The sequence below is a fragment of the Euleptes europaea genome, chromosome 17 (genome assembly GCF_029931775.1).
Source record: "Euleptes europaea isolate rEulEur1 chromosome 17, rEulEur1.hap1, whole genome shotgun sequence".
Lineage (NCBI taxonomy): Eukaryota > Metazoa > Chordata > Lepidosauria > Squamata > Sphaerodactylidae > Euleptes > Euleptes europaea.
The window spans coordinates 16,169,847-16,458,204 of NC_079328.1; the positions used below are offsets into that span (position 1 = coordinate 16,169,847).

Consider the following 288,358-nt stretch of genomic DNA (forward strand, 5'->3'; position numbering starts at 1 on the left):
ATCCACCGGAAGGAAACAAAGCTAGTTGCCATGTGGGGTAGGCTGTGGCCAGCTGGCAAAGTGGCATGAGCCACGAGAGTTATATGAGGAGGAACAGCAGGGCATTATGGTGTCATGGCCAAACATTGGGATGGCCACACCTTCTTGTGATCGGGGCCCTATAAGAGCTGATCGGTCAGCGGTCCCACACCCTGTCCTTCTTTGTACCAGATAAAATACGTTCATCTTCGTGGCTTCTGTGTGGTCCCATATGGGAACTGTGCACGCCAGGCTGCGCATGCACAGTTCCCATGTGTGCCTGCCCAGAAGACCATGCAATGAACAACAGTTACAGGTAAGCACAACACTGTTGTCCCCAGGCTGGATGTGTCAGTTGGCTGCGCATCTCCCTTTTAAAAAGTGAGTGCTGTTGAAAGCCTCTGCAAAGCCACTCGTGTGGTGTGTGTGATGTCTTTGCTTCCACTTCTGAAAAGATGGTGTTCCTGTTTGAAAAAGTTATTTCAGAAAGAAACACCTCCCCGCATCCTAAGAATAAGGTCCAATCAAGGAAATCTGCCTTACTGCTCTAGGATAGCCGCCAGTAGTGCCTTAAGCACAGAGGCTCTTTCTGGTTGTGTGGAACTAAGCAAACCAGACCAGCTGACTTAACAGCTGCACTGCACTGCTGGCTAATGGCCAGCTTGTGATTGACCCACAGGTCTCCCCACGATCCCCCTGGCACTGGCACCATGTGCCAGATGCACTAGACAGCTTCCTGTGAGCATTTCGCAGAGGGGAAATGAGACGCAGACACTCATTTCAGACTGCATAATGAGCGCTCTGGAGTTCCTAGCAGCCATGACATCACCCCACCAATCAGGAAGCAAAGCTCTGCTGATGCCCTGTGAGTGGCGCATGCACAGCCAACCAACACTGGCTGATGCAGCTGCAGCCTCCTGGCATCAGGCAGTCACCAGCCACATGTGTAACCACCAAAGGCAAGAACCCAGGGAACATGGCAGGAGCCACCATGGCATGACTGGCAGGAGCCCTAGCGTGAACACAGCCCAGGGAGCTCTGTTGGTAGGAATTCAAGTCCCACCTGCTGCCAAGTCCCCTTTTGCCAGGGGCACACAGAGAGGAGGAGACCCAGCAACCACAGCAAACCTCACCTCCTGTGGCTCACCCAGCAGAGGAACCCAGACAGAACAGCCACAGACACCCACACACCACTCAAGAGTTTGGATCCCACCTGACAAGGGGAAGGCACGTGGGAACACATACCTGCAGCTTCCACAAAGGCAGTGCTGCCTTGTATCATGCTGCCCTTGTACACTTGGAATACTGTGTACAGTTCTGGTCACTGCACCTAAAAAAGGATATTACGGAGCTTGAGAAGGTGCAGAAAAGAGCAACCAAAATGATTAGGGGACTAGAGCAACTGTCCTATGGGGAGCGGTTAAGACACTTAGGGCTGTTTAGCTTGGAAAGAAGGCGGCTAAGGGGTGACATGATAGAGGTCTATAAAATTATGCATGGTTTGGAGAGAGTGGACAGGGAGAGGTTTTTCTCCCTCTTCCATAATACTAGAACGCGAGGTCATCTGTTGAAGCTGGAGGGTGCCAGATTCAAAACAGATAAAAGGAAGTATTTTTTCACACAACGTATAGTTAAATTGTGGAACTCCCTGCCCCGGGATGTGGTTATGGCTGCCAACTTGGAAGGCTTTAAGAGGGGAGTGGACATATTCATGGAGGAAAGGGGTATTCATGGCTATTAGTTAAAATGGATACTAGTCATGCTGCATACCTATTCTCTCTAGTATCAGAGGAGCATGCCTATTATCTTGGGTGCTGTGGAACCCAGGCAGGATGGTGCTGCTGTAGTCATCTTGTTTGTGGCTTCCTAGAGGCACCTGGTTGGCCACTGTGTGAACACACTGCTGGACTTGATGGGCCTTGCCTGATCCGGCAGGGCTTTTCTTATGTTCTTATGTAGTGCTGTAACCTGCTGCCTACTCGCTGGGGAAAGGCACCCATGTGGCCAATCCCCAGGAAGGGCATTAGAAGACACTTTTTGCCCAGCAGCAGCATAATAAGGCAGTAGAGAATCCCCCCCCCCTCAGACACTCAGGAGTGGCTTTCTAACCACTCGCCCCAGAATGAGAGATATCAGAGCACATTAGGAATCTCCCCACACACCCCAGCCCTGATGTCTCCGCCAGCTGCGTCTAGCAGGGGAGAGTGCAGAGGCCGGCATGGTGTAGTGGACGAGCACAAGTGCACCATTCCCCAAGGCTCCCGGTTCGATTCCCACATGGAGTCAGCCCTGAGATGCTGTGAACAGAGGGCCCACACCAAGCTGCAGCACCAAGCCGGGGATGGGGACTCAGCCTCAACGATCCAATCAAACTGCTACACAGTGGAAGCCAGTGAGATGAGTGGGTTTGACAACTCCCTCGTTCTGTTAAGGCTCCTGTGCTTTTGCAAGCAGGGCAGACAGACCACAGAGTCACGGGCAGAGCTGCTCAAATTACCGCTTGCCCCTGAGTGGGGAAATTATGCTGGACTGACAACTATTAGAGGTTGTTAATATTGTACCGCAAATGGAGCCCATCCTGGCCTCTGCCCCTGTTGGGTGGCTGTGTGCAAAGAACCAAAAGAGACAGACGGAGTAGTGAGTAATGTTCGGTGGTGGCAGCAGACAGCAAGTGCGCTCTCTGCATGTGATTCCCTTGGAGTTCTCTTGTGCCCCTCCCCCTCTGGGATTCCCACATGCCTCTAGTGGGAGACAAGATGGAACCACTGGGCCAACAGCACTGGAATTGTGCCCGCAGTGTACGCTGGGCTTGCTCCATGGAGCCCTGATCCTTCAAGGCAGTCAGCATGGGGAGGGGCTGTGGCTCAGTGGATGAGCATCTGCTTGGCATGCAGAAGGTCCCTGGTTCAATCCTCAGCATCTCCAGTTAAAGGGACTAGGCAAGTAGGTGATGTGAAAGACCCCTGCCTGAGACCCTGGAGAGCTGCTGCTGGGCTGAGACAATTCTGACTTTGATGGACCCAGGGTCTGATTCAGTATAAGGCAGCTTCATGTGTTTTGAGTTTGGGCAATAATAACACCAATGGCAGTGGGGTGGCTGGCATTCAGCAAAGGGTGCATTTGCCTCCCACACCTGCAGGAGAGGGCATGCACTAGGATGGTGGCATGGTTCTGGGATGCCTGCCTGCCTCCCCCGTCTTCAGCACTGTACATACTTCTATCAACTGTTGTGGGAGACAGGGTTTATAGGGGAATAAACAGAGGAGGTACATGGGGCAGGCAGGGAGAAACAATTGCGGGAGTTCCAGTTTGAAGGACAGACCCTACCTCCCTTGTTTACCTGTGTGGGGCACATTGTCCTTGCACCCCAGTTGGGGGAGTAGAGTCTCTTTAGGTGTCTCTGTCCTGAGGAGTACCCACAAGAGCTCTGAGCAATATAGTGTTAGGCAAATGCAACAACAATGCTTGTTCTCCCCCTTGGGTATCTGTGCTAAGTACTCCTGTGTGGTACTATATAGGTTCATTTCCCACCACCAAAGTGCAAGTCTCTGTGCTTCGAAGTGCGTATGACAGGGCCATTGTCCTCAATGTCTGAACTCTGCATGCCTTCTGTAGTGGCTTCGTTGTCACAGCACTAGCATGGCACAGGCACATCATGGTCTTTTATGCATGGCTGTTTCACTCGCTGTCACCCCTCCGACGACTTTGTGTTGATTACACATGCCCACCATTTCCGACCGTCAGAGGTCGCTTTGCTCTCCCCTTGCCTTTCCCCGCGTTGTCAGAGACCTGTTTTATCTCAAATTTGAAAACACTGACAAAATGCGGAGAAAGGCAGGGGGAGAGTGAGGCGACCTCTGACGGTCGGAAACGGCGTGCATAATCCACACGAAGACCCAAAGTTGTCAGAGGGGTGACCACAAGGGAAACAGCCATGCATAAAAGACCCATGACACCAGAGTCTCTCCAGCTGCAATGGCATAACTTGAGAGACATGCCACTGTAGTGCTTAGCCCTCATCTGAAACCCTTTGGGGCCAGAGCTTAGGAGGGGGCTGAAAGACCCCTAGATAGATCCTTCCCATGTGAAATGCTGCCAAGCCAAGTCTCCTTCATTCTATACTTGTGCCTTTGACTTTTAGGATGGGAAGACCTGATGTGGCAGCATCGAGCAGGGGGTTGGACTAGATGACCTCCCTGATACCTTCCAACTCTTAGCACTCTATGACCCAAGCAGAGTGACCAAAGCACATATTATCTTTTGTTAACAGGTCAGCATGTCCACTTGTTCTCAGCTGTGCAGGCCAACTCTTTGGGATGGTCTTTTCTGTTATTTGCAATATTCTTGGCAATGTATATCACGTTCGATTTTGTACTTCTGATCATTGTACATAGAGCCAAACTGTAGCATATCTACTAGCCGTGGTGACTAAAGAGAACCTTCATGTTCAGAGGCAGCAAACCTCTGAATACCAGTGCTGGGAAGTAGCATTGAGGAACGCGTTGGCCTCTATGCCCTGCTAGTTGGCCACTGTGTGAAACAGGATGCTGGACTAGATGGACCACTGGTCTGATCCAGTAGTGTTCTTCTGATGTTCTTGTGATTTCCATAATCCTCAACAACTGTTTACATGTCATTTGCTTTCTGCTGAGTGACCTTTGAGAGTGTCTGTATTTCTGGAACCAGACGTTCGAATTTGTGCTTTGCAGAAAATGTTGAGGGTCTGAAATCATCAGCATTCTTTTTGAAATAGTTGTGATAGAGATGGATGATGTTTGGTTCCCGTCCCCCTCCCACGTTGTTGTCCCTTGCTCCAGGCTGAGTTGCCCCCACTGCCCTTGGGAGGCAACCATTAGTGATGTCATAGTACCGCCCAGCGATGTGGCTTCCACTTTCTTGCTTTTCACCACATTTACGAGAAGGTATTAGAACCAAATTAATTTAGGCTGTTCTTGCTATGAGTTATGTGCGAACTGTTCTCCTGGAGTACTGAGCAATGCCTTATTGAGCTAACAGGTGCAGACTGAAATATTGGTACCTGTATTTTAGCTAGAGCTTTCAAGGTTAGCTGTCTGTATTAGGGAAGCTCAACAACTTTGAAAACAGGGCACCTGTGACTGAAACATTCATTTGCTTTGATAAAGGAAAACCAGTCTGTTTTCAAGGGCTTCTACTACTGGCGTTCTGCAGGGATATTCTTCCTACTGAATACTGAGATGGCAGTACAGTTAACTGTAATAGAGGCAAAGCTCCAGTCCTGATGCACTCCTAGGGACTCTTAACAGTGAGTAATTTTCTGCACAATGCAAATATAGCACAAAAGCGCCTATATCTGGAGCTTAGTGGAAAAAAGTATTTTGGGGCAGTAAGAAAAAATGTCACTCCCTCTGTAATTTTTTTTAAAAAATGTTCTTTACAAGCTGTTCAGTTTTTCCCTTGTTTCTGCGCTGGTCGGCATCTTGCAAATGAATTTGCAAGTGGTCAGCAGTGGGCAAGTGCCAGCTTAGCTAGACGGAATGACATTTCTGTGCTGCAGAGACTGCAAAAACCTGCCGAGCTCTTCTTTCCTCTGTCTCCTGTGGTTGCCTCTTCTAGAAGGAAGTGGCTGCTATTGCTCCTAGCTCAGGATCAGCTGAGCTCCCTGCAACCTTGCGAGCAATTTGGGAGGCCCCTGCATCTCCTTGGCAGTACAGTCATTTCCCCTGCAGGATCATTGGACCCTGCAGGTGGTTATAGCGTTCAGATATGTATTGCAACTCAAAACCACCTGTATGTGCTTACTCACTACACTGACAAGTTCTTCAGAACTCATAAACCAGCACTATATTCATCACAGGCCAGAATACAGATCCATCAGCCGTCCTGGAGGGTTTAAGGTTATACCCCACATCTTTTGCCAACAGCTAATAGGTATAGAAGCCAAGTTTTTACTAAGCGCCTCTTTATGCTTTTTTTGCCTTATTGCTGCAGGTGGCCATTTCAGCCAAAGCTCTTACCAGGGGCATGGAAGCCAGGCTTTCTAATTATGTAGTTCAAAATGGGTGTGTTAACCATTTAATCCACAATGGCCTAAAGTCCTTTGAAAACTCAGAAAAATATTCTGGGTAGGGTGGGGCTGAATTATTTCCTAACATATCTAGTACTGGCAGGGACTTTGCTCATGCTAAGAAGACCGGGGGGGGGGGTGTTCTTGGCCATTGACATCTGCCAGATTTGTGGGTGCTTCTGGGATTCCTCAGTTACCTTTTGCCTCCAAACTAATACTCAAATGGGTTGTAATTCTCATGGGCAAGAATAGGAAACCAATAATTGCATAGGAAATTAATCATAGATTTCTTGAGCAGGAGATTTAGTCTTACCTTTTGGAGGGCATGAGGGATTCTGTACCTGGCAGCATCACCCAGAAGCATCTGGTGAGGTTGGTCTCTTTCTTGAGCCTATAAAGGGCATTGCTCATTTTCACTCATTGTCAAATGAAGGAGGAATGTTGCCTCTTGGCAGCAGCTATCAGTTCATCTGTTGTACTTGAGATGGTAAATGTAAATAGCACTTTTGCAATAAACTGCAATGTATACAACTTTATGAAATATTTTATGATACTAATGCATCACTAATAAACTGAATTGGACAGTCTGATTCTGTGTTTTGCTTTGCAATTAGTTTTTATCCTGCGTTATCCTTCAAAATTCCAAGGGATCAGAGCTTACATTACTTAGGTGATAAATATCTTTTAGCTAAAAATAGAACAGTTTCATGTGCAGATATTGTCCAAGGAAGTTGAAGGAAGAACTTTGCATAATAGCTTCAGAAGAATATTAAGTGGTAATGACATCTCAGCAGAATTTCAAGAATACTGATACAATATCCACATTGCAGTGGGTCCTTTCAGTAAGGCCATTAGGCAGTGTAACCACTCCTGCAGGAAGGAGACAAGGGGGAGCTGAGAAGGGAAACATATTCAGTCACCTCCTAAAAGGTGGATATGGGTCCAATTGAGAAACCCAGTAGGAAATGCTTCTGTAGATGAGTGATAAAGCTTTTTTGATGGACCTTATGAAATAGGGAATGTAGTAGTTATAATCTCACCTGTGGCAACACCAGACAAGTCAGTTAGCAACAGTAATAAAAGAAAAAAGGTGTTCAGATTCCTCCAATTACTTATCACTTGATACTGGATTATTGGCTTTTGCATACTATTCATTAGCTGTGACAGGTGAGCTGATACCTGATAGATGATTCCAAACCCATGAGTATGAATGATTAGGAATGATTATGAGAGACCAGAAGCAGAGGATAAGAAGCATCTATTATTAGACTTTTAGACTAGGATCTGAGAGATGCAGTTTCGAATCCCATCTCTGGCATGGAAACTCACTGCATGACCTAGTGCCAGTCGCCCTCTCTTAGCCTCACCTCTCACAGGGTGGTTGTTATGAAGATAAAATTAAGGAGAGGAAAACTATGGAAGCCCCTTTGGGACTCCATCAGGGAGAAAGGTGAGGTATACCGGAAGTAAATAAATAAAATACACTGCATCTGATGCAGAGGCAGGCAATGGCAAATCATCTCTGAACGTCTCTTGCATTGAAAACCGTATGGAATTGCTGTAAGTCAGCTGTGACTTGACAGCAAAACACACATACACCTCTATGTGATCAAAGAGCTACTGACTGTATTTGTAGGCTACTATCTGTATGGAATGAGGGTCTATCTGATCACTGGGTTTTTAAAATTTAAATGAGGGGGGAAAGTGACCTCACAGGAAGTGGTCCTGGAAGTGACCTCACAGGAAGTGGCAGGATGAGGTTGTCCTGGGAGTGACATCACTTGACCTTTGACCTGGAAGTGACATCACAGGATGTGCCATAACAATATGATGTCACATCCTTGATAAGCACCATCCAATTTATTTATTTACACATGTCTCGGCCCGGCCAAGTGACATTTATGTCATATCCAGCCCTCCTAACAAATGAGTTTGACACCTCTGATCTAGGGCCAATGTGGCAGCAAGCTGAACATAACCAATGTCAAACCAGAGAATCCCAGAAGAACCAACCTGATAAACGAGTGCCAAGGCAGCCAGCCAAACCTGGTAAAGAAACAAACGCATACACAAGTACCATCACTTCCCCAAGGAAGGCCTCAGAAAGCAAGTCAGAAGGGGTTTGGGACAACCTGCAGCCTATACCATCACCGGCACGGAGGAGCCCAGAGATGGCAGCCATTCATCACTGGCACTCACTTCCCTCCTACCCCTGTAAAGAAGAAACCAAACAGCAATATGACAGCATGTGTGTCAGCTTCGTTTTAGGCGTCCCCGTGGGGGGCTCTTGTTAAATTGACCTACTCATATACGACTACTTCCCTAACATCTCTTCTTGTTCCAACAAAAACATTTTTGGGACTGTGGTTATTTTCTGCAGAGAATTGTGCTGAGAGGTGCCATCTCCGAGCCCCACCAACATCCCCCTTCAGGGTTCAGTTGCAGGATTCTGTTTTAGATTTTTTTTTAAATGCCAACTGGAATGCGGATTTTATATACTGCCCATCAAATGCGATCACTTCCCTGCTATTTTTTCCCTAATTCTGAGTGTAAAAATTTATGTTTTGGGAAGACTTGTTTTCCCTGACTCCCCAACACAAACTGAGAGGATGCAGGCACGAGCAGTGTGCACTCATCCTCAATGTCCAGAGCTGTGTAGTTGAAGAGTGGCAAGTTGACCTTGAGGAAGACCCAACCGCTCAACTGTCCAGGGGAGAAGGCAGGAGTGATGTGCGCTGGCAACGCTGCCCATTCGGGAGAAAAGTCACTCGCTCTGCAGGCTTGTTAGAGCAAAGCTTCTTAAACTGTGGGTCGCGACCCCACATGGGGCCGCATCACTAAATGTGGGGGTCGCGAAACAAGCACATCCATCTCATTAGCATGCAAAGTTGCTTTTGTCTTTAATAAATGGCAAAATCATACGTATGCCAAAGAATTGTTTTAAAATAAATTTCGTTATGATTTATTATCAGTAAATGTTTGATTTGTATACCTATTTTTTAAAAAGTTTTTATTGTTTTTATTACAAGGCATGGGAAAATGGAAACAGGGAAAGGGATAACCGGACTACATTCATTTTCATTTCCATTACACCGGCGTATGGGCTTTCTTCATCATTAACTCTATCATAATCTTACTTTTTTCTTCTTTTATTACTATTATATCATTCGTACATCATTTCTCTAATGTCATTTTTTATTTTATTTTTAATGTTACCCTTTAATCTATTGCAAAGAACAATCACAAATTTCGTGACAGCACTAACTAAAGTATATACTTATGAACTATCATATTTATCATAAAAAGACTGCCATTTCTGCTTGTGCTCTTCAATCATCTCATGATGTTGCAAGGTGGCGATTTGTATATCTATTTTATAGACCTATATACCTGGGGTCGCGTAAAATTTTCTTGGGCGGAAAGGGGTCGCGAGTGGGAAAAGGTTTAAGAAGCCCCTGTGTTAGAGGGTAGGATTGTAATGCCTGATTATATAAAGGCATGTAGTAATTATATTATGTACACTCATGTGTGTGTGTGCAAAGTCCCATCAAGTCGCAGCCCTTTTGTGGTTTTCATGGCAAGAGACTAACAGAGGTGGTTTGCCAGTGCCTTCCTCTGCACAGCAACCCTGGACTTTCTTGGTGGTCTCCCATCCAAATACTAACCAGGGCTGACCCTGCTTAGCTTCTGAGATCTGACGAGATCAGGCTAGCCTGGGCCATTCAGGTCAGGGCTCACTCACATAGAGAGTTTGAATAAGTTGGCAATCCCTGTTATGAATTGCCAGCAGAGTGCACTGCTTAGAGGTCAGTACGACCTTGAAAATGACAGGTCTGAGTTAATGCACCTGCAAGAAAGTAAAGTTTCGTTTCCTAATGAGAAAAACAAGACATTATCCCATGCTACGCCCTCGGGCCATTCTCATGGGGTATGTTAATTTATTAGAAGACGTTACTAATGTTTGTTGGTTCTTTATTATACGAAATCAGGAGCCCCATGGCGCAGAGTGTTAAGCTGCAGTACTGCAGTCAAAAGCTCTGCTCACGACCTGAGTTCGATCCCGACGGAAGTCGGTTTCAGGTAGCCGGCTCAAGGCCGACTCAGCCTTCCATCCTTCCGAGGTCGGTAAAATGAGTACCCAGCTTGCTGGGGGTAAAGGGAAGATGACTGGGGAAGGCAATGGCAAACCACCCCGTAAACAGAAGTCTGCCATGGAAACGTCGGGATGTGTTGTCACCCCATGGGTCAGGAATGACCTGGTGCTTGCACAGGGGACCTTTGCCTTTTACCTATTATATGAAATACTACCATGTAACGCAAATGCCATCCCCCGATCCTGTGGTATAAAGACTCAGTCCTATGCTTGATTGAGCCCGGTGAGTAACCCTGCATTTATATCTGTGGTTATTTCACCCCAGCTCTGTGTTGAGCTCAAGAAAGAACTGTTGCTTAGCCTTCTCCTGGTTGTCTGTCATTGGGCTAGAAGACAAACAGGCATTTCAGGATGAGGTCCAGCAGGGCTTTCCTTAAGTTCTTGTGCCCCTGGACCGAGCGGCAATATGAGGGTGGCTTTGTGGGGTCTCAGTGTAAATATGTGAGGGGGCCTTTCAGGGGGGGGTCTTTCAGGGGGGACCCCCCTTTTGTCCCCCCCTCCGCCCCCCCCCCACCCGCGCTCCTTGGCTCTTGTGGAGGGAAGCCTGCCTTTCCCCAACCGGAGGAGAGGAGCGGGGGAGGCCGCAGGTGGGACCCCGGGGCCGGGTGGGTGGCGGCGCCGGGCAGCCCCCAGCGCCCCGCCGGCCCCGTCCGCCGCCAGGCCTCCCTCCCGCCCACCGCGCGTCTTAATTCGGCTCCTTCTCCTCCCTTCCCTCGCCCGTCTTGTCTCCTCCCCTCCGGCCTCCATTTTCCAGAGCATCCAGAGACGGCGGTTACGGCGGTTGGTGGCGGTTGGTGGCGGCGGCGGTGGCGGCGTCGGCCCGCCCTTCGCCCCGTCTCCTCTCGGCCATGGCGGCCAACATGTACCGGGTTGGAGGTGAGGGCTCCTCCCGGCGGAAGCGGCGCTCCTCGGGGGGCGAGCGGGGCGTGGGTGGGCGAGCGGGCCGGGCCTGCTCGGCGAGGGGGCTTCGGGGGGCGCCTCGGGGAGGGGGACCCCCCCGCCCGGCCTCTCCGCTCCCTCCCCGCCGGACGCCCCGGTGAGCCGCCGGACCCCCTCCGGCCGTGGGGCGGCCCTTTTGTCCCTCGGCGCCCCCCCCCCCGGGAGTTGCACGAAAGGCTGGCCTTCCCAGGGCCGGGGCCGGGACGGGGAGGCAGCGCGGCCTGAACTTGGCCCCGGGGGTGGGTAGGTGGGTGGCGGCTTCGTGGCCTGGAGCAGGGCCGGATTTACGTCGAAGCTCAACAAGCTACAGCTTAGGGCCCCGCTCTCTTGGGGGCCCCCCCAAAAATTTAAAGGACATAATAATTATTTCACTAGTAATATATCATTATTATTAGTCTGTCTGCAGTATTATTTTATCAAAGGAACTGTTGAACTGAAATACAATTAAGAAGTATATTAATAGTGAATAACTAATTAATATTAATATATTAATATATTAATTAATATTAATATTAATATATTATTTAATATATTAATACATTAATATATTGTTTAATATATTAATACATCAATATATTATTTAATATATTAATACATCAATATATTAATATATTAATACATCAATATATTACTAACATATTAATACATCACTATATTGCTAATATATTAATACATCAATATATTGCTAATATATTAATATATTAATATTAATTAATTATTCACTATTAATATACTTCTTCTTAATTGTATTTCAGCTCAACAGTTCCTTTGATAAAATAGGTATTTTGTGATGTGCAGATGGCTTGAGACCCCTATTCGGTCCATACATTACCATATAGCATGTAGATAATTCACAGTGGGTCGCCGTGTTAGTCTGCCTGCGGTAGTAGAAATGGGCAAGAGCCCAGTAGCACCTTAAAGACGAACGAAAATGTTTCCTGGCAGGGGGTGAGCTTTCGTGAGCCACAGCTCACTTCTTCAGATACGGCTAGGATGTGAATCCATCTGCCTTTCACGAGGTTGATGGATTTCCATTCTGTACGGCTAAATGTGGTGCCTTCCATGAAGGTAATTCACAGTGGGTAGCCGTGTTAGTCTGTCTGCAGTGGTAGGAAAGGGCAAGAGCCCAGTAGCACCTTAAAGACGAACGAAAATATTTTCTGGCAGGGTGTGAGCTTTCGTGAGCCACAGTGTGAGCTGTGGCTCACGAAAGCTCATACCCTACCAGAAAATATTTTCGTTAGTCTTTAAGGTGCTACTGGACTCTTGCCCTTTTCTACATATAGCATGTATTCAACACAAAAAACAGCAACAATTTGTTGTTGACCAAGGACAGCTGGACATATAAGAACATAAGAAAAGCCCTCTGGGATCAGACCAAGGCCCATCAAGTCCAGCAGTCTGTTCACACAGTATATAAAGGGCCCCATTACCTTCAATAGCTTAGGGCCTCATCAAACCTAAATCCGGCCCTGGCCTGGAGGAAGACGCCAAGGAGGAAATGTGGCTGAAGGAAATATATCCAGACGTGCTTGCTTTCTTCTCTCCCCCCCCCCTTCCAGGTTTCTTTTCCCCACTCCGTTTAGGCTACTTATTTCCCTCTCACTTTGGCTCTTTGCAAACACATTGCTGAGACGACAGGCGCTCTATTTGTTTTTTTTGGGGGGGGGGAATCACTATTTTTCACCATAATTATTCGACACGCTTGCCACAGGGGTGCTGTAATGTGGCTCTAGGGTTAAAAACAAAAGCACACCCTTCCTTTAAGGTAAGAGAGCTGTCCGAGGCCATTTGTGCGCGGGAGGTTTTGCCTTGGATTCGCCGCTCTCTAGATGCACGTTTTTCCCCTTCCAGATTCTCAAAACTCAACAATAAGCCCCCGTGCAGAGTTTTGAGAATTCAGATGGGGAAAATGTGCATCTAGAGAGCGGCAAATCCAAGGCAAAAGCTCCCATACAGTGGCCCAGGTTTCTTTCTCCACTCTGTTTAGGCTACTTATTTTCCTCTCGCTTTGGTCCTTTGCCAGGAAAAAAAAAAGACACCTAAATGAAACACATTGCTGAGACCATGACGTGTGTCTTTTGAGAGCAGGCGCTCTATTTGGGGGGCTCAGGGGGGGGGGAAATGACTATTTTCCACCATAATTATTAAACATGCTTGCCACAGTGGTGCTGTAATGCAGCTCTAGGATTAAAAACAAAAACACACCCTTCCTTTAAGGTAAGAGATGTCCGTGGCTGAAAGTCCAAGGAAAAAACAAGCACAATATACAACAGTAGAGCCTGTTCTCATCTTACCTAGCACAGAAGCTGAGGGAAGAACCTGAACCTCGACTAGAAAACATGGGCCACTTATGCATGGGAGGTTTTGCCTTGGATTTGCCACTCTCTCGATTAGTGGTTCTCAACCTTTTATGCTGTATTCCCCCCTTTCATCATTGTTTGGAATATAATTCCCCCTTACTAAGATAGTATAACTAAAAAAAAACAAACTACAATTTTACAGATTGTACATAATCTTTGGAGGACATTGATTCATTGGGTCACCATGAGTCGGAAACGACTTGACAGCACTTAACACACACACATCATATACAGGACATCACACTTTGCTGAATAGTGGTCCCAATTCCCCCCGCCCCCGAACCCTAAAATTCACCCCTTGTTGAGAACCCATGCTCTAAATGCACATTTCTCCCATCCAAATTCTGAAAACTCAAAAATAAGCCTCCATGCAGAGTTTTGAGAATTCACATGGGGGAGATGTGCATCTAGAGAGCGGCAAATCCAAAGCAAAACCTCCCATGCATAAGTGGCCCATGTTTTCTAGTCGAGGTTCAGGTTCTTCCCTCAGCTTCTGTGCTAGGTAAGATGAGAACAGGCTCTACTGTTGTATATTGTGCTTGTTTTTTCCTTGGACTTTCAGCCACAGCCCTCTTCCTTTGCAGGTGGAGGGACTTTGAGGCGCAGGACACTTGGGGATGGGTGCAACAGTGCCCAAGCGGCACACTTATCCGCTGCTTTTCCTTTTCAGACTTTCACTTAAGTTAGTCAGAAAGCTGCTTGATAGAAAGAGAGGCTGTGTGTGAGCATAAGAAAGGCCCTGCTGGATCAGATCAAGGTCCATCAAGGCCAGCAGTCTGTTCATACAGTGGCCAACCAGGTGCTGGAGGCAAGATTGGTTGTTGGAAGACATAGAAAGGGACACAAGGCTAAGGTAAAGAGGGGACAAAGCAGGAGGTAAATCCGGCATCTGTGAGTAAACGTGTTCAGAAGTGGCCTTTGTAACTGGCTGGGTTTTATTCAAAATACATTCATTTGTGTTTGTCCAACTGAGGGAAGATCAGCTTTGCCCCAGTTGGATGTACATAGTTACTTTGTTCTAATGCTGTCCGTGTTTTCCTCTTGGGAGCAGTCATCGGAAGGGCTAACTCAGAATTTGACTTCTGTACAATTTGGTCCCAGGTTAGTGTGCACAGGATTGCTGCCCTTGTGAAGTTTGTGAGCCTGAGGGCAGCACCCCCCCCCATGTGAGTCGCTTTGGGAAAGTTTATCTAAAAAAACAGGATATAAATATAACGTCAAGCCTTTAGAATTTACATTCTTTCCAAGAGGAGGTCTGCACATTTGATCTGATAATGTTTGAAGAGTTACTTTTTATTAAACATGCTTATAGCACTGTGCTTGATAGTTTCTGTTAAAAATTGGAAGAAGTTGGCTTTCAGAATTAAACATTTAGATTTAAAGCACATCATACTAAATTCTATAATGTCATTCTTTAATATCAGTATTGCCTGGACACGCAGAGGACATTATAGAATTACAGAATTATGAGCCAGTAAATAGGGGTGGGGGGAAAGGTGTCAAAATTTAACTTCACTGCATTTGTATAACACTTGACATTTATGTGTGCTTGAATACAGGTGAAGTACTATAAGTGAGTACTGTCACTGAAGTTATCCCCATATTCCCTGGATGTTAGGTTGAAGTAGTGTCTAAGCCCCAGTTTCGATATGACAGCCAAGTCATCGTCATGGCTGTATCTTTGTTTTGTGTTTTCCCTGCCTTGCATGCCCAGAGTCCCTCTCACACTCCTGGTTTGGAGGCAGAATATGGCTTTCACAAGACAAAAAGTGGGTGAGGTAAATAACCTCTCTGGGAGAAGGGTTAGAAGTATGTCAGCCTGAGGAGCCCAATCATGACTGGATGGCCAAACAACTATTTACTGTTACCACTGATTGTAAAAGAAGGAATTAATCAGGGAATTAAAGCAAGCTACAATCCAACATCGTATTTCCTATTACTATGTATGGGTGTGAAAGCTGGACAGTGAAGAAAGCTGATTGGAAGAAAATAGATTCCTTTGAAATGTGGTGTTGGAAGAGAGGGTTACGGATTCCGTGGAGTGCCAAAAAAACAAATCAGTGGGTTCTAGATCAAATCAAGCCTGAACTGACCCTAGAAGCTAAAATGACTAAACTGAGGCTATCGTATTTTGGTCACGTCATGAGACGACAAGAGTCACTGGAAAAGACAGTCATGCTAGGAAAAGTTGAGGGCAGCAGGAAAAGAGGAAGACCCAACAGGAGATGGATTGACTCAATAAAGGAAGCCACAGCCTTCAATTTGCAAGATCTGAGCAAGGCTGTCAAAGACAGGACATTTTGGAGGACTTTCATTCATAGGGTCGCCATGAGTCGGAAGCGACTTGACGGCTTTTAACACACTCACATACCAACAATAATGTAATATGTGTTGTATACCTGTAGAAAACATTTACAAATCTTATGAACGGGAAATAGAGACAGATAATTTGATGGATGTCAGTCCCCATGTACCTTAATAAACAGCGCCTCTTTCACACGTGGATACAGTATTCCTTATGTACTCTGTTGCATACATGGCTTTGTTCTTTCTCATATTATACAGCAGCACTTCTGTCTCTCCCCCTCTAAAGCATAGAAGTTATTCCCTTTCTGCATGACTCACGTGTGCCACCTGCCGCAGGAGCTTGCTCATGCAAGGAATCTGTGTCTCTCATCACAGAAGTGAATGCTTGCCCACTCGTGGTCACATATACCACAGCAGCATGCCCCCTCACCACCTTTTCTTTCTCATAAATATTTACATCTACACCAGGGGACTACTTCTCTCACATACTGCATCGGTGTGCATGCATGTGTGGTCTGCTCACTCTTTCTCTCGTAGCATAATCAGAACTGGCAACGGTTTTGGAAAAATTTGAAGTGTGCTTTGAATGGGCAAAAAATGGAAATGACAGCCAATGTGAAATTGAAGCTAATACAGGTCAATGTTCTTAATTGGATTTTTCTTCTCACCAAGTAGGTGAAGGGGAAGGACCACAGCTCAGAGACAGCATGAACTCTGCATGCAGACAGTTCCAGGTTTACTCCCTGACACTTAAAGGGATACTGGGAAGCAGGGTAGGGCTGGGAAGGATTCTGAATCTTTGGAGTTTGCTAGTGCTAGTAGACTATCTCTATATTGACCCAGTTAGAGTAATGTTTTGCTTCAGTGTAAGGCAATTACATATGAAATTCTCTGCCACAAGATGTAATGATGGTCGCTAGCTAAGATAGCTTTACAAGGGAACTAGCAAATTCATGGAAGATAAGTATGCCAGTGGCTTCATTTAGTTAGGAAATTGGCTCCTTATTTGCAGACATCCATGCTGATCTATGCTTCAGTAATCTCGACGCAAGATTACTGTAATACTCTCTACTTTGGGCTGCCCTTGAAGATGGTCTGGAAACTTCTGCTGGTGCAAAATGCAGCAGTGTGTTTGTCATCAGGGCTGTGTTCTACCAAATGTCCTACCAATTTTTAAAAGAGGTCCAGAAGAATTCAGGGAGTTAGGCAGTTAGGCTAACATCCTTTCCAGGTAAATAAGTAGAAACTGTTATTGAAATTAATAATTAATTCCCTTCCCCCTTCTCTTAGCAGTCTCTTACATCACATATGGATATATACCAATTTCTCCTTTTTAAAACTATTGAAACCTGAAGTTTTGTGAAGCTGTATCATTGCAAATACGTTTTCTTTAGAAAAGAGATTTAAATGTACCTCACTGTAGTTGCCACAACTCTGCAACATGTTTGTTTCTGAATTGCGATGGTTATTAAAGGCAGTTCTGTGTTGAGATGGGCTACACTTGCATTAACTATATGGTGTGGGAGACATGTGCGTGCTACGAGAACATTACTTGTATGCTTCCATTATGACAGTCACCTAGTATCACCGAGGCTTTTAATAATAATGTTATGTGCAAAATTGTTCTCAGCTAACTAGTTCTAGAGAGATACAGAGGTGAAAAGAGTATCCATTTCAGGAGGTCAAATATGCTGTGGGAATGTGGTCAAATGGTGTGGAGGTTTGGGAATAAGAATGCTGTGATGGGGGTTTGGTAATGGTTGTAAAACAATATGTCTGCCAGAGTGTATACATGTAAAAAAACCACTATATTTTTGTTTCTTACTCTTAACGTTCTATAAGCTTGTGCTTCATGAAAAAAATGTGTGTGTTTTTTTACAGATTATGTCTACTTTGAAAACTCTTCAAGTAACCCATATTTGATACGGAGAATAGAAGAACTCAATAAGGTAAAACAAGCGCAAATGCACTCCATGGTTTTTGAAGATGTTGTCTGTAGTTGCTATTAACAATGACTCTTATTATTTTTACAACTTTGAAATCTTTTTTTTTTTAAGCTGGCCGATTTCATGATGTATTGATATGGGGGAAATAGGAGCATGTGCAAACTCAATAAGCATTATCTCTTTTTCCTTTCAAAATGTCTGGATTTAATAGGACCAGGTACAGATGGGGGTATTTTTCTTCGAGCCTGGGGAATGCCCAAGGCTTTCAGAAAAATACCAAAAAGAAAAAAGTTTAAGGTTTGATGGAAAGGATGTGAGATCTTGGCCGCCATTTTGAGGTGCGTGGGTGGGAGAGGAAGAGTGGGAGCTTCAGCTGCTGCATGACCTGTACAGGTAAAGGTGGCAGCACTACAGGTAGGTGGGGGAATGAGGACAGCAGGAGAAGCACATGAACACATGAAGCTGCCTTATACTGAATCAGACCCTTGGTCCATCAAAGTCAGTATTGTCTACTCAGAATGGCAGCGGCTCTCCAGGGTCTCAGGCAGGGGTCTTTCACATCACCTACTTGCCTAGTCCCTTTAACTGGAGATGCCGAGGATTGAACCTGGGGCCTTCTGCATGCCAAGCAGATGCTCATCCACTGAGCCACAGCCCCTCCAGAAGCAAGAGCTTCTGCCACATGAGCTAGATGGGTGGAGGCATGATGGGTAGGAAAAGGAGAGCAAGGGAGCAGGAGTGGGAGTCGCTGCAAAGGTGGGCAAAGGCAGCAGCACTGCCGGCGGGAGGAGAAGGAGTGGGAACCACTGCTGCCATTGTGTGTGCCAAGTGGGCGGAATCAGTGGTGTGGTTAAAAGCAATGGTTTGGAGCTATGGACTTTAATCTGGAGAACCGGGTTTGATTCCCCACTCCTCCACATGAGCGGTGGACGCTAATCTGGTGAACTGGGTTGGTTTCCCTACTCCACATGAAGCCAGCTGGGTGACCTTGGGCTAGTCAAAGCTCTCTTAGAACTCTCTCAGCCCCACCTACCTCACAAGGTGTCTGTTGTGGGGAGGGGAAGGGAAGGTGACTGTAAGCCGGCTTGAGTCTTCGTTAAGCGGTAGAGAAACACGGCATATAAAAACCAACTCTCCTTCTTCTAGGGCTGCTGCTGAGTGAGGGGGATGGGATTCCCTCCTGTGAGTCATGCAAGTCCCCCACTAGTCTTATATCTAACTCTGAATCTGCCCCCCTGAATGTAGATCAAAAAACCTGCAGTAGACTGATAGCTTAGAGGAGGCATTTTCTCCTCCACACACACCCTGAATAATCCCAAGTATTAAAAAGTAGGAGGGAGTTACTAAACCCGCCATGCTGCAAGACGATATAAAGGAAAAAGACTATTTTGGGGATTGTATGGCAATCCCAATAAATGTTGGTAGGGTGGGCTGGGGTAAAGGTGGTTGCCAGGGGCTGTGTCTTCTGCAGAGGGAAGTCCTGCCTCACCAAACCTTTGGAGTTCTTTGAACAGATAACAACCCCGTGGATAAAGGTGATCTGGTAGAAATTACATACTTGGACTTCCGGAAGGTTTTTGAGTGGGTACCTCACCAAGGCTGCTGAGCAAGCTTATCAATCATGGTATAAGAGCTCGTGTTCTCTTATGGATTAAAAGTTGATTGAGTGGCAGGCAGCAGAAAGTTCTTGTAATGTGGAGAAATTGAGAGTTCTTGCAGTGCAGAGAAGTGAGCAGTAGAGTCCCACAAGGACTGGTTTGGGTACCAAGGCTATTTAATTTATTCATAAATGTTTTGGAATTGGAGATGAGTTAGTGTAGTGACAAAGCTTGCAGATGATGACTAATTATTCAGTATGGTACAACCCAAGTGGATTGTGAAGAACTGTAGGTGGATCTATCAAAATCGAGTGAGTGGGCCACAGCATGGCAAATGAACATCAATTATGATAAGTGTAAGGTGGTGCACATTGGAGCAATAAATAAATAAATATGTGCTGATGAGTGTTAAAGTGGCAGAGACCGAGACTGAAAGAGATCTTGGCGTTATAGTGCATAGCTCAATGAAAATGAACCTTTGGGTTGGTTTTAGTGGTTGCTAGGTCCCATTGGTGAGCCCAGTGGCTCAGAATGGTAAGCTGCAGTACTGCAGTCAAAAGCTCTGCTCACGACCTGAGTTCGATCCCGACAGAAGTTGGGTTCAGGTAGCCAGCTCAAGGTTGACTCAGCCTTCCATCCTTCCGAGGTCGGTAAAATGAGTACCCAGCTTGCTGGGGATAAAGGGAAGATGACTGGGGAAGGCATTGGCAAACCACCCTGTAAACAAAGTCTGCCTAGTAAATGTCAGGATGTGACGTCACCCCATGGGTCAGGAATGACTTGGTGCTTGTACAGGGGACCTTTACCTTTTTTAGGTCCCATTGGAAGCCCTGACCTGGATGGCCCAGGTTAGCCTGATCTCTTCAGATCTCAGAAGCTAAGCAGGGTCAGCCCTGGTTAGTATTTGGATGGGAGACCACCAAGGAATACCAGGGTTGCTGTGCAGAGGAAGGCACCTGCAAACCACCTCTGTTAGTCTCTTGCCATGAAAACCCCAAAAGGGGTTGCCATAAGTCGGCTCTGACTTGACGGCACTTTACACACACACAGGTCCCATTGGCCGATTGGGACACTGCCGCTATTTTTAGTTATTATTTCTCTGAATGCATCGATTTTAGCATAGTTATATTATGTATATTTTAGCATAATTTTATTTTATATATATTTATTACCAATCCAGAATTTTATTAACCTCCTATTTCCTTTACTATGTGTCTGTGGTATCCTTGACATGTTTGTAATGGCCTATGGCTAAATGCATATAAAACTATTCATTCAATGAAAATGTCAACCCAATAGTGGTGAAAAAGGCAAACTCTATGCTGGAGATTGGGAGGGAGAATGAAATAGCCAGTATTGTAATGCCCTTCTATAGCTTTTGTGTGGACTCATTCGAAATACTGCGTTCGGTTCTGGTCACCGTATGTCAAAAAAGATACAGTAGAGCTTGAAAAAGTACAGAAGAAGGAAACTAAGATGATCAAGGGATTGGAGCACATTTGCTATGAGGAAAGGCTGGAGAGTCTGAGACTTTTTTGGTGAGAAAAAAAGAAGGCTAAATTATGCATGGGGTGGAGAAAGCAGATAGAGATAGCTTTTTCTCCCATCCCCACTGTACTAGAATTTAGGGGCATCCAACAAAGTGTATGGGCAAAAGGAAACACTTTGCTCAGTATTGTAGAATTAAATTGTAGAATTCACTGCCATTGGACGTAATGATGGCCATGAGCATAAAAGGTAAAGAAGGGGTCCCCTGTGCAAGCACCGGGTCATTCCTGACCCATGGGGTGACATCACATCCCAATGTTTACTAGGCAGACTTTGTTTACGGGGTGGTTTGCCAGTGCCTTCCCCAGTCATCTTCCCTTTACCCCCATCAAGCTGGGTACTCATTTTACCTACCTCGGAAGGATGGAAGGCTGAGTCTACCTTGAGCCGGCTACCTGAAACCAACTTCTGTTTGGATCGAACTCAGGTCGTGAGCAGAGCTTGGCCTGCAGTACTGCAGCTTACCACTCTGCGCCACGGGGCTCTTCCCCAGGTATATAGGTACGGTATATAAAATAGGTATACAAATCAAACATTTACTGATAATAAATCATAAAGAAACCTTTTACTGTTACCAAATTTTTCGCGACCCTCCCACATTCAGTTGCAGGGTTGCAACCCACAGTTTAAGAAGCTTTGATATAGAGGAGAAAGCGAGGAAGAGGCAGGAGGCAGGGGGATCACAGGTCCCTGCTTGTTCCTTTCTAAATGACACTGTTAGGTCTTCTAAAATACTTGTCTTCAGCCTGTGGATTGGGACCCTTCGGTGAGTTGTGAAACTTTCTGCTGTGTTGCAAGTTCCCTGTTTTTTGTTTGTTTGTGTCTGCTTTGTGAAATGTCTTGCTTCCTTGTGCACGTGTGTAGAAAACCAGGCTGCCACGCCTCTTGCCCAATAGGAGCACAGACAGATTTAGAGACACCCCGAGCCTGCTTGCACCAAAAGCTTTCCTTTGCCTTGTATCTTTTCTCTTGGCTTGGCCACTCCAGACCTCTGCCATTGGATCCTCTGGTGCTCTGAGTCCGCACTGGTGAGGTCATAATTCTGATTCTTCCTTTTCCTGCCACATGACTCTGACATGTGACTTCCTGTTGCATCTTTACTGTGCAGTGGGTCTTAACCACCTGGGTTTTAAAGGTGGGCCCTGCATCTGGAAAGGTTGATCGCTGTTGTAAAGCATTCTGTTTGTGTTATATGCAAAAGGCTACCACATAAAAGAAATGAAACAACAGGAACAATGATAGGAATTTGATCTATGCATATGTTAATATGACATGTATTCTACATAGAAATCATGACTGTAGCAAGATTCAAACACGGTGTAGAAAGATTAATCTTAGAGAAAGCGTTAATAAAAAATTAGTCTGTGTTAATTCAGTCCCCTTAAGCAGGAGGCCTCTGTTCCTATGGGTTCCTATCACCCAGTGGGTATGCGACTGTCAGTAGGGAGATGCAGCAGCCAAAGTATTATTGATACGAAGAAAACAGTTTATTGAAAAGCATTACTACATAATTCACGACAAAAGCAAATTGGAAACTGAATCAGATGCATGAATACATATGAAAAGACATGGATATGAAACCATCAGAAAGATGGAGATGGCTACAAAAATAATATGGGCTATACAGATAAGCAGGCAGTGCCCAAGCATGAGCTAATAAAACATGTGTAGACCTGGATTTTTACTGACACAGCATGTGGTATATTTACTACTGCATGGAGAAATCTTTTCCATGCTGTGTTGTTGTAATATTCCTTGGATGCTTTTTTAAAATTCTGTCTATCTTACCAAGCAAGCATTTTTGCCCATAGGTAGGAACAATCCACATTGGACTGTTGATAAAAATAAGGTATGAACCAGATATGTCTGCTTCCTGAAGACATTTATTCTTGCATTGACAGCAAAATCTGCCAAAAAACCCCTGCTACTTGCAGCTGTCTATAAGGATTTTATAAGTTAATTAGGCTCCAGAGGACTCATCAGGGGCCAGTCTTACCTAGGAGTGGCATGAATTTCTCACCAAACCCATTCACCACATGAACTATTTTTTATTTATTTAAAAATTTTAATAGCTGCCTTTCTACCTTACAAAAGTTGCCTGAAGTACAAGACAGTATGCATTTGGGTTACAAAGGTGGCGTGACCCCAATAAAGGACAAAGAAAAGCTTTAAAAGCCATATAATAGACCCTTAAATTAAGGAGTCTAACCCAGCCTTTTTCAGGCAAATCTGGGTCTTTGATAGTCATTTCCCATCCCCCCCCCCAATTATGGTTTTAAAAAATTGAGTTAATTGTGAGAAAAAGGAAATAAAAATAGGTAGGCCGCTCTTTAGGATATTAATTTTACCCCACACTGTTAAAGTTAAAAATTTCTATCTATTTAGAGATTGATTTTAGGCCGGTTTGATTGTAAGCCGGTTTGAGTCCCCCTTAAGTGGTAGAGAAAGTTGGCATATAAAAACGAACTCTTCTCCTTCTTCTTCTCCTTCTTCTTCTCCTTCTTAAGCTACAAAGTGTGTGTCCCATACCAGTCAGGTGTTTGCCTACAGGGACAGTATAAGAACACTTTCAATATGTATACCATGAAGCTCTGATTGAGTCTGAAAATCTATATCAAGAAATGTTTGGGTGTAGCTATCTAGTGTTTTACCTCCAGTGTTTATGTATTTAATTTCAAAACATTTGAATAGGTATGATTTCATTGCAATCATAGTTATTTTAATTTGAACTTTAAAATTATTTTCTGCTCATTGTTACAGACAGCCAATGGAAATGTGGAAGCAAAAGTGGTCTGTTTCTATAGAAGGAGGGACATCTCGAACACTTTGATTGTCCTGGCTGACAAACATGCAAGTAAGCTTATTTATTACTAATGAATCACCTGATCTGTAGGTTACATTAATATATTAATTTGCTAAATTATTAAATTACTTATGATTTAGCATTAAAGAACATGCAAATGCAAATGATATTGCAGATATCCAAAAGAATTTGTGATGTTTGATAAAACAGTTTAGCTATCCATGTGTGTGTGTGTGTGTGTGTTTCCTTTAAAAAAGGGTCTTCCAGAAATTTAGCCATGCTTGAACAACTGCCTGTCCTTCCTAAAGCTTCCAATAGGTTCCCATTTTAACATGCTCAGAGGAAATTCTTCACTTCCTGAATAGGGTCTCTTTCCTCCTAGGTCTGATACTGGTAGAATATAAACTGTTTTTAAACCCCTCCTCAGATGTGTAAGTTGGGGCCATATGTGAAAGTATGCAGTGTGGGCAATCGCTACAGAAAAAGCACCCTCATGTTTTGCTCTTTCTTCCCACAACATAACTTCCGCTAGAACATCTCTTCTGATGTCACCACATTCCGTGTTTCTCTGATAGTGACAGTCAGCTATATGGAGCAGGCATAGGGAAATGTGGGACATTGGGACATGGATAAGGTAGTGCTAGATCTTAAGAATGGGGGTGTGGTAAGAAGAAGGGTTGGCTTTTATGCGGACTTTCTCTACCACTTAAGGAAGAATCAAACTGATGTACAATCACAGTCCCTTCCCCTCCCCACAACAGGATCAGAGGAGCATGCCTATTATACTAGGTTAATTGGAACACAGGCAGGATATTGCTGCTGCAGTTGTCTTGTTTGTGGGCTTCCTAGAAGCACCTAGTTGGCCACTGTGTGAACAGACTGATGGGGCTTGATGGACCTTGGTCTGATCTAGCATGACCTTTCTTATGTTCTTATGACTCCCTGTGAGGTAGGTGGGGCTGAGAGAGCCCTAAGAGAACTGTGACTAGCCCAAGGTCACCCAACAGGCTTCATGTGTAGGAGTGGGGAAACCAACCTGGTTCACCAGATTACAGCCCACCACTCAGGAGGAGTGGGGAATCAAACCCTGTTCTCCAGATTAGGAGAAAGCTAAATGTATTATTTCGGCAGCAACCATGTGTTGACCATAATGTTTAATCTGTTGAGAACTGTGTACCACAACTAATTAAGAGCCTCCCTTTCTCCCTCCAGCTTCCATCTGCCATCAATGAGGCCATCAAAGGGAGGGCAGGAAGTAGCCAGCCACCCCTCCACCTCTCATGACTGGATTATGTTTAGCTGAGAATCCTTCCCCACAGAACATTTGTAATGAACTTCTATGTAATTTGCATTGGGTTTTCTGGGTTTTTTTTGTAAGCTACCTTGGAAGCCAGTTTTGCCTGGAAAAAGGGTATAAAAATCTGCGTAGAATGTTAATCAGAGAAATGAGAAGGTTATTTAGAGGCATGTTTCTTTGGGGCTCTAGCTTTCTGTGTTCCGTTTACATGACTTAAGGAGTAGGTAAAGCCAGATGGTCATCTGGGAAGATAGATTGTCCTTGGTATGCTGTCAGGAATGGGTGTTCAACTCCTTTTGACTTTGGGTAAAAGCATCATCATATAGCCAATGACAGCACTGATAGATTCCAGGTAGCTGGCCACCAAGTATGTGGTCCTTCTGCCTTCCAATATTTCTTAAGACCAAGGTAGCAACATTCCTGTGCATGAATGAGTAGGCCCAGTAGTAGAGGCTGACAGCCCAGTGGAGTGGCCTAGTGTGACAACTGTGGGGCCAAAACAGTCCAGTCTAAATATGCAGAAAGTGGGAATGAAAAGTTTAAACAAGAAGGTGGCAGTAGAAGACAAAAGCAGTGAAGCAAACGACAGTGTACATAAAATACATAATATGATACCTAGATGCAGTATTATAGCTCTTAAGAGGTCATTGGGCCCATTTTATGTGGTTTCATTGACCAATGAGCTGAAGGTGGATGATAGACTAATAGATGAGGAGCACCGAGACATAAAGGGACTGGTCCAAGATCAATTAGTGAATCTGTGGTGAAGAACTCTGAAATAGAAATCTACTACAGGGCTTTCAGAGTAGTGCCTGATCTCCCATGCAGGTTAAAGGCCCAGCCATCTCCGCTATGAAACAGAGGCTTCCCCCTGCTGTGTTGCTAGGAAACTACAACCACAGTGCCAACAAATTCTGTTTCCCCCACACACAAAAATCACTTCCTCCCCCCTTACTCTTTTCTTCCTGCAACTCTTCACATGGAATATTGTCAAAGGCTTTCACGGTCAGAATTCATTGGTTCTTGTAGGTTATCCGGGCTGTGTGACCGTGGTCTTGGTATTTTCTTTCCTGACGTTTCGCCAGCAGCTGTGGCCGCCATCTTCAGAGGAGTAACACTGAAGGACAGTCAGTGTCCTTCAGTGTTACTCCTCTGAAGATGCCGGCCACAGCTGCTGGCGAAACGTCAGGAAAGAAAATACCAACACCACGGCTACACAGCCCGGATAACCTACGAGATTCTTCACATGGAATTTGTTTCTGTGCGTATGAGCTCTCTCTGCCTCTCACACACATTTATACCCACCCACTCCTCTATAAAAATCAATAATTTTTATTTCAATTATATCTTGCCTTTCTTCAGTCTTGGAACTCAAGGTAGTGTATGTTGCTGGGAGATATGCCACCTAGAAAACAATTAGAAAGTGTGACTGCGTAACAAATGTCCAGTGAAATATTCATATCATTGTTTTAGATATTTAATTATTTAATAAACACTTTTAGATTTGTTTCTTATTATCCCTTGGTCTCAGTGTCTGTCTGTGCTTAACCCTTTTGTTTTATTTTTAATGGTAAATGGTGTCAGTGGAAAATAATGGGATATATAGAAATCCCATTCTCCTCAGTCTCCTCATATTGGTAGTGTTGCTGAGGAGAGAGAGAGATAGTTTATTTGCGGCCCTTGACCAGATAAAACAAGATACATGGACTAAAATGGTCTTACCGACAAAGGTTTACAGTCCGAGTCTTAAGTCACTTAAAAAATAAAAATAATAAAATAAATAACATCCGAGTTACATGTGCCATTTGGACTAAGAGACTTCTCTGTGGCAACGAATTATCATTGCAGCCATACAAAATTTTGCTACCTGAGAGGTGATTGAGGGATTATCTCCTTGTAGGAGCTTTTCTATCTTTTCTCTTTCCCTGACAGGTCCCATTCTCAGTATGAGGGGCTCAATAAACTTAGAACGGGGTACAGTGTAATAGTTACAGTTCAGGAGAACATGTTCAGTGGTTTCTAAATCCCCGGATTTGCAGGGGTGTTGCTGAGGAGGTAGGACAAGTAAAACCACAAGTTAAAGAAATAAATCTCATTGTCTTCATCTCCCCTATTTCCACAAGCGTATTCTAAAATATTCAGCCTTTGTAGCCTCTTCAGAGCCAGGCGTAAACCACATTAGTGAGGCAGACACTAGGACTGTTTGCTTGGGTACATGAACTTATGCCAGAAAAAATGGTGACGTAGCCCTGTGGAACTGTATATAGCAGTTCCATGGGGGGGGGGTTTCTGTGAATTTGTGTGTGCGGCTTGCTTGCCTTGGCACAGCAAACCACTCTGGAGGCGGCCGCGGTTATACTACTCCCCCCCCCCGCTTTGGATTGCGCTGCCCATTGTTTGTCTGCATGAATGAAGCCTTTTTCGGACCTGGTCCAAGTTCACTCTGGGGAAGCCAAGCATAAGACAGTAACTTTTCTTCTGCTGCCGTTCACATCTATGCTAAGGAGTTGCAGGCTTAGATTTTACTCCTGTCATTTTGATAAAGAGTTGATGCTACTCACACTGCAATCCTGAGAGGAATGCCTGTGCCGGTCATAGGAGGCAGCGTGGCTGCGCTGCCTCCAAAGGAGGTTTTGGCTCTGCTGAAACCTTCAGCGTTAAAAATCCATGCAACCCTTCATAGGGTTACACAGGAGGCGGTGTATCTCAAGAAAATTAAAAAGGGCGTTTCTGGGCCGAAAGGACTTTGGAAGCCACCTAAAGGCAGCTCCTCCCCCAGCTCGGTGCTGGAACGCCCCATGAACGCCTCCTGGGATTCTGGTGCAGGCTTTGACAGCAGTGGGACACCGACAGAAGGCCTTGTTGCTGCCCCGGGGCGGCGCTGCCATGGCAGCAACTGTCATCCAAGCCTTCCCGCCGGCATTCGGGCCACTTACGCTTGCGATAGTTGCCCCAGATGCTGGCGCGGGCCCCCCAAATGCTGGCACCGCGTCTTACTGGCCTCCTGAGGGCTTTTGCCTTTAGAGCTCAAGAATGCGCTGTCAGTAAGTTTGGAAGACCGCGGGGATCAGGAAATTCAGAAATTGGTTTATTGACAAGAATATAAAATATACTTGATCAGAATAATATCAAGCACGTAAATATCACTGAATGCTAAAAATACCCACAACAAAGTATAGTTATTCCAGATGCCCACACACTTGTGCAATGTATTCATTCAGGAAGCTACAAAGAAAAAAAAATTAGAGGGGGAAAGAGAGCATATTATGAAAGGTTCTGAGTAGGGAGTCATCTGGGTAGATTTCCAAACGTTTCTAGGAAGCTGATAATTCAAAAGGATCCCTGGAATCATACAGACTTACAAGGATTGGGAATCACCCGGCGAAGTGGAGACTCAAGCAAATAAGTCCATGTAGAAAGGGAAGGGAAGTATTGGGACAGGAAGGAGGTGTGTTAGAGTGGTCTTAGTTACAAAAAATTGCTAAGAACCTTTACAATTTCTTGACACCTTTCCCCTTGGGAGATGAAAATTGTTGCCCCAACATTTTTATCTAAATTTTGACTACCGGCTTCAAAATATTTAAAACATAATATAAACAATTTTAATACACCCAAAAAGGATTTAACAATAAGGTAGATAGTCAATGGCTTAAAACAGGGTAACCTGAAATTAAAATCCATTCAAACATACAGGAAGGAAAATGGTTAGTCCATTCACTCAAGCAAAATCCCCATCAGAATCCATCAAGGCTCGGGACTTTTGTTTAAAAAATCTTTTCACATGCTGCGGGGAAATCCTATACGGATGAACCGCGATTGGAGGTGCATCTCCTGTGGGGACTGAATGGAAGGGGTGGACTAAAAGAACCTCTTGCTAAAGTCTGGCCTGTTCCCCCTCCCCTTATAGGTTAAAAAACTCCTTGACATGTTGGCTAGCGTGGGATAAATTCGAACTGGAGCCGTGGAGTTTAAGTTGCTTATGATTGCACAAACATTCCAACGAAAAGAAGGAGCAAGTTATTTTTATAAGTTAGAACCTTTGTTAAGCTTTGTTATTTTAAATGCTCCAATTTTCGTATCTTGTTTGAAACTAAGTGCAAGTTTGGAATAAAGTTCCCTTAAGTATAAGTGTGGTTGGCTCCTTGAACTCTGCTAAGCTCTAAACTGATTCTAGTTGGCCTGACCGGGCTGCAGACTAAAGTCTGCTAAAGTCTGGCCTGTTCCCCCTCCCCTTATGGGTTAAAAAACTCCTTGACAGATACCAACTTGAGTAAAGTGAGAGGAGAAAACATAATTATTTAAGAATCTGAAGTAACTGGAGTTCTGTTAGAAAGGGATGTTACAGCAACAGAAGAGCTTTTGTGACAAAAGCACCTTGGCTACAACAATGTTTTAGATAATTGTCTAAAAGCTTTAGTGCTCAGTTGGGTCTGAAGCTCTCTGGGCTTTCCACTAATAGTATCAGTGGGTGACCTACATTGGCAGCAGAGATGAGACGGCCATCGAACTAAGGTGGAGAGAGACAGAGGGAGGCAGAAAAGAAAGCTTTAATGGCAAATACTGCCAGATGCAGTGGTAGCTGAAATAGGTACTAGTGCAGGAGCTTAGTGCAAAAGTATTTTATTTTACAGATCACACTGCAGGTAGGAAATGTGCGTGTGTATGTGTGAGAATTACCTAAAGACACTCTACCACTCCCAGATACAGCATATGGGAAGCTGTTTTTTCCCCCTATAAATAACCACAGAATGCAAGTGCTGAAGTTCCCCAGGAGGCCAGAGACCCTAAAAGTTGTTCTGCAGGAGAAAGCATCCAGTTATTCACACACACCCCCAAAGTACATCCTAATATCAGGCACGGAGCTGCGGAAAGGAGCGCCCAGGGCATGGGGGGAGGTGTGTGTGCTATGCGTGTGTGCATGCGCAGGAGCCAGGTGCTGGTGTCCCCAGTAGCGGAGAGAAACGCACCGGGTGGAGCGTGTGGCGGTTGCCCCCACAGAAAGAGAGGGAGAGCAGCGGCCAATACAAGCTGAGGGCAGGTGGGCGGTGTGCTCACCAGCTGGGCTGCGGATGGGCAGCTATGCCCGTGCTGGGGCATGGCAGTGCTCCTTCTCCCATGGCCGTGGCTCAGTGGAAGAGCATCTGCTTGGCATGCAGAAGATCCCAGGTTCAATCCCCGGCATCTCCAGTTAAAGGCACTAGGCAAGTAGGTGATGTGAAAGACCTGAGACCCTGGAGAGCCGCTGCCGGTCTGAGGAGACAGTACTGACTTTGATGGACCAAGGGTCTGATTCTGTATAAGGCAGTTTCATGTGTTCACATGTTCCCCACGCTGGCACCCCCACCAAACCCCCACCCCTCCCCAAGATTCAGTCCTACCTAATATCCTCCAGTATGGATTTTTCAAATTTGCCGTACCACAGGATTTTCATTTACATGCCCCAAAGAATTAAAAACATTGATTTTTTAAACTTCATTTATTTTTATTTAACACAATTCATATCCTGCTTTTCTGCCCTCGTAAGGGCCACAAAACAGCTAACAAATTGAAATATACATAATAAAAAGACATGTTTAAAACCATTAAAACCAACAAAAACGCATTGTTAAAACCAGAGCTAAACTACATTAAAAAATAAAAACAATTAAAACATTGGGCAGGAAGGAGGGATCACTGAAGGAACACCAAATGAAAGAAGCAAGTCTTCCTTCATTGACCGAAGATGGCAACTGAAGGAGACAGAGACGTCTCCCTGGGGAGAGTGTTGCAGAGTTTTGGTGCCACAACTGAGAAGGCTATCTCCTGAGTTGCTATCTGCCTAATCTCGGAAGATGACCATAGTGGTTGGGTAGGTTCATAAGGGAGTAGGCGGTCCTTCAGGCATGTTGATCCCAAACCATATAGACCTAACCCAACCAATATTACCTATGCCTTGTTGGGTTTTAGTTTCAAATTGTTCATCCTCAGCCATTTAACCAAAGCAAAAAGGCACTGGTACAGGATGTGTACAGCATCATCAGGTGTGGGTGTCATCAACATATTGATGTTTCTAGAATTCTGTTTAGCTGTGTTGGGACTCTTAGGTTGGAAGCTAATAAGTAAAGCCTTTTCTCTTTAAGAGCTATGAGACTGCATTGGCTTCCTATCCGCCCACATAGCTGTCAAACTATGTAAAACAGAATTGTTCAGGAGGGCTTTTCTATAAAAGTAATAGCACTATACTATAACAGAATGGTTCAGCAAGGCATTTTATAAAGGGAACTGTGGGTTATACAATTGTTTTAGGATGTATCATTTGCTGCATATATTATGCTTGTCACTGCGTTGCTTTCTACTGATGTAATTCTGTTTTGCATTATATCTGCACTCTGTATCATTTCTAATGTGCTATTCTTATTCATATTTCTGTAATTATAGTCCTGGTTTGTTGCCTATTTAGAATTCTTCATATTGATTGTATTGGTTTACACAGGAAATCTGCTTTTGAGTCTCAGTGAGAAAAATGGACTATAAGTACAGTAAATTAAAAATATGTATTAATGTATTTTCTTAAAAAGCTGTTCATTCTCTCTGTGTTTTATCATAACAAAGAATGTAAACAAATCACAATTACAAGTTTTCTATACATATTCATTGATACGTTTTCATACATAACATTTGGACCCCAACAAACATACTCCATCTTTGAAGAGGGTTGTCAACTCCCAGTTGGGAAATACCTGGAGATTTTGGGGATGGAGCCTGAGGAGGGTGGGATTTGGGGAGAGGAGGGACTTCAATGGGTATAATTCCATAGAGTCTGCCTTCTGAAGTGGCCATTTTCTCCAGGTAAACTGATCTCTGTCACCTGGAGATCAGCTGTAATAGTGGGAGATCTCCAGCTACCACCTGGCGATTGGCAACCCTATCTGTGAACTGTATGTTCACCTCTATGTTTAGTTGGACATTCTTAGAAACTTCTCACATCTGGGTGGAGTCACATATTCTATCTATTGATATTCATTATACTATTTCTAATCTTCTAGAGGCTGTATTCTGTTACTCCTTTGTTCCTTAACCCTCTTCAAAGCTGTTCTATTTTGGGTCTCTGGGCTCCCTATTTGGCACGTTAACTAAGAGACAAAGCACCTATTTCTGGTCTGCAGAAGCATCCTCCATGATTTAGTCAAGACCAGCAACTACCCCCTATGTTTTTGGCTATATTTGTTTAATAGTATGTAAATCCCCATGTTGCTTGCCTGCTTACACCTATTTCTTAAACCTGAATGACCAGCACAAGGCTTAAAATATTAAACTCAATAAATTGATAGAAACACTGTAGTGTAATTGAACCATAGTGAAACATACATAAACAATAGACAAGTGTGCAAAAATAACATAAGACAATGACACAATATATACAGAGAAAGTCCACTGCATAGAATAAATTTGTAGTCTTATATATAGTCCAAAGACGTCTCAAAATGATCTTGTGACGGTGCAGTTGGTATGGTGCATTTAACAGCTGAAAATTGCTCTTTGGCTGATGAAGCCACCTAGTGGTGAAAACATGAATGAATCCGGAGAACATTTCTGTGATTATTCCATGGCTGAATAGCGCTTGAACTGTGATTATTCCATGGCTGAGTAGCGCTTATACTCCAAGACTGCTTTTCACACTGCGCACAGGATTATTTTTGCATCAAGTCCTTTGGACTATATATAAGAAGACTACAGATTTATTCTATGCAATGGACTTTCTCTGTATATATTGTGTCATTGTTTTATGTTATTTTTGAACGCTTGTCTATTGTTTATGTATGTTTCACTATGGTTCAATCACACTACAGTGTTTCTATCAATTTATTGAGTGTAATATTTTGAGCCTTGTGGTCATTCAGGTTTAATTAGCATTGGTGATATTTTTGCTTTACACCTATTTCTTGACAAGTTCTCGTTTTTAAACAGCTTTTTTCCTTGCTAGACTAAATGCTAACCATTCTATGGTTATGCAAGATAGATACATGAAGTTGCCATATTCAGATAGGACGTGCCCATGTTCTTCTGGTTCTATTGATTCTCTAACACATACAGTGAGGGGGAAAAGTATTTGATCCCCTGCTGAATTTGCCCATTTGCCCTCTGACGAAGAAATGACCAGTCCATAATTTTAATGGTAGGTCTATTGTAGCTGTGAGAGACAGAATAACAAAAGGAAAACCCCCAGAAACCCAGAAGACAAAAGTCAGAGATTTATGTGCATTATAATGAGTGAAATAAGTATTTGATCCCTTTGCAAAAGATGACTTAGTACTTGGTGGCAAAACCCTTGTTGGCAATTACAGAGGTCAGACGTTTTTTGTAGGTGGCCACCAGGTTTGCACACATCTCAGGAGGTATTTTGTCCCACTCCTCTTTGCAGATCCTCTCCAAGTCAGTAAGATTTCGAGGCTGATGTGTAGCTACTCGAACCTTTAGCTCCCTCCACAGATTTTCGATGGGATTAAGGTCTGGAGACTGGCTAGGCCACTCCAGGACCTTAATGTCCTTCTTCTTGAGCCACTCCTTTGTTGCCTTGGCCGTGTGTTTTGGGTCATTGTCATGCTGGAATACCCATCCTCGACCCATTTTCAATGCCCTGGCTGAGGGAAGGAGGTGCTAACCCAAGATTTGACGATACATGGTCCCGTCCATCGTCCCTTCAATGCGGTGAAGGTCCTGTCCCCTTAGTAGAAAAACACCCCCAAAGCATAATATGTCCCCCTCCATGTTTGACGGTGGGGATGGTGTTCTTGGGGTCGTAGGCAGCATTCCTCCTCCTCCAAACACGGCGAGTTGAGTTGATGCCAAAGAGCTCGATTTTGGTCTCATCTGACCACAACACTTTCACCCAGTTCTCCTCTGGGTCATTCAGATGTGCATTGGCAAACTGCAGACAGGCCTGTACATGTGCTGTCTTGAGCAAGGGCACCTTGCGGGCTCTGCAAGATCTCAGTCCTTCACGGCGTAGTGTGTTACCAACTGTTTTCATGGTGACTATGGTCCCAGCTGCCCTGAGATCATTGACAAGTTCCCCCCGTGTAGTTCTAGGCTGCTTCATCACCGTTCTCATGATTATTGCAACTCCACGAGATGAGATCTTGCATGGAGCCCCAGACCAATGGAGGTTGACAGGGTTAGGGTTGTCACCGTCTCACCAAGCTGCTTGGCAATAGTCTTGTAGCCCAGTTCAGCCTTGTGCAGGTCTACAGTCTTGCCCTGACATCCTTGGACAGCTCTTTGGTCTTGGTCATGGTGGCTAGTTAGGAATCTGATGGATTGATTGCTTCTGTTGACAGCAGAACCCTAACCCTAATCTGGATGGTTGATAGGGGATCAAATACTTATTTCACTCATTATAATGCACATCAATCTCTGACTTTTGTCTTCTGGGTTTCTGGGGGTTTTCCTGTTGTTATTCTGTCTCTCACAGCTACAATAGACCTATCATTAAAATTATGGACTGGTAATTTCTTCGTCAGAGGGCAAACGGGCAAATTCAGCAGGGGATCAAATACTTTTCCCCTCACTGTATGCTCTTGGAATGTCGTTTTTACAAGAATCTAAGATCAAGTTATATTATTCCTCTTTTAACCGAATGGACTAGTATCTCTGTGTCTGAGTTAATACCCTATGTCTTAAATGACAGTGATCCTAAGGTCACATTGGCAGTGTCAAAATTTATCTCAGTCCTTATATCCCTTAAACAATAGATTTAGAATGATGCTGCTGAAGATTTATGAATCGAGCTTCTAAGGGAGAAGGGAAAGGAAAGGAAAAGATAGTATGTAAATGAACAAAAGTTGCACAGAGCTTTTAGACAGCATAACTCTTTGGAGATCATTTGGGTCAAAATAGATGGAGATGGTAATAAAAATGATATTGAGGTTGGAGTCCATACACAAATCACAGAGAGGATGTGGATAATGCTTTCCTATCTTCTCTAGACTCAAGTGGGTTACAAGGATGATAAAAACAATCTATAATTAAAAATTTGGGACATCTAACAAATATATTTAATATAATTACCAATACCAAAACCTTCAATGGCATAAAACATATTTAATATAATTACAAATTAGGTGGCAGTGTCAAAAGCCCTCCTAAATAATTTTGCCTCATATCACCTGTAGACACCTTCCTAACAACTTCCGGAAGACAATATACTATGAGCAGCCATCAAAGAGGTCCTAACTATCCTACGGGGGGAATAACCAATAGATGTTAGTCGGAAGAGCACAGCTGTAGCACAGGCTGGTACTGGGTAAAGGCGGTCCTCTGGGTATGTAAGTCCCAAGCCATGAAAGGTGTTAAAGGTAACAACCAGAACCTTGAATTGATCTTGGGAGGGGCTGTTGTTGGCTGAGGTGCCTTTGGTTATAGCTGCTGATATCATTATTGCAGCATAATGGATGAAAAAAAGAACCCCCCTCCATAAAAGACTAATTTAATCATTTTTGGAATGTAGCCTTATTAGCTAAATTAACATACTACCAGCAAAGAAATAATTTGCACTGTACAGATATGTTTTGTGAACATTGGGCAATCTTTGTTAATACCTGATTGGAAAAACAATGAGTCAAAACAAGCCATTTTGATTCTTATGGATTGTAATAAATGCCATTCTTTTTCTCTTCTGTCACGTATTAAGGAATTATATATGTTGTGTGAATAATAAAAAACAAAAAAACATCCCCAACTCTTAACCAAGTCTGACAGAGAATTGTTTACCCCATCAAGACTTGCCAATGCAACCCTTCCTTTGTTCCAGTTTTCCAGACTAGCACCATCTCTATGATGATGCACAGTTATTATAGTTATAGCAAGGAACAATGCCAGTAGCAAAAATGAGCGGAAAGTGAAAGCAGCAAACTGAAAAAACATGAAGACCACTGTGGTCTGTTGGTCAGAGTGTCAGACTAGGCTCTGGGAGACCCAGGTTCAAATCCTCACTCTACCATGGAAGCTGCCTGGGTGACCTCGGGCCAGTTACGCACTCTCAGCCTAACCTATTTTGCAGGGTTGGTGTGAAGATAAAATGGAGGAGAGAAGAACAATGTTGTAAGTCGCTTTCTGTCCCCATTGCAGAGAAAAGCAAAGTATAAATATCTAAAAAGGACATGTATAAGATATGGGACAGGTAACTAGGGACATCCTTGGACAAGTAGCCTGGCCTTGTATTGACCATGCCAGAAAGCCACAGCCCAGAATAAGCTGAGGCGGGCAAGAGATGCAAAAACAAACAAATAAATAAATATGGTTTCTTCAGGTGTGCTTAAAGGAAGAAGAAGGAAACAGTAGTCTTGGTGTTTGGAGAGGATGGTAAAATGCTAACAGGTGACAAAACTTGAACTCATTTAAGGTAGCTAGTGTAATATCCTAGCTCTGTTGTATTGGAACGAAGTCTTCTTCACACAGCACAAATAACGCACTTTCAATCCACTTTCAATGCACTTTGACGGTGGATTGTATTGTGTGAACTGGCAAAATCCACTTGCAAATGATCATTAAGGTGCAGTGAAAGTGGATTGAAAGTGCATTATTTGGGCTGTGTGAAAGTGCCCAAAAAGTGAGTGACAGAAATAATTCTAAGAGGGCAAAGCGAGAAGCAGGGGGAGCAGATTGACTATTGGAGAATAATAAATGGAAACAGAGAAAGAGGAAATAGTATCAGTAAGAAATAAACTAGAAGACTAGGAAAGAGGAGCACTGTTGTTATTTCACTGTTTTGGTAGAGTAGTAGTAAATATGTGAAGAGTTTGTTAGTTACTAAGCTTTTCAGTTACTTTCTTAATGTTGCATTGAAGAAACATGAAAACTACCATCAACAGAATCTGTCTCTGTGTTGGCCACCTATTTAAAGTGCTTTTGAGACTGTGATCAAATGCTGAACCTGGCAAGTGGTGTCACAAAGAAGATTGGAACCCCAAAGCAGAGACATCTGCATGTGATGCATGAGATGAGAGGCAGGTCCTTCAGGGGATGAAGGCCCCGTTCCACAGTGTTTGCTCCCCTCTCTGTCCCATTTTACTATGGGGCTCCTTGGACACTCAAGCTCTGACACTGTTCATTACAATCAGGTATGTCCTCATTTCAAGAATTGTAGGAGAAGTTACAAATTGTATTCCACTTACAATAATTGCCAGGGAAAAAAAGTAGAAAAGGTGACAGGATAATTGGAAGGAACTGCATGTAGGGAAGTGGAAGAAAAGACAGCAGTAGCTCAAATTTGTAACAAAATGGATTGGATTTTTATCACACCAACTATGTCCAAGTTACAGAAATATATTCTACTTCTCTTATACCACTATCGTAGTAAGTACAGATTCTGATTTGATATAGAGTGTTTTTGAATTACCAGTGTGGTGTTGTTGAGTGCAGACAATTGAGGATATTGATTAAGGAATTAAAATGCAGTGCGAGTGTGCTGATTGATTTCATTGTCCAGTTATAGTGGTTCACAGTGTTTTGGTTGATCTGGAATTACTTTTGCTTGTCTCCTTCATCTAGGAGAAATGGAAGAAGAGATGGAAAACTCAGAAATGGTGGATTTACCAGAGAAACAGAAACATCAACTACGACATCGAGAACTGTTTCTCTCACGGCAGCTGGAATCCTTACCTGCCACACACATTAGGTATAGTCTCAGTAATTAAAGAGATTTGTGCAAGAGTTTTAATATACTTTTGTACAAGAGTTTTGATATACTTTCTAATTACATGCATTTTTATAATACAGCAGCTCCAAATACTCTTTCCTCTCCACAACTTATGACTTTTCTTTTTTATTTAGAGGCAAATGCAGCGTTACTCTGTTAAATGAGACAGAATCCCTTAAATCATATCTGGAACATGAGGTATGAATCCATTTTGAAAACTGAAAAATTTCAAGTTGTCGTCCTACTGTGCTTATAGTACTTAGCATTTAATTTTATTGCTTTTACTCAAAATAACATTTTAAAGGTAATATACAAGTTATACAGAAATCATCAACAATTTAGACAGGTTAATTTGTAGTCTGGTGAACCATTTATTTGCGAATTCCAATGCTTTTAAAGAGTTTTCTTTGTAAATAGGTGGTCATTTTTACCATACAAAATATATTTAATATATGTAAGAATTTTTCCGCCAATATGTAGTGAATAATATGCTAGTGGTCCTAACAGCATATAAAACCAACTCTTGCATGGAAGTCAGAATGCTTACAGGAATGGTACTCACTCTGCAGTTCACAGAGAGCCACATTTGCACTTACCGTCTACCAAAAGAGCCTCATGGCTAGTTGTGCTGTACCCCACTATCCACACACACATATACAATGATGTAACTATAAATATACGAGCCCCGTGGCGCAGAGTGGTAAGCTGCAGTACTGCAGTCGAAAGCTCTGCTGACGACCTGAGTTCGATCCCGATGGAAGTCGGTTTCAGGTAGCCGGCTCAAGGTTGACTCAGCCTTCCATCCTTCCGAGGTTGGTAAAATGAGTACCCAGCTTGCTTGGGGTAAAGGGAAGATGACCGAGGAAGGCACTGGCAAACCACCCCATAAACAAAGTCTGCCTAGAAAATGTCGGGATGTGACGTCACCCCATGCGTCAGGAATAACCCGGTGCTTGCACAGGGGATCTTTACCTTTACCTTTAACTATAAATATAGAATATATCTTACTATAACATTTTAAATTACCGGAGTACTTCGGAGCATGTAGGGTTATCTCTTCCTACCACTGTGGAGTGAGGGGAAGGGCTTCCCTCTCTTTCTCTTGCGCTCCTGAGCATGAGGCTCAGGAGCTCAGGATAGAGCGCGAGATTGCCAAGGCACCTGGAGAAGAGCAATCTGGCTGGGGGAAAGGGGAGTAAAATCACCACCACTCCACTGTGGCCAGCTTGCTCTTTCCCTAGGTGGCTGCAGCGGGGGGAGGTTTTACTTTCTCTTCTCTGCAATTGGCTTGTTCTCTTCCTGTGCACTGGGACGAGAGCATAGAGGCTACAGAGAAAGAGAAGGGAGTGTTGGAGAAAAGGCCTTTCCATCCCTGAATGAGGCCAATGGCTCACGGAGGTCTACAGCTTACCCTCTCTCCAGTCCCTCCAGTGTTTCCAGGTGGGAACCACCTGCCAGCCACAAGCACTACCGGTTAGTGGCTTTGTCCACTTTGCTGGAACATGGGATGTATGCCACACTGGGAAATCATGCTTGGAAAAGCCATGGGTAGCATGTCAAAAGAGCCACATGTGGCTCCTGAGCCACTGAGTGAATATCAGTGGCTTACAACATAATTGAACTACAATAATTCTGGTGTACAAGATATTCTAAAATTAATGCCAGTAGAAATACTTGCCACAATTTTTTGCCAATATTTAGCAGTACCTGAACACTCCCACTACATATGAAAAAGGTGGTGCTATCAAGACCGTACTTAGTATTTTATGCAGCAGTTTTTCTTAGTGCTTGAAATGGGTTAAATACATTATTGCAGTAATTCTTGCAACAATCCTATAAGGTAGGCTAATATCATCCCTGCCTTGAGACTATCATATGAAAAAAGGCATGAAAGGACATGAAAAACACTAAAGTAATACAGATGGGAGGTGAAGAGTAAAGCCACCCGATGGGTTCATATCTTCATGGGTTGATGTGTCATCTAAGTAAACATCTATGAGCTAGATGATAGATCGTCTCATGCTAATGCTAATGGTCTCCCTGTATGAAAACAGCTTGATGCATTCATTCAGTTCACAGCTCATTCTCTTAACCAACAAGTTACACTGTACCTAACATCTAGGAGGGTTTTCTTGTTGCTGCAAATTCTTACATTTTAAGGTACTGCTTTTCTGAGATTTCAGGAACAGGTACAGGCCTACTCTAAAAGTAATTTGGACCCCAAAAAGGATATTCCTTTGACACTGTTAGTGCTAATAAATTAACAGCCATTTTTAAATGGCATCTTTGGCTATACAGTATCCATTAGCAATACTGCAATTGGGTTCTCCTTGTAATACTGCGATCTGAATGTTCGGGTATGTCCATGTGGTGGTGGTGGAAAGTGCTGTCACATCGCAGCCAACTTATGGGAACCCTGTGGGGTTTTCAACGCTAGAGATGTTCAAAGGAGTGAAGTGAATGCTGTTCACTTCACTCCATGGTGAGAAGTGTCCATTTATTCCTACTTCTTGCTTCCTGTGTAACCAATTTTTCATCCATAAAAGGACCTGTTCTCTTATCCCATGACTACTAAGCATACTCCAGAATCTTTGGTGAGATACCTTGTCAAGAGCCTTTTGAAATCCACATAGTTCTTTACCTGCTCATAGAGTGTCCAAAGGTTAGTGAGGCAGGACTTCCCTTTGCAGAACCCATGCTGATTTTCTTCAGGAGGCTTCATTTCTTAGTGTGCTTACTTACTATGTCCTTAATAACACTTTCTACTAATTTACCTGGAACAGAAAGGTCCCCAAAATAAATTTAAACTCCCCCAGCACCATTTTCTTATCCACATATTGGGACCCAGAATTTGTGACCAGCTGGCCCTGTGTGTGGGGCTAGCCTATTAACTTGTGCTTAGTAACCTAAAGAGCTACATTTCTCAGTGTCATTTGCGTCAGCATGGACTCCACCCTTGCACTTGCTATCGACCTAACTAGACAGCACATTATGTCCCCAACCTTCGCACCAGGTGGTCAAAACGCCCTTCACAGAACCCCCTTTCTATATTCCTAATGATCAAATCTCCCACTAGCAAAAGCCCACCTCCCCCAGCTCCAGAGGGTATCCTTGGTACAAGAAGATATCTGTTCATCATCCAAGGGAGGAGTCCCTTCTAAGTTAATTACTAATGGGTGTCTTACAACCCAGCATTTCATTAGCAAACGGAATTATCAGTTTCCAAAAGGTTAGCATTTTTGTACATGACCAAAATATATGTTAAAAAAATCCACTATAGATGGGCCACATCACCAGCACTGCTCCCACATATTTCTGTAAATATTCGCTCTTTGTTTTAATTAGTGCATTTTTAACCCTCCCTTCATCCAAGGAGCTCAAAGCAGTGTACTTGGTTCTCTTCTCTTCTCCATTTTATTCTTATAACACTGTGCGGTAGGTTAGCCTGAGAGAGACTGGCCCAAGATCACACAGAATGTTTCATGGAAGATCGGCAATTTGAGTCCAACTTTCTAAACGCTACACTACACTGGCTGGTGTTAACATTGAGTGCTTGAGACGCGCTTGTTTTCCAGTATAAATATTTGCATTACTCCCTTTAACAAAGTTTATTTGGAGTTATTTCCAGGTTTGTTGCAGCCCCATGTCACTTAATCTCTGTGTTAATAACTATACTTTTTGAATTTCCATTTAAAGTTCACACACTTCAATGAACTCCAAAAGATCTTTCAGGCCTTGCAGTGAGAGAGAAAATCTGCTTAGGAAAGAGCTAGACACAGATGTTTTTAACTGTTAGATGTTCTTATTAAGATACAGAAACTGGTTGAGAGATTCTATGTCATACATTTTGTGGCATCAAGGCTGATTTGTTTGTTTTTTTGTTATTGAACCCCTAAGAGTGCAATCCTGAAGGGGGAGGTAGATCTATGGGGGTCAGGAGTGGCGGAGCCACACTTCCTCCTCATAGACTTCCTGGCCACCGTGGAGCCTAAACATGTTTTTAAAAAATAAAATAACCAAAAAAGGGGGAAACGCCCCACTGAAAACAGTGAGGCTGCACCACCAGAAAAGGTGGCATTGCCCTGCTGCCGCTCAAGGGGGAGTTCCCAGCGTGAAAGGACCTAAAGGTAGCTCCACCCCCAGAAATGCCCCCCTCCATACTGGCGTCCCTTCTGGGAAAGCCCTGCTGGCATGGCTGCGTTGGCAGTGGGGGATGGCGTGGCTGCTCTGGCAGCGGGGGACGCTGGTGCTCCAAAGGAGCTTCAGCCCCCCCTTTCAGGAATGGGCTGCCCATCTAATAAAGAAAAATGTTTAATATCAGATTTTTACTGTAATGCTAACTGCATAATGTACTTCCAAGAGCAAAATAGCAAACAAAATGAATTGGCCACTCCTCACTTACTTGGAACAGTTACAGCGCATTCCTGAAAGGAATGCCTGAACCGGGCTTAGGAGGCAACCCAGCGGTGTTCCGAAACCTCTACCCGGCGCAAAAGATACAGGAGATACGGCATATCTCAACAACAACAAAAAGGGAGATACAGGAGATATGGCGTATCTCAACAACAAAAAGGGGCATTCTAACTGTCGGCCCCGCCCCCCGACCGGCGCCAAAACGCCCCAGGAACACCTCCCGGGGCACCGGAACACCTCCCGGCTCACCATCTCAGCCTGTGCCGGCAACCAGAGACCAGTGGGAGGCTTCGGAAGGGGAACTCATAAAATATAACAACAGACTCCTTAGTACTGTTGTATGGGTAAATGCCTAGATTTGAACCAGGTGTAAGAACCTATGCCAGCAGCTGCTAATAGTGAAAGCTACGGTGGCAGCTGCTGCCAAAGCAACATTTTAAAAATCTGTACAGCCAACTGAATCACCAGTGGCAACTAAAAAGCCTTGGTGGGCAAAAAAACCCCACCTGGACCCATCCACTTTCTAAAAAATGCAATAAATAGTATTACATAAGTTGAAATATATTGCTCTGAGAGCAAGATAAAAACATACAGCAAGAGCTAATACACATGAGTAGTATAGCCCACAGTCTTAATCCCTATATTGAAGTGTCTGAATCAAGACTCGTGAGTCGTGACCTCTTAACTTGGATGGCCTGTTTAACTCAAGCATTAAGACGTGGCTGTCAGGCTTACAGGCTGCTGGATTAACTAGATGTCGCCCTGTTGTCACTGTGACTGAAGTTTACTTCGGCTGCCAGATATTGGCTGAATTCAGATGTCATGAAAAACTGCAGCTTGTTTAAACTATGGCTTGTTTGGTTTAAATCAGCCTGTTCAAAAATCCTGGATTTTTTTATTGCTTCCTTTCCTACCACTGTGCAGGATCCTCATTTGTCACCCTGAGCACACTCGTCCTGCTCCCTATTGGGTCAGCTGCAGTATATGGACAGGGGCAGCAAAGCCCAGAGCAAGTTAAGTTTGTATACAGATCTTTGGGTCACTCCCAGCCAAGTTGGTCATCAGCCACACACAATCATCTGTTTAGTTCAGGGGTGTCAAACATGTGGCCCGGGGGCCAGATCCGGCTCCTTCAGAGCTCTTAACCGGCCCCCGAGGCAGCCACCCCCCCACCGGTCCCGATCTGGGCAGGTGAGCCCGCTGTGAGCTCGCCAGCTGAGGCAGCTACCCTTCTAGTCATGAGGTGTCAATGATCAAAGACTGTTAAATTACAGAAAATACTGTAAGTGTGTTATTGTTTTAAGCATGCTCATATTTTAAGTAAAAAACAAAGTAAAATATATATATATAATTAATTGGCCTTGTCTTTTATAAAGTTTGTATCTCCAGTACCTGGCATTACATTTTATGGTACACATGGCCCAGCCTGATCAAGTGACATTCATGTCATATCCAGCCCTCGTCACAAATGAGTTTAACACCCCTGGTCTAGCTGCTTCGCAGACTTAACTTCACAAACAATGTAATAAAATAAATGCCAGGGATGCCACATCTCATCTATGCCCTTTCACTGCAGAGGGAGTTATATCTCAGACTGTGTGTTCAGATACTGCACCGGGCATCTGGAAGATGCCCCTGGTCTTCCCACTCAGCGGGGTTGGCCATCAATAGGTACATCTCCTTCCACAGAGGGAGAAGCCAACATTGATTGTTAAAGACGTTCTCCAGTATGATCTGGCCAACTGCTGCTGACAAGATGGGAAGGAACTATTCCAAGGCACTGCTTGCTTACTCAGAGCACCTTGACAAGAGTCTCTGCACCGATGTATCTAGTTCTTTGGGAATTCTACCTTGGAGGTGGAGCAGGCTTCCTCCGTCGTCAACATATAGGTCCTCTTGAACTCAAGTCTTTCTCACACCAGGCCCACCATCTTATCATGTGAGGGGCGGATTGAGGCTACAGTGAACTCTATCAAGGCTCAAAGCTTCTCTGACAGTTTCGGCAGCCCAGAATGCAGGTAAGGTGTGATCAGTGGAACAAAAGTTGACTGTTAGAATGGGAGGTTTTTGGATGCGGGCCAAAGGAATCTCATGCTATGGCATAAGGAATGCACTTTGTTCCCTCCAGAGGGCAAGCTAGGGTCAGTTGGCTGTGAGGTATTGTTGAATACAACAAGAGCTGGGTCTGGTTTGCTTCATTATTGAGATATGTACATGGGAGCTGTAGGTCAAGGTAAGGGGAGGTAGTGTGTAATATAAGATGGTACATGGTGTTGACCAAGCTCAGCTTTAATCTGACATTTCAGGGACAGGTTTGTCCTAATGGTCTAAAAGAGCCTTCCCTCATCATAGATAATGGCCTCACAGAGGTAAAGTCCCCTCCTGTGTTTTGGCCAGGCAGTTTGTGTGAAGAAGTGCTGTAGGTAATATCCTCACAGAGGCACTTAGGGGCAGACAAAACAGCCACAGATAAGGGCCCATCCTGATCTCCTTGTTGGAATTAATGACTTGGTCTTGTGACGGTATAGAAGAAGAAAAGTAGGTTTTTATACCCCGCTTTTTTCTGCCTTAAGGAGTCTCAAAGTGGCTTACAGTCACATCTCTTCCCCTACAACAGGCACCTTGTGAGGTAGGTGAGGCTGAGAGAGTTCTGAGAGAACTGTGACTGGCCCAAGGTCATCCAGCAGACTTCATGTGGAGGAGTGGGGAATCGAACCCGATTCTCCAGATTCGCCGCTCTTAATCACTATGCCATGCTGGCTCTATAGGTGTATAGTTGGGCAGAGGAGTGGCATCACCACAATAAAAATGGACCTTGGCAGAAATGCAGAATCATGCACCCAGCAGAGACTTCCTCCTAGGTGGTCAGGATGATCTTTCTCATCCTCCCTCTGCATTTGGAGGGGGGGGGGGTAGAAGGGAAATAACTTGTTCCTTGTCTTTCTCCATATTAGAGATAGATAACTGATCAGAGAAAGAGTCCTCAAAGAATCTAATTCAAGCGGATGAGGATCAGAAGGGGAGAAGGGCTGGATGCCATTCAGCCCAATGACTGATGCAATTTTTTTTCCTTTAAAGAAGGTTTAACTCTTCGGCTCTCCCTACTTCCTCTGTGTTCAGGTGGTATTCCCCAGCTGCTACTTAGTTTGTTAGGTTGAGTCAGATGGACCCCTAGAGACTCAGAGCTCCCACTGCTGTCTGACTGTTCTCTAGAGTCAACTGCTTGGAGCTGGTGTGCTCTCCGGTTTAAAGCATTGGCCCCTTGTGAACTCATAGCTTGAAAGTTGCTAGGTGGTTTCAGCTTCACAATCTGGTGTAACTGGCATCCCTTATAAAGTGTCTTGAAAGGGGTTCTCTTGTTCCTTTCTTGGTGGATTCCTACAATGAACAGTGTGCTCTGTTGAAGTTGTAAACAGACCTGTAGGAACTTCAGAGGCAATATTATTAAGCTGCTTGTATCCCCCTGCCCAACAGGAGGGACTTTCACCCTCAGATAGAGCTTATGCCTTTATGCAAAAGACTTCCTGCCACTCTTTCACGGGGTAGCAGTTTAGAGCTACATTTGGAGACCCAGAACTGAATCCTCCACTCATGTTAGGAGAGCCAGCGTGGTGTAGGAGAGCCGGTGTGGTGTAGTGGTTAAGAGCTGTGGTTTAGAGCGGTGGACTTTAATCTGGAGTGGTTAAGAGCGGTGGTTTGGAGCTGTGGACTTTAATCTGGAGAACCAGGTTTGATTTCCCCACACCTCCACATGAGTGGCGGATGCTAATCTGGTGAACTGGATTTGTTTCCCCACTCCTACACATGAAGCCAGCTGGGTGACCTTGGGCTAGTCACAGCTTCCTCCTCCTCCTCCCTCTTCTCCGTCTTCCTCTTCCTTCTGAATGTCCTTGAGAGAGACAGGCTGAATAGAGGATGTAAACATATGGGATGTAAAGAATTCTACCTGAGCCCCAGATATACTTTACAGTGCTTCTCCTTGTTGGACCTGGGGTCTGACTCAGCTTCATGTTTTCACTTCCGTTTACTGTAGAAGAGCTTAATAGTTCTCCATTACATGCAGGAGGAAGTGGCTTTCACCCCAACGGCCCTCTCCTCGCACAAGGTGGGTAAGGTGTGAGGCGGACAGGAGCAGCCAAACTGTTGCAGCAGGCAGAAGCTTGGCAGAAGCTGCGGCAAGCCTGCTCTTTTCCTTCTCCATCCAGGGGACGGATGGACTGGGGGCAGTGCACTTTCTAAAGCCATTTTTGCCTGCCTGTTTACCTCTACTAGCCATGCTGACTGAAGGGAACCTCCAACTACAGAAGCAAGAAGCCTCTGGATACCACTGCTGGGAGACAGCAGAAGGGGAGGGCCTTGGCATCCGTGCCCTGTTCGTTGTCTCTCCAGGGTTGGCAGCGGTGTGAAAAAGGTTGCTAGACTAGGTGGACCATTGGTCTGATCCAGCAGAGCTCTTCCTATGTTGCATAATTAATTACTTGTGTGCCAGCAAGTAGCGGCCGACTTATGGCGACCCCTGATGGGGTTTTCAAGGCAAGTGATGAGCAGAGGGGATTTGCCAATCCCTGCTTCTGCATAGCAACCCTAGTCTTCCTTGGTGGTCTCCCATCCAAGTACTGACCATGACCAACCTTGCTTAGCTTCCAAGCTCAGGCAAGATTAGTCAGGGCGATATAGGTTTATTTATTTATTTCACATTTTGTGAGTGCCATCAAGACACTGCTTATTTGCCTCTTCTCTTTTTAGATGCTTCGTGGCTGGGGCGGTGATTTTTTGCAACTTCCTTGTCCCCTACCCCTTTCCAGGTTTGTTTTCTTGTGGGAAAATGCTAGCTGGCTTTTTAACCTATCTAGCACATTTTTATCCCACCCTTGCATCCTTTATTCCACCCAAGGAGTTCAGTGCTGCATGCATGGTTTTCACCTCCTCCATGTTAGCTTTACAACAACCCTATGAATCAGATTAGACTGAAAAAAAGAGTAACTAAAGTCACCCAGTAAATTTCACAGCAGAGTGGAGATTTGAATCTGGATCTCCTAGATACTAGTCCAACACTCTTTAAGTGCTTTACAAACATGTTCTGCCCTCCATCTCCCCACTCCCTACTGAGAGCTAATCTGTCATCAGCCGGCTTTCAATACTGCCACCCACAGAATACAATCACTGAACTCGCTTCCTGCCCTTTTATCTTGTGCCTTGTGGAGAGCCAGCATGGTGCAGTGGTTAAGAGCGACAGACTCTAATCTGGAGAACCGGCTTTGATTCCCCACTCCTCCACATGAAGCCTTCTGGGTGACCTGGGGCTAGTGACAGTTCTCTGAACCCTCCCAGCCCCACCTACCTCACAAGGTGTCTGTTGTGGGGGAGGGGGAGGGAAGGCGATTGTAAGCCGCTTTGAGACTCCTTAAAGGTAGAGAAAAGCAGGGTATAAAAACCAACTCTTCTTCTTCTTGCCAGTCCCAAAGGGAGAGAAGATGGTAGTTCCTAAGCACCCCACATCTAGGCACTGTAGATAGTGAATATCATTTGACAAAGTGACCCCTACACATAAATTCCAGGTTCCCAACAAATAGCAATTAATGAAGTTTCTCCCAGAGAACAATATTTCACTTGTCATGTATCTATTTGTTGCTTAGAATGTGTGTTCTTGACACTTATTTCCACAGTCATCTTTAAAACACTTGCAGTCCTAGCTCAGTGGAGCCAGCTTATCCTCCCATCCAATTTTGCATGCTTTTCCATGAGAAAAAAACCTTGGGTGTTTAATAATACAACTGTATGTTACATTATCAGCACTGAAAAGAAGCTTTGGAACTTCACAGCAGTGCAGAGAATGAGGGGGGAAAAAGTAGAAATAAAAATGTGTAAACCTGAGCAATTAGTGCTAACATGGAACATTTTCCTTCTTTCTGTAACAGTGAACCATGCAGAAGAAGAGCATCTTCAATCAAAAGAGGAAATAGAACACAGTTCTCTCTTTCTTCCCTTCTACTCCCCCTCCTTGGGCCCTGATTTCATGGGCGGTGGCAGTTCTGCATAGCTGTTGAGCACTGCCTCCCTTGAAGGCGAGATTATATATATATATTAAGAAGGGGTGTGTGTGCAAGTTTTGGCCCCACACATAGCCTTGCATGTCCTGCTGTGACCCCAAGACTTTTCATGTCAATGAGGTTGCTGGTCTAGCGGAGACTTATTGGGGCGATTTGATGACATAAAAGGCTGATGAATGGGCAGGTTCCAGGCTTTGTGTGTGATACGGTGAATATACAGTAGCTTCCTGTAGCAGCTACACTAGAAGACAGTTTTACCCTTCCAGGGCATCTGTATGTGACAATACGTGAAGACAATGTTAGATGTGGATGTGGACAGAATCCTGCGGGTGCAGAGGAGAGTGATGAGGATGATCAGGGGCCTGGACACCAAGCCCTACAAGGAAAGGCAGAGGGAGTTGGGAATGTTCAGTCTGGAGAAGAGGAGGTTGAGGGGGGACATGATTGCTCTCTTTAAGTATTTGAAGGGCTGTCACTTAGAGGAGGGCAGGGAGCTGTTTCTATTGGCAGCAGAGGATAGGACTCACAGTAATGGGTTTAAATTGTGGGCGGAAAGGTATTGGCTTGATATTAGGAAAAAATTATTTACAGTAAGAGTTGTTTGACAGTGGAATCAGCTATTTAGGGAGGCGGTGAGTTCCCCCTTACTGGCAGTCTTTAAGCAGGGGCTGGACAGACACTTGTCAGGGATGCTCTAGGCTGATCCTGCATTAAGCAGGGGGTTAGACTAGATGGTCTGTATGGCCCCTTCCAACTCTATGATTCTATGTCTGCATTGGTCCACAAAGTACCAGTGGCCTCTGCAAGTATGCTGAGCTGCTGTTCTGAGCATGGACATAGGTTCATTGTGCTTCATTTAGGTTTTGGCAAGTCCCTAGATGTTTCAGCCCCCATGTCCTTGGTGTACTGCTGCCTGCTCAAAAGTTTGCAATTGTGCAGAGCTGCTCCCTTCTGGGTTTAGTGGCCTCCGCATGGCCCTGTGATAGAGGCTTTTTGGTTCTCCTACGGCCGGGTCCGTGGGTACCATGTGTGTCTGCCCCTTCCCCTTCCACCTCTTCCCAGTCAGGCAACTCTTCCCTGGAAATCTGTAAGGAAGAGACAAAAGTTGATGTGCCTAAGTTGAGCACTGGCAGGGATGGAGCCTTATTCATAAACAGTAAATGACAAAGCTTGTCAACATTGTCAGCTAGGGCGATGATGCAGAGGTGACATTTTCAGTAGAGGGTTAATACGCTTGGTTTATAGCATTGAGAAAAGCTGGCAGCATTTGGACATGATGACCAGTGGCCAGCACTCAGACATCACAATGAACTGGAGTTCAATAAACCTATGGTTTAATGTGATTTCAGAAGGCAGCCACTATTTGCTTGGGAGAGAAAATTGGCTGTTCTTGCAGAAGCAAGTGTAAAATCTTTCCTTCAGTCATTCCCTGATCAGAGTTCTGTTTGGGAAGACTCAAAACTGGCCTATTTCCATAGAACAATAATTCACACACTGTATATAAGAAACATTTCTCTGAGCAAGAATGATGAGCTATACATCCTGCTGACCAGCATCTTTCCGTATTGAGGGTAACTGTGGAAGAGTCTTCAGAGCTCCAATGATGAAAGAATCATTCTTTGAGTCAATTGTTTCCTGGGAGACTACATAAATCACCTGAAAACTGACTCATGTATGCCTAATGAAGATACTGTATAAGCCTGTGCTGAACTTATGAAAAACTGTGTTGTCTTCCTCTACCATATAACACTTTGAATAAAGCTGAGTAACCTGTATCTGAATTACCAAGTGTGATTGTCTGATTCCATACCCTTCTGTAAGCAGAAAGGCAGCATGAGGATTTCCCCCCTCTGGCATACAAGTACATCAGGGTTTGTATGTGTGAGTGGGGTGGATGGGTGTCAAAGCACATGGACTGTGGACGAAGTGTAAGCATTAAACTGTTTCACTCCAGCTAGCCAGACATATCCCCTGCCTTGTATGCACAAGGCAACTGAGATCATTACTACTTTGATGCTGAATTCAGGGATCTTATGTAGCATCCTAGGTTGCAGGAAAATCAGTAAAAAGTATCTCCATTGAAAACTGCATTGCACAAGTCTTTTGGTGGTTAGTAATGGTACAGTGTACTTTTTGAAACAGAGTACAAGATTTGAGCTGTCAGGAATACTCACACCCCGTCAGAAATTTTGTTAGTCTTTAAGGTGCTGCTGGACTCTTGCTCTTTTCTACTAGGAATACTAATGCCACTATGCTTTTTTTTATTTTTAGGACTTCTTTTTTTATTCACTAGTATATGATCCACAACAGAAGACTCTTCTGGCTGATAAAGGAGAGATCAGAGTTGGGAACAAGTACCAAGCTGACATAATAGATTTACTGCAAGAAGGTAACTTCATGTCTCATTTCTGCTTACATCCATAAAGAAATTATATCATCGTGGGAAAAGAGCTCATGGAAGTGTTGGACTATACGTTGAGAGCCTTCCACCTGTGGACCACCTCCTGTAAAAGGTTGTGCTAAATATCTACACTTATCTACACTTTCATGACTTTGATAACAGGACTTCATTAATCCATTGACAAGTTCTATACTGCTAAACACACACACACACACACACACACACTTATCTACACTTTCATGACTTTGATAACAGGACTTCATTAATCCATTGACAAGTTCTATACTGCTAAACACACACACACACACACTAGTGTAACAGTTCCAACTTTTTAAAGTTAATACCCATACAAGAAACTTACTAAATTCAAGTCCTGATTTATACTCAGTTAAATTGGTAAAAATGCAGACCACGGGGGATATGTTAAAAGATCTTCATACGCTTTCTAAATATTAACCAAGGCTGCTTTTTTCGGGGTGGGAGTTTATTTATTGACTTCCTTTATGCCCTGCCTTTCTCCCCAATGGAGACCCAAAGGGACTTAGAACATTCTCCCCTCCTACATTTTATCCTTACAACAACCCTGTAAGATTGGTTAGGCTGAGAATGTGTGACTGGCCCAAGGTCACCCAGCAAGCTTCCACGGCAGTATGGGGATTCAGTCTTGGGCCTCCCAGACCCTAGCTGGACACTCTAACCACTACACCACACTGGCTCCCATAATGGTGCCAGCACCCAGTCCATGAATATTCCCATTGATTCACTAGCATCTCTTCTGTCAGTCTGTTCCCATAACCATGTACAATATCCCTCATTTCTTCAGTCGGTTGTTTAAACCAGTTCAACATGGAGTTTTATCCCTTTAGATATTTAAAGCATTTGTCAGATTGGATAAACAAAGGCTGATTCACTTCTTTATTAGCGAAACATTTATAACATTTAATCACTTCTATAAATACATGCAGTCTTTCTATAACTGTATACAACTGTGAAATGGCTTAATCTGTTTGGGTAGGTCTAGCTTTAGAGAGCCAGCGTGGTGTAGTGATTAAGAGCAGCGGTCTCTAATCTGGAGAGCTGGGTTTGATTCCCTACTCTTCCACATGAAGCTTGCTGGGTGACCTTAGGCCAGTCACCGTTCTCTCCAAACTCTCAGCCCCACCTACCTCACAAGGTGTCTGTTGTGGGGAGAGGAAGGTGATTATAAGCCACTTTGAGACACCTTAAAGGTAGAGAAAAGTGGGGTATAAAAACCAACCTTCTCTGTTTCACCAGCCCACAACACCCAATTGTCCAGTCTTGTCTCAAGGGTCCTCTTCCTCTCCATCTCAAAACAGTTCTAGTGCTGGACACTAAGCTCTTTGGGTTGTTTCTCAATCCCATATTCAAATTCCATATTCATATTGGAGCAATTTCTGAACTCCCAATCTGCTCCTTTCTTCACCTGCTCTGTCTTGCTTCTTCACCTTTTCCCCATCCTCCTGAACATTCTGTCATCTCCATAAAAAATATCTTCAAACCTTCATTCTTCCCTGTCTTTCCTGATCTGCAGTTCACTACACTTTTCTGTTCAGGATCTACTAAACTTAAAAATAAAACAACAATATTGGACTCTATTAGGCTGGCTCTGTTAGATTCATCTGATCAAATCTTTTGGCATGTGTAAGCAACCAGGGTTTCTTTGCAAAACTGCTGATGGTCTGATCAATGAGAGTAGTAAGGGCCACGTCACTGCCTCATGAACAGAACATAGGGATGGGATGAATGAGAGAGTGGAATTGGTTGACAGGATATTTTGAGTTGGCCACAACAATTGAAACATATTCAGAATTAAGATGGAAGGTTATTGCCTGAGAGAAGTTTTGCTCAAGGGTTGTTGTTGTTGTTTTGCCCATCTTTAACCATTCATACTTTTTCCTTTTTTGGAGATACTGTTCTTGTTTGGCTGTAACCTGTCATCCGGGAGAGGTGAAGATTACTTTTCTTATGTGGACCTGACCTCCTTTTTTGGGGGGAGGGGGATTGATGAGCTAGCCTCCCAGTCTGATTTTGGTTCCCAGGGCGCAAGAACAGGCCCTCTCATTTGCTTTGTCATTTGTACCTTCGGGATTTGACACAAGGAAATCATTAACCCCGTACTTACACAAGCATCAGAAGTTTTATAGAGTTAAGTTTTCTTTAGTGCTTCTGTAGAGTCTTTGTTGTATTTTGACTGACATGTTTCTAATATTACTGAAAAATTCTGAATGCCTTATATCTGCAACATATGCAAGCTGTTCACCCTGCATTTATTTCAATAAAATGTTTTATATAGCTAGAAAACTTCTGGAAACATAATGTTTCTTTTCTGAAAGGGTTTCCCCCCTATGCAAATACTTGACAAGATCCTTTGGCAAGTCTATTCCACATATTTGTTTTGGAACAGTAGGCAACAGTATTTATTTTAAAGCTAGAAAAATGCAGGAGAAACTTAGAAAGCCTTAAGATATAAGCTAATGCTTTCAGAGAAAAGGGGCAGCCTATTTTAATATAGCTATCTGCTAGCAGCATAAAAGGAAGAAAAGGAAAATGAAGAAAATACAACAATTTGTTCTTTAGCAGAACAAAGGTAGTAATCTCTTTTGGGACAGAACTCCATGTTTCACAGTCTCTGTCTCATACAGTTATGTACCACTTGTCATTTTTCCTCAGAGCAACGTTATCTGAGAGGAAACAGTAGCTGGGAGTATGAGCTGCTTTTCTCATGAGTTCTGTGGTCAAGTCCCAACTAGGGGCAAATCGGCAGTGGTAACGGGGTAGAGTGACAAGAGCTGGAAAACAGTCAAGCAACCCTCTCTTATCCATCAGTTATCATCCGCAAATCATCTCACCCCAATACCACTAGAAGAATCAGGGCAGAAGCATTAAGTCACAAATTTCTACTGAGATTCCTCTTGCTATTTTCCATGATTGACTGTTCCAGAAAGCATCTGCACCAAATTATTTTACTCTTCCCTCAAGATCACGATACATCAGGTTCTCAGGGGGTCTTTGTCTTAGACAAGGACTGATCAGGGCTCTAAGATCATTTGCACTTAGTATCAATTTTGGCCCTTATGTATGTCTGTTTTTGACCTTAGGGTACTTAATTCTTTTATTTAGTGACATACACTTTGGACCCCATTATGTTTGGTATGGATTAAAGGGTTACATTTGAGAGGAGGGAGCTGTCTCAAGGGGTGACTCTGTATTGCTGTAGGGTGGACATGTACTCCTCTTGATCTCCCATGTTTCTGTATTTTGTGTAATGTGGGTGTTAGATTCTACTAGAGAAGCAGAATAATGGAGCATTTCAACAATGACAGCAACATTTAAAGTATTTTCTAAGCAATGTTGAGAGAGCCTCAAATCAGTATGTTGATTTCTTTTGCCTTCTTTTTTTTTTTTTACTAAACTGTTTTTGATTTGGTTCATTTTCTAGGTGAGGATGATGGCAGAGACCAGTCCAAACTTGAAACTAAAGTTTGGGGGGCATTTAATCCACTAATAGACAAACAAATAGACCAGTTCCTTGTAGTAGCACGGTAAGGAAAAAGATCTGCTCATTTTGTCTCTAGCTGCTGATTTCCTTTTTGACAGCTATTCTATCAATCAAATATTTTCTGTCTTAGGGAAGAAGTTCTGTTTGCTGCTCCACTTGCTTGCTTTAAAAAGAGAGTGCCCTCAGGGTAGTTTTAACATTTATATACCACCTTTCAATCAATAGTATTGTAGACAGTACCTTAATAATGGTTTAACTTGCTAGTCAAGCACGCTTTTCTGGCACTCCGCATTTGCTACTCACCTCTCCTGCTTAGTACTCCCCCAAAGTCTTACTCAATTTAAATGTATTTCAAAAGCACAACTTGTAGTATAGACTGACAGACAGATAAATGTATTTTCACCTGTCAGTGGACTGTAGGAATCAGTAGGCATAATCTGCCAGCAGTGCTTGGTTAAAGGTACCACAGTTCCCCATTTCAGTTTGCTGCACTGGAAACAAACATTTTTATGTGGAAATCTCTGTGATAGGACAGGTAATCACTGTTGTTCTCTATTACCCCTTATTTGAAAGTTAAGATTTTTTGTTTTGTTTGTAAGATTGCAAATTCAGAGACAAAAATCAAAATAATTGTTTTCTTGCTTGGATGGAATCCCCCTGAAGATGCTTGTGCAAAACACGTAGGGGTACTTTATTTATTAAATTTTATTCCCTTGCACCATTCGTTGCATTTTGTTTTGGTGCAGCCCCCTCTTTTTGCTTAAAGTTTGCAAATTCAACATAAAAGCCTGTTTTGGAGAGTTCATTCCATGAGAAGGATTACAGATATGTCCCTGGAGCTGTTTTTAAGGCATTATGGTTCTCCATGTTCCTCTGCAGACTCCTCTCCCATTCCACTATGGTTTCCATCTGTGTGGTATCTATGGCTTATGGAGGCTTGTCTTTGATTGGTATCAGCTGATTGGCTTCTTCAACAAAAGCTTGCGCATCTGACCGTGAACATGATGTTGCCAAAGCAATTTAGTGATGCCATCTTTTATCACTGTCATCCTGCTGGAGCTACATGTTATTCTGGGGGAGTTTCTGGATGCATCAGTGTGGCACAGTGGTTAGTGTTGAACTAGGATTTGACTCCCCACTCTGCCATGGAAGTTTGCTGGATGACCTTGGGCAAGTCACACACTTACAGATTGCTACTTCTCTTCCATATTAAGGTCACACATCAAGTCAAGTAGCTTAAGAGGTACAGTCTCAAAGAGTTGGCCTATTGGGTCAACAAAGATTAGACTCTCGATAACCCCTTGGTACCTCCAGTTTCCCACATATGTCAGCCTCTACTTCAGTGGAGATGACTGAGGATGCTGAATGTGACAGGAGTCTCAGCTAAATCTGAGTGCCATATGATTGGCAGTGTAGAGCTCCAGGATCATCCAAGGAACACATATGTTTTAGTCTTTATAGTCTATTTATCAGCTGCTTATATATGCAGTCAGGAAGCACAAGATCAGTTTGTTTCACGAGGAAGCCCCCAAGATCTGGTAGAACTCTAACTTCAGAACATGTGGCAGAGGCAATACTCTAGACAAGCGCAGCAGGAAGACTGATCAGAATGCTTTTGCAGTGAATTACTTCCCTGTGAATGGAGGGAATTATGCAGCTTTCATAAGCATGGAAGAATCCTTAGGACCATCCCAGTTTACATTATGAAGATTATGTTCTAGAGGGAAGAAGGAATCCTCTTGTCTTTCTGCCTGAAATACATTAATGAAAGGAACGTGAATGGCAATCTGTTTTTTTGCTAAAGATATGTTTTCTTTGCAGATTTCATCTTTGTGTTTTGCTGTTGCAAAGAAAATTGATTCTGCTTTCTCCTTAGATCTGTTGGTACATTTGCTCGTGCTCTAGACTGCAGTAGTTCTGTTCGGCAGCCAAGTTTACACATGAGTGCTGCAGCAGCTTCTAGGGATATCACACTGGTGAGAATTTTGTTTTCTTCATTTATAGCCTACCTGTCTTGTTGAGACTCAAGGTGGATTATAAAAAAAACACAGTTTGATCAGACAGCGTAAGACATCCAATAAACAATGCAATAGGATTAGGATTACAGAACTAGAAAACAGTGCAAACAAACAATTGTGTCTGAGGCATGACATATAATGCAGAAACTGGGTGACAAAGGTGGAAGATAATGCAGTAAAAACAAGGTGATACATACAGTAAACAACAGGGCACTTTTGCACATGCTGAATAATGCACTTTCAATCCGCTTTCAATCCACTTTCAATCCATTTAGCAGCTGGATTTTTCTGTGTGAAATGACAAAATCCACTTGCAAACAATCGTTAAAGTGCATTGGAAGTGCACTATTCAGCATGTGTGAAAGGGCCCATTATAATTAAGAACATAAGAAAGGCCCTGCTTGATCAGTCCCAGGCCCATCCAGTCCAGCAGTCTGTTCACACAGTGGCCAATCAGGTGCCTCTAGGAAGCCCACAACCAAGATGACTGCAGCAGCACCATCCCTTATAAAAGTGACCTCCTGAATTGTTCCATTAAGTGATAGTCCTCTTTATAGAAATGCTCTTTGCACATTTCTGTGAAATAGTAAAAGAGTGGGATCCTTCCTGACTTCCTGACACAAGCATTCCACAAGGTGGGACCCCCCATAGAAAATATATGTGAACAGGCACCTGGTGATCTTATCCATTTGCAAGGTGGCACCTTCAGAAGGCTTTATTCGTGTGAGCAAAGCTGTTGTGGTGGAGCAGGAGAGGTGATCCTGCAAGCCATTGAAGGCTTTGTAGGTAATCACCAGTACTGTGAATTGAAGCTGATAACTGGTCTTAGATGTCCAGTGAAATGCAGTACTTCTGCTGTGTGTTGGGCAGACAGAGAGCAAATCATCAGAATGATGTATGGTTTAGGAGAAAGGTCCCCAAACTTTTTGAGCCTGCGGACACATTTGGAATTCTGACATGGCATGGTGGGCAAAGCAATAAAATGGCTGCCATAAAATGGCTGCTGCAGGAAGCAGGGCCAGCCACAGCTTAACTTCAGTTACACAGTGCAGATCCTTGGGTTGTGGTGGCAGCTGCAGCTAAAGCAACATTTAAAAAATATCTGCACAGCCAATCAAATCTCCAGTGGCCAATCAGAAGCCTTGCTGGGCAAAAGCACCACCTGGATCCACCCACTTCCTAAAAACACTTGATGGGCACCAGAAAAGGTGTCAGCGGGTGTCATGGCACCCACAAGCACCCTGGTTTAGGAGATGTGAACATCTTGTGATATCAAATTTTAAAACTTAAGTTGACTTGCAGCATTTTACATGGTTGATCGGTGTGTTTTTATATTTGTGTGTGTACATATATACATGGGTGTATGTGTGAGAGTATGTGTATAATTGAGAAGTTGTATATATGAAGTCACTTCACACTGTGGATTTGGAGATGACTTAAACCAATGATACAAACATCCTGCCTTCTCATTTGCTTGCTGGCTAAAATACATTTTTATTCTGGTAATTATGCTTGAGATACTTCAAGGCCTCTGAAGTAGAAATGATTTATGAGTATGAGAAAATGGAAAGTATTTTCCTGTCCCAGTAAAAAATATTGTGAATATACCAGGGATGAGCCCTCTCTGCTTGTGGAAGTTCAGTTTGAAAAGCTTGCAAATGTAAATAAATATATTTTATTAGAATACATAGGCTATTTTTAACCATTGTGAAGTTTATGTTCCATACTGACAAACTTGGGTGTACCCCAGGGGATATTTTAACCTTGCAGGGACAGAAAGGAAGCACATTTGGGAAGAACTAGACACAGATACTAAATGCTGTTACCTATTTACTTGCCTTTTTGAAAGATGCCACATAGTTAACAACTCCTGTGCTGAGCATAAATGAAGATTTGTGTCACCGAGGCTAGTTTAATCATGTCTGTGTTGGTTAACCCCTCAATACAACAACAGCCCTCTGTTAAAACTTATAATATCATGCTACAGTGATGAGCCTGCATAATACAAGGCCATTTTGCAAGAATGCAACATCAAACAGAATGAGTTTGCCAGTCATTGTCTGCACAGAGTGGTCATGGAGATATTTTGGTGGCAATGTTCAACCCTCTCAGCAAGGAGAAAGGCAAAGAAGAATAGAATGTAGAGTGTAACAAGTACAGAAAGAAGAATATCCTATTGTGTAATTAGCCTTTTATAACCTTCTGAAGTATAAACTCCCCTTATCTAGCTTTTGCCACAGACAAATACCCAATCAGTGAGCAGACCCCACCTTATTGGTGTGGGTTGTTGATACCTTCCAGAACATTCTAGAAGGTTCTGCTAGATTTGAGTCTAATAGCACCTTTGAGAGAAACGATATTTCCGGGGTATGACCTTTTGAGAGTCACTTCGTCAGATATAGAAGGTTCTGATGAACCTGGATCTATTCCAGTAATTATCTTATGAGCTTGTTTAGCCCCTTCCTTTATCCTGTTCACATGGTAAGTACCTTATGTTCATGCTGCAAATACATGTTCAACAATACTTGCACTGGCTGGAAACCTCCTTTTGGTTCAGACCCCCAAACCTCCCTAATCACGCCTTGGGAGATGGCAGCCAATTATTGGTGAATTCCTCTTTTGTTCTGATCAACTGGTGTGCCTCAGAATGGTCATATTCTGGATTCATTTACTGATCAGACTGACCCAACCAGACAGGAATTTTCCTATGATCAGCAGGACCTGTTTATAGCAAATGCTAACTGTTTCAGCTGAAAATATGAGAAAAGGTTTTCACAGGCATACAAAGGCCCAATATTTGACAGTGTAAAAGCATCCACTGAAAAGCATTTCCTTCTTTTAAGCCAGGGGTGGGGAATGTCAGGCCCGGGGGCCGTTTAAGGCCCGCGGAATCATTTGGTCTGGCCCTTCGTGGGTCCTGGCAGTTCTCTCAGAAGGATCTAAGACTGGTGATCCACCCCCTCCCATGGACAGGAATAGCCTCTGTTCAAGGCAGATGTGAGTTTGTTTTGCCGAGAAAAGGAACATTTTGCCCCCTTTGCAGAAGAGTCGTTAGCTATAGAGCTGCTAGGACTGCCCAAGAAACTTTTTTAAGTTGATAATTTTGTATGGCCTGCAAATGATGTTATAAATATCCAAATGGCCCTTGGTGGAAAAAAGGTTCCCCACCCCTGTTTTAAGCTATCACATTGGGCCTTCACATTCCTATAAAATACATTTATTTTAAGGTAAGATATATTCTGGAATGTAACCTTATGTATAGCCCACCTAAGTTCCATCATAGCCATTTGATTTTTAAATGTTTCTCTGCATTGCAACTTTTTTTTTTACACTTAACTATATTTGATTGGTTGTTTTTTAAAAAATTTAGTTCCACGCCATGGACACTTTGCACAAAAATGTCTACGACATATCCAAGGCGATCTCTGCACTTGTGCCACAGGGTGGGCCTGTCTTGTGCAGGGATGAGATGGAGGAGTGGTCGGCATCTGAGGCAAATCTCTTTGAAGAAGCCCTTGAAAAATATGGGAAAGACTTTACTGATATTCAGCAAGATTTTGTAAGTAGGCACATCCAGTAAGTCATGGGCAGTATTCTACACGTGATTAGATTATTGCAAATTGGAATTTGATTGTTTCTCTATAGCATATTTTGTTGACTGTGAGGAAAATATTTCACCTTTCGAGTAGCCTAAGCAAGTCCCTTGTTCAACATCATGGTACCTGTGCAGTCTTATGTGAATTCTGCACATGCGCAAGCCAACTGTGGAGAGTTTTTTTAAGCTCCAAGAAGCTTTGCCTGGTCCTTACCAACACCAAGTGTGGGCCTTTTTGGAACTAAAAAAAGGAGGAAGGAGCGCCCCTCCCTCAGTTCTCTGTCTCAAGGACTGGCAAACTACTTGAGGCTTGTTGGTAAGAACCTGTAAGCCAAGTCTCCTCTTGGCTTGGAACTAGCCACCTTGTCACTATTCTCCCCTTGCTGGGGAGATTTACTTTGAAACACCTTTGCCTACTCTGCTTAGGCAACAAGCACAGTGTCTCAAAAGTGCTCCATCTGCAAGCAGGTCACTCCTAAGGCAAGGCACCAACCGGTCTTCCCACAAAGACACCCTGTGAAAGAAAGCCCTTTCTTCCGTTCTGCTTCCGTTAATTGACTGAGTCCAGCCCCTAATAGGGTTGCCAACCTCCATGTAGTTAAACCCAAATAACTGCTGTTATTTGGGTTTAACGTTCTAGTGCAGCAGGCTAATTTGTTTTGTGAAGCTATAAATCTCCAGGTAGTAGCTGGAGATCTTCTGCTATTACAACTGATCTCCAGTTCACCTGGAGAAAATGGCCACTTTGGCAATTAGACTCTATGGCATTGAAGTCCCTCCCCAAACCCTTCTCAGGCTCCGCCCCAAAAACCTCCTGCCAGTGGCAAAGAGGGACCTGGTAATCAAACTCCAGAGACGAGTGTGTGCCTCTTCCTTTCCAACCACTCTGAGGCCCATTCTGTCAACACTGGGTCCATCGTCAAACCCTGTCAAAACTTCAACATCGACTCACGGTGCATCAAACTGCAGCTCCTCTGAATAGCCCATTAAAAAAACATGACACAAACAAATCATCCCCCAGTGCTGCAACATTCAGAGTCAATGGACTTTGAACTGTACCCTGACCATTACCAACAATACAACTGGCTGTGCCTGTAGGAAAATCATGAGGATGGCCATGACAAAGGATCCATACACACGTTGTTGCTTGGATCCAACTGAACCTCCCTATAACCCCAACACCCTCCACTGGCATCAATGTGTTGCATTCCCTATTTGGCACTGGATCCAGAGGATGGTACACAGCCCTGCTTTGATCCCCACAATGATTATAAACAGTCCTATTATACTGACCAGATTATAATTGTACATGTGAGCCATCCCCAGAGGACACAATGGCTAAACCTACGTCTTATTCCCCAACAAGAACGTTCGCCTCTATGGCAAGCAACTGATCGGAATGGCCAGATCACTAGAAACAGAGATTGCTTGTGCACCCCCTCACCACAGTCACACATCCCTCCCTCCTGTTCCGCTGTGAGCTCTTTTTGTTAAAATGTTGCCCACCATATGCTTCTACAGTGGTGGCATAGAGAAACTAAAGGAGGGGTGCTCTTACCTCCTTCATTTAATGGCAAGATGGTGGCAAGTTGGCGTGCGGGAGGGGGAAGGAGTGCACTAAGCTTCTTGGAGCTTGAAAGAAACTCTCTATGGTTGGCCTGCACATGTGCAGAACCCATGCGTGACTGCACAGGTGACCATCTGATCAACAACAGTTACAGGTAAAACGCAACCGTGTTTTTGTTCATTTCGTGCCCAACTTTGCCCAGGTCTAGTTTGTACTCAGAAACTTTCCAATCCTAACCACGATTATACATTCAGTTCTTCTGGTCTCTTCTTGGTGGATCTTTGTGACACCTCTTTTTATTGTTCTAAGCTTCCATGGAAGTCCTTAACCAGCATAATTGAGTATTACTATATGTGGAAAACAACAGACCGCTATGTTCAACAGGTAAGAGCTGTACAGTTTAATTCTAAGGAATGGTCATTGTACTGAATTCCTATTGGGGTAACTTAGGTGGTGGGACATTTAATGCTGTATATTCAGAGCCACTGTCTCTCTGGATCATCTGCAACTCGTGCTCCCTTTCTTGCAGACATCCATGATTGACAGACAGAAAGGGGGGAATTTCAGGATTGAGGCTGAATGGTAGTGGGTACCTCTTCGGCTCACATCTGGAAAAAGCATAGCTGGGACCACGGTGGTTTCCACACAGGGATGGGCTTGTGTGGTTTCCCATTGCTGATTAAGATGCCATGGTAAAGGGGCATCCACATGGCAGGTTTCCCCACCAAGGACAGGGACTGGAGACTTTTTTTTTAATAACTCTTTATTTTGAGTTTAGTTTATAATGACAACAACAACAAAAATAAAAATGCAACAGCAGTATGTTAAGCCTCCTTGTACATTTAAGATATGTTTCAATACTTGGTTCCAAAATATGTTCCAATGTTATACGTCATTCCAATATTATACATCAGTGCTTTTTATAGAAATCATACCACTTAGCAGGACTTAATAAATGCAAATCATACGATAGTTTCGTGGACATCGTTTACTTCGTGTTGTCCCCTTCTCTACATATTCTAGAAAAGGCAGCCATCTATTTAAAAGTTTGTAGAGTAAGATAAGTTATTTGTTACTTTGAGTTGTGAAGATATCTTATCTGAAATTAAAAGGTTCCACACCTTCTCATACCACTGCCCAATAGAAGGCATCTTTGCATTTTTCCAGTACAAGGCAATCTTTGCTGCCAGTAGCAGTAGAGATTTTTCTTTTAAATGAAAGCTGGGAATTAAGTGAACCTGTTACAGATATTTTGTCAATGTTATATTGATATGTCTTCTTGTACAGATTTGTTTAAAGCCCCTGGTGACAGTGTCAGGGGAACTGGCTGCCACTTGGTCGTAAAATCTGAATTTTCCCATTCACACTGCAGCCACCCAGGCTTTCCTGCAATCGTTCCCAAACTTGGGAGCAAAGCAGGTTTGTGAATGATTGGCAAAAAGCCAGGGAAACCCTGAAGGTGCACAAATGCACCATGTATCTGTGGTGAGCTTCCCGACAGCGTTGAAGCCTGCGCAGATAACTCTTATGAAAATGGCCTATGTTACAGGCCAACTCATTCTTTGCCAAAATGTAAAGCTATTATGTACACGATGGTTTAAATCATCTCTTATATCCTTCTTTCTGTCATTGAGACATTACAGTGGTGTTTGATGCTTTATTTATTTCTTTATTTCCTTTATAGTTTGCCCTTCTCACTACGAATCAATGTGGATTATAAAATTTAAAAAACAGCAATACAGTAAATACAATAAAAACTATCTAGAACAGGGGTGTCTAACATCTGGCCTGGGGGCCAGATCTGGTCCCTTGAGAGCTCTCATCTGGCCCATGAGGCAGCCCCTCCTCCCACTCTTGATCTGGGCTGGTGAGCCCGCTGTGACACGTTCTAGCTGTATCTGAAGAAGTAAGCTGTGGCTCACAGAAGCTCATACCCTGCCAGAAATTTTGTTAGTCTTTAAGGTGCTACTGGACACTTACTCTTTTCTACTCTAAGTCAGTAAGGGTGAGCTGAACTCCCATCAAATGTGGGAAGCCCAATACCTTCCAAGCAGTCCTTATATCCCTCAAACATTAGATCTAAAATTACGCTGCTCAAGATCAGTGGATCAAGGAGCTTCTAAGGGATAAAGGAAAGGAATACCTTCCAAGACCTCAGCGTTATCAGTTGGCATTACCTCTGTCTTCAATTTCAGCTTGGCTCAGGATACCTACAGTAGTGTCAGATGGTCTAGGCAGTATTTGCTTTCTGGTTAATCAAATTTCTGTAACCTTTTGTGTCTTCTTAACCTTCTATTATGGCGTCCTCCACCTATACAGGAAAATGGAACAGTGCAAAATACTTAGAGAAATTTCACTCTTTGAAAAAACAAGTTGCTTTCTTTGAAATTCCTGCAGCAGTTTCCCGTTCCAGCTCATTTCCCAGTTCATTTTAGGGGAAATGCAGAAGCAGCTTTAGCTGTAAATGTGGATACTGCATAGTACAAGAGGGAGACCTGCAAGACTCACAGGAGAGGGGAATCCCCCCCTTCTGGTCCCCATTTCCTACTCTTTTGCTCCATTATCTTTTCCTCTTGTCTCCACTTCCCCCCATACAGTATGACATTGTTTGGGTAACCGAACTCCTATACATTGCTGCGATAGAATCATAGAGTTGGAAGGGACCGCCAGGGTCATCTAGTCCAACCCCCTGCACAATGCAGGAAACTCACAACTACCTCCCCCACACACCCCCAGTGACCCCTAGAAGATGGCCAAGATGCCCTCCCTCCCATGAACTGCGCAAGGTCATAGAATCAGCATTGCTGACAGATGGCCATCTAGCCTCTGCTTAAAAACCTCCAGGAAAGGAGACCTCACCACCTCCCGAGGAAGCCTGTTCCACTGAGGAACCGCTCTTAACTGTTAAGTGCAAGGTGTTGTGATCTTGCGCAACACCTTGCACTTTCCTTCCTATATATTGTAGGGCCTAGAAACTGGTTGCATGAGCTTGAACGAGTGGAAACTCAAGTGGAGTTACAATAAGGTTGACTTAATGCAAGCGGTTATTGTGATATTTTTTTGCATTTTTGCTTGCACAAGAGCTCTAGGACAAGCAGAAATTTTGCACAGGCTCCTACCTGTTTATAATTAAGGTTTCTAAGCTGTCTTTAGTAGGGCTTCATATATTATTACATTCCTATTGTTTTCATCCGTATTTCTGAATGTATGGATTAATTGCATTCATGTCCTGCTTAATACTTGCAGCCTTACTTGTACACAAACAACTGTTTAAATCCGTCATGCTAATATAAAGGGATGAACAGCAGCCCCAGGTTCTAAGATGTGAACGGACTCCTTTTTTGCTAAAATAGCTCTTGGTGGTTCCTGCTGAGAGAGAGCTGCTTTTAACATTGTTATAGATGATGTTCTTACCTGTTCTGTTTTTGTATTTTGTTTTAAGAAACGTTTGAAAGCTGCTGAAGCAGAAAGCAAGCTAAAGCAAGTATATATTCCTAACTAGTAAGTACTTTTACAATCAATTTTATCTATTTAGTTTAGCTGAGTGAAAACATAATAGTCTTCTTTGACTGTAATAGGAACATACTGAAGTATTTAATAGTAAAATGTAGATTAAAGCGTAGCACATGAACAACAGTAACATACTACTTATATACTAATAATAGGGGAAGGTGACCTTTATTTTAGCAGGTATCTGCTTATTATCTACATCTAAAGTAGTTTAGAGTCTCCAAGCTATAGGTGTGAAGGCCTGGAAGAAAACCAGGAAAATTGAGGAGAAACTCCCCCACCCACAGTCTTTTCCCTTCATTATTCCAGCGTCTTACACTGCAATCCTAACCCCATTGTTTTATGAGTGTGCAACTATTTAAGACTGCACTGTTAGCCACCTTAAGTGGCAGTATATGGATGTTCTAAATGGTGTGGGAAAGTGCCATCAAATCACAGCTGACTTATGGCCACTCCATAGGGCAGTGATGGCGAACCTTTTAGAGACCAAGTGCCCAAACTGCAACCCAAAACCCACTTATTTATCGTGAAGTGCCAACACGGCAATTTAACCTGAATACTGAGGTTTTAGTTTAGAAAAAACAATTCATACATTAACATCTTTTGTCTTAAAAGAAAAACACAATAACAGAGTTTCACAGGTTAATTACATGCTGGGTAAGTGGGTGTTCCTCTTTTAGTAGGGGATTTCACTGAAAGGTGGGAGGCGCAGCAAAGCCCGCGCTGTGGCCCGAGCGCTCTGCTCCCCTCCAGCTATGCTACGCTGTGAGCTATTCTCCCCTCCAACCTAGCTCCTCTCCAACCACACCATGGGGAATCACCTTCGCCACAGACTCAACAGGCTGCCGTCCGCGCAGCACCCTCACGCCGCATGTGAGCTGCCCTGCCGCATGTGACAGGGGAGGGAGGAAGCGCTCCCATTGGGCTGCTGGGCAGAGGGGCGGGTGATGTGAGAAATGCCCTCAGGCGTGCGTGGAGAGGGGAAGGGGAGCAGCCCAGCCCCACTTCCCTCTGGCTTTCTAGTAACGAACTCAGGCGAACTCTGTGCTGGGGAGACGGCGCTCGTGCCCACAGAGAGGGCTCTGAGTGCCCCCTCTGGCACGTGTGCCATAGGTTCACCACCATTGCCATAGGGTTTTCAAGGCGAGAGACGTCCAGAGGTGGTTTGCCACTGCCTGCCTCTGCATCACGACCCTGGTATTCCTTGGAGGTCTCCCTTCCAAATACTAACCAGGGCCAACCCTGCTTAGCTTCTGAGATCTGATGAGATTGAGCTAGCCTGATCTACCTAGGTCAGGGGAATGTTCTAAATAAATACAAGAAAAATTGGAAACTTTGGGAATATTTCTCTTAGAATGATAAGTGAAATACTTTTAAGGCAAAAGTTCAAAAGATTGTTTTAAATATCCTTCCTTCAAAATTCTAATAATTGTTCAATAATTGTGTAAGAAAATCTACAGTGTTAGGTAAACAGTTTTTGTAAATGATCAACATGCAGCTGTTAGAGATTTATGTTTGCAAGTAGGTATGCTAAATCAAGATGCAAGGTAATGTCTGAAATAGGAGAGAATTTTAATTCAGACTATGCACACTTTCCATTCTCTGAAGTCCCTGGAGGTAGAAATGAACATTCAGAACTGGAGTAACATTGGTCTTGATCTTAACATGATTCTCTGTGGTCCTGCTGCTGTCAAAACGTCAGTACATCACCCTTCCCAAGGTGCTTGGCCTGCTGTCGCATCATCAAGGCAGGATCCTACACCTGGACCTGGTGGCCTGGAGGATTGAGCTGACCACTCTCTGAGAGAGGTTCTGATCAGTGAAGCCTTCAGCTAAATGCTCCTGTGAACATAAGGGCTTTGCTTCCCAACATGGATGAGTTCCATCTACATGTCTCCATCTTTAGTCTCTGGGAATGACACACTCAGGTCCCAGGCTCCCTCTAGCTGCATCCTCCTTGACCTCTCCTGCAAGGAGACTCACTGTTTTCACAACTCTTTGTGCTGGAAGTGTAAGGCCAATCAAGCTGATGTGTCAGGGCAAACTAACGGATAACCAGATGCGTGGCAAGATTTATCTCAGTCCTTATATACTTCAAACATTAGATTTAAAACTAAGCTGCTCAAGATCAATGGATCAAGGAGCTTCTAAGAGATAAAGGAAATAAAGGAAAGGATAACCAGAGGCAATATTGTTAGATGGTGGCGAGCCTCTACCAACTGTCTGGCAGCTGCATGTTGGACAAGCTGCATTTCCTAAACACTTTTCAAAGGCATAGTTGTCCAATCTGGGCATCGCTAGGGCATGAGTATTCATACCCATATCCTTTCTATCTTTTTTTAAAAAGTGCAGCTGGTGTGCAGTCAAAACTAGTGAGAACTGTTCTTAGCCAGCACAGGTCATCCACGGGTGTGATTCAGGCAGTCTCTATTCCAAAACCAGATCTGAAACAGGTCGATAATCACTATCTTCCAAGAACGGTGTATGTATTGTGTGTATGGTGTAATAATAAATATGGGTTTTTTTTTCTGGTTAGGGAAATTTTTGTTTTTGTTTTAGCATCAATAGAACTAGGAGCCGTTCAAGTTTTATTTATCATGTTGGAAGGCTTGCCGTAATGTTGTACGTCATAGTAAGCTAATTATTATTTTTTCTTTTTGTGTGTGTGTGTGTGTGAAGTAACAAGCCAAACCCCAACAAGATCAATGTAAATAATGTGAAGCCTGGAATGGTAAATGGTACAGGAGCTCAGGCACAGAACATGGGAGCGGGACGAGCTTGTGAAAGCTGCTATAGTAAGTGACTTGTGAATGGAACTTCTTTGTGCAAAAGCAGGAAAAAGGCTTGATGTTATTTGGGAGATGCAAGTCCACTTGTTTGCGCCCTTCTTAAGAATAGCTATACATTTTGATGCTGTGATGGTGGCTGGACTTCTACTCCACATGTCCTGTAGGAGCTAGGGTTGCCAACCTCCAGGTGGTGGCTGGAGATCTCTTGGGATTATAGCTGATCTCCAAGCGATAGGATCAGTTTACCTGGAGAAAATGGCCACTTTGGAAGGTGGCCGCTATGGCATTATGCCCCACTGAAATCCCTCCCCTCCCCAAACCCTGCCTTCCTCAGGCTCCATCCCCAATGTCTCCAGGTATTTCCCAACCTGGAGCTGGCAACCCTAGTAGGAGCCCTGCCTGACTTGGAAATAATATTATCTGGATGCACCACTGCAGGATGGGAGCAAAGCCCGGAAGATGCAACATCTAGAGTCCCAAAGGCAACGCTGGCACTGTATACAAGGAGAGCTGGAGAGGGGCTGTGCTAGAACAAACAGAAAAGCCCTACCCAGATGTCCTTAGGAAAAGGGAATATAGAAAGGCTGTTCATCCTACTGTAGAATCCCAACCGAGGCAAGCCTGGCGCGTATGAATCCCTATGCAAGTATACTGAAGAGCCCTTACTTTGTTACAATTTAGATGGGTGGGCTACTTCAGTCATGAGAATGAGGACAAGGCACTCATTTTGATGTGATTTCCTCCTTTCTAATGTAAATATTTTAGAGGTATTGCTCAGCCTCCCCCCTGGGAGGGTTTTGATGGAGGTGAATCCCTGGCCACAAATGGATGCATCATTTAAATTACACCTAGTGAAGACAAGAAATCGGGGAAGAAGTTTAAGACAATTCAAACATGTACAAACCCATTAAAACGTCTGAAAATGCCCCCCCCATTCTTATAGCTATTTGCCTTTATTTCTTGCACCATCCTTTAGCCTTTCTTCCCCACTCATCCTTTTTTTGAGGAGCTGCAGCTATCGTTTTCTATCCAGGTTTTCTCCTGCCATGAATGGAATGAATTCCCAATTACCATCATAGCATTTCCCAGGCTATCTTCTCTTGGGATGGTGGAAAAGGGAAAAGTATCTGTACACATACAATGACTAGCACATGTGTAGGCAGCTGGTCTGCTTTAAAACCTTTAAAGCATTTTCAGAGTTATTTAGAGGCATAACTCGCTTCACTGCACTTTGCAGACATTGCGTTTCGAGCAAGTCTGTCGGTGCCACTTTCCCAATAGCATGTGCCCACTTCGTGTCTCTGTGTCACATTTTGGTAGACTTGGAGAAAAAGTTCCCATTGTCATAATGCACAAATGCATGACATTTTCTAATTATTCTATTTAAGCGAAGTCAAGTTTGTTTCTGAAAATGACAAACTTTTGTTCTGATACAGATATGTATCTTCTGTAAATGCTTGCGTTTAAATGTTGTTTACTCAGGCAAGTGGATTGATTCTTTCTGTGATGGTGAAAAATCTCAGTAGAGAGGGAATCTTGAGGGGGAAAAGCACATTGAATAAGTATATATTTCTACCTTTACTCTTCATAGCGGCACAGTCTTACCAGTGGTATTCTTGGGGTCCCCCTAACATGCAGTGTCGTCTTTGCGCATCTTGCTGGACATACTGGAAGAAATATGGTGGCTTGAAAATGCCAACACGGCTTGATGGGGAGCGGCCAGGACCAAACCGCAACAATATGGTATGTAGGCTCCCAGGATTCAGTGAGTTCCATCGACCAAAAAAGCCATATTTACATCCATCCCTAAGGCTTGCACCTCCCTAAGGCTTGCACCTCAGGGAGGCTCAAAGCTTACTATTCCTCTGGCAGTGGCTGTTTCAAGGTAGAAACCTGCACATGACGGGGGCTTGCAGCTTATTTTTTCCTTCATTGGCAGCTGTTTCAAGGTGGAAAGCACTTTCTAAATCATGGCCCTCCAGGTGAGGGCCTTGGCCATTTTCCTAAAACACTGCCAACTGCAGTTTTTTCCATCTATACCAGTGGTTCCCAACCTTTTTTTGACCAGGGACCATTAGGACTTTTTTGTTCGGTGCAGGGACCCCAAGGTTCAAAATAAAAATTCCGAGAATTAGAAAATAAACTTTAATCATAACTGTTAAACATTAAACTTAGAATAATATTTGAATATATATTTTATAATAGAGAACTTTTCACTGTAAATCAATGTGATTTTTGAGCTTGCATCCTTTTTACAAGCTGGGCAATTCTGGGGCTAATACTGTTGCTCAGAGCTACACTTGCTTCCAATCGATTTCTGGTCTTGTTCTTAATTATAAGCAAAGCAGAAAACCCTTGTTCGCATGTATAAGTTGTGGAGAAGAGCATAAGATATCGCAAGGCGAATCCCCGAACTGTAGGATATGAAATTACTTTTTTACACCAGAACTCTTCAAGAGAAACTGATTCAAACGCATCCTTACAGTGCCTATCATTTTGGAATTCAATGAGCTCTTCCTGGATTTCTTCTGCAACCTCTTCAACAGCAATACCAAAAGGATTGCGAATCAGCTTTTGGGTATCTTTTGATTCTGTCTGGTTATATTCCGGGAAGTAACGGTGGAATTCATCGACCAGCATTTGCAGATGACTTCTGATGTTGTCTTGTATATTTGCGGTGATCATGTCATCTTTACTATCATCGACCAGTGCTTTTAATGTCACAAACGCAGAATTATTGTTTTCGCCTACCCATAATTGAAGTTTGCAAATAAAGGCACGCAGTTTGTCTTCAAACATAAAAATGTTTCCCACACCTGCTAAATTTATGTTTCCAGAACCTTGCAACTGTAAGTTTAGTTTATTCAAATGTGAGAAAATATCTACAAGATAAGCCAAATGCATCTGACTTTTCGAATCAGAAAACAGCTCTAGTAAATCTTTAATTTTCTTCTCGGCTAGAAACAGCTCAACCTCTTTTCTTAGTTCAAATAACATTCCCAGCATATTGCCTTTCAATAGCCAACGAACTTCGGTGTGGAAGAGTCTCATGATCGGAGTCCATTTCAGTGCCCAGTTTTTTAAAAAGGCATGTATTTAAGGCGCTGCTTTTAATAACATTGACCACTTTTAGGGCCATTTCCATAGTATTAACAAGGCTTTTAGGAAGAGTCTTGGAAGCTAACGCCTGACGATGTATGGTACAATGAGTTGTTATTGCTGAAGGATTCTTCTGTTTTATTAATGTTGCTAGACCGGAGTGTGATCCTAACATGGCTGGAGCGCCATCCGTACAGAAGCCGGCGAGCTTTTCCCACATAATGCTATGTTTCTCAAAATACTCTGCTATTATATTCATGACATCGATACCTTTTGACGTCGTTTCCAGTTTCCGCGAAATCAATAATTCCTCTTTAATAGTGTTGTCGTCGTCTAGAAAGCGGACAAATACGAGCAACTGACTGTAATTAGAAACGTCTGTCGATTCATCACACTGCAAAGCGAAACATGGCGAATTTTTTATTTTCGAAACAAGCTGCTCCTCGATGTCATTTGAAATAATTTCAATTCGAGCTTTTACCGTGTTGTTCGATAGAGGTATTTCTTGTATTTTCTTTTTGGCTTCCGTCCCTAAAACCTCTTTGACAGCTATCATCAAACAAGGTTTGACGAATGTTTCTCCTATTGTGTGTGGTTGTGTGAGGCTCGCTTGCACCCTCCCCCGGCCTCCCCGCCCCCGCATGTTCCTTACTTGTTGCGCGCCGCTCCCGCGAGTCACCACCGCACGCCGCCGCGCTCTGCGCTCACGAGCCGCCGCCATGCCGTACGCATAAATATTGTCCTGCAAAAAGTATCAAAGGTAGTGCTAATCATTGTCCTGTAAGTATCAAGATAATGTGCTAATGAGGGTGTGGTATGTTAATATGGAACCATTGTATCCTGAAGTGATCTGTTAACATGTGAAATCCAAAGCTAATCCGCATGGCTATTGTGGACTGTAGTCTTTGTTAGTCTGGAGGTTTTCAGGACAGGAAGCCAAGCCTTATTCATTCTTAAACTCTCTTCTTTTTTGTTAAAGTTGTGCTGATGTTTATGAATTTCAATGGCTTCTCTGTGCAATCTGACAAAATAGTTGGTAGAATTGTCCAGTCTTTCAGTGTCTTGGAATAAGACCCTGTATCCTGTTTGTGTCAGTCCATGTTCAGCCACTGCTGATTGCTCAGGTTGGCCAAGTCTGCAGTATCTTTCATGTTCTTTTATCCTTGTTTGTATGCTTCGTTGTGTGGTCCCAATGTAAACTTGTCCACAACTGCAAGGTATACGATATACTCCTGCAGAGGTGAGGGGTGAGGGGGTCTCTTTTGTCTTTTTTGTCTTTTTTGTCTTTTGCTGATTGTAGCATCTGACTATATATTACTCTTCCTACACACTTGACACTGAGAGACACTGTCCTTCAGTGTTACTCCTCTAAAGGTGCCTGCCACAGCTGCTGGCGAAACGTCAGGAAAGAAAATACCAAGACCACGGTCTCACAGCCCAGATAACCTACAAGAACCAGTATCTTAAATATTTTTAATTTAAGTCATCTAACAAGGTCTAATCATCTTAAAACCTTAAAAATCCCTTTTTGTCTTCGTTAATGGAGAATTTGATTTAGTTTTAATATTTTACATGAGAATTGTTGGTGCATTGAATAACAAACTTTGCAACAATCCAAAAAGAACAGAAGATTGTATTTTATCATTCAATTTATCATTTTGTTACATTGCAAACCATGCCCATTCTTTATAAATTTATTACCAACAGATTCTGGTTTTCTATAATAGCTTCGAGAGTAGAGAAAAGTTCCATACATACTTATTGTAGTGCTTTAAGGGTGGAGGGTTTGTTTTCTTCCAATGTGCAGCAATGGAAATACGGCCACAAATAATCATGCTCAGTACTCATTTGAAATTGTTGTCTATAACAACGCATTTAAAGGCTTTCTTATAATCTGTGACTTTTCCATTGAGCAGCAGTGGTTTTTCTCATTGCTCAGAGACAATAAGTATGTGATGAACTGTTAAATTCTGGAGTTTGAGCGCTGTCGTGTCCTTACAGGAATGTCCTACTGACCAAGCACTGTCACAAATTTGCCTTCCTTAGAGCCCTCACGGTGCACCGTTACGGAATGGCGGGAGTCCAAAGTTTGCCATGAAAACACGGCAGGCTTTTTATCTACACACAACAAAGATGACCAGGCTTGCCAGGCGACTATGTAGGGACATCTTGCGTCCTTGGCATGCGGCACGGCTTCCTTACATGCCTATCAATAGTGCAGCCATCAAAGCAGAATGTGAGTCTTTACTGAGCTACTTTGCGCTGTTATCAATTTCAAGCATGCTACTTGTAAGACGGGATGTTCTGAACAGATATTCTGATTAATGCCTAAAAATATACATAAAATGATCAGAATTATTGTTCAATATTACGATTTTGTGCATTCCATCATGCAATTTGTTTAACCTCGAAACACCCCTAAGAGGGTGGCTCTAGCAGTGTTTTTTCTCTCTGTTAATATGTAAACGAAATATTCTCTGTTACAGTATTATGTATTCCAATATTCTCAGGCACAGCCCGTTTACCAGAAGCCTCCGAAAATCCGTTGTTGTTAAAGCAAGTTGTTAGAAAACCTTTAGAAGCAGTACTTCGGTATCTAGGTAAATACAGTTCCGAACCATCTGCATATTTTTTTCTGTGCATAAACTATCTGCAATAATTATACAGGTGTAAATAGCTAAGATGGCTGGGTTTTGTCATGTTCTATTATTATGAAGCCTGAAAATTGCGTTTCTCATAAAATCGACAATTTGATTTATCAGTGTGAAATCTGGAATAGAGAATCTCTTTGTCTGAGCCTGTGAAGATCCTCATTATATTGTCTACTCCATAAGCACAGGCTGGGGCACTCCATATTCCCCTCTTTAGCCATGTGTCTGATTTTGTGATTTTATATGTAAACATTCACATGCAGACATATATGTGTCTACCAATATAGGACTTACTTCTTACATGTACGCTTCGTGTACAATAAATCTTTAGTGAGCAGATCAGTAAGAAATCTATTTCAGTTCACCCTTGTACCCGTTCGTTGCACAAAAGCAGGGGCAAAATAGGGGTGTTGGATGAAAAGCACAGGGATTATTGGGAGCTGTCTGGGATCCAAAGAAATAGGTAACACAAGAAAATCACTGTGGCTCTTTGGGTGATCTGGCTGCTGCTCCTGCTGCACTCACAGCTCTATCTATCATACCTCTGGTGTTTGTACTTGTAAATCTTGTATGATGTTTCTGAAAGTCTTTAAGTGGGATTTGGTCAGCTCTGCAACTCAGGACCCATAAAAGAAACAGAGAAAAGGAAGGAAGGAAGGAAGGAAGGAAGGAAGGAAGGAAGGAAGGAAGGAAGGAAGGAAGGAAGGAAGGAAGGAAGGAAGGAAGGAAGGAAGGAAGGAAGGAAGGAGAAGAGCCGTTTTTTTATATGCTGACTTTCTCTACCACTTAAGGAAGAATCAAACCGGCTTACAATCACCTTCCCCTCCCCTCCCCATAACAGACACCCTGTGAGGTAGGTGGGACTGTTAAGCCCTCCAAGCTGGCATCCATCATCACATCCTGGGGCAGGGAGTTCCACCATTTAACTATGCGTTGTGTGAAAAAATACTTCCTTTTTTCTGTTTTGAATCTCTCGCCCTCCAGCTTTAGCAGATGACCCCGTGTTCTAGTATTATGGGAGAGGGAGAAAAACTTCTCCCTGTCCACTCTCTCCAAACCATGCATAATTTTATAGGCTATCATGTCTCCCCTTAGCCGCCTTCTTTCCAAGCTAAACAGTCCTAAGCATCTTAACCGCTCCCCATAGGACAGTTGCTCTAGTCCCCTAATCATTTTGTTTGCTCTTTTCTGCACCTTCTCAAGCTCTGTAATATCCTTTTTTAGGTGTGGTGACCAGAACTGTACACAGTATTCCAAGTGTGGTCTCACCATAGTTTTGTACAAGGGCAGTATGATATCAGCAGTTTTATTCTCTATTCCTCGTCTAATTATGGCCAGCATGGAATTTGCCTTTTTTACAGCAGCTGCACACTGGGTTGACATCTTCATTGAGCTATCCACTACCACCCCAAGATCCCTTTCTTGGTCTGTCGCTGCCAGCACAGATCCCATCAGTGTATATATGAAGTTGGGATTTTTTGCCCCAATATACATCACTTTACACTTACTCACATTGAATCTCATTTGCCATTTTAATGCCCATTCTTCCAGTATGTAGAGATCCTTCTGGAGCTCTTCACAGTCCGATTTTGTTTTAGCCACCCTAAATAATTTGGTGTCATCTGCAAACATGGCTACTTCACTGTTTAACCCCAACTCCAGGTCATTGATAAACAGGTTAAAAAGCACCGGTCCCAACACAGATCCCTGAGGCACCCCACTGCTCACATCCCGCCATTGTGAGAACTGACCATTGATTCCTACTCTCTGCTTCCTATTTTTCAGCCAGCTTTCAATCCATAAGAGGACTTGTCCTCTTATCCCATGACTATGAAGTTTGCTTAGCAGTCTTTGGTGGGGGACTTTGTCAAAAGCTTTTTGGAAATCCAAATACACAATATCCACAGGCTCATTCCTGTCCACATGCTTACTGACTCTTTCAAAAAACTCTAACAGGTTAGTGAGATAGGACCTACCCTTACAGAAGCCATGTTGGGTTTTGCCCAGCAGACCTTGCCCTTCTATATGCTTGACAATTCTATCTTTAATAATGCTTTCCACCAATTTACTTTGGTAGGCAGTAAGTATTAGCATGACCCTCCCCCTGCCCATTAACAAAGATATGCTGCTCTGAAGTACATTTTGACTACCCATCAAGACTGGAAAATAAAAGGGGGGACAGAATAATTAGAAGATGATGGGAGAGAGAAATGAAGGCAAATTGTGAAAGCAAAACAGGAGAAAATGGTGAAATGAAAGGGGGTGTGAGAGAGAAATGAAGAAGGCAAGATTTGCTGGGCACACCAAGACCTGGTGCTGGATGGAATGAAAAGAAGAGAGAGAGAGAAAGGGAAACTACAGACTGTACCTAGCCATAGTCAGAAACAGCTTGACCTGTACTTTTTCAAAAGGCAAATTCTGGTTATAGCCATGGGTATGTTAATAAGGCACCAGGAACAAGAGGAAGAGTCTGACCAGACAAAAGGGAGAGAGAGCTCAGGGGCAGAGGTGATGAGGGGATTGTATTGTGTAGCTGGAAATAACCCAAAAGGCATTGCTCTAGGCAGCAGCATTGCAGTTACTGCTATAGCAGCCATCCAGTCCTGGCTTGCCTGATGGGTAGGGTGGCCAGGTTCCTCTTCGCCACTGGCAGGAGGTTTTTGGGGTGGAGCCTAGGGAGGGCAGGTTTGGGGAGGGGAGGGACTTCAATACCATAGAGTCCAATTGCCAAAGTGGCCATTTTCTCCAGGTGAACTGATCTTTATCGGCTGGAGATCAGTTGTAATAGCAGGAGATCTCCAACTAGTACCTGGAGGTTGGCAACCCTACTAATAGGCTTTGCAGCACTGCTATAGTAAAGTTTACAGAGAGCTTGCTAAGGCACAGCAAAGAGGAGCAGGAAGTCACGGCTGCTGCTGCTTTCTCTGCCTTACTTGTCATGTGCCCCCAGTTGTTCCAGTATAGAAGTGCACTAAATGCTGAATTTGGCTGGAGGAAACCCCTGGACTATATCAGAACCCTCAGCTCTTGCTGCCCCCCTCCATCCTCTCTTTTTTTGCTGCCTAAAACAGTTTTTTTTAATGGCAATAAAATATCACTAGATCACTTGAGTGTTAAAGCAATAGTATTAGCAGGTTCTCTGAATTCTCCGCTTTCGTTAGATCTAGAGCAACTTCCCCCTTGAGGAGCGGTTAAAACGCTTAGGGCTGTTTCGCTTGGAAAGAAGGCGATTAAGGGGAGACGTGATAGAGGTCTATAAAATTATGCATGGTATGGCGGGAGTGGACAGAGATAAGCTTTTCTCCCTCTCTCATAATACCAGAACGCGGCATCATCTGCTAAAGCTGGAGGGTGAGAGATTCAAAACTGATAAAAGGAAGTATTTCTTTACACAATACATAGTTAAATTGTGGAACTCCTTGCCCCAGGATGTGGTGATGGCTGCCAACTTGGAAGGCTTTAAGAGGGGAGTGGACATGTTCATGGAGGAGAGGGCTGTTCATGGGTACTAGTTAAAATGGATACTAGTCATGATGTGTGTGTGTAAAGTGCCGTCAAGTCAACCCCTTTTTGGGGTTTTCATGGCAAGAGACTAACAGAGGTGGTTTGCCGGTGCCTTCCTCTGCACAGCAACCCTAGCATTCCATGGTGGTCTCCCATCCAAATACTAACCAGGACTGACCCTGCTTAGCTTCTGAGATCTGACGAGATCAGGCTAGCCTGGGCCATCCAGGTCAGGGCACTAGTCATGATGCATATACCTATTCTCTCCAGGATCAGAGGAGCATGCTGAATATATTAGGTGCTCTGGAACAGAGGCAGGATGGTTCTGCTGCAGTCGTCTTGTTTGTGGGCATCCTGGAGGCACCTGGTTGGCCACAGTGTGAACAGACTGCTGGACTTGATGAGCCTTGTTCTGATCTAGCATGGCTTTTCTGATGTTCTTATGTTTTAAAAAAGTAAGTCTCTAGCCTTTTCCCTCATGGAGATATTAGGAAAAAGGCATATCTCCACGAGGGAAAGGGCTAGGGAGTAACTTGCTGAGCAGTGCAAAAGAAGATAACTGGGGAGAGTAGGCGGGAAATTCCAAAAAAGGAAACCCAGTGTGCCCCACTCTTACAGATTATCTTTAAATAGCTACTGTATAATTAAAGATCAAAACCTTAGATGGCACTCAAAAGCTATGTGACCTCAGAAGTTCTTCTTGCTTTGCATTCATACAGGTTCTGACACTTTAGAGGATGAGTCATCACCTGCTTGATCTTCTAAAGCTGCTAACAGCCCTTAGCCTCACAAAGTATAGCTCTGCTTTCTCTAAAGGCTGCCTTTGTTTCTTTAAGGTTTCTGGGCAAAGATCCTGAGATACTGAAATGATGCAATTATTGTACCTAATAAGGAATCCAGATCTGGAAAAGAGATCAGGAAGGGAACCAGTAGAATTAAGCAAAAATACTTTAAGTGTAGATTGAGCATATATTACTTTTGCCCAGCCAGTAAATTCCTTTCCAAAATCAAACGGTGCCTGGCATTTCAAATGATATCAGTGTTCCACCCTATGAAAGGCAATTTCTGCATTGAAGAAGACAACTGCAGAGCTAATGTTCTTTTTCTTAGCTACTTCTATCAGCCTTAAAACTTTACTTTTGTTTTGTGTTACACTGTGGCACATGATAAACCCTGCCTGATCCCTTCGGTCTATTCCCTAAAATAGAACTCAAAATCTTGTAGTCACATGAATACACATGAAGATGCCTTATACTGAATCAAACCATTGGTCCATCAAGGTCAATATTGTCTCCTCAGACTGACAGCAGTTTGCCAGATCTCAGGTGGAGGTGTTTCACATCACCTACTGCCTGGTCCTTTTGACTGGCGATGGCAGGGATTGAACCTGGGACCTTCTGCATGCAAAGCAGAGGCTCTTCAGTTGAGCTACAGCCCCTCCCAAGCTAATTGTAGATGTGGGGTTGGATCCTGTGGAAAATTTCTTTCAGAACTAGAGCTCTTGCTCTAAAATTGCTTTTTGTGCTAAGTCAAATTTATAGTGTCCACATTTGTATTTGTACTTGTGCAAGGTGTTGTGCAACCAATTGTGAGGAAGTACAATATGGGAGAGGGAGGAGATTGTTGCACTAGATTCTCTATGTGTATGTTATTGCATTTGTATGTCATTGTGTATGCAAGCAAACTAGGAGTGGGAGATGTTGTACAAGATCTTTCGCAATGCCTTCTGCAAGTGGAAGTACGCTAAGTAGATAGATTCTTAGTTTGCATATCCAACCCATAATGTATACTCCTATTAAGCTTTCCCCGAAAATATTTAGAAGTTTTACATCTCTGGCTTTTTCGGCCCTGGCCTCTGCCTGATGGAATAGCCTACCTAATGATATCAGGGCCCTGCAGGATCTTCAGGAATTCCGCAGGGCCTGCAAGACGGAGCTATTCCGCCGGGCTTACGGTTGAGGCCAGCAATGGTTCTCATTATAAATACTGGCCTCCCTAATCCTTCCCCCTCCCCTGCTGCGCCACCCCTGCTTATACCATTTTGGGGGTGTTCAGATTCATCTACCTGCTGCAGATGGCTATTTTTTTTATTTTAGCGCCATCGGGAGGGATTATTGTCCTATTTATTAGATTGATCTGGGCTATTTTAAATTGTATTTTAAATGTTTTTTAAATTATATTTTATTATATTTAAATTATATCATTTAAGCTGCTCTGAGCCTGACCTTCGGGTTGGGGAGGGTGGGGTAAAAATGCAACAAATTATTATAATTCCCCCATCATTGTAAAATAGAGATGCTATGATTTAGCCAAAGTGAAGTACTTTGAAGCTCATTGATTTAAACTCCTCCATAAAACTGAGCAACACATCCAGGTGTTTGACTGTGCCCATATTGTTTTAATTAATGCATTATATCTTTGAATGTGTTTAACTTCTGTTGCTGCTTGGTCTTCAGCTGTTCATGGTTCCCCCTGGTCCCCCTTATATGTGATCACACAGTCTTGTGTTTGGACAGTCCCAAGTTTAAGCAAAGAAGTCTGCAGCTATTGCATGTTGGTTGGCTCTAATACATAGCACTTTCTCTTTTTTTCTCTCTCTTCAGAATTTCATCCCTGTCCTCTGAAACCTGATCCTACTAAGAGGTTATCTGGCTCTCTCAGCAGTGTGCCTTGTTCTAAGTTTGCCCCAGTGATTAACAATGGATCTCCGACTATCTTGGGGAAGAGAAGCTACGAGCAGCATAACGGGATGGATGGTAAATATGTTTTGGTATAAATGATTTGTCATTCTGCAGGATAATTCCTTGGTCTACAAGGTATAGGGTTGCCAGGTCCCTCTTCACCACCGACGGGTGTAAATTGTTGGTATGATAGGCTGGGCAACTTGTACTGACGCCCCTCCGAATCCCAGTTAAATTGTCTGTTTATTTTCAGTCATTATGTGGTTTAAGGGTGCTGAAGATAAGAGTTCAGGAAAGCCCTTCTTTGGGCTCTTCATTTGACCCCAGCCTGACTGTTGCATGGCCAGGGAGTTTCTGCCCTCCTCTGGATGTAGATCAGAGCTGTAGGAGCCAATTTCGCTTTTTAGCAGCTCCAAGCGGAAGTTGTCTGATATACCGTATTGTCCGGCGTATAAGACGACTTTTTAACCCAGGAAAATCTTCTCAAAAGTCGGGGGTCGTCTTATACACCGGGGGTTGTCTTATAGGGCGGGTGCTGAAACTTCCGAGTGAGACTGGAGAATCTGCCTGGGGAGCCGCCTCCGCTCTGTCTGTGTCCGCCACAGGAGGGAGGGGAGGCGAGCCCGGCGAGGGCGCTCGCTGCCCGGCTGGGAGTCGGAGCCAGGCGCGCCGGGGCGCACGGAGGGAAGCGCTCGGCCACGCTCCGGCGGCGGCGCAAGGCAGGCAGGCAGGCGGCTGGCTGGCTGGCCGAGGCTGGGGCGGCCGCTCTCCCAGCGTCCTTTTCCCCTCCTGGCTCCTGCCCACCCGCTCCGGCGTTGCGACTGCAGCCGCGCCGCGCTCCAGCCCAGACTGAGGGTGGTTTGGGGCTGAGCGAATGCGGGCGGGCTGCGCGCTCCTCCTCCTCCTCAGCCCCTCTGCCTCCCTCCCCGCCTGCGCGTTGGTGCGTCTGGCTCCGCTCTTGCAGCGCTGCCAAGAATGTGACCAACTCTCCAGGTGGGGCTCTTCCAGGAACAGGCGCCGCCTCCCCCCGGCTCAGCTCTGCTCCCGGCCCTTGTGCAAAAGGCAAGCGAAGGGGGGCGGCAGGGTAGTGCGTGAGGGGCGGGCCTCGGCTGCGGAGGAGTATATCCCAAACTCAATATTTTAACTGGAAAAGTTGGGGGTCGTCTTATACGCCCAGTCGTCTTTTACGCCGGACAATACGGTAGATCGGTTTTAGTATATGTGCTGCCGAAGCGAGCACGATATGGATTGGTTTTAAACTGTATCAGAAGCTGCTAATATGTCTTGGCTGTTGATACCATAAAAGGGCTAGAAATAATCTTAGATTCCTGATTGTCTTAAAACAGTTATCCTGGTGGTGCCTAAAATTTTGATGCCTTTCCCTAGGAATTTTGACAAGTTTTTCCCCAGTGCTGCACCATAGCCTGTTACATCCCTCACTGAGTTACCTGTTATATCTCTCATTGTTCCTTTGGCATTTCTTATTGTGACTTCTCTTGGCTGAAATCAAACCTGTATTTTAAAAAACAAACAAGTGAGCAGAAACCTGCTCAGGTAACCTTTGGCATTTCAGTTTGTTTTAAATTAAATCATGTAAAATTATGCTTCCAGTTCTGATTTGTTGACACTGTTGTTTTTTGTTTTTGATTCACTGTGTTCTGGCAGGCAAGATGAAGAAGCGCCTCTTGATGCCTAGCAAAGGTAAGATTTGGAACAGTACTCAGCTTGTGCTAGAACAGTGTAAATTTCAGTTTATTCTACTAGCTTTTGAAGTTTGCCTGCTTGTGCTTGTTACTACATGTTTTGTGTTGTGTGTGAATATTCTTTATGTATCATCCATGTACATCATCTCCATATATGTAATGAAAAAAATATTTTTATGTGCATGGAAATACAGAACTGTCAGGGTGGTATTTCATGTATAGTTCCAATCTGCTCCATTCAGAGGGTAATGACACTCTAAATTAAAATACAAAGCATACCTTTTGGATCTTAACTATTGAGAAATTTTGAAAGCTTTCTGCAAGACATTTGGTCCTTGGCAAATCTCCAAAGAGAAGAGCTGTACAATAGGAGAAGATCTACAGTAACCATAACTGCTCCCTGCATGCAGTATATGTCATGTATACGCAGTGGTCCATTGAGCATTGCTTTTACAGGTGGGCAATTTTAGACTTGTTTAGGGCTTTACAGGAGAAGAATAGCTACCCGAATTTGGCTGGTAGTCCGTAGCAAGTCAGGGCAGGCATAATGCTGCCTTGAATGTTATTCTGGTGCAAAATGTGGGTATAAATTTTAAAATACAAGGGTCTTGGTGAAGGAGTATGTTATTTGTGATATTAGAACATTATTCAGAGGTCAATTTTATGTCCCTTTTCCGTGGGTATAATACAATAGTAGAGTTTTGTTGTTAACCTGAAACTGAATAGTTTAACAGACTCATGCAACCTGAGAAATAAATAGCTGAGCCATGAAATGGCTGCAACCTGATAGTATAGGAGACTCCGGGAAAGCCGACCTCTATTAGTGGTAGGTATTTCCACTCACTGTAGGCATGGGGTGAGAGAATACATCAGTCAGATCTGGGCTCTATTTCAGCTACCTTCCAACCTAACACAGGGGCAAACAAAATAAGCACCTGATCTTGCACCAGCAGATGCTCTGCTGGCAGAAGAGGTAGGTGAGAGCGATTTTGCCAAGTTCCTCTTCTTGCCCTGAGAACTTGTCTTGACAATTCACTAGCAGCTTCTGAAAATGAGAAGGGGTTTTTCCTTCCCGACAGAGGTGCCAACTGAATATATTACAAAATTACAGTCTTATTATTTTTGCTATCTCTTCTCCTGTTAGCCTTTAATATTGTAATGCAGCAATCCTCAGCATGGCTTCCATGGATATGTTTTCCTGACATCCACTTGCTCCTTGAGACTTTGAGAGAAAATGCAGATGGTTTTGAATGGAACTGAAAGAAATGCGGAGCTTTTTTTCACATTGCTCTTCACCACAGCTTATGGCCGATTGAGTTCATCCCAGGCAGCCATGCCACAAACGTGCCCTCAGCTTAGCCACAGACACGGATTTTCTTAAATTTTTGAGCTTGGAAACCTCTCCCCTATGTCTGTGCAAGGTGCAAACCCTCCAGTTTTTTTGTAAACTGAAACCGAGCAGTGTCTCTTCCCCAAAACAAGTAGCAATTCCCAGCTTCACTGCCTTGGTGGAGGAGGCATTTCAGAATATCCCAGGAGGCACTGCCTTGGTGTCTGTAGGGAGAATCCATTTGGAAGCCATTTCCTCCATTGCTTACCCTGGCAAACATTTTGTGGTGGCAACCAACTACTCTTTCTCAGAATTTCAAAACTGTTGCCCCAGAAGGTCGGACCAGAACCAACAGGTTAAAATTAAATCAAAAGCGTTTCCATCTAAACATTAGGAAGAACTTTCTAACAGTTAGAGCGGTTCCTCAGTGGAACAGGCTTCCTCGGGAGGTGGTGAGCTCTCCTTCCCTGGAGGTTTTTAAGCAGAGGCTAGATGGCCATCTGCCAGCATTGCTGATTCTATGACCTTAGGCAGATCATGAGAGGGAGGGCATCTTGGCCATCTTCTGGGCGTGGAGTAGGGGGTCACTGGGGGTGTGGGGGGAGGTAGTTGTAAATTTCCTGCATTGTGCAGGGGGTTGGACTAGGTGAGCCTGGTGGTCCCTTCCAACTCTATGATTTTATTCTATGATTCTAGGAGGCTGGAGGTCACTGAAGATGCATTGAACTGGTTTGAGTTGTGAACTATAAGTCATGTTCTGTTACCTGCTGTGGGTCAGTCTTGTGGCAGGCTATCACTGGGCACCCATCTGGCCTTGCTGAAATGTTTCTTCATACTGTAAATGTGAAAATGCTGTAAATGCTCCAGTTGAGAATCCCTGTCTGAGGAATTGGAGCAAATGTGATTGTAACACAGTGCTTGGCTGTAGACTCTGGATTATTTTATATTGTTTTGGTCCCTCCGGTTTCAGACCATGCCAACAGCTTGGATAGCTGGACGTTACTCCCGAACACCATGGGCCTCTCACCTATGTATTTGTGGGGCCGCTCCAGAGGACCTAACTCATTACACCTTATTCTGTCCTCTTTATACAGAGCCCAGACTTAAATTCCTCGGAGCGATTCTAAAGGGCTTAAATCTTTCTCCAAATCCAGAGAAGCTGCTCTTTCTCCTATCAGACACCAATCCTGATGTTTCCTACAAAGTGTCACTCTTTGCTTTAGCGGCTAAGAAAATCCGAGCGAAAGATGTTTTTAATCTGGGATCTTAACATTTTTAAATATTAGTTTCTTGTGGGTCAGACTGTTTTAAAGTTATTTTAATGCTATTTTATGATATTTTAATGTTATTTTAATGTTTTGTATGGTGGATTATGATGGCCTTCGGCCACAGACAATAAACTTTATCACTCACTACTACAAGGATATTGTTTTGGTGGTAGCTGGAAGCATGTAGGTACACTTAGCAGTTGGTGGATTTCCAGTATAAGATGGTGGTTCATGTGCCCTTAGCATAATTTCACAGTGGTGTTCAGAAAATGTACTTGTTTTGAAGACTGGTCTATGCTCAGGTTGATGGTGAGGTAAAAATGGTTGAAATCCTGGTGGAATCTCTTGAGAGCTTGTTCCATGTGTTCAAATGACGAAAACATCAAAGAATCTCAGTTACAGGAGAGGTGTTAATGGGTAGGAGCAGCTCCGGATTTACCTATAGCTGTGTTGGCGAACCTATGACACGCGTGCCGGACTTGGCATGCCGAGCCCTCTCTGTGGGCACACACGGGTACCCCGCCGCTGGCTTTGAACGGCTCCGCGCGGAGCCGTTCAAAGTCCCCCCTTCCCTGGACTCCTCGGAGCCCAGGGCTCGGAGCCGTTAAAGCCCCTCCCTTCCCTGGACTCCTCACCGCCCAGCTGGGAGTAACCCACCACCCCCCCTTCCCTGGAATCCCTGCTGCCCAGCTGGGAGTAACCCGCCACCCCCCTTCCCTGGACTCCCCGCCGCCCAGCTGGGAGGAAACCTCAGTATTCAGGTTAAATTGCCGTGTTGGCACTTTGAGATAAATAAGTGGGTTTTGGGTTGCAGTTTGGGCACTCGGTCTCTAAAAGGTTCGCCATCACTGACCTATAGGTTTGGCAGGCTGAAGCCTAGGGCCTCAAAATCTAGGTGGCCTCCAGCCAAGGTGTATAATATTTTCATATGTTAAAAGAATATATGTATTTTAAAGAATATAACAGTAAACTCACAATTTCAGTTTCCTAAAAATTCCTGCTTATTCCATAAAATGTTTACAAAGTTCAGTTATTGCAAAAGTTTTTGACAGTGTTAATTTTAACATTTATGCTCCCTCCCCCCAATCACTACAGTATTTATCAATAACGTCTAATGTCCTTTAGAGGAGGAATTGTGAATTGCGGAATTTTAAACACCCGTCATCATCCTGGCTTCACTGAATCTTGTTTAAAACACTCTTTCATCTTCCTCTAGCCATGAGGGTGGGGGATTGGGAGGGGTCCTCACAAGCGGAATACCCTAGGGCCTCTTTTCATCTAAATCCGGAACCGGATAGGAGCCATGAAGATGTTTGCATGTGCTGGTGCCGTGTGGATGCCCGTGGTGACACGATATAAACTGTTGTCAAATTTAATGTTGTCCTGGTAAGGCCAAATAGGTACAGTCTGGTAGCCAGGTCTGCTGTGGTATTATCAGGGTTAATATTTCTGATGACTGTAGTTCATCTCCATGGGGAATGTTGGTATACACCCTCACCCCGTGCCGGTGATGAAAAGACTGCATCAAATTGCAACTGCTTATGGATTTTTAAAATAGCTCTGTATGTAAGCCACCTTGCACCCCATAAGGAAGGAAGGCAGCTAATAAATGTTTTAAATAAATAAATAACATGTTGAAGAAAATGAAGTGTGCTAGAAATATTTTGCAGACACATGTAACATTTGTGATTGGCATGGAACAGAGGAGAATCTGACAAAAAGTGTGTCAGTGGTAACAGTACAGGTATTGATTTTGTTCTGTGGCAGTTGCCAGCTTGGAGAAGTTAAATAATGCATTAGCACCTCAAAAAGATGTTTTTGTTCTAGTAAGAGGCTTTAAATTCAAGTCTACCTTTCATTCACAAGTTGATGAGATATTTCTGACTCTTTTGGAGAGCTTCTCTGCACACTCGACGTACTCCTGATTTTCTTGGCAGTCGATCCACAAGCATTGGAATCGGTTTGGGCATGGTTCTTCCTGTGCTCCCTCTGCATTTCCACAGTTGTGGAGTCAATGAATTTTCTTCCTCACGTACCTTAAAAACCCCAAAATTTTCAAGTCGGTGCTGTCATCATCTGGGTCGTCACTGGTGGCATCACAGCGCTCCCCCTTTTTATTTTTTGTGCATGCTTATATCGATATATCAATATCATGACTGCATTTTTTAAAAGGGCACTAAAATATTGATATATCGTTGTAACAATGTGTTCGGCAGGTTCTCTGAATTCTCAGCTTTCATTTAAAAAAAGTAAATCTCTAACCCTTTCCCTCGCAGAGATATAAGGAAGAGGGTATATCTCCACCAGTGAAGGGGCTAGAAACTTTTTAAAAATGAAAGCTGGGAATTTAGAAAACCTGCTGAACCTGCTATTACAATGATATATCAATATTTTAAAGCTTTCAATAAAAACAAAAAATGAAACCATTTGGTCTTCAGGGGAGGGGCGTGGTTTGACAATGACAGAGCAATTAGCGAAAAGTGGGCTGGAGATGGGTGGGACAAAGAAAACCAACAGAAACATTACATACAAGGAAAAAAGGCAACTCAAAATGGGCTTCCAGAAGAACAGGGTAAAAGTGGTCTCAAAAGAGCTGGGGGGAAAACAAACAAACAAACAAACAAATAAGTGAAAACTACAGGTACAAAAATGTGTGCGGAAATCAGGGGATAAACCAAAGCAGTATGGGGCCAGAAATGATTAAAAATCTGGGTGGAAAAGCCCAGAGATAGGGTATCAAAGTATAATGGGATATGTCGATGTGCTAAAGTCATTCACTTCTTAGTGGTCGTTCTACAGTTACACTCATGAGCTCTGAATGTTGGTACAGAACTTTATAGAACTAATTATGATTTTTTTGGGGGGTGGCAGACCCAACCCAGCTTCTGTCATCTAAGCATTACAATTTTCTCCTACATAGACTGGGTACTTTATGCATTTCCCATTAATCCTTACTACTAGTTGTCTGCATTACACTCTATGTTTTAGCTGAGTTCAGCTGATCCAGATGAGTCCATATCTATCCTACCTCGTATGTCCATTTTTAGGGGCTGTTTTCCATCTGTGGTCAGGCTTTTCTGCCAGAAGGAAGGACCAACATTCTGATTTCATTCTCATTCATTCAATGTCATTCTTCTCCAATTTAGTCTTCTTATGACATTATGAAGGCTAGTAGGCTTCGTGGGAACTAGAAGAAGAAGAAGAGTTGGTTTTTATATGCCGACTTTCTTAAGTTTGAGTCTCCACTTAAGGGAGGCTCAAACTGGCTTACAATCACCTTCCCTTCCCCTCCCCACAACAGACACCCTGGGAGGTAGGTGGGGCTGAGAGAGCTCTAACAGAGCTGTAACTTGCCCAAGGTCACCCAGCTGGCTTCGTGTGGAGGAGTGGGGAAACCAACCCGGTTCACCTGATTAGCATCCGCCGCTCATGTGGAGGAGCAGGGAATCAAACCCGGTTCTCCAGATCAGAGTCCACCACTCCAAACCACTGCTCTTAACCACTACACCACGCTGGCTCCTACTACTATGACTACTATGACTATGGTACCTTTGCCAGACTGTGTATGAGATGCCTTCAGTTCTGGATCATACACAACTTCTAACTGCTGCAGGAGCCTCAGTCCCTGAACAGAATGCCTTTTTATCAATGACCAACAACAAATGACCTTGATGTGACAGTAGATTGAAGCATAATTGCTGATCTCTCAGAGATGCCTTCTTGATGAGGTGGAATTCAGGTCTTGGACTCCAGTTCCCACCAATAGCCCTCATTCCCTGGATCCTCAACAAAACTGTCAAGTACAAGACACCTTGTGTGCTAATTATACTGTGCTGACCTTGACAACTTCGTTCACCAAACTTCTCCACTTAGCCAAGGAATGGTTTCTTGTCTTAAATCTTCCAAGGGCCGGCTGTCGCAGAGCAGCATGAAGATCCTTCACCCAGATATAGTTCTGCTGTGCCTTATGGCCTGGAGCTATCAGGGCAGCTACAGGAGATTTTTCTGAACGTTGGGAAACCCCTCTCTCGTTATTCTGCAAAACTGAAATTGTTTTTGCACTGTCCTGTCGATTGTTCTGTTTTCCTTTCACAAGGAAAGGTTAGCACAGGAAGATTAGCATTTCCTTTCACAAACGCTGAGCCCTCCCTCCTTACGAGTCTCTTTAGCAGCAATCTCTGCAGGCACCCATGGCCACTTCACTTTCTTGCAGTCATTGGTCAAATAGTATTTCAGTGGCTTCTAATGTCTTCATTCTCCAGTCTCCGTTGCCGCTTTGGCATGAAGTCTTTAGCTGGAAATGCTTTGAACTGATATATCCTTCCTTCCTACGATTGTTCCCAGATTTCATTTAAACTAGGATCTAGTGCTGCTAGTAGACATTCCAGCTCTTGATGCATACTCTGCATTCCTTTGATGTATGCCGGCTCTGGCTTTTTGTATCGATCAAACTCTTTGTTTAGAAAAGAATCGCACCTGCTTATCTGCTGTTGGAGTAGAAACACAGGTCACATGTCTCTCCCCAGTGCCTGGGACTTGAGTCATGGCCATCATAAAAGTGTGTTATGCGCTTGCCAACCTGACCCCTCCACTCCAGGTTAAACCCTGTTGTACAAGGGTAGTCAGGACTTCCATGCATTTCTCCAGGGACATTCCCCTACTGGAACCATACAGGGCAGACCTCAGATCTCAGCCCTCTACATTTGTGACACATTGCAGTCAAGATCTGATGCCACCTTTGGTGGGGCAGTGCATGGCTTCCTTTTCTTCTAACCATACCTGATCCTACTTCCAGGTAAGTCAGTTAGCTAATCTCCTGCCAGAGTGTCTTCATAGAGAACATAAAGGAGAAAAACAGGTTGCTTACCTGTAAAAGTGGTCTTTTTGAAGTAGTCATCTGTGCAGTAATACATCCTGTCCTTCTCAGGTGCTCTTACCTGCTTGCTGTATCAGTTTGGGAAGAACTGATCATGAAGGCATGGCCCCACTTGCCTTGACTTGGGGTGGGGCCTGCCCCTCAAAAACTTCATAATTAACTCCAGAAAGCTTGGAACAAAACCCTGAGCAGGCACGTAATCGATTAGTGCACAGATGACTTCTTGCAGAACATCAGTAACAGGTAAGCAACCTATTTTTCCACCGTGTTCAGTTCATGAAACTAGTCAGCAATATTAATATTTTTTTTGAAGAGGCATATAATACAAGATAAATTTGCCCCCAAAGTGTGAAAGAATTGAAAGCAATTTCCCTTTCTCCCTCTCTGTCTCTCTATTGATTAATTATTATTATTATTATTGCATTCTGTTGTCTTTTAATAAAAGTAATCTGGATGGAATTACAAAATTCCCTTGCATCATGTAAAGAAACATAGTCAGGTGTACTTAAAAATACTGAGAACAAGCCTAAAAGGTGTACTCAGAATAATGAAAGATTCCACTCCCTTCAACATTCACAGCTGTCTGCTACCAATCTATGCCAACACCCATGCTAATGGGCAGTTATACCTGAAAGCCTGTCGGCCAGGAGCCTGAGATCTGGAGGATCTTCCCTGTTCTGTTCCCTCCCCTTTACTCAGAGCCCATATCTAAGTTCCTCATGGCCATTTTAACCAGGGTAAACATGTCTCCAGTGGTGGAGAAAATTATTTTTCTTGTAAATGCTGTAGATCCATACGTCACTTATGTACAGTCTGGCACCGTGAAAATTCAGACTAGAGCTGCATTTGATGCCTAACCGATTCTAGTACATCTTATAATTTTGTGTCATCAGGCAAGAGCAGGGGTGTCAAACATAAGGCCTGGGGGCCAAGCAAATCTGGCCCCTTGAGAGCTCTTATCTACCCCTAAGCCGGCCAAGGCAGCCACCCCTCCACTCCCAATCTGGGCTGGCGAGCCCAGTAAAGTAAAAAATAATATCATTAATTGGCTTTGCCTGTGTCTTCTATAAAGTTTGTATCTCCGGTACCTGGCATTAAATTTTATGGTATGCATGGCCCGGCCCGACCAAGTGACATTTATGTTGTATCCAGCCCTCGTAACAAATGAGTTTGATACCCCCAGCCACCATTTGTCTTTTTGCAGCTGCTCCTCAGTCCTTTTAAAAGAACAGGGTATTTGAGAAGAACAGGCAAATGTGTAAAAATCTTATGCATATACAGACAAAAGTCCCTTTGTGTTTAGCGTGTTTAGGATTGCTGTAGATTGCACTGGAAATTCATTGTGGATGGAACAAATGAGTAAACCACCCATCAGATTCTTTGTGTGCGTGTGTATAACACAGTTCATAGTTTAGATTACAGTAAGACGTTTACTTGTAAATTCTGATAATGATTCCCGTAATCAACAAATGGAAGCCACTTTAGTACAGATTGGCTGTTACCCCACTAGGTATTCCCAGTGATGTATCAAGAGTTTGGAAATGTTATAAAAAACATTGCTTTAAAAGGGTTTTTGGATGCCATGGCTAAAAAATGGTTGGAAGATGTCTTCACAGCTAAAGGGGCCAAACAAAGTGCGAACAGTATTTTTTATAACAGTTTCAAACTCTTAATACATCGGTGGGAATACATTGAAAGTGCGAACATAATTTTTTATAACATTTCCAAACTCTTGATACATTGCAGGGAACACCTAGTGTGGTAACAGCCTTGAATTGAATAACACAGGATGTTTCTAAAGTAAATCTCATCCCTCAGCTTGTCCATTTTTGCTTGGTCTTTTAAAAAAAATAAAAATAAAATAAAACTGGTAAACTGAGTTTGGGACTTGTGAGATAGCCAGTAGAGTTTACCAGTTTATCACATGGCAGGGGTTTGTAGTAATACAGATTTGGGCATCTGGATTAATAGAATGGTTGTATTTTTCTTGTGTTAAACATTTAGGGAAGACTTTCCTGCATTTTTTATTTTGTGGAAAAGTCCTGTATTTCTGGAGACACTGAGTGGGGGAAGTATACCTTTACACTGCAAAGTGTTTTAGCGACAATATTTGTATAAGGAATATTTTCTCTGCTTTTTCTTTATGGTTTTAATATTTCACAATTTGAAGTATTGTTTATATACTTTGAATATTACAGTAGCAGTTTTCATGAGGCACTTTTGTTTGTGTATTAGTTATTAGGGGAGAAGGCTCTTTAGCAGGAAACCATCTCTGGAGTTATATTTATGTATCTGTATCACGGGGGATTTTTGTTGTTATAAAAACCCAATGGGAGAAGTTGTTCTAACGACATAATGGGAGAAGATTCCCCAAAGATAAGGGAGGAGAAACAGGCAACGCTACCTTTGGGCCAGGCTAGACAAGGACATTTAGCACATCAGAACAATTCTGGAGGGGAAGAGAAGTTGTGAATGTCCTGGAAGAACTTACATTGTGTCAGTCAGAAATACTTAATAGGTGTTACATCTCCGGTTACTGGGTCCTAGTTAACTGTAGTGATTGGTAAGATTTTTGCTGCTAGAGACATTTTAAACCCATGCTACCAAATGTGCAACAATTGTTATTAAAGGAAATATATTGCTAAGAAGGCATTGTTCACCACACCACGCCACGAGCTTAGAATGAAGACAGATGTACCTTGAGTTATGATCCCCTGAGGATCTTTTTTGGACTGACACATGAATTCTGAATTTGAGATGACCCCATGTGCCTATTTTAGTCTGAAACAAACTCCTTGAAAGAATAATGTTGGGAACATGTTGAGTGAAAGGTTGGTAATAGTAGAACAGACTGCGTTGGGAGATGGTGGATTCTCTTTCACTGAAGGTTTTTAAGCAGAGGCTGGATAGCCATCTGTCAAGCAGCAGGTATTAGAAATTGTGACAAATCATTGGTACAAGTTTTCCATGGCGTTTGGAAAGAAAGTTTGGAATGTTAGAAGTGACTTCCTCTACACTGTTAACTGACAAAAGATCAGATTCAGATTCAGACACCTTTATTGGCATAGTAAAATAGCAACGAGGGAGCATGAATACACGCACCCGCAAGGATTCACATACAACAACATGACCAAAACTCAGCCATCAAGTTAAAACACTTCAATTTAAATACCATAACAATACATTCATCCAGCCAGCAGATAAGAACTGCAGCTAACACCGGCACCCTTCCTGTTGATGTTGCCCAGTGCCTACAAATGGCCTCGGTTGGTTTTATACTGTTTATTTATTCTTTACCCTCTTATGACAAAAGATCTTTTAATGTGGCTCTTTAATGCATGACTTGTAGGAGGCAATGCTTTAGGTAACCGACATTTTCCAAACAAAACCATTATTTCCTTATTTTAGCTGCCTTCATTGGGAAGGCTGTACATCTGATACACAAACATCTGCTAACTTTTAGGTTGCTCAATGAATATCATATCTTGAATTTCTAAGAGGGGTGCTTTTTTTTGGCCATTCCCAGATGGTATGCACAGGAATATAATTAGGCTTCACTGATGGGCCTGATTTCATTCACAACCTCTCACAAGTCATTCTCCTGAACTGAGCCACTAACAGTACATTGGGTCCACGTGCTAACACAACAACAGTATTTTGGCATTAGCATGCATACCGTACAGTTTAGTTCTTGCATAAACCTCCGCATGATTGGCTACCAATGCACTTGTATCCATAGCTGCAGAGGAAGACTTCCCTGTGTCGTTTGCTTTTATTCCTCCAGAAACCATCAAGGTCCTGTTCTCAAATGGCTAGAGTACCAGTTGTTCAGAAAAAACAAGCAAGATCAGCCTTCTTGTCTGGGAGGGCCAAGAAATGTGTCCAGTTGCTTGCAAGTTGAACAGATCTGTCTTCAGCAGATTTTCAAATTGGTTTAAGTCCTTTGGCTCATTTATGTATTCTCTCTCTCTCCCTCTCTCTTTAAAAAATAAATTCTGGCCTATATCTGTCAAATGTAATGTCCTGTTGTAGTGGTTAGGAGCGGTGGAGAACTGGGTTTGATTCCCCACTCCTCCACATGAGTGGTGGAGGCTAATCTGGTGACCTGGGTTGGTTTCCCCTCTCCTACACATGAAGCCAGCCTTGCACTAGTCACAGTTGTCTCAGAACTCTCTCTGCCCCGCTGGTCCTTCCTTTCCTCCCCTGAAACAGCACTCACCCTCACCACCCAGCAATGTTCTGCCTCCTTCCTGCCTAAGGAGTCCTGATATTTCTCCCTTCTGGCTTTGTCCCACCTCCTCCACCCTTGAGGAGCCAATCACCCACCCTTCTCCATTAATCCAGCTGGCCCTGCACCTGGGTCTAGCAGGGCCTTGCTTGTTTCCTTAGCCCAGGTGGCCATCTTTGGTAAGCTGCTGGCCAGCTCCAGGTGTGCCTTAAGCAAGTACCCTGTTCTTCAACACTGGCTAATGATATTGTCAGCCGGAGCCAGGAGAAGGCTCTCTTTAGTTGTTGCCTCAGCAGATCTTCCTCTTTCCTTCTTCCCTCCTGAGACCTCGAACAGGGTTAATATTTCAGCTCCGTGGCCTTGAGGGAAGGGTGCATCCGGACACAGGTCCATGTCTGGACAATTAGATTTTCATTTCCTTAAAGCGGACTGTAGTATCAGCCTCACAGGATCCTGTTGCAATGAATTCCGTAGGCTGTAGTTACACTGCAATAAACACGATCGTCTTCAGAACTCCGTTGCTTTTGCTGCAACAGAATTAATATAGCACAGCTACTTCTCTGAAAATTCTTGCTGAAAGCTGAAGAGGGAGGAGGCAAATCGAGCCGTGTCTTGTTCTGGGGGGCAAATTAGCTTTTATTTTGGATTAGAGGCCTTTTGTTCAATTGTTTGTTTGTTTTTTGTTTGCTTTTTTGATCTCTTCTTATCTTGTTTTCAAAGAATAGAGGAATTCAAATTAAAAAAAATTGATTTTCTTTCCAGGCTACTATTCTTTGTGGAGAGGGATAAGGAAAGGAAGCCTGTGCAGCTCACATTTCCTCTGGTCACAAGTCTGTATGTGAATCAGAATGTTGTCCATCTGAGCTCTAATTAAATCAGGAAATCTGGATTAATTTTAATTCAGATTGTCTACATGTGAGAATTCAGCTTGATGAATAGAATATCTGGATTCAGAATGTTCAAATTAAACAACAACAACACCTTTCTTTGCTAGCTTTTCATGGAAATCCTTCCTAATTTATAGGCATATTTCTGGAAATTTGCCCTCGGCTGGCTGATAGCTTCCTCTTGTGGCTCTCATGAATCCATCTCCTTCCTGCTCTGAAGGAAGGGCATCTTGATCTTTGGGTGTTTCTCGCCCATTGCTAGGGATAGGCAGGACTAAACTTCCTGTCTCCTGGCGAGGAACACCTCCCCTTCTTCTCCTTCCTTCGCTGGGGTGAGAGCGTTGCAGCCATAGCTGCTGCCTAGGTCTAGTGAAATTAGGTTAGAATAGATTCTTTTCCTTACCTTGCCGTATCCAATTGTTTTTCCTCCCTACCCTCCCTCTCGTTTGGGTACGTTTGTTTTTTAAATTTAAGCTCCCGGCTCTGCCGACCATCAGCCGAGCCGCGAGAGAAACAGCTAAGCCATGGGAAAGACACGGCAAACAAAATGGCTGCCGGAGAAGCTGCATCGGAGGACATCAAGCTCCTTTCTGATGCAGATCAAGAATTGTCTTTAAAATCGGCTCCAGCTGTTAGCTGCCCTGGCGGACTATCGAAGAGGGAGACCGGAAAGTCGCCGCCGCCATCTATTTTGGCTGGAAAATCGCTGAAGAAAAACAAATCTAATGGCGGGGGGAAAGGTGGTAGCCGCAAGCGTTCCGCTTCAACCTCTAAGGTCCCCGCCGGATCCTCTGCTTTGCCTTTGGATGTGGAGCCCAGGATACCTACAGAGGGTAAAGTAACCCACCCTTCTGAGGAAGGGGGATCCCCCAAGAACCCCACGTTTGAACACATACATAATATGATAGAGGGCTCCATGCAAAGACATTTTCAGAGGCTTCAATCTCTTATCCTACCTTTCCAGCAGGGTTACCCTCCTCAAAGACTTCATCAGCCACTTCCTCAAGGGTTTTCATATAGTTGGACATCTTCCCCTGGGTCCTCAGTCATATCTGAACCCATGCAGGAGGAGCCTGGCTACAGCCAAAGCGCCCCCTCTAGGCAGTGGCCCACTAAGGCAGCTATGAAAGCAGTGCCAATTATCCAAGAGCAGAGAAATGAAACCTACCAAGGGCAGAGAAATGAAACCTACCCTGTGGATAGGGATTCTGGGGCTGACGATAAGGAGGGAGAGTTCGTTTCAGATGAAGAACTCCCCATTGTTCAAGAACAGCAGCCTCGGCTGTTCTGTTCTGATGATTTCCAGCCTTTTTTGGCCAAGGCACTTTTTGCTTTAGACCTATCTGATGAAGCTGAAGCTCCTGAGGAATTTAAGCCTAAATCCAGACGTAAAGGTTCCAAGGAATATTTCCCACAATGTGAGGCCCAGACTATTAAGGTCCCCTTACCAGAATTCTTTGAGAAAATTATTAGAGCTGAATGGGATAACCCCCTACATAATAAACAGTTCTCTGGCAATGCCAAGAAACTATATGATGTGGCCTCATATGCAATTGATATGTTGGAATTGCCTGTGGCAGATGCTCCTATCTCTGCCCTTCAATCCTCTGACTTCCTGGCAGAGGATGGAGTGGGCTTTATTAAAGATCAGCTCGAGAGAAAAATGGAATTTCTTTCCAGAAAGGTGCATGAGGCAGCTGCACTGTCTATTCAGGCCAATACCACAATAGCACTGATGGCTAGGGCTTCAAGTGCCTGGATAAAGAAGCTCACTCAGCTTCTACCCACCAGAGATAAAAAAAATAGCCGAGGGCCTGTCTCAAGTGTTAAAAGCGTCCTCCTTTATGGCAGATGCCTCCTTGGACGCAGTGATCTTCGCTGCTAGAGCGGTCACCTCCAATACGGCCATTCACAGGGCCCTATGGGTCGGATGAGTATAGGTCCAAGACCATGTTAATGGGTCACCCATACAAGGGTGGAAAGTTATTTGGAGAGAGACTAGATAAGATGCTCTCCAAAATTAAGGATAAAAATAAGGCAATCCTTAAATCCCATAAAAAGCAACCCCGTCCTGGCCAATACTCTCAGTCCTTTTGATTCTACCATGCCTTATCCAGGTTCAGACAGGATCAGAGATGCCCACACTGGGCTCCTCAGAGAGGGTCCTTTTGACGTTTCAACAGATTCAACCGCCCCTCACAAACACAGTCCTTTAGGGCGGACAAACCTGACAAATTCTTCAAAGGAAATAAGCAGTGACGCCAGGGATCCAATGGTGGGGGGAAGGTTACAACTTTTCCTTCCACAGTGGCGCCACTCCCAGACGGATGCCTGGGTACTACAAATAATTCAGCAGGAATATCTAATAGAATTTCATCACAAGCCTCCAGATCACTTTGTTGCATAGCCATGCTACTGTAGTGTTGTAAAACATCAGAGAACGATGGAAGCCATTTCTCACTTGATCTGGATCGGGGCCAAAGAGGAAGTACCTATTCAGGAACATCTCCAGGGAGTTTACTCCATATTTTTCACAGTCCCCAAAAAGAATGAAGACTGGAGGGCTATCCTGGATCTCAAATTTCTCAATCGATTCATCAAGGCCAAAATTTTTGCACGGAGACACTGCGAACCATCATAAAGGCACTGCGTTCAAACACCTTCATGACATCCATAGATCTCACAGAGGCTTATATGCATATCCCCATCCATCAGTCCCACCGATGCTTTCTGAGATTCAACTATATAAACCTTCATTTTCAGTTCAGGGCACTACCATTCGAGTTGACATCTGCCCCCCGAGTTTTTTCCAAAGTGGTGGTGGCTATTGTGGCGATGTTAAGGAAGGAAGGAATCCAAGTACATCCCTACCTAGATGACCTACTCATATGCGCCCACTCATACAACCTGGCACTTCAGCACACCGCTTGAGTCATCACGGCACTTGAAACGCCCGGCTTTCTTATAAACAAAGCCAAAAGCTTGCTATGCCCATCGCAGAGGATCCTACATCTGGGAGTGGTCTTAGAGTCCACCACCAATTCAGTATTCCTCCCAACAGACAAGGCCCGCAAAATTGCGGCAGTGGCCAAGTCCATGGTAAAGTTGTCACGACATTGACTGATGGCTCTGACAAGGCTCCTGGGCCTCATGGTATCATGTCTAGGCCTGATTCCTTGGGCTCGCTTACACTCCCGACCACTTCAAGCAGCTACATCCATTCCAGCTGTTCATCACACACAAGATAGACAAGACCCTCTCCCTCAGTCCGGTGGCCATGACGAGCCTCTTATGGTGGACCAAAGTCGACAATCTAACAGTCGGACAACCGTATCTACACGAACAGCCAGTCCAGGTGTTTACAGACGCCAGCCTCGAGGGATGGGGAGCCACAGTGACAGACTCCTTTGCTCAGGCGTATGGAGCCAGTCAGAAACATCTCTCCACATCAATCTCCTCGAACTCAGGGCAGTACGCCTAGCCCTCATCAAATTCCACGACCTTGTCAGAAACAAACATGTGCTAATCAGGACAGACAATGTGGTGACCAAGGCCCACATCAACAAGCAGGGTGGGTCTCGCTCCTCTCACCTGCACCAGGAGTCATCTGCCATCATGATCTGGGCAGAAAAACACCTTTTGTCTCTGAGGGCAGAACATGTTCAGGGCATCCACAACACTCAGGCAGATTGGTTAAGCTGTCAGACCCTCCAGGAAGGGGAATGGATGCTGAATACTCAAGTCTTTCAAACCCTCACAAGCTGGTTTGGAACGCCCACAGTGGATCTGTTCGCCTCAGTCCAGAATCGTCAAGTGGAAAGATTCTTCTACTGGTTTTACCATCCAGAAGCAGAGCAAGTGGACGCTCTTCTGACTCAGGGGCCTCCGGGTCTCCTATACGCCTTTCCACCACTGCCTATCCTTCCCAAAGTCATCAGGAAGATAAGGGCGGAGAGAGCGGAAGTCATCCTGATCGCCCCCAATTGGCCATGCCGGCCGTGGTTTCCGGCACATGTAGCTTTCCATCAGGGCACCTTGGCAGATTCCGACATCCTTGGATCTCCTTCAACAGGGACCGATGATTCATCCAGATGCTGGATTGTTTCATTTGACCACTTGGAGGTTGAAAAAGCAAGGCTCTTAGCCCTTGGGCTTTCTGTGGAGGTGGTGGGGACCATCCTTAAAGCCAGACATCCTTCTACTACAAGGATATATCAATATACCTGGAAAGCCTTCTCCAGGTGGTGTCACCAGAAGATGATCAACCCTATCTCTCCTAAGCTACCTCAGTTACTAGACTTTTTACAGAACAGTGCACAACAGGGCCTTAGAGCGGAAACCTTACGAAAGCAAGTGTCTTCTATTGCCTCAGTCTGTCTGGATATTGATGGGATTCCTCTGTCATCGCACCCTCAGGTTAAGGCTTTTATTAAAGGAGTGGCTCAATCTACCCCTCCGGTGACTCACCGCTTCCCTACCTGGAGTCTGAACACTGTACTTTCTGCTCTAACCAAAAGTCCCTTCGAACCTATGAAAGAAGTTCCCTTACGATTAGTAAGGATGAAGACCTTATTTTTAGTTGCCATAACCTCTGCCAGGAGGGTTTCAGAATTGGGTGCCCTCTCTATTCGCAAAGACTTGTGTATCTTTCACAAAGATAAAGTCATGCTACATACTGATCCCTCGTTCACCCCCAAAGTGGGTTCCCGGTTTCATCAGTCTCACGAACTTCACCTCCCTTCCTTTTGTCCTAACCCTTCTACTCCCAGAGAGCGGAGTTGGCACACCTTGGACCTGCGTAGAGCTATTCATATTTATATATCTAGAACTGAATCCATTAGGAGAACGGAATTTATGTTTATCTCCATTTCTGCACCCAACAAGGGACTTCGCATGTCCCGACAGTCTATCAGCACATCCATTAGACAATGCATCAGAGAAGCCTACCTAGCCAGTGGTCTCCAAGTTCTGAATGGGATCACAGCCCCTTCCTTCAGAGCGGGAAAGGTACATTGTTTACTCACCGAGAAGGTCCTTTCCACTCTGAAGTAGAAGGGCATCTTGCCCAACCGGAGATGGCAACATCATCTTACAAGGGTGGACCGAAGCACACCAAACTGGCCTACGGATTCGATCGGCCTAAAAATATTGTAGCAATACATTTAGAATAGTTCTAAGTTTATCGTTCAGTTTATTGTTGTTTGTACTCCTTGTTTGTGAGTGTTTTTCCCTGTCTCTTGAGCTTGCTGTAGAATAACTGGAAGGGGAGGTGTTCCTTGCCAGGAGACAGGAAGTTGTTAGTTTAGTCCTGCCTACCCCTAGCAATGGGCGAGAAACACCCAAAGATCAAGATGCCCTTCTACTTCAGAGCGGAAAGGACCTTCTCGGTGAGTAAACAATGTACCTTTCCCTTTTCTCCTGCTGTCTGTGCAGGGTACTCACTGGCCCTTCTGAACAGCCATGAAGCCCCCACTTCCACTTTAAAAAAAAACATTTTTTAAAAAGAGAAAAGCACTGATTTTTAACTCATTATTGAAATGCACCAAATAAACATATAGCCAGAGAAACCTGTGAGGCATGTGAAATTATGTTTTTATTTATTTTTTCAAATTTATAGCCCGCCCTCATTTTCAGTAAGCCAGGCTCAGGGCGGGTTACAATCTTAAAAATACATTAAAACTTCAATCAACAATAAAACATTAACACAACAATAATCATCATCATTTATTTATTACGGTCAAAGACCTGTTAAACACAACAATAAAATATTATAATATAACTTCAAACAGACGGCCTTAAAATTTCCCCAGATGCCACCATGTAGCAGGGTTTCAGCCGGTCACCCCCACCGATGTCAGGAATGGGGGGAAAGGATGGGGAGGCCAGTAACGATGGATCAAAGAAATGCATGGACCCTGGGGGAAAGCCAGAGTCCACTCCAGACTCAGAACCAGTTTAGGGAAAAAATTATTAGGAAATTTTTACAGTAAGAGTTGTTTGTCAGTGGAATCAGCTACCTGGGGAGGTGGTGAAGTCCCCCTCACTGGCAGTCTTTAAGCAGAGGCTGGACAAACACTGGTCGGGGATGCTCTAGGCTGATCCTGCACTAAGCAGGGGGTTGGACTAGATGGCCTGTATGGCCCCTTCCAACTCTTATGATTCTATAAACAAGCAGAGGGGAAGAGAAACAGAGCCCTCCTCACAGCCCCCCCCCCACTCCATTTGCTCCTGGAGGCCATGACAATCTTAACCTTGAGATGGTGTATTGAAACAGTTAAAACATTCTTGGTGAGTAGATCTGTTTGTGGCCGTTATCTACCAAGCTTTCTTCAACACTCCAGTCCAGATACAGGGCAGAGCTGCCACTTTCATGCCTTGATTGTATGCTTAGCGCTAAGATGGCTTGATGGAGCAAGGGTTTTGTTCATAGACCGAGGCAGCTGGCTGCAGGTCAAGGTACAATGTTAAGGGTGGCAGCAAGCAGGACACATCTTTCTGGCAGAGAAGGACATTTGCTTCCTTCTCCATCCACCATACTTATTTTTTTTAAAGAAAGACTAGGAGAATGTTTCAAGACAAAACAGCATTTAAACCTCATGTAATTTAAACCTCATGTGATATAGTTCCCACCGCCCACCTAAAAATCAGAAAACTGAGGGATTTTTTTTTTGGGGTAGAATAGAAAATGGGAGTCTTCTTCTAAGAACAAAGCAGAAGCAGAAACTCTCCTGTCCTCCCTAAAGAGATAACAGAAACTTAGCAGAGATAACTCTCCGCTCGTCTGGCAAGGAGGAGGCAAGAGAACTAACCTTTGGTTATATAGAACACAAAAAATCTGTCTCTCTCTGCAGCCACTCTCACAACCTCTGAACATAGAATGGTGCCAAGACACATTTGTCACAATGTGCTGTAGAGGTTTGAGTGTTGGATCTGGGAGGTTCCGGGTCAAATCCCCACACCGCCATGAAAGCTTGCTGGGGTGACCTTGGGCTAGTCACACGCTCTCAGCCAGACCTGCCTCATGAAGATAAAGTGGAGAAGAGAATGATGTAATCTGCTTTGGGTCCCCATTGGTAAGGTTGCCAGGTCCCTCTTTCCCACCGGCGGGAGGTTTTTGGGGTGGAGCCTGAGGAGGGAGGGGTTTGGGGAGGGGCTTCATTGCCATAGAGTCCAATTGCCCAAGTGGCCATTTTCTCCAGGTGAACTGATCTCTATCGGCTGGAGATCAGTTGTAATAGCAGGAGATCTCCAGCTAGTACCTGGAGGTTGGCAACCCTATCCATTGGGGAGAAGGGTGGGGTATGGATGAAGTAGATAAATAAATTAAAATCCCAGCAGTTTGAAATTCAGAGGCCACACACCAAAGATTACCAAGCACGGGTGGTCAGCAAATAATATAGAAATTCTACTGTGGGGTGTAAATAGCCCAGGGGAGGGGCATTCTGGCAAAGTTATATGATCAGTGTGCTTGGTGGTTGCAATTATAGCTTGTGTTGGCTTGTTCAAATTAAGAGACTGCAGTGGGTAAAGACTCTGGATGATTTTGCCTGTGGTCATTTTCTTGGCTTAGGTATAAACCACCAAAATTTAAAGAAAACCGTAAATCTTTGGCATTCCTCCCCTGTCCCTTCTAGTACAATAAAGCTGATGTGGACTGAAACACAAGGCATCAAAAGTAGTTCGATAAAACCAACCATCTGAGGCAACAATATCACAGACCTTGTTGGGAAAGTAGTGCTGAATAGAAGATGAAAGTGGACAGTGTGGTTTTTTGCAATGGTTTTTAGATGAGTGAAGAATATCATGACCGACAGTCATCAAATGTGGAAGTGATTCCTGTTTTGGAAAGTGAGCCACTTGCAAGCAAAGCCGTGTTGTTCTGATTTTGTATTTTCTTTTTTTTGTCTTGGAAAAGCAATGGTGTCTTACGGGCTCTATTCTCTTTCCTGTTTGTTAGGGCTGCCTAACCACGGACAAACCCGACAAATGGTAAGAGAATGTTCATTTTAAAAGAATACAGTAAACACCGCCATCCCAAGCTCTTAACGCTCAACAGCTCTGAGGCACAGCGACTGTGACCTGTGCTTTTCTCAGCTATTACCGCAACGTTTACTTGGCTCTGTATGTTTTTTTGTTTTTTGTTTTTTTTTGGGGGGGGAAACACACAAAGACGAATAACCAGACGTGATGAAATAAATACATTCTTTTCAAAGAGGGTCAGTACCTTTTCACTCAGCTGTTTTTTTCAATGGAGGAGGATGATAGCAAAGTATCGAACTCTACATGAGGCAGAAATGTATTTTGTTGAAAGACGATGGGGAGTGTCTGTGTGTGAACTTGGCATGTAAAGAAATGCACATATAATAGCATTACTTTTACTTCTACAAACTTCTCTCTTGGCTTCCTTGTTCTGAGAGATTTGATCAGAGGACTGAAACAAGTAGCCTGTCTCATAGATCAGATGAGAAACATGAGTATAGAGGAAATACTATTCCTGTACAGAACAATTTAATGGCTCTCTGGGCCACCCGCATAATGTGCAGGGGTTTTTGGGGGGGAATGTACAGGTTTTTAAAAATGTCATGCAGGCACTTTGCTTACAAGTTTGCATAAAGCAGTTTCTTCCTGGTATCTCTTTAAGTGAACTGTGAGTTTACAGCCCTACCTGTAAAGGTGCGAGTAAAATTTGCTTAGAGTGTCATGTATTAGAGAACAGTTAGCAGAAGCATTCTTAAATATTTTTGGATAAAGTATTCTATGGAGTAATGCCTGGTTACTTTCAATCATAGTAGAGCCCCTTGGCGCAGAGTGGTAAGCTGCAGTACTGCAGTCCAATCTCTGCTCACAACCTGAGTTCAATCCCAATGGGCTCAAGGCTCAAGGTTGACTCAGCCTTCCATTCTTCTGAGGTCATTAAAATGAATACCAGGCTTGCTGGGGGTAAAGTGTAAATGACTGGGGAAGGCAATGGCAACCCACCCTGTAAACATAGTCTGCCTAGTAAATGTTAGGATGTGACATCACCCCATAGGTCAGGAATGACCTGGTGCTTGCACAGGGAACTACCTTTATCTTTTTACTTGAATCATAGCAGTAAGGCAGTCCTTTCCCTGTTTGGGAACAGGTACAAAGTGGCTACTTGACTTGTTTGAAGAGTTTCTTGAGAATGGCTGCTTGTTCATGTCTGCTATATATATTTGTGGTTTTATAAGGAAATAAGCATTCAAGAGCCTTACTTAATAGCCTTGTTCTGAGCGCTGAATTCTGTGGAGAGAGAAAGACATCTGGGTTTCACAATGTGTCTTCTGTCAAGATTGAAGTCCTCATAATGAGTCACAGCAGGTCTCAGACACACAGCCCTGCCATACCAGTGGGTTTTTTATTTTGTTTTCATGGTTGCCTGTCAGCATGCAAAATGACTATTCCATTAAAGCTAAAATTTCCATTAGTGCTAAAATGTGTCCCATTGGGCTGAAAATTAGGAGGATACATAGCCTTCCGTATCTGTTTTTTAAAAAGGGGAGAGGCAAGCCTCAAGTTGACACTAAAAAAAAACACCTTAGTATGAATGGATGAATGAATGAATGAAATTTTTATTGGCCATCATAATTTGCTAAAACAAATAAATAAAATACAAATGCAATAGATTAACAAGTAAAATATTAAATAGATAATGAAATATACTAAAGCATTTCAATTTAAAAGAAAAGTAGCTGATTATTCCGATACCATGTTAGACCTTATTTTCTTTGCTGCAAGAGCAAACAAAGAGCCTCTATCTATATGATGCATATGCATAAATATCTGATAACAGAAATATAATTTTCTCTGCATCCAAGTGTGTATTGATGCCGGATAATCTTCCCGCCAAAGATTTAGCCCTGGGGCCTGCATACAATGGGCAAAATAGGATGTAATGAGGCAAGTCCTCCAGAGTTGAGGATCCACAAATACAAAACCGTTGATCCCTTAGTGTTCGAGAGTAACACCCCGCCAATATAGCTGTTGGCATAGTTTGGAAGCGTAATGATGTGAAGGACACTCTAAGATTGTAATTTGCGATGTTGGCTAAATAGGGAGTTTTAAAGTAGTAATTTTTAATTGATTTGTACCACGATGCTGCTTTTGATTTTAAAATTAATGATCGATCGATCAGTGGAAACACCTTAACACCTTAGTACATTTCAATGTGTATCTTTCTTCAAGGCAGCTTTACTTATGGGTGCACAAATCCGTCCCAATTGAAGGATAAGCATAACAAAATGCTAGGACAAGAACATAATAGTAGCTGTGCTGGATCAGACCAATGATCCTGCTCCTCTAGCATCCTGTTTCCAATAGTCACATGCCACAGGGAAACCCACCAACAGGACCCATAGAAAACAGCCTTCCCCTGGTGACAGCTCCCCAATGTCTGACAATCAGCATTGTACCCCTGAAACGCAGGACCCTATTCAACTTTCATGGCTACCAGTCAATGATAAACTATCCTGCATAAATCTGTCCAACCCATTTTAAACCCATCTGAGCCAGTGGCCATCAACACATCTTGTATTAGTGAGTCAACTACCCTTTGGGTGGAGTAGTACACATGAACACATGAAGCTGCCTTATACTGAATCAGACCCTTGGTCCATCAAGGTCAGTATTGTCTGACTGGTAGTGTCTCTCCAGGGACTTAATTGAGGTCTTTCACATCACCTGGTCCTTTAACTGGAGATGCCAGGGATTGAACCTGGGACCTTCTGCATTCCAATTAGATGCTCTACCTCTGAGCCACAGCCCCTCCTTTTGTCCGTCTTGAATCCAGCACCAATCAGTTTCATGGGGTGATTGAGTGCCAATATTTTGGAGTGCTACACCATGCATAATGATGGATGTCTCCCCCCTGAGCCACCTCCCCCTCCCACAAACCTAAAAACCTCATAGTCACCACAGGGCAGGCATTCCAACCCCATTATCATTTTGGTTGCCCTTGTATTTTTCCAGTTCTTCAATATCCTTTTAACAATTCTGTGTGACAAGAACCGTACTCAGTAGTCCAAATCTGGCTTTAAGAGGGACTTAATGGATGGGCATTACTATACTGGCAGTTTTATTCTCAGTCTCTTTCCTAATGATCTCCAGTATGGACTTTGCCTTTTGAAATCATTACTCCATGAAGGACATTTTCGTCAAGCTATCCACTACAACCCTAAGGTCTTTTTCTTAGTCTGTTACTGTCAGCTCAGACTCCATAACCATATATGCGAAACTAGGATTTATTGCCCCATGTCCATAGCTTTTCACTGACTTCCATTGAATTTCATGGGCAATTTCATTGCCCATTTGCCCTGTTTATAATGGTCCTTTTACAGCTCCTTTCTTTTTTTTTTTAATTATTTTTATTATTTTCTAGAATTCAACTAAAATAAACATATCTCAACAATATATTCAGTTGTAACTGCTTGTAACAAAAAAAGTTCATTGCTATTACTGAGAATATGTTATCTATAATATTCTATGCTATCTACTATATGTGACTTCCCCGCATCTTCTTCAGTCACTAATTCTACTGGTTAACACTTTTGCATTTCAAATTAATTTCTAATCCTTATTTTCTCTCATACAGACTTGCTTTAAGCTATCTATACTACTTCTATAAGCAATTTCAAGTCCTACCTAGTTATAATATTATCATCATTGTCTCTATATAACATTCTATTATTCTAAATTAAAGGGATTAGATCAATACATAAACAAATTTTCCCATTAAAAATTCATCAAAGTAAATCCACCGTGGCTCCCTTACACCCCAAAAATAAGCATCATTTTAGCATTATCTTGTTTTGGGAGGGGATCTGCCAGTCCTTCTTTATTTCCCAATCCCCACCCCCCGTTTTTCAATTTGGTAGCTGCAATTCTGGCCTCTGAAGATGTAAAAGAAGATCCCGGTGATTGTATCCATTGGCTTCTTGTTAAAATTTCCAGCATCTTCTTGGTAAAATCCTTCATCATGTCTCCCTCCATCGCTGGCTGCCAGGAAGTGTTTTCTTGGGATAATAATGCTCCTCCTGTCAGCAGTAACTCAGACAAGTAAATTGTAGAGGTATTGAGTTCTCTCATGTTGCTCTCTCTCCTTGCCAGCTGGTCACTTGCAGCTACCTCTTTAAAATCTTGGGTCTTCATATTGTGGATCTCCTCAATAATTGTGTCCAGTTTTCCATTAATTGATTTAAATAGGATATTCATCACCTCAGCTAGTTGAAATGCTTGATGTGAGAGCGCTTGTTGTTTTTCAAAGACTAAATCTTGTTGCACTGCAAACATGTCCATTTGTTTGAGTAACATCTCTTCCATCCTCTTGTTTGACATATCTGCTTGTATTCTTATATAGAAGCAGGCTTTGTAATTTTCAAGATATCCTCAATTATGCTTCAAAGCAGCACAGATAAAGAAAAGAAAGTAGACAGGAAACTGCAGTATCATAGACCCTGCGTCGTCTCCTCTCGGTGGTTAAGTAGTAGGAACGATTTGATGGTTACACCGGGGAGATTCACTTCAAGTCTTCCAATCTGCCCTGTCTTTTCGATGGTAACAAAGCCCTTCTTGTTATCTTCCGGTCTTAAGAGGCGACGTGGCTGGACATTGAATCAAAGAGAGCCGGAAGTGGGGGGGGAAGGTTTTCGTCTCCCTCCCTCCCCTCAAAGCATTTAATTGGTAGTTGTAAAGTCATTCAAAAGTCCCTTTTATTGCGTCTACTCACTGATCAAGTTGATAAGGTCTTAGTCAGTTCATTTAATGGCATTTGTTTATTTTAAAAGTCTCGTTACGCTGGGCAGGGAGTCGCCGGTTTTCGTAGGTGTTTTTATCGTCATTCAGGTCTTCTCAATCAAGATAAAGGCAAAAAGTGTCTTTTTACTCACTCTGACTTCCAAAGGTGAGGCTTCTTGTTCTTTTCATAGATTATTTGATGTTAATGTATAGAGGAGGTCAAAGCCTATAATCCAAAGAGTCATCCGTGGCAATGGTAGCCCCTATGCCGGCGGGGACAACTTCCAACTCTATGGGAGGCTTAAAAAAGCTCTCAGAGAATATGGGAGTCCAAGCCGCTCTTGAAGGCTGCAGGGGAATTTCCTGCTTCCCGATCCACTATTTAGGACCGAGTTGGAGTGCTTTTTGCACTCCAAATCTAAACGACTCTTGGTGTTTCCTGGGAGCCCCCAGGAAACAATGGCGCTCGGACCAAACGCTCTACAGGAAGTCTTTTTACAGCTCCTTTCAATCCACTCATATTAACAACATTCTGAATACTTTGGTCTTCCTCTGCAAACCTTTTAACCTCACTGTTCACCTCCAGTTACTGGTCATGTATGGATGACTAAAGTAGCACTGGGACCAACATAACACAAGTACACAACAAGAAGAAGAAGAGTTGGTTTTTATATGCCAACTTTCTCTACTTTTTAAGGAGAATCAAACATGCTTACAGTCACTTCCCCCCCCTCCCCGCACAACAGACTCCTTGTGAGATAGGTGGGGCTGAGAGAGAGAACTGTGACTAGCCCAAGGTCACTCAGCTGGCTTCATGTGTAAGAGTGGGGAAACCAACCCGGATCACCAGATTAGCGTGTGCTGCTCATGTGGAGGAGTGGGGAATCAAACCTGGTTTTTGAGATTAGAGTCCACCACTGTTAAACACTACACCACGCTGGCTCTCAACACAATACAACACAATGGCCACCTCCCTCCACTTCAAAAATTATCAATTTTTTCAACCACTTTAGATGCTTCCTCTTTTATAGCAGTTAGCAATTTATGAAAGGATGTGTCCTCTTTTCCCAGAAGCCTTTAGAGAGGCACCTTGCCAAACACTTCCTGGAAATCTAAGTATATATTGTCTTCTGGGTCACCCCTGTCTACTTGTTTCTTGACTCTCTGAGAGAATTCTGAGAGGCTGGTGAGGTAGGTAAAATTTCCATTGCAGACACCATGTTCATTCCTCTTCGATAGGGTTGCCAGCCTCCAGGTGGTGGCTGGAGATCTCCCGCTATTACAACTGATCTCCAGGCGACATTTTCTTGACCTGGAGAAAATGGCTGCTTTGGAAGGTGGACTCAATGGCATTATATCCCATTGAAGTCCCTTTCCTCCCTACACCCCACCCTCTTCAGGCTCCACCCCCAAAATCTCCAGGTATTTCCCAACCCGGAGCAGGCAACCCTACTCTTCAGCAAGGCTCATTCTTTGGTGTGTTTAACAATGCTGTCTTGGAAAATATTTTCTACCAATTTACCCAGAACAGAGGCTAAACTAACTTATCTATTGTTTCCCATGTCCCCCTGAATTCCTTGGTAAATATTAGTGTGATGTTTTCTAGTTCTGGCACAGAGGCTGATGTTAATGGAAAATTACCTATTCTTGTCAGAAGATTAGCAGTTTCGTTTTTGAGCTCTTAAAGTATTCTTGGCTGTATCCTGTCCACATCCAGTGATTTATTTATTTTTAGTTTGTTAATTAGTCCTAGAACTTCTTTGGGCAATTCTGTTTAACTCAATTCTTCGCACACCTGCTTTGAGAAAATTGATTCAGGAACAGGTATCTGCCAAACATGATGAGAGAAGCAAAGAATTTGTTCGGCTTCATCTCCAGTAATATCCTCACATCTTTGCTATCTAATGCTTCAAAGAGCTTCCTTTGCTGGTTTTCTGCTTCTGATACGTTTTAAGACATTTTTTGTTTATTGTAATGCTTCGAGCTATGCGTTCCTCAGATTCCATCTTATGCTTGCCTTACTGCATTTATTTTGTCAGAATTTATGTTCCATGTGCTCCACACTTGCTCTCGTTGGGACTGACATCCAGCAGACCCTAACAATAACCCTGGTTCAGGGCACACAGAGGGTGTGCAATCTCTTTTCCCAGTAACCGATCTTCAGACAGAATGCCTTTAATGCCATCCTTGAAGAAGTCTTCAAGATGATCACAGATGATATGGCAACATTCCAGATCCTTGCTATTCTGTAAGAGGAGTCCTCGACTTCAATCTACTTTGCATGAAGCTCTCCCCAGCCATCAGAAAACATTGAGAAGATATCACACACGACAATGGGGAATGTACTATAATGATTAGGCTACAACACAGAGTTTGCAGTGCAGCCAACCATCAGAATCTTCAAGTTCTACACCCCCATGATACCCTTATGGAAAGAAGCAATAGAATTGGTTCCTCCTTCTCAGAAATTCTTCAACCTTTCCTAGGATTGCCAACTTCCAGGCAGTGGTTAAAGGGAAAAACAGCACCAGCTCCAATTAACAATAATCAAACTGAATTTTATAATGATTACTCAAAAATAATTCAGTATTGGTGTACTATTCTGTACATTTGTCAATGATATAATCAAAACAGTCACAACCAAGGTGTCACAGGTTACCCCACCCATGAAAAATAAAAGTATTGAAATGAAATAGAGTCCAAAATGTACAATTCGAGTTCAAATCAAAGTCCAATACTGAGTCCTCTTGAGAGAAAATGAACTGGTTCCGGGAAGATCCAGAAACAATCTGGTATGAAACTTGCAATAATAACAGTGTTCATCAAGGTCCAAAGTCCAACAAATCCAAGACAACACCTCCGGATTTGAGTGTGTTTCGCCTGGAAAGAGCTTCTTCAGTTGATTAATCAATTTTCATAAGGGTATAACGACCTCAACTTCTTCAGTTGATTAATCAATTTTCATAAGGGTACAACGACCTCTGTAAAATATATCCAACAGAACCATATTGTATCCAAGTCTCGTAGTTAACTTAACCTCTCGCATATTCACGCCTGAAGAAACAAAAGCATTAGAATTGGGTCTAGGTTTTGTCCCTACTCCGAAGTACTCGGGTTTTCAAACCCGAGTTGATTTATTTAAACTTTTCCGGAGTATTAAGTTAAAAGAATTTTTTAAAGGACAGCAAAGACCCATGACTTCATTTAGTCAATTTCGTTTGAAATCTACCTTCTTACCTAAAAATCCAGGATTCCAAATTAACACATTTCAAACCTTAGTTTTGAGGGATATAGATAAGTTAGAAAAGAGGAGAAAATGGCAGCCTTCGGATACTAACATTTCTGTTTCCACATTGAATTTAATTAAGAATATTGCAGATGATACATCCATTGTATGTTTACCAGCTGATAAAGGTGGGGCTATAGTTTTCCTTGATGCTCACGCTTATGACGTTGAAAATAAAAGACATTGTATGACCGGAATTTTTATAAACCTTTGATGAGTGATCCTACTTCTAGAGTCATGAATACTATCAGAACTGTGGTCTTTGAAGGACTAACTTTAAATTATATTGATAAAAATACTTCTGATTTTTTGATGGCCAAATTTCCCAGAGTTCCCATCTTCTACTCCCTACCTAAAATACATAAGACACTTGTGAATCCTCCTGGCTGTCCGATTATCTCGGCTGTGGGCAGTGTGCTTGAACCTATCTCCCGTTTCATTAATGCCTTCTTGCAACCTTTTGCTAAAAGCACCAGATCATATATCAAGGATACAAGAGATTTTATTGGGAAGATTGAGAACTCACCCATACACTCTCAAGCAGTTTTTGTCACCTTAGACGTGGCATCATTATACACTAATATTCCATTAGATGATGTCAGATTTATTATTGAGAAGCTGTTAGACACTAGACAGGAGATTACACCTCCCACTCATTTCTTAATGTCTCTGATCGACATTGTCTTTGAAAATAATTTTTTTAGGTATTTAGAATCTTTTTTTCTTCAGACAAAGGGGGTAGCGATGGGTTCCACCTGTGCCCCTTCAGTGGCCAACATTTATATGAATTCATTTGAAACTGATTTTCTTTTTCCCCATCATATTTTTCAAGAGCATGTAGCTCTTTATTTCAGATATATTGATGATTTGTTCTGTATTCTAGACAATTCTTCTATTTATGATGACTTCTTGATTTGGATTAATTCCTTAAATCCTAATTTACAGTTCACAGGCAACATGAATAGCCAGTCCATTTCTTTTCTGGATGTGGAGGTCTTTAGGACCCCGGAGCAACGGATAGCCGTAAGACCTTACAAAAAGCCCACAGATGTGGGAGCAGGATTACATTTTCTGTCCAATCATCCACTTCATTTAAAACGGAACTTACCTTACAGTCAGCTTCTTAGATTTAAAAGAAATTCTACTTTTGAATGTGACTTCACTGACGCAGCTTTGAATTTTAATACCAATTTACTTAGAAGAGGATATGAGCCTTCAATTATCTCTCATGCCATGTCCAAAGTGGCACTTCAAGAAAGAGGAACCTTACTCCACCCAAAGCCTAATGTGACACAGAAACCCTCTCGGGTTTACTCTTCTCTTGAGTATAATCATCTTACTCATGAAATTCAAAAAATTATTCGCCGTCATTGGCATATTTTGTATAATATACCAGGCTGCTCTGATTTTCCAATTTTTGGTTTAAGAAAAACACAATCCCTACGCAATGTTCTTGTGAGGTCTGATAGATTGCCTAGGCAAGAAGGAGTTAAAGCCCCGGGACATTACAAATGCGGAACATGTGTATTCTGTCCCCAGAGCCTTCCCATTAAGGAAGTCAGTGCAACAGGCACCAATTTTAAATACACCTTGCGACAATTTACTAATTGCCTAACAATGTTATCTATGCGGTCACTTGCCCCTGTTTTTTAATTTACATTGGGTCAACAAGCCGCCAATTAAAATTGCGTATTGGGGAGCATAAAGCAAGGATACGCTCTAAGACCCTGGAGGCTCCGCTCACAGCCCACTTCCTTGAGAAGGGCCACTCCGACACAGACCTGCGTTTTTTTGCATTATGGCAATACAGACCACGTAGGTTTCAACAAGAGGACATAACAAAGATTCTCCATAGACGTGAAATGCAGTTTATATATTTATTCAAAACTCTCTCTCCCGCAGGTCTAAACAATGAATTTGATCTAAGTTGTTTCCTATAAGGCATCTCTTTAAGACTCACTAGTTCTCATTCCTGCTCTTTCCTTCTCCGCTTGCCTCTGCAATTAGTTTCAGCTGGTTTCTGTCTATAATTAGTGTTTACTTTTGAGCCAACACTACCAGCATTAAGCTAGGAGAGCCCGTGGGGCCACTGGTCATTGGTATGTATATATATGTGGTTCTTTATTAATAATAATTTTCTTAATTGGAATTTGGATACAATATGGTTCTGTTGGATATATTTATTACAGAGGTCGTTGTACCCTTATGAAAATTGATTAATCAACTGAAGAAGTTGAGGTCGTTATACCCTTATGAAAATTGATTAATCAACTGAAGAAGCTCTTTCCAGGCGAAACACACTCAAATCCGGAGGTGTTGTCTTGGATTTGTTGGACTTTGGACCTTGATGAACACTGTTATTATTGCAAGTTTCATACCAGATTGTTTCTGGATCTTCCCGGAACCAGTTCATTTTCTCTCAAGAGGACTCAGTATTGGACTTTGATTTGAACTCGAATTGTACATTTTGGACTCTATTTCATTTCAATACTTTTATTTTTCATGGGTGGGGTAACCTGTGACACCTTGGTTGTGACTGTTTTGATTATATCATTGACAAATGTACAGAATAGTACACCAATACTGAATTATTTTTGAGTAATCATTATAAAATTCAGTTTGATTATTGTTAATTGGAGCTGGTGCTGTTTTTCCCTTTAACCAGTGTTTTCTCAGCACACGTTGTGATTTATTGAGATTTAACTTCCAGGCAGTAGCAGGAGATCTCCTGCTATTACAACTGATCTCCAGCCGATAGAGATCAGTTCACCTGGAGAAAATGACTGCTTTGACAATTGGACTCTATGGCATTGAAGTCCCTCCCCTCCCCAAACCTCGCCCCCCTCAGGCTCCGCCCCAAAAACCTCCTGCCAGTGGCAAAGAGGGACCTGGCAACCCTAGCCTTCCCCCCCCCCCATTACTTTATTATTCCAAAAGAAGATGTAGGCATGAAGCCCATTTTAGATCTCAGAGGAGTAGAAACTTTAATAATGGCAAAAAAATCTGAATAATTTCATGTTCCGCTATTCTCCCACTCCTATCCAAAGGGATATTATTTTTATCTCAGTAGACCTCACAAATGCATACATCCACAATATAGAAGCTTTCCAAGATTTATAGAATATACATAGAAGGTTTCCAAGCCATTAGAAACAGACACTTCTGTTACAAAGGACTTTTGTTTGGGTTGTCAATAGTACCCAGAGTCTTTATCAAATGTATGGCAGTAGTAACAGTTTATCTCTGTAAGAGAGGCATCTCGGTGTACCTCACCTAGATGATGGGGTCGCTGGTTCATATGTCTCCAGTTACAGTCCTTCATCCACCGCAAATAACCTTCAAGCTCCTTGCTCCCTATTTCAACCTATCTCGGCATTTGCAGTTTATAGGGGCAGTCCTTGACTTCAGCAGTCTTTTCTCCTTCATACACCTTTGTCAGTGGTTAAGAGAGGCAGACTCTAATCTGGTGAACCGGGTTGGTTTCCTCACTCCTACACATGAAGCCAGCTGGGTGACCTTGGGCCAGTCACAGTTCTTTCCAAACTCTCTCATCTCCACCTACCTCTGTAAGCCGCTTTGAGACTCCTTTTGGTAGAGAATAGCGGGGTATAAAAACCAACTCTTCTTCAAGTGGTAGTTAAAACATGATAACCTATTAAAGGGGCATCAGATTCACCAGCATATTCCCTCACATGACTCTAACCATAGTGGCAGCCCTCTGGGGATAGGGAGCATCTTACAAAGGTCAGTCTATCATCCAGCCTCGGTCATACGGTTTACTACATCAACCAGCAAGGTCAGGAGTCAAAAGGAGATGCATTTTCACAAAGTGGTCAGAGCACCTTTTTGTACAATTAACAGCCCTGACTCTAATGCCTCCAGTTATATGCTGTGGGTCGCTTCTTAGATTCCTTTCATTGTCCACTGCCCAGAACTTTTTGACTATCTAAAATCAATGGGTTTGGCCGTTTTGCTGCTAAGGGCCCATTTAGCAACTGTGCCTGTGACAGGCAGGCAATCTGTTTTTTTCCACCTGTTCAATATTTTTTTAAAGATTTGCTTAAGAATGCACCCCCTGCTCCAAGTTCAGCTGACTCTTGGAATTTGCAGTTGGCGTTACCAGTTTTAATGAAGTCTCCATTTGAATTGCTGGCAATATGTAATTTAAAGTTGCTGTTCCTCAAAGTTGCATTTTTGGTAGCCATTGCTTGGGCTAGGTGGGCAAATCAACTGTGTGCATTGCGCTCTGACTCACCATATCCTATTTTTTAAGGCTGTAAGGTGATTTTGAGGCTGGACTTTTTTTTAAAAAAATTATTCAATAAAATAAACATCAATAAAAAACATACCACAATCTTCATAGTTTAAAATACAATATATATATGCAAACTTAAAAATTTAACAGATACAACTTATTCCAATATCCTCATTCATACTACCACAACAAAAACTCGGTTTAGTCCTCTGTAAAATAGCTAGACTATCATCGCAGCACATTGTCGTTTCTCACCCTTGATTATAAGATTTTCCATTTTATTTCAGCTCGTAACCATAGCCCATCTAGGCTAATTGTATCACCATTTTTCTGATGTGTTCTTAACTTTATTAATACATATGTTTCTTTAACTTTAACCAACCATTCCTCTATCTTTGGAGTCGTTTTTTTGTTTCCAGTGTCTGGCAAAGGTCATTCTAGTGAGGCTGGACTTTTCATTCCTACCTAAAGTATTATCTCAGTTCCACGTGTCCCAAGATGTGGTGCTTCTGGGTTTATTCCTTTAACTCATCATTGCATCTTGAGAGATCACTACATACACTGGATGTTAAGCGGGAATTAAGGATTTATATCAACAGAACATCTTTGTTCTATAGGGATCCTTGACTCTTTATTTACTGTGGGGGAGATAAGAAAGGACCCAAGCTGTCATCTCAACATTTCAGCAACTGGATAGTGGAATTAATATCCTTGTGCTATAAAGGTGTACCATGAAAAGTGAGGGTGCTGCTTGTGCCACAGCAACTTTCACTGCTTTTTCTAAAGGCATTTTGTTACCTGAGAGCCCCATGGTGCAGAGGGGTAAGCTTCACTACTGCAGTCAAAAGCTCTGCGTACGACCTGAGTTCGATCCCGATGGAAGTCAGTTTCAGGTAGCCGGCTCAAGGTCGACTCAGCTTTCCATCCTTCTGAGGTCGGTCAAATAAGCACCCAGCTTGCTGAGGGTAAAGTGTAGACAACTGGGGAAGGCAATGGCAAACCACCCTGTAAAAATAGTCTGCCTAGTAAATGTAGGGATGTGATGTCACCCCATGGGTCAGGAATGACCTGGTCCTTTCACAGGGAACTAACTTTACCTTTACCTATTTTGCTACCTGACGTCTTCTAGGCAGACCCAAAGCTTCTCCGATCATAAGACATTGTGGATGTCAGAGCAAGGAGGGAGGCAGGTTTTGGTAGAGCTGTGCCGGATTCACTTTTCGAATCACTTTTTCCATTCCTGGCTCCAGGGATGTAAATTTGCTGTTCTGTCTCATTGGTGTGCTGCACAAAGACCACAATGAAGAAGGAAAAGTTGCTTACCTATGACTAGTGTTGGCACACAAACAGCCCCACAACAGTAGAAAAGAGCAAGAGTCCAGTAGCACCTTAAAGACTAACAAAATTTCTGGCAGGGTATGAGCTTTTGTGAGTCACTGCTCACTTGTTCAGGTATCTGAAGAAGTGAGCTGTGACTCATGAAAGCTCATACTCTGCCAGAAATATTGTTGGTCTTTAAGGTGCTACTGGACTCTTGCTCTTTTTTACTGCTATAGATAAACTTAACACAGCTACCCATTGTGATCCATGCCCTGCAACAGTTACTGTTTTTATTATGGCTTGCTGTGTCATCGTGGGAAGAACTGAGTGGGTTCCTTCCTGCCCAATATTTTAATGGCTGATTTTATGTTTTTGTATGGGTTTTTAATATGTGATTTTATCATGTGTGTTTTTAATTTGTTAGTCATCTTGGGGGCCCTTGTGAGGGCAGAAAGACAGGGAATAAATTGAAAAAGAGATTGTAGTTCTGTTGCCACTGCCCCTTGCTCACTGGAGGAAGTGGAGAGCAAAACTAACTCTGGGCAAGCTGCAGTGGAGGGCTGAGTAGGGTTGCCGACATCCAAGTGGGAGTCAAACAATAGCAGTAAACCAAAATACGACAGTTAGATGCAAAAGTGGAAGTTCATTAACCAAGTATGCACAAATGCACAATAAACAAGGGTAAAGCACAAGATAGTACAGGGAATTTCCAACAACACAGGGTTGAAGAAAAGGACCACGAGGTCCAGAACATGGATATGATGCACAATACAATGACGAGGTTAACATAAAACCTTCAAATGTACATGATTTTTAGAGTTATAATAACTCATGGTTCCTGTATATCAAGGTGACCATGGTTTCTGTGAGTCCAGTCTCTACAGGGATCTGGTATTCTTCTGTGTCGATTTTGGAAAATCTTCCTCAGGAACAACATGGACTGCTACGTAGCCTGTTCTCATGTGCCTTTCCAAACAACTTCATCCAAGTGGGGGCTGCAGATCTCCCAGGATTACAACTGATCTCAAGACAGCAGAGATCAGTTCCCCTGGAGAAAAGGGTTGCTTTGGAAGGTGGACTCTATGACATTATACACTAAACCCCTCCTTTCCTAGGCTCTACCTCCAAAATCTCCAGGTATTTCCCAAGTGGGAGTTTCCCCTGAATGCTGAGGCTACATCCTGGCTTCACAACGTTACGTGCCAGGGCTGGATGACTAGGTTTCCAGCTCTGGATTGGGAAATACCTGGAGATTTTGGGAGCAGAACCTGAGGAGGGCGGGGTTTGGAGAGGGGAGAAACTTCAATGCCATAGAGTGCAATTGCCAAAGCGATCATTTTCTCCAGGCGAACGGATCTCTATCAGATGGAGATCAGTTGTAATAGCAGGAAATCTCCAGCTACCACCTGGAGGTTAGCAACCCTGATGACTGAGCCATGCAGTGGAGCCAAGCAGCTTGCATGAGCCCTTGGGAGGGAAGAAGTCAGAGCGTGAGGCAGGCAGCCACTGCTGCCCTGTTCTTGCATCCCAGCAGTACCTGTCATTTTTTTAACCCTAATTGTGACTTCTCATTGTTGCTGGCCAACAGGTCCATTATGTATCATTTTCTGGGTCATGAAGCCTAGGTGTCAGTCTAATGCAGGGATGGGGAATGTCTGGCCCAGGGGCCGTATGCGGCCCCCGAGGACATTTTCAGCGGCCCTCAGGAGCTCCAGGGCCCAGCCGCGGAGGCGCAGCACAGGGCGGCCCTCCCCGAGGGTGTTCCTGGGCCCGCGGCACCCTTTGGACCGCCTCTCGTCGACTGTTGGCAAGAGGAGGGGGGAGGGGGAGGGACGCTTCCCCCAAGGCTGCCCCCTACAGTCGTGGCATGCAGGAATGCCGCGGCACACTTTAAGCCCCTCTTGCCGCCTGTCAAGTGGCGAGGGGGTGGGAGAGACCGGTGTCTCCCGGCAGCAGAACATGTGTGCGGGAGCTTATCGGGCTTGGAGGGTCTTTTGTGGACTCAGGGGGGGGGGAAGGCGTGGAGGCTGGGGCCCGGTCGCGCGGGGCTGCGTGTGCTGCCGTGTGTGTGTGTGTTGGGGGAGGCGGGGAGCCTGGGGCCCAGTTGCGTGGGCCAGCGTGTACATGTGTGTGTGTGGGGGGGGGAAAGGCTTTTCTCCCTTGTTCTGTCACTCTTTCTCATTTCTCCCTCTCTCTCCCTCGTCTCTTTCTTTGTCTGTCTCCTTCCGTCCTTTTCTCCCCCTCCATTTCTCTGTTTTCCTTCCTTCCTCTCTTCCTTCCCTGAGGATCGGCTGTGGGCTGAGCCCCCCTGGGAGTGGGGGTGCCCTCCAGGCCGTCTCTGCGTGGCCTCCCCTGTGGTTGCCAACCTCCAGGTGGTGGCTGGAGACCTGGCAACCCTAGCCTCCCCCCCCCCCCCCGCGCCGGGAGATCTGCACCTGGTTATGACCCCCGAATGATGTTATAAATAAGCAAATGGCCCTTGGCAGGAAAAAGGTACCCCACCCCTAGTCTAATGTATTTATTTAGAAAATTTCTATGCTGCTTCCCTAGGGAGCTTGTTAACCAGCTTTGTTAACCTGCATAATTGGATAAACTGGCTATGGCATTCTCTGTGGATGCCCAATAGTAAAGAGTTTTCTGTAGGGGAGTAGAGGTTTACTGTAGGGCATGGAGTAGGGGTCAGCATGGAGTAGGGGTCACTGGGGGTGTGGGGGGGGGAGGTAGTTGTGAATTTCCTGCATTATGCAGGGGGTTGGACTAGATGACCCTGGTGGTCCCTTCCAACTCTATGATTATATGATACTGTATACTTTGTCCTCTTCTGCCACCATTTACCATTAAAGGGGGATAAGTATGCTTTTTTTATATACTTTTTTTTAGAATTCGTTAACATGTTCAAGATTTGTATCTGTGGTATCAGCTTATTTTTCAGTAAGTTTCACGTTAATCCTACTTTGCCTGTCTAGCAGTAGATGTTAGTAGCCCTCATTCACTCTTTTTATTGGATCTTGTTTTAAACTGCCTTGTCTTCGTAACAGCTCACATTCTGCTGTGAATTTAAAAGCATCAACGTAATGGATGTACGCTTTAGGACATCTGATGAAAGCGTATGCTGGAGTAAACTTTAATGTGCTACATACTAACATGGTTATCCAATTGGTATTAACACATTCAATAGTTAGTAGGGTTGCCAGGTCCCTCTTAGCCACCGGTGGGAGGTTTTGGGGGCAGAGCTCGAGGAGGGTGGGATTTGGGGAGGGGAGGGACTTCAATGCCATAGAGTCCAATTGCCAAATTGGCTATTTTCTCCAAGGGAACTGATCTCTATCAGCTGGAGATCAGTTGTAATACCAGGAGATCTCCAGCTAGTACCTGGAGCTTGGCAGCCCTAGTAGTTAGTGATAAGGAAGTTGAAATGACCGCTTCAGCCAAATCAGTTCCCCCGCCCCCAGAGACCCTTGCAAATAAGAAAGTAAACCAAAAAGCACTGAAATCTCACACTATGAAAAAGTTAACTGCTATATAAAGGTAAAGGTAGTCCCCTGCGCAAGCACTGGGTCATTAGAGACCCATGGGGTGACATCATTATCACAACGTTTACTAGGCAGACTGTGTTTATGTGGTGGTTTGCCACTGCCTTCCCCAGTTGTCTACATTTTATCCCCCAAAATAACAATCACCCGGTGCTGTATTGAGAGATACTCAATCAAAACAACAGCACACTAAATATTAATCAAGTATGGTGTATTAATAACGAGATAACAAGAATGAAAAGGAGGCGGAGAAGGACGCGGGGAGAGCGGCCGCCCCAGCCCCGGCCAGCCAGCCGCCTGCCTGCCTGGCGCTGCTGCCGGAGCGCTGCCGAGCGCTTCCCTCTGTGCGCCCCGGCGTGCCTGGCTCCGACTCCCAGCAGGGCAGCGAGCGCCCTCGCCGGGCTTGCCTCCCCTCCCTCCTCCAGCGGACATGGACATTCTCCAGTCCGGCTCGGAATTCAGCACCCGCCCTTATACACCCGGCATATAAGACGACCCCCGACTTTTGAGAGGATTTTCCTGGGTTAAAAAGTCGTCTTATACGCCGGAAAATACGGTATATACAATATATACAATGGAAAAGCGAACGTGGTCCCACAATTCACTTTGGAAGGTTTGGAAAATGTTGCAGTGTGTAATCAACCGTTGAGCAACCTTTACTAAGGTGAATAAGAATTGTCCAGAAAGATGCAAGGCTGATGAAGCCTTTTTGGTGAAACACAAAGACTATCCGGGATATGCGTTCTGTCTTGAGATTCTGAACGACTCCTTGTGAATTTGAACCATATTTGGACTGTGGTCCCCACCGCATGATTTACATTGCCCTTTTAAGGGATTTACTTCGACCTCAGGACCGTGAGTGAAACCAAGAGAGGGCTTCTCTGCTCCCAACTAAACCTGTGAATATTGTTCTACTCCGGGTCGAAAAGATTTTTTCCCCTACTGAATTTGCACAAGTGAATTGTGGGACCACGTTCGCTTTTCCATAGGATATATTGTATATATTTCTAGTGATTGTGTTGTTCAGTATCTGTTGTATCTTGTATTCTGTATTTGTACGTTTGCATGCTCTAGGTAGTGAGTATTCTTTTCATTCTTGTTATCTCATTATTAATACACTGTACTTGATTAATATTTAGTGTGCTGTTGTTTTGATTGATTACATTTTATCTCCAGCAAGCTGGGTTGTCATTTTACTGATCTCGGAAGGATAGAGTTGCCAGGTCCTACCTGTCCTCTTGCGGGAGACTTTTAAGGCACATCCAGGATCGCGCGGCAACATGTGGACGAGCCGATGCGCGTGCGCGTCACTTCCTGTTTACAATCGGAAGTCCATGCCTCGCGAGAGGCCTTATGCCACTCAAACTCTTAGCTTAAGTGGCATAAGGCCCCTCGCGAGGCGGGATTTCCAGTTGTAAACCGGAAGTGACCTGCAGCGGCATGTATGCACATGCACGTTTGCCCGCCGACCGAAACCAACTTCTGTCAGGATCGAACTCAGGTTGTGGGCAGAGCTTTTGGCTGCCACTGTGGAGTCACGGGGCTCCTAAAACTGCTGTATAAGGAGTATAAAACTAAATCAGATTTGTAAGGTAGTAACCAAAGTTTTCCATTTGGATATATTTGATCCCAATGTATTTCTAAGTAAAAAAAAATACACATATCTTTGAGATTTTTGAGGTTAGTTTTAATAATTTTCTTTTATCGTTCAGTTGTGTATGTCTGAATATTTGCCCATTGTCCCTGTGGAAGATTCTTGTCCAACACATGGGCCTTTTATATCTTCCACTCTTCAGGAATAATTTTTATACTTTGCTTAGGATTGTACGGCAAGTGGTGGGATTTCGTATTACTAGCCTCCATTAATGTTGTAGTTTTTCCAAAAACGATTTCAGTTTTTCCTGTAGCGCAAGTGGCCAAGGTGAATCTGGAAATACATGGTTTAGATCTTACCTCTGCAAAGAACTCATTAAGTGGCCTTAGGAGACCACTTTCAACCTCAGCTTCATCCCTTTGCAGAAAGGGGATAACAATGCTAGACTGCCCCCAGTTCCTTGGGAAATTTACTGAAATAAGTCCTGATCGGCAGAGCCCCCTAGCCTATGCCAACTCCAGGGCTCCTGCCAATCACCCCACTTACCTACTTGGGAGTAAAAAGGCCAGCTGCTCTTTTCGGCTGTCTTCTGTTGCTTTGTGTGTGGGCAGCAGCTGTGTGATTTCCGGGACCCAGGGCCTCATCAGCGGGCAGCTGCAATCCATGTGTGCTAATCACATCATGCCGCTCCATGGTTGGTGGATGTCAATGACTTTGCTGTTCTCTCTGGTGTGGTCAGTGTGCTGCCTGAGCCGTGGCAAGGGTGTTTCTGTGGAATTGCCACTGGTGCCACGCCGACCTTGGCACGTCACCAATACCAGGGTCTTAGGGTGGAACTGAGAGCCAGCATGGTGTAGTGGTTAATAGCAGTGGTTTGGAGGGGTGGAGTCTGATCTGGAGAACCGGGTTTGATTCCCCACTCCTCCACATGAGCGGCAGCGGTGGCGGAGGCTAATCTGGTGAACTGGATTTGTTTCCCCACTCCTACACATGAAGCCAGCTGGGTGACCTTGGGTGAGTCACAGCTCTCTCCGCCCCACCTGCCTCACAGGGTGTCTGTTGTGGGGAGGGGAAGAGAAGGTGATTGTAAGCCGGTTTGAGTCTCCCTTAAGTGGCAGAGAAAGTTGGCATATAAAAACCAACTCTTCTTCTACCTTATTTCTCCATTTCTTTTCCCCTCCAACCCGGCAGGATTCCTCTATGCTAGGACCCACACTTCTTTGAAGCATGAATTCTAGCATCTTTTGACTGTTAAAGCCTCTGAGGTCTATAAAAATTATCTCTGCTTATTGTATACCTCTTATTTATAATTTTTAGTTATTTGAGGGCACTTGCTGTTTTCTGCTAAGGTATCTTTGCGTGGTACAAAACTTGGGAAGGGGGAGATTGATTTTGGGGCTGGGTAAAAGCGGTGAACGCAAACTGGAACAAGTGTCAACATGTTCCCCTTATTTTTGAAGTGACCTAATCCAATTAAACAACAGGAAAAAAAGGCAGGGGGGACTTGACCGGAAAAGTACAGGGAGCCTCAAAGGACGAGCTGGAAACTGTAAAGTCTATAACAAAATAATTGTATTTATTATATGGTGTACACAATAAATTTGTGTACTGGAATAGAGGCGACCTATAAAACCATCGGTATAAACTGTTACAAAGATAGCGAACAAAGTTGATGTTACATTCAGTCTAATCCACCTCCTTCTCACTGCCTTCGCCATCTTGTTCTGAGTTTTGATGTCCCTTCTCCTAAAATTTACACCAAGAGCCACATTTTAATTGGGTTAAGGACCAGAGACTGAGAGTCTCGTTGTAACCAGCAAAGCATTCGTGTTTGGGCTAGTTATTTTTTTTAAACCTTTACTTGGGAGTACAAAAGGAATATACAAAAAGGAGAGAGGGAGAAAAGTTCTATGCTTGACATGCTTTCTTGCTTAGCTGTACGGAATTCATTTCTTATTTGCTTTTATGTATTATATAGGGACCAAGTCGAAACTTACTGCTCAATGGGAAATCATACCCAACAAAAGTCCGGTTAATCCGTGGTGGAACCTTGCCTCCAGTGAAAAGGAGGAGGATGAACTGGATTGATGCTCCTGACGATGTTTTCTACATGGTCACAGAGGAAACCAGGTAGGGCAGATCAGGAATCTTCAGTAAGGGACGCTTCTGTGATATTCAGCTGTCTCTGTAAAAATCATTTTGAATGTAAGGTCAATCAAATGTGGCTCTGAATGGATTACTTTCCAGCACTGATGGAAAAGGGGGCACAAAATTGGATCTTTGCATAATGTAGGATTTATTTGATGTTAAATTTAACCCTATTGCACGATTCCTTACCTGCCTTAGAAATCTCCCCCCCCCCCGATGGTCATAGTTTTATTGTAGCATTTAAGCATAAGCAGGTGTTTATGGATAATAACTCTTTTGCAAGATAGTGCTTCCCGAGTTTCAGTGTCACCTCCTTGATACAGGTTTTCTAAAACATCTTTTGCACTTGTTCTGGCCTCCCTTATTCACATGAACACAGGAAGCTGCCTTATACTGAATCAGACCCTTGGTCCATCAAAGTCAGTATTGTCTACTCAGACTGGCAGCAGCTCTCCAGGGTCTCAGGCAGAGGTCTTTCACATCACCTACTTGCCTGGTTCCTTTAACTGGAGATGCCAAGGATTGAACCTGGGACTTTCTGCATATCAAGCAGATGCTCTCCCACTGAGCCACAGCCCCTCCCCAAAATGCCACCCCTACAGTCAGTATCTTTCACATCACCTGGTCCTTTTAACTTTGCCTGGTTCCTTTAACTGGAGATGCTGGCGATAGAACCTGGGACCTTCTGCATACCAAGCAGATGCTCTAGCACTGAGCCATGGCCCCTCTCCCACTTGAAAGTGTGTGAGTGCAAGTTTGTTGAAATAAATTGCCAGTGCAGTCTGTGTTGCTTCAAGCTGCCCATTGGCATGTGTTACATGGCTAACACTAAAGCTCAATGTAAACATCCCAATAGGGTTTCAGGGTCCCTCTTCGCCACTGGTGGGAGATTTCTGGGGTGGAGCCTGAGGAGGGTGGGGTTAGGAAGGGAGGGACTTTAGTGCCATAGAGTCCAATTGCCAAAGCGGCCATTTTTTCCAGGTGAACTGATCTCTATCAGCTGGAGATCAGCTGTAATAGCAGATCTCCAGCTAGTACCTGGAGGTTAGCCACCCTACATCCCAAGCATCGGTTTGCTCTATAATGCTTTTCGATATGGTACACTGGGCCCACCTGAGTTCACACCTGGCCTACAACCCACATGACAAATGTTCAACTACTCTGCCCTAAGTGATTTGGGGCTGGAATATCTGAAGGTCCTCCTGAGCTGGGTATAGGGTTGCCAACCACCAGCTACTGGAGAAAGAAGGAACCTATGCTGAAAATAGTGGTAACTGTACAAAGAGGCAGCACGTGGCTCAAAATAATAAACATCAATATCAAAAAACAACAATTGTGTTTGTCTTACTGTCAAATGTATTGAAAATAGACCACCAAAAAGTTTCATGAAAAAACCTCAACATCTTGTAGTATCAGATGGGGTTATACATGTGATGAACTATTCTACTAAGTTCTAATTCCTTCTCTAAAAGTGGTTGGGTCGGCAAACTGAAGAAGATTCGAAACGCGTCTTTGCGACGGACCCACCTTGGACCGCATTGTTGTTTTGTTTTGTTACTATTGTGATTGTAATACCACCATTGTTGTGTATTGCTTACAACCACCACTATTGTTGTGTATTGCTTATAACCATATCTTTTTTGGTTTATATTCAGCCTGGGAGGCTTTATTTTTGTTTAGCTGTTCGGCTTTCCTATATTTTCAGCCTATTGGCACTGCCTTATAAACCCTGCGAGGCTAGCCCTGCGAGGCTATTGTGTGTGTTTTTTTTACACACTTTTCATTTGTTTTGGTGGTCTATTTTCAATACATTTGACAGTAAGACAAACACAATTGTTGTAAGCTACGAGCTGCCTCTAACCGGTCTAATTTTCTGAATAAATAGATGATGATGATGATGATGATAATGATAATAATTTATTAATATGGTCACTGACCAGCAAAAACAAACAATAGATAAATAAATGTAATGATGGTCACTCACTGAGATGGATTGTAGAGAGATTGTGAAGATATGTTCATGGAGAGGAGGTATGCCATTGACTAAGCCCAATGGAAACCTCCCAGACCACAGTCAATTTACTCCTGGATGCCAGATACTGAGGGGGCACATAAAATAGAGTTGCATCTGATTGCCCACTGTCAAAAACAAGATGCTGCCTTAGGTGGAACTTTGTTATGACCTAGGAGATTTTTTTTAACCTTCTTAGAATCTTACCTTTCTTAGGATCTGAGGCTACAAGAGGGAGAGACAACACATAGAGGCCGAGAGTTTGAAGGGTTGGAAAATTCAAAGTTGGAGCTTTGCTTTTAATTGCCTTAATGTTGTGTTTTTGTTTGGTTTAAATAGTTTATAAGACATGTTTTTATTCACCTGGTGGTGGCTGGAGGTCTCCCACTATTACAACTGATCTCCAGGCGAAAGAGATCAGTTCCCCTGGAGAAAATGGCCACTTTGGCAATTGGACTCTATGGTATTGAAGTCCCTCTCCAAGCTCCGCCCTCCTCAGGCTCCACCCCCAAAATCTCCAGGTATTTCCCAGCCCAGAGCTGGCAACCCTATTGGTGGCCCTGATGAGGGCAGAAAGGAGGGCTATAAATTTTGTAAATATATAAATTAAAATGTTGCACGATTAGTCTAAAATTCATGGCATTTGGCTACACTCACCTTTAGTTTTCCATAAGATTAAGAACTCCAGCATTAAGAAGTCCATAAGATCAAGAACTCCCTGTCCTCCAGGTTCCAGTGCTTTTACACTGTCAACCAAGTATTTCCTATTGGTTAGGATCAGATTGAGTACAGCAAGCTTTTGAGGTGGGAATAAGCAAAGGCATGTTTTTTAGCAGTGGATTTTTGTAAATGGTACATACATGTTAACAGAAAAGAGTTTTATAACCATTATTTTTTTTCTGCGTCCTTGCCTACAGTAAAGGTTATATGACTAAATGAATGAAATGCAAAACGTTTTTACTATTGCCCTTTCAATGGATGCCTTCAATTAGGCTTTGACTTCCTGAAATTGTTGGGTTCTTTGGCCATTCTTCCTGCAATAAGCTTTCCCCCCCAGACATTCAGCAGTCTTGCTGAACCAAGGCAGGCCTGATATGATCAATGCCTGAATGGGGGACCTCCTGGGAACCTTATGTATACATAAATGTGATGAATAGATGAATGAAATTTCTTATTTCTGTTGATTCTCTGCAATTGCAAAACAAAGGTTGTTTATCATTATAACTGAAATAAGAGAAGGAATGGGGGCAATGAGCTAGAGGGGGAGGTGCTGTGGCTCAATGGTAGAGCATCTGCTTGACATGCAGAGGGTCCCAGGTTCAATCCCCGGCATCTCCAGTTAAATGGACAAGGCAAGCAGGTGATGTGAAAGCCCTCTGCCTGAGACCCTGGAGAGCCGCTGCTGGTCTGAGTAGACAATACTGACTTTGATGGACTAAGGGTCTGATTCAGTATAAGGCAGCTTCATGTCTTCATGTGTTCAATAGCCATTCTCTTATAGATTTTTCCCCCTTTTCATTCCCCATTGTAGGAAAATTCGCAAGCTGCTTTCCTCCTATGAAGCCAAGAGAGCTGCAAGAAGCCCTTATAAGCCAATCATCCTCCAGCCTCTACAAGGAGGGCACCTGCAACAGCCAATGAATGATGAACCAATAATTATCGAGGACTAAAACAGGAAAGGTCTTTAAAACACTGGAGAGCTTTCCTCAACGTCCACATGCCATTTTGTGACTTCAGCGTTGAATCGACTGCTGAAAAAGAGAACTGATGCATATCTTTTTACAGCGCAGTCCTAGGCAGACTTAACTCTTCTACGCCTGTTGACTTAGTGACCTAAAAGGGTGTAGCTCTGCTTAGGATTGCACTGTTAGAGTCTGAAAAGGAAGCCAGTCCCTTTCTGAGTCTTGACAACCACAGACTGCACATGAATGTGCTCATTCCTTTTTTAAAACCTCTTGGTAACAGATCCCCCCCCCTTTCCTTGTAGTTTATTCTGTTGCTTTTTGTAAACATGTAGGAAGCAAAGTAAATTTAATTTATTGAGGAGAGAATGGGGGATAGTAATTTTACCATATTCTGTTTTATCTTTCGGTAAAGAATAACCAGATGACTTCGTTTTGTGACCAAATTTTCATTGCCAGGATGTTTTATGAGACTGTTGTAAATTTTTTTTTAATTTTGACAGTACCATTTTAAAATTCCATTTATATAATTTCTTTGTAGATAAAATGCCGATGTGTATCTGTTATATTTGGAAATAGAAGGTCTAGAAACCAGCAACAAGTTTAATGTGTTGTCGAAGGCTTTCACGGTCAGAGTTAATTGGTTCTTGTAGGTTATCCAGGCTGTGTAACCGTGGTCTTGGTATTTTCTTTTCCTGACGTTTCGCCAGCAGCTGTGGCAGGCATCTTCAGAGGAGAAACACTGAAGGAGAGACACTGTCCTTCAGTGTTACTCCTCTGAAGATGCCTGCCACAGCTGCTGGCGAAACCTCAGGAAAGAAAATACCAAGACCATGGTTACACAGCCCGGATAACCTACAAGAACCAAGTTTAATGTGCTTCATGCTACAGGTCCTTTGTGGGGTTTGGATCCTTTAACCAATTCTATCATTGCCATGGATCATCCTGGACCACGTGGGCAAGGTGAACATTGCAGTGGGATTGGTGGCCAGACTTTTCAAATTGGGTTATTCCATTTTGGATTGTTCCCATGTGAAATTGGCACGTTGGATTGCTAACAGTTATCCATCAAGCCTCCACTGCAGAGTGTCCATGGCTCAGTAGTCATGCCTTTTATACAGAAGGTCCCAGGTTCAATCCTTGGCATCTCCAGTTGAAAGAAACAAGTTGTGATCTCTACCTGAGACCCTGGAGGTCCGGTGCTAGTCAGACCAGATGAGACTGACCTGGATAGCTTCATGTGTCGAATGGATTGTGGTGCTATAGGGACAGCTCCATCGTTTTAGGCCTGCTACAAATGCTTGAACAGCTGCCAGTTCGGCTCACTTCCTGTTCACCAGTGGTGATCAGGCAGCCAATTAATGAATGGGCTGTTTGGCTATTTGTTTGTTTATATTCACAGGAACAGGCAACTTGCAGCCATCAGATGCTGACAATTGGCTGGGAGTCAGCTTTTGGTCTCTATTGGGGAAATTTTGGTTTGTACCCAGCAACATCGGGGGGAATCAAGATCTGGCTCCCAGCTGATCCATCTTCTTTATGTTCTATATGCAGTGCCACAAATGGGCAGTGTACCAGCATAGAAGGCAACTCGGGAAAGCTTTAGAGCTCTAGCCAGTGAATTGGCACTCGGATCTCCTCCCTGAGGGAGGGTAAAGACCCTCTGCTCGTGCCTTGAGTGGAGAGCTGAGCATTTTCCCACACAGTTCTTTTCTGACCCACAGTAAACAGCTGCTTGAAGGTTCACTGGAGAACTCCTTTCATTAATTTTTTCTTCATCTTTAGGTATGAGAATTCCTATTTCTTCTTCCCTTTACCTAAGCTTTTATCTTTGTGGGAAGATGTCTCCCGACAAGCACTTCGTCTCTTGTGTATAGGACAGAATCATAAGGTTGTCCTTGTTGCTGAAAGTTCACAAAGCACACTGAGATAACCTACATTTTCAGCCTCTACTTCGGGAGCAGTTTCTGTAACCTATGAAGATATCCTAAGGAGCTCATTGACCCAGCTTCCTTGGCACTGAGTTAAAATAGCCTTCCTCATCCTCTACTGCTGGAGATGAAGCTCAACAAATACCCTCCATGCCTCAATTCATATGACAGTTCCCAGGTGTTTTGGATCATTAACTCCTGGCTAGAGGTACACCTCAAGAACATTTCAGGTTTATTGCAGATATAGTACACAATTGAGAGAGCCAGCGTGGTGCGGTGGTTAAGAGCTGCGGACTCTAATCTGAAGAATCGGGTTCGATTCCCCACTCCACATAAAGACTGCTGGGTGACCATGGCCCAGTCACAGTTCTCTCAGAACTCTCCCAACCTGTGCAGAGGCAGGCAATGGCAAACCACCTCCCAATGTCTCTTGCTTTGAAACCCTACAGGATTGCCATAAGTCAGCTGTGACCTGATGGCACTTTCCCCCACCAATACTATTAGAGAATCATTGAGGGTTACCACACTTTGTATTCCCAGCAATGTATTAAGAGTTTGAAAATGTTATAAAAAACATTGCTTTAAAAGGGTTTTTGGGTACCACGGCTTATAAATGGTTGGAAGACGTCTTCACAGCTAAAGGGGCCAAAGTGCGATCAGTATTTTTTATAACGTTTTCAAACTCTTAATACATCGGTGGAAATACATAGAAAGTGCGAACAGTATTTTTTATAACATTTTCAAACTCTTAATACATCGCTGGGAATACCTAGGGCGGTAACAGCCTCTGTTTCTATTTTAAGCTTTTTATTAAAGTATAACTATTCAACTTTGTTAACATTGACTAAATCAACAAAACATTATCGTATCCATCACTGTTACACAGATAATCAAAGGAGAGCATTTAACATGAGTCTGTGACAGTTTCTTACCCCTAAAGTAAGCAGGTCACAGGTAAGAAGCCCCTTCTGAGAAGAAGCTCTCGGTCAATTTTACTTTCCCTATTTATAGGGTTTTTAAATCATCTCCTAACAACAGCTAACTGCCCCACTTGATAACGGTGCACATTAAACTGATATACCCCTGCCATCATGTAGGTCAACCAGCTAGGACTACACATAGACCACTAAGAAGAAAAGAAGATTAATTACCTGAAAGGGATATTTTTCAAGTGGTCATCGGTGTAGTCATTCAACCTGCCCTCCACCACCACCACTGCCATCCCTTATCCCACTTTTCACAGAATGATATCACAAAGGAATGGAGCAAATTCCTCCCCTCCAGGCATTCAAAGAGACATTGCCTTCCCTAAAGAAAAAAGACAGGAATGCCAGTTATTTGGCTGCACAGATGGCCAATCAAAGAACATCCGTTAGAGGTAAGCAACTTGTTTCCCCCCCCTACTATTAACCTTATCCGTTAGGGATGCTTTAGAAGCTTGTAGTATAGGGTTTCAATGAACAGCATTTCGTTTGTTTCAGCTGCACACTCTATCAATATGGACACAGCTCTGTGCAAACATCTATTCAGAAACATCTCTACACATTTTGTGTACATACACTTTTTTATGGTCAGGAGGGGACCATGGGGAGGGGCCATGGCTCAGTGGTAATCTGCTTGGCATGCAGAAGGTTCCAGGTTCAATCCCTGGCATCTCCAGTTAAGGCAAGTAGGTGATTTGAAAGACCTCTGCTCTGAGACCCTGGAGAGCCACTGCCGATCTGAGTAGACAACACTGACTTCGATGGACCAAAGGTCTGATTCAGTGTAAGGCAGCTTCATGTGTTCATGTGTTACCAAAAGCCTCAGCAGTTAATATATTTGCATATTGTAGTCCTGGTCCATCTCAGCGGGCCCAAATCCATTCTCACCAGGGTGGGATCTCTGCTAGTTCCTTGGGCAGGGGAAGAACTTGGGACCCCAGAAAGACTACCCCATTGCTATTCGTTTACTCAAGACACCCCATATACTCCCCCTTGGTTCCAGCACTGTTCCTGATTGCTAACCACGAGAGAAGCCGTGCAGGTGAGAGTGTGGGCTCTTTAAGGCCACCAAAACCCTGAGGGTAGCTGTCTGGAACACCTGGGGGTAAATGGAGCCAGGGAGATGGGGCAAGCTAGGAAGTACAAGGAAAAGGAAGCCATGGGGGAAGCCAGAGAACATAAGAAAAGCCATGCTGGATCAGACCAAGGCCCATCAAGTCCAGCAGTCTGTTCAAACAGTGGAGAACCAGGTCCTCTGGGAAGGAAGCTGATGCCTGAACATCCTGGTCAGGAGAATAATCGGGCATGTGAGACTTTGCAACTATTTCTGTTGCAAAGCAAAGCTGCCAATCCATGGATTGACACTACAGCCAAGCCCATATCCGTGCCTTTTATTATGCAGAGACAGGCCTTTTACATGTCCCTGAGCATTGCACATTTATACATAAACTTACATGTATTATGTTCCCTGGATGTTAGTTTGACAAGGTCCTAGACAGCAGGGTTTCTGTTCCTGGGGCTTACCTAATAATTGAGCCTTTAAAACACCGGTTCCCAAACTGTGCTCCATGGAGCACTTGGTGCTCCGCAAAACATCTCCTAGTGCTCCGTGAAGAGATTGGAAAGAAAAATACTACTGTCATTCGGTTTAGTATATGGTGCTAGGTGAAAATTAGTGCTCCGTGATGAATTTCTCTACAGAAAAATGCTCCATGACTCAAAAAGTTTGGGAACTGCTGCTTTAAAATATAACCCCTTGGCAGTGGTTTGTTTAGCTCTATTTACAGTGGGGCTCTGCGTTTAGCACGTGGGCTACAACAAGATTTAAGCTATATGTACATAAAATGCCTCACTGTATTTACTTCTTAATAGGAATTTTATGTATATAGTTCTGCACCAGCACGACTGGCACTGGGGAAACCCTATAGGTAGAAGGGAGGCATTAGTGACCCCTATACCAGTAAGGCCTCCCTTAGCTTATAGTAAAATCAAAAAGTATTCCTCCAAGAATCCTCAGAGTTAAATATACTTAAGTAAGGTAAATGTCCCCTGTGCAAGCACGGGGTCATTCCTGACCCATGGGGTGACGTCACATCCCGACTTTGTTTACGGGGTGGTTTGCCAGCGCCTTCCCCAGTCATCTTCCCTTTACCCGCAGCAAGCTGGGTACTCATTTGACCAACCTCAGAAGGATGGAAGGCTGAGTCAACCTTGAGCCGGCTGCCTGAAACCGACTTCCGTCGGGATCGAACTCAGGTTGTGAGCAGAGCTTGGACTGCAGTGCTTCAGCTTTCCACTCTGTGCCACGGGGCTCCATACATATACTTACCTGTCATTAAATTCTGGGGCCTCTAGGATAAGTGTTATTTGCTTCAGACTTTCCTGAGGCAAACCAAGTTAAGGTGAGGAAACATGGCTCGGGTTCTGGGCTACATTATTTCTTGTGGGGAGTCTCTGAGCTGTGGGTCTCGTCTGTCACTGGGGCTTAAAAATTAATCCGTAGGGCAATATTTGTTTAATGTTTGAGCTGGGCAATTTGTAATCCAGGACGTGGGCTCCAAAGAAACAAACTTCAAAATTGTGTAACTTTTTCACTTCACTGTGGTGCGCAGGTGTAACAAAAAGATCTGCTTCCCAAAGAATTCCTAATAAATAAGAGCTGCCCAGAAGCTGCCCAGTCTTGTGTCGTTCAGGATTTCTGTTTACATTTGTCCTGAAAAAAGCAGATGTTTGAGGAAAGGGATTAATGGCAACAATTTATATTTGATTTACCATATATTCCTTACTTTGGTAAAAATGGAAAATAGCTCTTGTTATTAATTTGCAATGCGCTAGTCGGCTATATGATCCAGACGTTACTTCAGCCAAGGTCCAAGAGGCTAAAGTACCACCCCAAACCCCCCACTAAAGACTGTTTTGCATCTATAGTAGTTTGTCCACTTTCCTTAACGTTTCTGTATATTTGAGTTTTTTAAAAAACATTCTTTCTAGAAGCTGCAGCATTAAATATATTTGCCCATACGTATAATGCTGAGGCTTCTGGAAGAAATGGTTTCTTTTCCATAAGCATAAAAGCCAAGGCAAACATGAGTAAAGAGGAAAAACTAATTATAAAGCTTTTGGCTTTCTTGATGTTAAGAGCGCTGTACTCTTGTGCATTGTGCTTGCCGGGAGTTGCGCCTTCAAAATTAACTCCAAGCTTGGAGGAAGGGAGAGAGTTGTTTGTTTAGCTCTTTTTAAGCTAGACATTTCTGTGTCTAGGAGATTTTAGCTTCAGTTAAGTGTCTGCAGGAAGCCACCAGTGAAAGACAGAACCTAAAGAGATACCAGTTAATGATTTTACCGTTTCTATTTTAAGTTGCTGCAACACTTGGGTAAAGTTTAAAAGGCAGGGATACTTGCATATGGCTTGTCATATCAAGTTACACTTTGGGGGGGGGAAAGGGCTATCGAGAGCTTTTCCGCATGCTCAAGTTACTCTTGATTTTCTTGGGAGTCAATCCACAAGCACCGGAATTGGTTTGAGCATGGTTCTTCCACATATCTGCCCTCTCAGTACATGTTTAGTTATGGAACCAGTTAATTTTCTTCTGCATGAGGCCTAAATAATGAGGATTTTCAAGGGACGGTGCTCTTGTCACCGCCGTCATTATCGATGGTGTCAGAGCACCCCTCTTATTTTTTAAAAAAAGGCCCTAAAATATCAACGCTCTGGAAACGCTGGGTGGATTGGCGGGCAATTGCCCACCTAAACTACCCACTTGGCAACCCTACCCATTCTCCAAGAATTCTCAAAGATTAGAGTCAGAGACTCCAAAAACAGTACAAACCCTGAGATGTAATTAACCTGGCCCTGGAGAAATTAATACATTAAAGTAGCTGGATGTTTTGGGAGAGAAGGCAGCATGGTATAGCCTGATCTTGTCAGATATTGGAAGCTAAGCAGGGTCGGCCCTGGTTAGTATTTGGATGGGAGACCACCAAGGAATACCAGGATTGCTACGCAGAGGAAGGCACTGACAAAATATCTGTGTGTGGGTGGTCTCTTGTCTTGAGAAACCCCTAAGGGGTCGCCATAAGTTGGCTGCAACTTGACAGCACTTTATACACACACACACACATACACACACAGCTAGACGTTTGCTAATGGTCTCCTTACCTGTTCAGCGCAGCAACTTACTCCTCACATTGTTTAGACTGCTTTTCCAGACTGGACACAACATTTTGTGGGAAAAGGCCAAGGCAAAGCAGGAGTTAAGTAGTTCTGCTATGTCCCTGCTACCTGTTGTCACCATCTTCCCTGGGCAGCAAACCTACCCCTGCCTTGTTCTTCTAGCTCAAAACATAGCCAAAGCAGTCCTTGAGGGTTTTAGTATCCTTGGCAAGCCTCAGCTTATTCTTGGCTTTCGTCTTCCTGACACCGTCCTTCTCTTTTCATCCTTGGTTATATGTTCTTCCTCCCATTTCCTCCCATTTCCCTTTTAAGTCTGATCTCATCAGAGTGATCTTTGGGCAGCCCTAGTGGCTTCTGTAATTGCCTTCTGTTTTTCCTTCTTGCAAGAACAGACTTTGATTGTGCCTTCAGTATTTCACTTTTCAGAATCTCCTATCCTTCTTGCGCTTTTCCGACAACGCTCAGTTTTCAGAGGCTCAGACTGTAGGATCATTCAAAGGGATCTTCAACCCGGTCATCCTGACTAATGCAGTTTTTATACATTTATCTTGATCAGGGATGGAGACAGAGATATTAATATAAACGTTAACACTTTAACAATCTTTCCCAAGGGTACAAAAAAATTTCCTCGGTCTTCCAAAACAATTGCCCTTTTTTCTCTACGCATATCACTTGGCTTGGATCCTCAAGAGCGTTATGATCCGGTTTCCTTGCTTCTCAACATTCTTATCTTATTCTGAACTATTTTGGCTTGGCCTTCCTGGGATTCTTGCCTCTGAGCGATGAAAAGCAAAACAATCCATTGTTTGGGGAACATGGTTCCCAGGGAGTAGTCTCTGTAGATAAAACAAAAAGTTCCTTCTGACAATTAACAGCTGTAATTCTGCATCCCTACAAACTTTCTTCAGCCCAACAGAACCAGAGAAAGCAAAAGGTCCTGATTGTTCATTGAAATAAAATCCATCATTTTCAAAAAGAGCTTTAATGGATCAATTCAAACTCACAGTTCAAAGAACCATAGGAACCAACTGTATAAAATATACATACCCCATACCTTTTCCGGTTGTCTTTTAGAACAAAATTGAATTTTATGTGGAAAAACATTTTTAAATTAGACACTTTCTTTTTTTAAGGTTTATTAATAAAAATGGACAGTCAACAGTAAATAGATACATAAACTAAAAACAAATAGTCACATAAAGTCACATACAGTACTTTACAACCTTGCATCCGTAGTCCCTTCTCACTTAACCAAAACTATATCTTATTATAAAATGGACATTCCCATTCTTTGAATAGTTCTTTTCTATAACAGGTCTACACCATTAATATCATTATTTCTTTGGTAAGCGGTTTTCAACGGCTTTTAAAAACAGGTCAGCGTTACATTTTTCCCCTCATTAAAAACTTTCAAGAGATGACATTTCCTGAAATGCTCTAGACAGCCTGTTCAAGTAATAGTTTGTCACTGAAAAAAGCCTGAGGACAATCTGAAACCTTCCTAACTTTCCTTGACGTTTGGGACTGTAAGCTCCCCACCCCACTGTAAAGAGTGAAGTGCTCTCAAGGGAGAGGAAGTCCAGGAACTTTTCAGTTTCTAGACCGTTAAGAGCCTTAAATGTTAACAGCGGCATTCAACTCGGAAACAAACTGGCAACCAATGTAGAAGTTTCAAGACCTTGGTAGTGTGGCAGAATTTATTAGGTTCTGTCAGCCACTTGGCAGCCACGTTTTGTACAAAATGAAGTTTCAGAGTTGTCTTCAAACACAACTCCACGTAGAGTACAACACAGCAACAAGGTTACAGTAACATCGATCAGCATGCTGGAGTCCCCGGAAATTATGCGCTCATTGACCGTTATGTAGCATGCCGCTGCTGACACAGCTTGTTGCCACTGTCGGGTGTGCTACGGCCCCCGGGCTTCACCCTGGTTCCTTTGTCCATGTGCACCCTGGCCCACGTGCAGAGTTCAGCAGGGGGTGGGGATGCAGATGCCAATCCACCCACCTACTTTGCAGGAGACCATCAATGACATTGAAAGGAACAAACTCTTAACAAACTTGAGGACTCAGAAGGGCCCTGTACTGGATGGAAAGGCAGGATAAGCATGCTTAGATAAATAATTTTAAATATAGTCAAAAAGGGCAAGAGTCCAGTAGCACCTTAAAGACTAACAAAAATATTTTCTGGTAGGGTATGAGCTTTCGTGAGCCACAGCTCACTTCTTCAGGTATCTGAAGAAGTGAGCTGTGGCTCACGAAAGCTCATACTCTACCAGAAAATATTTTTGTTAGTCTTTAAGGTGCTACTGGACTCTTGCCCTTTTTGACTACTGCAAACAGACTAACACGGCTACCCACTGTGAATTTTAAATATGTTTTTAAAACTTTAAATAAAAAACATTGCCAACATTTCAAATATTGGAAGGAGTTTCCAGCAGTAGAATGGGACTTTCTCACCTTCCCATCTTACAGGCCAAAGGACTCCCCACAGTGCTGCTGCTGGTGGACAGGAATCCCCCAGGGACAGCACGAGAGGGAAACCTTCCGTGGAAGGAGAAATCCAGCAAAACCCATTAGTGGAAATGTACTGCTGCATCCAACCCTCTGTGTATAGTTCGATTATCATTGCTCAAAAAAGATATTGCAGAGAGGGGGAAATAGGAGAAATGGGCAACCAAAATGATCAAGTCAAAAGGCTACAGATCCCGGGGCTTTTCAGTTTAGAAAAACGACTTCTCCTATTTACAGGGTTTTAAAATTATCTCCTAACAACAGCTAACTGCCCCCACTTGATAAGGGCGAACACGCTTGGCTAACTGATTATCTTACTTCAAACACCATAGAAAGTTATCTATACGTGAAACGCCTTCTTAGAATATATTTAAAAAGTTCGTTCATTCTTGCACAGCCAATCAGATCTCTAATGGCCAATCAGATGCCCTGTTAGGCAAAAGCCTTTATGTGGCCCCACCCACAATCTAAAAACTCTTGGTGGCTTCCAGGAAGGTGTCAGCAGGCATCGTGCTGCCTATGGGTACCGTGCTAAGGACTTCTGTTCTAGTCACTACATGTTCTGTTCACACAGACATAACGTTCCCTCTCCTTCAGCTAGGAGGGAAGGGTTCATCCCTTATAGCTCTGATGAGCCCTTGGACAAAACCATGTCCTGCCATTCATGGTTGTTTATGGGTTTTTATTGAATTCTTTTATAATTTAAAATGTTATTTAAATTTTTTAATGTATTTTGTGTTTTAATGTATTACGTTTGCCACCCTGGGGACCCTAATCGGATGGAAAGGTGGCATAAAAATGTTTTAAATAAATAAAATCCAGCCTTTTCAGAACTGAGCAGGCTAGCAGTAGTTAAGACCCTCATTACTATTTCCTCTGTTATGTCATAGAGAGTGATCCCATAGTGACCAGAATTAAAGTATAAAGGATGGAACTATTCATGAATCCCAAGGCATTACAATACATAAGATCCCAGCCTCCTCTTAGGGGTGTGTGTGTTAAGTGCTGTCAAGTTGCTTCCAACTCATGGCGACCCGATGAATCAATGTCCTCCAAAATGTCCCGTTGTTAACAGCCTTGCTCAGCTCTTGCAAACCAAGGGCCATGGCTTTCTTTACAGAGTCAATCCATCTCATGCCGGGTCTCCCCCTTTTCTTGTTGCCTTCAACGTTTCCTAGCATTATTGTCTTCTCCAGTGACTCTTGCCTTCTCATAATGTCTTTTCCAATGACTCTTCTTGGCTTCTCACAAAGTGACCAAAGTGTGATAGCATCAGTTTAGTCATTTTAGGGCCAGTTCAGGCTTGATTTGATAGCTAGAACCTGCTGCTTTGTCTTTTTGGTGGTCCGCAGTATCTTGGTCCTTCCACCCTCAATAATTATTCATGATTGCTTCTGTTATGGTGGCTGATGCTTGTGCACACACAGCAAACAAAGACTGACTTGGCTCATTGGTGTACATCTAAAGTTCTAATGACCATTTAATGAAAGCTGTAAATGTAATTCCTATACGATATTTGAGCTTGTATAATTAATTATTACATAAGAACACAAGAAAGACCATGCTGGATCAGACCAAGGCCCATCAAGCCCAGAAATCAATCAATCCATCAATCAATCCATCCATCAATCCATCAATCTATCTATCTATCTATCTATCTATCTATCTATCTATCTATCTATCTATCTATCTATCTATCTATCTATCTATCTACTTACTATCTACTTACTATCTACTATCTATCTACTATCTTCTATCTATCTATCCATCTATCTATCCATCTATCCATCCATCTATCCATCTATCCATCTTCTATCCATCCATCATCTATCTATCCATCCATCATCTATCTATCCATCCATCTATCATCTATCCATCCATCATCCATCTATCATCTATCATCTATTCATCTATCATCCATCTATCATCTATCATCCATCATCCATCTATCATCCATCATCCATCTACCATCTATCTATCTATCATCTATCTATCATCTATCCATCATCTATCCATCTATCATCTATCCATCTATCATCTATCCATCATCTATCCATCTATCATCTATCTATCATCTATCTATCATCTATCTATCATCTATCTATCTATCTATCTATCATCTATCTATCTATCATCTATCATCTATCTATCTAGTGTACCTTTCCCCTCTGCTCAGGATTGATTGGTCTGTGGGCATAAAGCATCTGGGCAGGGCCAGATTTAGGTTTGATGAGGCCCTAAGCTATTGAAGGTAATGGGGCCCAGCTGTCCTTTGTCAACAACAAATTGTCAGTGTTTTTTGTGTTGAATATAAGCTATATGGTAATTTATGGACCTAATAGGTATCTCAAGCCATCTGCACATAACAAAATATGTATTTTATCAAAGGAATTGTTGAACTGAAATACAATTAAGAAGTATATTAATAGTGAACAGTGGGTAGCCGTGTTAGACTGTCTGCAGTAGTAGAAAAGGGCAAGAGTCCAATAGCACCTTAAAGACTAACAAGAATATTTTCTGGTAGGGTATGAGCTTTCGTGAGCCACAGCTCACTTCTTCAGATACAGCTAGAATTTGAATCCATCTGTCTTTAAGTAGAGGACTGAATTCAGAACATGGCTCATTACCAATGCTGATTTCTCCACATCCATCTCTCCCCTGGACATCATAGACTCTTCTGCATACCACACCTAATCCCATCACGCCTGCTATTCACATGTACATACTGTTAACATTTACATACTAATGCTTGTCTGAATTCACTCTCCTCTACTTAAAGACAGATGGATTCACATTCTAGCTGTATCTGAAGAAGTGAGCTGTGGCTCACGAAAACTCATACCCTGCCAGAAAATATTTTTGTTAGTCTTTAAGGTCCTACTGGACTCTTGCCCTTTTCTATTAACAGTGAAATAATTATTAAGCTCTAACTTAAAATGATAACACTGTTGCTGTATGTAGGTTTTATTTGTTTTTTATCTTATATTTTGGAAATGTACATCCAGTTTTTTTTCCCCTTTAAATTTTTGGGGGGCCTCCAAGAGAGCGGGGCCCTAAGCTATAGCTTGTTGAGCTTCTACGTAAATCCTTTGTCAACAACAAATTGTCGCTGTTTTTGTGTTTAATGCATGCTATATGGTAATGTATGGACCAAATAGGGGTCTCAAGCCATCTGCACATCACAAAATATGTATTTTATCAAAGGAATTGTTGAAATGAAATACAATTAAGAAGTATATTAATAGTGAAATAATTATTAAGCTCTAACTCAAAATGATAACCCTGTTGCTGTATGTAGGTTTTATTTGTTTTTTTATCTTATATTTTGGAAATGTACATCCAGTTTCCCCCCCCTTTAAATTTGGGGGGGGGCTCCAAGAGAGCGGGGCCCTAAGCTATAGCTTGTTGAGCTTCTACGTAAATCCTGTCAACAACAAATTGTTGCTGTTTTTTTGTGTTGAATACACGCTATACGGTAATTGATGGACCTAACAGGGATCTCAAGCCATCCGCACATCACAAAATATGTACTTTATCAAAGGAATTGTTGAACTGAAATACAATGAAGAAGAAGTATATTAATAGTGAAATAATTATTAAGCTCTAACTCAAAATGATAACCCTGTTGCTGTATGCAGGTTTTATTTGTTTTTTTTATCTTATATTTTGGAAATGTACATCCAGGGTTTTTTTTTTCCTTTAAATTTTTTTTTGGGGGGGCCCTAAGCTATAGCTTGTTGAGCTTATAGGTAAATCCGGCACTGGCACCTGGGGGGGGGGGGAAGCCACCAGGCTGCTCCGCCCCCCCCCCCCCCGCGTGCCCTCCGCCCCCGGGATGCCGCGCAAGGAGCCGCGTGCCTTGGACACGCCCGCAGGCGGCGGCGGCTCCGCCCCTCCGTTCCATTCCCGGGCCGCGGCGCCAGGGCGCAGCCAATAGGCGAGGCCGGGGCGGGGCCGGGCGGATGGAACGCGCGAGCGGGGCGCGCCCTGGGAATCCGCGCGCCGCCGCCGCCGCGCCTGCTGCTCCTGCTGCTGCTCCTGCTGCTCCGCCTGCTGCTCCGCCAGCCAGCCATGGCATCCAAATGCCCCAAGTGCGACAAGACCGTCTACTTCGGTGAGTGGCGGCTGCTCGTCCGGCGTCCCTCCCGGGCCGGCTCTGGATCCCGCGGCGCCCAGCGTCCCGCTTGCTTCTCCTCCCCGGCAAGGGAGGCTTCGGGGGCCACGTTGCAAGAGGAGGAGGAGGAGGAGGAGGAGGAACGGGGGGGGGGGTCAGAGGCATCTTCCCGACCCCGCTGCCTTCCCAATCAGGGTCTGCGCCGCCGGCAGGGCGTCTGAGCGAGTGCAGAGTGCCGCCTCGGGGTGAAGGGTGGCCCGCTCGGAGGGGGTCAGCCCTGCAAGAGGCTGGCCCGGGGTGCTGCTGCACCTGCTCCTGGCCGCAGCCGAGGCGTCCCAGCACTGGCCTCGCTTGAAGCCCCAGGGACCCCTCCCCATTGCTGGCAGAGGGTCTCTGCCCCACCCCCCACCGGTGATCGTGGGATGGATCCTCATGGCCCCCCACCACCAAAAAGATGGCTCAATAGATGATCCCTCTTTAGATGCTCATCCTCATGCCCCCCACCATCAAAAAGATGGCTCAGTAGATGCTCCCTCTTAGATGCTCATCCTCATGCTCCCCCACCAAAAAGATGGCTCAATAGATGCTCATCCTCATGCCCCCCCACCACCAAAAAGATGGCTCAATCGATGCTCCCTCTTAGATGCTCATCCTCATGCCCCCCCACCAAAAAGATGGCTCAATAGATGCTCCCTCTTTAGATGCTCATCCTCATGCCCCCCCACCATCAAAAAGATGGCTCAATCGATGCTCCCTCTTAGATGCTCATCCTCATGTCCCCCCACCACCAAAAAGATGGCTCAGTAGATGCTCCCTCTTAGATGCTCATCCTCATGCCCCCCCACCAAAAAGATGGCTCAATAGATGCTTCCTCTTTAGATGCTCATCCTCATGTCCCCCCACCACCAAAAAGATGGCTCAGTAGATGCTCCCTCTTAGATGCTCATCCTCATGCCCCCCCCCACCACCAAAAAGATGGCACAATAGATGCTCCCTCCCGCCCTGACCTGGATGGCCCAGGCTAGCCTGATCTTGTCAGATCTCAGAAGCTAAGCAGGGTCAGCCCTGGTTAGTACTTGGATGGGAGACCCCCAAGGAAAACCAGGGTTGCTGTGCAGAGGAAGGCACTGGCAAACCACCTCTGTTAGTGAAAACCCCAAAAGGGGTTGCCATAAGTCAGCTGCGACTTGATGGCACTTTATACACACACACAGGATACCCCGGGCCATATGCTTAGAACAAAGGCCATTTGTGCACGGGAGGCTTTGCCTTGGATTTGCCGCTCTCTGGATGCACGTTTTCCCCATCCAGATTATCAAAACTCTGCACGGGGGCTTATTGTTGAGTTTTGAGGATTCGGACGGGGGGAAATGTGCATCCAGAGAGCGGCAAGTCCAAGGCAAAACCTCCTGTGCGTAAAGACTTCCCAGGGGAAGGGACCCTTCCCTGCCTCAAAGGAGCCTCTGCATCCAGGGGCAGTCAACCGCAGAATTGCACTGCTGGGAGGCAGCCTCAGGGGGAAGAAGGCTTTGGCCCCTGTGCCCTGTTTGGTGGCTGCTGTGTGGAGCAGGATGCTGCGTTAGATGGACCGCCGGGTTGATCCAGGAGGCTGTTCTGTAGACCGGCCATAGTTGGAAAGGGAACGCTGGCCTGATCCAGCAGAGATACTTGCACGGGTAGCCAAAGGGAGTCGCGCTCCTCTGCCCTGTGTCTGCCGAAAACCTCTTCTCTTTGCACAGTTTCCTTGACCCAAAAGTTGCACGGTTAGATTCGAGTCCAGTAGTGCCTTAGAGGCCACCAGTCGGAAGGAGGGAGGGTCGCCGTAAAGAACGCTTGTAAAGGATGCGAGGGGACAGCGCCTGTTCCAAAAGTCCGTCCCTTCCAAAATGGCCATTTCGCACATCCTCCCATCCCCCCAAAGTTCCTCCCAATTAATTTTGCCTTCCAACAAAATGAATTCTGTCCTCGTCCCCCCTCGCTCGAGCTTGTTGCTAGGTTACCAGATTTCTACTCCAGTCTTTTTTAGCCTCTCCTTCCGCCTGTGCTCCTGACCGAACGGATCCTGTCTCCAGTTAGCTGTTACCTACCCATGTGGCGTGTGTGCGCGCGCCTGTCTCCATCCCACCCCCTGCTCACATCATGCCCAAGGGGGGCTCTTGAGCTATTGTCTTAGGGATGGATGTTTCATGGCAGGCGTCATTAACGGCCAGCGGACTCTTTTTCCTGCACCTGCTGCGAATCCTGGAGGAGGGAAATCCTTGGAATGAATCTTACCTTTGTTTCATCCACGCACGACCATGCATTTGAATCATCTTACAGTGATTTTTAATCCGTTTCCCTACAAGATGGCAGTCGGGATTTCTCTCCTCCCCCACCCGCCTTTTTGTTGTTTGCATTGTGGATGGTGGTTCAGGGTACTATTTGTTGCTTCCGTCCTTTCCTTCGGAAGTTGATCGGAGGTGCGGAAGGAGCGCTCCAGGTGCCCAAGGAAAAGGATTCGACTCTGGCTCATGTTCTCCCCCTCAAAACCTTTCGATTCCTCTGCTGTGCAGAGAAAACCTCCTTTGGGTGTATGTCAGGTACCAGTGAGGAGGAGGACAAGAGAAAGATGGGAAGGAGCTTTCTATGTGGTAGCCACCCTAGATGTTGAACAGGCACATGGGAATCCTATAAAAAGCAATTTCTATGCCGGGGATTCTTTCCAGTATACCCTGGCCCCTATGCCCTGGGTAAGAAATGCTCTCAATAGTTTTGTTGATACAAAATGTACACCAAGGGTAGCAATGTCATTGGGTTTGTCGCTAGGTCTGCGGTGCTTCGCAGGGCAATTGATTCTGACTACCTGTGTCTGTGACAACATTCAGAAGGTGCTGATTATCTTGGAAATGTTGACTTCTGAGTCATGGTTCCTGGTTTAGTAGTTTCATTTTATGCGTTACTTCTCCATCTCAAAGGAGGCTTTGAACACCCAGCCAAATCCATTTATTGCCACTTTCTTTCTTGCCAGATCTGTCTCCATCCACTCTTTGTTCTGGGAACTACAGTTGTAGATCAGGTTGCCTTCAGAGGTCCAAGTGTGCCTTTGCATGCTAGATCACTTTTTCATGGAATTAAAATAGCATTGCCTTGTTGGAATAGATTGGAGAGAAAGCTTCCTATGAAGGCTGAAACAGTTAAGGGACAGGAAGAGTTTCCTGTCAATAGACTGAACAGTTTTTAGTTATTCAATAATTTGCTGTCTTAACGGGCAAATTTATTCAACCAGCTTTCCAGGTGTATCTTTTTTTTTTTTTTTAACATTTTGTGTTATTTATAAAACATTACAAAAATTCATACAACTACTTTTCTTAACCCTAACCCCATTGCATTGTTTACTGGATGCCTTATAATATTTGATTACACAATATAAAACAAGGCAGTCTGTCTTGAGTCTCAGTGAAAAGGCGGGCTATGGATAAATAAGTAAATGCCTAGCCTAGTTTCAATTTCATATTGAGGATCTGTCATGCATTGTTTCTCTTCTCTTCCTGGGATTGAATGTGATTTGAAGAAGCATATGACATCAAAATATTTTTTCTTCCTAATTTCTTCATTTGTGCCTCTCTTTGTGTGTCTTGGACAAATCTTTTCTGCAATCTCCAAATCAACACAAAAGGAGGAGGAATTTGCTGTTTCCTTTAAATAGATGTTTGCTGCTGAAAAGTTTTGGGATTAAGTTTATAGTGGGATTAACATTTTAAGCTTTTTTGTGTACTCTGTGGGGAAATGTTGGTCTTTTGAGCATGGTATAAGAGGAACCATTTCCCCCCTCAAGATCTGAACTTTTTATGTGTGGAAGAATACTCATAACAAATGTTGAAGTCAGAATTGGACATCTGTCTCAGTTTTTCAGGAAAGAACCTGGTGCAGTCTTAGACTTCAATTAATTTTTATATATGTCTTTCTGAAAGGTTTGAGTGTGTGCAAAAGATCTTTGCAACACAGGAATCTTCATCTTGTGTTTTGGCTTTGGACCCGAGCTTCACCAATACTTTGTGATAAGAAATGTAGTAAAACATCGTGGATGGCCTTTTCTCAACTCTGGTTGCAAGAACATTTCCCTTTGAATAAAATGGGACTTACTTTCAGGTTGACCTGTTGAGGATTGTTCCCTCAATCTCTCAAATGTCACCAGATAATCCCATGAAAACATTTCTGTTTTGAATGGGGCAACAAACTATAATAAGAATTATCTGTATTAATGGAAAAATGATTTTGAGATTTCTTCTGACTGAAAATAAGCGTGTCCCTCTCAAATGGGACATTGTGGCATTCCTGAATTTATGAGCGAGATCTCAAGTTAAAGGAAATCTTAAAATAGTCTGCAAAATGTATGCTGGGCCAGCAGAAACTTTTTTTCCAGTAGCAGCTGTATTATTCCAATGTTTATATTAAAATATGAAATGGACTGTGACTAATTTTGAGAATATGTAACAGTAAAAACAACTTTCTGGAGCTTTCTGTTGGATCCAAGTACTACTAAATGCCACTGTCTAAGCTTCTGTATTCCAGTTAAGAAAGGTGGGTGATGGTTGGACACCCAGAAGCAGAACAATGGAACTTTTCTTAAGCCTTCTGCAGCAGAAGGCTTTTCCCACTGAGTTTCCATGGGTCACTGCCCTCTATTAGGTTTTTGTTTCTCGAAGGCGAGCGGAACGGGCGGGCAGGAGCAGCGGACCGCTGCGTCCTCCCAAGAATTATCACGAAACCCTGAGAGTTAAATAAAAATAAAAATGTAACAGACAAGTAATTCTTGAACAGTGTTTAGGACATTGTTCGTCTCTGGGAAAGTGGGCAAGGTGGTGAGCAACTTGTTCCTGATGTTCATTTTTTTCTGCCTTGGCTGGAAGAACAGTGAGAATGTGTGGGCCGCGCATGGGATTGTGGCATCTTTCCAAGAGCACATGGATGAAATCCCAGAATAGATAGCAGCCCTCTCTTTCATGGCTCAAGATGGGTGGAGGAGGAGATGCTTGATGAAACCCTTTCCTTGAAAGGTCTTGATTACACTCCTCTTGAATGTGGCGTTAGTCAGAAGTGTCATTCTTCACCACAAAGTGGAAAAGAATGGCATGGCTTTAGTCTGCAGGTCATCTTTGCTTTCTAGCACACCTGTAAAAAGGGACACACCGTTCCTTTTGAGTTGCTCTTTCGTGGACTGAGGATGGTGAGAAGCATCTCTGGCCGCTAATGTTTTTTGTTTAACTCTCAGGGTTTCATGATAATTTTTGGAGGTGCCAATTCACAATGGCTGGCAGTGGAAAGAACACAACAGATGTGGAAGCAGGCGGAGCAACCAAATACCAAAGAGAGGAGTGGAGTACAACTCCATGCCCAGTGTCTTTATACCACCCTTTCAAAGCTTGCCTCATTTCACCCTTGACTGTTTTATTTTCTTTCAAATATTGTTTGCACCCGTCTTCATTCCATGTTGCTCATGATCTTGTTCTTGTTGTTTCACATTTTTTTAACTTAAAAAAACTCTTAAATTGAGCAAAGGGATCTTGCTTGTCAAATATTGTAGATGAAAATAATTTTTGGGGGGTGCACCTTTTTTAACTGACCTTAAAAGAGGAGTTAAATGAGGGGGGGGGCAGAGGTTTGCTGACTCTAAATATGTATTCATTTTGGCTAGTAGCCATTGATGCACCTTCGTTAATCTGTCTAATCCCTTTCTAAAGCCATCTCTGTGAGTGGCTAACCGCAATGGCAACTGGCAGTGAATTCCACAGTTTAATTACTCTTTAAGTGAAGAAGAACTTCCTTTTGTCCGTCCTCAATCTATTGTCCCTCTGTTGCATTGGGTGCCCCCCCCCAGTTCTAGTAGCTCCCCTTTTTTTTGACCCTATGCATAGTTTTGTAAAGCTCTTATCAAGTATTACTTGAGAAATACTTATCAGTACTTGAGAATGCATCCTGACATAAATACAACTTGTTTGGGAGCAGGGCAACTGGTAATAGATCTGCAAGGATTATAAAAATAATCTTCAGTTTTAAAGTCTGAATGGCTCCCGTTTGGATTATGAGGCATGCTGCATCCTGGTGCCTTGCAGATAACCCGGGGCTCTGACCGGAAAAGATGATTAATAGGTGATATTCTTGGAAATGGTAGAAAGCTCCTGACTTCAGTGGCAGAGATGTCCGTCATAGAATGTGAGCAGTGAAACTGTCCATGCCTTGGAGCATTACAGTGAATGTTGCAGGGCAGGGGCTTGCAGAGTTGCTTCTGCATTTGAGCATGCACCACAGCTAACGTCTACAGTTTCTGAATGGTAGTGCCAACTGGGCTTTTGGGGAGAAATTGAAATATATGCCATACGGGCAACCTGTTCCTAAAGGGGGGTTAGATCTGTGGCGGCTGGGAGTGGTGGAACCATGCCGCCTCCTCTGAGGCTTCCCAGCCGCCGTGGAGGGAAAAAAAAGGGTATTTAAAACTACAAAGGGAAAAATAGGGGAAAATACCCCATTGAAAACAGCGAGGCTGCGCCATGGAAAAAGGGGGTGCAGCCCTGCCACCGCTCAAGGGGGCATTCTTGGGGTGAACGGGGTTAGGAAGCTGCCCAAAGGTAGCTCCGCCCCTGGGAACAACGCGGGAACACCTCCCCCACGACAGCGTGGCCATTCTTTTCTGAGATTTAGTTCCTGGACTGGCTGCACGGGTGGCGGGGACTGGCGGAGCTCCGTCACTCCCGGATGCCGGTGTGTTTGCCCCCACGCTGGCGTGTTTGCTACTTTGTGGGTGTAAAGTGCCTTCAAGTCGCAGCCGACTTACGGCGACCCCTTTTGGGGTTTGCATGGCAAGAGACCAACAGAGGTGGTTTGCCAGTGCCTTCCTCTGCACAGCAACCCTGGACGTCCTTGGTGGTCTCCCATCCAAATGCTAACCAGGGCTGACCCCGCTTAGCTTCTGAGATCTGACAAGATCAGGCTAGCCTGGGCCATCCAGGTCAGGGGTTTGCCACTTTATCTCATGATAAAGCGGCACCTCCACCAGTGTGGGGTCATGCCGGCTCCTAAGGAGATTCGCCGCCCCCCTCCCTCAGGATTGCAGCCTTATTTTCTTTTCAGGCCTCAACTTATTTTTCTCCTTTAACAGCGTAAAAGGAATCACATGTAACTTAGCATGTGTGTGTGTACTATTTGGCGTATGTATGAATTCTAAAAGGATAAATGCCTTAGTTTTCTGCAACAACAACAAAAGATGAATAAGCCTAGTAGTAAAGAGAGAGCATGAATGGCAAACTGCTGCCCTGTCTGCTGACATAATGCTGGTATCTTGGTTTTTGCCACCTGAGAAGCGGGGTGGGTGGGTGGGTCACAACTTGAAAACAGAAAGCACCCAATTAGGACCCCCCAAAAAATGAAGTGTATTATCTGCATAGGAACAGTCTCATAGAGTCATAATATGACTAGCAGCATGCTTGAATATCAAGCTACACTTCCTAACATTGAAAACAATGAACTTTTAAATAGTGTTCCACCCTGTTGATTGTATTGATGCACCCTGTGCAGTCCGCCTTGAGTCCAGGTGAGAAAGGCAGACCATAAATTACATAGATAAATAAATACACATTACAGTATATTAACTGTGGACAAACTTGTGTGTGTTATGTGCCCTCAAGTCGCTTTCCGACTTATGGTGACCCTATGAATTAATGTCCTCCAAAACATCCTATTGTGAGCAGCCTTGCTCAGGTCTTGCAGACTGAGGGCCGTGGCTTCCTTGAATGAATCCATCTCTTGATGGGTCTTCCTCTTTTTGTACTACCTTCAACTTTTCCTAGCATGATTGTCTTTTCCAATGACTCTTGTCTTCTCAGAACGTGGCCAAAATACGGTAGTCTCAATTTAGTCTCAAATACGATAGTCTCACTTTAGTCATTTTAGCTTCTAGTGGACAAACTTAGTCACATTTAAACAGATATGTGTTTGAAAATATGTTGCAAAAGTTTACAGTATACAAAGGAATAATCATTATCTAATGCTGTAGTTTGTTTTATGTACAACTTTAATACTGTACATTTTAAATGACTAAAAGCTTGTCTTAAGAAGCATATTCCATAGGATTTTTTTTTTGCTCCCCAAAATTGGGGGGGGGAGTCCTCAGGGGAAATTCCCTGAAGTCTTCTAGGGCTTTTGTTGGGTCCTGTGTTCACTGACCTTTTAGAGTTCTTTGAAAGTTTCAGTAAACATTTCTGTTGACCAGGCTTACCATTGCAGAAGCCATGTTGCTTTTTATTCAGCAGGGCTTGTCCTTCTGTATGCTTGGCAATTTTATCTTGCATAATGCTTTCCATCAGTTTGCTCCTTCCAAATGTTTGTTCCAAGTCATCAGAGGGGACTGTGCCCCTCCCTCCCTCACCTAGCATCCTCAAGCAGGTGAGACCCATTGGCCGGTGGCAACAGCAATGGCGCCTCTTCTCCTTGTTTGAGTCAGGCCCAGAGCTGGGACAACCAGGGCTTTGACCCTCAGGTAGAAGATGCTCCTTGCGGCTACCTTTTTTTCCTCCTGGCTGGCTTCCCCCTACCCCTTCCAGTGCATCTTGGGAGTTGCTAGGGAACCACCAAGATGGTAGCTGAGATCTCATGATGGAACTTCGTGAGCGATTGCTTTTCTTTTAAATATTAGCTTGTTTAAATCCCCCACTTCCTTAAAAGGTTTTCAGATATTTCTGCAAACCTTGGGGTTGTCCCAAGTCTGTAGCAAGATCTGTCTTGTCTACACAGGGCCGTAATATTCATATTAAACACTCTGTATATAGAGCCACATTTAGGATTAGGTATGATTTGGAATTGTGAAGTTGATGCTTAGGATTGGGTGTGTGTAACCATTTTCCTTGTTTTAATTTTCTCATGTAGATTGCCATTCCTGAAACCTCCAGGAAGGCTATAGCTAGCTAATTTTATGCCCAAGGCAAGAATATAAAATTATGCCCCTCTATACTTTCATAGTAGTTATTTTGGTAAAAAAATAAACACATAAATGACAAGAAGCAAGAAATACAATGTTTACTTTAGTCATGAAATCTGCATATGCAATCAACTAATGCATAAGTAAGTATTTAACTTTCTGTTTTAAGACATGCAAAATTAAACTACATCAGGTACAACCATTTTTTTACAATTGCATTAGCGTTAACAATTAATGTATTTTTATTTCTAAAGTTTACTTATCACCACCCAGCCTGGAACGTTAACATGAGCCCCCTAGCACTGATGACTTGAATGATCTTAACCATTTCTATTTCAAACTTTCTCTGGTGCCACAAAGCAACAAACCACTATTCTCGAAAAGAGCAGAGGCGGTAGGGGAGCAGGCAGCGTGGAACCATGAGCATACATGATACCATGTGAAGCTTGAATTTGCAACTCTTGGTTGCAGTAGTGACTCGTGTCCAGTGCAGCTGGTGGGGCAGAGAGCAGGAAAGGGTGGGCGGAGCCAGGGCCGGATCTTGGGAGGGTCTGGCGGGGCAGTTGCCCCCGTGCACGGAGAGGGGCGGTGCCAGCATGGGCATGGGGAGCACAGGCATGGGCAGGAGAAGTGCTGCCCGCGGCATGGGCACAGCATCAGCTCAGCGTCCCGTATCTTTAATTTTATCTTACAAATCACACCACACCCTCTTTCTCTCCCTCTTCGGGCCCAATGAGCTAGGAAACAATCAATCTCACAGATCAATGACGACAACAAACCTCTCATTTCCCCGCTGTTCCTAAGCAGTCAGCAGAGCCAAGGCCCAGGGCCCTAGGCCCTTTCCGAGCAGCACGGAAAGAACAGCATGTCATGGCAAAGGCCCCAGCCAGGCAGGGCCCCGCCTGAACAGCAAAGCAAAACTACACCCATTGACTCAGCCGCCCGCCTTGGGTTATTCTAAAGCTAAATCTGAAATTAAGCAAAGGATTTGGGACATCGGACTTCGACACCATTTCAGTTCTACTGCAAAATACCGTCACTTCAGGAACAAGAGATTGGTGGTGTCAAACTAATTTATTGGTTCCTAAATAGAGGAGCCCCGTGGAAAGCTGCAGTATTGCAGAGTGGAAAGCTGCATTATGGCAGTCATAAGCTCTGCTCACAACCTCCGTTCGATCCCGACGGAAGTTGGTTTCAGGTAGCAGGCTCAAGGTTGACTCAGCCTGCCGTCCTTCCGAAGTCGGTAAAATGAGTTCCCTGCTTGCTGGGGGTAAAGGGAAGATGACTGGGGAAGGCACTGGCAAACCACCCCATAAACAAAGTCTGCCTAGAAAATGTCGGGATGTGACGTCGCCCCATGGGACAGGAATGACCTGGTGCTTCCACAGGGGACTTCCTTTACCTTTAAACAGAGGAGAGCTTTCACTGTGGCCAATCCCAATGTTCTTTAATCTGCTTTATTAGAAGGGAGATTTTCGGTGGACTGCTTTAGGAGTGTTTATGTCATTGCACTACTGGGGAAATTAAAATGACTTCTTCTTTTTTGCCATCAAGTCACTGCTGACTTATAGTGACCGCGTAGGGCTTTCAAGGCAAGAAGCATTCAGAGGTGGTTTGCCATTGCCTGACTCCCGTGTTACAACCCTGGTATTCCTTGGAGGTCTCCCATCCAAATATTAGCCAGGGGCGACCCTGCTTAGCTGCTGAGATCTGAGGAGATCAGGCTATCCTGGGTTATCCAGGTCAGGGGGTATTGACCTTAGATACATACTTATTACACCTACCCTCCAAAACATCCTGGGAAGATCAGAGGAATGGTAAACGTCCTTTCTTCTTGCAGATCTTGACTCTGAAACCTTGAGTAGAGTTGTCAGGTTCTTTGCAGCTGTCAGAGTCTGCAGAGGTACAGTGTTGATTCAGTGACATGTATTCATTTATTTACTTTCTGTCCTGCCTTTCTCCCCAATGAGGACCCAGAGCGGCTTACGTCGTTCTCTCTTCCATTTTATCCTCACAACAATCCTATGAGGTAGGTTGGGCTGAGGTCACCCAGCAAGCTTCCATGGCAGAGTGGGGATTCGAACCTGGCTTTCCCAGATCCTAGTAGACACTTGATTTCCCACTGCTACAGCTGGAAACTGAGCAGCAGCTTCTGCTGCCCTTGTGCTTCTCTGATGGGTCAGTAAATTCCGTAAGAATCCATTGACCAAGCCTGTCAATCTTTCATTAGTTTAATATGCCTCATTCTCTTTCTATAGTTATGATTGGGCAGCCATGAGCTTTGGCCCAGAAAAGAGCCTGTACCCTTAAGAAGAAGGGCTCTGTTTTGAGCTTAAAAAGGAATTTGGCTGCAATCCAGCAAGAGAAGCCGGCAGGAAGACTAAGACTGATTAAGAAGAACAAGAAGAGATGGTTTTTATACCCCGATTTTCTCTACCTTTAAGGAATCTCAAGCCGGCTTACAATCCCCTTCCCTTCCTCTCCCCACAGCAGGCACATTGTGAGGTAGGTGGGTCTGAGAGAGTTTGGAGAGAACTGTGACTAGCCCACGGTCACCCAGCAGGCTTCACGTGGAAGAATAGGGAAACAAACCCGGTTCATCAGATTAGGAGTCTGCCATTTATGTGGAGGAGAGGGAAAACTGCAAGAAAGGCTGAGAGCGTTGCTAGAAATAGCAAAGAACGCTGTCAAGGCAAGGGACTGCTGTATCTGCCACCACTTCCAAATTTTAGCTTGGACATAAGCCCAAATGAGATGCAGCTAAAACTCAAAGACTTCAAAAACGCAAATTCTAGATTGAAACTTCATGTTTACAGAATTCCAGAATAAGACCGTGGGGGTGGGAGATCTTAATTTTTGGTGAAGTGGCTCTCTGATTTCTTGCTAGAGTGACTTCGAGAGGGCTTGTAAGAGCTCTCCTACCTGAGCCTGCTAGAGACATTTTAGTGTGCTTTGCAAGATTTCCTTTAAAAGAAAGGAAATCTCCCCTTTGCCTTGTTCAAGGAATTGTGCAAAATCTAGTCGATAACTTTGAACACTGCGCCAATTGCAGTATTTTGGAATTTATGCCTGAAGTTGCTGAGGCATAGACCAAGATGTACACAAAGTTGATAAATGGAGATCAGTAAAACTCTTGCTATGGGTCATATTTTATATACAAATAATACTTTTTAAAGCCTTGGGTGGTTTTTGCATAAATTAGTATCAGTTTACTTTTTTTGTGAATAAACCTAGATCTCTCTAAACACTTTCTGGATAGAGGGGAACTTTTTCTTTTTCCACTGAGTTGTTACCTCTAGGCTTTGTGCTGCTGGATATGTAGAAATAAATTCACCCATAACCTTTATAGAGAGGAATGTGTGCATCATTTTGCAAAATTTATAACTATTTTTGGATCAAATGGAGTCCAGTAACCAAGAATTTCTTTAAAATAGTACAGAAATCTAGCCCAGTGTTTTTGTATCTTTGGGCAAACCCATCTGATATATGCTAATATTTCCCTTCTGCTATGAACGTTTGCCAGCAGAGGCCTGATTTGGTTGATCTACAACTTCAGTCTGGCAAGAGCTATCCAAAGCTGTGGAGGGAAAATGTTTCCATTCCTGAAAATTCATTGTTTTAGATAATTAATAACAGTGAATGGATGCTATTGCCAGTGATTTATTAGGGAAGAGTGGTTGGAAGTTTCTAAGTTTTCCAGATGATTATCCCTAGGAATTGTGTGAGAGAGTACATCTATGTTTGATTATTTGTAAGCTGGGTGGGAGGATAAAACCTCAAATACATACAATAATCCAGTTAAAAATCAAGTTTTGCATTCACCGGATCAGCTGAGCAACCAGAAGTGTGATGACTTACTGTTTCACATTCAGCAAACAGAGCGATGTCTTATTTCTTTTCTTGAACTGAAAGTGTGTTGATAATTCCTGTGTTTTGATCATTCCCGTGAATGGAAACGGGAAGTCTTTTTCCTCAATCAAGAAAGAGAAAGAAGAAACTAACAAAGTATCACGGTGCATATCTTATTTCTGTTTCTTAGAATCTCTCGGAATCTCTTACTTCTAGAGCAGTGGTTCCCAACCTTTTTTTGACCAGGGACCACTAGGACTTTTTTGTTCGGTGCAGGGACCCCAAGGTTCAAAATAAAAATGCCGAGAATTTGAAAATAAACTTTAATCATAACTGTTAGTTAAACATTAAACTTAGGATAATATTTGAATATATATTTTTATAATAAGAGAACTTTTAAATGAAAATATTAATTTATTATGGGTTTATAACTTTGTTTTGCGGACCTTAATTTAGTTCTCGCGGACCCCTGGGGGTCCACGGACCCCTGGTTGGGAACCAGTGTTCTAGAGAATCTGGCACAACACAGTTAGTGAAGAATTTGGTGAGTGATGAGTTGTCCTTGCCCACTGATTCCAGTGAATGAGGATGCCATTCAAGTAGTTCTGAATCAGATTTGCCTTAGTCTGATATGGGGCTAATGCGGGTGGTGCTGCAGATACTGAAATTGGGGGTGTTGCGGTGACCTCTGTGGAAGAGGTACACTGTGTTGAAATAGATGAATGGACAGCCACATCCCTGGCATATCAGTCAGAGGCCTTTGGGCGTGCTAAAATTAAGCGAGTCAAGGGTTTTCAGTGCCTTTGTTTCCCCCCTGTTACATTTAGGCAGTGTAAGCCAAACACTTGCTATGTATAAAACTTTGTTGGAAGGTAACATTTAAGCACCACAATTAACTTTCCCCCTAAACAAATAGTTCAAATATTTGTGGCTGTTGGAACGTCCAATTAACCAGGGGGTGTTAAAAACGTTGTTTGCTAAATACGGCAACTGTGCTAAATCAGGTCATTGTCTTGGGAAAGGCATCCGTGTGACAAATGAAAGACACTAGGGAAGTGTTAGAGAGCCAGCGTGGTGTAGCGGTTAAGGTGTCAGACTAGGACCTGGGAACCCCAGGTTCAAATCCCCATTCTGCCATGGAAACTTGCCGGGTGACCTTGGGCCAGTCACACACAGTATTTGGATGGGAGACCTCCAAGGAATACCAGGGGTGTGACATAGGCAGGCAACGGCAAACCATCTCCGAACATCTCTTGCCTTGATGGTTGACACCATCAATGGTTGCCTTGACGCCATCAATGGTTGCCACAAGTTGGCCTTGGTTCAATGGTTGCCTTGACGCCATCAATGGTTGCCACAAGTCAGCTGTGGCTTGACGGCCAAAAAGAGGAGGTGCTGACAAGAAGGCATTGCACTGAGAGGCCGAACATGCTCCTTGCACATTGGGGAGCATTCCTCTGTCCACTCACCCCACTTGGCGTGGAGGACCATAACCCAGCAGAGGGTGTTCGTTAATCCCCTGCAGTCTTGGTGTTGACCTCAGACACAGAGAGCGGGCAGGGAAGACCACAGGATGGAAAGGCATAGGGATGGCATATCCAAGGCCTTGGTTCAAATCCCCGGTGGGGACAGCACAGAGGCAATCTGAACAAAGTCCCAAGCGCACCTGGGATGTTACTCCGTGAAATGTAACCACTTGAGATGTGCTGCAGGCACCCACCATTTTGGCTCCCGTGAACTGCTCCCTGCTGCAGTCGAGGGGCTTGCTTACTACCTCCCACTCCCTCCCTCTTCCATTCTCTCCATCAACCCCCCTCCCATGCAAGCTGTGTAGCTTAACAGGCACCTGCAATGGGGCGTTGTGCAGCCAGAAGACTAGGGTTGCCAACCTCCAGGTAGTAGCTGGGGATCTCCTGCTGTTACAACTGATCTCCAGCCGATAGAGATCAGTTCCCCTGGAGAAAATGGCCGCTTTGTCAATTGGACTCTATGGCATTGAAGTCCCTCTCCTCCCAAAACCCCACCCTCCTCAGGCTCCGCCCCAAAAACCTCTTGCCAGCGGCAAAGAGGGACCTGGTAACCCTACAGGAGACCCTTTCCATCTTCCTTGCCAGAGCTGGAGTGGGCTTTGCAGGGATGGGACCCCTTCCTCGGTCCCTCTTCCGCATGTACTTCCTACTGGAAGAAGGCTGAAGACTTCCCCTCAGAGAGGGGAAAACTGTGCTGGTCAAACAACTGTATGATTACCAGCTTGTAGGGGCTGTGGCTCAATGGTATAGCATCTGTTTGGCATGCAGAAGGTCCCAGGTTCAATCCCCGGCATCTCCAGTTAAAGGGACTGGGCAGGTAGGTGATGTGAAAGACCTCTGCTGAGACCCTGGAGAGCTGCTGCCGGTCTGAGCAGACAATACTGACTTTGATGGACCAAGGGTCTGATTCAGTATAAGGCAACTTCATGTGTTCATGTGTGTTCATGAGTAGTGCAGAACAAGGCAAGAACTTGGGCGTGGACAACGCTACCGCAGAGGAGCAAGATGCACAGTGGTCACGACAGCAGTTGGTCATGTTGCGTGTGCAACAGATGGTTGGAATTCCACTGGGCCCGTCCTAGTCTGTAGGCTGTTTGGATGGTTGCTTGCAAAGAGTCCAGATTTAAAAGAATTTATGGAAATCGTACATCTCTAGGCAGGAAATTGCCTATCATAAAAGGTCAAATTTCTGTAACCGGTTTGAGGTTCGTAAGATGCAAACATTACCAAGCAGCTGTGTCACATTGAAAGCTGGGTTTCTGGCAGCCAATCAGACAGCAAACATCCTGTATTACTGCGGTGATTAGGGAAAAAAAGGATTTCAGGTTTATTAGTTTTACTGTCCCAAAGCAAAATCCAAAAGGGTTTTTTTTTTTGGGGGGGGGGATCAAAATATATGCAATACTTACTTTCCTTTAAAACCTAAAGTTATTTTACTGATTTAATGCATCATTCATGTCCTACTTAGCACATAAAATTGTATTATTTGGCATATGTATGGAATTCAAAAGGATAAATGCCTCTGTTTTGTATTAGAAAAACTGGAAATATTCCCAATTCTCGAGAGAGAATTACTGGCTCCTATGCTACCCCAGCACATGTATCTTAATATCTGTCATCTGAGACAGGGGGGAAAAATGAAGGTAGAAAACAAATTCCATAGCAAACAAAAGGAAGTATATTATTTGGACCAAAAATGCTCTCATACACTCACAATAGGCAAGACTACCAGCATATTTAGATATCAGTTTAGACTTCATAACACTGAAACACTGAACTCTTTAATAGCACATTATCATTAAACACATTATATAGTGTATAAAATTATTCACATTAAAATAATAAACATTTTAAAAATGTGTTGTAAAAGTGTATAGTGAACGGCATTATCTAATGCTGTAACTTGTCTTACATAAAGATTTTTTCATACTGCATATTTTGAGTAAAATCTTGAATTAAGCAGTGTTTCATTAATTCCAAGAGGGGAAAAAATCATAGGCGTTTATGTTAGTGTTCCCCCAAATTTCCCAATATTTCCATCAGAAAAATCAAAAAAGTCCTCAGGCTACTTCATGATATACCTTTTAAGTAAACAAAACCTTGTCTTAAGAGGCATTTTAATAGGGAGCCAGCGAAGTGTAGTGGTTTGGAGGGGTGGAATCTAATCTGAACCGGATTCGATTCCCCACTCCTCCACATGAAGCCAGCTGGGTGACCTTGGGCCAGTCACAGTTCTCTCCGAACTCTCTCAGCCTCACCTACCTCACAAGGTGTCTGTTGTGGGGAGGGGAAGGTAAGGCAATTGTAAGCCGCTTTGAGACTCCTTAACCAACTGTTCTCCTGCTCCTCCTCTTTCTTCCAAAAGAGAAAATATTTAATAGGAGGGTGTTCTCAGCACTCCCTCAAATTTCCAGATTTTTCTATTGGAAAGAAGGGAAAGTCCTCAGAAAAAAATCCCACCCTTGTTTTTCCCCTCCTGATTTCTACCTGAATTCACCTAGCTTTTATAGAAACATAGAATCAGAGAGTTGGAAGGGACCACCAGGGTCATCTAGTCCAACCCCCTACACAATGCAGGAAACTCACAACTATCTCCCTTCCCCACACCCCCAGTGACCCCTACTCCATGCCCAGAAGATGGTCACGATGCCCTCCCTCTCATGATCTGCCTTCGGTCGTAGAATCAGCATTGCTGACAGATGACCATCTAGCCTCTGCTTAAAAACCTCCCAAGGACGGAGAGCCCACCGTCTCCCGAGGAAGCCTATTCCACTGAGGAACTGCTCTAACTGTCAGAAACCTCTTCCTAATGTTTAGCCAGAAACTCTTTTGATTTAATTGCAACCCGTTGGTTCTGGTCCGAACTTCTGGGGCAAACAGAAAACAATTCTGCACCATCCTCTCTATGACAGCCCTTCAAGAACTTGAAGCTGGTTATCATAACGTATCTAGTCCAACCCCTTATATTGGTGGATATTGTATGTATACAGGTATTTCTGCTGACCACAGTGGCTGATTTTTTAAGGAAGCCCCAATGAGAAGTTGAATTTTGCAATAGAGGGAGCATGAAACTCCATCTCCTGGGGTCAGGAAAAGACTGATGTGGTAGGTACAGCAGTAGTTTTAATGTAACCTCCTCCTCTTCCTACTGCTTTCCATGAGTGCCTGATTTCTCCGATTGACTTCTTCCAGGCCTGTCCCCTTAGAGGATGCTGGGCCTGTCTTGAGGAGTTCGAGGTTAATTAGAAACGTCTCATTTTGTTTTTTATTCACATAGCACCAGTAATGTGCATTGGGCTTTCCAGAGTACAAAGGCAAAATACAAAGATTCAAAGGCAGATGCCATATAGGGCTGTCATATAGAGGATGGTTGAAGGGCTGTCATATAGAGGATGGTGCCGAGTTGTTTTCTGTTGCCCCAGAAGGTCGGACCAGAACCAACGGGTTGAAATTAAATCAAAAGAGTTTCCCACTAGACATTGGGAAGCACTTTCTAACAGTTAGAATGTGAGGCAGCCTCAGGCAGGACTCTTCCCTCTGCGTTAATCCCCCTGGCTCTACAAAAAAATCATTGGAATCTGGCTTGAAGTGGATGTCGCTCTGCTTTCTCCAAGAGCCACTTCACACACTTTCCTTAAATGGATGCCACTTCCATGTACAAAAGTGGCATTGGCACGGCAAACGCCTGACAAATGCACATACACCTCTTTTCTATACGTGTGGCCAGAACGATGGCGGTCTGGACAGATGCTCCCCCTCTCTCTTGTCAAGCCCCACATCTCTTACAGCGGAGGTACTAATCATGATGCATGCCTATTCTCTCCAGGATCAGAGGAGCATGCCTATTATATTAGGTGCTGTGGAACACGGGCAGGACAATGCTGCTGCAGTCGTTTTGCTTGTGGGCTTCCTAGAAGCACCTGGTTGGCCATTGTGAGAACAGACTGCTGGACTTGATGGACCTTGGTCTGATCCAGCATGGCCTTTCTTATGGGGTTCCAGCATAAATGGTACCAATGAAACTGTATTGTGTGATGCAACCCTTTGAGGGATGCAGGGCTGGGAAGGTGGAAAGCCCCATCAAGCCGTTTTGTCTTGTGTGTCCCCACCACCAACAATTGTACTTTAATCTTCTGAACTTTCCTATGTAGAACCTTCTTTATCCGGATACTGTACACAGTTTTCTTCCCTACTCTTTAGCTTGCCAGCATGGTTTAGTGGTTAAGAAGGATGGTTTGGAGCCGTGGACTCTGATCTGGAGAACTGGGTTTGATTCCCCACTCCTCCACATGAGCGGCAGACGCTAGTCTGGGCTGGTTTCCCCACTCGTACACATGAAGCCAGCTGGGTGACCTTGGGCTAGTCACAGCTCTCTTAGAGCTCTCTCAACCTCACCTACCTTACAGGGTGTCTGTTGTGGGGAGGGGGAGGTGATTGTAAGCCAGTTTGATTCTTCCTTAAGTGGTAGAGAAAGTCGGCATATAAAAACCAACTCTTCTTCTTCTTGCTCTCCCCCACCTGACTTTTTGGGTTGTTTCAGCTCCTTTCCCAAAATTCTCTCTTTCTTGTATACCGTTTTGTGCTGTTTTCTTAATTGTAAGTGATGGAAGAATGGCTGGAAACTGTAAATCCTGGGATTTGTTTCTGAAACATCTTGGAATCTTTCTTACCTAATCAGGAATGTCTTGTATTTGCAGTCCGCTGTGAGACAGCTGGCAGATAAATGCAGCTGTTCCCTGTAGCGGCGTGCAGATATAGCAGGAGGGAGATTCCATGGCCTTTTTAAAATATATATCTTGCCAGTTAAAGAAGAAGAAAAAAAAATGGAAATGATGCTCTGACAGGCCAGCGAATTTGATTCCAGATGCACTCTGAATGCCAAGTGCCCTGGCCAAATACAATCAGTCTCTGTGTATGAATTAGTGTGGTGCAGTGGTTGCACTTGTGGTTTTGGAGATCCAGGCTCAAATGCTCAGTCTACCATGGAAGCCTGCTGGGTGGCGTGGGGCCAGTCACACAGCCTAACCTACTTCACAAGGTTGTTGTGAAGATAAAGTGGAGGAGAGGAGAACAATGTACGCTGCTTTGGGTCCCCAGAGAAAGGGAATATATAAATGAAGGACATAAATAAAACGTGAAGTGAAGAACCTTGCTCCTGCTTTTATTATGTGCTCAGTGGTTCAAGCCTAGAGAAGTTATTCCTGGTTCCAAACTGGTCTTTTATGCATGGCTGTTTCAGTCTCCCTCACACCTCCGACGCTTCGGGTTTTTGCGTTGGTTATGCATGCTGTTTCCGATGCTCAGAGGTCGCTCTCCCCCTGCATTTCCCCATGTTTTGCCCGCATTCGAGATAAAACAGGTCCCTGAAAACCCAAGCAAAGTGCGGGGAAGCGCAGGGGGAGAGCGAGGCGACCTCTGACCGCCGGAAACGGCATGTGTAATCCAAACAAAGCCCTGAAGCCGTTGGAGGGTTGGCGGCGAGTGAAATAGCCATGCATAAAAGACCACTGTTGATTTTGTTCTCCCATAGGAGCTGTTGCTGGGCTGCTACTGGTGTTGTGAACAAGCTGGAAACATCGTGGCCGTGTTCAAGAGCAGAGGGGAGAATGCCGTGGGTGTCTCTTTTCATGCAATAAGAATTTGCTTTGGAGCCCAGCAAAGAGGGAGTGCGTGTGCATTAAAGCAAAATTTTCACGCTGTATAGCTTCAGATCTGCTAGCTAGCTTTTTGCTCGCAGACTTGTGCTTTAGAGAACAATCCTAAGTTGGTCTACTCAGAATACTTCTCAAGTTGGTTTGATGGGAAAGTGTTTCTTAGAATTGCACTGTTAGTTCTCCAAAACATTCCCTTCAGCTTTTTAAATGAAATCATAGGTGACTTCTGGGAATTATAGAAGTGCTCTTCTCTTTCCAGCATGGTGTAGTGGTTAAGAGCAGCGGACTGTACTCTGGAGAAGCGGGTTTGATATCCCCACTCCTCCACATGAGCGGCGGACACTAATCTGGTGAACTGGGTTGGTGAACTGGGTGGTGTCCCTACTCCTCCACATAAAGCCTGCTGGATGACCTTGGGAGAATCATAGAATCATGGAGTTGGAAGGGACCACCAGGGTCATCTAGTCCAGCCCCCTGCACAATGCAGGAATTTCACAACTACCTCCCCCACACACCCCCAGCGACCCCTACTCCACGCCCAGAAGATGGCCAAGATGCCCTCCCTCTCATGAACTGCCTTCGGTCATAGAATCAGCATTGCTGACAGATGGCCATCTAGCCTCTGCTTAAAAACCTCCAGGGAAGGAGCACTGACCACCTCCCGAGGAAGCCTGTTCCACTGAGGAACTGCTGTAACTGTTAGTCACGGTTCTCTCCGAACTCTCTCAGCCCCACCTACCTCACAAGGTGTCTGTTGTAGGGGAGAGGAAGGGAAGGCGCTTGTAAGCCACCTTGAGTCAAAGGTAGAGAAAAGCGGGGTATAAAAACTAACTCTTCTTTTCCTGCCCCTTAGCCTGACCTCTCCACACATTAAGCTGTACTGGAGGTGAGAAATGTGGGGTTCATGCACTCCCGAAGAAAGAAGCAGCGCTCCTGGCAAAAGCACCGATTCACCGAACGTCCCAGTGGATTTCTCTTGTGTTGCGGGCCTATCCCCATTCATTGGAGGGAAAGCAAAGGGGCAGTTGGGGGGGTCGAGCTGTCCCGAGCCAGAAACAGCATGAATTGGGACAGATGGGTGTGGTGTCAACGGTTCAAGCAGGAGGCTTTCAGTCCTGGCTTCTGTGAGGCTCTTTGGAAAAGCAAGAAAAATTCCCCTTTTGGGAACGGTTGTGCCTTGCAGCACAGGAAACGGTCCTATGTTTGGCGATGAGCTCAGTTTCCCCTCTGGAGAGAACAGTAGGCTTCTGTGCGCCGGTGGCCGGCTTGGGCGTGGGACGTGACGTCACCGCTGCTTCCTGAGCTGGCTGCTCGATGCTAATCGTGGCTTTCCGACTTGGGTTTTGTTCAGCACGCTGACAGCATTTCCTGAGTGGCCTCCTTTCCTCTGGACGCTGGGTGTCTGGCTTTTGCTTTGCCCCCTGAGCTACTGACGTGACCAGTCCAGCTGTCAAAATCTCAACGTGTCGCGTATGAAGAGCAGTCTTTCCCCTTATGAGGGGACTCCTTTATTTTGGGGTCTGAAATAGCTGTTATTTCTCACCTATCTCCTCTTCCTCAAGACCAAGGGGGAGGCTAGTTATCTTTCACACGTAGGGCCATCAGCTCCAGGCTGGAAAATACCTGGAGATTTTGTGGGTTTGAATAGGTTGATATTTGCACACGACTTACGTGGGAGACATATACAGCCCAGCATAAAAACCTAAGACAATCTTACCAGATGTTGGTGTAATTGGTAATATATACAACCTATTACATGCCTTGACCAGATGTTGGTGTAATTGGTAATATATACAACCTATTACATGCCTGGTCTCTTTTATATTGCCTGTACATGTTAATATATATTTGTAATGTGTGTGCATGTTTTATATGTGATTCAAATAGACCACTGAGGAAGTCCATACAGGCCGAAACTCGTTTGGCTTGTGGCGACAGACATCAACCTTAGGAAATGCCGTTGTGCTATTTTAACGGTTTTAAAATAATTTTAATCTTGATACAGCACTTCTACATTTTTATTATTTATATTTTTTTCATCCTACCCAACCTTGGTTGCCCAACTTCTGTTTTCTAGGTTGGGTTCTCTTCCCCTCTTTTTTTCTTCTACTGATGTTGTGGGTGGAGCCTGAGGAGGGCAGGGTTTGGAGAGGGGAGGGACTTCAGTGCCATAGAGTCCAATGGCCAAAGCGAGGCGTGCAGCAGAGGCGTGCCTCCCCCGATTCCAGGCTCCATTATTGCTTTCTGTTAAAAGAAGAAAGTTGTCAAACAAGTCATTGTACTTACTTTGCAAACATTTGTCTTCTTCGGGTAGCTTTTAGCTACACATTGTCATTGTGTTATGTTTGTATATGTTCATGATATTTGTGACGCTTTGCACTTGTAAATAACAGAGCACTTTTTGCATTACTGTTGTGAGCTTGATACCTTTGGACCTCTGGTTCTGGCTTGTGTAATCTCCTGCTCAGTTCCTTCTCTGCCTTTTGTGCTGGTGTTCCTATCTTCTGTTGCAAAACGCTGCGGAGTGGCAAAGGATCCAAAGTAGAAGACTCAGAGATGGGAGCTGGTTGCTAGTTACGAGGCAAAATATTTGTGAGTTGCTTTGGCATGCCCGATGTAGAGTGTTTGCCTGATCGGCTGCCAGAAGTCCAGTTCTTAGTGCGACACAGCAGCCTAGTAAGGTTTGCATCTGATGAACCTGAAGCCAGTAGCCTGCGTTTGGACTTTAGTGGTAAAGTTCAGTGACCCTTTTATATGATCTGAGCTTGACCCTTTTGTGTCCTCTTGGACAAAGAGAGCAGACGGAAGACTTTCAAGTTTACAGATTTCCTATCCAAGTTTTCCCTCAAACCTCCCCTTAGTAATGAATAAGACACGGATGGACTTAGAACGAAGGGACCATCTTGAACTGTGTGGTGATGCCAGAAGGAAATGCGCACCCTCCTTCTGAGATTATCTTGAATTCTTAACCGTTCCAACTTTTCGAAGACTTTCCTTCTTGGCCAGACTATAATGCGTTACCCCTCAACATATTAACTGGCAGATTTTTGAAAACCCCAGTCGAACAGGGAGTCTGCCCGTGTGGAAAGGCAAAGACAGAAACACTTATCCATTTTTTATCCAGTTGTGATATATATTCTTCTATAAGATCTTCTTTGATGAGTCCATTGATTTCACACTTTCCTGTATGTTCTCATGACTCCCACTTATTCTATCTGCTGTCTGGTAATGATAAGGCTGTTAACTGTATCCGTAGTTTACTACTTAACAGCCGCTTTGAAGATATGCTGGAAGTTATAATCAAGTTACGCCTAAATGCGCATTTGCATACAGGCACTCTTTTTGCATTGGAACTGGAACTTATATGATCTCTGACCAGCTGTCTGTTATTACTGAGAACATTTCGCTGCAGCAACTAAACTGGGAAACTCTCACCCACCAAGAGCAGTTCCCGTAGTGGCCTGAAGTAGAAGAAGAAGAGTTGGTTTTTATGTGCCGACTTTCTCTACCACTTAAGGCAGAATCAAACGGGTTTACAATCACCTTCCCTTTCCCTCCCCACAACAGACAGCCTGTGAGGTAGGTGGGGCTGAGAGAGCGTGACTAGCCCAAGATCACCCAGCTGGCTTCGTGTGTAGCAGTGGGGAAACAAATCCAGTTCACCAGATTAGCCTCCGCCGCTCATGTGGAGGAGTGGAGAAATCAAAACCGGTTCTCCAGATCAGACTGCACCGCTCCAAACCACTGCTTTTAACCACTACACCACGCTGGCTCTCAAGCCACTCTGGCTGACAGCTTCTAATCTACTGCACAGAACTGGCCTCAGTGAAGACATCTTGGTATTTCTTTGACTTAAGAACAGGGAAGAATGATTTGGTGAGCACATTTTTTGTTTCTGTGTTTCTCTGTGCACGTATGCATATGTTTGCATATATTTCAGATGTCTAGGTTGGGACCCCAACACGGCACCCATGGGCACCGTGGTGCCCCCTGACACCTTTTCTGGTGCCTGCCAAGTGTTTTTAGGAAGTAGGCAGGGCCATGTAGGGCTTTTGCCCAGCAAGGCTTCTAATTCACTACTGGAGATTTGACTAGCTGTGCAGATTTTTTTAAATGTTGCTTTGGAAGCAGCTACCACCACAGCACAAGGATCTGCACTGTGTTACTGAAGTTAAGCTATAGCAGAAGAAGAAGAAGAAGAAGAGAAGAAGAGTTGGTTTTTATATGCCGACTTTCTCTACCACTTAAGGGAGAATCAATCCGGCTTACAATCACCTTCCCTTCCCCTCCCCACAACAGACACCCTGGGAGGTAGGTGGGGCTGAGAGAGAGTGACTTGCCCAGGGTCACCCAGCTGGCTTCATGTGTAGGAGTGGGGAAACCAACCCAGTTCACCAGATTAGCCTCCGCCGCTCATGTGGAGGAGTGGGGAATCAAACCCGGCTCCCCAGATCAGAGTCCACCGCTCTAAACCACCGCTCTTAACCACTACACCACGCTAGTAATCGTGTTGTGGCTGGCTCTGCCTCCTGCGGCAGCCATTTTTTGGCAGCCGTTTTGTTGGCGCGCCCACCATGCCATGTCATAATTTCCAGATGGGAAAACAGAATTGGGTGAAATTACTGCATCTCTAACATAGACTTTGGAACTGTGGCTGAATACATTCCACAGGCATAAAATATTTCTTAAGAGTTGTAGAGCACGTTATTTTGCAGATGAGCATCGGAAAAGAATGTGTGGATTACCAGTAACCAGCTTAGGCTTATGAAGCCTCTGCATCATGCCAGAAGCCTCCTTTTTAATAAGGTAACTAGTTTGGCCGACTATTGTAATGCTGTGTACATAGATAGTGTTTGGTTTCAGTAAGACATTTGAGAAAGTTTCCCGTGATCCCTTCGTGGTCCAGACAGATAAATGTGGGCTCGGCGGAACACTACTGTTAGAGGGATTCAAAACTGATTGAACAGCCATAACAAGTAAGTGCTGTTAAATGCCTGAGCGTCATCCTGGTGGGAGCTTGACCGGGCTGTGTTGTTCAGCATTTTATTTTGCAGAGCGAGGTTGCTTATCAAACCTGCAGATGACACAAAGTTGGAAGGAACAGCGAACGCCAGAGACGACAGAGTCGGGATTCAGAATTATCTCAGCGGGCTAGAACTGTGAGCCAAGACCAACAAACTTCATTTCAACAGGGTTAAATATAAACTCATACACTTAGGAACAAAATAAGCAAAGAGACAGGTACGAGATAAGGAAAGCTCAGCAGCGGTATGTGTGAAAAGATCCTAGGCATCTTAGGTCTTTTATGCGTGGCTGTTTCGCTCGCCGTCACCTCTCCAATGACTTCGGGTCTTCGTTGGGATTGTGCATGCCGTTTCTGATGGTCAGAGGCCGCCTCGCTCTCCCCTTGCGTTTCCCCGCGTTTTCAAATTTGAGATAAAACAGGTCTCTGAAAACGCAGGCAAAACATGGGGAAACTCAGGGGGAGAGTGAGGCGACCTCTGGCTATCGGAAATGGCATGCATAATCCAAACAAAGACCCGAAGTCGTCGGAGGGGTAACAGTGAGTGAAACAGCCATGCATAAAAGACCTTACTTGTCACAAGGTGAACATGGGCCAGCAGTGCAGAATGGCAGTTAAAAAGCTAAAGGTCATAGGAAGTAATAGCTGTACTCTATTCTGCACTGGTTCAGAAGAAGAAGAGTTGGTTTTTATATGCCAGTTTTCTCTGCCACTTAAGGAAGAATCAAACCGGCTTACAGTCACCTTCCCTTCCCCTCCCCACCACAGACACCCTGTGAGGTAGGTGGGGCTGAGAGAGTGTGACTGGCCCAAGGTCACCCAACTGGCTTCATGTGTAGGAGTGGGGAAACAATTCCAGTTCACCAGATTAGCCTCCGCCACTCGTGGAGGAGTGGGGAATCAAACCCTGATCTCCAGATCAGACTCCCACCGCTCCAAACCACTGCTCTTTACCACTACGCCATGCAGGCTCTACTTCAGGCATCATATGGAGTTCTGTGTCTGGTTCTGGGTGCCACTTTTTATTTGCCAGATTCACACTTCCTCAAGGAGGTCCCATCCTTGTTTTATTATGGCAGCAGTCCTTGGGAATGGACTGGCCAAGGGGATTTGGAAGCATCCTCAATGGCCCCCTCCCAGATGACTTGCAAAACGGTCCTTTTCCATAGGAGTTTATTAGACACGGTTCTTATGGTTTTATGCGTGGGTAGTAGAACTGTTATTGTTCTACTATTATTAGATTCTTTTCTATATTTGTTTTGTACGTTGTACTGTTATGCAAGAGATTGCTGAAGGCGGTAAGCTGCATCCAAGCATTTAAAATAAATTGCTTCAGCAGCCAGAGGCACCTTGAAAAGAGAGTCTCTTCCACTTCTTTAGTGATGAAAGATTAATGTAAGCTGAATTTTGTTTTTGCAATGAGTGTTTGGTCACAGAAATACTGCCTCAGTTCTTCCTCAGTAGCTGATTGTGCCCAATTGTTTGGAGGGGATGGGAACGTCCTTTGTTTGAGACGGGGTGGTGGTGGGACTGTCTACCTCGAGGTGGAGTTGTTCCCAAAAAATACAATCTTGCATCTATCTCATTGCGGGCCGTGATGTTATACTTTCCATGACATGGTAAATAAGACATAAAGCTGGGGTAAGAGGAGAGCTGGCGGCAAGACTGTCATTGCAAAGTAAGGATTATAACAGCAACTGGAGCTTCTTATTGGAGAAACAACCAGCAAAACTCCGAATTTCTGTGGCTCAGCTTTGTCTGGAGATAGCCGCACTGTTTCTTCTTCCAGCGGCTCCGTAAGAAGAGGTGTATTTTGCTTTAAGAACGGGATGAGCCCTACCCTGCCGAGGACAGCTGTGGTGTTGTCAATGCGGTGCTTGTTTTGAGGGTGTTTATTGGCAAAGTTTTATCCATGGGAAAACTGTCAATCCGTCAAAGAGAGGACATTTTGGAGGACATTGATTCATAGGGTCGCCATGAGTCGGAAGCGACTTGACGGCACTTAACACACACACACACACACACACACACACACACATTGGCCAATAGAGCTAATTTGTTCAACGAGCCAAAGCGTAGCAGCTCAGAAAAGACGACCTGACCAGACAGGGTTGCCCTGGGTTTCGTACCCGGTCAGCATGAATATGTTCCCTGGCAGCTCATAATGTTGTAGTCAGTTTGGAACACCTAGGCATGTTGGCCACCACTTGAAAAACCACCTGAAATATTAAAACCCAGATACCTGATCCAGCAGTCTGCAGAAGTGTCAAGAGGCTCTCAGCTACAGGAGTAACTGAGCTGGCAGTGGCTTGATTGTGATCTCTGCCCTGTTGCTGCTTGCAGTGCGCCAGGCCTACATTCTGTGCTGCCGATAGGACAAGATCCAGGGCTGGCTCTTGTGGGGAACGGGTGGATCTCGGCTGGCAGTCTTCCTGCCATGAAAGCGGCATCTAAACAGGCTGTTGGAGGCTCTCATCTGGCATGGCATCCTTTGGACTCGTTTCGGTTTTGTGCTGTAATAGTCTACAAGAAGAAGAGTTGGTTTTTATATGCCGACTTTCTCTACCGCTTAAGGGAGAATCAAACCTGCTTACGATCGCCTTCCCTTCTCCACAACAGGCACTCTGTTAGGTAGGTGGGCCTGAGAGAGCTGTGACTAGCCCAAGATCACCCAGCTGGCTTCATGTGTAGGAGTGGGGAAACCAGCCCGGTTCACCAGATTAGAGTCCACCGTGCCAAACCGCCGCTCTTAACCACTACACCATGCTGGCTTTCTCAAGTGAGCCTGTTAATAAAAGCACTAGACTCCGGAAGTTGCAAGCAAAACACGTGCATCCAAAAAGCAATACGTTGACCCCGAAAAGAAATTCTGAGATGCTTTTAGAAATGAATCACGTCTGAACCCAAACCCCAAATCTGTATGTTGCTTTGAACTCAAACTACTACATCAACTTTTTTGTTGTTGTTGTTTCTGGGAGGTTTAACCACAAAGTCTTCAGGTCATTTTATGGGCTGACATTCGCTCTGTTCCCTGTGTCAAATGTGACTGAGGAGTTCTGAAGAATGTAATTAGTTTAAAATAGCTTTCTCAAGTACTTACAGAGGTGACGTGGCTTCCATAAGCATTTATATTGAGCAAATATGTTGAAAATGATTGATCAGCCAGCTGCTTCCCCACCTGCCCTGCCCAGCTGCAGTCCAGACTGGCAAAACTCATGTATCAGTCCAAGAAGGGTTGTGAATTAGATCTTCATCTAAACACCAGTATTCTTCTTGTTGGTCTCTACAACGGGGGAGAGATCCGGTCTGCGCCTGCGTCATACGGAGCCTTCTAAGCCAAAGCCTTTCCCTGTTCCTCGAAGTTCAAACAGAAAAAAAAGGCATCAGGATTCTTGCAATGCACAGGAGGATGAAGCTTTCTTAGCTCACTGGTTAGAGCTTCACAGTGCATTCCTAAAGAGAGTTACTCCAGTCTAATCCCACTGAAATGAATGGGCTTAGACTGGAGTAACTCTCTTTAGGAATGCACATTCAGTGTCTTTGCCTAAGGTTGCCACTGTCGCCACAACACCTGTTACTTCTCTGGCTGTGGAAGACCATCAATCTCTGTAGCTAGTACTCCAGGGTATGTTATTCAATCCTAACAACACCCTTCCCAGATGGAAAAATGCCTTCTGTCTTGTGAATAGTCTGCACCATTTCAGATGGGCAAACCAAAGACATGTCTCTCCAAGAAGTTCATTCCTTTGAAGCCCGGTTGTGCGGGGTTGCGCTCGCTGCCATGGCATGCAGGAACGCCATGGCAGCACACTTAAATAATTTTTGCAACAATTAGTGTTCTATAACAGTAATAATGTCTTTAATAATACATTGGCTGTCCAGAAATTTAAGAATCAAAAAGAAACAACTCTGTCAGCTTTCTTCTTTGGTTATATGACTCTTATTCACTGCAGGTAGCCAACCCTTTGGCCATTTATTCATGGAAGGTTTTGCATTGGATTTGCCACTCTATAGATGCACATTTCCCCCATCTGAATTCTCAAAACTCTGCATGGCGGCTTGTTGTTGCGTTTTGAGAATATGGATGGGGAAAAAGTGCATCTAAAGAGTGGCAAATCCAATGCAAAACCTTCCATGAATAAATGTCTCTTTATATGCCTGCTTTGTCATCTGACTTTCCTTGGGATGCTGAATTTTGTATGTATTTTCTGAGTACAAAGAACTTAGGGATTCTTTTCATAAACTAAACTAGAACTTTACAGCGGAGAAGCAATGTTTTCTTGGGGGAAATGACTGAGGATGGAAGAATTAGTTACTGAAACCTGAAGAGGCAGATATAGATAAGCTCTTTCCTCCCCAGTGCTGGACTCCTTTCCCGTTCCCTAGATTTAACAGCCGCTGGCTACCCATCAACCACTTCACACTTTAAAAAGGGGAAATGAAATTTAATTTTTCCTTGACAATATAAAGAGAAAAGTTGCCGCATCTCTCATGCAATTGACCGATCTATTTGACAGCAGATAATGCAGTAGCCGCTTCTCAGAAAGTGTCTTTAGCTGTTTTATCCAGGGAGTGATCTATTTATTTCATGCAATATTATTTTGTGGACACGCAGTAATTTTATTGTATCGCCCTTGTGTCTCAGCTGTGTCTAGGGCATTACATCTTGCCAATAAGAAAGCTTGTCTGAATTTATGAATTTCTAACCAGCGGAAATAGTCTGGCAAGGAGGAAGTTCTGATGAAGGTAGGGTTGCCAACCTCCAGGTGGTTAAGGGAAAAATGCAAGCACTGATGGCTACGAAGCAATTCAACATACACTTTATATCTATTTACAATGTTTACAACTTGGCGGTTATATAAACCCAAATAAAATTATTGTAGAACAGAACAATATACAATTAAGTCCCGAAATGTGTTGGAAATTTCACCGGGTAGATTCTCCCGATGTATACCGAATAGGAGCGTCACTTGCAGGCATGGAGAGCTGCACGCCGATTCAAAACAAAAGCAGTTGCAAGCCAATTCTTGACTGTGTTCCGTTTGCCATTTCCCGGCTAAATTATGTTGAACTAAAAAGTTCTAGTAATGACAGGGCTGGCGTTGCCCCTTATGGGATGTACATCCCTTGTAGAAAATAATCCTGGCCCGAAATAGGATTCCGGTAAATTCCTATTTCGCTTTGGCTTTCACCATCGGGCTGACGAGCAGGCATGAGATGACTGCTATCTCCGTTGCCAGTGAACAGTGTCACACAGTATTCATTTTGGAAAGCCAACACATTTCGGGACTTAATTGTATTTTGTTCTGTTCTACAATAATTTTATTTGGGTTTATATAACCGCCAAGTTGTAAACATTGTAAATATATATAAAGTGTATGTTGAATTGCTTCGTAGCCGTCAGTGCTTGCATTTTCCCCTTAACTCTGTTAATTAAGCACAAGGTAATTTTTGAATACTACAACCTCCAGGTGGTGGCAGGTCTAGAGATCAGTTCCCCTGGAGAAAAGGGCCGCTTTGGCCATTGGACTGTATGGCATGGAAGTCCCTCCCCTCTAAACCCTGCCCTCCTTAGGGACCTGGCAACCCTAGTTGAAGGGTATATGGAAGAAGCGAGGTGGACATTTACGATGTGCATCCTTACACACTAAGGACCAGTCCTCATTTAATAACTTATTTTGTAATTGTTTTTACAGCTTGCTTTCCGAGTACTATTCCTTGAAGCTTTCGGTCGCTCTGTTGGAAGGGGAAATCTTTTGTCTAACCTGCTAGTCCAGCTGGACGCTGATAGATCTGAGATTAACAACTGAAAGATGTATTTTACTATGAAGATATCCATTCAGCATTGTATTATTATTGTTTATATATGGAAAAATAAGCTAGATGGCATATCGAATGAGATTATTGTATCAACTTTATGGAAAAAGCAATAAAAAATTTTATTAAAAAAAAATACTGTTGCAGAATCCAGGGCTCCTATGCTATCTATCTTTTGGAGCCTGTCTCTTTTCATAGCATCCAGAAATCGGTGTCCGATTTAAAGCATTTTCTAGCCGTGATAGATATGTCAGGATTCTTCTGTTGATTTAGGAATACAGTTATTTTGCATCTAAATTCTGTTCACAAGCATATGCCATAGCTGTACAAATAAAGTTGACAAATACCAGGAAAAAAACAAAAAACTGAAAGATGCCAGGAGCTGTTGATGGCTCAAAGAGGGAGCACGGAAATTTAACGACAGAGGATCCCTTTTAAAAATTGCAGCCACAGCTGTAAAGTATGAAAAGCTGGGACCTATCAAGTGGCCCTGACCTGGATGGCCCAGGCTAGCCTGATCTTGTCAGATCTCGGAAGCTAAGCAGGGTCAGCCCTGGTTAGTATTTGGATGGGAGACCACCAAGGAATACCAGGGTTGCTGTGCAGAGGAAGGCACTGGCAAACCACCTCTGTTAGTCTCTTGCCATGAAAACCCCCAAAAAGGGGTCGCCATAAGTCGGCTGCGACTTGACGGCACTTTACACACACACCCCAAGTGTAGTACTCTAACTTCTCTCTTTTTTGTGTGCTTTTTGTGTTCTTTCGTCATGCAGCGGAGAAAGTAACTTCCTTGGGAAAAGACTGGCACAAATTCTGCTTGAAATGCGAACGCTGCAGTAAGACACTGACCCCTGGTGGACATGCTGAGGTAAGGCTGGGTTGCCGACTGCTATGCCTGGGAGGGTGAACATCTGCGGCTCTCTGATGCACGTGAAAATGCAGAGATGGCTTTTGCGACCACTTGCTTGAAGCACACTGTATTTTTCCTAATCCTGACACAATCGCTGTTTCTCTCCTTGTAGCATGATGGGAAGCCCTACTGCCACAAACCTTGCTACGCAACGTTGTTTGGACCAAAAGGTAATTTTTTTGTGTGTTTTGTTTTTCCAGGCTGCTTCATCTTCAGGCCCCAAATGCTGCAGAACTTCTTTTTGTCTCGATGGGGAGCTGTGTTAGTCTGTCTGTAGCAGTAGAAAAGAGCGAGAGTCCAGTAGCGCCTTAAAAACTAACAACATTTCTGGCAGGGTATGAGCTTTCGTGAGTCACAGATCACTTCAGAATCTGAAGCAGTGATCTGTGACTCATGAAAGCTCATACTCTGCCAGAAATTGTGTTAGTCTTTAAGGTGCTACTGGACTCTTGCTATTTTCTTTCTGTCTGTTGTGCCTCTATCAGTGCTTAATGCTGAGTTTAGTTGTCACTTAAGCCAGCTGAAGGCATCTACTACTACTACTACTACTTTAAAAACACTCATTTTTTAAATACATCATGCAGAAGACAAAAAGATACTATCAGTAGTAAAGTAAGTTTATTAAAACATTACAAGAACAGTTATACCAATCCATTGTAACTGTACCTCTTGAGTCCGGCAATCATAAAAAAGTTTCCAAGTTTTAAAAAAGATGATTTAAAAATCTGTTAATGTTGATAATTTAGCTGTTCCTTTGTGGATCTTTATTCAGCAGTTATCCATCTATTATCATTTTTGCTGCTTTAAAGACTTTTGTGAGGCGCAGGAACATGATTTCCTAAAAGGCCTAGCAGCATTTGGACCTTCAGGAATTTAAAATTCAACATCAAATTCATTTGAGTGATCCCTTGATTCCAATTTTTTTTAACTGGATAGCACAGCCATCAAATGTATGTATAATCTACAATGTCTATTGTCCATCTTCATCAAACATATCAATTAGAATTTGAGATCATGTTTAATTTATCTGGAGTTAGATACCACTGATATAATAATTTATAAACATTTTCTTTCATGTTTGTACAAATTGACTTAGCATGGAACTAGAAGTAAAAATGGCCGCCTTTCTTCATCAGTAATTGAAAAGTTTAAGATTCCCCCCCCTCCAAGAAGACATAAAATTAGACTGAAATGCTTTCCAGAAATAATCATGCATGGGTTGGTGACAAGCATCCTTTCTCCTCTTTTTTATTATATAATCATCTTTTGAACACTTTCAGATCAGCACTAAGTAAAAGAGGGCTTCTTTGGATTCATACAGCTGGAAAATTGTAGCCATACTTTACTTGGACATTCCGCTCAGTTAATTCTGTATAGGAAATACATATCCATTCAACAACACATCATATAAACTAGTACAATGATTTAATAATCTAGGCATTCCATGGTTCAGCAATAGAAAATTAAGCAATAGTTGGCAGGATCTGAGGCTGGTAGCTGTGCAGATATTCTCTGTGTATGACCACATGGCTGCTTATGGGTGTAAGCTCTTAGGTAGTTAAGGATAACGTGCACAAGTCACTTCCACAGGGAACCTGAGAATGCTGAAGACATCAATCCTATCTTGCCCTTTAATAAGGGATGGCTTACAGCTGGCAGGTAGTGTGGCAATTGAGTTACCGGCAGAGGTGGCGTGGTTATCATAGCTGGCAGGAGCTGGGACTTGTAGCAGCAGTATCAGCTCAAGTGCAGATGTGCTGTGCAAAATATTCCCTGTGCACAGTCTGGAGACACCTCTTTCCTGATCAGATGGTTTTGCCCTTGTTTTGTATACCTTGCCAGATTGTGAAGTTTGGTGGCTGGGACGCTACCTATTTTTAGCAGAACCGATTGTGACACTTTTATTTGTTTAAAGGACAAGGGTGTGTGTATGTGTAATTTGAAGCAGAGAAGCTGTGTATGTGAGAGAGAGACAGAAAGAGAGTGACCAAACACCTGTTACCCTCACAATCAGGCATTTGCATGTAGTATTTAGTTATATCTGTTAATATAAGAGTATTCCAGTGCCTCCATGCAAAGGTGAAGCACATGATATTCAGGTTGCTTTCAGCCCTTAAGATTATCTTCAGGAATAATCTCAGGCAAAACTCTATGTCTTTTCATCTTTACCTGTATGGATCGCATAAAGGACACCATCACTTACAAAGCTAAGTGGTAGAAGGTAGCGTTCTGGGTATGAACACAAAACTCTTGTGTGGGGATGTCTCCCAGCATGCTGCTCACTTCCCTTGGTGAGGCAGGCTGAGGACCAGAAGACCTATGAATAGAACTCCTAGGTCCTCCCTAGCACAGAGGCCTAATGGTGCTTCAGTTGCTGAAGAAAGCATGTAGAAGAAGAAGAAGCGTTGATTTTTATATGCCGACTTTCTCTACCACTTAAGGAAGAATCATACTGACTTACAATCACCTTCCCTTCCCCTCCCCACAACAGACACCCTGTGAGGTAGGTGGGGCCGAGAGAGCTCTAAGAACTGGTTTCATGTATAGGAATGGGGAAACCAACCTGGTTCACTAGATTAGCCTCTGCCGCTCATGTGGAAGAGTGGGGGATCAAATCCGGTTCTCCAGAGTTCCACAGACAGCAAGCAAGGAAACCAGATTAACGGGGACATCACTGAGATGTAGGAGACAAGGCATTCTGGAAACATGGTGGCTGGATGCTAACTTAAAGGGATCTTTTGCTAGTGCAAAGAAGGAAAATCCCATTTGAAAGGAACCAGTCCCCAATCAAATACTATTCATTTACTTTATTGCAGCTATGCAACAATGAATATTTCCAGGCAACAAAGTTCATTCAGCCATTCATAGAATCATAGAATCATAGAGTTGGAAGGGACCACCAGGGCCATCAAGTCCAACCCCCTGCACAATGCAGGAAATTCACAACTACCCACCCTCTCCACACCCCTAGTGACCAGAAGATGGCCAAGATGCCCTCCCTCTCATCATCTGCCTAAGGTCACAGAATCAGCATTGCTGACAGATGGCCATCTAACCTCTTCTTAAAAACCTCCAGGGAAGGAGAGATTACCACCTCCCGAGGAAGCCTGTTCCACTGAGGAACCGCTCTAACTGTTAGAAAATTCTTCCTAATGTCTAGACGGAAACTCTTTTGATTCATTCTTAGAAATTCCTGAACTCAAAAAGGATAAATCCCCATAGCATCTTTAGTTCCTTGGACAAACAAAACAGATCCTGACATATCTTACCTCTTTACAATACACGATTACAGTACTCTCACTGATTTCTAAGAGTAATCATAGAGTAGGAAGGGGCCATACAGGCCATCTAGTCCAACCCCCTGCTCAATGCAGGGTCAACCTAAAGTTCATCCAACCACTGCTTGAAGATTGCCAGTGAAGGGGAGCTCACCACCTCCCTAGGCAGCCGATTCCACTGCTGAACTACTACTACTACTGCAAAAAAACAAAAACAAAACCCTAATAAACAGTTGGAACCTTTCTGCCTGTAATTTATACCCATTATTTCATGTCCTAATCTCTGCTGCCAAAAGGAACTGCTCCCTCCCCTCTTCTAAGGGTCAGCCCTTCAAATACTTAAAGAGAGTAATATAGTTGAGCAGTAGAATTGGTCGCCTAGGGAGGTGGTGAGCTCCCCTTCACTGGCTGTCTTCAAGCAGTGGTTGGATGAGAACTTGTCAGGGATGCTTTAGGCTGATCCTGCAAGGTGCTGGACTAGATGGCTGTATGGCCCTTTCCAACTCTATAATTCTCTGATTCTAACACCAGATCAGATTAACATGGTGCAATATTCCATGGACCATTCATGAACATTGAGCAATTAGCTTTTGGGTGACCAACCAGGCAACTAGGTTCTGTACATCAGTTCTTATCAGTGAAATGGAAAAGCAGTTGATTCTCTCAAAAACGCGATACAAGTGGCTGTGTTAAAAGTCATCTTGGCTAATGTGAAACTTGTCTGAACCCACTGAGATGAAGAACAGCCTCTAAAAGAGAGCAGCTACATTCATAGCTCCTCAAAAGTTCTCCCCAAAGATCCCAAGCTTGCTTACTCCAACACTTCTCCATCTCACAGTATATCTTCTGTTTGAAAGAGTTATTTTCATTTTTATCTCATCACTTCCTGCTTTCCATGAACCATAACCCAATTTCATACAAGTGATTTAAGTTACCAGATCAAGAGATATAGAGGTACAGACTAATGGTTTTTGCATTTATGGAAGCCTCTTCATTGGGCAGGTAACTTTGATTACTGATCATTTGACAGTCAAACCAATTTAAAATAGCAAAACTTAACCTCCCTCCCATTCAAATTTGGCAGTTCTTATACTTGGACTCATTCCAAGCCATTGTCCCAATGACATGTTACCTGGACTTGTTTTTGTCCATCGTCCGGTTGTGTTTCCAGAACATCTGGCATTTCCTTTCATTAATATCCCCGGTCATTGTTCCTAGTATTGTGCTTCTTGCCTAGAATGGATAGGACCAGACACCCTTCTGTTAACAGTCAGCTTCTTGCTGCATGAGGAAGCCTGGAGGTCCTATAGCTCACACACCAGCATTTCAGGTTTTAAAATCCATGTGATGTAGGATCTAACATGGGCTTAAGAACATAGGCGAGGCCATGCTGGAACGGACCAAGGTCCATCAAGTCCAGCAGTCTGTTCACACAGTGGCCAACCAGGTGCCTCTAAGAAGCCCACAAACAAGATGACTGCAGCAGCATTCTCCATCCTGTGTTCCAATGCACCTAATATAATAGGCATTCTCCTCTGATCCTGGAGAGAATAGGAATACATCATGACTAGTATCCATTTTTACTTGTAGCCATGAATAGCCCTCTCCTCCATGAACATGTCCACTCCCCTCTGAAAGCCTTCCAAGCTGGCAGCCATCACCACATCCTGGGGCAGGGAGTTCCACAATTTATGCGTTGTGTGAAGAAATACTTCCTTTATCTGCTTTGACTCTCACTCTCCAGCTTCAGCAGATGACCCTGCATTCGAGGGGGGAGAGAAACTGATTGTCTCGCAGGCCTGGTTTCAGCCCGCGTAGGAGTGAGAAAGCGACTTGCTGGCTCTCTAATCCAGCCAGACCTCCCCTACTTTTCCATTCACTCCCTTTGGTACCACTGCAACACAGTCCACGAATTAAGAGCACCCCCCTGGGGGGGTCTGGCCCTGGAGTCCCTTCTGCTGCTGCCATTAAAGGATTGTCCTCGTTTCCATATCTCCTACTTTCCTCTTGCCAGCTGTTGCAGGGACCGATGCCTTCCCTTGGTCACTCTGGGGATGAAGGGATTTCCCACTGCCCCTTCCCCGCACTGCTCCTTAATAAACGTGACTGAACAGGATTAATGAGGATTCAGAGATCAGACCAACATTTAAAATTTAAAGAGGTTTAATGAGAGATTAACAAGTGTACGGATGGTCCTTGTGGTGTAGTGGTTAAGAGCGGTGGTTTGGAGCGGTGGACTCTGATCTAGAGAACTGGGTTTGATTCCCCACTCCTTCTCATGAGCGTCTGAGGCTAATCTGGTGAAGTGGATTTGTTTCCCCACTCCTACATATGAAGGCAGCTGGGTGACCTTGGGCTAGTCACAGCTCTCTTAGAGCTCAGACCTACCTACCTACCTACCTACCTACCTACCTACCTCACTGTTGTGATTGAAAAAGAATGTGATTGTAAGCCGGTTTGATTCTGCCTTGAGTGGTAGAGAAAGTCGGCATATAAAAAACTATTCTTCTACAGCTATAACGGACAAGGATCAAATGAAAAGCGATAAAACTGTTGTCCTCTAACCCTCTAAAAGATGGCTTCATAGAATCATAGAGTTTGAAGGGACCACCAGGGTCATCAAGTCCAACCCCCTGCACAATGCAGGAAATTCATAACTACCTCCCCCCCCAGTGAACCTCCCCCCCCCAGTGAACCCTACTCCATGCCCAGAAGATGAGGAAAAAACCCCATCCAGGATCCCAGACCGGTGTGGCCTGGAGGAAAATTGCTTCCTGACCCCAAAGTGGTAATCAACATCACCCTGGGCATGTAAGAAAGAGTAACGAGAGCCAAACACTGATGCAAACCTTTCTACCCTCTCTCTCATGATCTGCCTAAGGTCACAGAATCAGTATTGCTGACAAATGGCCATCTAGCCTCTGCTTAAAAACCTCCAAGGAAGGAGAGCCCTACTTCCCAAGGAAGCCTTGTCCGCTGAGGAACCGCTCTGTTAGAAAATTATTCCTAATGTTTAGCCGAAAACCCTTTTGATTTAATTTCAACCCGTTGGTTCTGGATCGATCTTCTGGGGCAACAGAAAACGACTCCGCACTACCCTCTCTAGGACAGCCCTTCAAGTACGTGAAGATGGTTATCATATCACCTCTCAGTCATCTCCTCTCTCCAGGCTAAACATACCCAGCTCCTTCAACCTTTCGTCATAGAATTTGGTCCCCAGACCCCTCACTATCTTCATTGCCTTCCTCTGGACCATAAGGATGGGTTATTCTTGAACTTGCATGTTTCGGAAATGATCCATCATTACCTTCGTTTCTTCGTGTAGGGCAACACATGGTCATGGTTGGCATTGTGATGGAGCTCTGGTGTGAGAGAGCTCCCAGTAAAAAGGAAAAAATGGCTAACAGTGCAGTCCTAACAGAAGTTACTCCAATCTAAGTCCATTGATTTTGATGGGTTTAGATGGGAGAAACTCTGTTTAGGATTGTACTGTAAAAGAGCTTCTTGCTTATGGTTTTTAGCATCTCCTCCTTTGCCCGCCCCTTGGGGGTCATTTTTTTCTTTTGGCCTCTCAGGCTCATTGGCTTAGTTCTGATTTTTCTATCCTTTAGTCTTCCCTGGCTAGACCATCTTCATATCTATGGAACTGGCTGGCTGTGGGGCTACAAGATGATTCACACCCACCCTGTTTTCCCCTTGTGCACCTGTTAGCCTGTAAAGGGCACTTAGCGCACTCTGAGCATATACAGAGGGCAGGCCCAGTTATCATAACTTTGACCTAAGTTCTGGGAGTCTGAGGCATTTCAACACAGGCTGTGTTTACTCAAATTGGAGTGCTTCATGGCTTCTATAAAACATGAATTAAGTACCCAAAAGGTCAAGAAAAAAACACATAAACATCCAAGGCCAAAGGTTATACAATCTAAAAATCATGTAAGTACAAAATATGTATATATTTGTTTCAGGATAAAATCTAATACCACATATAACACATATAGGGCCCTGCAAAAGCCTACAGAATTGACATAACACTTTATGACTATGTGTGCATTGTTTTTGCAAGATAACAAAATATATAACAGCAAAACTTTATCCTCTGTTTTAGGCTTCCATCCACAAGGAAAACTAATCCTCATGTGTGTTTCCCTCTTAAAGGAGGGGTTGTAATATTGCAGCCATAAATATAATTATCAATATCACATAGTCAAGAAGTAGTCATAAAGTCTGTTAGCAGTCATCTACAAAACATGTCCTTGGTGGGCTGTGGGAAATCTGGAGGGCTTATGGCAACAAACTCCTCTTAGGATTGCTGCTCTTCTTTACAGGTGTAAATATTGGAGGGGCGGGATCATACATCTATGATAAGCCTCAGAATGAAGGGCAGTTGGTGTCAGGCCCGGTTGAGTTTGTATCCAAGACGGAAGAAAAAAAAGTTAATACTGCACCCAAGGCACCCAGCAGAGGTGAGCATTTTGCCAGAACATGTCTGAAAAGCAAGTAACTGAGCCGTGAAACTTTGTGTATCTGTGTGTGCAGGGGGAAGGTAGCAGAGAGACTTTAGGATGGTGGCAGGTAGCATCCTATGGTATCCACACCTCAGTTTTTCCTCCTTCAGTATATCCTCTCTGTGAATCATAGAATCATAGAGATGGAAGGGACCACCAGGGTCATCCAGTCCAACCCCCTGCACAATGCAGGAAATTAACAACTACCTTCCCCCCACATCCCCAGTGACCCCAACCCTCCCCCCGCCATGCAGGATCCCACAATCAAAGCACTCCCGACAGATGGCCATCCAGCCTCTGCTTAAAGACCTCCAAAGACAGGGACTCCACCACCCTCCGAGGCAGTGCATCATTCCACCATCGAACAACCCTCACCATCAGAAAGTTCTTCCTAATGTTTAGGTGGAATCGCTTTTCTATTAGTTTAAATCCATTACTCCGTGTCCTAGTCTCTGGCGTATGGGGGAATTTTGTGGTCTCCTTTGGGTGTACTCAGGCTGTGTGTTTGATAAAGGGCTTTTTTGCATCCCCTACCCCGTCTCGACGTTCCTGTTTCTTTGGTGATTTTTTTAAAGCTCTGCATGTGTTTGCGCCCTCTAGTGGTCATTTCAACATCACACCAGTTTTTATGAAGAGTAATAAGCTGCTGCATAAATCAGCAGTGAAATAAACTAGATTTAATCTTCCACTATATTGAATTGATCACTAGATGGAGTAAATCACATGCGTAACTTTAAAAAACACACAGAAGTGTGTTTGTGAGATGAGGAAAAAGACAATGTGGAAAAGCCCAGTTACGCAAGAGTTGAGAAAAGGTGCTAAGAGCTCCTCAGTTTTCACTTTATTTTAAAGAAGAGGCAAATTTATCTTTTATATGAAATTAGAATATTAGTAGGTAATGCCTGCTGAAATCTCAGAATTTGGAAGGGTGGTTTGAATAAGACTTCCAATGGGTTGAGGGGCAGGGCTTTGGAGATTACTAGAAGAAATTATGAAAATGGCACAATGCAGAATTTTGCTTAATTTGCATGTTTAACAGTAATAGAATTCAGGTTTCCTTGGCACAGAGTTTTAATTTATTTTAATCAGAGTACACATAGCCCTAGGTATACAGTTTAAGCTGAGAATCCCCAAAATCATGAGTGAATGTTAATAATATAAATGTAATTTTGTATGAATTCACACAATTTTTATTGTATAATTTGGGTCATGGCAAAAGTTAAGATCTGTGGAGAAGGAGAAGTAGCTGGATAGGCCACAAAACCCACATCTGGAAATTCAATTTTGGAATAGTCCTTCTGGCCCTTGCTGATCACCCAGATGTTGAACATCTGGCGCCAAAGGGAAAGCAGGTTTTCCTTGCTAATCATGTACTCTGATGTACTCTTAACCCTTGCACAGTTCTGAATCTGCCCCACACCTCCCCCTTCCCAGGGTGAATCTAGGTTAGCCCTGCTCAGGATTGCCTGTAGTTTGTGAGTTCAGAGCTCTCTACCTTAAGGATGCAAGAGGATTGGTGCCTGTAGGATTCAGTTCTTGGAGCGTCTTTAGGAATTTCCATCTTCCTGTCTTGTGTTTCAGCCTCCAGCATTACCACCTTCACTGGGGAGCCCAACGTGTGCCCACGCTGCTCTAAGAAAGTTTATTTTGGTGAGTGCCACTGCCACCTTTTGCCTCAGCGGTACAGTAAGATTTTGTGACCCTGTGTAAGCAGCACTGCCAAGCTCCAGGACCAGAGACAATAACTGCTGGTGTGGATGCTTTTGCACATTTTTAAAGGATGTGTATCATTCCTGGTTTGACGCTGGAGAGAGTATATATGTGTGCTTGCTAGGGAGAGAAGGAGGGAGAGAGAGAGAGAGAGAGGAAGAGGGAGAAGGCGCGTCTGGTCTCTTGAAGCTACAGTCTGAAAAGTTGACTGGTTTTGTTTATGCCAGAGCACAAGATTGTCCCGTGGAATCGGTTCTGTGTGCTTTGTAGCTCCTGAAGGCTTCTGATGGGTCTAAGCGGCTTGCTTTCTAGCAGTCAAGAAGAGGGGTTAGATGCAATTTTGGGATCAGCATTCCATTTAGTTCTTTAAAAAGTTGTGTGGGGAGGAGGAATACATAACCAAAATTCTTCCACAAAAGCTAAGGTCTGTGCCCAGTGTAAATTATGCACATCAAGGAGACTTGCATAGAAATATAGAGTTGGAAGGGACCACCAGGGTCATCTAGTCCAACATCCTGCACAATGCAGGAAATTCACAACTACCTCCCCCCACACACACACACCCAGTGACCTCTACTTCATGCCCAGAAGATGGGCAAGGTGCCCTCGCTCTCATGGTCTGTCTAAGGTCATAGAATCAGCATTGCTGACAGATGGCCATCTAGCCTCTGCTTAAAAACCTCCAGGGAAGGAGCGCTCACCACCTCCCAAGGAAGCCTGTTCCACTGAGGAACTGCTCTGTTAGAAAATTCTTCCAAATGTCTAGATGGAAGAATTTTCTAACAGAGCAGCTGCTCAGTGGGACAGGCTTCCTTGTTGTTTGGGATTTATCCTACTTTTTTAAAAAAAACATTTTTATTCATTTTTAAAAGGGGTACATAAAAGGAGAAAAAAATAAGGGAAAATGAGGGAAGGGGCAGATAGGGAAAAGTTATACAATTTGTTTAGTCCCTTGGAAATCCTACCGACTCTCCTTCACGCCTTAGCGATTTTATTAGGTGTTGCTTACATACTTGCAGACCGTGGGGGGTTTTCTGCACCCATAAAGGGTAGAAACCTTTTTTTAAAAAAGTTGAGATTTTCAGGAAGTTGAACTGTGTCCATTTCTGCTTCTGTGGATCCCTGCAGGCACTTCCATGGCCTTAGACATGCTGTTGTTATCTGTCAGACCCCTGGCACGTGCTTGAGCCTGCGGTGGCTCTCCCGACACCAAATGCTGTGATGGGGAACCCTTATGTTTGGCATTTTTCATGCTTCCCCCAAAAGAGAGCTGAATTTACCTGCATCTTCTCGTCTGTTCCAGCTGAGAAGGTGACTTCATTGGGCAAAGACTGGCACCGCCCCTGCCTACGGTGTGAGCGTTGTGGGAAGACTCTAACACCTGGAGGACATGCCGAGGTAAATCACCAGGAACTTGGATACATGCAGCATTTGTTCCATAAGAAGAGGCAAAACTGGAGTTGGAACTGTAGCAAGTTTTGATTTAATTGTGACAGACAGTGTCTGATGGGGTGAAATTGTGCAAAGTAAATTTTCACAGTCCCTTTTGTGTGATACATATTGCTTGCTATTGAATTATCTCTTAGTTTACCCTAATCTTTTTGTAAGACATCAGGAATAGTCTTCTTTGATAGAGAAGGGGATTATATTTTTTATTTTCTGCTGAAGATGCATTGATCATTCAGCTGCTGCCTGATTCTTTCATCTGCAAGAATGTAAAACCCTACTCCTCCCTCCCTCCCTCCCTCCCTCCCTCCCTCATAGAGCTTTGGTTCAATGTACGAAAAATGTAATATAACTAATCCTCAGAAAAGCATTGAAAGCCAAGTTCACCAGACTATAAGAAATGCGAGACCAGAAATCCACAAATTGTGTCTGGACTTAGTAGCCAGTTGTTGTTCTATGCCAGCCAGGTGCTCTCTAGTATCCAAGCTGGGGTAAATTGTGTACTGCTCTTCCAAGAAGTTACCTGCTGTCCCACTTGGTCACAATATTTCCTTCTTGGCAGGAATGATTCTGGCAAATGGGGTCTAAGATTTGCAAAATCCTCAGGCGCTGACCCTTCTAAGGATAGCCGCAATCAAAAGAGCCCTGGTTTGTGGGAATTCCTGAACTGCTTGTGTGCTAGAGGCAGTCGGCCCACCTTTGTATCTGTGTAACTAGATCTGTGCCTTTGTATCTGTGTAACTAGGCAGCCTTTTCCCCAATAGTGGATGCATCTTTGGGGAGGGGCTGTGGCTCAGTGGTAGAGCCTCTGCATGGCATGTCCCAGGTTCAATCCCCGGCATCTCCAGTTAAAGGAACTTGGCAAGTGAAAGACCTCTACCTGAGACCCTGGAGAGCCCCTGCCAGTCTGAGTAGACAATACTGACTTTGATGGACCCAGGGTCTGATTCAGTATAAGGCAGCTTCATGTGTTTATGTGTTCATCTTGAGACACAGGTTCAATAGGGGGAGGGGCTGGGTTGGGTGGTGGGGAGAAATTTCACCCCGGGCCGGGACTGCTAAGACAAGAGCACTTCCTAGGGGTGGGTTAGGATGACCGTAAGGCTTTCATTTGATGTTCTTTTCTCCTGTTTTTGCCCCTCCAGCATGATGGACAACCTTATTGCCACAAACCTTGCTATGGGATTCTCTTTGGACCAAAGGGTGAGCGTAACATAGGGAACAAAGGGATTTCCATTAAAGGGGCTACAAGAAGAGATGGGAAGGGCAGCCACGTGGCATAAAATGTTGCTGGGTGTGTGTGTGTGTGTGGGGGGGGTCAGCAGCCGTGTAAAGGACACACTAGAAATATCAGTCTGTGTTTTATCAATATAAAAGAGAGCTGGCGTGGTGTAGTGGTTAAGGTGTTGGACTGGCATCTGGGAAACCCAGGTTCAAATCCCCACGCCCATGAAAGGTTTCTGGGTGACCTTGGGCCAGTCATACTCAGCCTCGACTTTGGCAAGTATTTGGATGGGAGACTTCCAAGGAATGCCAGGGTTGTGACGCGGAGGCAAGCAATGACATAAGAACATAGAAAAGGCCAGCTGGATCAGACCAAGGTCCATCAAGTCCAGCAGTCTGTTCACACAGTGACCAACCAGGTGCCTCTAGGAAGCCCACAAACAAGACAGCTGCATCAGCATTGTCCTGCCTGTGTTCCACAGCACCTAAGATAATAGGCATGCTCCTCTGATCCTGGAGAGAACAGGTATGCATCACGACTAGTAGCCATTTTGACTAGTAGCCATGAATAGCCCTCTCCTCCATGAACATGTCCACTCCCCTCTTAAAGCCTTTCAAGTTGGCAGCCATCACCACATCCTGGGGCAGGGAGTTCCACAATTTATGCGTTGTGTGAAGAAAGACTTCCTTTCCTGTTTTGAATCTCTTGACAAACCACCTCCCAATGTCTCTTGCCTTGAAAACCTTACGGCGTCGACATAAGTCAGCTGTGACTTGATGGCAAAAAACAGTAATTATCACTATATATTGCTAATATTGTGCTTGTCAAATAGTAGTCATGTATGGGGGCCATGGAATGGAGGGGCTCGGCTGCGGAGAGAGCAGTTCCCGAAAAAGGTTCAAGCCAGTAGTAGCATATTGAAGAGTGGGGGAACCTGTGGTCTCTTCCTGAATTCTTAAAAGCACCACCATTGAACTGGCAGCTGGGTCCAGGGCTTCGAGGTGGGGAGTAGGGATGCCAGCCTCCAGGCGGGACCTGGGGATCCCCTGGAATTACAGCTCATCTCCAGACTACAGAGATCAGTTCCCCTGGAGAAAATGCCTGCTTTGGAGGGTGGACTCTATGGCGCTGCACCCCACTGTGGTCTGTGTCCTCTCCAGGCTCCACCCCCAAATCTCCAGGAGTTTCCCAACCTGGTTTTGGCAACCCTGACCCCCTATCCACCACTGGTGGCCAGGGGGGACCTAGAGCAACCCTAGAGGGGAGGTATATCTGGCAGAAAGTACCTTCCTCTGCTCTTCTCCACCGACAGTGCCTGCTGCAGTACGAGAGAATCTGCAGGGATCAGGCAGCAGTGAAAGCTCAGCTGGGGTGGCCAGGATAGAGTGGGTGGGAGAAAAGAGAGATTCTCCCCTCTGCCGTGCCTCTCCAGATGAGACAGCCTTACCCTGGCCCTGCTGTGAAGGGAAAGGCAGTTGTCACTACCCTCATATTAATCCAGGATGTCAGGACTCTGCTGACATTGGGAGCCAGCGAGGTATAGTGGTTAAGAGCGGTGGTTTGGAGCAAAGGAGTCTGATCTGGAGAACCGGGTTTGATTCTCCGCTCCTTCACATGAGCGGCGGGGGCTAATGTGAACTGGATTTGTTTCCCCACTCCTCCACATGAAGCCAGCTGGGTGACCTTGAGCTAGTCACACTCTTGTAGAGCTCTCTCAGCTCTCTCAGGGAAGGTGATTGTAAACCGGTTTGATTCTTCCTTAAGTGGTAGATAAAGTTGGCATATAAAAACCAACTCTTCTTCTCCCTCGACCATGCTAGGAACCATTGGTTTCTGAGGTGTCTGAATGGCAGCTTCTCTGAATGGCTTCCTGGTCCTCTCCCGCACCAGGAGTCCTGGCAGCCATTTCGACTGCAGCCTGCTGTAGTCTGCTGCTGTTGGCCTGTCCCAGTAAGCCAGGGGCTCGCACTTTGCCATGAAAGAAACTGTCGTGTCAGAGTGTCTTCCTTCAGATTGATCCAATTTGGATTGTTTAGAATTGTCTGCCAGTGCCACGCGTCTCCAGTCATCCCCAAACTGCCCCCAAACATACCCCCTCCCAGTTTGGATGCCTCCCAGGACCCTGAATCGGTCACTCCCCTTTGACTAGTCAGGTGGCATATGTGAAGCCCCCTTCCCATTGAAGTCCTGAAAAGAAAAGGAACTTTTGTTCTTGTATTAAGCCATTTCCTCACATCAGGGTTGAGGCGTCACAAACTAAACTTTTTCCTGCACAGTCTTGTAAGCAGTGGAAGAACGCATTGACATACAGAAGAAGAAGAGTTGGTTTTTATATGCCAGCTTTCTCTACCACTTAAGGAAGAATCAAATCGGCTTACAATCACCTTCCCTTCCCCTCCCCACAACAGACACCCTGTGAGGTAGGTGGGGCTGAGAGAGCTCTAAGAGAGCTGTGACTAGCCCAAGGTCACCCAGCTAGCTTCATATGTAGGAGTGGGGAATAAAACCTGTTCTACAGATTAGAGTCCAGCTCTCCAAACTACCGCTCTCTTAACCACACCACTCTAGTCACATCTGCTGTTTGCATTGTGAGGTTATTGAGCTGTTGTTGCAACCATTGACCAATTGGTTTTTCTGTCACAGCTGCCATGTAAGGAGCAGTTCCCGAGGGCTTTTCTGCCCTTCCTCTGCTGACGCTTTTATTTATTTTTTGCAGGAGTGAACACGGGTGCAGTTGGCAGCTATATCTATGACAAAGACCCCGAGGCAAAGGACGAGCCTTAAGAGTGCCATCTGCCTGTCCGTCCGTCCACCCCATGCGCTCGGCCCACTTGCACTATCTTCTCTTGCCTAACCTCTTTGTGTGTTTAGATGTAGTGGAGTCACCTGTGGTGCTTGTTCTGCTCTCTCCTCCGGGATGGGCACTTCTATAGCGGATCTTCCATTTAATAACAGCTGTGCTAGTCCTTTTTTTAAAAAAAAAGCACACAAAAATGCCTCTCTTGTGGACACCCAGGGAGTCATTATGGAGCCGGTGTGCACCAGGCTAGCATTTCGGCTGTCGCCGTTCACTTAGGTCCTGCCGTACGAGTCTAGCTGTGATTCCAAAGCACTACCGAGCTGTGATTCCAAAGCACCGCACAGCCAACTACAGATCTCGCGCTTTGGTCCAACTTGCTCTTGGGCATCTGACGACCGCGAATGCCAAGAAGGAGCTCTCTTTTTCAGCGAGACTGCTTAAGGCTCGCTTCCGAGTTCCTACACTAGCCTCTGCTGCCCTCGGGGCCTTTCCTGGTGTTGGCCCCTGCATAACCTGCAATCCAGTCAGTATTGTCGGGCGATCCGTGAAAGCTGAGCCCTCCCAATGCCGTTGTTACAATGTGGGCGAGGAGATCAAAAGTGACGTTTGCCCGGGTTATTGTGCACATGCGAGTAAGGTGCAGTCTACTGCCTGAAAATGTTATGTTTGTTATAGAGTTTGAAGGACTACATTGTAAAGTGTGAGGCTGAAACTTATAATATTGGGGGTGGGGAGGTGTGAGGCTGATTGCCGTTAACTGTTTTTGCTTTCTTAAGTATTTGAGGCTTATTTATAACCAGTTTGTAATGTGCCTTCCGCTCTGGAAGACAGAACCGTATTCCTGGTTGCCTCGGCAGTAGCCCTCGGGACGAGGCAGAGCTGGTGCCAGCCGGGAACGGGGCACAGAGACCACACTACTCAAATCTACGCTTGGCAACGCCTGTGCTACCCAAGCCCAGGTCAGCTGCTTTAACCCAGAAGCCCCACCAGACTGTTTTTTCCCTTTTGCTGTTAATAAAAGTTTTGACACTGTGTTGTGTGTTGCTGTTTTGTTCATGGGAATGACTTGTATCCTTTCATGACTATCTTGAGAGACTTTCAGCGCAATCGTTATTTTCTTTCTTTTGATTGCATTTTTAAGTTGGTTCTTTACTTTAAAGTACTCGTTTGGCAAGGAGGTCGCCATAGTACCTTGATATTGGCAATAGCACAGAGATTATTGGCCTCTAGGATCTGACAGTCCCTGTCAAACCAGGCATTGGGGGTTATCCTTTCAGGCAACTTTCAGCGCAAACATAAGAACGGTCATGCTGGATCAGACCACGGCCCATCAAGTCCAGCAGTCTGTTCGCTCAGTGGCCAACCAGGTGCCTCCAGGTAGCCCACAAACAAGACAACTGCAGCAGCACCATCCTGCCTGTGTTTCACAGCACCTAATATAATAGGCATGCTCCTCTGATCATGGAGAGAATAGGTATGCATCACAACTAGTAGCCATTTTGACTAGTAGCCATGAATACTCCTCCAAGAACATGTCCACTCCCCTCTTAAAGACTTCCAAGTTGGCAACCATCACGCATCCTGGGGCAGGCAGTTCCACAATTTAACTCTGCGTTGTATGAAGAAATACTTTTATCTGTTTTGAATCTCTCACCCTCCATCTTCAGCAGATGACCCCACGTTCTGGTATTATGAGGGAGAAAATCTCCCTGTCCACTCTCCAAACCATGCATAATTATATAGACCTCTAACATGACTCCCCTTAACCGCCTTCTTTCCAAGCTAAACAGCCCTAAGCGTTTTAACCGCTCCTCATCGGGCAGTTGCTCTAGTCCCCAGATAATTTTGGTTGCTCTTTTCTGCACCTTATCCTAAGGGGGGGGGGTTGTGGCAGGCATCCCGAGCGGCTTGCTGGTCCAAAAATGCAAGCCATAAATGTAAATTTTTCAAAACCCTGTGAAACTGCTCCATTCAGTTTCACAGGGCTGTGCCACCACTTCGCTGGTGCATGTTTGTGCCAGCAAAACGGGCATTCCCAGGGTGAAAGAGCTCAGGGAGTTGACTAAAGTCAGCCCTGCCCCCAGGAACGCCCTCTTTGGCGCTGGGGAAATGCTGTTGCGGCGCCGTGGTGCTGCGATGTGGCACCCCAATGCTGGCATAAGTGACCCTGCGCCAGCATTAGTGCCCATTTAGCCGGTGCAATGGCCCTAACACAAGAGCAGGGGTAATGCCAGCTCCAAAGACCTTTTCTCCCCCCCTTGAGGATTGTTCTGTTTGTGTATCAAATGGACAGTTGCTTCATACACCACCTGAATTGTATTTGAGCCGCTAGTTTCCAGTTTTTACTTGGTGAATGGTGTAAAAAAAAAAAATCTTTTTAGTATTCTCAATTGGCTCCACAATTTGATGCCTGCCATCTAGTGCAGGAATGAGCACATAATACTATTCGTTACTTGCAAACTTCATAATCACTACATCAATCACAAGCCATTTTTCTGAAACTACAGACGCATGTCTTCTGCCCAGCTCAGATACTGCTTTTCAGAGCCCTGACTTTTTTCCAGCAGATACTAATACTACCTGACAGTTGCTTGTACAATTTTTTTTTACAAGGGTTCAGAGAAAATAACATTTGAAGCATGTACATAAATGTGCAAAAATAGTACAAAGATTCATTTCCCCATATGTTTGGAAAAGAGTATATGTAACTGCATGCGAAGGAGTTCTGGGTCTCTTGGCCCTGTTGCATTGGCTTCTGGGGGCCTTTCTAGTGTGCTTATGTGCAATCCAACCACAATTCGGGACGATAGCCTAGTAGGAGAAAAGGATGGTTACTGTTATTTATTTATAGTCTGCCTTACTTTGGCAAGAATGTACCATAAGGAAATGGTTCAGAAAGGTGTTTTGGTAAAGGGGTAGGAACTGTAGACTGTACTACTTTGTACTTATACTGCTGAACATATGCTCCTACTAAGTAATTTCGGCATGCTTTAACATGCAATGTTTAAACACTTACGCTTTTCATGCAGCAGCTACGCATTCATACAGGCAGAGCATCTGGTCAGGGCGAAGGATTGATCTACAGCAGGCAGGATTTGAAGCTCTTGGCTGCGTGAGTTTGCAGCGCCATTTGTTTCCCTTCTCCATAAAGCAGAGAGCCAGCTTCTGAATTCCTCCCCTTCACTTCTCTCTCTCATGCTACCAGAGCTCACTTAAAGCAAGAGTGAGTGACTGGCTACGCCTCTTGAAACCAATCTATAGGAAGGAGACTTATTGAACAAACTCGCTGAAAGTTGGATTTGGAGTGTGATGTTGCTTTGACATTTTTTTTATTAACGGTTGCTCAAAACATTAATTACAACCAGTGAGTGACGTGGGACAATAATCCACTTTTGAAATACAACATTTAATTTAAGGCCAGGTTAGTTATAATTCAGCTAAAGGGCTAATTTGTTTTATTATTACTCACCATTGGCAAACTGTTTTATTACAATATGGATTTTTCAACATATGCAAATATTTAGGCAATATGAAAATTTCAACCAGTTAGTATCTACTGAAGATCAACCTGTTCTGTATTGAAATTAAAAAAAAAATCAGTTACAACATACACAAACTAGAAGCATAAAACTGCTCATTAAAATGCACAATTCCCAAAGGGAAATAAACCTTTTGCAAAATACAGTGAGTCACACAAACCATTATCTAATACAAATTCTTTCATGAACACAAGCTTTTTAGAAAGATCGCTATGATGATTTCAACTGCACAATGAAAGTAGATTATTAAAAAAAACACACGCACACAATTCTAAAACATTGGAAGGAAATTGAATGAATATGTACAAAAAGCAATTCTCTTCAACGTAGATCTGTCAGGTGCATTATATTTTCTAAAAAAAAATGAAACATAATATTGCCTGGTGAATCTCTCTCTCTCTCTTTCTCTCTCCAGATTAGCATTCTTTTCAGGTCTGTGTTTATTCACACACAAAAATTAAAATACTGCATCTATGCAATCCAGTTCTGTGCCAAGGAAAGCTGAATTCTGTGTTTTGGATAATTTATGCAAAATGAGCAAATCACATATTTTCTCATACCATATAATTTCACTAGTATTATGCACTAAATATTTCATTATTTTTGGATAACTGGTTGTGGTAGTCATGGGGAGGGGAAATGGGTGGCTGTCCACTGAAGCTCTGTCCTGGCCACTCAAATTCTTATTTGGCCACTGGGTTCTGAGAGTTCAGCAGGGGGTTATAAGAGTTCTCAACAGTTTCTTCAGCAGCTGCCAGTGACATGGAGGTAGGAAAACTAATTTCATGTGATCAATGCAATGTGATCAATGAACTGTGATCAATGAAGCATTGCAGCAATACTTGGGAGGGCATGCTATATAAACTTGGCATAGAGTTGGCAATCTCTTGGTGCTCCATATTTTATACAGGTTGAGTATCCCTTATCCGGACTGCTTGGGGCCAGAAGTAGTCCGTATTTCGGATCTTTCGTACATTGGAATATTTTAGAATTTTTGCATATACATAATGAGATATCTTGGGGATGGGACCCAAATTCATTTATGTTTTGTATTTCCACTTTATGCACATAGCCTGAATGTAATGTTAAACAGTATTTTTAATAATTTTATGTACATTGAACCATCAGAAAGAAAAGGTGTAACTATCTCACCGCAATACCTGTTGCAGCTGTTAAACGATCAACAACAAACAAACAACGGCAGGCTTTCAGCCTCCACCTATGATGCAGTGTACACTGCATTTTGTTTTTTAGGTGAGAGGAAACTCTGAAAGCAGGCAGCAAAGATCTGCCTGCATGCTGGCTCGAAGGATCCGGTTTTCGGATCAGTCCAGATATGGGATGTCCGGATAAGGGATACTCTACCTGTAATGGTGTTGGTGGTTCAGCTACAATAGATTAACCAAGTCAAATCATGGATGGGCCTTTATAGGGTTGGGTGGTGGAGAAAATATGTTGATTAACAAGACCGACCCAGCATTCCCATACAGAAACAAACATCCAGGTGTGGCAGGTTCACCTGATGCAGGTAAGATGCAGCTTTTAATGCAACGGAGGATGCAGATCCACATGCAAGATTGCCTATTCCCAATGCTCAAGGAAGATGGATGCCAGGTAGGGCACTATGGAGAACATTACTACCAAATAATAAGTTGCCATGTACTGCCTTAATGTTGTCTGAGCTCTGAAGGATCGTTAATTGGCAAATATTTGGAAGGCGCAAGCATGAGCCGCGCCAGCAGAATTTAACTCACCAACCTGCAAGTGAAGTGTACCATAAATCTTTGATAATCTCCCTACGGACGGGAGTTGCCAAGCCCCTGGTTCACCAGCAGTACCTTACGTTTGCTAGGAGGATCACAAGCTGTGCAGACTTGCCCAGCCACAAGACCTTATGGCCTTTTATGCATGGCTGTTTCCCTCGCCATTGTCCTTCCCATTACTTCAGGTCTTTGTTTGGATTCTGCATGCCGTTTCCGACGGTCAGAGTTCGCCTCGCTCTCCCCCTGCTTTCCCCCGCATTTTCAGAGACCTGTTTTACCTCAAATTTGGAAAGGTGGGCAAAATACAGGGAAATGCAGGGGGAGGCGCCCTCTGATGGTCGGAAACGGCATGCATAACCAACACAAAGACCCGAGGGAAACAGCCATGCATAAAAGGCCTATGTCTTAATACTGTGAGTGTGAGGGGTTCATTAAAAAAATTAAAGGCTAAATCCCTGTTGTGATTGTGGGTAATGTAGATTTCTTATTGCCCCTCCCCATCCCCCCAATTTGGGCTCTGCACGTGAGCTGGCATAAGTCAGTGTTCAGATGCAAAGGGCAGGGCTGTTATGGTTATGTAAAAGGTGGGTTTTTTTTTAAAGTAGTAGGTTTTCGCTCCTCTGAATGACAAGATACATCTGTTAATTCTCTTTACTGAACACCTGTTAAAAGTACCTGAACCCTACTTACGCCAGCCCACATACAGAATTTTGTGTTTTAGACCTTTGTTTTTATTTGATTTGTTTTAACAATAAAGTATTTTTAAAAATACTCACCTTGATGGGCCAAGGGTTGGATTAAAAAAAAAAAAGTACCTGAACCCTCTCTTTCTCTGAATTTGGTACTACATGCAGGTGGGTTTTCTGATATAATGGTGGAAGTAGGTTTACTACTCTAGTGATGTGACCAGAACTAGCAGTATTCCACCTTTGTCTTCAATAGGGGAAGAAAGATAACAGAGCACCAAGACAACCCAGGTCAAACAGTTCCAACTTGTAAAGTATGCTCATGGGCAAACATTAATTGCATTAATTGTACAGGGAAATTATTTTTTAGAAAATGGAAAGATTCAACTAATGTTTTGAAAACTTCTTGTCTCTATTCATTGGAATGCTCTAGAACATTCCAGAGCAGGGGTGTCAAACATAAGGCCCGGGGGCCCATCTGGCCCCTTGAGAGCTCTTATCCAGCCCGAGAGCCAGCCAAGGAAGCCACCCCCCCAGTCCCGCTACGGGCTCACCTGCCAAGGCAGCCACCACCTCTCTCTCGATCTCGCCTGGCAAGGCATGGCCCAGCATGACCAAGTAACATTTACATCATATCTGGCTCTCGTAACAACTGAGTTCAACACCCCCGTTCTAGAAAAAGCAAAACAAAGGCTGCATTGAGGATTTATAAAACCATGAAGACATGACACATCCATTGGCCTATCAAGGTTAGTGCCCTGACCTGGATAGCCATAGGCTAGCCTGATCTCGTCAGATCTCAGAAACTAAGCAGGGTCGACCCTGGTTAGTAATGGATGGGAGACCGCCAAGGAATACCAGCTCACTATGTAAAGGAAGGCATTGGCAAACCACCTCTGAACGTCTCTTGCCTCGAAAACCCACCAGGGGTCCCCATAAGTCACCTGTGACTTGACAGGAAAAAAAAATCAAGGTTAGTACTTTCTACTCTGATAGGCAGTGGCTCTCCACAGTCCTTTAGATCATCAGCCTTTATAGCTGGAGATGCCAGAACTTGAACCTGGGACTTCTAGCAGATGCTTTGCCTCTGTGCCATGTCCTCACACCCTGAAAGGGTGGCGGTGTGTGTGACGGCAGAGAGTGAATAGAGAGTGAACAGTTGCAGTGCCTTCACAAATATCAAGAAAAACACAATTCCCTATAAAACATTTGTTGACTGAAAGCATCAGAAGCTTCCCTTGAAGATGGCCTACAGGCAGGGATAAAATGAAGGTCCCTAGAATCACCATCCCCCTGCTCCCCAACTGGGCCAAGAAAGACATGGCCCTTTCCCCTGGTTAGACAGCTGGGGGCTGCTGCTGGAAGTCGGCTGCCCGGGCCCTAGACCGGGCAGGCGTGAGAAGCTATTGCTGTGACTCAGTGGTCTGAATGGGGTGGGGGTCAGCAGAGGCAGCAGCATGAGCTTGCTTCTCCCCTCCTGCAGCATGGGGCCCAAGGCAGCTGCTCCTGTTGCCCATTGTTGCCCTGAATGAGTCCTAGATCTTTATGCATGGCCATTTCACTCGGGGTCACCCCTCCAATGACTTCAGGTCTTTGTTTGGATTATGCATGCTGTATCCGACTGTCAGAGGTCGCCTCGCTCTCCCCCTGCGTTTCCCCGCGTTTCCAAATTCGAGATAAAGCAGGTCCCTCGAAACTCGGGGAAATGCAGGGGGAGAGTGAGGCGACAACAAAGACCCGAAACTGTCGGAGGGGTGACGGCGAGTGAAAAGGCCATGCATAAAAGACCCTACTCTTTCCCCTGTGTCCTCAATCTGCTGGAATGGGGCCCTTGTAGTTTTCCAGGATGGACATTTGGCTCAGCTGTTGATGACAACCTGGCATCCATATTGTCATGCAAAAAATTATACCTTAGCAGAACCGGCCACAGTCATACATGGTTCGGTAACATTCCACACTTATCTAGGGTAACACTCTAGATGGGGCTGCCTTTGAAGAAAGCTCAGGACCCACAGTTAACCCGCAGTCCAGACACCCACCAGAGCGATCATATGAAGCTAGCATTATACCATGTTCACTGGCTTCCAGTTTGCTTCCAAGCTCTATACGGGGTGATGGTTTTGACCTCAAAGGCGATAAGAGGCTTAATCTCAGACTACTTGAAAGACTGCTTCCACCTGTATCAATATGTGAGGTTGGTCCAGGGGGTCTTCTTCTGATAACCAGCCTTAACAGAGGTTCAGCTGATGGAAACCCCCAAGAGGGCATTTTTTGGCTACTGCCCCAAATTCGGAACGCCCTGCCACAAGAGAACCGCTGCTTCCCTAATGGCTTTTCAGATAGGTGTGAAGACCCACCTTTTCTGGCCAACCCAAGTTAGACCAATGGGAAATGTTATGGCAAGGTGATTAGCAGAACCAGAATGTTATATTTTATTCTGTTTGTGGCCTTTTATCAACTTTTTTTTACTGTATATAACTGAATTTTTATTTTATTTTAGTGTCCTTTTCATTATATTTTATTGTGTTGTAACTCATCTTAGGCCCTGACCTGGATGGCCCAGGCTAGCCTGATCTCGTCAGATCTCAGAAGCTAAGCAGGGCCAGCCCTGGTTAGTATTTGGATGGGAGACCACCAAGGAAGTCCAGGGTTGCTGTGCAGAGGAAGGCACTGGCAAACCACCTCTATTAGTCTCTTGCCATGAAAACCCCAAAAGGAGCCGCCATGAGTCGGCTGCGACTTGACGGCACTTTACACACCCAATTCATCTTAGAGACATTTTGACAGGTGGTATACAAATAAGCCAGCGTGGTGTAGTGGTTAAGAGCAGCAGACTCTAATCTGGAGAACCGGGTTTGATTCCTCACTCCTCCACACGAAGCCTGCTGGGCTAGTCACAGATCTCTCAGAGCCCGTTCCTACCCTCAAAGCAATGTAAGGTAGGGTAGGGCGAGAGTGTGAAATTGGCCCGAAGTTACCTAGCAAGTTTCATAGTAGAGTAGGGATTTGAGTGTGGCTCTTCCAAATCCCAGCCGAGAACTCCTAACCACCACACCAAATCAGCTCTCAGTAACCAACAGCACAATCGTAAGCAGAGTTACATACTTTTAAGTACATTGAAACCTACGGCCTTAGAAGAGTGTACGTCTGTTTAGGATTGCATTGTATGTAACTATTTGGTAGTGAATCATTGGCAGTGATTGGTTGAGCTGCTTGTATCTCATGGCGAAACAGGGCAAAGGGATAGAAAAGGAGGGTCAAAAGGACTGTGTTTCTATAAAAGCAGGATATGGGGTGTTGAGAAAGTAATAGCTGGGAAAAGCAAGGGATGGGGAGAGTTTAATAAATGAGCATTGGAGAGGGAGTGTTTCGAGGAACAGGAGAAAGCCTGAGAGGAGGAGGAAAAGGAAGAATAAGAATAGGAAGATTAAAAATATGCAACAAAGAGAGAGACGCTCATGGCCAGGAGCAGCAGAAGAGAGGGAATCACAGGCCTTTTACGCATGGCTATTTCACTCGCGGTCGCCCCTCTGACAACTTCGGGTCTTTATGCTGATTACGCATGCCGTTTCTGACCGGCAGAGGTTGCCTCGCTCTCCCCCTGCGTTTCCCTGTGTTTTGCCCGTGTTTTCAGAGACCTGTTTTATCTCAAATTTGAAACCGTGGGCAAAACGCGGGGAAAGCGAGGCGACCTCTGATGGTCGGAATTGGCGTGCGTAATCAACACAAAGACCTGAAGTTGTCGGAGGGGTGACAGTGAGTGAAACAGTCATGCACAAAAGACCACACAATGCTTTCGAAGAGCCAGCCACTTTGGAGCCGCAAGTCTCTTGTTTCCAATTCAAGGTCCTTTGGTAGCTGAACTAGGGAAAAATCCCACACAAGCACAGTCTTACAGATACGCTGTACTCGACAAAAGGCTACTCTGAGTCAGCATAAGGTGGCTCTTTAAGTATCCTATTTTGGACCACTTAATATTCCAGAGATAACTTTCCTGGATCGCTTCACCTGTGCTTGCAGTCTCTGGTTCTTCATCTATTCCCTATTATTGATTATATTACTATATGGAAGCCATAAAGATAAGAGATGAAGTGAAATACCTTCCTTCATAAAGATGTTTCCAGAGGAAGTCCTGACACAACAACATGTTCTGCTGATACTGTTTTGTCAATTGACAACATTGTGTGCTTGGTCATACATAGAAATCTTTCAGTCCCGTCTCAAGCAGAGTTACACCCTTCTAAGTCCATGGAACTAGCTTGTCATGTCTTCAAACTATACTCTTTTCTATTAAAAAGTCAAGTCATTTCAGTAATACAGTAACTGACTGTTCTCATAATCTTTAGCGAGAGAATCACTGTTGTCCTCTTTGCAACATTATCGTTATTCTTCAGGGGAGGTAATTACTAGGCCAAGTTAATAGGCAAATGGTATCTTGTTATTAGGGAACTGGACTATTGGACTATTATTGCTTTATATTTTCATAAGTGTTATTCTCTATCCTTTCTTCAGGTAGAATCAAGGATTAAAATGATTGTGCTATCCTTTTTGTTCCCCATCTGTATGGGGCAACAGAGGCCACATTGGTATGTTCAGGAACATGAAATCAAAGCCTGCCATCTTGTCATGGATAAGATGGTACTATATTTTAATCTAGAACAATGCCATCCTCCCTTCTAGTTCAATTTGTGTAAAATAAAATAAAATAAAATAAAAAAGGATGAAAATTGTTATCCAGACTACTGCTCTGTATCGTATCGTGACATCATTCACTGGAGAATTTTGTGAAAAGTCGCATTTATTTCTTTTACGAGGCTAGGCTCAAATGGTAATTTAATGGATAGGGGAGGCAAAGAAAGAATATCTACCAAAGGTTCATACTGTAGTCCATGTCCAGCTCAGCTTGGATTCCCATTGGAGCAAATTGGTTCCACTGCTAAGAGTGTTCCCTCCAATATGCTTGTCTTTTTTCATACGAGTTGGTCGCTGTCTCAAAGGTATTGCTTGCAGGCTGGTTCCTCACTGAAATCTTTCCGTATTGCAAACCGACACAGTGTTGGTTCTCCCCACATGTTTAGACAAACTGCCATCTGGTTTGAGTTGTTTCCTTAGTCACCCAATCAAGTGGTGTCTTTTCCTCCCTTTGGAAGATGGTCTTCGTGGACTGTGATCTTGGCTCTCCCATCTCGAGGCACGTCAAAATATGTTTTTCTATAAAACATACAGAATATATCTTATACACACGTCAGTTCAACGGACAAGACTAAGGGTGTCATCATACACCTCCGACTGGCTTAGCATGGAAACTAAGTCCAACACCGGTGTAACTCCAAGATACACCACAGCATTTCTCAAAGATACACCAGTATATCTGAAGATAATTTATCGTAGGTAGCCATGTTGGTCTGCAGTAAAAGAGCAAGATCTGGCAGTAAAGAACAAGATTCCAGTCCATTAGCACCTTAAAAACCAACAAGACTGCCAAGGTATAAAGCTTTCGAGCACCAAATCTCCCTTCGTCAGATACCTGAAGAAGCACAAGTGCCAAGCTGGGCCAGGTTGGTGTAACTACAGCACAACTGGATAAATGGGAGGTTTCAGGGATGTGTTTGGAGTAGAATAGGGCTTATTTGGCGCCCAAAGCATCCTCATGTCCAAATGCCTCCCACTACACCCCAACCAGGTGAAGCTTATCACAGCCCTCCTAGGGACCACAAAACCCCCAGCCAGGACACTGATAGCTCAGGTGATCGGAGGGGTGAGAGGATGTGCTGCATGAGGCATCTCTCTGGCCTCATGTCACACATGCTCGAGTCAACCAAGCTGTAGCAATGGGACTGGCACTTTGCAGGAACAGCCAAGGGAGTAAACAACCATCTGTAGCATACATCTGATACTTCTCTGCTCAGATCCCTAACAGGTACAACACATTATGACATAAACATCCAAGAGGCCTCCGTTCCTCTAGCAGGGATGTACAGACAACAGACTCTACACAGGCAAACAAGGGGGGGGGCTCCCCAAGGGTGCAAATGCCTCCTGTTGCCCCATCACCCAGTTTAAATCTGGCATTAAAACCTGCAGTTTAAATCTGCAAGGCGAAAAAACGAGAATGCGGGAAAGTCCACTTTTGAGCTGCAGTCAAAGTGGAAAGCTGCTGCCCCCTCCCCGGGCATTAAATTCCCTTTCATTATAAGACTTTCCATCACAAAGCCAGCCTGGACAAAAGGCTACCATCCCCCAAGCTTCCCCTTCCCCACACCCTCCACTCTAATCCAGACATCTTCTGGAATACAAAGGACTATGGGCTGATTCATACGTGTGTATGCATCCTCTGAGTTTCTGGCAATTGAAGACTGATAGCTAAATATGTATATAGAAAACTATTTTGTCTGGGGCCATTCTGGAAGATACAGAATTGCTGTCTGGGGTGTTAGATTTGCAATGGCTCATTCATTTATGCAAGTCATTACCTGAAGATCCAGTCATGATGGCAAGCATGCGTGTGTGAATCAGCCCTATGATATTTACAGCAATGACGGTAACAGAATTCTGAACTCTTCTAGGAGTACGGGAATTATTGATGGCAATAGATTTAAACCACGAGCACAGTACAATGAAGACTGAGAACACAGAAAGAAACCATTACAATGGCACACATGATCAAAATAATAGCTGGAATTCACAGCAGGAAAAGTTGCCAATACGAGCCATGAGAAACACACACAACGAATGCACGAGATATTACAACTACTCTGGGATACAGCTATTTGAACACAGTGAGATGGCATTTGATGATGATTATCTTGGGACACAGAACTTAATGAAATGTTTAACGCTATAAATTAAAATGATAAAATAGCTGCTTGTGGTAGTCTGTATGGAGTAGAATTTTTTTTTTAAAAAAATACACCAATGTGAAAAGGCACATTGACTAGATGGATGATGCAGAATTCTCTCTGTAAAAAGTACAAAAGTAAAGAAGTAAAGAAAAAGTTGCCAATATGAGCCAAGAGAAACATACACAACGAACGCACGAGATATTACAACTACTGTGGGATAGTGCTATTTGAACACAGTGAGGTGGCATTTGATGATGATTATCTTGGAACACAGCTATAAATTAAAATGATAAAATAGCTGCTGGCGGTAGTCTGTATGGAATACAATTTTTTAAAAAATACACCCAAGAAAAAAGAGAACCCTTCATATATTTTTATGGACAATATGAAAAGGCACGTTGACTACATGGATGATGCAGAATTCTCTGTAAAAATACAAAAGTAAAGAAGTGTGAAAGGATTCTCAAAACAGCAGCAGCAGCAGAATACGTTTTTACACCCTGCTTTTCTCTACCTTAAGGAGTCTCACAGCAGCTTATGATCCCATTCTTTCCTCGGCCCACAACAGGTACCTTGTAAGGCAGGTAGGGCTGAGAGAGTTCTGAGAGAACTGTGACTGGCCCAAGGTCACCCAGCAGGCTTCATGTGGAGGAGTGGAGAATCGAACCTGGTTCTCCAGATTAGAGAACTTTGCTTTTAACCACCACACCACGCTGGCTCTCAAAACAGTCAACCAGGCCCAGAATTGCCCCAATGCCTGCCATATATGAAAATGTAAGAAATTATCACCTAGTTCCATGGATTTGCTGCTGTTCCTCATAAATGGACAATGCCTAGTAAGAAATCTAAATAAAGCCTTTTGCAAAAAAGGCAAGTCCTGGATTATGCCCTATACCACATCTTCAGCATGTGACAGCGCTTCAGCATGTGATTATCCGGTCCCCATGTTCAGCACCCCTGCCCAAGTGAGGCCTGCTGTAACAATCGCGCTAGCACCAGCAGCCTTTGGTAATGGCCTCCTCCTTTCTTCATTGACCATTCAACATCTTCCTCGCCCCAGTATCTCTCAAGGGAAATGTGTATTAAAGACTCATTAGATATTACCATTCTGAGGTACTTCTAAGAGTACAGTAGAGTATGTTAAAGTAAATAAGGCCCTCTAAATGTGAAGTTAGAAGGGCCCCGTGGTGCAGTGTGGTAAACTGCAGTCCTGCAGTCCAAGCTCTGCTCACGACCTGAGTTCGATCCCGACGGAAGTCTGTTTCAGGTAGCCGGCTCAAGGTTGACTCAGCCTTCCAACCTTTCGAGGTCGGTCAAATGAGGACCCAGCTTGCTGGGGGCAAAGTGTAGACGACTGGGGAAGGCACTGGCAAACCACCCCGTAAACATAGTCTGCCTAGTAAACGTCGGGATGTGGCGTCACCCCATGGGTCAGGAATGACCCGGTGCTTGCACCTTTACCTTTAAATGTAAAGTTGCACATGCCTTTTTGAATAATAATTTACTATTGGAGTTTTTGCCTGTTGCCTTCTAGTCCAAAATCTGCATTTTAAAGAAACTAACCCATCCCAAAGCTTGGCAGATTTTGGTGAACTTGTTATTTTCTCCCAGTGACCCTATAGCAGGGCAAAAGGATCCACTTCTCATTCTGTGCTGGGTGTGATGGTGTTTTGCTTATGGATACATAACTAACAGAATCCTGATTCAGATCACAGAACTATCACATGTTTTTCAGATTAAAGAAAGATAAATTCTAAATTTAGTCCTTCTACCTGCCACTAGAATAGCAGTGTAGTGCTAAAGTCACGGTCATGGTTGCCGAAATTAATTCTTCTTCTCCCTCTCTCCATAAAACTGGTATGGTGGAACTGAGAACACATGGCAGAGGCCAGATTCTTCCAGCTGTAATAATAGTTTGACTGCACACAAACAACGTCACTACAAACTAATAATTAAGGGGCCTGCTATAACCTAAAAAAAAATCAAAATAATTGTAAACACCTTTGCATTTCCATATTGCTTTCATGGTTTTTGAAAAGGAAACAAAGGAAGTGTGTCCCTTTATTTAAAAGTCTATTCCACGTTCTATAATGACACATTACAGGCATTTCCATTTTGAGTCTTAAAGGAGGCCTTGTTTTCAGAAGATTTGTTGCATAACGTAAAACATAAATGAGCAGAATGCTCAGTTACACCACAGATACCTCTTCCACATTCACTGCAAGCAGACACTAATAAGCATAGAATGAAAGAAGTCCAAAGGGGAGGTAGGTTTCACGTGTGAAAATGCTCAGACTTTCAAAGATTTCATTAGGCACCAAAAAACAACAAATTGTTCCAATTAAGTAACAGCAGAATGCACGTATAATACTTCTGATTGCAGAATTTCAAACAGATTCTCCTGAACTGATCGAAGATATGATTAAGGACTTAATCATAAAAGTCACAGTGTCTATTTATGCATGGCTGTTACCTCGCGGTCACCCCGCCGACTACTTCGGGGCTTAGCTTTGATTATGCTTGCATTTTCTGACTGTCAGAGGTCGCCTCTCTCCCACCGCATGCTTTCCCTGCGTTTTCCGGATGCTGGCTAAATACGAATCCAGAAAACACGGGGGGGGGGGGGAGTGTGCGGAAACTCACAGGGAGACACAGCACGCCACCCACTGATTTCCCTCACATGTATGTTGTCAACCCCCATAGCACAACTTGCACACCCTATGCCACAGGGGCAGCATGGTGAGAGATGGTGGTGGGAGGGGCGTCTCATGTCCAGGCAGAGCTGCCACTCGTGATGGACATTAGCCTTCTCCACCTTCCATCAGGTCCTGATCTGCAAGACCAGCCCTGCCCCACTATTGCCTGCTGGACAGCCAGCCAGGCATCCCTTTTGGGGGTTGTTGTGCTGGCCATCACAAGAGGGGGTTCCCAATGACCCTGAACTGGGAACAAACAGCCCTGGCTGACCACATTACACATTCACGTGCTGCCCACCATTCTTGCAATCAGAATGGCGTCTCCACTCAACTGCATCATCCATCTTGTATCTGAGAGGCCTCATGTTACACCCATGTGGTAGAGATGCTGTCAGCCCCTGCACCAGGGCAACGTGGGGCATCCTGGCGGCTCCCCAATGTCTTACTGTGGGAATCATCTGGATGCTCTTGAAACTTCATTGCAGGGTGCATGCCGCTCCAAGGGGTGGTCTTCTCAGGAGTCACTGGCTGGTGGTGTGTCCACCCTGAATGGCTGAAACACATGGGGGAGGTTGCAGCTGTAACACAGGAGGCTATGAGTATCGCATGTTACTGGGTGGCTGTGCCTCATGGCTGCACCGGTATGGGTGCTGGAGACTTTGTGCCATCTGTATAGGCCCAGGACAGGCTGGAACCTTCAGGGCCATGCATTTAAGAAGGATGCAGACAAGCTGTAAAGTGTCCAGAGGAGGGTAACAAAGATGGTGAGGGGTCTGGAGACCAAGTTAGGAGGAAAGGTTGAAGGAGCTGGGGTATATTTAGCCTGAAGAGGAGAAGACTGAGAGGGGATATGATAACCATGAAGGGTTATTATATAAAGGATGGTAAAGAGTTGTTTTCTGTTGCCCCAGAAGGTCAGACCAGAACCAACAGGTTGAAATTAAATCAAAACAGTTTCCGTCTAAACATTAGGAAGAATTTTCTAACAGAGTGGTTCCTCAGTGGAACAGGCTTCCTTGGGAGGTGGTGAGCTCTCCTTCCTTGGAGGTTTTTCAGCAGAGGCTAGATGGCCATCTGTCAGGAATGCTGATTCTATGACCTTAGGCAGATCATGAGAGGGAGGGCATCTTGGCCATCTTCTGGGCATGGAATAGGGGTCACTGGGGGTGTCTGGGGGAGGTAGCTGTGAATTTCCTGCATTGTGCAGGGGGTTGGACTAGATGACCCTGGTGATCTCTTCCAACTCTATGATTCTATGATCAGGAAGTCCTTGGGATCACAACAAGTTGTGCCAGTATTGAGCTGGAATTCCAGAGTCAACACTGGGGTTATGATGGAGGTGGCAATGTCCTTACATTATGTCGGGGGGTGGGGGGGAACCTCTGAGCCACATAAGCACCTCTCCAGATCAAATTCCAAAAGCTATTTGTCATAGGATTCCAGTGGTCGAAAGAAAAATAAGTAATACTTTCACTAGATTAGTGCACTTCTGTGACAAATCCTAAAACTTGCTAAGGCTCAAGAGCACCACCTAGAGCATCTGGACACCTAGATTCCATTAGAATGAGCTATTCACTTCCATTCTACATTGGACCATCCTGGGAGACTTAATCCCTTTTGGACAAAGGATGATCCGGATTGGACCAGACCATCTATTTGTCATGGAAGTTCAGAGGTATCACCAGGTGCCTGATGGGGGTGGGACTATATTGTGTGTGGCGCTGATCGGTAAAAGTAGCCTCTGACATCAGAGATGGGGATTTGCATGGGATTGGAGAAATCTGCTTGTACCTCCTAGAAGGGAGGCTGTCTTAGGTCCAACTCCATTTAATATACATATCTGGACATTTGGGATTTTCAGATATCTTCAGGTTTCAGTCAGCAGTGAAAACTGGGTCCACAGGAGGTTGGGTAGGGGTTAAGGACTCCTTTGACTTCTTGTTACCGCAAGGAACTCTGTACATGCTCTGAGGAACCAGCTACAGCAAAGGCAACGTGTTTTGCTTAGTTCAACGGCATTGCTTTTCATTTGAGTATCCCTGTGCTCTTTATGTTTGTCACTGCATTTTGTTTTGCCTATTTCCACCCTTTTTAAAATTCAATCATTCTTTTCCCTTCCCCCCCCTCTTTTACAATAAACCTGGGTTTGCAAAACAAACAAACAAAAAGAATAAAAAAAACCTAATGAACTGTAAATTTTGGTCAGTGATGAATAAACTGTTTTTAATAATTGCAAAGGAAACCTTACGGTTGCAGACAACAAACAGGATAAATCTGTAATCAGAAATTAAAATAGTAAGACACTGCCAAGGATTTAAAAAATTAAAATAATTACCCTGTGTAATCCTAGAATCAAGAATGTCAGCTCATTTATTCAGTTATTTGATAATTGATCTGGGACATGCTATTGTCTTGCTTTTCCAGAATGTTTTATATTCAGCCTGCTGTTGGTTAAGCACAAACTGAGCTGTTTCTCAGATCAGACTCTGAATTCACAGTAAAAACAGAAAACAACATTCTGTAAGTAAAATCGAAAACTTAAGGGGGGAGCTGATTTCCATCAATCCCCCCTTTCCTGAAGACCCCCACTAGCCCATGAGGCTCTGTCTAAGGGCATTACGTTTTCTGAACTGCACGGCTGGATACAGGCCACTATCTCAACTTTTACTATTCCATAAAATCTACGGCTACCGTTGGATGATGGATATTCTGCTCATTTGGGATGCTTGGAAATGAAACTTAACTATTTACATTAACACAAAGTCATGAACACATGAAGCTGCCTTCTACTGAATCAGACCCTTGGTCCATCAAAGTCAGTATTGTCTACTCAGACCGGCAGCAGCTCTCCAGGGTCTCAGGCAGAGGTCTTTCACATCACCTGCTTGCCTAGTCCCTTTAACTGGAGATGCCAGGGATTGAACCTGGGACCTTCTGCATATCAAGCAGATGCTCTACCACTGAGCCACAGCCTCTTCCAATGTTGATGCCATACTGGCATGTTCAGATGCTACTGTAAGTTGGGTGAGATGACATTATTTTTGGTACCTTTACCGCCCATTCCTGAAGAGGGGGGTAATTAGTTGACGGCTGGGGATGGCGCAGCCGCATTGCTTCCTGAGAGACTCCCTGGACGGATTTTTTTTAAAATGAATTAAAAAAACCCTTGTGAAAGTTCCTCATGGGGTTTCATGAGGCTGTGCCACCAATTTTGCAGGCATAACTCTATGCCTGCAAAATCGTGTGGTCCCGGGGCAAAAGGGCTTTGGAAGCTCCTAAAGGCAGCTCTGCCCCCAGGAAGCTGGCGTGAGCACTTGTGCTGAAAAAATGCCACCAGCGAGGCAGTGCCGGTGCACGAGGCTCGCACTGCTGCGTTGTTCCCTGGAGCCAGCGTCAATCACCCTGTGATGGCATCCGTCCCACTTTGCATGGTGCAAGTGGCATGGATGCCGGTGGTGGGGTTGCGCCAGCTCCCAAGTGGCTCCGCCCCCCCTTCAGGATTGCACAACTAAAGAGAAGCAAAGTATTAATTACTTGCAGTGCAATCCTAAGAACACTTTTCTGGGGGTATGCCCCACTGATCAGACCTGAGCAGGATTCTGAGTAGACCTGCTTTGGACTGCTCTTTTAGTTTACTTTTCATTTTTATCACCTTGGGAAGGGGCTTGTGTATATGCAATATACATGTTGTAGCCATCTGGATTTTCTGCCTCAGGTACCAAATGTCTTAGGTTGTCTCTGATGTTGTGGACTCAGAACGAAGGGAGAGGAGCCCGTAGGCCTGTGTTCATCTTCATGCACTGCTGACTCTGGTTGGAAAGTAAAATCTGACCAGCTTCCACGTGTATCCAGGACCCCAATTAACTGCAGGGAGGTGGATTGTAAGCTTGGAGAGAGCATAGTACAGATAAGCCTGGTCTTTGGCTGCATTTTAGTTGGGGAAAGTGGGATATGAACAGCAAAACAAAGAACTGCACATGTCATCTCATACCAGGCTTACAAAGTAGTCTTATTACACCTACTGTTTTGTGATGCTGCAGACTTCCATGCCAGCAGAAGCAAGTCATACTGTGCAACCCTCTTACAACCTTGGGATTTAGAAAGGTTGTCACTCATTTTAAGATTGCACTGCTAAGCCCTTGGCCACAAGAAAGGACAACTGTTTCTATTAGCCACAGAATTGCTTTTCAGAGTTCTCTCAGTGGTTGGTTTCTTAAATAAAATTAAGTTTTAAATCATCTTTAATTTAACAATATAAAAATTTAAACAGCAGCAGTAGGTAGTGTCAAATGATAAAACTAACAACACCACGAGAGTATTCTTTATGCAAATTGAAAACATGATTAATAAAAATGATAACAGCAAAAATAAAGATCAGTAGCTTTACTGAATTTAAAACATACTTAAGTCTGCAATAGATTATGACCTTATGAGGGGCTGTACCACAGGAGCAGAGCATCTGCTTGGCATGCAGAAGGTCCCAGGGTCAACCCGCGGCATCTCCATTTAAAAGGACCAGGTTAGTAGATGATGTGAAAGACTTCTGACTGAGACCCTGCAGAGCCGCTGCCAGTCTGAGTAGACAATACTGACCTTGATGGACCAAGGGTCTGGTTCAGTATATGGCAGATTCATGTGTGTTCAAGATTCTATCTGGAGTACTGATTTGTATCGTAGGGGGATGCAAAACACTTTGGGGGGACTTGTCTGACTTTTTGGTGAGCAGATTAATTTTGGTGATGTCTACAGGGGAGAAAAAAGGTTTGAGTGAGGAGAATGGGCAGGGACTTTTTGTTTTTCCCCTTGGCAGTATGGCCATAATCCAGCCACATTAATTACTTTCATCCAAGTAATTTCAATAACATAAACATTTAATGCCTATATCACACCTACTGAAATAACGAGGGCTTAAAATGCTTTTATGTACCTACTAGGGAAAAGAATACTCCACTACTATTTTGCCTCTATTAAAATGGATTTCCTGGGCACCCAAGTGAATTAGAACCCGTTACCTTTTTTTTTTTTTTTTTAAAGTACTATACCTTGCAGTGTCTTACTTACTGTGGGAAAGGAAGAACTATGAGGATTACATAAAGGAAATATTGGTCGTTTACACTGTTATGGATTCTAAGAACAAAGGAATACCTGGGGAAGAAAACAGGGAACAATCAAGGAGAAGCTCCACTGTACGGCTTTTACACACAGGTTGTTTCCATCACTGTCAAGCCCCCAATATGGTCAGTTTCACAGGAAGTGTTGGTCAGTTTCAGACCCCTGTGCAGAGTGATTTGAGAAACTGACTGCAAATACTGTGCCTTGAGAGAACAGCATATCCAATGGAAACAACCCATGCATAAAAGGACGGAAGGATTTACACTTGTAAACTGATTACAGGTGTATCAGCTATGTGGGTGGGATATGCTTACCTGATCCTAACACAGCATCCCCGTTTAGCACTTCAAAAGACAAATTTAAAAACAAAGACAAACAAAATAAAATATTAATGTTAACTGTAACGATATAATCCTACTCGTATTTTTTTTCCACAGCTGATAAAATATTGTATTTTTTAAAATACCCTTTCCCCCCCAGTATCGGTTTTAAAAAAGTCAACTCCCTGATTCTGTGTACAGCCTATATAACCATTGAGTACCCACAGCTCTGCCTGCCCAACTTTTGGGCCAGCATGGTGGAATGAGGCTCTGTTCACAGAGTCCAACACATGTCAATCTAAATTATGCAATTGTTATCCTTCTTGCTGGAAGAAGTGGTGTGGATATGATCTTGCCCTTTCCTTGTGAGTAGCCCTTATGCCAGGGGTGTCAAACATAAGGCCTGAGGGCCGTATCTGACCCCTTGACAGCTGTTATCCAGCCCACAAGCCAGCCGAGGCAGCCATCCCCCCGACTCTCGATCTGGACTGGTGAGGCATGGCCCGGCCTGACCAAGTGGCATTTATGTCATATCCGGCTCTCGTAACAATTGTGTCTGACACCCCTGCATTGTGCTGTTAGAACCACATCCATGTAAGGCTAATCTCATCTGCAACAGAAATAACAGGTATTTGCCTCAAGTGAAACGGAACCAGAGAGCTCTCTCTACAAGTAGTCCTGAATATTCATCATGCAGGCAAACGGAAGCCTTCAGAACATGTGCTCATTCAGCAAAATGGCTTGGATACTATTTATTCTCTGCTAGAAAATCGCCTACCATTGCGACAGGTGGAGTATATTTGAAGAAAGGGCATGTAAGATTCCCAAGACTCCTGTGAAGTGTGTGCAATTCGCTTCGGTGATCTCTACACATTGCTTCCACTAGTAGGATTCCCATCACCATAAAAATGTCCCTAAGAGAAGTACAGATCCTCCTGAACACTCTTGCTAATAGATTTCAGGATTTAGTGGCTATCTAAGCTTTAGACTGAATAGCATTAAATTTGTTTTCATCGTTTTCCAATCTGGACCTACAAGAACAGGGCAATATGATAAAACGTTTTCAATTCCTGCAACACAAACTAGAAGAACTCACCTTTAAAGAACAGCATAAATCAAAAATGCAAATTCCTGTAGAAATTTACTCCACTCCAACTGCCCATGTAACCCCTCAATTTGATGTTTTTAGTGACCCCGATGTTAGTGGAATGGAACGTGGTGAGAATGACCCAGTGCCCCTTGAACCTGAGATTGTAGTTAGAAAACCCAAAGGTTGCATTGTACAGAGTGTAGATGCAATCTTGTCAGCAACCCAAGACTGACTCTCACCCACTTCTGTTAAAATCCTTTCATGGACCGTGGCGGGATGGGCTTCCAGGATTGGGTCGTCAGATGTGGTTGAGTTTCTAAATCAATTTTCAATAATATCACTACAAGAGACCTAAGAGAAGTATTTTGTTTTCTACATAGGAGTGAGTGACGACCATTCACATGCAGGGAAGTTTTTTTTTTTTTTTAAAGTACACTCAATCTGCCCCGTCTGCCCCCTTGTGATACCAAGCACTGCCAATCTCGCCAGGTCTTGGAAGCTAAGCGGGGTTGGCCCTGGTCAGTATTTGGATGGGAGACCACCAAAGAATACTGGGGTTGCAATGTGGAGGCAGACAAAGGCAAACTATGTCTGAACATCTCTTGCCTTGAAATGCCCTATTAAGTTGACTGTGACATGACAGCAAAATAAATAAATAAAAGCAATTACATGGAGTTTTTTTTTTAATGAGATGCATGAATGCCATTTACAATTCTAGATTGCTTCTTGACCCCGTCACAAAAAGAAGGGAAGATAAATTGTTTGGGGCTTAGAACTGCTCCCAACTGCTGCAACTCTAATTAGGAAGTGGGTAGAGTCACAAACTGATGCTATTTAACAGCTAAGTACTGTTTTTTTCCCCTCCAGTTTATTGTCCTATTTTAGTTTTATAACATATCACCATCTACTCAGACATCTGTAGGAGGAGACATTAGTGCCTTCTAGATGAGGCCAGATGGTTGAGGACCCAACCGCCAGTACCCCTCATTTCATTCCTTCTAGTGAACTGAAGGGGGCTGTTCGGGCCGTTCTGTTGCATTGCGGGATGGTGCAGCATGCCTGCAGGGCAACATTTTGCCTCTTTGAGATGCCTCACTTGGAACTGTTGAAGGATATTCCCACGCAGAGCCCAGCTTGCCAAAACAATCAAACGGCTGTATGTCTTCATCTTGTTCTCCTCTTGTAAAAGGTTTGTTAAGCATGATTTAGGACTGCTTCAAATACAGTTTTTCCAACCCAGGGAAAATATTCACATAGAACAAAATGCAGCAGTTTCTTCCCCAGCAAGCATAATCACTACAAAATACACACTTGCGTGCTCATTAGGATGTGCTTGGTTTTTACATCTTTTTTCCTACCTATAAAAATACATTTGTGAAAAGGCCTTTAGGCAGATTTGTTTGGAAACAGAAGAACCCACAATTTCATATAATATTCCTGAGTGGTGTGTGTGCTGCAGTATTCCTAAAGCCTCATTAACTTTATGCTAGGATTGAGTGAAGGAAAGAGGAGGAGGAAAAAGAAGAGTTGGTTTTTATATGCCGATTTTCTCTATCAAACCGGCTTACAATCTCCTTCCCTTCCTCTCCCCACAACAGACACCTTGTGACGTAGATGAAGCGGAGAAAGCTCAAAGAGAACCAACCCAGTTCACCAGATTAGAGTCCAACGCTCATGTGGAGGAGTGGGGAATCAAACCTTGTTCTCCAGATCAGAGTCCACTGCTCTTAACCACTACACTGCACCAGTTCTGGACTGGACTGGAGTAGTAGAGGAGTATAAGGTGATTGCTGAGAAGCTACCGTAAATGAATTCTTCTCATCTGTCTTCACTGCTGAAAATATAGGGTAGATACTTGTTCCTGGATGGATGTTTTAGTGGAGAGGATGTAGAGCTTGGAGAAATGGTGGCGACAAGGGAGGAAGTTCTAGAACTTATAGATAAATTGTATACTAAGAAATCACCAGGACTAGCTGGTATGCTTTGGGCATGTCCAGTTATTCAGTTTTTCTGGGAAGAAGTTATTACTCAAATTAATTTTTTATTAGAATGTTCATTTATTTTTGAGGATTTTACGTACTTTTAAACTATTTGCCTGTCCCTTGGAAGAAGGCACCCAAACTTCTATCTTTCCACAGAATGTGCAAAACAGAAATGTTCAGGAGGGCATTTTATGAAAGGATTAGGATTGCAACAGAATGGAACAGTCTGGGAGGGTGCCTTTGTAAAGAAATAGGATTGTAGTCTATTGGTGCTTATTCTAGTTATTATACTGCATTGTCTTCCATCTTTGTAATTCCACCTACTACAAGGTTGAGTATATGAAAATCCGATATTAAAAAAAAAAATCCAAAACTTCTGGTGAGATAGTAACACCTTTGCTTTCTGATGGTTCAATGTACACGAACTTTGTTTCATGCACAAAATTATTTAAAAACATTGTATAAAATGACCTTCAGGCTATATGTATAAGATCCATATAAAACCTAAATGAATTTCCTGTTTAGACTTGGGTCCCATGCCCAGGATATCTCATTATGTACATGCAAATATTCCAAAATCTGAAATAATCCAAAAGATTTATTGTCCCAAGCATTTTGGATAAGGGATACTCAACCTGTACACTGTTTACGGTATACCTTGCCTTTGGCAGTCTGTCGATCACATAATCTTTTAATTTTGTATTACAGCATTGTTCACTGGATTTTTTTAATGTTGTGCAAGTACATTCCTCTTATTTCCTAGCCTGCCTTACATTTCAGAAAGAAAGGTGGACTATAAATAAACAAATATTGAAAGACATTAAAAAGAGACAAATGATAAGTGATATTGGAAATTGGTATCTGGTACTTGATGTTATAAGAACATAAGAAAGGCCCTGCTGGACCAGAACAAGGTCCATCAAGCCCAGCAGTCTGTTCACACAGTAGCCAACCAGGTGCCTCTAGGAAGGCCACAAACAAGACGACTGCAGCAGCACCGTCCTGCCTGTGTTCCAAAACACCTAATAGAATAGGCATGCTCCTCTGATCCTGGAGATAATAGGTACGCATCATGACTAATATCCATGAATAGCCCTCTCCTCCATGAACATGTCCACTCTCCTCTTAAAGCCTTCCAAGTTGGCAGTCATCACCACATCCTGCGGCAAGAAATTCCATAATTTAACTATGCGTTGGGTGAAGAAATTCTTATATGTTTCTGAAAACCCCAAAGCCAGCTCTCCACCATACAACTTACTCTGGCAGACCTCTGCATTTAGGAGCTCCCATCAGTGACCCATTCATATAAGCACCGTAACGCATCAGACCCTTTAAGTGGAGAAGCCAACTTGACTGGCTGTTACACGGAACATCGCATTTCAGCTTGCATGAACAGAAGTGGAAATTCTGCTCAAGAAATTGAAAATATAGTATTGTACAATAACTAACCTGTAATTAATGAATGCCCTGACCTGGATGGCCCAGGCTAGCCTGATCTTGTCAGCTAAGCAGGGTCAGCCCTGGTTAGTATTTGGATGGGAGACCACCAAGGGATACCAGGGTTGCTGTGCAGAGGAAGGCACTGGCAAACCACCTCTCTTGCCATGAAAACCCCAAAAGGGGTCGCCATAAGTCGGCTGCAACTTGAAGGCACTTTACACACACATACACACACACACGCACACACACACAATAACTAATGCCTACCCTGACTCTTTAAACCTTGTTACATACAGCAAAATTTACCAACAGAGCCACTTTGTGTCTCTACTGGGGGGAAAGCACAGGGTATAAAGGAAGTAAATAAATAAAATAAATGTTAACTGCCATGATAGCTAATGAATGTCGATGTTTATTCATTAAAACATTTATAGACTGCCTTTCCTCTCGACTCAAGGCCACTAAATTTAGCCCAACAGTGAACACACTACCAAGTTTCTGAAACCAACCTCATAGACTGTGTCTGAAAAGTTGCACCGTAATGCATGCAGATCCAAGTTGCAGAAACACAGAAAATGACGGCATACTGGAAATCAGGAGAACAAACCCCTCTTAGATTAAATATATGGAAACTTGTTTTCCTCTGTAGTAATTATTTTAACTAGATAACCATTCAAAAGCATGAAATTAATAATTATGCTATGGGATGCATCCTGAAGACTTTATATGCGATTTTAGTCTGGGGTCATATGGATATTATCTGTCAGAAGCATTCTGGTGTATTCTGAAAATCTCAAGCCAATTCAATAGACTTCTCCATCCATCTGGATTATACAAAGTAGTACAAAAGATCTTTCAGAAGAGACTGGGGTTATAAGTGGCAGGACTGATAATCTTATTTTCTATGTGCAGGTATTTTTTAAAATATAGAAGAATGTGCAAAAATAGTATTTCCCCATCTGAACTACTTCAACCTACTTTATCACCTTAGGACCACCTAATTGTGAGGTGAGTATGGACTCATCAATGCTAAATGCAAAATCTAAATCTTAAAGTGTACCTACTTTAAATATGTTTATAAAACCACTTCTCTCATTGCTATACACAATTCAGGGTCTCCTCTTTTCCTGCTGCCTTTAACTTTTCCTAGCATGATTGTCTTTTCCAGTGACTCTTGGCTTCTCGTAATGTGACCAAAGCACGACAGCTTCAGCTTAGTCATTTTAGCTTCCAAGGTCAGTTCAGGCTTGATTTGATCTAGAACCCACTGATTTGTTTTTTTGGGCAGTCCAGGGTATCCATAACACTCTCCTCTAACACCACATTTCAAAGGAATCTACTTTTTTCCTGTCAGCTTTCTTCATTGTCCAGCTTTCACACCCATACATAGTAACAGGGAATACGATGGCATGAATTAACTTGATCAGTTAAATACTGTTACAAAAGGCAAACTTTTAAAAAGTTTAAAATGTACCAAGTAATAGATGGCCAACTGACAACCGACAACTGATGGACTGACTTTTACACAATTCAGTTTCTTTGAATGCTGCCAAATAAAAGGATATGATGTGAAAACGGCACCATATCCTTACACTTACCAGGCTGTTGAACTTGGGAAAGACATCAGTGGTGGACTTAAAGCTTCTCCTTTTAATGCATGTACAACCTGTGATGTTTGAAGCTGAGGCTGAGTCTGTACATTTCTTGGGTCCTGAGAAGGTTTAATCCACCGGCTTGGTTCCGGCTTCATCCATTTTCCCTGGATTCCCCATCTTGCTAGGTATAGTTTGCAAATATCATAGTTCATTGAAGAGTAATATAAAAGGTCTAGTACCAGCAAGACCACAACAAAAAACCCATAGATCCACACTCCTAACAATGCACTGTAATTACTGCAAAAAGAAATAAGAAAGCAGAGGTTAATTACTATCCATTATCTTCATCAATCATTCATTTTACACACATATGCAATATCTGTCAGAATATTTATTATTTAGAATCACAGAATTATAGAGTTGAAAGGGACCCCCAGGGTCATCTAGTCCAACCCCCTGCACAATGCAGGAAATTCACAACTACCTTCCCCCCACACCCCCAGTGACCCCTACTCCATGCCCAGAAGATGGCAAAACAAAACAAAAACCCTCCAAGATCCCTCACCAATCCTGGCAGGAAATTGCTTCTTGACCCCAAAGTGGCGATTGGCACTACCCTGGGCATGCAAGAAAGGGCCACAAGAGCCAAACACTGACACAACCCTTCCTGCCCTCCCTTTCATGATCTGCCTAAGTTCACAGAATCAGCATTGCTGACAGATGGCCATTTAGCCTCTGCTTAAAAACCTCCAAGGATGGAGAGCCCACCACCCCCTGAGGAAGCCTGTTCCACTGAGGAACCGTTCTGACGGTCAGAAAGTTCTTCCGAATGTTTAGCCCAAAATGCCCATTTACTCATACTCATTTGTTTCTCCCCAATGGTCTCCCAAGCAGCTATAAATTATAAGCTTCGCTTTTGCAGGGCTACAACGTTGGGTGTTCCGGGGCCATGCATTTTGTTGATAGTGACTGACACTGCTCCGCATAGAGGCAAACGACATGATGCATTTCTTCAAGCGTTTACACTAGTTTGCCACAAGTTCCCCTCAGCCACACAGCAGTAGTGGGGAACCTCTTCTTTTAAAAAATAATGATGATGAGAGCCCAAACGGGCTCAGGACAGCGCCACAAGGGAGGAAGGACTCCTGAGCAGTTTTCTCATGTGAAAATCACACTAAAGGTAAAGGTCCCCTGGGCAAGCACCGGGTCACTCCTTTTTTTTTTTTTTTTTTTTTTTACATGAATAAAAAAGAATACAAGAAATCAATTTAAAGTACAGAATAATAAAATGCAAAAAATTGAATTATGTTAATTGAATTAAAGAAGAAATAAACCCATATGTAATACTTTTAATACCCACCACTAGTGTATCCCCCTATATCCCTCCCTCACTGTGCAGAACTTCCGGTGAAGTGTCTTAACAGGTTAATATTACAACAGTTACTACTAAGCTTAAATTTTTTTTATATCTATAGCCCGTTCACAAAATTAGTAAGATTCGTCTTTGCCAGTTTATCCCAATATGTGAAGGCCTTTGACCAAGATTGTTTAAATTCTTCCATGTCTTTTCCATGTAGGGAATCTGTTAGTTTGGCCATTTGCACATAGAACCATAGTTTCTCTCTCCAGTCTTTAATTGCAGGTCTATTTACCAGCTTCCAGGATCTTGCTATTATAATTCTCGCCGCTGCAAAACTATATTGGAATATGACTCTATCACTTCTGCTAATTTTCTCCCTTACAATCCCCAATAAACACAAAGCTGGATCAGGTTTTACCTTGTTATTAATCAAATTATTGGTTTCTTTAACTACCTTTCTCCAAAATCTTTTGATCTTTTTACAAAACCACCAAGCGTGCATAAATGTTCCCCTTTCAATTCCACATTTCCAACATAGGTCTGTATTTCCTATTCTCATTTTTTACCATTACTGGTGTGATATACCATCTGTAAAACATTTTGTACATGTTCTCCCTTATTTCATTACAAATTGTAAATTTAAATTCTCTTTTCCATAGGGTTTCCCATACCTCTAAGTTAATATTATAACCTAAATCTCTCATCCATTTTATCATCACTGGTTTAATCCTCTCTTGTTCTAAATTCATTTCTGTTAAAATTCTATATACCTTACCTATCAATCCTTTATTTCCTAAATTTAATATTAATTCCAATTTAGATTTACTTCTATTAAAACCTATACGTTTATCTTTGCTAAATATATCACTTAACTTATAATATATAAACCAATCTCTAATTTTAAGCTCTTCTCTTGATTTAAGTTGCCAATCTTCTCTAATACAATCAATAATATCTCTATAACTACCCAAACCTAAATTAAGTTGATTTCCTCTTTTCATAAATGCTTCAATAGGATTGAGCCAGCCTGGGGTTTTATTTTCTAAGAATCTCATATCTTTTCCAAACTTGTAATAGACTGGCCCTAATAATATGTTGATCAAAATCGCTATTTACCTTATCCTTTTCATACCACAAGTATGCATGCCAACCAAATCTTAGATTAAAACCTTCCAATTCTAATAACTTGAAGTTTTCTAATAAGATCCACATTTTTAACCAGCCAAAACAAGATGCTTCATAATACATTTTCAAATCTGGGAGCCCTAATCCCCCTGATTCTTTTAGCTCAATTAAATTATTATAAGCTATCCTGTGCCTTTCATTATCCCAAACAAAATTCCTGACCCATGGGGTGACGTCACATCCCGACGTTTCCTAGGAAGACTTTGTTTACAGGGTGGTTTGCCAGTGCCTTCCCCAGTCATCTTCCCTTTACCCCCAGCAAGCTGGGTACTCATTTCACCGACCTCGGAAGGATGGAAGGCTGAGTCAACCTTGAGCCGGCTACCTGAACCCAACTTCCGTTGGGATCAATCTCAGGTTGTGAGCAGAGCTTTTGACTGCAGTACTGCAGCTTACCACTCTGTGCCACGGGGCTCCTCGAAAATCACACTAGGAGTTATTTAACAGATTTTGCTGGAGCAACAAAATAAATGAAATAGCCCCCATGTAATTTTCATATGAGAAAACTGCTTGTGGAAGGAGGCAGGATCACTCCCTCCCATGGCATTTTTCTGAACCTGTTTGCGCTCTCTCTCTCTCTCTCTTTTAAAGACGTTTCCTGTAGCTGCTGTGTGGCTGCAGGGAATTTGGGCAAACTAGCATACTCACGTTTGTGTGTAGTTTGATGCCTTCCAACTGATGCCTTCAAGAGCCAGACAAAAGCAAAGCATGCTGTTGTGACAGTCCTAGGTGTACATTTGGGGATCAGTTTTGGATTTTCCAAGGCAGAGCCAGAAGAGCTACAAGAACATAGGATTAAGAATTGGGGCGGGGGCACTAATATGCCTATCATGGACAACGATGGCCATACCTCCAAGTTTCCAAAAGGCTATTGTCTATACACAGCTTAAGACAGAAGAGGTGGCTGAAAGTTCCACCCATATCTACAAATGTAAAGTGGGAAGGACTTGTAAATATCAACTTCTAAACACCAAGCTTTACGATCAGCAGAAACATATGGTGTGGCTCTTGCTGGATAATACCGGTTTCCGATCATGTTTGAATGCTCTCCGGCATTAAAAAAATCTTCTAGCACATACAAAAATTGTTATGGCCTGGGTCGCTTCTATGTTATCCTAGATGCACCACTGTCCAGAATACCACACAGATTACAGTTGGATGCTACAAATTATGCTTGAAACAGGGGGGGAAAAGAAAGCATTTTATATTTTACTTTTATTACGCCAATAAATAGGGAAATTAAGAGGAACAAATCTATTCGGAGATTGTTTTATTTTCATCAAAGGGATTTCCCGTCTTTAGAGTATGATGACTTGGTTATCCTCCCTAGCACCAGCTGCTTATTTATACTCCCTGGAAAGGAACACACATAGGAGGGCCCATACACTGGCCAGATGTGCAGCCCTACCATCTGCCATATTAGAAGTGAGATTTAAGACGCTCCCCAGGGTGGAGAGACTTTGCCCGTGTAACACAGGGGTGCTGGAAACCATTGAGCATATATTTTTTAGATGTCCCCTCTACAAGTCAGCCCGCTTCAATATTATTGACCCTTTGATTAGGGAAATGGGCTTTGTTGATGAGGGTGAATGGGCCAAAAGGTTTCTGCTGGGAGACAGCTCACCAGTCACCACCCAGGTTGTAAAATATTATGCCGTAGCAATGAAGCTACGTCGCCTCAATGTTCCCTAATATGTGGAAGTGTAAAATTGGGTGATTCCTAATTTTGTTGGCCTTGGTTCTAAACATCTACTCTGTATGGTCAGTTTCTGTTTTATCTGGCATATTAGTAGCAAATAAACATTTATTTATTTAATGGTTATCCTCTCACAGGCTTGACTCACTGGTCCAGTATTGGGATAGAATTAAATGCATGAAATAGATTTTTAGCCAGACAGGTTTTACAGTACAAAAATACATTTCGGCTGAACCTGCTTAGCTGTAAAGTCAATTTTTCTATTCTGCAGGAGAACAGAAAGGAGCTGGCGTGTTCTCCTGAACGGCTACTGTTTAAAAGGCGATAGAAGGCTGCTGTTTAAAGAAGATATGTAAGTCCATAGCAGGTGGGTAAGGAAGAACCCATACCTATCAGTTTTTTTGGCATTTTCTTAGGCCTTTCAGAAGTACACCACTCAAACCATCAAGCTACGTGCTTGAGGATGCACAGTTAGGCAACTGATGGTAATTCCACTTAGTACAAGGTTTGACTAACAGAAGCGAACCATTCCTGGTCCTACCACAAACTCCGTAGGAGCCACACTACTATGCATTCAATAAAATGGTAGCCAGAAAAAAAATGCACATGTAAAATGCCCACATGAAAATTGCTCACAGAAAAAAACCCACGGTCATAAATGCTCACAAGAAAAAAGCCCACACGGAAAAAAGCCCACACAGAAAAATACTCACATTTAAATACTTAGGGCCAGGAGAAGTTTGGGGCGGGTTCAGGAGTTGTAGCTCCAAGCACAACAGCGGCGGAAATATGGGGTGCTGTATATAGGGTGCTGTATAGTCAGAATGCCCCCCCATGGGCCACCGCCCCGACCTCCAGTTGCATCCAAGCACCACAGCTTCCCTTGTCATTACTGCCAGAGTAGTTCAGTTTCAATCACCTTTATTGGCATGAGTATTTTTCCGTGTGGGCATTTTTCCATGTGGGCATTTTTCTTGTGTGCATTAATGACAGTGGGTTTTGTTTTTCTGTATGCAATTTTCAAGTGGGCTTTTTTCACAGGACCCAATAAAACATACACAACTACTCAGTGTGTTTCTAGCACTTTCCCAAAGTTGCTAAAGTGTATTACCTACATCATTAATTCCATGCAACAGCTCTAAAATATAGGTCATTATTATGTCCTTATTACCGATGGGGAACTGATAGTGAATAATAGCTTGCCTAAAACTATTGGTGAGAATGCACCTGAGGTGAGATTCGAGTTAGGAACATCCCATTCATTTCACTGCTCCACTGCAATAATTCTTAAAGGTATAATCTACCCTATCTTGTAGACTCAAAGGGGGGTGGGAAACATAAGAGAATCCCATCCTAATGAAATAAAACAGAACACAATGGGGTGAATTTAAATGATTGGGGCCATGTTCAGTTTATGCAAGTCAGATCAAGTGGAGCGGAGTCACTTTTCCCTTGCCTCATGGAGGAAAGAACTACGGGGAGCTGACAACACGTTAAAATTCATGTGAATGCAGCATCTAAAACGGCGGCGACGCAGATAAACCAGAGAGATGCTTCAGATTTTTAAAAGCGTTTTTGGAAGGAAGAATGCATTTGCTTCTGTTGTTCATTTTAATTGTCATGCTCGGGGGGGGGGGCTTTTGAAACTGACCAAAAGCTGGTGATGAAGGGAGAAGAGAACAGATGAATTGATACCCTTCTGATGAAGATCTTCGTTTCTGATTTATACACCATGGAGTGGAGAAAGTGGAATGGCAGGAAATGTCTTCCCAGTCAGGCTCCCAGTGTTTGGAAGGGAGAAGGAGCAGATTCCCATTCTAGTGAAATTAGTCCCCAACTGGTTCTTTGTAGTGATGGAAGATGAGCAAGGACTCAGAAGCAATGAACACGGCAATTCTTAGGTGATATCTGGTGTCAGGAGCAATATATATTGTTTTTAAGGTAACTACTTCAATTGAGTGAAAAACTGAACGCTATTTTGAGAGCTGCAATTTAAAGCAACGATTTATTAGCTAGGCCATATGTGGAGTTGCCATCTGTCCCTTGGAACAGCTGCAGCTTCTGACAAGTTCAGAAATAAAATAAAGCTTTAGTGTAAATATAGCTAGCTATTTTAGGGCTATTTTAAATGTTCAGTTCAAATTGTTAGACAAAATGGATATATTTGCGTATCTTGTTCACACCATCAAGTTCTGCATGTTACTGTACTGTATTGAATCAAACATTAGACTAATGAACAAATTGCCCTAACACAATACACCTCAAGCCTTGCTCTTTTGCGTTCAGGCAGGTGGCGACTACGACTTTTCCAGTGGTGGCACCTCACCTGTGGAATGGCCTACCCCTTGGGGTGCCTACCTTACTTTTCTTTAGGCTTCACATCAAGCAGATCTTTTTATCCCGGTTTTTAATCAAAGGATCCAACTTTTAAGCTGTTTCTTACTGTCTGGTTCTAGCCAGAGGCCTGTCCAGTGGTCATCATTTCAAGCTGCTGAATGTGGTTTTATTCTGAATGTATGCCTTGGCTGTCCTTATGCTGTGTGCGTTTTGACATTGCTGTTACGCTGCGGTTATATTATCTTATTGTACCATTTTATTTTGTGAGCTGTCTAGATCAGATTTGTGGAGAGGTGGCATATACATTTTCCAGTGGTCATCATTTCAAGCTGCTGAGTGTGGTTTTATTCTGAATTTATGCCTTGGCTGTTCTTATGCTGTGTGCGTTTTGACGTTGCTGTTACGTTGCGGTCATATTATCTTATTGTACCATTTTATTTTGTGAGCTGTCTAGATCAGATTTGTGGAGAGGTGGCATATACATTTTCTAAACTAATAGCAAACAAAATAAACCCCAGTTCAATATGTGCCTCTTGGCCACACAGGCTTTTTGATGTGGTGCGTCCTTTCCTCTTCTTTAGGGTCTGCAAACATACTAGAAGGTAAGTAAGAAAAAGATCCCTGGGAGGGGAAGGCAGAGGGGTCTCCTCAAAGGACACAGAGAGCCCCTGCCTCCTCTCTAGGTTCTTGCCTGCTCTCTTTTATCTCTCACTGAACTCCGAATCGCACACTGATTTCTACGAGAAAAGTTTACAGTGCTGCAGTCAAGCTGGCCTGCCGTTCTTTTCTGACCTTGGCATTAGCGGTGTCTTGGCATACCCAACAGCAGCCCCTGCCAGTTTCACCCACAGGAGCCAATGGATGCCATCCTTTACTACAGCAGAAGAGTGGTACTTTACTCATGCATTATAAATGCAGATTTACTAATGTAAACTGCATTAGTAAAAATGAGTACATCATGGATCTTCTAATTGCTGTATTATCTCATAGTGCAGGGGGAAAACTGCCGCGTTAGTAGGAAGTAGTTAACTCTAACTGTGCAAGTACCTAAGAACATCCAACTGCAGCTTGTTCGTTTAGCTATAGGCAGTAGGGTTGTCAATCTCCAGGTGGTTGTACAAAAGCAGTATAGGAATCAAATAATCATTAGATAAACAATTCACATTAAACAAGGGTAACCAGTATCAAGTAATATAATATAGTCCGTATAGAGACTTGCAAAAAAATGCAATAGAAGGGAACCTTGGGTACCCTCATAGGTGGGGCTGAGAAGGGAAGGTGGGGAGGGGAAGGGAAGGTGATTGTAAACAGGTTTGATTCTCCCTTAAGTGGTAGAGAAAGTCAGCATATAAAAACCAACTCTTTTGTCTTCCTCCTCTTCCCCTTCCTCTTCTTGAACTTCATCTATTATCCCCTTAATTTGTTTCAGTTCTTCAGACACCCTTCCTTAAAAAAACAGTAGCTCCAGTGTGGGTATGTGCCCAGTACTTTCCACAGTAAAAACAGATGTAAAGAATCCATTCAGTTTCTCTACCATCTCCCCATCTTCCTTTAGCAATCCTTTTATTCCTTTGTGACCCAAAGGCCCAACTCCTCCCTAGCTCATTTCCTGCTCCTGATATATTTGGAAGAAATGCTAGTTGTTTGTCTTAATGCTTTTGCCATTCACTCCTCATATTCTCTTTTTGCTCAACTTACATTTGTTTTGCCAGAACCTGTCCTCATTTTTGTTCAACTTGTTCAGAGAAACCTTCCACTTTTTAAAGGAGGCTTTTTTTTGGCCTTTTATACCTTCCTTGACTTGAGTCATTAATCATCCCAGCATCTTTTTAGACTTGGTGGTACCCTTCCTAATTAGAGGTAGTTTCAGAGGGTAGCTGTGTTGGTCTGCTGTGGAAGAGCAAGATTAGACTCTAGTAGCACCTTAGAAACCAACCAGATTTTCATGGTATGAGCTTTCAACTGTCAAAGGTCCCTCTGTCAGATACAAGCAAGAATGAAGATCACTGAGTCTTTTCAGGTATGCATTCTATCTGGGCCTCATTAGTGTAGTTTTAAATAGCTTCCAGGCACCCTGGAGGGATTTGACTCTCTTAATCCTCCCTTTGAACTTCCTTTCGACTATTCCCCTCATTTTAGCAAAGTATCCTGTCTTGAATTCAGAAGTGATTGTTTTAGACTTCCTGTTGATATGAATGCTGAACTTAATAGCATTGCAGTCATTGTTCCCAACTGGTGCAACATCGTTTAGATCTTCCACCAAGTCTCAAGACCTGCTCAGAACCAAGTCCGGCGTTGCTATACCCCAGATACTGCTGAAATTCACTGTGGAAGGCCTGCCAAGCTAATTGAAACATTTTCAGTTTGCATTGGTCACCAACTGAAGTCAGAAGCAGCCTCTCTGGCAACATTACAGAGAGTCCAGCACCAGAATGTTCCACACATGAACGCACATGAAGCTGCCTTATACTGAATCAGACCCTAGGCCCATCAAAGTCAGTATTGTCTACTCATACCGGCAGTGGCTCTCCAGGGCTTCAGGCTGAGGTCTTTCACATCACCTACTTGTCTAGTCCCTTTAACTGGAGATGCCAGGGATTGAACCTGGGACCTTCTGCATGCCAAGCAGATGCTCTACCACTGAGCCCCTCCACTCCTCAATGATCCACCAAAGAGTCAAAAACACTAAGATGAGCAATACCAAGTCCGATCACTGGCCCGTCTAACCCACCAGTACGGCAGAGGTTCTCCAAGGTTTCTATGAAAGGTCTTTCCCAGCCTTGCTACCAGATACAGAAGATACATCCATTTAAAAAAATAGTATATCCCCTTATCCCTTTCCCATAATTCCAAGGCTCTGCCTGCAATTTCAACTTGGAACTTCTCATCATAAAACACAATCATATTGCTAAAACAAGTCCCTCATAATGAGAAGCCCTCGCTGTTCTGCCTCACGTTACTTCAGGAATTAGTAACACATAAACATAGGGTATGAGGGGACAGGACCGAGTGAGATAAAGCATGATAAAAACTATTCATTGATCTGCATATGCTACACTCATCTGTCGCTCGCTAGGTAAGAGGACCAACTGATAGGCCCTACATACTGCCCCCACCCCCCAGTCATGGTGCTAACCCTACTTTCACCTTATTCCAAATGTGGGATTATGCAATTTCTGGTTATTTTAGTAGTAAGAGACAGACATCCTCTTTCTGGAGTTGAGTCCTAGCACTAAAAAGAAGTTATGGGGCTAAGCCCTAGTGAGATTTCACCATAAGAATGTGTGTGTGTGTGTGTAGTGCCATCAAGCCGCAGCCGACTTATGGCGACCCTTTTTTGGGGTTTTCATGGCAAGAGACTAACAGAGGTGGTTTGCCAGTGCCTCTGCACAGCAACCCTGGTATTCCTTGGTGGTCTCCCATCCAAATACTAACCAGGGCTGACCCTGCTTAGCTTCTGAGATCTGACGAGATCAGGCTAGCCTGGGACATCCAGGTCAGGGCCTAAGATGAGTTACAACACAGTAAAATATAATGAAAAGGACACTAAAATAAAATAAAAATTCAGTTACAAACAGTAAAAAAAGTTGATAAAAGGCCACAAACAGAACAAAATATAACATTCTGGTTCTGCTATTCATCTTGCCATAACATTTCCCATTGGTCTAACTTGGGTTGTCCAGAAAAGGTGGGTCTTCACACCTATCTGAAAAGCCATTGGGAAGCAGTGGTTCTCCTGTGGCAGGGTGTTCCAAAATTGGGGCAACAGCCCAATAAAGCCCTCTTGTGGGTTTCCATCAGCTGAACCTCTGTTAAGGTTGGTTCTCAGAGGAAGACCCCCTGGACCAACCTCACATATTGGGTTGGTTGATACAGGTAGTCAGCAACCCTGGTATTCCTTGGTGGTCTCCCATCCAAATACTAACCAGGGCTGACCCTGCTTAGCTTCTGAGATCTGACGAGATCAGGCTAGCCTGGGCCATCCAGGTCAGGGCCACCCTAAGAATACCTGCACTAAATGTGTAAAATGTGTACCTTGATAACTCTTCAAAAATGCCCTTGAAAGGTATCTTCAAAGATCCAAAGGTGGAGAGGTAGCCACAGAGTTTAAAATGTGAAGAATCTAAGGCAACTCCAGGGCATATAATAAAATGGCATATATATAATCACATATAATCAAATGCACCTCACTGTTGAAACGCAAGAGATGTCAAGTCATTAATATACACAGCATGAACAATTTAGTCACATAACATCTGTTCTGTTTAGAAAATGTCAATTCCCTCTCCTCCTTCCTTGACATTCCCCCTTATTTATTTATAAATATTGATACACAATTTAAAAAGGATTTTGGTACCGGCTTCCAATGCAATTCTGATCACACCCCAGAACAAACTTTGAAAAGAAAGTATTCCAGCTAATTTACTTACTTATGCATATATCCATCTGCATTCCCCGTTAAGTTCATCTGCATAACAGTCTGAAACTCCGTCTCATTACAGCAGTATTTAAACACGGTGTTGTTATGGTGACAGCAAAAGATGTACGATTTATTGTCAGAAAGGCGTGGGCAGTGGAATCCAAAATGTTCACGGCCCTTGTAGTCTGTATATGGCTCACAGACTCGAAAATGTGCTGACAGCGCTGTAAGGCAAAGAGCAATTCTCTTTGTAACTCATTTGCAATGGCTGGCTAACTTAGCATTTACATATCCCAATCATATGCAGACTCTTTCTATATATCACATCAGCCCTGCAAGGAAGACCAAATCCACAGTCCCCACGCTGCACAAGAGGGTGCCCTAAGGGAGTGAGGGTCACCTAAAAAGGACATTTATGCTTGGTAATTAGCAGCACCTTTAATGCGACCTTTTACGTTTGCTCTGTCCACACATCGAAGAATCCCCTGAAGGAAGCATGCAACATCACAGCCACAGCCGTGGCTTAGCTATGTAAACGACTATTGCTAATGGAAGGAACGAAGGAGCAGGTGAGGTGGGGGTGGGGTGGAATTTGGAACTGTGAATAGGCATTTTAAAAGTCACATTAAAAAAAAAGATCTTTGAGTGAGCATCAAAATTGACCCTGCATAGAGAAGTTGTGGTTGAAGTACGATTGAAAAACAAAATAGTTTGCACTAAAATTCAAAGCAGTTGCAACTCATAGTGGAACCGTTGCTCTGGGAGAGGGTGCATTTCCCAACCGAGACTTCACCCCTCTCCCTAAAGCTGCTGTAAGTGGCATGATGCATCTCTCCTTTTCTCTGAGCAAAGCTAATGGCAGTTTCAGGGACTGAGGAGGGGCAGGTATTTACACTGGGGGGAAAGAAATACCTGCATGGTGTTGTGGTTAAGAGCGGCGGACTCTAATCTGTAGAACCAGGTTTGTTTCCCTACTCCTCCACATGCAGCCTGGTTCTCTCAGCCCCACCTACCTCGCAAGGAGTTTGTTGTGTGTGGGGGGGAAGGTGATTTTAAGCCACTTTGAGACTCCTTTAGGTAGAGAAAACTGGGGTATAAAAAACAACTCCTCTTCTTCATATTTCATCTGCATTCCTTTGCCTCTATACTATAGGATTGGCTGTTGGACTGGTCAAAAACTATTTGGTTTATATAAACCATTGATGTAGTAGCACTCATCCCAAAATTACAAGTTACTTACGGGTCATACAACAAATAAAATTAATTCTAAATTACTGAGTTTGAATAAGGCTGTGATCCAGCCAAAATTAAGCACGCTGAATTCCAACTGATTTTAAATGGGAGCTACTGAAGCATGTACTTAACGTTCGTCATTGAATCTATGGGATTTCAACATGCTTATCTTTTGGCTGGATCGTGCCCCTATTGTTTACAGCTAATGATGATATGCAAATTTAAAATGCAGGCCGATTGTTCAAGAGATCATCCTGTTCGATTTTATTCCAGTCAACTTTTATTATGACTCAGGGCCTCCAAAGCTTCAGGGTCTCTCTAGACCTTTGAGACGGTCTGAACACACTGGCTTATTTCAGCAGCCAGATCACACTGCCGGCTTGTCTTCAGCCTGTGATCAGCTAAGATCTCTGCCGTCCAAAACTTGTGCCTTTGTTGGGCCTAAATGTAAGATTTTGCATTTCCCTCTGCTGAATTCATTTTGTGGTCATGACTTGGCCAAGTGCTCCGGCCTGTCAAGATTATTTTGAATCCTGACTTTTAAAAACTATTTAAGCTATCCTTGCCAGCTTCATGTCATCAGCAAAATTGATAGGCATTCCCCCCGAGCACACATCCAAGTATAAAAGTGTTTAACAGTACAAGGCCTTGGGCAAAACCCAAGGGCGCTCACGGAATAGCTCCCTCCCTGCTATAAAGGCATTAATGAGAACTAGTTGGGTACGGTTGTTCAACCGACTGTGAACCTCCCCTCCTAGTAATACCATCCACCACCACCCCATTTAACCAACTTGTCCCCAAGGATATAATTGTGAAAGGTTTTGCTGAAATCGACATACGTACCTATGCTCACAGCATTTCTATGGTCTACCAAACTAGTTGTTGGTGGCGGAAAGTGCCGTCAAGTCGCAGCCGACTTATGGCGACCCCTTATGGGGTTTTAAAGGCAAAGAGGTGTTCAGAGGTGGTTTGCCACTGCCTGCTTCTGAGTAGCAACCCTGGACTTCCTTGGCGGTCTCCCATCCAAATACTACCCAGGGCTGACCATGCTTAGCTTCTGAGATCTGATGATATCAGGCCAATCTGAGCCATCCAGGATAGGGCGGCAAACTAGTCACTTCAGTGAAAGAAGTAGATTCAGTTGTTCTGGCATGACTTATTCTTGATAAACTCATCCCGGCTCCTAACAAGCTATACATTTTTTCTAGATGCTCACAGACCACCCACCTAATAATCTGCTCCAGTGTTGAATTCCATTTTGTTGGTCTTGACTTGGCTTAGTGCTCGGGACCATCAAGATCATTATGAATCCTTACTCTTTTTCAGCGTTAGCTATCCCTTCCAGCTTTGTGACCTGCAAATTTGATGTGCAACCGCCCCAATTCTCTCATCCAAGTCATTTATTAAATTCATAAAATGTTGAACAGTTAGGGTTGCCGACCTCCAGGTACTAGCTGGAGATCTCCTGCTATTACAACTGATCTCCAGCCGATAGAGATCAGTTCACCTGGAGAAAATCGCCGCTTTGGCAATTGGACTCTATGGCATTGAAGTCCCTCCCCAAACCCCTCCCTCCTCAGGCTCCACCCCAAAAACCTCCTGCTGGTGGCGAAGAAAGAACTGGCAACCCTATGAACAGTACAGGGTCTAGGAGAATGCCAAAGTCTAACCAGCAAAATGTTCAAGCAGCCTCATCACCTGAGTGTGTCACTTGACTATTTGCATAGCCTTGTAAGCGGGCACTATTGCGGATAGAGCTGCATGCACTGTTTGCCATTAATCGCCAGTACTTTTATTACCCAAAGTCAAAGCATAAAGCATGAGACAACTGAAAAATGAATAAAGAATTGCTCTGTTGCCTTTTTATAATGAGAAATAAGACTGATGACTATCAAATACAAAAAGAGAAAAATATAAAATTGTGGCTAGGATATGCTAACAGCATTTTAAAATCATAGTACATCAAGATAAGGCCAGTATAGTCTGCATTACTGCAAAGAAACAAAAAATGGTTTTGCTAAACAGAAGTTAGAAGATAAATTTACAGCGGCAGTGTTAGTAAATAATATGGTGAGTCAGTTTGCTGTAAAGCAGTTTGCAAAAAAAAAAAAAATAGCACAAGTTTGAAGTACTACTATTGTTCCTAGCAGTTTATGTAAGACTTTTAAACATAATAAAATCTTCTAATATAAAAACCCAGCAACCTTCACCCTTAGACAAGCCACATTAATTTGGTAGTGAATTCTCTCAAAGGAGCTAACTTTTTTAAGCTGCAGCTTTTAACCTCTGTACCAGTCAAAAGAAAATACATTTGATACATTTGCTAGTACTGGTTGAGCATCCCTTATCTGGACATCCAAAATACGGAAAGATCCGAAATAGGGACATTTTGAGCCAACTTGCAGACAATATCACAGGACCTCAGCAGCACGCCAAGCTGATTTCTGATTGTTCAAATTATTAAAAAATATTGTTTAAAATTACATTCAGGCTATGCGTATAAAGTGTATATAAAGCATAAATGAATTTCATGTTTAGACTTGGATCCCATCCCCAAGATATCTCGTTATGTATATGCAAATATACAAAGTATGGAAAGATCCGAAATACAGAACACTTCTGGTCCCAAGCAGTCCGGATAAGGGATACTCAACCCGTACTGAGATCTGACAGATCCCCAGATTAAGATTTCCGGGATACAAGGCCCAACCCCAACCCACAAGCAGCACTGTGAGATGCTGTACTCATGGCCTAGCGGACCCAGGATGGGAGAGGGCTACACCAAGGTACTGAGCAGTCATCTTCAACGCTATGTTACCCCCCCCCACACACACACCTGAGCCCCTAATTGATGTTTTACCTTGTTTGGAAGCACTGTGGCAGCTCTGAAGCATCTCAGCAATGCCAGCAGATGTATGGCCAAGCTGGAAGTACTATGCATGTGGGTGTAAAGTGCAGTTAAGTCGCAGCTGACTTACGGTGGCTCAGTAGGGTTTTCAAGGCAAGAGACGTCCAGAGGTGGTTTGCCATTGCTTGCCTCTGCACAGCGACCCTAGTATTCCTTGGTGGTCTCCCATCCAAGTACTAACCAGGGCTGACCCTGCTTAGCTTCTGAGATGTGACATCATCAGGCTAGCCTGGGCCATCGGTGAAATAACTTCCACCCCAAGTATCTCTAAGAATTTTGAAGCAGTCTTCAAAGTCACTAGTAATGCCTAGATTTTTCCTTCTCTACCAAGGAATTGAGAGCCAGCATAGTGTCGTGGTTAAGAGCGGCCAACTCTAACCCAAAGAACCATGTTCAATTCCTGACTCCTTCACATGAAGCCTGCTGGGTGACATGGGCCAGTCACAGTTCTCTCAGAGCTCTCTCAGCCCATGTAGAGACAGGCAATGGCAAACCACCTCTGAACGTCCCTTGCCTCGAAAACCCTATGGGGTAACAATGTCAGCACACACCCCCCCCCAAGGAATACTCCAGTGGGAGGGTTTTTTAGGGGCTTTGGGGAAGAAGTAGCTGTCCCATTAAGAAGGGGGCAGACTTGCTTGAAACATGGAAAAACAGGCTTTAAACAGAGAGGCTACTTGGGAACTCTGAAGGAGACACCCATGGACAGGTGGACTGATGAGACGTGACCATCCAGATGGATAAAAATGCAAAACCGAGATGAACAGAAACCGAACAACAAACTTGGGACCATTAGGCTATTTCTGCCTATCTCGTCAACAGGGATAAGTTTTAGACCTAGGGAAACAGAATTGCATTAATACTTATTCAGTTTTTTCCTGTGTTCAGACACAGGTAGCCTTTCACTGTTCAACTGTATGCTGTTCATTGTTGTAACCAAAGGCTACTTATACACTTAAACATCACATTTTCTTTTTCTGAAATTGAAGTTATTTGATCTTTGCAACAACGGACAAAAGGCTCATGCTTCGGCTCACGCTGATGAAAGTACAAGAAAGAAGCAAGGAGAGTCTGCCTGTTTGGGAATATCTCTTAACAGCTGATATTTCCATTTTCTTCTTCTTCCTACCTCCACGGCAGCTGAAAGAGGGGATTCTGAATTTTAACAGTGCTTCTAAGTGACCTGCTAGCGGCAGCAGAGAGTAAACTCTATTTGTGAAAGTGAATGTGTGAAGCTGGTAAAGTGAACATTTCGCTGAGGTTTGAGCCGCCGGCCAACTGAATAAATTCATCACTCTCTGTAGCAAAACAAAAAAAGTCCGTAGAGTCATTTTACCACAATATCAACCCCAGGGATGTTGGGGGATGATCGAGGCTTAGTTGGAATGTGCTGGTACAAGAGAAGGGAGAGTTGGCTAATGTAGTAGAAAAGAGCAAGAGTCCAGTAGCACCTGAAAGACTAACAAAAATATTTTCTGGCAGGGGATGAGCTTTCGTGAGCCACAGCTCACTTCTTCAGATACAGTCTTCAGTATCTGAAGAAGTGAGCTGTGGCTCACGAAAGCTCATCCCCTGCCAGAAAATATTTTTGTTAATCTTTAAGGTGCTACTGGACTCTTGCTCTTTTCTACTACTGCAGACAGACTAACACGGCTGCCCACTGTGAGTTGGCTAATGTAGTTATTAACTTGGCCAATCAGACCGAAAACCACAAATGGCTGAACCTCTCTCATTCAGAAGTGACAGATTTATAGAGTTGCCAGGTCCCTCTTTGCCACCGGCGGGAGGTTTTTCGGGGCAGAGCCTAAGGAGGTTTGGGGAGGGGAGGGACTTCAATGCCATAAAGTCCAATTGCTAAAGCAGCCATTTTCTCCAGGTGAACTGATCTCTATCAGCTGGAGAGCAGTTGTAATAGCAGAAGATCTCCAGCTAGTACCTGGAGGTTGGCAACCCTACCGATTTAACATGTGGATTTATCAACAAACAGCTTCACATAACAGAAAATTCTCCCAGAAAGGAATATTGATGGGGCTTGCCTTGGTCCTTCCCCATCTCAAATCTCTTCAAATTACCACTATGCTATTACAGTACATGGAGTGATATTTCTTAATTTTTTCCTAACTATGGAAAGGCCAGACTTTGCAAACTTCACATGTAAATATCACATTCATTACTGGTTCCACCACATTAAATCAAGACTACAGTTTCAAGATGAAAAACACAAAATGAGCCCCGTGGCGCAGAGAGGTAAGCTGCAGTATGGCAGTCGAAAGCTCTGCTCACGACCTAAGTTCGATCCCGCCGGAAGTCGGTTTCAGGCAGTCGGCTCAAGGCTGACTCAGCCTTCCACCCTTCTGAGGTCAGTAAAATGAGTACCCAGCTTGCTGGGGGTAAAGTGTAGATGACTGGGGAAGGCGATGGCAAACCACCCCGTAAACACAGCCTACCTAGGAAATGCAGGGATGTAACGTCACCCCATGGGTCAGTAATGACCCGGTGCTTTCACAAGGGGACTGACTACCTTTACCTTCTGCAGTTTCAAGGAGAAAGAAGCACAATCCCCAAAACTAGAGACAAAATTAATGGGTTAGTTTTGGGCAAACACTTCCTCATTCTACGATATTTCTGGCGTAGTTTGTCTGTGATGTTATAAAGTAGAGTTCCTTGTTGCGGGACTGCACAGAGACCACACACGTGGAAACAAATCACAAACAGGGGCTGTGCTCTTCAAGAGTCAAGGAAGCCTGTGCACAGATGACCCATCTGATCTAGACCCTTTTCAGCCAGGCTTCAGTCAGGTTACGGGACAGAGATGGCATTGGTGGCTCTAGGTGAGGATCTCCATTTGAATGTAAACCAGAGATGTGCCTCTTTGTTGCTCTTACCATTCAACGAAACACCGTTAAAGGCATTCTCAAATCAGTTTGGGGGGGATGGGGCAAGTGGGGGAGCAAGCAGTCACAAGCCCAATGAAAATCCACGAGAAGATGCTGCCAGAAGAAATTCAACCCACCCACATCTCGGCTTTCGCAGGATCCCATATATAGAAACATGATGCTTCCCCTTATGAATACACCACAATGGCTTGGAGCCAGAGTACTTGAAAGACCACTTCCTCCTGTATCGCCCAACCCACCAATTAAGATCTGCCTCCCAAACCCTGGTTCTCTGGGCCCCCCACATTCAGCAGTTTGCAATTAGAGAAAGGGCTTTTTCAGTAGTGGCACCTCGCCTATGGAATACCCTTCCCATTGAGATTCACATGATGTTGAAACTACTCTCTTTTAGGGCGAAAACGCATGGGAGGTTTTGCCACTGTCTAAATGCACATTTCCCCCAGCCAAATTCTCAAAACTCAACAATAACCCCCCATGTAGAGTTTTGAGAATTCAGATGGGCAAAATGTGCATCTAGAGAGCAGCAAATCCAAGGCAAAATCTCCCATGCGTTTTAGCTCTTAGTCACCAGGTCAAAACAATTCTATTTACCCAGTCTTTTAACTTGATGGGCTAATCTTTTAATGCCATTATAGAGTGTTTTTAGTTGGGAAACTGCTACGTTTATTTTATACTGTTTAGTTTTCTATGTTTTTATGCTGTGACTGGGTTTTAATGATGGCTTTTACTTAACAACTTTTTAAAATGTTTCTATTATGTTTTATTTTGTAAGCCACCTTGGAAAAGTTCCCTGGAGAGTTTGGCATAAATATTAGTTAAAGAAAGAAAGAAAATGTCCACTTGCCAATATAAAGGAGATATAAAGCTGAATATGGAAATATCCATGGAGGCGTTTGATGAGATTTGTAAACGAAGGCTATAAATATTTTTATTAAAGCTTCCTGTCATTTACCACCTGCCCACTCAGAACGTTGGTTGTATTAAAATACTGAACTCGTATGTGTTAACGCTTGAGTATCCCACACATCAAACAAGGTTTCCTTGCAGATCCAGCAAGCAAATCTGTTCATGCAGAAGGCAATAATGATATCTAAATGTGGATTAGCATCTGCATCACAATGCATATCCTAGTCCAGTGATTCTCAATCAGCGATTTGGGAGCCACATGTAGCTCTTCTGAACACCTCTCCCCAATGTGGCTCCTATCCCATGCTCCATGAAAATGGGCATAGCCATCATTCAGTAGTGCTTGTGACTGGCAGTTTGTTCCCACTTTGAAAAGCTGGAGGAGACCGGAGAACAGGAAAGCGGTGAGCCTTCCTGAGATGGGGGCCTTGTGCCAGGGATGGAAGTAAAGGGTCTGTCCTCTCCAACAACCCCTCATCATTCTCTAAAAACTCCATACTCTCATCCCAGCACCCAGGTGGCTGCTGGGAGGAGAGCAAGATGGTTGCTGAGAAGAGAGTGTAAAACCACACAGAACAAGAGCAAGCTGGCCACAGTGGGGTGGTACTCAGCTTCTTCCACAGCCAGCTTGCTCCCCCTCCAAAGCATCTCAGTCTCTCATCCAACCTGCTGCACCTTATCCTAAGGAGAGAGCAGGACAGAGATGGAAGCCCTTCCCCTCACTCTGGCAACACAAGGGTTGGCTCGGGTTCAACAGTGGGCTGGAGAGACAACTCTACATGCTCAGCAGTACTCAGGTAAATTTTTAAAAGGTTACAGTTGTATATTTAATATTAATAGTTGCACCTTATATTATTGTATGTGTGTGTTTGTGGTGGGGTGGGCACACAGGGCATGCAGTAGTTATGCGGCTCTTTTGGTTGATGGTAAATGCAAATGAGGTTCTCCTCAAGCTGACGAGTGAGTATGATTTGTAGCCCTGCTGAACTTACTGGATGCATCTATTGATGAAGACGGGGATATACATCACAAACTTGGGGCTACTAATCAGACAGATCGTGTTTGCTGGATTAAAGCAACTAAATATATTTCAACTACATACAACCTACAACATATATACAACTTACACACAACATACACATTTGTAATCATTTGGATTAACCAATTAGTTCTCCCTCTCAAGTCATACCAGGAGAGATTTAACACACAAAAATCAGAGAAGATCTTAAGAGTATATTTGAATTAGTATTAAGATGAATAATATTAGGCATAAAATTAAAAACTAGAAGCAGTAAAAAATCAGGACTAATATAGCATTAGAGATCTTGCAACATACGTTTTTGTAAAACGGATCTTATTAATAATTAACTGGTTATTATTTTACAATATGATGGGTACAGGCACACTTTGGAAGAGTGGATTGGCCTGTATGTATGTTGTATGTATGTGTTTTTTTCTCCCCCCACCCCCGTATCTTCTTAAAAATAATTTAATTTGTTTTTAAAAAATCAGAGAAGATCTTGTGATACCTTAGAATGAACCAATTTATTGTGACATGAGCTTTGGTAGGTTACAGCCCATGAAATCATACTTTTACTTTTAAGGCGCTATAAGATACTTTCCTCTAATAAACTATAATGTGTGTGTGTGTAAAGTGCCGTCAAGTCACAGCCGACTTATGGCGACCCCTTATTGGGGTTTTCATGGCAAGAGACTAACAGAGGTGGTTTGCCAGTGCCTTCCTTGGAATGGCAACCTACAGCTACAATCATCTCTTCTTTTTCTTTTTACAAAATCCTTACCTGTTGGTAGAAGCACAGAAAATACAACCATCAGCGTATTCAAGGACTGTAGACCACAACTTGTCATCGTTTTGCTTTCATTGATCTGTTCGAAAATTGCCTGTGTAACAAGACGTCATTGTAAAGTTAAAGAACATGGCCAATCTACAGGCGTAGAAACACAAGTTCAACTGTACAATTTTAGGCATACAGGTTTTGGATGGTTGGAATGTGTGAAAAGGCCCCGAGATACGGTTTCGAGCAGCCGTAGGCTTTAACATCATGAGACTGCTAAAAATAATTCCTAAGGGATTTGATGCTGGTACTCTCTGAAAAGAAAAAGAATAAAGAAAAAGAGGCACCCACCCCCACCCAAATGTCACAGACACATGTTGGGGCCATGTTGATTTCTAAGGGTACTCCCAGTTGAGGCTTGAAAATGTCTCTGCCGGTTACCAAAACGTGCAAGGTGAAAGCTTATATGGCATAAATGGTTTCAGTGTCATACGACGGGCTGGGATGACTGGCTCAAATCCCTGCTCTATCCTGGAAGCTTGCCAGAGGACCTTGGGTCTGTCACAGTCTCTCAGATCAACCAACCTCACAGGGCTCTTGCTGTAAAGATAAAGCGAAGGAGGGGAGAACAATATGATAATAGACTTCCTATGCCCTTTATGCTTTCATGTCTTCACTATATATTCCTCTCCCAGAGTTGTTAGTTGCTCTAAAGTTGACCCACTCCTCTCTAAGCTCCCCCCTGCCCCCCATTATCAAAGTACAAGAAGACTAAATAATTTGTTAGTTCCCAGGCTCCAACGGTGGGGCCAACCTCATGAAATACAAACTTTTCCCCATAGCCTCACCAGGAGATACGATAGCATATTTTTAATGTGACAAGTAAAATACAAACTGCCATATAATCCTTTGAAAAATAAAATAAAATAAAAAGGGTACTCTCCACTCCTCCCTCAGAATGATCATCAATCTCAGAACATTCCTGATGCAATGAAATCCAAATAATGGGTATGTTAGTTCACAATAAGCCTTTAAACTCCACAAATCCACCCAGTAGAAACCATTTCTCTCTCTCTCTCTCGCGCACGCGCGCTGTCACAAAGCACTATGTGCACTGATGAGAAGTGCATTTATTTATGACCAAATACATATTATGCATTTCAACAGCTTCATATATTGTATCTTAGTAATACCTACAGTATTCCTGTAAAGTAAAACGGTATTATCCTTATATTGTAAAGAGCAGAGGGAACTGACGAAAAATAATGTTCCTGGCTAAAGTGATAATTAAACTTTGGACTTGTCAGTATATATTACACCAGTTAACTATCCAATACTGTCAATAACAATATCTTGTCAAATAAGCAGCGATGCCGTAAATTTCTCAGCAACCCAGGAGTCCAGATAAACTATCAGATGAGCCAGCCACTGTCTTGGTAGATCATCTAACATCAGACTATAATAATTGAGTTTAAAAAGCACAACCGAGAATCTTTCTGCCCCAGATAGGGCACAGAAGGTTCAGTGAAGCTGGTACAGCCAGTTTTGTAAGGCACAAGAGATTGTCTTCTGGAGATTCCTGACTGCACTGGAGAGGAAGGAAGACCTGATTCCCTCCTCCTAGAGACTCACTCTCTTTCTCTTCTAGTCTTGTCTGAAAGCCATATCCGATTGATTCGATTCCCTCCAACATGTGAGGCATTTTGTTGGAAGCAAATGCTTCTCTTGCACACCTCTCCTCTGGTGGCTGAGGTGAGCATTGTTGAGGGCCTCAGGTGTAGTCGTAGGCCACCCCTGCTGGTCCATAGTGAGTGCTAGAATTCTGGTGAGAACCTCTGCTTCTCCTCCTTCGGTGGTTGACACCACACATGCTATGGCTCCAACCATGGAGCTCAGCCACAGTGGGGCAGCTGGATGTGAAGCTTTTGTTTGCATTGTTCGGCAGTTCTGTAATACTAAAACTGTCTATTGGAGGTCTTTGCTGTCTGGCTGAACCATTTTAACCAATTCGTCACTCCTGTGGAGTGTCAGTGGGCGCTTTCACACTTGCCAAATAATGTGCTTTCAATCCACTTTCAGTGCACTTTGAAGCTGGGTTTTACTGTGTAAAACGGCAAAACACACTTGCAAATCAAGAAGAGTTGGTTTTTATATGCCGACTTTCTGTACCACTTAAGGAAGAATCAAATTGGCTTACAATCGCCTCCCCTTCCCCTCCCCACAACAGACACCCTGTGAGGTAGGTGAGGCTGAGAGAGCTGTGACTAGCCCAAGGTCACCCAGCTGGCTTCATGTGTAGGAGCGGGGAAACAAATCCAGTTCATCAGATTAGCCTCCGCTGCTCGTGTGGCGGTGTGGGGAATCAAACCCGGTTCTCCAGATCAGAGTCCACTGCTCCAAACCACCACGCCACGCTGGCACTAAAAGTGGACTGAACCCCCAGTCTTAAAACTTCCTCAAAGAAAAAATTAAGTATAAACTGTGTCCTTTGTTATGCATTGGACTCGTCACAATCCAAGATACACCAACAGTGGCCAGAAAGGCTATAAAATCCTGAGCTGGCCTAGACAAGGTGCCATAGGAAAGGATGCTGAAGTCACTCAGAACATTCAATCTGGGTATCTCCAGCACCAAATTTGAGATTACTTCTGCCCGAGAGAAAGAAGAGAGAAGAAGAGTTGGTTTTTTTATATGCTGACTTTCTCTACCACTTAAGGAAGAATCAAACCGGCTTACAATCACCTTCCTTTCCCCTCCCCACAACAGACACCCTGTGAGGTAGGTGGGGCTGAGAGAGCTCGAAGAGAGCTGTAACTAGCCCAAAGTCACCCAGCTGGCTTCATGCGTAGGAGTAGAGAAACAAATCCGGTTCACCAGATTAGCCTCCACCGCTCAGGTGGAGGAGTGGGGAATCAAACCCGGTCCTCTAGATCAGAGTCCAAACCACCGCTCCTAACCACTACACCTCGCCAGGTGCCCAACAAGGAACTAGGTGGCTGGTAAATGAGCAGAATGCCCAATCATGCCTGGAATCTAACATAAGGAACACACAATTAAATCCACCTATATTTTGCACAGGAAATCTGTGAAAGGCTCAAGGCTCATGGATGATGACAGCCGCCTCCACATCGTCCTCCTGTTAAGGCCTGATGAAGAACAGCACAACCAGGAAGCATTAGCTAGGATAGCTACACGCCATCATTTTCTTCTAACCAAGTCTCTGTCATGCAAGCCACATACATTTTCTCCTCCTTCCGCAGCCTACACTGGAGTGCAGTGTTCTTCCTCACCGATCTGGTGTTGCACAAGATTACTGATGGAGAGGAGGCCGTAGGTGCCCTCAGGACTGGATGGAGATTATAGGTGATTATGTAAGTAGTTATGTCTCACTGGCCAACTTTCAGAACCTCTACCCCAATATCTTCCTGCTCCCATCAGCAAAGGAATATGGTCTTGGTTCTGGAGGTGTCTAGAGTTATGTCTGACTTGTATGTTTATTATTAAGAGGCTCTTATCAGGAGATCAAGGGTAAATGATAATAAACGGTACCTTTCACAAGATGAATTATTGCTTGTTGGGATGCAAATTTTAGGGCATTGTCACCAGAGTAGTAAGCAACCACATAGGTTAATATCCTGGAGTCTATCTGTACAGAACACAATAGGAACAGAGATGATTGTCTGAGAATAAAGAAAAATTAATAAGCAGAACATTCTTTACAGTATTACGCCGTTGTTAAACAGAAAGAAGGCATGCCACTCTCTTACTTGGAAGCCTCAACCCTGAATTGCACTAAGGGCAACAACAACTCATTCATGACCCTTGTCCAAAACATATCCCTTAAACGCTGCTCATCCAATAACCATAGGAGTATAAAAGATATAAAAGTAGATGTAACAAAAACAGATACGGGTGTTAAAAAAAGAGAAAAAGAAGAAAAGAAGATTAGGACCTACATTTAAATTTTTGTTACAAGGCTTACAGCGCATTCCTGAGAGGAATGCGTGTGCCGGGCTTAGGAGGTTTCGCCCCGGCCAAAACCTCCGCCTGGTGCAAAAAAACCATGCAACCCCTCATAAGGTTGCATGGGAGATAAACCACCTACAAGGTGGCATATCTTTTTTTATATATATAATTATTTTATTGGTTTTTATAATACAAATTTTCCATAATAGTAAACAACAATAAAAGCAATATGAAATTCAAAATTCTAACTCTATGTTGTTATAATTTCTTGAATTCATAACAAAAAAAAACAAATTAGAGGAAAATTTATGACTTCCCCATCACCTCTCTCCGCCTCTTAATAAAATATTCATCCCATCGTAATTGGTCTGATCTTAACTATCATAAATTCATTTAACTTTCATAAAACATCTTCTATTAATATAAATGATTATAACTCTTAATATTAATTGTGTCTTCTAGATCAGATTAATAAGTATTCTTCCATTTTCCCCAGTTTTAATTCATATTCACAATATTTCATCCAATCCTCCCATTCCCCTAAAAATTGAACATTGTCTTTTTCATTTAAAATGGCTGTAAGTTTTGCCATTTCCCAAGGTGGCATATCTTGGGGGGGGGGGGGAAAGGGGGCGTTCCTGAGCCAAAATGGCTCAGGAGGCCACCTGACCGCGGCCCTGCCCCCTAGCCAGCACCGTAACGCCCTGGGAACGCCTCCCAGGACACCGTAACGCCCCGGGAATGCCTCCTGGGTCACTGCCGCAGCCTTTACCGGCGTCCAAACGCAGGCGGCAGATTCCGCCAGCATTCAGACCTGGCGCTGCCACGCCAGCAACCAGAGACCAGCGCTGGCCCAGAACACCAATGCTGGGGCCACAATCTCCATAGGAGCTGGTGTGATCCCACGTTGGCGTAGGTGCTACTTTATCATGGGATAAAGTGGCAAACAAGCAGGCATCCGGGAGTGAAGGAGCTCCGCCGGCCCCATCAGCGCTGTCAGTCCGGGAACTAAATCCCACCGGTGTGGGGGAGGTGATCCCGGGGCGTTCCTTTGGGTGGAGGTGCCTTAGGCAGCTTCCACAGCCCTTCTGGCCCGGGAATGCCCCCTTGAGCGTCAAGGAGGCTGTGCCACCTTTTTTTTCATTGGGGAATTCCCCATTTCCCCTTATTTTATTTTTTTTAAAATTTCCCCCTCCACGGCGGCCGGGAAGCCTCAGAGGAGGTGGCAAGTCTCTGCTGCTCCCGGCCACCGTGGAACTACTCCCCCCCCCCCAGGAATGGGCTGTTACAGTGCAATCCTAAGGAGAGTTACTCCAGTCTAAGCCCACTGAAATCAGTGGGTTTAGACTGGAGTAATTCTGGTTAGGAGTGCACGGTTAGTAAACCAGGAGAGTATAGCTATCTGGTAGAATTCAGACAGCACTACGGTCTAATCGTTTCTGCTGAAGGTGGCCGTTCCTCAGCAAAGACAACACCGCTGAAAGTGATCTCCTCTGCATGTTGATGGGCTTTCAGTTCGTGTTGACATATTTCGCTTCTCGTCCCATTGTTAACTGACAGTTGTGGTAATTCAGTGTAGATTCCTCTATTACAGCAGCGATATGGGTGGCCCTCCCTTACCAACTCACCTTGTGCTATTCCCGTAACGTAAGAACAGAGAAACCTGTTTTAAATTTGTACTGATTTCCATCAACATCATCATACACCACATATCACAGCACACACCACATTTCTACCTATAAAAGGTAAAGGTCCCCTGTGCAAGCACCGGGCCATTCCTGACCCATAGGGTGACGTCACATCCCGAAGTTTACTAAGCAGACTTTGTTTACGGGGTGGTTTGCCAGTGCCTTCCTCGGTCATCTTCCCTTTACCCCCAGCAAGCTGGGTCCTCATTTGATTGACCTCGGAAGGATGGAAGGCTGAGTCAACCTTGAGCCGGCTACCTGAAACCAACTTCCGTTGGGATTGAACTCAGGTCGTGAGCAGAGCTTGGACTGCAGTACCGCAGTTTACCACTCTGCGCCACGGGGCTCCTGGCATGCCTATACATTACGCTATTTTCTGTTTGCAAAGAAGATAACCACTGTTAATAGCTTGTCAAGCAACAATATATAAATATTCCTGTCGATTACCCTAAACACATTCCAGCACCTGCTCCTTGACTTCAGAAGATGAATTATGCCTATTCCAGTAATTACCAAAGGTAAACCAGGGCCCTACATGTATTTCACTTGCACACGTTTTCTGTTTCCACATGTATTCATAAGCAGTAATCTTATTCATGATCATCATATACCAAACCATGTGCAACCATTACTGGATCACAGATTTTTTCCTGTTTACATTCTTGATCCAAAGTTATTCTAGCAGCTATAATCAAGTGTTTGGCAAGATGCTAAGCGGTTTCTTAAGTCCCAAACGAAACCTCTTCCCAACAGACATACCACTGGAGATAAGAAGAGTTGGTTCTTATATGCCGACTTTCTCTACCTTTTAAGGAGTCTCAAACCAGCTTACAATCACCTTCCCTTACTCTCCCCACAACAGACACATTGTGAGGTAGGTGGGGTTGAGAGAGTTCGGAGGGAACTGACTAGCCCAAGGTAACCCACCAGGCTTTGTAAAGTGAGGGCCATGGCTTCCTTTATTGAGTTAATCCAATTTATGTTGGGTTCTCCCTTTTTTCCTACTGCCTACAACTTTTCCTAGCATTATTGTCTTTTCCGGGGAGTCTTATCTTTTCATGATGTGACCGAAGTATGATAGCTTCAGTTTAGTCATTTTAGTTTCTTGGGAGAATGCTTGATTTGAGCTAGAACCCACTTATATATCTATTTGGCCATCCATGGTATCTGTAAAACTCTCCTCCAACATCACATTGCAAACAAATCAGTTCTCTTCCTGTCAGCTTTCCTAACTGTCTAGCTTTCACATCCATAGATACTAATGGGGAATACTATGGCATGAGTTATCTTGATCTTGGTCTCCAGAGACACTCCCTTACACTTAAGGATATTTTCTAGTTCCTTGATGGTTGTCCTTCACAGTCTCAATCTCCTTACCTAAATTAGGATTTTCCCTGTCCATCTTTTGTATACATGCATACACACAAAACAAAGAATCTCTGAGGACTGGCCTCACCCCAAAATAAACCCCTCTTTCCTTTATCCTATCAGGGAAGAAACCCCTCATTCCATTACCCTATCAGATCCTACACCAGCGTGGTGTAGTGGTTAAGAGTGGTGGCTTGGAGCAGTGGGTTCTGATCTGGAGAACCATTCCCCACTCCTCCACATGAGCAGCGGAGGCTAATCTGGTGAACTGGATTTGTTTTCACACTCCTACGCACGAAGCCAGCTGGGTGACCTTGGGCTAGTCACACTCTCTCAGCCCCACCCACCTCACAGGGTGTCTGTTGTGGGGAAGGGAAGGGAAGGTGATTGTAAGCCGGTTTGATTCTCCCTTAAGTGGTAGAGAAAGTCGGCATATAAAAACCAACTCCTCTTCTTCGATGGTGAGAGACTAGCACCTGGTTCATACTTGGAGGCAACCTTATTTCCCATATCCCAAGCGTGATCTCTGGCACAAAAAATGAAACCACATACTGAACAGTCTCTCTACCTCCCCATGTATACGTACATCACACATAGACACAAGCTGCATACTGGTAGCATGAAAGAAAATAAATAGATCAGCTATGTTCTAGTTCATTAAGACTTTTTTGTCTGGTTACCAAGAACCAATTCTCACTTGCCACATGCAAACCTTCTCGCAGCTATTCTTGAATTACCTGGAGATGTATGGAATGATCCTGAATTCTCAAGCCTTGAAAACAGTCTAACCCAGACATCAAGGCTTGAGGATCCAGTATTTGAAACCAACTTGCTTTTCACAAAACAGTAGGAAGGAATCTTTGTTAAACCTGCCGATGACACAAAACTTGGGACAGCTACCAGAAGACAGGAATGAAATTCAAAATGCCCTTGATAGGTTAGAAAGCTGAGCTGAAGCAAAATGAAATTTGACAGAGACAATCCTAAGCGGGGAGGGGCAAAGATGCAGATATAGGATACATGGTATGGCAGTAGTATATATAAAAAGGATCTGAGGACTGAAGTGCATCTCATAGTAATCTGACAGTGTGATATGACTGCAAAAAAGGCCAACGAGAGTTTAGGCTGTATTAATAGAAGCAAAGTATCCAAGCCATGCAATGCAATGCAATACTCCTGATCTACACCACACTAGTCATAGCTCACCTGGGGTACTGTGTCCAGTGCTGAGCATCTATTTTTAAGGAAGATGCAGACAAGTTCAGGGAGAGCAACAAAGATGGCTGAAGATCTGGATAACAAGTCCTATTAGGAAAACCTGAAGCATACCTCGGAGATACTGCGAGTATCGCAATAAATGGAGTCACACAATTTTTTGGTTTCCCAATGCGTATAAAAGTTATGTTTACACTATACTGTAGTCTATTAGACTATGAACAAGCAAAAAGCTTAGTTAAACAAAGGATTGAGGATGTAGAGCAACAACACGATCTTAACAAGACACCAGGTTTCAGAGCCCCTATGAAATCTAATCATATTATGGCCTCGGCCCCTTATCTCTCAATACTTGAAGCCCACCGAATTAGGAGAGCCTTCACTCTGGCAAGATGTGAGGCTATGCCCTCGGCATTACTGGATGGTAAATACAACTCTGCCCGTCTTCCATGGGAGAGGTGGAGACAATGAAGCATGTCTTTTTTCGATGCCCATATTATAGTGGTCTGAGGGTTAAGTTTGTCCATCCTATAACAGTTAAATTCGCAGAAAGTCCAGAACAGGTATGGCTGGATAAATTATTAATTGACGAAAACCCTACGATCTCAAAACAAGGGGCCAATTTTTGTGCTGGAGTGATAAAAGCCCGGAGCAAGAAAAGGGCCGATGGAAAGGATAAGGAAATTTAATAAGTATAGAAACTCTGCTCCAAGTTTTATACTGCGAATAGTATTTTATCTGTTTTTTATTTGTCTTGTTACCAGTTTTTTAAATGTAAGGTTTGAGATTTTTATTTGTAGCACAGCAATGCAATATTATAATTACTGGTCTATGACTGCAATAAATTATTATTATTATTACTGTAGTCTATTAAATGTGCAATAGCATTATGTTTAAAAATAATGCACCGTAATAAGAAAAAAAGTCTGAAATATTGCGAGAGTTACCAAAATGTGACACAGAGACACGAAGTGAGCACATGCTGTTGGGAAAATGGCGCTGATAGACTTGCTCGAAAATGCAGTATCTGCGAGGCGCAATAAAATGAAGCGTGATAAAGTGAGGTGGGCCTGTATGCTTAGCTTGAGGAAGAGAAGATAGGGAGAGGGGACATGATCCCTCTCTTCAAATACCTGAAGGAGTTTCTCATGGAAGAGCACAAAGACTTGGTCTCTGCTGCTCCAGATGGCAAGCTAAAGGGTTTACGTGACAAGAAGGAAGAGGAACATAAGGAGCAACTGTAATTTGACAATGGAATCAGTGACTGAGAGCGCTTTCACACATGATGAATGATGCTCTTTCATTTCACTTTCAATGCACTTTTACTATAGTTTGCAAGTGGATTTGCCATTTCACACAGTAAAATCCAGTTGCAAGTGCATAGGAAGTGAATTATTTGGCATGTGTGAAAGCGCCCTCAGGGTGGGAGGTAGGCTTCCCCTTGCTGGATGTCTTCCAGCAGAGGCTGGGACAGCTGCCTAGAGGATGCTCCAACTTTAGATTTACAGGACTGACCAGGGAGACTGAATTAGACTCTACCAAATGTATTCATCAGGTGAAACAATGGACTGCAAATATAGCCGCTAAAGGTGCCCTTGCCTTGAACTCGCAGCTGCATTTTGTGCTTGCAAATGGAAAAAGAAGTCCTCAAAAACAATCTTCCTAAATCCCGAGTTTCAGTCATGTGCACTGAGAGTAATCCACTTTATAATTTGCAGGTGGAAAGCATGCAGTGAGTCATCCATAAAATAAACATGACCCCGCCGTGTGTTTTATTCAGCTCGATTAGTTTACATTATGGAAATTTCCTCTCCATAGAGGAGTCCACTTATTTACACATATTACAGCCAACCTTCAGTTTTACACTTCAGACCCTCACTGGAAAAAAACAACAAAAAACAATACACAATCACCCGTCTTCCACGCATACTAATCCTGTGCATGCCATACCCAAAGGCTGCAGTGGAACATTGTTTTCTCCTTAGGGTTGCTAACCTCCAGGTAGTTAAGCAACCCAAATTAACACCACTGCACCTATACCTAAGGTGAGAAAACTGGTACAGATGATAGCATACCAATTATATAAGGCGACAAGTGTATTGAAAATAACAATTAGCAACAAGCCAATTGAAAAGCAAAAATATATACAATGTATAGAATGTACAGTCACAATAACTTCAAACAGAAGTCTTCAGATGCAGAAAGATGACTGGCTGACACTTAAGCTGCCTCGTTGTGAGGCCAGGTGGCTAGAGCTTGTATCCCGTACGGGAACGTTGTACTGCAGAGGTGTCTTTAGCAACTGTATGAATGTAATGAAAAGGACCTGGTTGCGTTTTGTACCCTGTGAAGGGATTGAGTTTTCTACGTTGAATTGTAGACAACTGGAGCCATACGAGCTATAATTGAATTATAACTAATTTGAATTATAACTAATTTGAAATGGATGACTGTAAGTAAAATAATTTTAATTATGATAGGTTGTGGGTATGTTAATTGTATGTCAGTGTAATATTATTCACTTATTGTATAGAATCGGGACTGATGAAGATCTGAAAGAATTGAAACGATCGTATCCCTGCTCATCTTTCTGCATCTGAAGACTTCTGTTTGAAGCTATTGTGACTGTACATTCTATACATTGTACATATTTTTGCTTATCAATTGGCTTGTTGCTAATTGTTATTTTCTATACACTTGTTGCCTTATATAATTGGTATGCTATCATCTGTACCAGTTTTCTAACCTCCAGGTAGTGGCTGGAGATCTCCCGCTATTACAACTGATCTCCAGCCAATAGAGATCAGTTCCGCTGGAGAAAATGGCCGCTTTGGCCATTGGACTCTATGGCATTGAAGTTCCTCCCCTCCCCAAGCCCTGACCTCAGGCTCCGCCCCCAAAATCTCCAGGTATTTCCCAACCCGGAGCTGGAAACCCTATTTCTCCTATACCCCACTAAAAAAAAAAAAAAGGTAAAGGTCCCCTGTGCAAGCACCGGGTCATTCCTAACCCTTGGGGTGACGTCACATCTTGTCGTTTACTAGGCAGACTTTGTTTTACGGGGTGGTTTGCCAGTGCCTTCCCCAGTCATCTTCCCTTTACCCCCAGCAAGCTGGGTACTCATTTGACCGACCTCGGAAAGATGGAAGGCTGAGTCGACCTTGAGCCGGCTACCTGAAACCAACTTCCGTCAAGATCGAACTCAGGTCGTGAGCAGAGCTTGGATTGCAGTACTGCAGCTTACCACTCTGCGCCACGGGCTCCCCACTAGCCATGTCTTAATATGCTGCCTGTGTGCTAGACGCAATGAAACACACCTGGCCAGGCCCACTAATGCGCCTCACATAGTAGTTTATCTACACCAGGGATGTTGAACTCATTTGTTACAAGGGCCAGCTATGACATAAATGTCACTTGGTCAGGCCGGGCCATATCTCGCCAGCCCAGATCAGGCTGGAGGAGAGGGCTGCCGTGGCTAGAGCTCTCAAGAGGCAGAATCTGGCCCACGGGCCTTACGTTTGACACCCCTGGTCTAGATCTTTCCCACTGCAGACTCACCCCACCCGGGTCTGCCAAAAATTCATACATGTAAGTACTGCTGGGGTTCAGAAAATTCCACCTGGGGTGATCAAATGCCTCACTGGTACCTACTGCAAGGATCGCTACACGTTGAAAGCCAGTGTGGAGAACTAGTTAAGAGTGGTGGACTCTGATCTGGAGAACCGGGTTTGATTCCCCACTCCTCCAGATGAAGCCAGCTGGGTGACCTTGGGCTAGTCAGTTCTCTCCAAACTCTCTCAGCCCCACCTACCTCACAAGGTGCTTGTTGTGGGGAAGGGAAGGTGATTGTAAACTGCTTTGAAACTCCTTAAAGGTAGAAAAAAGCAGGATATAGAGATAGGTTCCAGCCCTTACCTGGAGCCTGGGTTGTGGATTCGGGCCCTGGGGAGGGAGCGGCAGGACAACCGGTGGCCCTGGGCGTGCAGGCACGTGGCCGGACAGCAGACCGGGGCGCGTGCCAGGGCTCCCGCACTGGCAACAGGGGGCCCCAGCCAATGGGCAGTTCCCGGGCCCGTTTAAACGGGCCAATGTCAGGATCCCCCCTTATTTGGGAAGGGGATCGGTTTTGGGAAGGCCTGGGTGAGGTTTTCACTCAGGTCCTCCCCTAAGGTTTAAATTAAGGGGCCGGGGCCGGGCGCTTCAGAGCGCCGTGGATCGTCGCCCCTCCCCCACTCCCTATAGTCTAAGGCCATTTATTCATGGAAGGTTTTGCATTGGACTTGCCATTCTTTAGATGCACTTTTCCCCCATCCATATTCTCTAAACTCAACAATAAACCGCCATGCAGTTTTGAGAATTCAGATGGGGAAAATGTGCATCTATTGAGTGACAAATCCAATGCAAAACCTTCCATGAATAAATGGCCTAAGTCGTTTTCGTCATAACTCTAGCAGGTAGGCAAATCGGCTACGCCAATCTATTCAAGTTTAGGAGTTATGGCCAATCCTAATTCCAACAGCTATTATCAATGTTCAAAAAAAATGTGTGTTTATTATGTTTAAATATGTTCATATAATGAGTGCTGTTAAACCTGTTCTTTAAGTAAAGTTGACATTCAAGCATATTTTGTCGTGGTCCTTGGCTCTTCCCCAAACCTAGGCTCCTGGGTCCACAAAAACCAACTCTTCTTCTTTTGTAAACTCAACTGTACTTTGGTGATAACATAGATTATATGGGGAATGTTGCCCGAAACACCATCCTCTGAGGCATAAACTGCATTGAGACTCCTTAAAGGTACAGAAAAGCAGGGTATAAAAACCAACTCTTCTTCTTCTTCTGTAAACGCAACTGTACTTTGATGGTAACACTGATCATATGGGGAGTATTGCCTGAACCATCATTCTCTGAGGCATAAACTGTTTTATCCGTGTAATATAATATAAAGAACTTGCAAGAACCTGCAGTTAATATTTTATGATTTTGATCAATAAGTGTAATGGGCTAGTATGAGTTGCAATTTGTAGCGTTTTAGGACCACTATTAACCTCATTCCAGGAAGGTGGAATGACGCCCTGTTCTTCATTAAATAACATGGTTAGATGAGGTGTAAAGAGATCAGTGGCAGATTTGTAGAATTCATCTAGAAATCCATCAGATCCCAGAGACATACCTGTCCTATGTTTTTTAATTACTTCAGCTACTTCTTCTATTGTAATGGTTGCTTCTAGAAAGTCTCTAAATCAAGGTCTTACAGTGCAATCCTAAGGGGGTGGATAGTTGCGGGGCGGCTAGGGACGGCGCAGCCAAGCTGCCTCTTGAGAAGCTTGCTGGCCCGGTGCAGCAAGCCAAAAAAGTAATTTCCCCCAAACCCTGTGAAACTGCTCTATGCAGCTCCACGGGGCTGCGCCACCATTTTTGCAGGTGCAAGCTCACACTGGCAAAGGAGGGCATTTCCTGGGGAGCAAATGCTCAGGGAGCTGACTAAAGTCTGCCCCCCAACCCCCAGGAACGCCCCCTTTGGAGCCAGCGCGAGCCCCTGCACCGAAGAAACGCTGTCACTGCGGCTCTGCCGCTGCCTTGTGCCGCTCCTCGGTGCCAGCGTTAAGTGCCCAGCGCTGGTGGAAATGCCCATGTAGCTGGTGCAAGTGGCATCTATGTCAGTGCAGGGGTCACACCGCCTCCTAAGGGTTTTTGCCCCCCCCCTTAGGATTGTTCTGTTAGTTGTGGCATTTGAACAGATTTTATTTATGTGTGGTAGATTGAATTGAGCTGACATTTAAAAAACAGGGTAAGAGCTTTAGGGTTAGAGAGATGAAAGTGGGGGGAGGGAAACTGTATGTGTGGGAAGGGGTTCATTTTTTTCTGAGAGTTTTTTCAATTTTTGATAGAAAAATTGGAAAATGTGGGAGATAACTGACAAAAACTAACATTTTTCAAATGAGTGATGTTTCTTAACAAGAGGTATTTCACACTCGTATAGCATGAAATAGTCCTCAGACTTTAAATTTTTCAATGGAAAAAATTGGGCAGCACTGGAAAAAAAATTCCTATGCAACATTTTTCCTATTTAAGTGAGAAATAGTGTCTTAAGGCATTTCACTCATTCCAAATGTATTCCAAATGTTACTGACCAAATAATATAGGCTGTTACCGCACTAGGTATTCCCAGCGATGTATTAAGAGTTTGGAAATGTTATAAAAAACACTGTTCGCACTTTCTATGTATTCCCACTGATGCATTAAGAGTTTGAAACTGTTATTAAAAATACTGTTCGCACTTTGTTTGGCCCCTTTAGCTGTGAAGACTTCTTCCAAACATTTTTTTAACCATGGCATCCAAAAAACCCTTTTAAAGCGATGTTTTTTATAACATTTCCAAACTCTTGATACATTGCTGTGAATACCTAGTGTGGTAACAGCCATACTTTCTTTTGTTTACTACAAAATTTGTTTTTGTATTTTCCTACCTCTCAGATGGCAAAACTTTAAAGATATAGGTGATATGGCAGCATGGGATGCAGTTGTTTCTCAAGCATGCACAATTTTGCTTATAGAAAACAGAGACATTTAAATCCCATGCATATGCCAAACAGTACAGTCAATTTTGTATGCTAAGTTATAAATTATGCATTTTATTGCTGTTAAATCAGTTTAAAATGTTTAGGTTTGACAGGAAAGAGGACATTTTGGAGGACATTGATTCATAGGGTCGCCCTGAGTCGGAAGCGACTTGACTGCACTTAACACACTCACAAGCATTGCATGTCCATCTGTCTCCCCTCCACCCCAACTTCAAAACATCTGGGAATTTCACATCTCTATTTAGGGTGCTCATGGACTCAAGTTTGTTGTTTGAAAAGCAAACTGGTGTGATGGACAAGGTGTAAGTGACATTGGGTTTGCCATCCCTCTCCCTCTCCTTCCTTCCTTCCTTCCTTCCTTCCTTCCTTCCCTTGCTGTCCAAAGAGCTCTCGATCTATGAGCCTGTAAGGCTAACACGTAAATCAGATGGAACCGTCGGCACATGCAGCAAGAACGAAACACCTGGACGTCAGTGGAAAACAGATACATTCTGGACCAGAAGTTTCTGAACTTTTTAAAAGTCAACCTCATGCAACCCAGTCAAGAATTCACCAAGTATATACAAAAATATCCAGACAGTTTGACTCCAGAAAGGAGTGCAGTTGATATAGCAGCCAAGGCTGGTATAAAAACATCCTCTGGCCCTGGCTAACATCTGGGCATTCAGAAGTAATGCCTGGTTTAGGAGAACCCCCATTAGCATATGGATTACTCAGATATTCCAATGACCTCATCCAATAGCTTCATGCAGAATTAAAGAGCAGGCTTGAGATAAAACCCCACAAAAACCCTGCAGAAAAGTGGTCACACAACAAAGCAATTATCATTTAGCAGAGCCTTTCAGACGGAATCAACCAGGTAGGGGTGGAACCACTATTAAAATTGAGCCACTCGAACGAAATCTGACACAGGCACTCCGGAAGAATACTATGACTGATGATACCACAAGCAGCCAAGGGAGTGCCGGAGTCATATTCTCTCTCCCATTACAGATCGTCCATCAAGCAGTATCTTTTCCAACTCAAGCAAAAGTTAGACTGAAATAGATTTAAAAAATTTCCCCAGAGAGCACTACACTCAGCAGACGCCAACAGCAGTAACTTTTCACCACATAAAAGAGGTTTTTGCAAATCACACAATGCAGATGAGCTCGTTGGTAGGAGTCTGCTTGGCTGCTACTAAGCAGGCAATCCAAACTGGGCAAAATGTAAACCATCGCTGCCCTGCAGATTTTAATATTCAGTACAAATAGAATGTTTTCAATATGAGATTTATTTAGCAGATTTCTATGCTGCCTCTTCAGAGACCAACTTGAGGCAGCTTGCAGTTCAAATAACAATATAAAATAATAAGCCATTAAACAAGCCATTGGACATGAGTAGAACTCTGAATTGCAGCTACTACTAAATGCTGGGCTGCATTTTCCTACTAACAGCAATTAGAAGAAGAAGAAGAGTTGGTTTTTATACCCCACTTTTTCTCTACCTTTAAGGAGTCTCAAAGCACTTTCCAGCGTGGTGTCATGGTTAAGAGCAGTGGTTTGAAGTGGTGGACTCTAATCTGGAGAACTGGGTTTGATTCACTACTCTTCCACATGAGCGGCGGATGTTAATCTGGTGAACTGGATTTGTTTCCCCTCTCCTGCACATGAAGCCAGCTGTGTGACTTTGGGCTAGTCACTGCGCTTCAGAGCTCTCTCAGCCCCACCTACCTTACAGGGTGTCTGTTGTGGGGAGGCGAAGGGAAGGTGATTGTAAGCCAGTTTGATTCTTCCTTAAGTGGCAGAGAAAGTTGGCATGTACAAACCAACTCTTCTTTCTCCCTACAACAGATACCTTGTGAGGTAGGTGGGGCTGACAGAGTTTGGATAGAACTGCGACTGGCCCAAGGTCACCCGGCAGGCTTCATGTGGAAGTCAATCTCTTCCACAATTTGGGCATCATAACTGCTTCAGCCTCAAAAGTATTCACCTATCATTCATCTGCTGGCCAGAGATAGTCCAGAGACCAAGCAAGAAGGAAAGTTCAAGCAACTGTATCCTGCCTGGGAGGCCAATGTCTTCTATTGGTATGCCATGGCTTCCTAGACACAAATGTGCCTCATACAGCTTACGGTACACATGGTGAAGAAGGTCAGACCAGGCACTGGGGTTGTTAAGACTGTGCATAGCTCTTGTAGGTTATCCGGGCTGTGTGACCGTGGTCTTGGTATTTTCTTTCCTGACGTTTCGCCAGCAGCTGTGGCAGGCATCTTCAGAGGAGTAACACTGAAGGACAGTGTCTCTCAGTGTCAAGTGTGTAGGAAGAGCAATATATAGTCAGAAGGGGGTTGGCTTTACAGTCATTGTCCTGTAAAGTCTCGAAGGTAATGTGCTAACCATTGTCCTGTAAGTATCAAGATAATGTGCTAATGAGGGTGTGGTATGTTAATATGGAACCATTGTATCCTGAAGTGATCTGTAATGTGTGAAATCCAAAGCTAATCTGCATGGCTATTGTGGAAGACTACAGTCCACAATAGCCATGCGGATTAACTTTGGATTTCACACATTAACAGATCACTTCAGGATACAATAGTTACATATTAATATACCACACCCTCATTAGCACATTATCTGGATACTTACAGGACAATGGTTAGCACATTACCTTTGATACTTTTTGCAGGACAATGATTCAGCTCAAACCCAACCCCTTTCTGACTATATATTATTCTTCCTACACACTTGACACTGAGAGACACTGTCCTTCAGTGTTACTCCTCTGAAGATGCCTGCCACAGCTGCTGGCGAAACGTCAGGAAGGAAAATACCAAGACCACGGTCACACAGCCCAGATAACCTACAAGAACCAGTGAACTCTGACCGTGAAAGCCTTCGACAATATTGTGCATAGCCTCCTTGTGCTGTGGCCCAGTCAAGTGATTTGTCAGTAAGTAATTTAGATAAATAGAAAAATAGATCTGGAGGACTTAGATAAGGGAAGAGGGGAAAACCTAAAGGGAAGAGGGGGAAACCTATTAAAAGATAAGAACCAAGGAAAGCTGGAGAATAAGGACATACCATCAAATAAGAGGAACTGCTGCTGTCAAAGATGAAAATCTTCAGCAACATTTTATAAGGACTTAGTCTTAGTAAACTGATACACGATACTGCAGACCAGCTTCTGAATTATTAGTTTTCTATGCATATACAATATATATAAATGAAAATAAGTTTTATACGTACATACAACAACATTATAGTTTTGCAGGGAAAAACACAAAACAACAACAAAAATAATTTGGAATTGGATAAAACAGATGTTTTAAAAATGCAAATATAATGTTCTCCTCAGCAAGCTAATGACTTAGACACTTAAGTGTATGCTATAACAACTTTAAGACTTTATATGACTCACAAATTTAAATTAAATGCCCAAGAAATTATTATTATTATTATTTACAAAATGTATACCACCACAAAATGGTGTCCTCCATTCCCAGCTCGGAGAGGCAGTCCATAAGGATGCTATGATTAGTAGTACTGAAAGCTGCTGAGAGGTCCAGGAGAATCAGTAGAATTGCACTCCCTCTAGCCATCTCCTTGGCACATGTCATCCATCAGGGCAACCAAGGCTGTTTCAGTCCCATAACCAGGTCTGAAACCAGATTGGAAAGGATCCGAACAATCTGCTTTGTCGAGGAATGCCTGCAGTTGTCCAGCGACCACCCATTCAATCACCTTCCTCAAGAACAGAACATTTGAGACTGGTCAATAGTTACTGGAATCTCCTGGGTCCAGAGTAGGTTTCTTTAGCAGTGGATGCACCACAGCCTGTTTCAAAGCTGAGGGCTACTACCCCTTGTCTCAAGGAGGCATTGACCACCTCTTGGACCCGGTCAGCCAGCTCCCCCCAGCAAACTGAAGTAGCCAGGAAGGGCAAAGGTCACACAAATAGGAGGTAAGCCGCAAACCTTCAAGTACCTTGTCATCATCCTCAGACTGAATAAACTGAGAAGTGTCCCAAACAGCTGGACAAGTTGGCACCACCTGACCTTGGAGAGCCAGCGTGGTGTAGTGGTTAAGGGCAGCGGTTTGGAGCGGTGGACTCTGATCTGGAGAACTGGGTTTGATTCCCCACTCCTCCACATGAGTGTCGGAGGCTAATCTGGTCAACTGGATTTGTTTCCCCACTCCTCCTCGTGAAGCCTGCTGGGTGACACTCTCTCAGCCTCACCGACCTCACAGGGTGTCTGTTGTGGGGAGGGGAAGGGAAGGTGATTTTGTAAGCCGGTTTGATTCTTCCTTAAGTGGTAGAGAAAGTCGGCATATAAAAACCAACTCTTCTTCTTACTGCTAATACGGAATCCAATTTGGGATGGTTGCGAGAGCTTTTATCTGCAAAGTGTTGAGCAAAATGGTCCCAACAGGCCATCAATCAGTGCACCTTCTCCAGGAGGCCAGATTCTACCAGGCCTCTGATCACCCAGGACAGCTCTGCCGACCTGCACTGTGCAGACACAATGGTGGTGGAAAAGAAGCAGCAGCGTTGGTTTTTATATGCTGACTTTCTCTACCACTTAAGGGAGAATCAAACCGGCTTACAATCACCTGCCCCCCCCCCCCAACAGACACCCTGTGAAGTAGGTGGGACTGAAAGAGTGTAACTAGCCCAAGATCACCCAGCTGGCTTCACGTGTAGGAGTGGGGAAACAAATCCAGTTCACTAGATTAGCCTCCACCTCTCATGTAGAGGAGTAGAGAATCAAACCTGGTTCCCCAGACAAGAGTCCTCCCCTCTTAACCATCACTGCCACAAACTAACCTTTAAAATTAGCTTTAGTCCATATCTTACTGGATTTGTCCCAAAATCCACTGGAAAAGCTGCAGACTTCTGAAGTAAACAGCTTTTTTGGTTTTTGCACCAAATTTGCACCAAGGGCAAAAATTGTTGGGGGAGAAATCATAGTTATTTCTATTAATTTACATCCACACCACAGCCATTAGAAAATATGAATAACTGGTGCTAAGCATAATGGTTATAATGAAATATCTGGGGGGGGGGAGATTCAAAGTACTGGAAGCAATTAAAAATCTAGCTACTGAAGAAAGACTACAAAAATTATGCTATATTAATTGACAAGATACAGTTGCCTTGACCTTAATTTCTGGGGGAATTTCTTACACACTAGTGGACTTTTCTTACAACAACTCAAGAGTCAGTGGATTTATCACTTTGCCCTTTTAGGACATTGTCACCGACAACGGTGCATGATGTCTAACAGGAAAATTCATTGTTGTTTATCGTCTCCTTCTTACGAGCAAAAAATACCTAGGGTGTAAATTTACCCAAGGTACAAAAGGATTTTTCCATTGAGATACTGCTGTACTCCAGCCTCCCCATCCATAAAAAGGGGGTTGCACAGTTTGCTCTTGTTCAAAGATTAGGTGCTGTGGAACACAGGCAGGATGGTGCTGCTGCAGTCGCCTTGTTTGTGGGCTTCCTAGAGGCACCCGGTTGGGCCACTGTGTGAACAGATTGCTGGACTTGATGGATCTTGGTCTGATCCAGAATGGCTTTTCTTATGTTCTTATTGTCAATGCTGCTGGCAGCGCAAAAGCTGTAAATCAGATCTCCGCCTCCAATATCTGCACTGAAGTTTAGAACGCTCATTTGTCGGCAACACAAATGTTAATCTAACCACACTCAAATTAGATCAAAACCATGGAGACTTCACTAGTGTCTCCATCATCTAGGAAAGGACAGGGAGAAATGCAAGCCCAATAATAAAGGAGGCTCATCTGCATCCCAAACGAACCAGAGCTTGTTCATGATATCTGAAAACAGCCATTAAGCAAGAAGGGGCTAGCTCGAGTGTCAAGCACATACAAGGATATTCCACAGACAGGCTGTGTATCGATACTTATCTCTCCCAATTTTCTACTGCTAATTTTCTCCGGGGATTGGGAAGGAGATGAGCCGGGATAATTAGTTGCTTAGGAGATACAAGATAAGCAGATAAACAACTCTGTTCATCTCTGGGGGAAACTTTCAAACTTCAACAGCCGCATCCTGGCTTTTACAGAGCACATCTTCACAAGATGAGTCACAGAAACCAGGATTTATATATCCAACGTAAGAAGAAACAAGGCAAAAACGGAAAACAATGGGAATGGCTTCATCAATGCCTTGTACATTTTGATCCCGTGCTTCCTCCAAGGAGATCAGTGCAGTATATACATCTCATCTCTCTTTCCTCTCTCACATAACATTTTATTCTCACAATAATCCCATGAGGTGGGTTAGGTTGAGAGACAGCGACTGTTCAGAGTTGCCCTGTGAATATCATAGTTAGCATTATGGGATTTCAACCCTTGGCTTTCCCTGCTCCCACTTGGATTCTCATATTTTAATTACCAAGACCACGCAAAGAATGGCTTCTGCCACCCTGAGATTCTCTTTTTCAAAAGCAGGTTCACATATTCCTTACACAATTAAAATCTTTCAGAGCAAAATGATACCTCAACGTTTGCATGGCGCACAAATGTCCCTCTATAAATACTTCTGTTCCCTGGAAGCAATTTAATCTAAATTTCTCAGATCCTTCTTTGGTGTCTCGTGCTGTGTTTCTAATGTCATCCTCAGAATAGAGTCAGGGTGGGGTCATTAGAAGCGTGCAACTGGTACCAAGTGAAGTGCTTTTGGTTTATGTTAAGTTTGAACCCTCTAGGATTAGCTCCTTAAATTCTCTTAGATAACATTTGTTCAAGCTGGGGGGAAGCTCTTGAGAAGAAATTACAATTTTAAGGGCTTACTCCTCCAGCTCTATGAAATCTTGGGTTCCTGGGCGCTAAAAACAAAATGAAGAATCCGGGATATAGCTCTTCAAATTGATAGACCCCGGGTCCGCTCTTATCTGGCGGTAGAGAATCACGGTTAAAATTTTCTTCCAGCAAATTACCTCTATGCCTTAGAATTTCCTGAATGCTGAAGAGCATTTACTTTGGCCCATTTCAATGTTCAACCTTCAGCTCTGCTGTCTAGGTTTCCGGGCAGATGTGATAAATTTTACATATCCACTCTCCTTGCAAATTGCCTTAATGGTTAGGTTAACCATTAAGGCAATCTACCAGGAGAGTGGGTCTATAATGAATCCATAAGAACATAAGAAAGGCCTTGCTGGATCAGACCAAGGCCCATCAAGTCCAGCAGTCTGTTCACACAGTGGCCAACCAGGTGCCTCTAGGAAGCCACAAACAAGACGACTGCAGCAGCACCATCCTGCCTGTGCTCCACCGCACCCAAAATAATAGGCATGCTCCTCTGATAACAGAGAGAATAGGTATGCAGCATGACTAGTATCCATTCTAACTAATAGCCATGAATACCCCTTTCCTCCATGAATACATCCACTCCCCTCTTAAAGCCCCCCAAGCTGGCAGTCATCACCACATCCTGGGGCAGGGAGTTCCACCATTTAACTATGCGTTGTGTGAAAAAATACTTTCTTTTATCTGTTTTGAATCTCTCACCCTCCAGCTTTAGCAGATGACCTCGTGTTCTAGTATTATGGGAGAGGGAGAAAAACTTCTCTCTGTCCACTCTCTCCAAACCATGCATAATTTTATAGACCTCTATCATGTCTCCCCTTAGCCGCCTTCTTTCCAAGCTAAACAGCCCTAAGCGTCTTAACTGTTCCCCATAGGACAGCTGCTCTAGTCCCCTAATCATTTTGGTTTAACCACTCTTAAGGCGGCCAGATTTTGTGCTTTGGCTCAGCTGATAAGGAAGCAGATGCTTCAACTCTTTTACTGACTGCCTTGTATTACTAAAATTAGCCCTTAAGTAAGTTTTTTTTAATTGTTTTTATATGTTTCATTTGTGTTTAGCTTGTGACCCTACGTTGGCTGATCTTGGATCACAGGAAATGAAATGAATGACTTTAATCAGCTCACCTATATTCTTTTCCCTTGAGGCACCCAATGTGGGGTAAGATTCAAAACTGTGTTTGGAGAAGCTGGGGGTAAGTAGAGAAGTGAAGGCCTGGGGGAGAAATAGAAACATTTGGGGTGGCAAACCATATTTTTTCCAATGACCCCCCTCTCCAGTTTTTTTATTGGAAAAACTGAGAAACTTGGGGAATTACTGAAAAAACTGCAGGTTTCCCCCGTGAAATGGGCTGAGATAGCATATAATGCAGTACTTTACAACTCTTTCTTAGTTCAATATTGGGTGTCTTTTCAGTTTTGCTTGTACAAAGCCACAGCATTCCCATGTTTTAATTTCTCAAATATGCTACTATAATTTCACATGCTAACCAAATTATAAACGATACATTTCATTTTATTAAACCAGCAAAATAGGTTTAGCCCTGATGCGTGGCTCACTATTCCTCTCTTGACCAGTCACTTCAGTGATGGGAATGGTGGCTGATCTACTACTGGTGATGGAAAGTGCCATCAAGTCACAGCTGACGTATGATGGTTTTCAAGGCAAGAGACTTTCAGAGGTAGTTTGCCATCGCCTGCCTCTGTGAAGGCTGAGAGAGCTCTGAGAGAACTGTGACTGGCCCAAGGTCATCCAGCAGGTTACATGTGGAGGAGTTGGGAACTGAACCGGTACCCCAGATTAGAGTCTGCCGCTGTTAAACCACTACACCATGCTGCCATTTTAAAGGAGGAAGGTCCTTTACCCATAAATGAGGTTAAAGGCTAAAATAGGCAACAGAGTACAAAAACAGGGGAGGGAGGAAGATGTGCATGTTGTGGCTGACTTTCCTTCAGACAGGATTCCTCCCATAGCTTAACTGTTTTTTTTTTTAATTAAAAGCATAATCAAACCAAGTCAACGATGAGTAGCCGTGTTAGTCTGTCACTCAAGGTCAAGGTCCCCTGTGCAAGCACCGGGTCATACCTGACCCATGGGGTGACGTCACATCCCGACGTTTTCTAGGCAGACTTTGTTTACGGGGTGGTTTGCCAGTGCCTTCCCTAATCATCTTCCCTTTACCCCCAGCAAGCTGGGTACTCATTTTACCGACCTCGGAAGGATGGAAGGCTGAGTCAACCTTGAGCCGGCTACCTGAACCCAACTTCCGTCGGGATCGAACTCAGGTTGTGAGCAGAGCTTCACCCAAGGCAAGAGAATGTAAGAATGCAGTCTGCTATGTGAGAGAAAGCCCTGACCTGGATGGCCCAGGCTGGCTCAATCTCGTCAGATCTTGGAAGGTGATTGTAAGCCAGTTTGATTCTCCCTTAAGTGGTAGAGAAAGTCGGCATATAAAAGCCAACTCTTCTTCTTCTAAGCAGCGTGGGCCCTGGTTAGTACTTGGATGGGATGACCACCAAGGAAGACCAGGGTTGCTATGCAGAGGCAGGCAATGGGAAACCACCCCTGGATGTCTCTTGCCTTGAAAACCCCAGGGGTTGCTAAAGGTCAGCTGTGTTTTGACAGCAAAAAAAAAAAAAAGTGAGATAAACATAAGGATTACTGCCTTATGATCAGAAATGTGTGTGGTTCTATAGGACTACATTGTATTCCAGATGCCATCTGAGAGAATGAATGACTCTACAAAATGGCACTGAGGCATTTTCAAAGTAATGTATTACACTGACAGCTCTAGCTCAATTGAACAAATGGATGTACTTTCTCTTGCAACACACGAGAGAGGATTTAGTGGGAAAAAGCATTCTGTTTCTCAGGCTGACATCTTATCCAATTACGGTAAACAGCCAATATTGCAGGGCACCAGAGCCAAAGAGCACTCATCCTACGGGCTAAGCGGTAACATCATACAACTAACCAAAAAGAAGACACAATCATTATAAAACTATGAATTAGAAAGAGAAGAATGTCTGCATTTACCACACACATGAACACATGAAGCTGCCTTCTACTGAATCAGACCCTCGGTCCATCAAAGTCAGTATTGTCTACTGTGACCGGCGGCGGCTCTCCAGGGTCTCAGGTAGAGGTCTTTCACATCACCTACTTGCCTAGTCCCTTTAACTGGAGATGCCGGGGATTGAACCTGGGACCTTCTGAATGCCAAGCAGCTCTACCACTGAGCCACAGCCCCTCCCACATAGCCCTTCCCACATAACCCCCCCCCCATAGCATAATCATTCCTTTGAATAGCAGCGGGAAAAATATCTTGTTAAATTTCTAATTTCCAGTTTCCTAGAAAACACAAACTACTAAGACAGGTTCCAGCTGCACCAATGTATCTCTGGGACCTTAACCAAATTAAAAATCTTATACCAACTCTTGAATAGTAACTCAATGAGTTACTCTAACAACAACCTGATGTTTGTCTCAAGTCTCTAAAAAGGCTGCTCACTGTTAAAAGAACACTTACATAAGGCAAATAAATCAAGATATGGTCGCTGAAAATTCCATGGCAGAATGGTGGAGTAAAAAAATAGTCCTGATATTTACAGAGGATCAAAACTGGATTTGCCTGCCAAACATGCCTGAAGACCAAAACAGTCCTTTACTTAAAGGTATAAACCCTTTAAAAGTCACACCAAAATCCTGATGTAGGGGAACCGAATCCAAGTGCTAAAGAACAACAAAATGAAAAGCAAAATATATCATAACAGCAAACATTGAAAAAACCATGGTGCAAGAGTCACGTGGAGTGGAAATTTCCCAATCCCCCCCCAAAAAATATTTTGACGAGAAGAAAGGAAGGAGACAGAGATACGATTATGCTCGGCCCCCTTCCAATCTCCGGCCTATCCTGAGACATGCTAGTGGAGGTGTGAGGAGTTTTAGCCCTTCTCTGACATTGATGTTGTGCTATGCCAGGTCCATTAATCCTAAGACTGCTACACTGCAAGGCTACTTGGAACTCAATAAATGGATGCGTGGCCGAGACCTGGGTAAGGGAGGGTGAGATGGTCACCCTGAAAAAGCTACCCCATGCCTGGGATTTTCGGTCCTTCATCAGTCCCAAAGGGCCAGGGAAGGGATCGCAAAACTCATTTGGGAGTCTTTCGCCTTCAGGGCAATCCCCAACTGGGAGATCTCTGGCAGTTCTGGTGTGGGATACTGAGGAGAGTGTGGCTATCCTGCTGGTGTACCAACCGCCTAGCGTGCCAGAAGATACCCTGGCTGAGCCTTATCGAGGCGGTGCCAGATTGGGCCTTGAAGTATCCTAGACAGATTGTTCTGGGAGACTTCAACGCCCATGCAGGAACTGCCTCTCTTTCTTCTTGGGCTTCGGACCTGGTAGCATCCATAGTAGCTGCCTGAAAAGGAAACCCAACAAAGACAGAAGTCCTGTGGCTGGGCCAGGGGGCAGCAGGAGTAGAAATATAGCTCCCAACTCTTGACAGAGTACAACTGATTCCAACTACTTCCATCAAGAGTCTGGGTGTGACTCTGGATGCCTCCCTTTCATTGGAGGCCTAGGTCACATATATGGCAAAGACGGCATTTTTTCATCTCCGCCAAGCCCGGCAGTTGATCCCTTGTGTGTGTGTAAAGTGCTGTCAAGTTGCAGCCGACTTATGGCGACCCCTTTTGGGGTTTTCATGGCAAGAGACTAACAGAGGTGGTTTGCCAGTGCCTTCCTCTGAATAGCAACCCTGGTATTCCTTGGTGGTCTCCCATCCAAATACTAACCAGGGCTGACCCTGCTTAGCTTCTGAGATCTGACGAGATCAGACTGTACCATGCTGCCTCCCCTCCCACAGTTGATCCTTTACCTGTCCCTTATTAACCTGGCCACAGTGATCCAAGCAATGGTCACCTCTAGATTGGACGACTGTAAACTCAGAAGGTTCTGTTCTCAAGTAAGCATGAACAGAATTGCAGACCTCAGCTTTTAATTAGCAAAGTTTATCCACATTATGTGTAGAAAAGAAATTAAGTCCAAAACTGAGGGAGAAGCTGGGTATTCCTCCCCCCTCCCAAACCACAATCCCATCTTCTTAGGTTGGAGGCAGGTCTGAAAATGCATAACTCACAGACCCCAGCACTTCCAGAAACAACTTTCACTATGTGATACAGGGTGGACTCTAGTGATGTCTTGGGGTGGGAGAAAAAATTATTCTGGCTCCTAATTTTTGGGCTCGCTCCTAGATCCAAAGAAAAATTGTGAAGGCCTGTTTTAGTTACTTACATAAGAATGCCAAAACACAAAAAGACTAATGTGTGGCATTCAGTAAAACCACTGGAAAGAAAGATAGTAAATACTGTGGGCAGAAGTATGCTAGCAATGCAACAAAAATGTAAGAGCATTTAACAACTAGTAGAATCTGAAAAATACAATGCAATACAGGAAGCGACTACAAAGCATTGGTAGAACATCATCTACAAAAATTCTACTTCAGGAATCCTGTGTAAGTAAGCAAATCAACATGTTAAACAGCACTGCAGATTAGCATCTATATTCTTCTAAAATATTGTGGTTTTAAAGCTCTAAGGCTTGGTAAAAAGTTAATGCAACTCTGAGTCTAAACTAGTATTCATGTTTGGGGGAAATTAGCTTACTATTCAACATGCACTTAACTCCCAGCAACTTCGAGATAATGGGAATTGTCCAAGAACATCTGGAGGAACATAGTTTGGACATCCCTGGGCTAAAATAAAAATATTTTTCTCTTTTTGTTGTAGGATCTTAATAGCTGAAGTGAAACAGGAGATTTGCCAAAAACAGTAGATGACAATACTGAGCTGCCAAGTCTGAGAAAAGGAGACACAAGATCAGGGACACAAGATTTGCAATCAACAAGTAAAAGCTGGTCAAGATAGTCAAGCTTTTTCTCAAGTTTTTGTGTCAAAGGAAGACTGTGGAGAAATGCCCTCGAATTCACCTCCAGTAATTCAACTAGTGGGTTATACAGTATTCATGCACATCTGTACCTGGCAGAGCACACACACACCAGAAATGATGCATCCATCCCCACAAGAACAGAGCATTTAAGCTTTCAGATATGCAAATGATGGACTGGGGCCATCTCATGCCTTCCTAGCAGGCTGCATTTCAAGGGAGTCTGGAGACAACACCATTTATCTTCCTCTTGAGGCCGAAAGACAAGAATGATGAGGCAGTGGGAACTCTCCCGAGGAGTCTAAATTCCCAGGAAATGGGAATAAAGCTCTCTTATGGCTTCCGAGAAGGGAGGCACAAGCCATAGAAGAGGACTAACTCTTCACCTAGGTACTTCCTCTTGCCACCATGGCAAAGGAAATTTGCAAGAACTCCTAGTTCTGAGAACTGTGGTTAATTGTGGACTTTTTATCTACTAGAACTTCAGGAAATATAAGCCAGTCCTGATTAAACATTGTTAAGGATAAGTACCCACCGTAGGGTGAGAAGATTATGTGCTTTTCACCTTTTCTTTGTATCCTTGCTCAGCCTGATGCTTGAGCAGACCAAGTACACTCTTTCTATATTTATTAAACTTTCTTTTATTTTGAATGTTTGAAGCCTGATTTTTGTGAACATACCACACCTATCTGGCCTTTATTTATTTACATTATTTATAGTCCACCCTTCTCACTGAGGACTCAAGGCAGATTACAGAGTAAATCAATACAATCAACAGGATGGGGTATCCAATATACAATGCAATAAGATTTGCATTGTAAAAATCTGGAACCAACCAGAAATCCAAAAACAGAATCGAAGCAAAGCATAAGTATTAACACGACACATTAAACTCTACGAGAAGCACATAGTAGGGTCCCATTTACAGAAACAGGCAGTACGAGCTATATATAGTAGTATAAACCACACCGCCTAAACCTTTACCCAAATAGCTTTCTAACTATTCTGTATAGTACAACCCTATTACTTATGTAGAAATGTTTTACTGAATTATTTAGCTTTGCATAATTTGCAGAAAGCCAGGAGAGCGGGAGACGTCCTGATATCATCAGGCAGGCCATTCCATAAAGTGAACCACAACAGAGAAGGAAGCGAACCGGCAGTTGTTTATTTTGCTCACTTGTGGGCTGTATGCGATAGCCAATATCTTAAAGTGAGCCCAGTAACTCATGGGCAACAAATGGAGTGACTGCAGAATGGAAGTAGCATGCATATTCCCGATAATAGCCGACCTGTGGCATTCTGCACCAACTGCATGCTCTGAGGGGAGACTAATGTAAAGTACATGACAGTAGTCTAGTCTTGATGTCACTGGAGTGTGGATCCAGGTGGCCAGGTTGTCCATATCAAGGGGCCCATCTTCTGGACTAGACTGAATTGGAAGAAAGTGATTTTGGCAACTACATCAACTTGCTCCTCCAGCAAGTTGGGTCCAGAATAATATACTGGATCCAGAATAATCCCAAGGCTCTTAACTGAATCAGCAAGGGTCAAGCTGAACATCAAAAGTGGGAAGCACAAGTTCCTTCAAGATCTCCGCCTTTACAATCAGCACTACCTCTCTCTTTTCAGGGTTCAGTTTAAATCGGTTTACTCTTAGCCATTTAACCACAGCAGCCAAGCAGTGATTCAGGGTCACGACGTCATCACCAAGAGATTTGGATAAGGATTTATAGAGCATCAGCATATTGATGACAATCAACCCCAAAGCTACGAATTATTTGTCCTAAGGAGATAGAAAAGCATGGGGGATAGGATTGCATCTTGTGGAACCCCAAAAGATAGGTCCTACACCTACAGTGATAACTGGTCTCCAATGGTAACCCTTTGGGTCTGAACCATAAGGAACGGTTGGAACCTGTTTAACGCACACCCTGATACCTACTTCCACCTCCAATCACTTCAACAAGATGGCAGGGTCCACTGTATCAAAGGCAGCAGATAAATCCAATAAGATCAACAAAAGAGGCATGGTCTTCGTCTACACTCAGAGGTCGTTGACTAAAGCTAGCAGAATCCTCTCTGTCCCATAGCCTGGCCTGAAGCCAGACTGAAAAGTGTCCAGAGCAGATGAGTTATCCAAGAAGACCTGGAGTTGGTCTGCTCCTCCTTTTTCAATCACTTTGGCTAGAAAGGGCAGGTTAGAGACTGGGCGATAACTAGCCACATCACTTTTTGGTAGGGATTTTTTTTTTTTAGCAGTGGATGGATAATTGCCTCTTTAAGGGGCCAAGGGAATGTGCCCTGAGTTAGTGATTGATTTATAACAGATACTAAGGACTTGTTGATGTGGTCCTTCCATGATTTTAGCAGCCAGCATGGGCAAGGATACAAGGCACAAGAACTAGCCTTCACAAATCCCAAGATCTTGTCAACATCCATCACAGAAACTGGGTCAAAATGGTCCATAAATAGACCCAGCAGTGTATTAGGCATTTCTTTTGGCAGATCTAGGTTACAACAAACATCCAGATCAGAGTGAATTCTCAATATTTTATCACCAAAAAAACTTTTCAAAAGAATCACAGCTAATTATCTGCTCCTAGGACAACAAAGTCTCAGGTCTAGGAGTCAATGGATCTCAAGCTACTTTGAACAACTGGGATGGTTTACCTGAAAGTGACGTGTGCGCGCATGTGTGCACCCAGTGCCCGCCAGCCATCAGCTGGCCAGCGGGCAGCCTGGTGGATCGGCAGGATTTTACCCGCCACCACAGGGCACTTGGCAACCCTAATGTGCTTTTTGACAGTAATACTGGTAGACCTACTGTGACTATTTCTGTCCAAATACTACACTATGTTTTCTTTGTTACAAAATTTGTTTTCTCATTTCAACAGTACATTTAGATATCCAGTTGAATTTTATAACGCTGAAATCACTGAATAATGTATAATCATTAAGCATATTATAGTATATCGTTGCCCAAATTTATTCACATTTAAACAATACATGTATACTTGAAAATACATTTTATATATAGCAATTATTATCTAAAGCTGTCCAAAGTCCATAATTTTTTTCATACTTTTTAAGACAAGTAAAACCTTGTCTTAAAAAGCATTCTACTCATCCCAAAACAGAAAATTTCATTTTTTCCACTCTCTCCTGGTTTTTGTCATAAATATTGGGAGGAAATTATTTAAAAAAACAAGTAAAACCAGTGACACACAGGCAATCTGTCTCAACGAATAAATCCTGACTTCTAGTTCAAGGATCTGATAGTTCAAGGACCATGTATAAACAGATTTCACTGCATATATAGAGATATAGATATATACTCTGATCCTTGACTCAGATACTCACTAAAATAAAGTATAAACACAGATTCACAAAATTCAAAATATTTCTCAACCTTGCTGCCAGGCATCCACAAACCTCCAATTTCACAATATCACCAGTAACTAAAACAGATTTTCTAGACCGATTGCAGCCTATACTATGTGAATAAACGAAAAACAATTCTTTAAACTTAAATTGATAAGCACATAAAATGGTTTTATCCTTGAACTGTGACTAAAGACTAACATTCTGGTGGAAAGAGTATAGCCCACTTACTCAGATGAGTTTTCCACATTGGTAGGATTGCCATCCTCCAGGTACTAAGAAAATCAATACAGGAGCGAATGTTATTGGAAATCAACAAATTCTTATTGTAACCACACACATATATTTTACAAAAATAGTCACGTTGACCATCAACATACAAAAAGCCATCAACATACAAAGGGACTCTGGTAGCAAGGCAAAGAATAAGCTTGCCAACTGGCCAGGAATATCCTGTACCTTTAATAGAGTGGAAATGGGCAGCTGAAACTTTGCAAGGAATGGAGCTCAATAGCATCACCTGTTAATTGCTTACAGATCATACTGATATTAAAAAGACAACTAGAGGGACCAGTTTATAAGATAGCAAGCCTAGTGGGGAATGATCTGTGGATATAATCCTCAGGTCCACTGCTGCTCAGAGCAGACAACCCTGCGCTGGCTGGATAATTGGCCTGACTGGAGATGTAAAATTTCCAGAAATGTTGAAGCCTTGAGAACCCTTGCCCCCACCTGTTTTTTTAAGGAAAAAAACTGGTGGGGGGGATTGAAATATCTGCAAAACCTACTTTTCTATCAAAAGTAGACTTCTTTAGGGATTTAACAACATAAAATGCATCATTTACAGCTTGTCTTTCCTTTCACTCATTCGAGATGCAAAGGAAAAAACAATCATAAGAGGAGAGCGACAAGGATGATCAGGGGCCTGGGAGAACAAGCCCTATGAGGAAAGGCTGAGGGACTCAGGAATGTTTAGTCTGGAGAAGAGGAGGTTGACAAGACCTCCTCTTCTCCAGATTGTCTTGTCTAAGTATTTTACTTAAGATTGCTCTCTTTAAGTATTCGAAGGGCTGTCACTTAGAGGAGGGCAGGGAGCGGTTCCTGTTGGCAGCAGAGGATAGGACTCGCAATGATGGGTTTAAATTGCAGGTGGAAAGGTACCGGCTGGATATTAGGAATTTTTTTTTTTACAGTAAGTGTTGTTCGACAATAGAACCAGCTACCTAGGGAGGGGGTGACCTCCCCCTCACTAGCAGTCTTTAAGCAGAGGCTGGAGAAACACTTGTCAGGGATTCTCTAAACTGATCCTGCATTGAGCAGGGGGTTGGACTAGATAGCCTATAAGACCCCTTCCAACTCTATGATTCTCTGATTCTGTTCTTTTTCCAGTGCTCCCTAAATTTTCCATTGGAAAAACTGAAAAAAGTCCTCAGGCTCTTTCATGCTATACTTTTTGAGTGAGAAAATTTTGGCTTTAAAAAGCACTTTACTCATTATAAAAGAGAAAAGATGGAAAAGTTGAAAAAAAAATCCTTGGGAAAGGGGGAGGCAATTATCCCCCCTCCCTGCCTTCACATGTTCACCGCTCCCATCTTGCACCCAGTTGCTTTGGAATAAGCCCTTTTAAAAGCAACGGGCATTTATTTCACAGTAAAAAGGCATACAATCAGACTATCACTGCAACTCCCTGCCACTGGGTTTCAATAGGCTTTATAGGAGAAATCAGTCGATATAATAGAAATCTGTTCTCATTGTTTTAAAACAGAGCTATCTGCAAACTACCCTAAGCTGCTATACACAGAAAAATCTTATTTGATTCAGTGGGATTACTCCCAGTAAAATTTACTCAGGATTACTCCGTGTATTCTTATCTGATGGACAGCACAAAACCAGGGGCAAAATGGTGGTATTGTGCTTTCTTTTCCCTTTCCTCTCTTTCTGGCTTAGAAGATATGAAGACAGAAAGGGACCCCAAAGCAGAGTCGCTTAGAAAATTAAAATAAAATTGTCTGCAGGCTCTTAAAGGCACAGTGAGGCAAATCTCTTCGCCTTAAGAGGCAATTGCCACTAGTCAGATCACAGAGTGCTTCTGTAGAACATTGGCTAAAATGCATTTTTACTAAGCTTAGAATGCATACAATATACAGTGCTAGATAAGTCCATCAGCTTTTATCTCCTTTCCACAACAAGCGCAGATGGGAAGAAGAACGGGGTATCTTTAGGCAGCCAGCGCTAAGGGAGAGGTCCCTACCTAAGCCGGCGAATATGACGTAGCCTGTTCATCTATGCAATTATAAAGCCAAGCCTCGCCAGAATGATAACCAGAACAATCTCAGAGTTCACACTGTCATGGAAACAAGTCTTCGCTAATGAATGATGAAAATGGGCAAATGCTGACTCCTAACATGAGCGTGCATACAGCAGCAAAACAACAACCACCCAAAACAAAACCCAGAGGCTCTGACATGGGAAACAAAGCACGGCACCCTTTCCCCTCTCTCGAAACAGTATACTTGACACTGGTTCACCCCCTTGCTTTTTTTAGTGTCCTCAGCTGTGCATTCCTCACACTCTCATACATCCGCACACAAGGCTTCATTTCATGCAATGAACCGACACAGAAAAGTTTCCTAATTCTATTTGCGGGCTGGAAAAGGCGATGCTCGTAAATCAACAACAAAAAAAAGCTGACGCCCAATAAATCCAAATCAATCCCCTCCACCTGTATACAGTTTTTTTTTTATTCTATGGTTCCTTTTGTTCAACAGAAGGCAAATGCTCCATTCATCTGTCCCAGACCATGGCAATGCTGCTGCTGCTGCTTGGCGTCAGAGACTGGGATTGTTCCGGATATTAAAGCATTTTTCTAATTCAAGTCTTTTTTTGGGATTAACTATCAGGTAAGCCACCCTCAAAATGGGAAAGAGGTGGGCGGCATCTCATATGGAACCAGTGAGTATGGTATCCTAGACTGAATGTTCACCATCAGCAAATTTAAATCAGATATGTCCTGGGGAGTCTATATTCCCTCCCCACAGCCGAACAAGCTCGTGCATGGCTGATGGGAAGGGAGAGGCAGCGTGGTGTAGTGGTTAAGAGCGGTGGACTCTAATCTGTAGAACCGGGTTGGATTCCCCACTCCTCCCCATGAGCGGTGGACTCCAATCTGGCGAACCAGGACTGTATCCCCACTCCTATACATGAAGCCTTGGGCTAGTCACAGTTCTCTCTGAACTCTCTCAGCCCCACCTACCTCACAAGGTGTCTCTGCTGTGAGGAGAGGAAGGGAAGGCAGCTGAGACTCCTTAAAGGCAGAGAAAATCGGGGTACGAAAACCAACTCTTCTTACAGCATGTGCTTACAGTCGGACTGGAAATATCAGGTTTGAAACCCGTCAGCCACAGAACTCACTGAATGGCCTCATACAAGTGACAATCTCTCAGCCCAGTCTACATTCTGGTGTTGCTGAGAGGAAAGAAACGGGATAGCCCCATATACAGTGGTCTGGGGATTTTGGAGAATTGGGCAGGCTATGTGCACGGTCGCCATGAGCTGGAAGCGACTTGATGGCACTTTGCACACACATGAGAAAGACCACTGGCATCCTATTCCCACACAAGCCTCCCTTCTCCAGCCAGGCGTGCTTCCTCCTTCATTTTCCCTACTCTGATTTAACCCCTAATTACCTCCTTTAGTCAGTCCCTTCCCCCCTACACTATTCTCTTCAACTGCCCTCAGAGAAAGAAAAACATATTTTATTTTATTCGATTTATACCCCGTCCTTTCCCAACCAAGTCAGGCTCAGGACCTCGCCACCTCTGACAAAGAAGCTGGACTCACTGAATAAAATCCTGTCTTGAGAAAAGCCAGGCCGTTGTAGTCTTTTGCATGGCTGGCTTGGGTGTTAGTGTAGCTCTTCAATCTGACATTTGCTGAGCAGACCCCAAATAAGCATAGCACATAAGAGAATTCTTCCATTTATAAAGGAAGAAGAAGAAAATACATTTATACAGTAGCTTGCTGTTGCGACTCTACACATGAAGCTGCCTCATACTAAATCAGACCCTACTCAGACCAGCAGCAGCTCGCCAGGGTGTAAGCTAGAGGTCTTTCACCTCACCTACTTGCCTAGTCCCTTTAAGTGGAGATGCTGGGGATTGAACCTGGGACTTTCTGCATGCCAAGCAGATGCTATACCACCGAGCCACGGCCCTTTTATTCTATAAGCAAGCTCCCCTCCGTTTGCTTACTTTCACCTGGTCTTCTTTGTGTACAGATTCATCGTTATATAAGTGTGGAATACTGTGCTTAGGTGGGTTATGCAAGTTATATTAACATCAATTAAAAGTTAGCACAGAAGATTACCCTTTATTTTGACTAAGTATACCCTCTTCACATTTCTACCTTATACCAAGGATGCCTTTAACCAATAAAACAACATCAACAAACCTTCAGGTTTCTCAACCCTTCCCTGAATTTCAGTTTTAAGGGAAAGTACACATAAAGCATTTTATCAAATCACTCAGAGAAAAGTAAACTTGCCCCTCAAGGCAAATATCATCAGAACCTGGGAATAACTGACAAGGACCTTACAATGTGCAACAGTGTATTATTTTACTTATTTATTTAGAACATTTCTATGCTACCTCTTTAGGGTCCCTCTCAAGGCTGCTTACTATTACTTCTATTAGCATTCGTTTAGATATTCGGAGAGGGACTGTGGCTCAGTAGCAGAACATCTGCTCGGCACACAGAAGGTCCCAGGCTCAATCCCTGGCATTTCCCGTTAAAAGGATCTGGCATTCGGTGATGTGAAAGACCTCTGCCTGAGACCCTGGAGAGCCGCTGCCAGTCTGAGTAGACAATATAGACTTTGACGGACCAAGGATCTGATTCAGTATAGGGCAGCTTCATGTGTAGGGCAGTATTGGGCAGCTTCATGCCAGCTTCATTGGTACCCTGCTTTTATTTATTCAAAATGTTTAGTAACGCTGCTTAAGGCAGCTCACAAAATTAAAAAAAAGTCAAATCATAAAAATACAAAATCAAACCATTCCAAACTCAAAGCATAAAACACCTGGCACCTAAATGAGAGTTGTGTACGCACCAGGTGACTCTCAAGGGGAAGTGCATGCCACAGGCAAGGCGCCACCACTGAAAATGTCCTGCAGGTGGGGGTGGGGAGGTGGGCACAGAGAGCAGGGCTTGTGAAGAGGCCTCAACTGGTGGGCCAGGCAGTAGGGGGGAGGTGGTCCTTCACGTATTGCTGCCCCAAATCCTTTACAGTCCAACCCTAAGCATGTCTACTCAGAATCTTGCTCAAGCCTACTCAGTTGGGTTACTCCCAAGAAAAGTGTCATTAAGGCTGCACTATGGGTGCCTTAAAGGCCTAAGCCACCAGCGGTTTGAATCATGCCCCAAAACAGACGGGCAGCCAATAAATATCTTTCCGCACAGGAGTGAGACGGGATCCGTGTCCATAAGAACATAAGAAAGGCCCTGCTGGATCAGACCAAGGCCCATCAAGTCCAGCAGTCTGCTCACACAGGGGCCAACCAGGTGCCTCTAGGAAGCCACAAACAAGACGACTGCAGCAGCACCGTCCTGCCTGTGTTCCACCGCACCCAAAATAATAGGCATGCTCCTCTGATACTAGAGAGAATAGGTATGCAGCATGACTAGTAGCCATTTTGACTAGTAGCCATGAATACCCCTCTCCTCCATCAATATGTCCACTCTCCTCCAAGCTGGCAGCCATCACCACATCCTGGGGCAGGGAGTTCCACAATTTAACTATGCGTTGTGTGAAAAAATACTTCCTTTTATCTGTTTTGTTCCCCTGCTCCTGAGGGTAGCCTGAACCCACTAAAGGTTCTCAGCCTGTGTCCAAAGTCTAGACTAGAGCGCCTTACGATTACCGAACCCAGTGGTTCCCAAACTTTTCGGGCCACAGCCCCCTCGGTCCCACAAACCGAACCCCAGTGCCCCGTACCTTATCCAACAACACAGTCGAAGGGGCCCACCTCTAGCACCCCCCTGCAGCCCTCTTGCCTCTTAGTGCCCCCCCCCCCAGGTAATCCCTTCAACAATGGAAAAGTTGAGGGCAGCAGGAAAAGAGGAAGACCCAACAAGAGATGGATGGACTCAATAAAGGAAGCCACGGCCCTCAGTTTGCAAGATCTGAGCAAGGCTGACAAAGATAGGACATTTTGGACTTTCATTCATAGGGTCGCCATGAGTCGGAAGCGACTTGACGGCACTTAACACACAACACACACACACAGTCTTGCCTATTGTGAGGGTATGAGAGCAATTTTTGTCCAAATAATATACTTCCTTTTGTTTGCTATGGAATTTGTTTTCTACCTTCTACCAGGAAAAGACAGTCATGCTGGGAAAAGTTGAGGGCAGCAGGAAAAGAGGAAGACCCAACAAGAGGTGGATGGACTCCATAAAGGAAGCCACAGCCCTCAATTTGCAAGATCTGAGCAAGGCTGTCCAAGACAGGACATTTTGGAGGACTTTCATTCATAGGGTCGCCATGAGTCGAGAGCGACTTAAGGGCACTTAACACACACACGCAGGTAATCCCACGCCCCCAAGGGGGTGGTGCTGCCCACTCTGGGCACCCCTGCTCTAACCCCTGCTGTGATTCCCCAACGAGGAGCCAAAGAAACCCACCGCCTCCTCCCTCCCTCCCTCCTCCGCTCGTTCACAACGACCCCGCGGGGTAGGCGAGGCGGGGAGCGACCAGCCCAGCCGGCCTCCCCGCGATCGCAAGCCAGCGGGCTCCCCCAAATCCTCGGCCGCCCCGGCGGGGCAACGGACCCACCGCAGCCCCTCCGGCGGGAGGGGAGACCCGGCATTGCCAGCCCACCCCCCGGGTGGGTCAACCGCACCCGGCCCCCCGGACGGCGCGAGCCGCTCGACGCCCCCCAGCCCCGCGCCCAGCCCGGCTCGCTTCGGCCCTGCCCACCTCGGGGTCGTCCGTCCCTCCGTGGGGCGGGCGGGCAGCCTGCAGCCCCGCGGCGGACGGCGCCGGGTCGTCGCTGCCTCCCAGCCCGGCGCGGCGCGGCCGTCGGGGCGGGTCCGCGCCGGGTCCGCCCCGCAAGGCGTGGGCGGCCGCAGCGGCGAGCCGGGCCGTCCGTCCGCCGCCTCCCCCGGCGCCTTCGGGGAGCCCCTCGGGGCCGCCGCCCTTGCCGCGGCGGGGAAGGGCGCGGGGAGCCCTCCAGGTCCGTCCGGACCCCCTGGGGAAGGGAGACGCGTCGGGGGGCGCGCGGGTGGGTGGGTTGGTGGGTGGGTGTTTTTTTTGGGGGGGGGGTGTCACCCACCTGGGAGGAGAGCCGGCGATCCCCCGGGGGCGGCTGCCCGGAGCCGCATCCTCTGCGGCCGGGAAGGAAGGAGCCGCAGCAGCAGCAACAGCTGCAGGTTCCCCGGGAGGGCGGACCCGCCGGCGCGTCCCGCCGCCCGCCCGCTCGGAAGGGGAGGTGGGCGAGCGGGGAGGGAGGCTGCCGCCGCCGCCAGGGCGCGCCCCTCGCCCTCTCCTTGAAGGCGCTGGACCGAAAGGCGGCTGCGGTCCCCCAACCGCGGGAGGAGGGGGTCCCCTTGCTGTCTGGGGCATGGGAAGCCCCGTGGGATGGGGGCGGGGGGCGCTGGATCGTGAAGCTGGGGCGCTTTTCTTTTTCTTTTTTCCTTCCCCCCCCCTTTTTGTTTATATATTTTTTTATTTTTATAATCCAAAACAAAAAGAAAAGTGCAAACGGGCGCGTACAGATTTTGGACACATCTTTATACAGTAAAAATAATAAGATTCAAAGTAGCCTTAGAACCCACCACCCACCTACCCGCGGTTTTTTTTTCTTTTTGTTTGGTTTTGTATTATAAAAATAAAAAAAAACATATAAACAAAATAAACAGAAAAGTACAAATGGGTACATACAGAGTTTGAATACATCTTTATACAACAAAATAATAAGATTCAAAGGACCCTTAGAACCCACCACTCACCTACCCGCACGTTCTTTTCTTTTTTTTCCTTTTTGTTTATATATTTTTTTATTTTTATAATACAAAACCAAACAAAATAGAAAAGTACAAATGGATACACACAGAGTTTGAATACATCTTTATACAACAAAATAATAAGATTCAAAGGACCCTTAGAACCCACCACCCACCTACCCACGGTTTTTTTCTTTTTGTTTATATGTTTTTTTATTTTTATAATACAAAACCAAACAAAATAAAAAGAAAAGTACAAACGGGTCCTTGGAGAGTTTGAATACATCTTTATACAGTAAAATAATAAGATTCAAAGTACCCTTAGAACCCACCACCCACCTACCCGCACTTTTTTCTTTTTTTTCTTTTTGTTTATATATATATATATATATATATATATATATATATATATATATATATATATATATATATATATATATATATACATACACACACACACAAAACAAAACAAAAAGTACAAACAGGTACATACAGAATTTGAATACATCTTTATACAGTAAAATAATAAGCTTCAAAGTACCCTTAGTCGCTATAACTAAGTAGTAGCCAGCGGGGTGTAGTGGTTAAGAGCGGTGGTTTGGAGCGGTGGACTCTGATCTGGAGAACCAGGTATGATTCCCCACTCCTCCACATGAGCAGCGGGCACTCATCTGGTGAACCGGTTGGTTTCCCCACTCCTACACATGGAGCCTGCTGGGTGACCTTGGGCTAATCACAGCTCTCTTAGAGCGCTCTCAGCCCCACCCACCTCGCAGAGTGTCTGTTGTGGGAAGGGGAAGGGAAGGCAATTGTAAGCTCGTTTGCTTCTTCCTTAAGTGGTAGAGAAAGTCGGCATATAAACACCAACTCTTCTAGTAGTACCACCCTTGCCCAATCAAGTTGGCTGCTGGTTGCGTCAAGGAACCGGGGACATCCTGTCTCCCTGGGTAACAACCCTGCAGGTATGGTCACAACGGGATCAGCCTTTGGAGCATGAAGAAGAAGAGTTGTTTTTTATATGCCGACTTTCTCTACCTTTCAAGGAGTATCAAACCAGCTTACAGTCTCCTTCCCTTCCTCTCCCCACAACAGACACCTTGTGAGGTCGGTGGGGCGGAGAGAGTTCAGAGAGAACTGTGACTAGCCCAAGGTCACCCAGCAGGCTTCATGTGTAGGATTGGGAAATCAACTCGGCTCACCAGATTAGAGTCTGCTGCTCATTGGAGGAGTGGGGAATCAAAGCCGGTTCTCCAGATTAGAGTCCACCTCTCTTAACCACGACACCATGCTGGCTCTCAGGAGTTGCTAGTATAAAGCCCTATCCCTTCCATACTTACTCAGAAGTAAGTTCTGGGTTCCATAGCAAACGGAATAAGAGAGGAAGAGTCTTAAGACAAGAAATCCAGCACTTAACTTGGAAGCCAGTCATTGAATTCTGATGGAGATGCTTTTCAGCCAATACACACAGGAGATCCCTACAATTATTCACATGCTCACTTGAAAGCAGAGTATTTTGAAACAAGAGGAATTGCTTCTTGGTTAGGATTAGGGACATCGTAAAATTCAAAACGAGGAGATAAATAAATCCTCTGTATTGCTGTTTGATTCTCAAAGATAATGATAGTTGCTAAAGAAATAGTTGCTAAAGAAATAATATGAGACCTGTCAAAATTGGGAGGTAGGAAATCAGTTTCTGTGATTTAAAGTTTTCCTATGGATATAATGGAGTGACACGTTCTTAGTTAGTATAACTATTATTCTGAATAAGCGATCACCTGGCAACAAGGAATAACCTTATCATAATAGAGCTTTGCATTGGATGTCAATCTCACCCTCCCTCTTTGCATTCTATACTCTCCCAATTTGTTTTAAATAGTGTCTCCTAGAATCAAGCGCACTGGTTTAAGAGCATTATTGTATAAATAGTGGGTCTACATTGAAGACTTTAGTAACCTTTTATGAAGCAGTCCTTATTGAATCATTTTAAAACTTGCTAAATCACTATGCTGTAGGTAAAACTTTATGGTTTCAGCAGGAATTATTGATTTGAAAGACCTTTTATGCTATTTTTTTACAGGATAATACTATGCTTACTTATTCAAAAGTGTTTAAGTCTTTGTGTTTAATTGTGCAGAATCCCAGGTAACTGTACGTAGGACAGCAATCTTACTTTCCATGTCAAATACTACATATAAGGCATGGTGTAATTTTGCTTATGGATGTATTTGTAATGCACATGTATGTCGTGGGCTAGTTGTTGAAAATAAAACCCCAAGAGCAACTCACCATTCTTGCAGGAAGTGATTGAGAGGGTACACTGAGTTAGGTTCCTGGACGACACGCTGCCCTTTTCAGTCTGGCTTCAGACCCAGCTGTGGTACAGACATGGCCCTTGTGGTGTTGGTGTCTGACCTTCATCTTGGTATGGATAAAGGTCAAGCTTCTGACTGACTGCTACTAGATCTTTCTCTGGCCTTTCACATGGTCAGCCACTTGGTATGACTGAAGGGTTTCAAGAGGTGGGGGCACAAAGGACTCGCTTTACAGAGGTTTAAATCTTTTCTGGATGATTGTATACAGAAGGTTTTTGTCTTATGAGACTGTCTCAGCAACTTGGAATCTTTCCTGTGATGTTCTACAGGGGTTGGCATCGTCCTCAGTGCTGCTTAATACTTATGTCAGACCTTTGGCGACACTGATTCAGAGTTTTGGGGAAGGTCACCATCAATGTGCAGACAATACACAGTTGTATCAGTGGCTATCAGATTCACTTGGTAGATCTTTCTGTTCTTGATCAGTGTCTGACAGTTTAGGGACTAAGAGCAAAAAAGATGCAGCTTAATTCTGAGAAGACACAAGAAAATGAATTGCGCCTGCTGGATCAGACCAAAGTTCCATCTAATCCAGCATACTGTTTCACACAGCGGCCAACCAGTTGCCCCGGAGGGCCAAACTAACGGCATAGAGATCGAGGTTCTCCACAGCCTGCCGAAATCTTGGGGCATCTGCCTTGGCCTGCTGTTTGACCTCTTATGAGGCCTGGGCCGAACCTTGCTCAGGCTTAGCAGCTGTCCCAGCCCTCTCGTGGGAGGACTTCCATAAGAACATAAGAAAAGCCATGCTGGATCAGACCAAGGCCATCAAGTCCAGCAGTCTGTTCACACAGTGGCCAACCAGGTGCAAGAGGCCAGGCAGCATTTCCCTTTGCAAGAGGCCAGGCAGCAGTTCCCTTTGCAAGAGGCCAGGCAGCCAATCCTGTGTGGCTACGGCTGCGGCCAGTTCCTTCCCCCTGTCCCTTAGACTGGCCCTTGTCCACTGAGCCAAGTGGGCTTGGCTGTTACCACCACCACCACCTTCTTAAAGGGGTGCCCAATGGCTTGGCAGAGCTACACAGCCTCTGGTTGGCCTGCGGGGAGTGGTACAGTTTCAGTGCCACTGACAGAGCTTGGAAGCACATTACCCTTGGGGAGAGATCCCAGGCTAGACAATGTTCTCAGTCAAGTTTTATTTTGATACAATATCAGCTCTGAATAAAAATCAAAGTTAGGTTAAAATAATAAAATAAAAATAATAGTTGATGATTCTGGGAGGGGCGATTTGAAGAAGAGGAGGAAAGATCTTCTATGGGGAAAGGTTTTCAATTAGCTATTTACGAATCCCAATTAGCAAAATTTGGCTACTTGAATGGTTATCTCCCAAGAGGAGTCTGCTAAGAGAAGGGAAACTTTAGCTTCTTCCGATCTCCCAGGAAAGGATGACAATATGGTGAGAATGTACTTCGATCTAGTATGGGAAGAAAAAAGAGGGGAATAAAACCCAACCTGAAAACAGAAGCTGGTTACCCAAGTTTGGGTAGAAAGAATAAATATATGTATATAAATACTGAAAATATAATTTATTAGAAGCGCTATGTAAAGGTTAAAAATATTTAAAAATATTAAACTAGCACAATGGCATTTCCTAGGGTTGATATCTGTAACCACATACCAAACGCCGAAATGCCATTGTGCTAGTTTAATGTTTTTAAATATTTTTAACCTTTACATACGCTTCTAATAAATTATATTTTCAGTATTTATTGGCTTTACCATTGTTTGACTTGGAGATTATTATTATTTTTGCCTGTGTGCATGTTTCAGTTTCACCATCATGTAATTCATATACCATCATATCATTCTTGTGTTCACTGCTGGTGGTGGAAAGGGCCATCCAGTTGCAGCCTTTTAGCAACCCCTTGGGGTTTTCAAGGCAAGAGGCGTTCAGAGGTGGTTTCCCAATGCCTGACTCTGTGTAGCGACCCTGGACCTCCTTGGTGGTCTACCATCCAATTGCTAACCAGGGCTGACCCTGCTTAACATCCAGGTCTTGTGTTCAGAGTCGCTGTAAAACAAGTAAAGTAAATTTCAGTGTTACGAATATGGATTCACTGTTTGCTTCCCATGGAAGGGAAATCAGCATAATATATTCTCTTGTTTGGCTGGAACACCTGCTGCCTGGATAACTTTCCTATCAGGCACATATCTGTTAAGTCACTATATCTCCGTCCTCTCTCTCGGACTGGCCCAGGAACTAAAACCAGACAGCATGGTGCCAGAGTAAAAGTCCAATCCAAGCTTTTGTGATTTTGCTCAAAGTAATTAATTATTGCAGTTGGTTTAATGATAGTACTTGTGGCCTGAATCGTGCCTATTTAATAATACGTTTCAAATAGCCATTATTTAATTGCAGATCCTCACTGACAGTTTATTTTATTTAAATCATTTTTATGCCACCTTTCCTCCTCTTAGGATCCCTGAGATGGCAAACAATGAAAACCATTTAAAACAAGCTTTTAAAAATATATCTTATAAAAACAAACACCAAAACAAACACATAAACAGGAAGAAGGTTCAGTGAGGGACTGCCCAAGCAAACAGATCAATCTTCACCTGCTGATGGAAGACAATAATTGATGGGGACAGATTAATCTCCCTGGGGAGCGAATCCTCTCCTTTTGGTGCCACTTGCTGCCAACCATCTAGCCTAAGATTGTGGGGGCACCCGAAGCCGGGCCCCTGAAGGTGATCTAATGGGTTGTGTAGGTTCCTACGGAGTGTGCATTTCCACTGTTTCAGAAGTTAGTAGTAGAAAAGAGTAGGAGTCCAGTAGCATTTTAAAGACTAACAACATTTCTGGCAGGGTATGAGTTTTCGTGCGTCACGGCTCACTTCTTCAGAAATTAGTGCAAGCCAAACTGTTAGAGAGTAAACCAATACGTTGTTGAGCAAGCAGAAACAAAAATTCAACAATATGTCACTTGGGAGGGGGCTATTTGAGAATAGGTGGGTTACATGCACATTCGAAATGTCGCTGTTTTCATCTGAGAAATGTCGGGAGAATAATGAGTGCGCATTGCATAGATTGATGTCTGTGCCAAGCTACCATCAGTTCTCTGGAAAACGATCACAGGCTTTCTGCCTGTGATGCTTGCGTCTCCTGGCTGGAGCGAGTCATTTCAGAGCACTGACGACAGAGCGGAGTTCAGAGCAAACCTAGTGCTGTAACCTAGCGATGCTAATAGTCTGTGGCTGTACCGACCCTGGTTCTTGCCAAGCAAAGAATCTGATTCATTGTTTTCAAGGAAAGGAAAGTGGCTCCTCCCCCCTCTTTAATCAGAAAGGTTTTATTTTGATGCTTTGCAAATGAGATCTTCCTTAATCTGATGTGTAATTCATTCATATAATCTCTTGGCTGGGATATATCACATTAATCTCTTTTATCGTAGAGGGCTGGGAAAGGGGTTACGAGAGCGGAGGAGAAAGACAGGGAGAGAAAATTTAAACTACAACACTGACTCACGGCACAAGCGGCAGCTTTTGATCTGCCGATGGGTTCACAATAATAAAGACTAATGTTTGTTTTTCCTTTAACATTTAGGTGGGAAGATCCTTTTCAGTTGATATTTAAATACTAAAATAAAAAGATACTTAAATAAAAAGAAGAAAAAGAAGACTACTTAAAAAGAAGAAAGCACTATTTGTACAAAGAACATACAAAGTTTTAAAAAGTAGTTACTATGTGATTTCCCCCCATATGGTAATACAATACAAACTAGATCAAGCAGGTATTGAACCCAGTGTTTGAAGCAAATTCTGCAGTTGCTTATGGTTATTCTATCTCAATGGATCGCATCAGCATGAAATAGATAGCAAACAAACCTGACAAACAGATCTCTTTGCCACAATTTTGTGCATTCAGTGGGTTTTTATCTTTTTGTTAGGACTTCATGTAAATAAAATAAATCACTTTACTATTTATGGAACATAAGAATATAACATAAGAAAGGCCATGATGGCTCAGACCAAGGTCCATCAAGTCCAGCAGTCTGTTCACACAGTGGCCAACCAGATCCCTCTAGGAAGCCCACAAACAAGATGACTGCAGCGTTATCCTGCCTGTGTTCCACAGCACCTAATATAATAGGTATGCTCATCTGATCCTGGAGAGAATAGGTACGCATCATGATGAGTATCTATTTTGACTAGCAGCCATGAATAGCCCTCTCCTCCATGAACATGACTGCTCCCCTCTTAAAGCCTTCCAAGTTGGCAGCCATCACCACATCCTGGGCAGGGAGTTCCACAATTTAACTATGCGTTGTGTGAAGAAATATTTCCTTTTATCAGTTTTGAATCTCTCACCCTCCAGCTTCAGCAGATGACTCTGCATTCTAGTATTATGAAAGAGGGAGAAAAGCTCCCTGTCTACTCTTTCCATACCATGCATATGGTCTACTCTTTTCTGCACCTTCTCAAGAGAGCCAGTGTGGTATAGTGGTTAAGAGCGGTGGCTTGGAGCGGTAGAGTCTGATCTGGAGAACTGGGTTTGATTCCCCCCTCCTCCACATGAGCGGCAGAGGCTAATCTGGTGAACTGGATTTGTTTCCCCACTCCTACACATGGCCAGCTGCGTGACCTTGGACAAGTCACACTCTCTCAGCCCCACCTCCCTCACAGGGTGTCTGTTGTGAAGAGGGGAAGGGAAGGTGATTGTAAGCCGGTTTGAGTCTCCCTTAAGGGGTAGAGAAAGTTGACATATAAAAACCAACTCCTCTTCTTCTCTGCAATATCCATTTTTTAGGTGTGGTGACCAGAACTGTATGAAGTATTCCTCATATATTTGTATGAGGGCAGTATGATAGCAGTTTTATTCTCTATCAAAATGGTAGAATGTGGCTTCCTCATTTTACCAGTGTGATGGAGTACATTGGGTAGGGAGGGAAGGAGTTCTAGCAAGGAATATTGTTTCTTATAGGTGCCTATGTCTTATCTTACCTTGACAAACCTTTTTTTTGGCAAGTCTGCCATGTATCAGATCCAGAATATGAAATGCATTAAAGCACATGCATGTATGCACCCACCCCCATGATGTGTCAGCTGGGAGGCAAATAGCAACATGGGCCAGAAACCTAATTGTATCTCTGCTGCAGGAGGTTCTCTCAAGCCCAGGTCCTGGTTCGATCCCTCTGCCCTGGGTCCTCCAGTCCAAAGCAAGTGTAACTCTAGGGTCTGGCCCTTGGTGGTGTTTGTGAGGGAAAGGGGAGCTGTAGGAAGTAGCTAAAAAAGAAGGAGGGAAAGGCATTTCTGAGAAAAAGAGGTGAGACAGTTCTCAGGAGGAGAATAATAATAATTGGTTTTTATATGCCGACTTTTTCTACCACTTAAGGAAGAAACAAACCAGCTTACAATCACCTTCCCCTCCCCACAACAGAACACCCTGTGAGGTAGATGGAGCTGAGAAAGCTCTAAGAGAGCTGTGACTAGCCCAAGGTCACCCAGCTGGCTTCATGTGGAGGAGTGGGGAATCAAACCCGGTTCTCCAGATCAGTGTCCACCACTCCAAACCACTGCTCTTTACCACTACGCCATGCTGGAACAGGAAAGAAAGCCATCTGAAGAAAAACTGGGGTTTTCTGTTCTTCAATGTAGGGCTCTGCAGGGTGAGCCATCCTGTGTGCAGTGTATGTGCGTTATTGGTGTGTGTGTGTGGGGAACAACTGTCTTCTCTCCAGTTCTAACATTGATACCATTGCCCAAGTTTGAGTGTTTATACGTCTATTTTCTTAATTCAATTTCCCAACCCTATTTGTTTGCAATTTAAATGGAATAGAGATCAGTTAACCTGGAGAAAATGACTGCTTTGGCAATAGGACTCTATGGCACTGAAGTCCCGCCCCTCCCCAAACCCCGCCCTCCTCAGGCTCCACTCCAAAAACCTCTCGCCAGTGGCAACCCTATTCCAACCGCTGGTGCCAGGCAGCCATGCCGGTCCAAGTCCAAAATGGAAAATACTTGGCTGATATTTGGCAGAACTACAGCCTGACATGATTGTGACGTGCAAGCATCCCTTGATGATATTTCTATTTCCATAAATATTTAATACTACATAGATTTTTTTCCTGGTAGTTCTACTGTTGCTGTGGTTTAACTGTTGCAACTGAAGCTAGCGGTTCCTCTTACTGTGTCATTCACGGTCTTTGCATCAAGCCAAATTGGTGGGGGAGAGAACCAAGAGATACCCAAAAGACGTGCTGTGTGTGTTTATTTGTTAATTTCTGCCGCAAAGCAATAGGGGGCCCTCCCAAACTGTTGCACATCTTTTCTTGTTGCTGCTGCCTGGAAAGGAATGCATTCCAAAGAACCGCTGCTAAAATGTGTGTTGATTTTTTAAAATCAGCAGCCTCTTATGCAGATAATAGAGAGGAAATGTCCTCCCAGCTATGGCTGAGTTAGTAAACCAGAAACCACATCCAGCATTTTAGTCAGAGATGTGATTGACTTTACTTATATGGTTGTTATTCAGTCAGGATGTCAACCCAAGCCAGGATTTGTTAGTTTTCAGTTTCAAATATTTGTGCAGTCATCCCTTTTGAAATAAATCTGAAGCCTAATGATATTCACAGCCACAAATAGATGCAGGACAGTCTAGCTACACCAGCATCCTACGCAAGGCATGTTCACATGACCATTACACTGTGCTGCCATCTACAACGACAATTTCAGTTGTTATGCAGAATTAGCTGCCTCTATAAGGAAGGCGCCCTGACCTGGATGGCCCAGGCTAACCTGATCTTGTCAGATCTCAGAAGCTAAGCAGGGTCAACCCTGGTTAGTATTTGGATGGGAGACCACCAAGGAATACCAGGTGTTAGCCTAATTGCTCGGTTATGAAATATTTGGGGAAATTAGCGTTCAATTACTGGCAGTGGGCATAACCTGGGATCATTTAACCAACGTTTACGGGAGTCCAATCCAAGATTCAATAGGAAAGACGAAGGCAACTGGGTTCAGTTTAAACATTTTTACTTGATCAATCAATTATGTTCACAAGCATACAAATATCATAAAATCAACGTACATACAGAGTCTAAGAGCAAAAGGAAAGAGGAGAGAGACGGTCGCCATTGTGGCAGGAGGTGATGATGGGTGCGATACGTTACCTGTCCTGTAGAGGAGATGTCCTAAGTTCCGTAGACTAAAAACACTGGGTAAAAGGGACAGAGTGGAGGGGCACCCAGGAAGGGGGAGAGTGGGGGTGAGCTACGCAAAGCCCAACACACAGACTAACGGCAAGAAAGCCAAGGGAAGACCTAAGGGGACTTTTTTTTATGGATCCAAGGGACCCCAGTTATACTATTTTCCGAGGGGGAGGGTGATGGGATTACCCTCGCGGTTCCCAAGCTAAGACAAAAGGTGACAAAAGGATTAACGATCGGCTGCCAGGGTGGGGAGATACGATAATTTGGTGGACTATACTGTCTCCATTGGTTTGCACAACCCTGGGGGGATCAGGATGCTCTCGCTGATGGGTTCTGCTGCTCATACACTGGTTGCACATCGCGATGTCCAGGAAGGCATTCCTTTGCATAGCCAGAGGAATGGTGATTATTTGTTTGTCTTAACTTCTCTTAATGTTTAGCTGATTAAGTTGATCAGCTCAGGGGTGGGGAGGGAATGCGCTGCCGGTGTTTGCGTGCTGTCAGCTCCCTGCAATATGGCTTCCACTGGAACGGGGGCACTGCGAACGGTGGACTCCCTCTGGTTCACTGGAGGTTGACCCGGCCTCCGCTCCTTGACTGCCGGCTCGCGGGATGACAGAGCGCTCCTCTCCAGGAGGCTTCAGGCTTGCCACTTGCTCTGGAGAGGCGGGGGCACGCATTGACTGGGGTTGCCATGACCAGTCCGGGAAACAAGCAGTCCATATCATAATACAGGGTCGCTGTGCAGAGGAAGGCACTGGCAAACCACCTCTGTTAGTCTCTTGCCATGAAAACCCCAAAAGGCGTCTCCATAAGTTGGCTGCGACTTGACGGCAGTTTACACACACACACAAACACACACACAAGGAAGGCACAAATGCCACCAAGGTCATTAGATCCCCCAGATTCATCCACATCAATTCCTTGGCATGCCTCAATTCCAGCCATTTCTTACTACAGAATAACTTTTGTTGTCCGTATGAAGCAGACTGGAAGATGGTTAGAGTTACTCTGGTGAAACACTTGGGATGAATCAGACAGAGCTCGCCACAGATCCAGTTTGCAGGCCTAAGAGGTGGGGGGTAATGGTGGCAAAGAAGGATATCTTCTCTACCACCACTGCGTCAGCAAAATCTCATCCAGCTCAACTGTTCAAAGTGGTTCATAACTTGATAACACCTACGTCCAACCCTGTCAGTGATGTTAATTTAGTCCCTAGCTGTGATGGTTTTGTGGGGCTCTTCGCTGACAGAATCTCTCTCATCTGTTCCAACCAGGAGGCCAAGTTGAGAGTAGGTCCTGAGGTGTGAGGAGTACCTCGCTTGCCCTTTTGTTATGAATAATTTCAGATTGATCTTTCCTACAAATGTTGACACTCTGACCTGGATGGCCCAGGCCAGCCTGATCTCATCAGATCTCAGAAGCTAAGCAGGGTTGGCTGTGGTTAGTACTTGGATAGGAGACCACCAAGGAAACCCAAGGTCATTAAGCAAAGGAAGGTAACAGCAAACCACCTCTGTTAATGTCTTGCCTTGAAAACACTATGTCGGCTGCAACTTGACAGCACTTTACACACTCACATGGATGCTGGCAGGGTCCTTAGGTGTGTGAAAGTTGACACCGCTGGTGTTTTTGTTCCATGCCCATCCTGGCTTTTAAAATCCTGCTGAGAAAAGATATTGGAGCCCATCGGAGAAAATAATTAATGTATCACTGACTGAGGGGGCTCTCCCTAGACCTTTGAAAGAAGCAGACCTGCTTTAAAAACCTCCACTAGCAAGGGATGAGGTGACCAATCATAAGGCAGTTTCCAATTGACCTTTTCTGGGGAAGGTAGTAGAGTAGTAAGAGATGGATTGACTCAATAAAGGAAGCCACAGCCTTCAATTTGCAAGATCTGAGCAAGGCTGTCAAAGATAGGACATTTTGGAGGACTTTCATTCATAGGGTCGCCATGAGTCGGAAGCGACTTGACGGCACTTAACACACACAGTAGAGTAGTTCCAGGGGTTCCTGGATGACAAATCTTCCCTCGACCCATTTCAATCTTGTTTCAGGCCTGAGTTTAGTACCAAGACAGCTTTAGTTGCACTGGTGGCTGATGCTTACTTGCAGTTGGACAAGAAATAGTCTTCCCTGTTGATACTCTTTGGCCATTCACACTGATGACCATTCTGACCTACTGGTTTGAGCACTGAGTTTATGTTAAGGCAACAGCCCTTTGGTGGTTTTGTCCTTTTTTGTCTCACCCATGCAAATTCCACCAGAGAAGCAGAATCATCTGGGTAGGATCTGTCCTGTGGAACTCCATAGGGTTCTATTGTTTCACGCATGCTGTTTAACATATATATAGTCACTGAATGAGGTAGTCTGGAACTTTGGAGTTGGAAGGAGGATCAGTGAGGGAATGGCAAACAAATCAGATAAGTCTTCATCCACTGGCGAAAGACAGTGATCAAGAGGGACAGAAGAATCTCCCTGGGGAGTAGGGTTGCCAAGTTCTAGGTAATTTTAACTGTATATTCTGGATTTTGTATTTCTGTATGTTTGATTATCTCTGTATTACCAAGCTTATTGAATTTGTTATGCTCATGTCCTGTCGGCCCGCTAGTATAAAGGACAGAAATAAAGGAAAAGGAAAGGCTAGTGATCCAGGTAGTAGCTGGAGATCTCCTGGGATTGCAAAAGATCTCCAGGCGACAGAGATCAGTTCATCTGGAGAAAATGGCCACTTTGGAAGGTGGACTCTGTGGCATTATATCCCACTGAAGTCCCCCCCCCAACCCACTCTCCTCAGGCTCCACCTCCAAGTATTTCCCAACTCAGAGCAGGCAACCCTACGGAGGAGGGAGTTCCACAATTTTGGTGCCATGGCTGAGAAGGCCCTTTCTTGGGTTACTGCCCATCTGGCCACGGACAGCAAAGACACCCAATGCAGGTCTCCCGCAGATGACCACAGTGATCAGGTAGGTTCAGTGATCAGGTAGGTTCATATGAAAGTAGACGATCCTTAAGGTAGGTTGGTCCCAAGCCATATAAGGCTTAAAAGGCCAATACCAGCATCTTGAATTAGGCCCAGAACCTGATTAGGAGTCAGTGTAGGTGGAAAGAGACTACAAGCCCATTCCAGTCAGTGTTCTGGCTTCAGCCCTGTGTACAAGCTATGGCTTCTGAATACCTTTCCAAGGATAAATTTACTTTGGCTGCCCTGGAGAACATTGGCCACGCACACCATTAATCACTTTCTGGAACACTGAGTGATCATGACACTGTTCAGATGCTTTCCCAAGTGCATTCTGTATACATCACAGTCACTTCCACCATGCGCTGCTGTTTCAAAGTAGGCCCTGTCAGTTAACATCAGAATTGCCATGCCCAAGGATCAAACCATTCTTTACGACTACAGCATGTAGCAATTTGTCACCGCAGTCCAAGGCAGAGGATCATTTGCTTTGTCTCAAACATAACAAAATGAACCAGGGGTATAAGCTTTCATGAGTCAATGCTCACTTTGTCAGATACAAATGAGAATGAAGATCCATCAGCCCTTATAACCAGGTATGACAGTGGGGGTGGTGTTGTTGGGTTCTAAGGTTCTACTAGACTAATATTTTGTTCTGCTACTGCAGACTAACATGGCTGCCACCTAAAACTATGGCTGTTTCTGCACCAATAACTTACTATAGAGTATCCTCGTTGTTGATCTACTAGGTTTGGCAGTGAATTCCAATTTTTTTGATCACATGCTGCCTCTTTCCTTCCTCCACAGAACGTTTCACCCTGTCCGCACTTAAAAAACAAACAAACCCATGTGTTCCCAGGGGAGTGTCACATCATTTGTGATGCACAGGATGCTCCCCCCTCTTCCCCCCTTTTGTTTCTGGGCATGTGCTTTAGCCACCAGCCAGCGTGGCTTCTATTTGTCCTCCCCTCTTCTCTGCGAGGAGCCTCTTTGGGCTGCCACTCTTCCTGGGGACCCTAACCAAAAGGAAAGCAGAGGTAGCGAGGAGCTGCGTTTTTGCTTGCGCCACATTTTTTGTGTGGAGCTCACATACACACACAGAGAGAGACATGGGAGGACCTTCTCTTTCCACTGCCACCCCCTCTGCCTACAAAATGCATTAGAAAACCTAAGAGGCCAGGAAAAACATAAATCATGCCCCAGCGCAATGCAAGGGGGGGTTAGACCAATGCTTTAACGTTCCTTTGGACCAACGTTCTTTTAATAGACCAATTGTGTTTAACAAAAAAAATTTTTTTTAAAGCACAAGGAGGCTTTGACTTGGATCCCTACAAGATCTGTGAATTAAAAAGCACAGAAAATAGTGAGAGGAGAGGGGGAATTGGGAAGAGGGAGGCAACGCAGCGGGTATTGCCAATGGAGGGGCAGAGAAATGAATAGCGTCTCCAGCTTGTCTGCACCGGAGGGATAGTTATCTTTGAAGCGGAGCTGGGAAATACATTGCCATATAAGCGTTTGTCGAAAGCACGGAGATTAAACGCTTGGAAAATGTTTCTGCGAACAAACAGAGGGAAAATGGTGCGGACGCAAAAAAGATAAGACGTTTCATTAAATGTAGCAAATAATTAGTGCGGAAACGGCCTTCAACAAAAATGGTACAGAAAGACACAGAGTTAAATCTAGGGAAAGCAGGCTTCAAGTCAGGGAATTATGATATCTTTGTACCTTAATGGACTGGCTATTGTATATCAATATCACATGTAAGCATGGCAATAATACATGGGAATCATACTGTCTTCTGCTCACACCCATCATAATAATGTTAAGCAAAAATGTTATGCATCACTTCCTCAGTTTGTGTCATAGCTCTAACAGCCTGTATTTCCTTTCTTCTGTGATGAGTTTTTCACATTATTGTTACCCAGGGAACAGAGGGAGTTACATATGTGTCACCTTTCACATATGCACCCCTGACCCATGATCTTTGTATACACGGAATGCAGATTGGTGCAGCAGTTTACTATGAAAAGAAAGAAACGATTGTGCTACACAAGTTTAATTTTATTATCTAGGATCGGTAGAGGAAAGGCAATTTAAAAGGCAGTTGGCAACAGAATATTTGGCAAATGAAACCAGATGACATCGGCAAATTCAAATATTTACCTTGGCAAGTCCCAATCAACCAATTCCTACCTAGACTCTTCAATACTTGATGCCAAATTATGTCTCACTCAGGACTAGTCCACGGGAGAGGTGTTTGTATCTCTGAAGAACATGAGAAGAAGGACTAGCGAGAGAGAAGGAAAGAAAGATAAATGCAAGGAGGGAGTTTGGA

The 288,358-nt window shown here is 43.9% G+C and overlaps 4 protein-coding genes and 1 non-coding gene across 7 annotated transcripts; 2 read left to right on the forward strand and 3 right to left on the reverse strand.

The window, feature by feature from the left end:
- The first annotated feature begins 11,053 nt into the window (after positions 1-11,053).
- Positions 11,054-126,414, forward strand: MTA1 (metastasis associated 1). 2 transcript variants are annotated; one of them, XM_056862901.1, is made up of 20 exons: positions 11,054-11,093; positions 17,708-17,775; positions 23,679-23,772; positions 37,547-37,673; positions 37,829-37,892; positions 50,429-50,546; positions 54,019-54,121; positions 55,955-56,054; positions 59,467-59,655; positions 61,568-61,642; positions 64,701-64,759; positions 67,448-67,563; positions 69,149-69,300; positions 72,703-72,892; positions 73,167-73,256; positions 79,415-79,567; positions 81,158-81,193; positions 101,742-101,773; positions 122,504-122,655; positions 126,216-126,414. In XM_056862901.1, exons 1-20 carry the CDS (start codon positions 11,066-11,068, stop codon positions 126,352-126,354), a joined length of 2,085 nt encoding a protein of 694 aa, XP_056718879.1. In that variant the 5' UTR covers positions 11,054-11,065; the 3' UTR covers positions 126,355-126,414. The 2 variants fall into 2 exon arrangements, with proteins under 2 accessions (XP_056718879.1, XP_056718880.1); XM_056862902.1 differs by lacking the exons at positions 101,742-101,773; positions 126,216-126,414.
- A 13,618-nt stretch (positions 126,415-140,032) lies between these two features.
- CRIP2 (cysteine rich protein 2) lies at positions 140,033-186,787 on the forward strand. Its single transcript, XM_056862591.1, has 8 exons — positions 140,033-140,082; positions 171,678-171,772; positions 171,927-171,984; positions 179,418-179,555; positions 181,179-181,247; positions 182,611-182,705; positions 183,899-183,956; positions 186,695-186,787. The coding sequence occupies exons 1-8, from the start codon at positions 140,040-140,042 to the stop codon at positions 186,760-186,762; spliced, it is 624 nt and encodes a 207-aa protein (XP_056718569.1). The 5' UTR covers positions 140,033-140,039; the 3' UTR covers positions 186,763-186,787.
- An 11,081-nt stretch (positions 186,788-197,868) lies between these two features.
- On the reverse strand, positions 197,869-234,684 carry SHISAL1 (shisa like 1). 2 transcript variants are annotated; one of them, XM_056862798.1, is made up of 5 exons: positions 234,588-234,684; positions 224,852-225,065; positions 213,847-214,140; positions 207,731-207,760; positions 197,869-197,977 (listed from the first exon to the last, which is right to left on the reverse strand). In XM_056862798.1, the coding sequence occupies exons 1-5, from the start codon at positions 234,652-234,654 to the stop codon at positions 197,887-197,889; spliced, it is 696 nt and encodes a 231-aa protein (XP_056718776.1). In that variant the 5' UTR covers positions 234,655-234,684; the 3' UTR covers positions 197,869-197,886. The 2 variants fall into 2 exon arrangements, with proteins under 2 accessions (XP_056718776.1, XP_056718779.1); XM_056862801.1 differs by lacking the exon at positions 207,731-207,760.
- Positions 205,208-205,276, reverse strand: TRNAI-GAU (transfer RNA isoleucine (anticodon GAU)). Its single transcript has one exon. It is a non-coding gene; the product is annotated as a tRNA-Ile (tRNA).
- A 37,748-nt stretch (positions 234,685-272,432) lies between the features above and the next one.
- Positions 272,433-273,164, reverse strand: LOC130488663 (basic salivary proline-rich protein 2-like). The gene has a single exon (XM_056862302.1). The coding sequence runs from the start codon at positions 273,162-273,164 to the stop codon at positions 272,433-272,435; it is 732 nt and encodes a 243-aa protein (XP_056718280.1).
- Positions 273,165-288,358: the final 15,194 nt, after the last annotated feature.

Bases quoted from the DNA above. Each gene is read 5' to 3' on its own strand.
- CRIP2 (XM_056862591.1), top strand. From the start codon at position 140,040: ATGGCATCCAAATGCCCCAAGTGCGACAAGACCGTCTACTTCG. The intron at 140,083-171,677 runs GTGAGTGGCGGC...TTCGTCATGCAG, and splicing joins CGACAAGACCGTCTACTTCG to CGGAGAAAGTAACTTCCTTG. The intron at 171,773-171,926 runs GTAAGGCTGGGT...CTCTCCTTGTAG, and splicing joins CCCCTGGTGGACATGCTGAG to CATGATGGGAAGCCCTACTG.
- SHISAL1 (XM_056862798.1), bottom strand. From the start codon at position 234,654: ATGACAAGTTGTGGTCTACAGTCCTTGAATACGCTGATGGTTGTATTT. The intron at 225,066-234,587 runs GTAAGGATTTTG...TTTGCCTTACAG, and splicing joins TTCTGTGCTTCTACCAACAG to CGCTGTCAGCACATTTTCGA. The intron at 197,978-207,730 runs GTAAGCATATCC...TATGTTTTATAG, and splicing joins GGATGCTGTGTTAGGATCAG to AAAAACATATTTTGACGTGC.
- LOC130488663 (XM_056862302.1), bottom strand. From the start codon at position 273,164: ATGCCCCAGACAGCAAGGGGACCCCCTCCTCCCGCGGTTGGGGGACCG.
- MTA1 (XM_056862901.1), top strand. From the start codon at position 11,066: ATGGCGGCCAACATGTACCGGGTTGGAG. The intron at 72,893-73,166 runs GTGAGTCTTTAC...CAATATTCTCAG, and splicing joins TGCAGCCATCAAAGCAGAAT to GCACAGCCCGTTTACCAGAA. The intron at 101,774-122,503 runs GTAAGAGAATGT...TGTATTATATAG, and splicing joins ACGGACAAACCCGACAAATG to GGACCAAGTCGAAACTTACT.